We start from the raw sequence: 249,115 nt of genomic DNA, 5'->3' as shown, positions 1-249,115 counted from the left end.
TACCCCGTCTAAGGTTTTCCAAAGAATCGATTGACCGCAATATTAACTTTTGGGCCATGACGATATTTGTCTCTCTCCCCTGTAGAGCATTTGACAGCCAAGAAATCTCAGTTAGGATGTCGATCATCAGGGCCAAATCCTGCAAAAAGTTTAAATTTTCAAAACGGGAAGCCATGCCCGGGAACCTTTCATTTCCCTGAAAAAACTGATGTAGCGCTGGATAAGCACGCCACACAGCCATGGTTGCCCTTAAACTACAGGCAGCCCATCTTGGTCCCAAAACTCTGCCAATCTTCACAATTTCTATGCCCAATTGTTCAGAGATTTGGAAGAGCTCATTCTGGCTCTTGCAGGATTTGTGGAAGGTGGTGTGTACTTTGTCCAGGAAGATCTTGAAATGGTTGATCTGCTTCACTTCTCTTATTGCATCATCCAGCACAAGTTGCAGGCGGTGGTTCAGGCAGTGCCAGATGATGATGTTTGGGAACTCTTGAGCTATTCTGGCGCTGACTCCAGATTTTCTTCCAAGCATAACGTTGGCACCATCGGAGCAGAAAGCGATTAAATTCTTGCGTAGATATCCGGTGGTAAATCCAACTCTATGCAAGCTTTCCATTGCTGCAGAAAATATGGTCTCTGCATCTTGTCTCTGTAATTCCAGAAGCTCAACGAAGATGGTTGCTGGGCACTCTGGATCCTCAACTTTAACGAAAACTATCAGCACTGCTGTCATTGAAAGTGTTGAGGCTTCATCAATAATTAGACACACCTTTCGATTATTTGCAATAATCCTTGAAAACACGGTGGTCTTGATTTGGTTTGCAATGAATTCAACGATTTTCACTGCAGATCTCCGTGAATGCAAGCCAACTCCCACATCCACTCCAACTGTATTGAGCAAATTTACTTGCGCTTCGATGTCTGAGAAGGGATTACATCTTTGCGTCAGATCGTAAACGGTGGTAAATATTGTGCAAGTAGTGGATAAATGTTTCTCAGTTGACTTATCCACGGATTTGGTCAAAGCCTCCTGCTCCCGTTGCTTACTGGTCTCCACGCAAATAAGGTGGGCTTTTGATTGAAAATGTTCCCTTAATTTTTTTCGGAGTGATGCTTGTTGTACATCCTTGCTTTTCCCTGCTGGTGCCACCTGGAAATGTTTCCACTCTTTGGAAACATGAATACCTTGCTCTAACGAGAACATGGGTTTTGCACAGTACTCACAACCCAGCTTCTTGTCGGATACTGCCAGTCCATCATACTTGTCCTTGAAGTTACTGTATTGCTGAAAATTCCAGCAATCAGGAAGTTGTGGAACTACAGTGGAGTCGATGGACTTGCTGCTTTCGCCGACCTCAACTGGTGGTAGTGGTCGTGCTGGTGGTGCTGGCGCTGGTGCTGCTGGCGCTGGTGCTGGTGCTGCTGGTGGCGCTGGCGCTGCTGGTGGTGCTGGCACTGGTGCTGGCGCTGGTGCTGGTGGCGCTGGCACTGCTGGTGGTGCTGGTGCTGGTGCTGCTGGTGGCGCTGGTGCTGGTGCTGCTGGTGGTGCTGGCGCTGGTGCTGGCGCTGCTGGTGGTGCTTGTTTTGGATCAGCTGATTCCTCAACTCTTGGTTTTTTGGAGAAGAAAGCAGTCAAACTCTGTTGCCTCTTCATTATGATAAGTAATACTAACTGCCTGCCAAAGAAATAAAACAATATTGGACTGAGGGTTGTAAGCTGAGGACTACAGGTAACAGAAGGGACCTCTGCTTTCAACCAACAATGTATAGTCTTTTCAGGAAGGATGAGAAGCAGGAAAGATATAGTCTTCAGTTCAAGAATGAATGTCATAGGTAGATTTAGTTCTCAGTTCCAAAAAACAAGAATATATGCAAGTAGCTATTCAGAAGTTAGTGGTTAGAAGCAATGGTAAAGCAAGATATGGAATTAAAACCAGAAATATTTTGTTGGCTATTTGAAAGGGAGTACAATATATATTTAATTTTACACATGTTAGCAGCTGCTGGAATTGTGTTTGCACAACAGTGGAAAAACAGAGTTATGAAAATGAATAAATATTACAATGTGCAGGAATAAATAAATTGACAATTAAAATCAAGAAGTCTTAGAATACTTTGTCACATGGGATTTGTTTTAGCAATTGCTAATTAACGGAAACAGAAAAAAGTATGAAAGAAAACAATAATTAAGCCTACTCTCGCAGCATTACACACCCACACCCATACAAACTATGACAGTGCCAGGAAAATCCAAAAAATAATATCCCCCCCCCAAAAAAAAGACTGCAAATGAAACCAGTTATTTTTTCCCTAACCCTAAGGACAGGAAAGACAAAGCCACTGGAATAAATATTATCAAGACATTGTGGGAAATTATAAAGGACAGTGCCATGAAGCTCACAGAGCCATCAACCACCTCAGAATTACCTAACAAGGAGGGTGAAACACACTAAATCTGCCTTGCACCTGGCCTGCCCATAGAAAAGCAGCCACTTTGAGGCACATAAACCTGGTCTGAACACTTTTAAGCAACATAGTGCATCACAAAGAAAACATTTGGAAAAACTCCAACATAGTGCATCACAAAGAAAACATTTGGAAAAACTCCAAACAAATAAATAAATTATTACAGTAATTTCAACTTATAAACAATAAAAAATAAAAATTCCCAAAAAATAATTAGAAAAAAAAATCTATAAATAAAAAAAATCTTTTGTTAAGTATTCCACCAGCAATAATTTATACTGCAAGGTAGTGTATCAGCCAAGGTATACTGTTACCATAATTCCACCAGCAATAACTTATACTGTAACTATTTTAAGTTATACTGTTACTGTTATTTCACCAGCAATGTTTTAGATTTTAACCATTTCAAACTATTCCACATACAATTAAAAGGGAACCATTTTAAAAATATTCCATACACCAAAAATTGCAATAAAACTATTTTTAAAAAATCTATGCACAATACATTTTAAAGCATTGAGTATATAATATTTTTAAATTGTTTACTTTAATTTATTGGGGAAAGATTCTTTTTTTAAATAGTCTAAGACAATTTAAAAAAAGGATCTGCCACATAAAATTAAAAGGGAACCATTTTAAAAATATTCCATACACCAAAAATTGCAATAAAACTATTTTTAAAAAATCTATGCACAATACATTTTAAAGCATTGAGTATATAATATTTTTAAATTGTTTACTTTAATTTATTGGGGAAAGATTCTTTTTTTAAATAGTCTAAGACAATTTAAAAAAAGATCCACACACAATAAATTGAAGTAGACCATTTTAAAATATTCTATGCTAAATACTTTTAAGTAAAACTATTTTAAAACAATTCTTAAATAAAATATATTTTAAAATACATTTTAAAAAAAAGAAAAAAAAACCAGGTCACTTACCAGCAGGCAGAATCAGCAGCACTCCAATGCGATGGATCAGACTCCGCACTCCGATGCGATGGATGGCGAGACTGGCTGGCAGCAGGAAAGGTAAGACACCTGGAGAAGAAATCGAGTAAAGTTTAGTAAAGACATCGCCTGGCAGGCTTAGCTAGCTAGCCAGGCGAGGCTGGAGAAGGGGGGGGGCTTTTGGCCGCGGGGCGTATGCGAGGCCGCGGCTTTCGTTAGGAAAGGCCGCCGCCACCGCCGCTCGCCCGCCTTGGGCCAGATTGGCCACGCGAGGTCCCGGCTTTTGCGAGGGAAGGCCAAAGGCCTTCCCGTGCAAAACTGGGCCGCCGCCGCCGGTGCCACCCGCCCGCCTTCGGCCAGATCGCCTACGCGAGCCCATGGCTCGCGCAAGTTAGGCCGCCCCGCCCGCCCGCGGCCGTGTGGCCTATGCGAGGCCGCAGCTTTCGGGAGGAAAGGCCGCGGCCGCCGCCACCGCCACCGCCACCACCGCCGCCACCACCACCACCACCACCGCCGCCGCCGCCCCCCACCCGCCTTCAGCCAGATCGGCCACGCGAGGTCCTGGCTTTGCGCAAAACTAGGCCGCCGCCGCCCGCCTTCGGCCAGATCGCCTACGCGAGCCCATGGCTCGCGCAAGTTAGGCCGCCCCGCCCGCGGCCGCGTGGCCTATGCAAGGCTGCGGCTTTCATGAGGAAAGGCCGCGGCCACCGCCACTGCCGCCGCTGCCGCCCGCCCACCTTCGGCCAGATTGGCCACGCGAGGTCCCGGCTTCGCGCAAAACTAGGCCGCCGCCGCCTGCCTTCGGCCAGATCGCCTACGCGAGCCCATGGCTCGCACAAGTTAGGCCGCCCCGCCCGCGGCCGCGTGGCCTATGTGAGGCCGCGGCTTTCATGAGGAAAGGCCGTGGCCGCCGCCGCCGCTGCCCACCCACCCGCCCGCCTTCGGCCAGATCGGCCACGCGAGGTCCCGGCTTTTGCGAGGGAAGGCCAAAGGCCTTCCCGCGCAAAACTAGGCCGCCGCCGGCGCCACCCGCCCGCCTTTGGCCAGATCGCCTACGCGAGCCCATGGCTCGCGCAAGTTAGGCCGCCCTGCCCTCCCACGGCCGCGTGGCCTATGCGAGGCCGCGGCTTTTGTGAGGAAAGGCCGCCGCCACCGCCGCCACCGCTCGCCCGCCCTCGGCCACATTGCCTACGCGAGCCCATGGCTCGAGCGTTAGGCCTCCGCCGCCTGCCCGCCTTCCGCCGTGTGCCCCCCCGCCACTCGCCCCCCCCACTGCCTGCCTGCCTCCCGAGCAAAACTAGGTTGCCACACCGCCGCTCGCCCCCCCCGCCTGCCTCCCGAGTGCAGCTGCCCCCCTCCCGCCGCCTCGTGCGCCTGCACGAGGCCGCGGCTTCTATCGGGCCTGAAAAAGGCCTTTCATCGCAAAACTCGCCCGCCGCCGCCCGCCCGCCTCCCGCCGCCCCGCCTTAGTTGCTTACCTGAGGGAAGCAGCTCCTGGAAGGCGAAGGGAAGAAGAAACGAAACTTCAGATAACCGAGCTATCGCAACTTGCAAAGACTCTTTTGAAAAGAGAAGTCTCCAAAAGAGAAAGACTCTTTTCAAAAGAGGACTTTTGGCCGTTGGCGCCACGTTTTTAAACAGGTTGCCTCGAGCGCTGATTGGCTGGACTCCAGGCTGGAGTCTCCAGCCAATCAGTGATCGGTGGGCTGGGCTAGACTAGTGCGGACGGGCGGGGGAGCGAGCGAGTTGCGACGGGCGGGGGAGCGAGCTAGCCTTAACGGCGAGCGACGGGGCTGGTGCCGGTTACTTCCGGGTTCGGTTACTTCCGGGTTCGGTTTGGAACCGGAACCCACCACTGCTCTGCACTGAGTGAACAACTAGTTTATTGGCATTCTGCTAAATAATTTGAAGACAACCATGTTGTCCTTTCTACATCCCAGAGTCTTCTGGAGGGGATGCAGCCAAAATACATAATCATGATCATCGTCACTGTCATTGTCATCATCATGTCTGACATTTAAGGGAAGGAGACACTTCAAAAATTTATTTTGGCAAACCCCTTTAAGATGCACAATTGAAACTTGGTGGGTAAAACTCTCTAAAGGACCCACTATCCCTGTTGTTTGCATTTCTTTCTGATCCAAACTGAAGCAGCTTCAGGCATTGATGTTTTCCTGTTATAATCTATGGGTTTTATTTTTCAAAGTGGCTTGAAAACCAACTGAGTGGCCATAGAATTTGAGATTGCAAAGTTGAATCAAATTACACCATCTTGAACTTCCAAATCAGCGTTAAGAATTGAATCAGAGACAACTTGCATAAGCCTAATTTGATCATCTGTGAATTTTTATATACTAAACCAAGAGAAAATTAATTATCTTTCCTCTATTCCTATTTCTTCAAAGTAGACCAAGGAACATCAATGCTTTCTGTTGGAGAGCTGATGAGAATAGAAAGTCCAAAAGTTCAAAGAGGAATGGAGTAAAAGACTAGCAGGAGCATGGACTCTGATTACCTTTGGAAACTTTGGACTACACTATCAAGAATCCTTTATTATCATTATAATTGAAGATGGTAGTACTTCAGATCATCTTGATGGTAGAAGGTTGTCTCTTTCAGTTCAGTGGGAAAGCAGGAGACAAATAGGCTAAATTCTAAATGTTGATGTAACCCTTAAAGCCCTTAAAACATTCAAAGCAGTCATTGGTATGCAGTTAAATTCTTTAGTGCTCGCCAGTAGCATTAGGTAGATTCTTAAACTGTGAAAGCAAACAGATCTTAAGCAACTGGTTCATGGATCCTAAGGGTTGTTTCCCACGCATCTTGTTAAAAACTCTGCTCCAGCATGTGGCCTCCCAACTTCAAATGAAGTTGCTCAACTCCATATGAATGTGGGAACATATTTAACTAAATCTTACAATCTTACAAGGATGCACTGGCTATCAGTTTGCTTCTGCGCCCAACTGAAAGGCATCATTTAAACTTTAGATCTTGGAATTGACATAACACAGAGATGGGCTTCTTGGGAGGACAAAAGCCAAAAGTGTTTCCTTCTCTCTTTCTCTGTCTGATTCTGGCACCTACTCTTTCTTTGTCACTTTCTCCCTTCCTTTCTGCCAGTGATTATTGTGTGATCTGATGATTTGTCAATTAAAATTTTAAAAGCTCTGTTTCAATACCAGAAATCAGATTTGATTTAACTAAGAACAAATCTTTCTTGGTGAGTTTTCTACAATTATGGAATACATCTCCCAATCCACCTACAATATGCAAAAGCATAGATATCATTAGGGATCCTACCTTCCATTTACTGAGTTTATGGAAAGTTCAGTGGAGTTTGTGTTAGTTTTGACGAAGTGGCTAGCAGGGCCAGTGTCATTTGTGCAAGTAAAGCTACTGTTGTGCCTATGTAACAGCAATAACATCCATACATCAATATTAGCTAGCCCACCTAAAGGAAGTAGAGCGACTTCCTTTTTGCAGTTGAATGCATACCAATCAAAATACTGAACAAAAACATACTTTTAAAAAAATGGTATCTTATTGGTAGATATATCAGTAGAGCACAGAATAACTTCTATAAAATAGAACCAACCAAATCTAACCAGCAAAGTTTCCAGAAAAGTATACTTAACTGCCAGATCAGGTTGTTACTTACAAATATATATTTATTGATTTATTGCAGTTGATATGCCATTCAATCCAAAAAAATCTCAGGGTGGTTTACAAAAGTAAAGTTATTTTTTTAAAAAAAATGTACATGCTTTTGAGTCAGTGTTGATTCCCTTGACTGCCTGGAAAAGTCTCTGCAGTTTTCTTGGCAAGATTTCAAAAATAGTTTGCCATTGCCTGCTTCCTAGGGCTGTGAGAAAGGGGCTGGCCCAAGTCACTCAGCAGGCTTTGTGCCAACTCACTAATCTTCCAGTTTCTAATCTGGTGCCTTAACCAAACTGGCTCTCTAAAAACTGTAATACAAATAGCAAAACAAGCATCAATTTAATGATTCTACATTATAAATTTTATTTTGCTTTATGTGTCTTTGTGCAGTGATGCTTATTTGAAATCAAAGTAAATCATGGGTCCAGTATCTCAATAGAACTTACTTCCCTAAGAATGCATTGTAATGGTAAATGTACAAGGGTAAAAGCTACTGTTTCTTACTAAAGTAAACAAAAATGTGTGTTTACATATAACCAATATCTGTGCTCTGATTTCCATTGATTAGATTTATAACACAGAACAGACATAAAGAGATTTCTAAAAAGTGAAGTATAATTAATCATTGGGGGGGGGGAATCACAAGCTTAAGCTTGATCATAAAATAAGCTAACATACTTGACTGTTAAGCCCATATCCTAAGAAGAAAATTATTCTTAACACTCAGGCCAAGAAAAGAGAATCAAAAACTAAAGTTTTTCAGGTAGTTGAAGCTCCTGCTTTTTGTAAAAATACAACGTTACAAAAATAAATAAAATTTACATTTAAGATAAATAATATGGATTTGTTTTGTGAATAGACAACAAGAACAGCTGTTGATTTTGACAAAGTAAGATTGATTTTGGCCTAATCACTTCTTAAAATGTTAGAATGAGGTAATTTAAGCTTCAATGCTCAAATAAACATTTACCCAAGAGAACATTCTGAACTAAATAACTTGTCTTTGGAACAAATGGATAAAATCAAGTGTATTTGTGTTGTGAAGCTGAAAAAAATAAAACACTGGTTTAGACTGAGACAGAAAGTCTCTGAATCTTACAAGAAATCATGAGAATACTATCCTAGTAAGGATGATAATATGCTAATATATTTGGAGTATTTTGATATGGTAAACATAATTAAAATATAGCCCTGAACCTGGTCACAGATAATTTTCTTCTCTTAATAGATAATTAAAAGATTTTACTTATTCAATTACATTCAAAGAAAAGCTATAATAAATGTGATAAGAAAAGAAAGGGAAAAAAGTCAAAGAAGACAGAAGATAAAAAGTAGAAAAATACAAAATATGAAAAGAAATAAAATATGAAAAAAATATAAATATAAATATGAATTCTGATTTGATAAAAACCACAGTGTTATATATTTGGCTTTTCTATTGGGGAAAATACTTCTGCAAACAACAAACCAGGCAACATATTGAAAAAGAAATTAAATTTCTACCTTTCAACCTTGTTGTTAGTTGCGAAGTCATGTCTGACCCATCATGACCCCATGGACAACATTACTCCAGGCCTTCCTGTCTTCTACCATCCTCTGGAGTAAAGCTCACGCCTACAGCTTCGGTGATTCCATCCAGCCACCTCATTCTCTGTCGTCCCCTTCTTCTTCTTTTGCCCTCAATCTTTCCCAGCATTAGGCTCTTCTCCAGTGACTCCTTCCTTCTCATTAGGTGGCCAACGTATTTGAGTTTCATCTTCAGGATCTGGCCTTCCAAAGGGTAATCAGGGTTGATCTCCTCTAGGACTGACCAGTTTGATTGTCTTGCAGTCCAAGGGACCTTTAATCAAATGTATTTCTTGTGGTGACCTGGAAACTGTTGCATTGTTATAGTTATAGATTATATTGTTATAGATGCACATCTCTCTCTCCCCCTGCTTTCCACCCCTTTTGGTCTACAGCCAGAGAAATGGAAAAGTCAACTCAGTTGATCAAGATAATGGAGTAACCTCTTCCTTTGCTCAGCCTCTATGCATGGCTATTACCCTGTAGTCATAGCATTTGGTTTCAGTTGTACACCACTTAAGTTTGTTGGAAGAAATGTCCTTCTGGGTTCGGCTCCAAGTGGGGAAAAAGACACTGGAGACATGGAGGCTGCTTGGAAAGATGGTTTTAATGGTGGACAGGACCACATGGCTTGAGCCCTGAACAGAAAAGGTGATCACATGCTTCAATGTTGGTGGAGAAGAAGAGAAGGCAAAGGAAGGGCTGAAGAAGGGCTTGCAGGGATTTTTATAATCTGTTCGGCCCCACCTATCTGTTTCCTGTGTAAGAAATGTATCCTGATTGGCTGTCAGACTCACATGGGCCCGTGCAAGGGCAACCCTCTAGGCTGAGTTTTGAATCCAGGTTTGATTGAGTTCAGATGCCATGTGGCCAGTTGAGTAAAGGCTTATATTATCATGCCTTCATTCCCATCCCCCTGGAGCTGAAGGGGAGAACTCTTTATTATGTAAAGTGGACTAGCTTGGCCTTCTTAATGGCCCATTGACAAAGTGAGGATGGATAGGAAGCTGCAGGAATTTACTTTGTGTTTAAAATGTGTTTCTCCCTTTTTCACATCCAGGAAAATATTATATGCTGCCTTTTCAATATTTCCTAGGATATTTCATTTTTCTGGGAGAGGGCTGGGTGATAACTTCCTACAGGTTTCAACTGATTCTTAAAGATGGTCATATTACTTGTACCATAGAAGAAGATTTAGCATTTCGCATGAGGTGCATACCCAAAATTGAAAAGGAGAATCCATAATGCAGACTTATATTACTTTGTTAGCCTTGTATAAAGCAAATGAAGAACAATTGTGAAATGCTGTAGGATTACACACCACACCTTTTCTCTCATAGCAAATAATTGGGTTATCAAAAGATCTCATATTAAAGCTTCTAACAGAAAGTTAAATGGGCAATTATGGCATGCATATATAAGCATAGAGTACACCCTTTTAATTATATACAGGTTTTCCACTTGCACATTGTGTGAAAATTGTACATTCTTATTTAGAGCTATATGATGAAATTATAGCTTTAAGAAATACTATAGAAACCACCACGATTTAATCTCGGGTTATCTAATAACTGCATTATGCTATCTTTAATATAAAAATATGGCATGAGTAGCTTGTTGTACATAACTTTCCAACAACATAGAGGACACATGTTAAATACCAGAAATTATGTGTAAGGGATTTACAATCACAGAATGATGAACGGATGTTTTTCTAAACATGAACAAACCATGTAATATTGTTGCAAATGGAAACAAATGCATAAGAACACTTAAATTAGCAGACGCCCTCTCAATGTTTCTGAATACAACTGCTTATTTTTGATGAATTATCCCTCTTTCTCAGTAGGCACATTAGGCATATTTTGCAATCCTTTAGCGTTTAGCCCCACTTCTGTTTATTTTGTTTGAAAGTTTAAAGAGCAAGAGTGCCTCCTATCTAATTTTAGATAGGGAGAGTTTTCAACGGGACTCCTGACTGAATCTTGGACATAACTATTTATTTGTTAATAATGAATTATTTCTAAACTACAGGAAGGTGGTAGACATCATACCAAGCATACTGATGAAGGACTTCATTCATCACATGCTTTAACTGCTTTTTGGAAGTGGGAATTTCCTGTGGCAGACCATTCCAAAATGCAAATTGAAAAGGAAATGTGGATAAAAACGCAAAGGTTTCCCAAGCATTTCCAATATAATATGTGTCACATTAGTGCTTCAAATTCTCTTTATGAATTTATCTCCTTTTTCTGCGTGCTTGAAGGAGATCCTAGGTAAGCTCATATATTTATAAGCTTCACCATTTGCTTCTCTCAACCATAACTGAAAAGCATCCAAAGGTTGGCCATTCAGAGAGAAAAACAGCAACAATCAAACAAACAAAAAACAACAGTCTGGAAGTTTGCCAAACAAAAATGAGAACAAGTTTTGCTTAGTATCAAAAGCAGCTATAATTTTGCACATTCATGCACTGCTGTTGTACTTGAAACAATGAATACAGCAGGGGTGGGCTGCTGGAGGTTCACCCAGATTCGGGTGATTGTCTAGCTAGGATTCTGCCCAATTCGGGGAATCCCCAAATGCTACCCTGACTGGACATGCCCACCTCACCATGCCCCTCCCAGGAGTCTCCATGTGGCCTGTTCATCATGCCAGATAAGTGCAAGACCCACATGGAGGCTCAGGGAGGAGGGAAAACAGACCTACCGGAGGTTCCGGAACTCTGGAAACGGGACTGTTTTTGGCCTCTAGAGGGCCTATGGAGCCTGAGGGGAGCAGTTTTCGCCTTCCCAGAGGCTCGAGGAAACCCTACAGAGCCTGGGGAGGGTGAAAAATGCCCCCCCCGCTGTGGTGCAGGAAGCTGACTAGGCCACGCCCACCATGACCACGCCCACCCAGCAACAGGGCAGAGAACCCGTTGGTGCCATTTTTGAAGCTCAGCCCTGGAGTACAGTTTTGCCTAGAATGAGGAGAAAAAAATAATAATACAGATCAACCATATAATGTTGTGGATATCTCAGCATTATTACCAAGATTTATCAAAAGTTTTTCCTGGTGGAACAGGGGCATTTTTATATAATGATTTTTAAGGATCTGTCTTTTTTTTTTTTTTTATGGCTGGCAGGTAAATGTATACATTTTCTGAAAATAAAATGGATGTTATGCAAAGGCACAGGGAATTAACTTTAAAAAGCTCCTAACATTTTAATAGTTCCATGGTCTAAAGGAAGCAATGAATTTTCTAGGAAATGTATCAGTAAAAGGGACAAGAATGAATAAAGAGAGGTGGGACCAAAAACAAGCTAGGAGGGAGGACCAGACATCTCCTAAAGAAAAATCACCCCATCATTATATTGTCCATATGTCCACTATGCCCTTTCTCTCCCCAAATTTCATTTATGTACATATTTATATATCACCCAATTACATATTCTTCTAACACTGTTAAATTACCAAATGCTAAATATCAAACTAGCTATATCAAGCTTTGCATTAAGGCACAATTTTGTCTGATTTACTTTAGAGCAGTGGTTCCCAAACTTTTTCAGTCCGCTGCCCCCTTGGTGCTACAAACTGATCCTCATATAAAAAGTTTTTTAAAAGCTCCTCCCTTCCCTAGCAACAAAACAGCAGCAATATATCTGTAAGGGGGAAAATCAGCTGACTGAGGCAGCCGAAGTGCTTCTTAATGGAGGACACAGCAAGAAAGGCACTCAAGAACTTTTATAAGAATGCTAGCTATATTTCCAAACTGGGCACATAATAAATTGAAGCCATTAGCTTTCTAACCGCCAAGGCTTGCTTTGATTCCATCATTGAGGTCTATGATAAGTAGCCTGCCTTGCTTACTATCCACAAATGCATACAAAAAAATAAGACATTAGTTGTGGAAACAATTTAAGCCTGGCTGATCTTAGATAACTACCGTACCTATTTTTCCATGCACAGGGGAAGTGCTTTTACAGTTGAGTCATTTTTTTTTGCCTCAGCCCTGTACAAGGTAGCCAGAGAATGCACTGTTGTAATTAAGTAAAAAGCTTTTCTTTTTTTGCCTGATGCTGAAGTGTTATAGTGCTTTGGAGCTACTCAATGCCACATCACTATTGTTCTCCATATGGGGAATTTGTATTGCTATCTTACTTTCCAATAAAACTATAAGGCAGGAATAATCTAAAAGAAACTTGTTATGTAATCAACCCTCTCTCTCACCAAAATAAACATGTTAATGGGACATAATTATCCTGCAATACAGAGAAAGCAGGTCCAATTCATTAGCCTGAGAGCAAAGAAAAAGGGGAAAAAACAGAATCATAGTAATTCATTTGCATAATGACCAAATGAAACACAGCCTTCTTTTTCTTCAGTTTATCCTGTTTCCCCCAATTTTATGTTTACAATACGTCATGTAAAACATAGACATTGTTTCAAGTGAAATTAAGGACCAATAAACATTTTAGCTCTGAAACAATAGATTTATATAGATTAGTTTAACAAGTCTGGGTGGTAACAATTTCTGGTTTTGATTTATGACTCTGAAAAGATGAAAATCCATAAGAAGTGAGAAGATAGCCTTGGGAAACAGCTGCAGTTATTGGAAATATCTGATGGTAGGCTTTCTACTTAAATTGTCTTCCTTTCTCACTATTGAGCCAATCAAATGCAGCACTCCTTCTCTACATTATTTGCAATGTTGTACCACCTGCAAGATCTCACATTTAGAAATGTATGGAAGAGTAAATATCACATTGTACCATTTTAGACTGAATCAAAGAAGAACTGCTGGGCGTAGCAGGGGAAGGATACTGCAAAACCTCCATTTCCACCGTACTCTGGGGCCAGCCAGAGGTGGCATTTGCTGGTTCTTCAAACTACTCAAAATTTCCGCTAGCGGTTCTCCAGAACCTGTCAGAACCTGCTAGATTTCTCCCTGGGGTAAACCCAAAGTCACGTGGCCAGCTGGTCCTTTTAGCAAAGCTTTCAGAACTATTGTAGAAAAAATAAACCAGCGATAATCACTATGTTTGTGATTAGCTATGTGCCAGAACCAAAGTGATGCCTCCTGGCACAATGTTTCCCTATGTAACCCAACAAATGTTTCTTTTTCCATTAAGATATGAGCAATATAACAGATGCTCACAAATAAAACCTCGGTATGAGGGAAGTCTGTACAACATTCTTTAAAGAATAAAACAAAGCATATAAAATGTATTTAATATAAGAATCAAAGCCAGTTCTGTGATAGAAGCTATTAGTTCCAGTTCATAGTGTCTAGGCATGATCCGTTCCCACAACATGATTAACTGTATCAGTGCGAGGGGGCGGGGATACAGTGGAAACATTAACAAGAGGAACATCAAAAAGAAGTTAATTAATTCACTCAGTCACTGACTTTCAAGAGATTAAATTAGTTTCAAATTGATGAAATCATGAGCAACATGGACATCCTAACTCCACCCAGTCAGTTACGCAAACGGATCTGTTTTGCCTAGCTAATCATTGCCCCAAAATCTGTACAGAAGGAACAGAGGAAAAAACAAGGATATCAATTATGTAATTCACTTCTAAGGTTGTCATGTCTCAGAATTTGATTGGCTGCTGTGAGTAAACCCTCTCGGCTACTGCCTGCCTGCTCAATGAGGAAGGAGTGATGCAATGAGCCCTTATAGCATTCCATTGATGCTACAATGACTCATGAATATGCATGTACTTCTGAGGAAAGCAACAGCATTTAGCAATAATGCTTAGATTTATTTATTGGAGTTTGCCAAACAAAAGTGAGAACAAGAATAAGAGAATAAAAATACAATGACAGGGATGATAGGCATGTTAGTGCACTTATGCACACCTCCTCTACTGACCACTTAAGTATGAAGTAAGATCCACGGAAGTAAATTTGTGACTGAAACTGAAATTTCGTAGCTGAGACAACTGAATCAGGTAGGGCATTCCAGACTTTGACAACTCTATTACAGAAATATTTTTTACAGCCATGTTTGTTCACGCATATTATTGCGATTAAAACAGAAAAAGTCATTTACAGGTAAAACATTATTACATATAATTTTGTATGCAATACCTAGGTCTAACCACAAATCATGCAGTTGTAAGTTATCCAAACTTAGAATTTCGAGCCTAGTAGCATAAGGAACTCTATTGGGTACAGAAGAATGCAAGACGTTTCTCGTGAAGTACTTCTGAATCCGCTTGATTTTATTGATGTCAGATATATGGTGGGATTCCAAACAGTTGAACAATACTCTAAAATTGGTCTAGCATAAGTTTTATATAGTCTAATTAGCAATACAATGTTTCAGAAAAAAAGCTTTGCAAAATTAAGTTTATAACTCTTAATGCTTTTCAGCAACACTGTTACCGTGAGCTTTGGAGCATAAATCATCTGAGACAACAACACCTACGTCTTTAACAAAGCGAGTGTCATCTGCTAGATCAATGCCACCTGGCTTATACTTGACATTCTGATTACATTTACCAATATGTAAGACAGAGCATTTATTAATCGAAATCTGAAGTTGCCAAATAGATGACCATTCAGACACATAATCAAGATCACTTTGCAAAACAACAGAATTATCTGTAGAATTGAATAATTTTACATCATCGTCAAAAAGAACGCAATTGCTTTTAAGTTGATCACATAGGTTGTTGATATAGAGCAAAAAAAAATGTGGTGTCTAAATCTCTGCCTTGAGGAACATCACTGTTAACTGATGCAGGATTAGACAGCGAGTTCCCTTTTTTGACTTTCTGCAGTCTATTAGACAGGAAAGCAGCAATCCACTTTTGCAAAGGTCCAGAAATGTTGTAAAAGTTTAATTTCAACAGCAGTTTATCATGCAGTACTATATCAAAAGCCTTACAAAAAATCTATGTAAATTGCATCAACAGCTTTACCTTGATCAAGACATGTAGTCCAGATGTTTTTATAATACAAAAGTTGTAAATTACAGGTTGAATTTTTCCTAAAGCCAAACTGTTTGTTAGATATCAAATTATTTGTCTCTAAGTGGTGAACTGACTATAAGATGCTCTGGACTATAAGACGCACCTAGCTTTTGAGAAGGAAAACAAGAAAAAAAAATCTGCCTCCCACCAATTTGCCTCCTTGCAGCAAACAGCAAACAGCCTGACCTTTGCAGCATCCCCATGATCATGTGATCAAACTTCAGATGCTTGGCAACTGGTCCATATTAATGACCATTGCTGTATCTCAAGGATCATGTGATCACATTTTGTGACCACCTGATAAGCAAAGTCAATAGGGAAGCCAAATTCACTTAACAACCAAGTTACTAATTTATCAACTGCGGTGATTCACTTAACAACTGAAGCAAGAAAACTCATAAAATGGGGCAAAAACTCACTTAATAAATGTCTCACTTCACAACAGAAATTTGGGGTTCAGTTGTGGTTACGTCAAGGACCACCTGGAGTATTCTGATAGAAGTATAAACTATACTTCTAAATAGAATTCAGTAGAGATTGAATTGGTTTTGTGACTGACTAGGTAAACATGTAGAATTGGGTTTCTCAACCTTGCTGACTTTAAGATTTGTGAATTTCAACTCCCAGAATTCCCCAGCCAGCAATGGACTGGGGCATTGGAGGAACCCTGATGTAAGAAAAGAAAACACACATCTTGTTGGAATCCTTATATCAGTACTTACACAATATACATTGAAATGGCTTTATTTCAGGCTAGCTAGCAAGCTGGTCAACTGCAGCCCTGTACCTGCTAGAATTTTTGTATCAGAAATATATTTAGAAATAGATAGTAAAAACAAAAACTAAAAAGTACTGAGATGAAATCCTAGAGTGCCACTTTTGATACGAAAGCTTGTAAGGAAGAGGGAAGGCTTTGCTAAACTGCCCTGGGAAATCACAATGAATGATTATGCACTGTATTTTGCCATAGATCTGCAGTGAATGATGAATTGCAATGCTACCAACTGTGGAGGAAAACAGTCCATTTTAAAAGTAACCACATCTGAAAATGTGACGCAAACGAACGGATAAAAGCAGAAATCATTAATGTAAAGTATTCTTCTACATACAATGTCCATAAACAAGTCAATTGATGCCTGCAAGCTTTTTGAAATATTATACAGTGTGTTAAAGATGCAGGCAATTGTGCATTATGCATGGCAGGAATGGGAGACAACTGAAGTAAATAATTGACATTGGGTTAATAAAAACCCTACCATACCTGACATACTATGTTACAACTGGAGTATGAGGAATGGGTTTCAATTGCAAGCCCAGATTTTTAAAAAAATGTGCACATTGTTTCAGCGAAACCAGGTGGTGCTTTAAAATGCAGCCTGCTATATATTTTGCAGCATATTTCAGGATAAGGGACTAAGAGAGATACCTCATCCCTTGGCAGGATGAAAGAGATAATAGTCTACCCCGAGCTGCAGGTGTATCAGGCATATCAAGCTACTTCATGCTCCAGAGACTCTGCAATACAGTAGTTTTCAATTTATGACCTTCCGTTTAACAGTGTTTCTGTTAGACTGGGTGATGGATAGGCACACACAGGCTTAACGGTAACAACAGCTCTTTATTATAACATAACAATTAAGAACAATGCAGTGAAGGTTTAGTCTGACAGCAGCCCTTTTATAGGGAGCTGTCAGACCCTTCGACCAATAGGATTAAACCTCTGTTCCTGCCGGAACAGAGGACCTTGGTGGAAACCATTGTAGTTGGTATAAGTATCTAACACCCCTCCCCTCTTAGATGGAACAATCCTACTGGTAATGTAGTCACGCAGGTAGGCGGGCTTTTGGGAAGATCTGCCTGACCTGCGCAGTTCAGGAGGAGGGGTTTCCTTGGACAGGTCGGATGGACCTGTTTGCTCCGCAGCTCCGCTTGGTGGAAGCTCCTGGAACCTTTCACAGGCTGCGGTTGGAGCTTCTGGAGCCGGTTCTCTCAGAGCTCGCTGCGGGCCTGCAACAAAACCAGATAAGTTTCCTGGTACCCTCGGGCTTGAGTTGGCCGTGGAAGGAGTGAGTGTTTGCTCCATTTGGGTAGGACTTTGGCTGCCTCATGCAGGAGTTACCTCTGGTTGTCTAAGAGTGGAGTTGGAGAGGCAGCCATGGAGTTGGTCAATATGCCTTCTCCAATTCCTACCATCCTTGAGCTCTAGGAGGTAAGAGCAAGGGCCGGTGATGGCTATCACTGTGGCAGGAATCCACAGAGTTGCCCCGGTGTAGTTGTGGGCGTATACCGAATCCCTTACGCTAAATGTCCGAATCTTGCTTGTGGAGTCTGGGGACGATGGGGCAGAATAATTGGGGTGTAGCCGGCCTAAGTGGGACCTTAGCAAGCGACCCATCAGAAGCTTGGAGGGGTTTCTCCCAGTTGTGGCATTGGGCATGATGTGCTGAATTAGTAAGTAATGGTCAACCCATGTTTGCCAATCTCCTGGGCCCATCCTAGAGAGGGCCTCTTTTGCAGATCTCACCATTCTCTCCGCCTGACCATTGGAGGCCGGATGGAATGGCGCAACCAGGGCATGCCTGATTCCCTGAGCTGCTAGGAAGGTCTCAAATTGCATGGCCATGAATTGAGGCCCGTTGTCAGAGACCAAGATGTGGAATTTCTTTGGGGTGGGGAAAACCTTGAAGCTTTCAGATTTGGGTTTTCCCAGATGTGCCAACATGGCATCTCTAATAAAATGGAACTTTGAGGAATGCCTAGCCTCTCAGTCTTCTTCTTTTGGGAGCGTTACTTGGAACCCTGACAAGTGCTTGTGTTTATAGAACAGGGGTGTCAAACTTGCATCATCACGGCATCGTGACGTGATGTATCACGACTTTCTCCCCCTTCGCTAAACTGGGTGTGGGCGTGGCCAGTGCATCCCGCATCTCAGGCCGTGAGTTTGACACCCTGTTCTAGAAAGATGCTCTGGCTGGGTTCATGGATTGTGCTAAGCCACAGTATTTTTAACCATCATATTTGGTTATTAATCCTTTACATATCACTAGGAGTTTAAAGAAAAGCAGCGGTGTGCAGGGTCATGGTTATCAAAATCAGTGTGATAGTGAATAGAGCCTTGTGATGCAAGGCATGCCCTTTTGTACCTGCACTGATGTCGCATGCAGATTCAAAGGGGTGGAGGCTTGCAGCACAATGCTTCTACCGCATTCTGATACCCCACCCCTAAACTTCATTACATTGTATGTGAATCCGGCTCAAATATATTAGGGCATGTTTTTGAACCATGGATAAGAAATCTGTTAAAGGCTCCATTTATTCTTGAATAAAGCTGCACTACTTCCCAGGAAACCTACACAGGGTTATGTTATGTGTCTGTTAACAACATCGAAAGAAAAAGCTTATTGCATTGTACACTCAAGCTGCAAGTAAACAGAATTCAGCCTGCTTTTATTTAAATTCAGGTAACTATATTTCAATTTGAACGTGAACTCAGTTGGAAAACTAGTAATGCATTATTAGAAAGTCTACTATTGAAATGACTATCCCTTAATTAAGTAATAGGCTATTCCATTAAGTATTATGAATGTAGGCTATTTAGACTCTAATCATAGTTATCCAATATAAAGTCTAAATATTACAAGCCATGTTTGTATTTTATTTTTATCCATTTCTATCATAACCACATTTAGCAATCTAGATATAAGCCTCAAAACACTTAGAACATTGCAAATTCCGCAAACCTGCAACCTGACACTTGTTGTAGAGTTTGGAAATGTGATGGCATCAGGATAAATCTGCATTGCCAGAAGCATTCCTAAGTGATGTGTCTATGTGCATGGAGGAGGAATGGAAGAAGCTTTGAAGACTGGGTAGGCAAACAGCAGACACAGAAAAGTCGTGATTGACTGTAGCTGCTGAATCTGCCCTATTTTAAGGTGGAAATGAATGCTGAAACTGAGCAGAGAATGAGGGGTTATGACAAGAAATCATTTCCATGGTCTACAGAAACCTTGTAAAGATTCTAATGTAGTAATGGGGGCATGAAGGAAAAACAGACTGTTCTGAAGTGAAAAAAAATAAACACAAAACAGTATTTTCTCTACTTCCATTTGAAGGAATGTAGTGAATATAGAGATCCTGCCACCTCTAATGGACAGGGAGCAAATGTAATGCTAGATTTGACTGGATGAAAATGCAGGAAATGTGTTAATTGAGATATATTTTAAGCGCCTCAGATTTTCATTGAATATTGGTCTATTGTCTGACTTGTCTACTGCTCTATTTCTAATAAAACCTGGCCTTAAGCCAAATCACATTATACTGCGAGAAAGCAACGGCTGCTGAGTCCCTCAGTTGCAGGGTGAGGGGTTCTTAACAGCCTGTGTATTTGGCATGTTTTGTAAAAAATGCACAGTTTGAAGAAAATGGCATGGGAGGAATAAAGAAAAATACATTACCCAGAAAGGCTTCTGGGTCATCAAAACCATCAGTGGGTGGACATCCTGTGGTGAATTAAAAAGAGACACTTAAAATATCACTTTGTTATATTAATTCTTTGATGGTAAAATCAATTTCTTTGAACTTACTGACCAATCTTTCATGACCACTTTTGATTCATTTTTGTAAAAATAGAGTGCGGAGTTAAAAATCACTTGAACCAACATATTAATATTAATAAGCCTTGCCTATAATAATAAAACATCAGCTGGTGTGAGAATTGCTGCCATTTCATCCTAAACAACTGGGTGGTGGTGACATAAATTCATTTCTCATTTTAAAGGCTAACAGTACCTTGTGGCTTTTTATTTGGGAAGAATACATTCTATAAAAATGGGAACTCTTCCCCCTGATCTGGATTCGGGGTTTAGCACGTTGGAGAATGCATGTTGAGTTGGGATGAAGTCCCATGTTTTGAGGAGGGATGTGGTTGGGGAGGGATATTCTCTCTCTCTCTCTCACACACACACACACATACACACACACACACACACACACTCACACTCATACTCACACTCACTTGAACTTTGGTGTGCAGAAGAAAAAGAGAGGGTGTCTTCATCCAAGCAGAAAGAATCAAGAGGGTTGAGACACAATGTGGACTAAAGAGAAAATTTCAGGAAAGCAACAGGCAGAGAACCTTGCTCAAGTGGGTGGCTTAGTAGAGCTTCCATAAGAAGGGGCAGTCTACACTGCAAGAACTAGGCCTCCTGGATAAAAAGGAGAAGTCTGATCTTTTGGCTTCCTTAAAAGCTGGACCCCTCAAAATTGGAACTTGCCTAAAAGAGACTAATGTGATTTGCCACCAGCATCATGAAGCTATATCTATTTTATTTGGGTAGAATGTGTTCTATGAATACATTTTTTTTCCTGGTTGGATTGCTGTATGAGAAATGAGGTCTGGAGAAAAAGGTTTCTGCACCTAAGCAAAAACAACAGAGGGAACTGACCCTAGTCACAGTTGTGCTAGGGGAAGGGGAGAGAAAGAGCCTGTCATCTCCTTGGGAATTATATTGGCTTTATGACATCCGGGGTAAAAAGTCACTAACTCTCAGTTGTCAGTTATCACAATGAAGATGTCTTCCAACATGTAAGTTGGTCTTCAGAAGGCCTGCTCTAGCATTTTTATCAGTGTTTTTCCTTGTTGGGGGTGGGAATAGGGGAGGCAGGCTGGCTCTAGAAGACACCTTTGATCTGATGTTCAAAGTTGTCCTGAGGGAGCAACTCACCTAGTCACTGTACAACAAAGGAGAAAAATAATGATTATTCTTATTGGTCTCCAAAAACATTGTGTTGAAAATACCCCAATTACCTTGGGATGGGGGGATTGAGAGGCATAAAGTAGGGAAGGGGTGTCCTCGGGACTGGGCTCCTTCCCAGAGATTTAAACAGAAAGAACTTCTCTCTCTGCCCAAATGTTCTCTTTGGCTCAGAGATTGAGCAGAAGTCAAGTCTTTTCTGAATCACTAAGAACCCCTTCTTACTGAAGCTCCTCTGAACCCCCTGCCTTCCCTTGAGGCGTTCTGCCTTCTGGGAAACACCTCAATTTTTTGCCAGAAATTATTTGCCACAGAAAACTCCTAGCATTGCAACACAAGGGGAATCAGACTGGAAGTTTAGCAAGAGCTGCATCAATGAGCCTTGCTCAGTCAACAAGCTTAATGGAGCTTCTACATAAAGAAACAGTCCACTTCTGGAGAATTAGACCTTCTGTGGGAAAAGATGAGAAACAGTGATTTGTTAGTTGGTTCCTAGAGACATTTGGGTGGCAATGATGTATTGAGAAAAGGTGTAGCAGGTGATCTTTGATAGGATCCTAAAGAAAGCTTCTCATCTCCTTGGAAATTCTATTGGCTTTATGACTTCATTCATCCAGGCTAAACTGTCACTAACTGTCAGTTGTCGGTTACCACAGCAAGAATATCTTCCAAGATTTAAGTTGGTCTTCAGAAGGGTGGCTGGGCTCTGGGAAACCTCTTCTAGTGACCAACTTATCAGAGGATGGAAATGCAGATTTGGCCTCTTCTTAGGAAACGGAAACAGGGAGAATATGTGCTCCAGAAAACACCCAGCTCCTTCCCTTTTTACTTTTAATTATTGGTGGATCATTTTCAATCAATTTGGATCACACAATCCCTTTTGCTTGCCACGGATAAGCATGTTTTCTTGAATTCTGCCTCACTGTCACATTCTTCTCCCACTCTGTTCTAGTGCTTTTATCAATGCTTTTTCTTGTTAGGACAGGGAGAAGTTTGCTTCTGAGTAGGAAAGGAGGCAGGCTGTAGAAGACATCTATGATGATATTCAAAGTTGTCCAGAGGAGCAAAACACCTAGTCACTATGTACAGCAAAGGAGAAAAAAATAATTCCTACTGGTGTCCAAAAGGCATTGTGATGAGAAAACCCTTTGCCCTGGAATGAGGGGACTGAGAGGCATAAGGTAGGGAAGGAATGTCCTCAGGACTGGGCTCCTTCCCAGAGATTTAAACAGAAATAACTTCTCTCTCTGCCCAAATGTTCTCTTCAGTTCAGAGATTGAGCAGAAGCCAAACATTTTCTGAATCTCCAAGAACCTCTTCCTCCTGAAGCTCCTCTGACACACACACACACACACACACACACACACACACACCGCCTTGCCTTCAGGTTTTTTTCTGGGCGAATACCTCAATTCTTTGCTAGACACCTTAAGTTCACACTGGCAGACATAGACTGCAATTAACCTAAGATTCTGAAAACATAACTTAGCTGAAGAGTACTATATAGAAAATATTTTCCAGTGGTAAGAAATTATCTTAATGATGCAGTTGAGAAAAAAAGGGAGATCTCTTATCCAAGCACAAAAAACGGTGTGAGCTGACTCAAGAGATAGAGATGTAGCGACATCCATAGACAACATACTTCCAAAAGCCAGTGAATCTTGCTCAAGCAGCTACTTTATGGAACTTCCATATTGAGATGCAGTCTATATCCAAAGAACTAGTCCTCCTTCATAACACAATTGAAAATAGGGGGAGGGGGGTTGTGTGGTTTTAGGGGATAATTTCCCAAAGGTATTGGCCTGGCATTGCTAGTATACAGAAATGCTTGGCTAAAGGATCATTTTGAGAACCTCACAATGCTTAATGACAAGGGGCCTGGGGTCTCCATAGAAACTCCAGGGCCTTTGTGTTCTCATCCATCCACCTCTGGACTTAACTTTCAGTTACCCCCTGTCCTCAGTGAGTGAAAAGTTCCATTTCTAGAGGTAAGTTGGATTTCTCAATGGTTGCTGGACTCTGGGCAACCCTCCCCATTTTGTAGCCAACTTTTCAGAAGACTGGGATATTATATTCCAGGAGGGAAAACACCCATCCGTTGTCTTCTTGGGAAGGGGAAATGAGCAAATGTGTTCCAGAGTTTTATCTTTTATTCCTTCTTGGTACTAAAAAACTGGGTTAATAAGTTTTCAAAATGAAACTGACTGCTATTCACTAAGATGGACATTGATACATCTTTCTTCTTTTGACACCATAACAAGGTCCTGTCAGCCATGGACAACTGGTGGAATCCATGTTGCTGGATATACTTGTATTTCTCTGGATAGCCACCATGGAGATATAAGATGAAGATGTTCTTGAGGTACCACCTTCACCAATGTTTCTGGCATTTCCTTTCTAGTGTTGGCATGGATAGGAAAATGTTATCAAAAAGTAATGGCACTATCTGTGTTTTCTTTCAGGTGGAGAAGAGATTGCCGGAAGAAGCCCTTGGCCCAGGGGTGGTATACACTTACCTTCCCTACCAGTTCACAAATGTGATCACACACACACTTATAAATATAAAAATAATTAAAATTACAAAAGATTAAAACAAACCATATGTCACCTTGTAAAGCGTTACCATAACTATTATCAAGTTGACATTGGAGGGAGGATTTTATGCATACCTTCGGCAAGAGTCGAACCTCATATTTCTACAACCTCGTTGGTGGATATGATTTATGACACAGACTGAGGGAGGGGAGAGTTCGGGGTAAAGTGCAAAGACCAATAACCTGAAATGTTTCGGCTCCACAGAAGAACATGCCAAAATGTTCATCCTAATAAATGACTGGATTTCTTTTGAACGTTCAAGGCTCGTAAATTAATTAGGTCATCTTTTGGAAACTTCACACCATGGTTTGAATGGGGAGGCAGTGGTACCTTCTCTGTTACTGCGCCAGCCACCTGTGTCCAACAGCTTCTACTTCAGGGCCCCATGCCAACCCCATAATGGGCCTACAATGTCACTTCCCAAGTCACTAAGTGATTCCTCGTGGTCTTTAAGCAAAATATTACATGACCATGACTTACAATTGTACTTTCACATTCTTCCTTAACTCTTCTTGGTTGAAACCATGCAAATGCTAACCATGTGACTGCAGGATGCTGTGATGGTCAGAAATGTGGGCTGATTGTGAAACACCCAAATGGTGATCACATGACTGAAGGACACTGTGACAGTTATACTGGACCAGAAGTCTTAAATTTGCCAAGGTTGGACACTCCTGATATACAGCTGAAAGTTACCAAATTTGAAAATCACTGGGTTAACCTCTTCCACGCCCACAGAACCAGCAGTAAAAAAAAATTAATCCCACCACTGACACACACCTGGCAACATTTTATTTGGTTAGTTATTGAATTGATCTATAAGATTGTTCAACTCAAACAATGTGACTCTGGGCAGTGTGCAACAAACAAACAAACAAACAAACAAACAATAATCACACAAAAGTAAAAGGTAGCAACTGGATGATAAATGCATCTGTAATTTTCAGGGTCTTATTAATTTTTTTAAATACATCCACATAAAAAGATTGTCCTCCCCAACTTTTGTACATAGTCAAGTTTTCTGTAAAGTCTGAAACAGACACAGTCTGTCAATAATATACAGTGTATTGCCAAGAATATAGCAGTCATTCCTTGAACCTTACATATAGGAATTAGACTTGGATGACTATGTTGTTCATAATCACGAGCCAAATCCTAGAGAGCCTTCATATTAAACTCCATGGGGAACAACTGTGTCTTTCTTCTTTTAATGTCAAGAGCATCAAAGTCTTGATGTAAATAAAATCTATTGGAGTTGAGTAGCAACAACAGTCACATTCTGAGTCACTGTTTGTCTTGATACAGTTTGACATGCTAATTAGTTCTAAGTGTGCTAATTTCCTTACAGGGGGGAAAACAGCTATTACAATAAACTAGAAGTCACCATATGCCTTTCAGTTATTCTTAATGTTGTATTCCCTTTGGAAAAAACCCATCTTTTCTAGTATTACAAAAAAAAAATTCCTTACATTCTCGTTCAGCTGATAGGAGAGATTTGGCTTTCAAAACACTTTTCAAACAGAGGATTTTGTAAAAAAAAAAAAAAGATACAGATTGTGTTATTGCATTCTTTTTTAAAAATGGTGGTCAAGGGATGGATGAACATACTTGCAATAGGCATCCAGAGGGAGCCTAGAGAAGTCAGAGGATGCATCGTGTATCATGATGTATATGCTTGCATATACTGGATATCATAAGGTGAGCTCTAAATTCTCTGCTCTAGGTCATGTGACCAGATTTACAGTGGAAAAATTGACTACATTCCACTTCACTAGCCAAGTGGCATAGTGATTCCCCCCACCCCAGAATCTTTCTTCAAATCATATCCAAACTATATCTTTCTTTTGCAGGATTCTTTCACTACATCAAATAGGCTTCAGTTGTGTAATTTTCCAATGTTCTCCTGCTGACTGATATACAGAGAGATAGACAATTCTGAACTTGTTTAAATAAATTTCTTTCCAGTGTTTCGTTGGTATGGAAAAAATAAAGGACACCAAAGAAGAGCTTGTCTTTATCATCTTGTGCAGATGCCAAAGGCATTCAAAATGACTCAAGAAACTAGCCTATCCACATGACACCACAAAAAGAAAAAGAAAATCATGCAGCTTTAGGGCAATAAACACCCCACTCCCCCTTTTCCAGCTCTTTCAGGCCTGCTGGCCGGCAATGTTGAACATTGATAACATTGTTTCGTGCTACTTTGAAGTGAGAAACATATGACTCTGTACGTAAACCATAAAATAGGCTGATCAAATTAAAATCCAAATGACTAAAACATCTGAGAAGGCCAAATCTTGCATTACTCATGTGCAATATGCCATTCACTCTTTGCAGTCTTCAGCCTCTCCCATCCCCAAGATCAATTGAACCTACAGCCATCCAAAATATGGCCTTAGGAAAGTTGCTAATGAAGGATGCTTACCATGGAGGGAGGATTCTAAGGATTATTGGGAATGTCATAATAAACAAATATGCATCAAGGCAATTTTCAGTTCAGGGACATTGTTAACTGTTTGAGAGATATCTTCTATGAATAGATCATCTAGGCTGTGCCAACAGGCATTTGTGGTAGACCAGGAATTTCCCCCACAAATGCTGTTGAATGGAGGAAGAAGACGTGAAGTGTTACAGAGGTCAAGATTCTCTCCAACAACAGTGAGGGAGTGACTGGCCTACTGTACACTAGGACTCACAGCAGAATTAGTCTAGGCCGGGGGGGGGCAACTATGATGTATTTACAACTGGTGGACTTCAACTCCAAGAATTCCCAAGCCTGCCATGCTAGCTCAGGAATTCTGGGAGTTGAAATTTACTAGTCGTAAAGAGACTATAGTTGCCCACATCTGGTCTAGGCCATTGCAATATTCAACTGTATCCATGCCATGTGTAGTAACCAAATCTAAAGGTATCCTTCTCCTCTGTAGCTCTTCCTATCATCGCAAAATAAAAAATAGCTCATCCCCTCCCCCCCCCAGTATGAAGGCAAAACCAGATGGTACATAGGCAAATTACCATGTGGGCTATTGCTACTGTGTTTCCCCGAAAATAAGACAGGGTCTTATTTTCTTTTGACCCCTGAAATAAGTGCTTGGCCTTATTTTCAGGGAGGTCTTTTTACTTTTGAGGTGCAGGAGGCAGTGAGCATGGTCACCTCATGGCTGCTGCTGTGTTGCAATATGTTTTGGGGAGGGCTTATTTTAGCGCATGCGCTCAAAACCCCGATTGGGTTTATTATCCAGGGATATCTTATTTTTGGGAAAACAGGGTAGCATCCATGTGTAGTTGCACCACAAACAGACTAACAAAACAAATAGCCACATCACTCTTACATGGTTTTTCCTCAATCTCAGTTACCTACCATGGACAGCTAATTGCCTACTTTCTGCTACGGAAGAAACGTACAACCAAATTTGGGTGTAGTGAAACAGGGAAGTGTGAATAGATTTTGTTCCCTGAAGTAGGGAGGGAAAAAAATCTCTTGGGAAATGCTCAATTAAAATCATATGGGTCCCAGTGTTGTGTTAACATCTTGGGTGTTCTGCCTCCTGGAAAGGGAGGAACCTTTGCATTTAGTCACCTCAAATCAGGTCAAATGCTGGAAAGAAACAAACCACTTTGGAAATAGGAATGGAACTGATTCATAACCGAATCACGATCAAATGCTAAAAAGGGTATTGTGGAAAAGGAACATAATATTTTTTGGAAAGTTTACTATATCTTATATGTTGCTTTAAAACAAACAAAAGTGGTACTGATAACCATGAAGCTTTTTCCAGCAGATTGGCCTTTGAACTGGGCAAACCTGATACACCAGGGGTGTCCAAACTTGGGAACTTTAAGACTTGTGGACTTCAACTCCCAGAATTCCCCAGCCAGCCATGCTGGCTGGGGAATTCTGGGAGTTGAAGTCCACAAGTCTTAAAGTTCCCAAGTTTGGACACCCCTGTGATACACCATTCAGAGAAGAGGCCAAATTGCATTACAGGGGCCACAGGTGTGTTCCTATCTATTTGGTCTGGTTCGGCCGAATCGGTAGTAAATTTGGCAGTCACGTGACCATACCAGTTCTGACTTCGGGGGCGCCATCTTGATTTTCTGTACATGCGCAGGACACTCTTCATTGAAAAAATGTCATTTTTATTCATTTTTAAATGTTCTGCGCATGCACAGATTATTTTAACTGCAAATTTGCAAACAAAATTTTTCAGCCGCCGAACTGATAGTAAGGGTGGCAGAAACCCACCCCTAGCAGGGGCCTTCTGTTTAAAATGCCTTGCTGTTCAGACTCCAATTTATAGGTAGTCCTGGACCTATGACAACTGAGCCCAAAATTTCCATTGCAAAGCAAGAAAGATATTAAATGAGTTTTGCCCCATTTTATGACCTTTCTTACTACAATTGTTCAGCGAATGACTGCAGTTGATAAGTTAGTTTGATTCATTTGTTAAATGAATCTGGCTTCCCCATTGACTCTGCTTGTTGAAGGTTGCGAAAGGGAAATCACATGACCCCAGGACACAGCCACTGTCCTAAATACATGCGGGTTGCCAAGCACCTTAATTCTGATCACGTGAGAATGGGGAATGCTGCAATGGTCGTAATAATAATAATAATAATTTAATAATAATTTTATTTGATTAGCCGCAACCCTCTCCCGAAGGACTCGGGGCGGCGTACAATCAAAGCAAATAAAATACAGATAAAGACAACATACATACATAAGAAACAAGACATATACATGTGCATGGAGGAGGTAGACTAATAAGTGAAGACAATTAAAAAACACAATTTAAAATCCCATTAAATAAAATTACCGAATTAAAAAACCCGTCAGGAGCGTTATGAAGTTATGGTTGAGCCAGGCCAGCTATTTGGAATAGGTGGGTCTTGAGCTTTATACGGAAGGAGCGGAGGTCAGTGGTGGTCCTAATATCCGGAGGGAGGTCATTCCACAGGGCTGGGCCTGCCACAGAGAAGGCTCTGCTCCTAGGCGCCGCCCCTCAGCACTGTCTGGTGGACGGCACCTGGAGAAGTCCCTCTCTGTGCGAGCGGATGGGTCGTAGGGATGTATGGGGCAGAATACGATTCCGCAGGTAACTAGGTCCTGAGCCATGGAGCGCTTTAAAGATCGTAATCAAGACCTTGAAACGCACCCGATAGACCACAGGAAGCCAGTGCAGCTTGCGCAGGAGAGGTGTCACATGGGAGTACCTAGTACTCCCCATAATCACCCGCGCGGCCGCATTCTGGACCAACTGCAGTCTCCGAGTGCATTTCAAGGGAAGCCCCATGTAGAGAGCGTTGCAGTAGTCCAGGCGAGACGCCACCAGCGCATGAGTGACTGTGCGTAGGGCGTCCCGGTCCAATAGGGGGCGCAATTGGCGCACCAGGCGAACCTGGTGGAACGCCCCCCTGGCCACGGCTGTCACATGGTCATCCATGGACAGCCTGGCATCCAGGAGGATGCCCAAATTACGCGCCCGCTCCACGGGGGCGAGTTGAATGCCCCCAATGGCCAGAGATGGAATTAGCTGGTTCAACCGGGGGGCCGGAACCCACAGCCACTCCGTCTTGGAAGGGTTGAGCTTGAGTCGGTTGTCATCCATCCAGACCCGTACGGCTTCTACACACCGGGACATCATTTCGACGGCCTCGTTGGGGTGGTTCGGGGTGGAAATGTACAGCTGAGTATCATCAGCGTACAGATGATATCCCAAGTGTGAAGGAAGGTCATATGTCCCTGTTTTCAGTGTCATTGAAACTTCAAACAGTCACTAAACAAATGGTTGTAAGTCAAAGACTACCTGTAATTAACTCTTTGCACCTTTACTTACTGTCATAGTTAAAAGACCTCCAATCTTATGTCCTGATGTATTGAAAATATGGGACGCGTGGCTCAGTAGGTAAGACACTGAGCTTGTCGATCAGAAAGGTGGGAAGTTCGGCGGTTCAAATCCCAAGCGCCGCGTAATGGAGTGATCTCCCGATACTTGTCCCAGCTTCTGCCAACCTAGCAATTCGAAAGGATGTAAAAATGCAAGTACAAAAATAGGAACCAGCGTTCCTATATTTGGTGGGAAGGTAACAGCGTTCCATGTGTCTTTGGTGTTTAATCATGCCAGCCACATGACCACGGAGACGTCTTCAGACAGCACTGGCTCTTCGGCTTTGAAACGGAGATGAGCACTGCCCCCTAGAGTTGGGAACAACTAGCACATATGTGCAAGGGGAACCTTTACCTTTTTATTGAGAATATAATTCGCTGCCAGCTTTCCAAACTTGCTGCTGTCATACATTTCCAAATATACGTCATCATTGACATTCATGACTGAGGTTCAGACTGTTACAATTATCTATAGAGTATTGTATTGGGAAAAAATATGCTGGAAAATACTATAATGTGCTCTGCATGGAGCTGTTCCTGAAGCCCATTCTATAGTTGGTCCAGAATACAGCAGCATGGCTAGGGATGAATGGGCCTCCCTATGATCATCTGATCACAATCGGGGTGGTGGAGGGGGTTGCATGGTTAACTAATTGTCTTCCTGGCACAATTCAGATGCTGGCTATGAAGCCCTTCAGCCTGATTAGTTGAGGGATCACATGTCTGCTACTCGAGGCTATTCTGACTGGGTTAATTGGACTACAATCTCTAACTTTGCTTACTATAAAATGCTTAGAATACAGGTTTTTTTGTTGCAGTTAGCTGTTTCTGTATCCATAGTCAAACGTCTGAACTTTTTTTTTATGGAACTTGTAATTTAAGCTTGATCATTTTTGTTTTCTTTCCTTCAATTATGTCCGATTCTTGGAGACTATCTGGAGAAATCCCTTCAGCTTTCTTGGAAAGGTTTTTCAGAAGTGGTATGCCATTGCCTCCTTCCTAGGAGTGAGGGAAGGTTTGGTGCCTATGGGGGGACTAGAACAAAAGGTATCCTGGTTTTTAGCCTCATGCACTAACCCCAGTGATGGCTAACTTTTTTGTCGTTGCATGCCAAAAGCGGGCACCTGCACACATAATGCAATGCGCAAGCGACAACTCCTTGCGTCCCATCCCCTGCACATGCGCCTGCACTGCTGCATGCTCCCCCATGCTTCCTCTTGCTCCCTCCCCCCTGTGCATGTGTGTGCATGCTCCCCCGCCCCCCGCACATGCATGCGCGACTGCCGTGCCCCATTTGGGGCCCAGTTGGCCTCCCTGCAACCTCCTGGGACCAGAAATGGGCTGCAGGGGGGATGTCGCACCCCCTGCACTCCCAACCACCCCCACGCATGCATGCCAACACCCCTGCCCCTGAACATGCGTGCGCATCTCCCGCATGCACCCTGTCCCCCACGAATGTGCAGCAGATACCCAAAATTCAGTTGGCCTGGGGAAGGCGCGTGTGCATGTGCGGTGGAGCTGAGCTGGGGTCACGGCACGCAAGCCATAGGTTCGCCATCATGGCCTTAACCATTATACCTAACTGGCTCTCACCCTACCATTAGACAGAGTAAAAGACAACCTCTTTGCCAGGAATGGATAAAAGTTAAACGTATTCAACATTGGTGCCATGTTGCCTAAACTAACCCACTTCGCACAAGTGCACTGTCAGATGCTGTTTTATTGCTAGTTTTGAAATCTGATCTAAAAGCACAGTAGTTGTATTTTTTATAGATCAGCTTTGGGTGGAAAATATCCATTTCAGGAAGGGTCTGTCTGATCCTGCATCTTCTCCTGACACCTGAAATGATGTCTATAAATGTCAATGACAAATATTAAAAATCCCCAGGCTTCTCCCATAATTCACTATAGGCCAGAATTTAAAAATCTCTAACCATAGAACTAAACAACACTAAAAGGAAGCTGCCTGTCAGACAGTACATTTATTCTGCTGAAAGACAGAGTGAAATGGTTTTCTTTTTCTTTAATCACAATTTCTTTTTTATACTGTGATGACATTTTGAGATACAATCAGTGTGTTGGCATGAAAATATCTGTCAGAATAATTTTACTTGTGAAGCTTAGCAGTTGGTATGATGTTGCTTCTTGTTGAATCTCAACTTACAGGCCTGCATTCCCTGAGCCAAATGTTCAATTTACCCTCAGGCAAAAAATCATTTTATTTGATTTCCTGTGATATATGAAGATGTAGGATGCAAATAATTTGGATATACAATAACTGTTGTAAGCTTGATATGTTGAAGGATTATGAAAGCAATGAAGGCAACTCTATGCATTATTATTACAATATTGCTGTTTGTATGGGAAGGGGGGGAAATTTGTTGAAATTTAATAAGATCAAAAAGAAAAAAAATTAATAGACAGAGGGGACATAATGTTTAAGGTCTGCAGCCATCCCTCTATATTAGTCTTCAAATGTTAAGCAAGATATGGAATGGTTCTCAAGTAATTAAAGAGGCCAAGGATCCTTTCTTTGATTGACCTTCTACGGGCCAATTTTAGCTAAAGGTTTAGGGGCAAAGATCCAAGTCAGCCTCAAAAGAATTTAGTCTGGATCCCAGGTGCAACAGAGTGTTGATGACACACTGAGGAGGAACATGAAAAATAGCTCTGATGAATTTGAATTAGGCAACCTGCAGAAGATTTAAATCTTCATAAGAGCAGATCTGTGAACTGTAGAGAAAATGGTTCGATGCTTTAGAGTTAAATAAATTTAGTGTGACAAGAACAGAAGTTCTAACCGTAAGAAATGATGAATAAAAAAAAATCACTTGGCAAAACATACTATTTTTGGTTTAGAATTGATTGGCTGTTCAGGTTACAATAAAAAACAAAAGGCTTGACATTTTTGCCTTAATTTTACCTGGAAAATAGAAAACAAAACTGTATCATCACCATAAAGAAGTATGGAGATAGATTGATTTGTCAGTATTAGAAAATAAAACAAATATTGACCAGGGGTGATAAAATACACCTTGTCTGACTCCTTTTTATGCCAATTGAGATCAAACAAACTTTGACAATGGTGCAGCTAAAAGCAAATGTTTAATGTAATATCATAAATGGAATCTCTTATTGGAGGTCACTAAGTTTATCCAGTGCTTCTCCCTTTAGGTATATAATCAAACATGTATTGTAATAACCTTTAAATCAATACAGGCAGCATAAAAGATGCCTTAGAGGTGTGGGGAAATCCATTTTGGCCGGGTGGGGCCAGATGCAAGCAAACAGATCCATTCGTGAATGGTCGAAGCCAGCACCTTTATTGTATTCTAGTAGTAATGCAATAATTTTCCCTGATTGCTTGCCTTCTTTTGGGAACAACCAGATAAGGCTCTTAGTGTGGAACTTAGTGTGTGTGGGGGTCAGGCTTATGCCTTTTGCAGCTGTGCAAGGACTCCAGGCTAGTTCCGTGCTTGATTCTTCCTCCCTGCCCGACTGGGACTTTCCCATCAAAAAGCACAACACTGAACAGTGAAAAAATATAGAGTGCTCTGTCCTAAACTTTGCTTTATCCTTTGCCAGAACTTTGGATCAGCCAATCCATTGATTTCCTTTCATATAATTTATGTAATTTAAAGTGGTGATCAATTCTTAGGAAGCTAATTGGTTAAAAGTTGATCAGTTCAGACTATCCATTATAAACTTATAGAATAAGAAAACAGAGATAATCCATCAATTGACATTTATTTTTACTATGCAAGATAAAATGGACGTGGGTAATTTCATTGGGCTTTGAGTAGGGAGTGAATTATTGACCTTAAAAGCTGATATACATCTGTTCATCCTTTCTTTACTATGAAGATGACTTGCTCAGAAGACCCTTTACCTCTGCTAATTATTGTACAAATATTATCTCTGTCTTGCAGATAAGAGTAACAGATTTACTCTGGCTAAACTTAATGTTCTACCTTATACAATACAATACTAGAAAGGGGTAAAACATCACCTTGCAAAATTGAACTGATCCTCCAAGTCATTTTGTGATGCCCTTTCTACCAAGCCTGGTTTCTCAATTTATCAGTATCTCTGCTTTTGACAGTCCAGGTAGATTAAATGAAAGGAATGCAATCTTTCCACTAGCAAATTGCAACAATGCTAATATGCTATTATTGTAATATGATAATAACATCACAATACTGTCTCTGTTCTTTTGTACTTGAATTGTGACATCACATGAAAGTATATATGAGGCAAACTTTGCATTGTGTTGCTACAACGCATATTTCATGATTTGCACTCTCCATATCTTGGTTATCTATGGAGAGGGATTCTCTACTTTTGTTTAATTGCAATAGCCATAAGAGAGTTGGTCATATAGCTTTGCTTGGTAATTACAGTAATTTTCTCAACAGAGTGATGTAATAAGTAGAATTCCACAACAATCTTTGTTGGGAGCAGTATTTTTTAATTTGGTCATAATCTTGATTTAGAAATAAAAAGTGAGCACTCCAGGAAAATGTCTTTAACTGAGTGAATGGTCACGTGACGAGTGGAATTCAGTTGAAATAAAAACAAAATGATGCATACCTAGGCATTATCCTCCCCTCTGCTCCCCTCCCCTATGAAAATTCATTTATACACTGATACAGTCTGAATTGTCTGTAACTGAATAAGAAAAGAGTTTTGGAGCTACAGTAAATAACACAGTGAAAATGTTGCTCCACATATTAGAACTGTGAAAAAAGCAGATTCTATGATTAAGGAGGAATCCATAGCATTGCCAACAATATCCATTTAATCGGTTTTATGGGTATTTAAAAATATTTAAATTTTGTATATTGTTTTATTTGTGGTCTGTACACCGCCCCGAGTCCCTTTGGGGAGAGGGGGCGGTCTATAAATTCAATAAAATAAAATAAAATAAAATAAATTAATATCGGTAAGCAAATTATTTTATATTCAAATCTGGAATAATGTAGCCAATTCTCATTGCCTCATTTGAACAAAGTTATAATAGTTGAAAGAAAAGAAGAGGAAAACCAAAATGATTAGAAGGTTCAGTTCGTTGGAGAATTGTGGGAGTTGATGTCCACATACCTTCAAGCTGTCAAGATTGAGAAACACTGGGTGGGAGCAATACTTCAGTTTAGGAAACGAAGCTGCTGATTATAGAAGACATGCGTGAATTGTATTTTAAAAATGCATGGCATGGCCATGGAGAAAATACAGAGGAGAGTTTTCTCCCTTTCTCAAAACATTAGGACAAGGAATCATCCAAATGAAAATTATTGAAAATACATTGAAAGTACCTTTAGAACATTGAATATAGTTCAATACACAGTGCATAATCAATAGATTTCATTACAATAAGTCATGGTGATGGCCTCTAACTTGGGTGATTGGAAATGGAGTAGCACTTCTCCAAATAGACCCAGTGCGTAATCTGGTGGTTCTGGGCTCGTGACTCCTGCTCGAAGGTGGCAGTTGTGGCCAGGAAGACCTATGTACAACTGCAGATTGTGCACCAGTTATGCCCTTTCCTGGACCAACTATCCCTACTCATGGACATTCATGCCCTAGTCATCTCCCGTCTTGACTATTGCAATGTGCTCTACATGGTGCTGCCCTTGAAAAACATCTGGAAGCTCCAGTTGATGCAAAATGCAGCGGCCCGCATAGTTTTGTACAGAACTTGGTGTGCACATGTGTCACCTCTCCTGTGGGCACTGCATTGGTTGCTGATTAGCTTCCGGGTGCAATTAAAGGTGCTGCTTGTCACCTTTAAAGCTCTTCATGGCTTGGGACCAGATTATCTGGGGGACTGTCTCTTGTTGGTCACATCCACTGACCCATTAGAGCAGGAAGGAAAGGAATGTTGTGGGTCACATTCCCTAAGGAGGTACATCTGGAGGGACCCAGTCGAAGGGCCGGTTGTTCACAGGGTGGGGAAGGTATCAATTATATTATTTTTTTATTTCTTTTATATTGTGTTTTTATTTCCTGTAAGCTTCCTTGAGTTGCCATGAGCGAGTAGGCAGCAATATAAAATTTCCAAGTAAACAAATAAAATGCATGTGTAGGGCTATCACTCTTGAAGTCATTCATTCATCCAAGTGAAGGACAGCATACCTCCACATGCATGTCACAAGTACCGTAAATAATGGTTGTAAAGGAGGTCTCCCTTCTCTACACATGGGCATCCCAAAGACATATGACTGGTCCCTCTGACAAAAATAATATACCTGGCTAAGATGGTCCTAAGGCTTATCCAGAGGAGCTGCTTTTATGTTTTCATATTTTCACAAATTTGATTTTCTTGTTGCTTAATAAACAAGCTACCTAGTACAAGAACTCATGATTAAAATAATTATCCTGAGGATACAAGTAATGTTATAGTCGCCTAGATATTTTGATTTTTGAGACAATGAATGAATCTTCAAGAATCTTTAAAGGGAGGCAATTTAAAACCCACAGATTGTTTTAATACAATAGGGATGTTAATATTTGGCTTGTGTAGACACATAGCATGATGTTTTTATTAAAATATCATATTATCATAAATAAAATGTTCAGGTAATTGAAGTAAGTCAAAGAAATGTGAGAAATGATTAAATATACCAAATATTTATGCTGGTGATTTGTACATCCATTTGTTGAATTTAATGGCTCCAGAAAAATATTCGCAACATGGTATAGGTCAATGAGAGAACTTAAAAGGAAATCATTAACATAACCATTTGTTAGTGGAAGCTAAACTAATGTAGAAGGAAACAATTATAATGCAAATGATCGTTCTATTCAGGAAGCATACTTATGGATAACTTTGTTTTTCAAAAATTGCTGTAATTCCATAGAACTGGCATAGTTTCTCTTCTATGACTGGATATCGGCAATCATTTCATGACATTTATAAGCAGTGATGAAACTGGAAAACATGCTCCCACCATTTAATTTCTGTTGTGTTGTTTATTTGGACAGCTAAACTAATGTAGAAGGAAACAATTACAATGCAAATGATCGTTCTATTCAGGATAGTGTCTATATTGATTGATCAAATCCAGAGCATCTTGAAGTCAATATCTCAGAAGCTTCTGCCTACATTTAATAAATGACAAGGTAGATATTTCAAACAGATTGTAGTTTGTCAATCAGCACATGCTTTTCATGAAGTGGGCTCTAGGTTCAGAACCCCTCTATGTTTTAAAGGATCATTCCTGAAATTTTGGAGAGCTGCCATTGAACAGTATTAATCATACAGTTCTGAACTTAGTTGGATCAATTAACTCCCTATTCTTAATTTCGGGCTCTCTCAGGACTGTATCCCTATGAAATGCAGGTCAATAGCAACACAAGAGGTTTTGTTCTCCAACACAAAGAGCACAGTGTATTGTCCCTATCTCACAAACTTAGTCTATGTACAAAACCTCACTATACTGGAGGTTGAAGATTACAGATAGTCCTTGACTTATGAGCACAAATTGAGCCCAAAATTTCCATTGCTAAGTGACATATTTGTTAAGTGAGTTTTGCCCCATTTTATGATCTTTCTTGCCACACTTGTTAATTGAATCACTGCAGTTGTTAAGTTAGTAAAACAGTTGTTAAGTAAATCTAGCTTCCCCATTGACTTGGCTTGTCAGAAGGTCACAAAGGTGATAACATGATCCCGGGATACTGCAACAGTCATAAATATGAGTCAGTTGCATCTGAATGTTGAACCATAGGGATGCCACAATTGTCATAAGTATGAAAAAAGAGTCATAAGTCACTTTTGCCAGTGCCATTGTAATTTCAAACAATCACTAAATGAATTGTTGTAAGCCAATTCACTAAATGAATTGTTGTAAGCCAAGGACTTTAGTAATAAGGTTCTCATTTGCTACACCTGAATTTTAGGGAACTAATTTAATCAAAATAATTTAAGGCATACAATGGGGTCAGTTCAGTTCAGTTCAGTTATTATTTATTCTTAGTGGCATTTTTTAAATGTAGGGTTGTTGACCAACCAGAACTCTCGCAGGCTCCTGATCCCTCCAGCAAGTTAATCAGAGACCAGCAGAGAGACAGAATAGAATAGAATAGAATAGAATAGAATAGAATAGAATAGAATCATTGAAGAGACATCAGTGCCCATGTTAGTGAGCAACCCTCAACTTCATTTTCCCATAAGAATGGGATAAGCTGGTTCAACTGAATGGCCTTCTCCTTCTTACTCACTGAGTACCCCAAACAGACTTTCCTCACTCACTACAAAAGAAACCAAGACTGACCTGAGATTGTACATTTCTAACAAGGCAGCTAATTTGGTTGCAAAGCTGTGGTCCTGCAACAGAACCTGCCAGGAAACAATAGTGGAGAGAATCAGAAAATTCAAGCTCAACCAAGTTGCTCCAGAACTTCTTCTTTGTCCCAGCCTCTTTTAACCTGCTACGTTGCTGCAACAGCTCACCTTTCAGTCCAAAGGAAAATTCCCCCATGTTAAGGATCCTTTTGAGCTTTTGCTAAACCTTCTGAGAATTCATAGTAGCTTTCCTCCTCTCCCTTTCCCTCTGATAACTCCCCATCTTCCTTGACTGCCACCCATTAACTCCTCCCCCTTCCCATCACAAGAAGACTCTGTTGATTTTTTTTCTGGGCATTGGGGCATTTGTGAACTTTTCTTAAGGTGAAACAGTGCAGTGATCGCACTGAGGACCTGAATCATGTGATGTTCCTGTGACATTGAAAAGAGTCTGGCTGGAACATTTGTTGAAACATCTCTTGCGACAGACGATCATAAAGGGACAGGATGAAATTAAAAAGCAGTTGGTGGACTTAAATGAACAACTCAGAGAAAACCAACAACAAATGTCACAAAATAGACAGAAGATAGACGTTCTGGAGGAGAATGCTGTGGGGATGAGAGAGGAGATGAAGGGGTTACAAAAAGAAAATACTGGAATTGAAAACTATATCGAAAAAATGGAATTTGAAAGGATGTCTTTCTTTCTTAGATTTCAAAATGTACCTGAAACGGATGGTGAAGATTTGAGGGAGACTATGATAACAATGTTAGCAGACTATATTAAAAGAGATAAACAATAGTTAGGGTGGGATATTGACTTGACATATAGAATTAACTCAGCATATGCTAGAACACACAATGTTCCAAGGGAAGTTCATGTCAAATTTTTTAGAAAGACTACAAGAGATGAGTTTCTGAGGGTTTAAAGGGGGGAATCTTTAAGATATAAGGATAAAGAAATAACCAAACAGATACCAAAGAAAGTAAGAGATAAGAGGAATTTTTTTTCCTCTTTAGCTATAAAATTGTATGAAAAAAATATCCGGTTCAGATGACTAATTCCAGAAGGGCTGTTGATTTTCTGGGAGGGTGGTAGAGTGAGAATTAATACAGTGACGGAGGCGGAAGCCTTCATGGAAAAACACAAGACTCTCCTAGACAAAACAAGTGACAGTACACAAGATATGAAAGGAGGAGGGGCCATGGCTCTGCCAGCAGACAGGGGGGACGAGGCAGCAATGAAACTTAGGTCACAGAAATGAACTGAAACTACGTTGCAATTGTTGTTACAATGAAATGATTGAAGATGTTAAAGAACTTGAGGCAAATTTTTACTGCTAATATGTATGTAATAATGATATTTATATATATATAAAAGTAAGAGAGATATATGAGATCAGGGGGGAGCACTACCTTCTGTATGATGTTGCTGTCAAAAATTTTCTCCATACTTATGTACCCTTTTCCCCAAAATATTTGTAAAAACTAATAAAAACTTTTTTTTAAAAAAAAGAGTCTGGCTGTCAGTCAGGGCAGCTGACTCTCCCAGAGTCCCCAATGCTCTTCCTTTTAGAAGGAAAGCTTGAAACCCTTCTGAGACTCTCTCCACCCTGAGGAATATTTTGCCCCACACTGAGATTGGGCAAAAAAAAGACTGGGATTGAAACCCAGAGGCAAAGCCCAGCCAAAGAAATCTCTACTTCCAAGGGGTACCTACTATTTGCTATGTCTCTCCCCTCCTCTCAGAGACCTCTTGCCACAGGTATTGGCTCATCTCCAGGTCTCTTGTGATACAGGCCAGCTCTGATTGTGCTGCTTGGGGAAGGTCTTGTCTCTCAAAGAGGACATTCTCTTTCCCTTGGCTGTCCTTTGTGGGGAAATCTGGGAAAGGAGACACAGATGATGGAATCATAGCAAAGCTTTAGGGCTCCTCCAGATGAAGAAAAGACACTAAAATCAGCCCTTTGTAGCATCCTTCCCTTGGAGACCCAATTCAAAGGCTTTTGTGGCTGCTGAATATGTCTGTTTTAGGGAAAAGACAAACTGCATTCTCTATATCCTCCCTCCCCAGTTCCCAGTATATAGAAAATTTGACATTTCCCAGAAGAGTCCCATGGAAGTATAACAACTTGTGGAAAGTTAATGTGGCTTCAGAAGCTTCGTGAGGAGGGGTGCTTAGGGGGTCAGGAGCCATTTGGTTCTGCCCAGCCCCTAAGTGCAACCTAGAATATAGGAAGGGGCAGAAGTGGCTCCTCTAGATGCTTACATGCCACTCCTAAAGGAGCTCCTTCCCTTTCCCTCTCCATCCCCTTCCAACCCAAAGTGCGTACTCACTCCCCCCCCCCCCCCAGGTTCCTGTAGCTTCAACACCTTCTTTCATTTCATCTCTGTTAGGGAGAATTAAATCCAATATGGCTGATCCCCTTGCTCCCTTCTCTATTTTTTGGGAAATGAAGTTGTCTGCTAGGTTTGTCAGGAACCTGTTTGATCTTCCACTTGGTGCAGAGCTTGTGTCCCAGTTGATGTCAGGGTAGTTAAAATCCTCATTACTATTGTGATGTGCTTCCTACATACCTTAGTTAACGGATTAGCAAAAAGTTAATCTATTTCCTCTGTTTGGTTGAGTGGCCTATAATATACACCTATGGCAATGTCATTTCCCCCACCCCCTTTTACATTGACCCAAATGCATTCAAGGCAGTTTTCATCATTGTTGTGCTCTATTTCTGTAGGGATGTATATTTCTTATATGTAGTGCAATTACACCTCCTCTTTTATTTGGTCTATTTCTTTTAAATAATTTAAATCCCTCTAGCTGTACGTTCCATTTGTGGGTTTCATCCCACCAAGTTTCTGTAATGGCAACAATATCATATCTGCCCTCATTTACTTGAACTTCTAATTCACCCTGTTTATTCCTCATACTCTGTGCATTGGCGTATAGACATTTGAGTCCATTTTGATTGACTCTGTGTTTACTTTCTATATAACCTGTGTTGTCCCCTATTACCTGTTTCATTATTGCACATGGTATGGCACTCACTATTAAATACTTGTTTTTGCTTGACAGCAAGGTTGATATGTTACATGTACTGATAACCTTATTAATTTTAGATTTCTGGGAACAAAAATATTCTGTATTAATTAATACTCTCTCCTCACTGTTCAGCTTAAATGTTTATCCAGAAAATATGTGAATTTAGTGCCAAGTAACTCAGTCCCTTTCTTTGAGGGATGGAAACCATCTCTTTTGTACAGTTTTTTTATTGGACCAGCTGCAAACATCATGACTAATATAACCAAAGACTTCCCTTTTACACCATTCCTTTATCCACACATTAAATCAGGTAAGTTTAATTTACTTAAACTAGGTAAAATTAAACTATTAAAAAGGTAAGAGGCTGCCCCCTATTCACTTGGTATTACTACAGTGAATCAGAAGACTTTATGCTCTGCTACATCTAGTGAACGTGTACCTTGAATAGACTTGCTCAAAATAATTGTCTGAAGGTAAATAGACAGGGAGATCAGACTTCATTAAATATATAACAGCTGGCTTCCAGCGCTGAGACAAAATAGATGCCAGGCTGAAAGACCTTACATAAACCCATCCAGCAGTTGTTCTTTTCACTAAGTGATGTGATACAGTGACAACTTTATTGACTAGTTTGGTCTGTCACGTTTCCTGTTTCACCACCCTTTAGGAATAACAGAATAACTTTGCATTCAGGACATAAACCAGGGGTGTCCAAACTTGGGAACTTTAAGACTTGTGGACTTCAACTCCCAGAATTCTGGGAGTTGAAGTCCACAAGTCTTAAAGTTCCCAAGTTTGGACACCCCTGACATAAACATTGCTTGTCTAGAGGCACTTTTCTCTACTGTGCATTTTGTACGTGACTCACTCAGTTGGTGAGTCAGAAAAAAAATGTGGACTAATGAATTGACGTTGAATAGGTAAGTCACTCCTCCAATTTTGCAGTCAGGAACTTACCATTGCTGGCCTCTTTAGGCAGAAAGTAAAACTGGGTCCAACAGACTGCTTTTTAAAAAAATCTTAGATTCAATTTGCCTTTGTTACTCCATAGGTACCTTTTGTGAATACCAACTATTGTTTCGTGTTGCAATGTGGGCTTCTCTTCCCCTCTCCCTTTTAAAGCTTTGAGTTGCTTTGAATGCCAATGGTTGGAAAAGCTTTCCAAGGTTGACTTTTGTTTGATTTATCATTTCTTTACTCCATTTTATACTGAAGCAAACATTAAAAAGAGGCTTAAAGTATCAGTGGTGGAACAGAACTCGCCCTTAGGTATCTGTTTAAAAAATGATAAAAAGGAAAAAAAAGGATGGAAACAAGGGAAAAACCTCTTGTTTTGTTGGCAACTTTTGTTTCAAAGGCTTGGAAAGCTATATTCCTGAAAATTCTGGGTCAGAATTCTTGTTTAGAGAGTGACAGAAATACAGAGTCAGAATGATTGCTTGAGGAAACTGTAAATAGGTACATTTTCTCAATTTAAGCAGACAACATGTAATTAAGCATTGCTTAAGTGTTCTTAGAAATTTTTCAGATGGGAGATAAACAGAACTAATTGGTTTCACCTCTGATCCTACCTCTTACAATCCCTTGATCCCGTGATCCTGATCTACCCTGCCTATCATTAGTTGCCTTTTGCTACACCATTTCATATTTTCTAGCTTGGTTACATAAGAAAGCCAACACATTTGGTCTAATGCAGGGGTGTCCAAACTTGGGAACTTTAAGACTTGTGGACTTCAACTCCCAGAATTCCCCAGCCAGCCATGCTGGCTGGGGAATTCTGGGAATTGAAGTCCACAAGTCTTAAAGTTCCCAAGTTTGGACACCCCTGGTCTAATGGAACACTCAGAACTGCTCCAACATTTTTGGCCATCCAGAAGAGTATTAGGGCTCTGCTGGTTGGCTTGGGGCCCCAAGGGGGAAATTCACTGCTGGAGTTGGTTGACGGGGTAAGAAGGCTTCATCCTTGTGCTGCCCGTCTCAGTGGTGGGATTTTTTTTTTTTACTACTGGCTCTGTGGGCATGGTTTGGTGGGAGTGGCAGGATACTATAAAATCTCCTTTCCCACCCCACTCCAGGGGAAGGTTACTACAAAATCCTCATTTCCTCCAGATCAGCTGGGACTCGGGAGGTAGAGAATAGATGGGGCGGGACCGGTCAGAGGTGGTATTTACCAGTTCTCCAAACTACTCAAAATTTCCGCTACCAGTTCTCCAGAACTGGGCAGAACCTGCTGAATACCACCTCTGGTCAAGGGACATAAAAAGACATGACCCATGCTCTGCAACAGAAATTTGTATGGTCCATTCCTGCTTTAAAGAAATAGATAACTGAGTCTTGAGATTTATCATTTAATCCTTTTCAGAAGTAGAAAGTTTCAACCATTTACAGTTTGTCCTGATCATGGAATTTTAGGCATGCAAAATGCAGATGGAAGCAAGAATTTCAGCTGCTAAGATAAACTGGTTTAGAGTTATTGTCGTGCATTTGTCTTTGATGTTTTAGATCTACTTCTGCCCTTTTTAATACTGCCCTTTGAAGTATGCTATCACCAAACAGCCAGCGGATCAATTCCTATTCTGACATCGTACGAAATGGTGGAGAAAATAAATCTTAGTATTGTTCAAGCCATTGTGGAAAGTGTCTGCCAAGCTATTTCTGCCTCTTCCAATTTTCCAATAGAAGCACTTGAAAATATAGTACACTTCCGTTACATTAGTCACAAAGAAATGGGAAATTAGCAACCACAAGTTGACAAGTTTCCACATTTTGCTATTTTTGTTCTGAAACTAGAAAGGTAGCTAGGTGGCTTTTTTGAAGTGGGGCACCTGAGCTTTCATTAAATGGGAGACAGGTAGATTTAAGTCCAATGCATTACATAATGCAGGTCATAATTCTCCTTGCTTTCCCCTTTCTCTCTAACACAGGTGCCACTCAGTTTTTATAACCTTTTACAGGAACCTAGGAAAATATGGAAAATGAATAGCAGTGATAGGTATGTCATGGACTGGGGTGACTGTAGCTTGAGTACTGGAATAGCAAAATTATGGTATGACCATCTGATATCATTACTTCAGTGATTCATGGATGACATATCCTGAGTGAAGAGGCCTGGAGGGAGACCTACCACAGCATGTTAGATAGGCAGTCAGAGGTAGTATTCAGCAGGTTCTGACCAGTTCTGGAGAACCGTTGGTGGGAATTTTGAGTAATTTGGAGAACCGGTAAATACCACCTCTGACTGGCCCCACCCCCATCTATTCTCTGGCTCCCGAATCCCAGCTGATCTGGAGGGAATGGGGATTTTGCAGTAACCTTCCCCTGCCACGCCCACCAAGCCATGTCCACAGAACCAGTAGTAAAAAATTTTGAAGGCCACCACTGATAGGCAGGTACCATTACAAATGTTCTGCACCAGCATTCAGGTATTAAGATTGGATTTAGGATTTCTACTCAAATTTCACTGGTGTTCCAATCGGTTTTTGCAAAACAAAACCAAATCAACAGCCCAGTATTTGCTTCCCATATCCCTGGCAATGCCTGACAATGAATGAAAACACATACTGGTTATTGTTCAAATGCACATGGTATTTTATGCTTTTCCAAAATATACAAATCAAAGATTTGCAGAGAACCTCTGAAGGCTTGGCCATAGCTGGAACTGCACTCATACAAGCTGGACTATTCACCCAGGGCTCAAACAGCAGTTGTGCCACTTAAAATGTTTTCCCAGATGCCCCAAAATGAATTATCAGAGTGGTTGCAAACCAAGTGATAACTCATGCAATTATTTTTGCTCCACTACTTTCTGAGTGAAGATGAAGCCCACATAAATATTGGGAGTGCTCAGAGAGGCTCGAGCTATAATTCTGGAAACTATGTCTGGCATTCCTCCTTTTTTTTTTCAAAGCCTACATGTGCCTCCTTTAGCATCTCAGACAATTCCTCAGAATTATGCAGCTGCATTTAAAATAAGTCAAAATACTTTTTCTGCTGTTATTGTCTCCTATAGCACACAGTTACTAGTGGCATACATGAAGAGCAGCACAGGGAAACACCTCGCTTGCATAAGCACTGTATATCGGACTTTAATACGATTAAGCGGGGCCAGAGGTATTTCATGAGAAGAGTACTCCACTCCTCTACTCACAATAGAATTCCTTATGCCACTAGGCTTGAAATTTTGTGCTTGGAACTGCGCTGCCTGCAGTCTGATCTAAGCATAGTACACAAAATTGTCTGCAAAACATCTTGCCTGTCAATGACTTCTTCAGCCTCAACCACAATAACACACGGGCAAAAAATCAATACAAACTCAAGGTAAACCACTTCAAACTCGATTGCAGAAAATACGACTTCAGCAACAGAGTGGTCAATGCCTGGAATGCTCCACCTGACTCCATTGTTACAGCCTCAAACCCCCACAGCTTCAACCTTAAACTGTCTACTGTGGACCTCACCCCATTCTTAAGAGATCTGTAAAAGGGGGCGTGCATAAGCACACCAGCGTGCCTACTGTCCCTGTCTTACTGTCCCCATTTATCTGTATTTACTTCCTTTGTTCGTGTTTATATCCATACTTATATTTGTTATCTTGTACATGTTTGACAAACAAATAAAAAAAAATAGAATAGACAGCCTTAGTTATCTCTGAGGATATATGTAGAATTCAATATTTGCCAAGTCTGATAGAAAACAGGCAACTTCTTCATGTTCCAAAGTGATTAGAAAACAGCTATCAGCTGCATAGGGACAGATCATTATGGAAACAAATATATATCTATGTGGTCCTAGGAGTCAAAAGCAACTTGGTGGCATATCATCAATTAATCAAATAAACCACAGCAAACGCCAGAGATCTCTACTTGTAATGTGTCAGAAGACCTGTCCCTAACCTGGTCTTTAGAGTCTTTCAACAATATATTTGGGGGAATACATAGTATGAACTCCTGCACACACTGCATTTAATCTTGGTTGTTATATGCCTGTTATATCCTCAATCTAAGTAATTTCTAGCAGCACATATTGTTAGCTTTTTAGTCTTTGCTTTGAAGTTACATATTAAGCCCGGGCGGGGGGGGGGGAGCTATTTTCTACATTCAATTCAACTCCTTCTCTTCTGAAATTTATAAATCAAAATTCAGGAGTTTCACTTTGTCTTTTCATAGCCAGGGCAATAAAATGAAATGAAAATTTTAAAATATAAGGTTTAGCCATGTACAGAGTTATGGTTGTCTAATCTGTGGACCATAAAAGGCTATTTAATATTGACCTTAACCATGATAGTAGTCACTTTGTCACACAGACTTCTTTTTGTCATTGAAGGACATGCCAATTAAACACCTCTCTTTTTTGTTTGATTACATGTCATCAAGTCCCTGTTGATTCTTAGCAAGCACCTGAGTTTTCTCCACAATGATTTATCCCTAAACAGCTCTTCAGGTTTTCCAATTGTACTCACATCACATCTCTAACTGAATCCATCTAGGTTGCTGGTGGTCATCTTTTCATTCTCTCTTTTTCTATCATTTCCGGCGCATTAGAGCATTCTCTAAAAAGTTCCACATAATGTGTCTAAATGGAATAATATGAACCTGGTCATTTGTGGCTCAAGTGAGAACTCTGAGTTGATTTTTTGGAAGACCCATTTGTTTGTTTGTTTAGTAGGCTATCTGTTATATTCTCAGGAGTCCAACGTCAGAGTTCAAAGATATCAAATCCTGGCTTCTATTCGGCTTCTTCATTAAGCATTAAAATATCTGCCTTTCAGAAGCTGAAAGCAATTTTTAGATTTTTGTCTCTGGTAAACCCACGCAGAACTGTTTCTCATCCTTCCTGTCATTCTTCCTCAAATGTTGTTAAGGAAGTAATCTGTGCATTAGCTGCCTGATCAAATTATTTCATTATAGTCTGCTGAACTCCATGAAATGCATACAGTCTGGGCCTGTCAATTCTTTTTTTTTAAAGATTTTTTTTTATTTTTGAATAAACACAGACAAACAAAACACAAAGAACACCACAAAACCATCTTCCATTACAAATTGTAGAAAGTGTGTCAATTGGTTACAAATACTTTCATGCATCCCTTCCACAGTCATCACCTACAATTCATATCAAGTTATATATATATAAATCAAATATATTTATATATATTACTATCATCATACCTCAACCTTCATTTGACTATAATTGTTTTTACGTCCTTTTATACAAAATATTCCAAAATTTTAAGAAAAACCACATAATGGCATTCCGTTCACTGTTTCCATTATCATCCGGTAACATTATATCTTTATGACATGTTCCAAATAAAAAATGGATTATATTTAATAACAAAGTGAGACAGTGAGAACTGACAGTGAGAACAATTAATCAGTGGAACAGCTTGCCTCCAGAAGTTGTGAATGCCCCAACACTGGAAGTCTTTAAGAAGATGTTGGATAGCTATTTGTCTGAAACGGTATAGGGTTTCCTGCCTAGGCAGGGGGTTGGACTAGAAGACCTCCAAGGTCCCTTCCAACTCTACTATTGTATTGTATTGTATTAAAGTTTCTAGACTTCCTTTCTTAATCACTGTTTGCAATTTATATCCAATTTCCTTTTATCAAACCAGTACATATATATACATTAGTTTTAACTAAATTTGACATTTTTTATTATAAGCTTTCATACATAACAGAATTTCTAAACTTCCTTTTGTAGTCACCATTTGCAATTTATATCATATTTCCTCTTATCAAACCAATACATATGTATACATTGTTATCATTATCAATTATTTATCTAACTATATCCATTATCACTTCATTTTTTACATAATGCTCTAAATTTAACTAGATTTGACTAATTTTTTATTATAAGCTTTCATATATCAACCTGTGTCTTTCCAGCAATAGTGCAGTCTTATATCTTTTGCCATTTGTGGCATTAGTCTTCTGGTTGTTTCCTTAATAAGATTTGTATAGACTTCTCTTCGCAACTTGCTGCTTGTAGCATATCTTATATAATCTCGAAACCCTCCATCTACTTCTTTAATCACCTTATCTTTGGTTATCAATAGTGCTTCTGACAAAATTTCTCTCCTTAGATCCATCAATTCTTCTCTTTTTCTTCTTCTGTACCTTGAAATCTGGGGTAGAGCTCCTGTCCATCTATCTCCCCTTTCCATATTCCACTCTTTCCATTTCCAACCACGCTCAGTTCACTGTTGGTATCAAAAATTATCTTGTCTCTTTGTTCATTTTTCCCTTCAGTTTTTAGGACTCTAACCTCCACTTTTTCCATTTGATGAACATCTTCAATTTTTCCATAAAATTTTACTGTTTTACGATCTATGTTTTCCAATCTCTTCTCAATTTTCTCTGTTACTTCTAATAATTTTTGAATTTGAAACATAATATTTTGCAATGTTAAGGTTTCTTTTTGATGTTGTGCCATTCCTCCAACTGGTAAACCCTGCCACTTTAGCATTCAAAACTTTTTATTAGGTTTGACGCAAGTTCATTTATAATCTTTCAAAACAAGGCTTTGTTTTCGCTTCTCTCCATCTGCCAATGAAGCTCCCAAAGAGCACCTGTATCAACAATCCATGCTCTTCTCTATAAACAAGCTAAAGAACCTTGAAGTGCAAAGTCAAAATGATCAAAGCGAAAAAAGAAAGGGCAATGTTTCCAGGACTCAAGCCTCCAGCCTCCAAGTGGCAGTGTTACTTCCTTTCCCTCTGATATTACAACCCTCTTTGTATTCTTTTTATATCTTCTTTATATTCCAGGCTTAAAAGAAACAAAGTTCTTAAGTGAAGCAAAATTAAAAAAAAAAAACATCCAAACCAGTATTATAAAAATAAAGAATTTTTTTTTAATCCATAGGTAAAAAAAGAAGTAGTAGAAGAAAAACTAATCTGTTCCCTTTAAAAAATAGGAAATATTTGCAAAAATTCCATCCATAAAAGAAAATTAAAAAAAAAGATGACACACTGTCCAATGTAGCTTAATTTCGCCGCTAATTTTCTTCTGTTTTCAAATTTAATTTGGCAGACAGGAGCTGACGTTGCAACGATACGACGTGCGATCTCAGAGCTCCAAGATCGCAGTCAATATTTTTGCCGCTGGACAGTCCCTTTGGACCTAAACCATCCCGAAGAGACAGTGACAGGGAAGAGTACATCTTGCTGATCTCAGGGACACCACAAAGTCCCTGATTGATCCAAGAGAATCTCTTCTTGCCGGCGACAGAAGCGCAGCCAAACGCTGCTGAAGTTGGGACAGCTCCGGAATGGGAGGAAAGTGGAAAGAGAAAGTGTGTCCATCTGGTGAGGAAATCTTATTGTTATAAAAGAGACAGCCCCCCAAAAAAGTTAAAGCTAAATTAAATTAAATTTGGGCCTGTTAATTCTTATGCTTGGAAAATCACACAAAACATTCTCTAGTTGCTTCCTGACCTACCTGTAGAAGGGCTGATGATGAACATAGCTCCAAACAGCTGGTATATAGTGAGATATGAGGACTGTATGGAAATCCTGCATCCTGTACAGAGGCTATTCACTTGATTGTCTCTGGCTAAAACAGATCCCAATATACAATGCTGAAACGATATTTCTTTATTGAGAAGTATATAAGATGAAAGGACATGGTGGATCGGTGGCTAAGATGCTGAGCTTGTTGATCAGAAAGATCGGCAGTTCGGTGGTTTGAATCCCTAGCGCCGTGCAATGGAGTGAGCTCCTGTTATTTGTCCTAGCTTCTGCCAACCTAGCAGTATGAAAGCACGTAAAAATGCCAGTAGAAAAATAGGAACCACCTTTGGTGAGAAGGTAAAAGTGTTCCATGTGCTTTTGACATTTAGTCATGCCAGCCACATGACCACAGAGATGTCTTCAGACAGCGCTGGGTCTTTGGCTTTGCAACAGAGATGAGCACCACCCCCTAGAGTCGGGAACAACTAGCACATATGTGCGAGGGGAACCTTTACCTTTATATAGGATGAGATTGATTTTTCTTTTACATTCTTATTTTTCTTTCTTCTCAGGAGATGATTGGTCCATCTAACTTGCTCTAATATGTTAAGCCCAGATTTTCAAAAGAAGGGAAAAATGGTGATATATCCCAAGATTAAACAACCTGTAACCTTTGAGTCCTGGGAAGGGAGATAGTATTAAAAAGTTGCTCAGGTTGATTGCTACCTGACTTCCTCAAGTATAAGACAGGGAAGAAAAGCAGGATCCTGTTACTATATCTACATCTCAGTACAATTTACTCCTGTTCTCCCAACAGAGTCAATTTCCTGATCTGACTACCGTTGTAAAACTGACTGTTCAACATTAATGTTTTCCATCTCAACTGAAGCATGTTATCAGGGTAAATAAGTCTGTGCTGAGAATAGGATATAAAGGTTACTGATAGAAGCATTCCAAGATTCCTTATTTTAAATGTTCTTTCTTTCCCTTTGTAAATGTGCTTAATTACTTTCAATCCCCTTTGCAATGTTCACAGTTCATAACACATTAGTAAGATAACAAGATACAGCATGTTAATCAGAGAAGAGGATCTTGCTTTCCTAAAGGAATACAATTTGGCAACAAAACAATATTTATCAGCATTTTGAAAACACCTCCTTGATGAGACATTGGGATATTTACATTGGGAAAGGTGATCAAGAATTCTCCATATTGTCTACTTTCTCCTGGGTTGCATTTAAGAGTAAATGATTACGTCTCTTTTGGTCTTCCAGATAAAATTAAGTGCCACTTAGGATCTCCAGGAGTGAACAGGCTGATTTAGATGGCTCGCTGCCTTGGATGGATTTTTGAAGATTCTTGGATGTAGGTGGTGTCCAATGATCTTCCAAACAGGTCTACTAGAAAGAGGAAGAGGCATTGAATGTGATTGCTCCTGGAAAGCTGCTCTCTCTCTGCCAATGCTGGTGGCTCTATCATTTAACAAATAGCTTTAAGAGAGAGAGAGTGACAGAAATAGGGCCTAGAGAACCAATGAAGGGAGATGAACCTGACTTGAGCATGAAGACAACCTCAAATTTAAGCCATGCACCATAGTGAAGGGAGGTGACATGCCTTATTTGTGACCATCTTCTTCACCCTTATTTCATCAATGGAGCATAAGGAAGGGGGCAGCAATTAAGCCTCCCAATTAATCATTTTGACCTGTTTCCCCAGCACATTGCCAGTAAAGTCTGCCCAATTCACTCTAGCCTTGTCATAGGCAGCATTCTTTGTGATGCATGGACCTGTGAATTCTAATGAAGTAAATAAGGTGCCTTCTCAGTTGTTGGCTTTTTCATGCCCCACCAGATAAACTAGATCCATGCTCTCGGGAGGGGGGAGTGAGGAGGGAATGCTTCTGGCAGTCTTGAAGGAGTCTGTGACATGCCTATTCCTTAAGAAACCCATCTTAATCTAGCTATTCTTGACAAAAACTGCCCTGACAATATTCCTTTCTGAGGGAATTTACTAAGATGGTGGTACACTTACAGGAAATGGATTAACTACGCTATGTTCAGCCAGGTTTCAGACACAGATATGACATGGTGATGGCATTAGCTGCTCCTGTGATTAATCTTTGTCCAGATTCAGATGGTGTAGTGCCTCCTCCTCTCAGTCTAAAATCTTCCATAACACTGGCCATGGCTTTGGCCTCATCTTTGTTTCTTTTAACATTTATATGAAGGTGTTGGTTCAGGATACAATATTATGCCAATGATACTCAATTGTACTTCACTTCGCAGGACCTTACCAGAGATTCTATCAGTGTCTTGACTGAATATTTGGAGACATTTAGGGTCTGTATGGGAGGAAGCAAGCTGAAGCAAATTGGAGTTACTTTTTGTCCATCAATATGCTCTATCCAATGCTGCCTCTTGATGGAATAGGCCTACTCCTGAAAGATCTAAGATTGAGGATGGAGGTATCCTTCTGGGACCCCAATATTACTAAATTAGCAGATGGAGAGTGTGGCTTGGGGCCTTTTAAGACTGATGCAACAGGAGAAGACGTGGGGCTTAGAGAGTAGAGGGAGGTGTTGTTTGTTTTCTCTATACTTTGGAATGTTCCTGAAATCTGGATGGCTTTGGACTTTTAGAGTTTGGGAAGGCTATGAAGACAATTATGACAGGACTTTGGGGCCTGGGGTGATTGTCCTGCTATATTCAGTCATGTTTGTTGTGTTACTGCCCATATTTATAATGCAGGCAATATTCTTATCTGAGCCACCTAGAGGAGTGTTTCTCAGTCTCAGCAAATTTAAGATGTGTAGACATCAATTCCCTGAATCCATGTAGTGGATGTCCACACACCTTAAACTTGCCAAGGTTGAAGAACACTGGCTGCAGTCCAGGGTTCTCTGAGGTAGAAATTATATAGTGAGTGAATGAATATCTTAGCTCATATGAAAGCTAACGTCTCCCCATTTTCACCAATATCTTCGAACAGTTGACATATGCTTGGTCCAGATTTACTAACCCATAAACAGGGTTAATGCTTTCCAGGAATCCACTATGTATTTCAACTGCCCCCTTTGTTCTAGATGTTAGAAACCTTGGAGACTATTATGAAGATTAATTCTCAGTTCATGCAAGAATGAAAGGGTTTAATTTTAATTTTGTGTTTAACAGAAACTCACTTACACAAAGTTTCTCTTTGTACTTTGGAATCAAACACCAAAAAATGTGTTTCAGATGGAGACAGCTTTGAAAAATGATGGGAAGCTTCAGCAGCTAGTTTTTTAAAAATGCAACATTACGTGCAAAATGCAATAGTAACGCATCTCATAAATTTGGACTGTCTCTAATTAATTAAGGAGACCAAAATGACTTAATTTTGCATATGAAGAAATGACTTCTGTTGGATTGGGCAATGGATAGGCACACACAGGCTTAACGGTAACAACAGCTCTTTATTAAGTACAACAAGTGAGAACAATCCAGCGAAGGTTGAGGCTGACAGCAGCCCTTTTATAGGGAGCTGTCAGACTCTTTGACCAATACGATTAAACCTCTGTTCCTGCCAGAACAGAGGACCTTGGTGGAAACCACTGAAGTTAGAGCAAGTATCTAACACCCCTCCCCTCTTGGATGGAACAATCCTACTTGTTACGTAGTCACGCAGGTAGGTGGGCTTTTGGGAAGATCTGCCTGACCTGCACAGTTCAGGAGGAGGGGTTTCCTTGGACAGGTCGGATGGACCTGTTTGCTCCGCAGCTCCGCTTGGTGGAAGCTCCTGGAAACTTTCACAGGCCGCGGCTGGAGCTTCTAGAGCCAGTTCACTCAGAGCTCGCTGCCGGCCTGCAACATAACCAGATAAGTTTTCCGGTACCCTCGGGCTTGAGTTGGCCGTGGAAGGAGTGAGTGGTTCCTCCATTTGGGTAGGACTTTGGCTGACTCATGCAGGAGTTACCTCTGGTTGTCTAAGAGTGGAGTTGGAGAGGCAGCCATGGAGTTGGTCAATGTGCCTTCTCCAATTCCTACCATCCTCGAGCTCTAGGAGGTAAGAGCAAGGGCCGGTGATGCCTATCACTGTGGCAGGAATCCACAGAGTTCCCCCAGCGTAGTTGTGGGCGTATGCCTAATCCCCTACGCTAAATGTCCAACTCTTGCTTGTGGAGTCTGGGGGCAATGAGGCGAAATAATAGGGGTCTAGGTGGGACCTTAGCCAGCGACCCATGAGAAGTTCGGAGGGGCTTCTCCCTGTAGTGGCACTGGGTGTGATGTGCTGAATTAGCAAATAGTGGTCAACCCGTGTTTGCCAATCTCCCGGGCCTATCCTAGAGGGGGCCTCTTTTGCAGATCTCACCATTCTCTCCACCTGACCATTGGAGGCCAGATGGAATGGCGCGACCAGGGCATGCCTGATTCCCTGAGCTGCTAGGAAGGTCTCAAATTGCATGGCCATGAATTGGGGCCCGTTGTCAGATACCAAGATGTTGGGTACACCGTATGTGGAGAAAAGTCTCCGTAGCACATTGATGACCGCTTCTGCCGTAGTGGAGGTCATCAGGAATACCTCTAACCATTTTGAGTAGGTGTCCACAACTATGAGAAATGTCTGGCCATGAATTGGGTCAGCAAAGTCAATGTGCACCCTAGACCATGGTGCTTGAGGTCGCTCCCACTCCTTAGGAGGTGCCTCTGGGGGAGCTGGTCTGGACTCCTGGCACGGTGTGCAGATAGCCACTCATTCTTCGATCTCCTTGTCCATGTTAGGCCACCACACGTAACTCCTAGCCAAAGACTTCATCCTGACAATTCCAGGATGCCCTATGTGTAAAGCCTCTAATACTGCAATCCGCAGTTTGGGTGGAACAACAACCCAGTTCCCCCATAGTAAACAGCCATTTACAACTGATAACTCATCGCATTTGGCAAAATACATTTTGAAATCAGCCCCAACCGACCCCTTGGTCCACCCCCTCCACACCCAGTTCAAAATTTGTTTGATGGTGGAGTCCTTTGCAGAGTGATGGGCAATGTCACAGGATGAGACAGGCCCAGTCTCAAGGCAGTCAATGAGGAGGACTGGCATCTCGGGGGAAGGGTCAGCGAGAAGTTCAGGCAGCAGACAGCGGCTTAGAGCGTCAGCATGCCCCAAAGTGAAGTCTGGTCGGTGGATTAGACGGTAGGAGTAGGCAGCTAGGAAAATGGTCCATCTGGTCATGCGGGGTGATAATGACACTGGGGTAGGTTGGTCCCCAGCCAGTAAGCCCAACAACGGTTTGTGGTCCATAACCAGTTCGAAGTCCCTGATGTATAGATACTTATGGAACCTATTTACTCTAGCCACTGCAGCCAAAGCCTCATGGTCCAGCTGGCTATAGTTCCGCTCTGCGGCAGACAAGGTCCTGGAGTAAAATGCAATAGGGGCTTCGGTTCCGTTGGTCATGCGGTGGCTGAGGATGCCGCTGGCGCCAAATGGGGAAGCATCGCAGGTCAGCACCAATGGCAGGGTCTGGCTATATTGTACCAGGAAGGAGTCCGCCAACAGGAGTCGTTTTACCATGGCAAATGTGGCAGCCTCAGCTTTGCCCCAGGACCACTTCACATTCTTAGCCAGGAGATGGTGTAAGGGCTCAGCAACAGAGGCTTTCTGTTTAAAAAAGATGCTGTAAAAATTAAGGAGCCCAAGGAACGCCTGCAGCTCGGTTTGATTGCGACGTGTGGGGGTGTCCTGTATTGCTTTGATTTTTTGTGTGGTCGGGTGAATCCCAGAGCCATCGATTAGGTACCCTAAGAATTCAACCCTTGGCACGTTAATTTGGCATTTCTCTTTTTTGAGACAGAGGCCTTTGTCTCTAATTCGAGCCAAAACTGTTCGTACACATTTTAAAAGTTGTGCCTTGTTTTCAGCCGATACCAAGATGTCATCGAAATAGGGACGACTCCTGGAATCCCCTGCAAAAGCCATTCCATGATGCTTTGGAACAGTCCAGGGGCGATACTAATGCCGAATTGCAGGCGGTGACATTTGAATGCATCCCTGTGCGTCACAATGGTTTGGGCCTCCGCCATAGTGCCATCTACAGGCAATTGTTGGTATGCCTGCGCCATGTCCAAATTATCAAAAAAAATTCCGGGGCCTAATGAATGAAGGAGGTCATGTACAATGGGTACTGGGTAGGCACTTTGTTGTAGCGCTTTATTTATTGTGCACTTGTACTCCACGCAGATGCAGATAGACCCATCAGATTTGACAGGTGTCACTATAGAGGTGTGTGTGATCGACCGGCTCTAGGATTCCCTGGCCTACGAGCTTGTCAATTTCCCTGTCAATTTTGGGGCGGAGAGCAAAAGGTACTCTCCTGGGTTTTAGCCTTATTGGGGCTATGTTGGGGTCCAAACTAAAGGAAATTGGAGTCCCCACATTCTTACCCAGACCGGTGCTGAAGACGTCCTCGAACTCCTTAAAGATGGCTTCAGAGCCGTCGTCTTTCAAGGCGTTGATACTGGTCACCTCTAGCCCAGGGCTTGGAACCAATCTAGCCTTAGGAGGCTCTGCAGGTTGCCGCTGACCACTGTCCCTGGGAGTTTTCTGCTGAACTGCTTGAACTTCACCTGGAAGGTGCCTTGGCCCACGATGGGGACTCGGTTTCTCTGGTAATAGCATAAGCGGATGTAAGAGGTGCGAAGATGCTGCTTCTTTAGGCTAGGGATAGCCTGCTTTAGGGCAGACCATGGCATGATGGTCAGTGATGACCCGGTGTTAATCTCCATCTCACATGGAGAGTCCTCGATGAGGACTGTGAGCTTCAGCTTTTTGGGCCGCCTGCTGCGGACTTGGCTGATTGACATGTGGTTGGTGACTCTATTGTTGCTGTGGTGGCTTCTGCCAGGCCCCTTGGTTGGGCCTCTGTTGGCAGTTTGGTGCACTTCTAGGCGGTCAGGCAGTGGCAGGGAATTCGCTCCCACCTTGGCGATGTGCCTCTTTCACTTGCAGCGCTGGCAGGTTGCGTCACGGAAACGGCAAGCTGATCTGGCATGGTCTCCTCTGCAGCTCGTGCAAGGAGAGAGATGCAGTTTGAATTTGCACGCCGGCTGGGTACAGCTACTGCGCATGCAGCAGCTGTCATCTTCCTCGCCTTCTGAGCTCTCGGGCTCTGCAGCCTCACAATGTATGCGTGTACTCTTTCATGCTTCTTGGGGCACGCTTTGGTGCTGCAGAGTCTCAGTAGATTTGACGGCTGATTCGGAGGTCCTGGCCTCATCCAGTGCGATCTGCAGAGTGAGGTTAGATTTAACCCTGCAGGTTAATGTCCTGCACGGCGCAAATTATGCGGTCCAGAATCAGCTCATCCAGGTCTCGGAATTCGCAGTACACTGCAGTCTTGTGGAGCGCTGCAACATACTCGTCAATTGACTCGCCCTCCTTCTGATTTCTGATGTTAAACTCATGCTGGCGAACGTGCTTGGACGGCTTGGGCACATAGTGGGTCCTCAGCATCTGCTGAAGCAGGGACCAGATGACTGATTGTAGTGGTGTTGGCTCAGAAAGGTCTTTCACCATCTCGAACACTTCCCGGCCACAGTATTCGAGGAACATGTTCTTCTTGTGGCCTTCAGAAAAGCCCATGAGGTTGTTTGCCTCAAGGAAGCAGTCAAACCGTAGCATGTACGAGTCCCAGTTCTCGGTGACTGGGTCATATGGAGTCGTTGGGGTGTGCATGGCCATTTTGTGTTCAGAGGGTGTTTTGAGTTTGCCACTCAAAAATGGCTGCTCAAAGCCATGCTGAGCTCCGGGCTGGATGTACTTGCTGGATTGCTATGCTCTTTTGGTTTGCCTAGTTGCCTTCCAATCCCATCCTCGTCACCAGTGTTGGATTGGGTAATGGATAGGCACACACAGGCTTAACGGTAACAACAGCTCTTTATCAAGTACAACAAGTGAGAACAATCCAGCGAAGATTGAGTCTGACAGCAGCCTTTCTTTAGGGAGCTGTCAGACTCTTCGACCAATAGGATTAAACCTCTGTTCCCACTGGAACAGAGGACCTTGGTGGAAAACACTGAAGTTAAAGCAAGTATCTAACAACTTCCTTCCATATATTGGCCACATATGCTATAATTTCCACTGGAGGAGCTGCCAAAAATGACATCTTGGATTTTGTGGTGGCCATCTTCTGTCAAGAATCTGTAATCATTTTTTTAAAAAAAGATTATTTAAATCTTAATCTTAAAAAAATGGGAAATTATGAATAATTATTTCTTGTTTTGTCTTTGGATACCAGTAATAAAAAGCTGTGGCTGCATACCTTGGTAGAGTGGATTCCTATTCTGTATGCTACCTTATAATTAACCTATGCTAAACAAAAGACTCTTTTCAACAATCAATTTAATGTTGGCCAGTGAATTGGACAGAGAGTCTGGAATAAAGCATGGAGTATGGAATTGGCTTCATTCCATTGAACTTCAGCCTTCCAAATTCTTATGAGACTAGATCTAGATTAGTAAACCTGCTTTATTTAGGCAGGCCATGAAGCTGCAGGAAGCATATACATTTCATTATTATAGAAAGGTTTATGGTATTTGAGCCACATAAAAGACATAAACGAAGGGTGACTCAACAAGCAGTCATCCTTCGGCTCTAGATTTTAATTTCAGTAGTGAAATCCAGCACCAGTGAATCAGTCTATTAATAGCTCACGATCACTAGAATTACAGAGAATCTCTAAATCCTTTTCATTGCCTGAAGGGAATAACTTTATAAATGTTCCTTTTTGGGGAGACAGTTGTACCACTGATATTCCCAAGAAAGAGGTTTAAAAGCCTTTATTATTTACACATCTCTTAATCGTGTTGTATGTTAATACTGGTTTTATGCAGGTTTTAAGTGACAAAAATTTCAATTTACAGTTGATAAGACAAAAAACCTCCCCTAATCTGTTACTGAAATTCTCATATTTCAAACAGTTTCACAAAGTGATGCTTTATTTCCTTCACTAAAGCAAGGTTTATTGTTTTTATTACAGAAATATGTCCCTATAAGCTGCAATTTCTGATAAAATCCTCCCCTTTGTCAGATGTACTGTAATCGCCTTTTAAATTAATTACATATAATCCCACGCGGACTTCTGTATCAGAGATGGCAGCATAGCTGCTATTAAATCATTCCTTTTCATTCCTCACCATTTAAGTGGCCGTATCCAAACATATATAAAATACAATTTTGAAATGCACCAAAACAACACACTGAAAAAAGTATCACACAGAAGGGAAAGCCTAAAATGAAACTCACTTTAATATATTCGCCATAAATATTTTTGGGGAATATTATTATATTTAGGTTTCCTCTTCTGCTTTAGATCATTGCCCTGAAGCTTGTTGTCATTCATAAATCGTCCAGATCAAATACTTCACATTCAGCCCTCAGCAGAAATTTCCCAAAGGTTAAATTACTGCCTAGTGCGCAAACATCTTTTATGTATTATTTTTTATTTAATCAGACATGAGTGAATTGCTTTGCAGTAGAAACATTACCAGTGAAAATTTAGATTTATAGTGTATGGTGCTATATCTGGCATTTTTAAATTCTGCGTATGAATATTTAAAAGCCTTGTGAAAGTATCTACTAAGGAAAAAGGTAAAAACACATTACATATATACATATATATATAGAAAGAGAAAGAGGCAAATGTATAAGACTACAAGACTTGGTCAGCAAAAGCAACCACAACTGTTTTCCTTAACAGACTATACATCTATTTCTATATTATTGTTAAGTGGTGTGTGTATTCTTTCTTTCCTGCACCTATGTAGCCAAGTTATTTCACACAAATCTTTTTCAAACCTAAGAAAAATCTGTCACTTTACAATCCCCGCTGGTGGGAAAGCAAAGAAAGCAGTTTGGGGGAAGGGGGGCACTTTTATAACACTGCCAAACAAATTATATGAGGCAGTCACTAAGACCAGGCTTAGCTTCAGAGCTTCTTTGCATTTCAAGCCTCTTTCGAGTTATCTCAGTTCTAATGATTCATGCATCCGCTCCAAGCTGAATAGAAGACTCTTAATGCTCTTTTTGGTAATCTCCACTAGAGGGCATAAATTCTAATTCTTTTAATTCTCCTTTTCCCTTTCCATTTTTTTTTGGGGGGGGAAGGTTCGATTTAATAACTCAGATGCTTCTCTTTCCCCTTTATATATACATTCATACATGCATGCATACAGTATCTTCATGATTAAAAAATAATGCTGATTTAAATTCATGTTAGGTGACACATATTCTGAAGAAATACATGTAGTCCTTGACCATTCAAAGTTACAATGGCACTGAAAAAACCTTGATTGATGAGCAGTTTTCACGCTTACAACTGTTGGAAGAAATGTCCACATGGATTCAGTTCTAAGTGGGGGGAAAAGACACTGGGAACGTGGAGGCTCTTTGGAAAGATGGTTTAATGATGAACAGGATCCCATGGCTTGAGCTCCTGAGCAGAAAAGGGATTACATGCTTCAAGATGTTGGGTGAAGAAAACAAAGGGGGAAGAGATGCTGAGAGTCCCCTAGTTTTATGCACTCTCCTGGGCTTTGAATTTCCTGGGGCACAGGAAGAGGATCCTGATTGGTTGCCGTCCAGTGGTGGGTTTCAAAAATTTTTACAACCTCTTCTGTAGGTGTGGCCTGCTTTGTGGGAGTGGCTTGCTGGCCATGTGACTGGGTGGGAGTGGCTTGCCGGCCATGTGATCGGGTGGGAGTGGCTTGCCAGCCATGTGACTGGGTGGGAGTGGCCAACTTGTAAAATGTGGTGAAACTCACTTAACAACGCTCTTGCTTAGCAACCAAAATGTTGGCTCAGAAACTCTGGCATTTGAAGCACGCAAGTCTTAAAGCTGTCAAATTACAAGACCCTTGCACCACTAACCCTTTAGAAAAAAAACCCCAGGGATGTTCAAACTTGACAGCTTTAAGACTTGTGGACTTCAACTCCCAGAATTCCTCCTCTCACTCTTCATCTTGATGATGTCCGGACGGGCGGGGGAGGGAGCTGGAACTGGTTATAGAAGAGGTCAGAACTGGCAGGAACCCACCCCTGTTGCCATCAGAGGTCATAGCTAGCTTTGTAGGTTGTCTGTGTGCTACGTTTGGTTGAAACTTGGTGGCAATGAAATGGCTCTGCCTGAAGGGGGTAGATCTTTGTTATGTAGAATAGACGGACTCAGGCCTTAATGGCCCATTCACAAAGGTGGGGGCGGCTGAGTTTCTACTTCTCTTTTTGGGGGAAATATTCTGCCCTTTAAAAATATTTCCTAAAATATTTCATTTTCTAGGGAAGGGGTGAGTTTTGACTTCCAACACAACCATTGCAGCATCTGTAGGGTGATAGGATCAAAATTCAGAAGCTGGGAAACTGGCATGTATTTATGAGAGTTGCACCATCCCATGGTGCGATGACCATTTGAAACCTCCCCAGACAGCTTCCAACAAGCAAAATCAACAAGGGAAACCAGACTTGCTTAAACACTGAATGATCCATTTAGCTACTGCAGTGAATCCCTTAACAACGGTGGCAAGAAAGTTGTAAAACTCACTTAACAACTATTTCGGTTAGCAATGGAAATTTTGGGATCAATTGAAGTCGTAAGTCGAGGACTATTTGTAAATCTTTCTGTTTAAGCACTTCAGGGAGAGGCAACATTGTAATTAAATTTTGACCTGGAAACCCCCTCCCTCTCATTCCTCTGCCCCCCCCTTTTTTTTTTGTTTTATTGTAGGCTGTATTCTATGTTTGCTTTCCTGTTGTGGCCCAGCAGGAGCCGTTGCCGCTGCCACCAGACTCCGAGAGTGAGGGTCCCTATGAGTCGGCTCAGGAGGATGTGGAGGACCCTGGACAGGGTTCCGACTCTGAGCAGGGATCGGAGAGTCTGGTCGGCCACGAGGAGGCGCCTGAGGCATGGAGCAGCGGTGAGAGCCAGAGGAGGAGGGCTCCTGATGTCATGCCTTGGAGCAGTGGGGAGGAGTCACGAGACAGTGAGTCAGAGATTAACAGGGAGTTCCTGGATGCCCGTTACCGCCGCACCCATAGACGCAAGGAGCGAGGGCGTAATTATCGGTGGTAAGGGCTCTCAGCTGTTGATCAGGAGACTCCTCTTCAGGCTATAAAAGGGTTGACTGTGCATACGCCCTTTGCAGCAGTCAACAAAGTACTCCTGCAAGAAGTTTTGGTCTTGAAACGTAGCAGGCTGGATAGCTGCTTTCGTGTCTTGTATTTGTGAGCTTTGTCATGGTGGTTTACTGCCACGGAACTTTCTGTCTGTCTGTAAAATAAACCCTGTTCATTTGTATTGTTCCGGAGCGTGTTCTGTGTGGGCGAAGGAGGAAGGGGGGTCAGAACACTTTCCCTATGTTGCCATTGGTCCTCTATATACATGCTGAGTGTCCTTGAAATTTTAAATTATCGAAATAAGTGAACTCTGACTGGCAACACTCTGGAGTTCTCTGCTTTCCATGTAGAAAGTCTCCTTTCCTGAATGTCCTGATTACTTTGCAAGTATATGTGAACAGCTAGCTACCAGGAGCATTTTACAATTAAGAAAGAAGAGCTCTGCACCAAATATCCTATTATTATTAATGTTGGTTTAATTGCTCATTAAAGTTAATAGTCATGTCAATGTTACTGTAATCTACCTTATGAATGACTGCTTGGAAAAGCTTCCCACAATATTCTTCACTGCTGTTATCTTCCTTTTTGTCTTTTGCAGGGGAGGTGGGGGAGACTTTATATGGATTCAGTGGTGGGATCAAATTTTTTACTACCAGTTCTGTGAGCGTGGCTTTGTGGGCATGGTGTGACTTTGTGGGCATGGCAGGGGAAGGATACTGCAAAATCCCCATTCCCTCCCCACCCCATTAACCTGCTTTCCAACTCGTTCTCCTGTTCAGGGCAACAAAAGAAGATCAGCTAGGAGACTGGGAGACAGCAGGGGCGGGGCCAGCCTATTTGCCAGTTCTCCGAACTACTCAAAATTTCCGCTACCGGTTCTCCAGAACCTGTCAGAACTGGCTCAATACCACCTCAGATTCAAAGGCTTTACTGATCTGTCTTAGATGAGCAATTCTGTGGCTAGTGAATTGATGCAGACCAACCGAAGGCAGTTCCACAAGGGAATATTTTTCTTGTGACTTCTCCTATAATGGGATGACCAGGCCAGCTTTGGAAAAGTCTGCTAAAATTTGTGCTCTGAAACTTTAGGATAATAACAACCACAAAATAGACAAAGTAACACAAAATGAAGAAGCTAAAATGCTCTGGACTTCAGAATTCAGACAAACACCTGCCATATAATGCAGGATTTCCAAGATGGGTTTTTTAATGAAAACCTCTGCCCATTAAATGGTTTATTCTTCTAGCCAAGGATAAGCTAGTTGGCACTAGTAAGTTAGTTAAGAGACGACTAAGACAAGATATGAGTGCAATTTTCAAACATCTGAAGGGTTGTCACACAGAAAAAGGAGAAGACATTCTCTGTTGCCTCAGAGAGTAGGACCAAACCCAATGGGTTAAAATGACAAGATAGATTGTCAGGAGATTGTCTTTATGAGTGTCACCCAGGGATGGAACAGGCTGCCACCAAGAGCTCTCTTTCATTGGAGATCTTCAATCAGTGATTAATATCCTGTAACGTACCTTCCAACGTTTTATGTCCTACTATAGATATAAACAGGATGCGAGGGCTCAGTGGCTAAGACACTGAGCTTGTCGATCAGAAAGGTCGACAGTTTGGCAGTTCAAATCCCTAGCGTCATGTAGCGGGGTGAGCTCCCGTTTCTTGTCCCAGCTTCTGCTAACCTAGCAGTTCGAAAGCATGTAAAATGCAAGTCGAAAAATAGGGACCACCTTTGGTGGGAAGGTAACAGTGTTCTGTGTGCCTTCGGCATTTTGTCATGCCGGCCACAAGACCACGGAGACATCTTTGGACAGCTCTGGCTCTTTGGTTTTGAAATGGAGATGAGCACCACCCCCTAGAGTCAGGAACAACTAGCACATATGTGCAAGGGGAACCTTTACCTTATAGATATCCTTTTGGGGAAAGGTGGCCTTTTTATGTCTATCAAAAGGGAAAAGCCAGGTTTTTTTTATTGAGGACAAATTCGGAAATCTAGTCCAACGTGGCTTCCACCAATCAAGTGAAAAGGACAAAGTATGGCGGCATGTATTTGCTCCGTACCCATCCTTAACCTCTGCTTTCACTCATCAGGCAAGACCAATGATATCAGAATTACTTATGGGAGATGAAATTAAAGTGCAGTAATTGGTAAGTGGGTTGTTGTTGTTGTTTTGCCAGCATTGATCTAATATTTAGTCTCAATGATGTGGGATGGGGCTTGAGTTTTGACAGATGGCTAGAATGGTGGGTTTATTCATTTGTTAGCGTTAGATCTGTAGGGACTTTCTCCTCCTGCTTAACAAAGTAGCCCTTACCTACTTGTGGTTCACCTGACGCACCAGTTCCATAGGGGTGGAGCCCCCGTGAAACAGTGGGCTGTTCTTCTTGCCAGGCTTCCTCCAGAGACCAAGGGTTGCAATTGAGCCTTAAGGTGGGTTTTTCAGCAGTGATGGGTTCTGGATCCCGTTGCAACCGGTACGGCATCCTCCACATGAACACGCACAGCGCACAGTGCATGCATGCGTCTTACCGTCCAGCGATGCCTCCGCGACGCTCCAGCTGCTCGGCATCACAGCACATGTGCATTTACTCCCCTGAAAGCTCCGTGTGGTGGAAATCTTACACATCGGATTTTATCTGAATGCTAAAGCTGGGCAGCCAAATGAATAAATTGAAAAACTAATCTCAATAAAAACGGCGGTTTCTTAGTTAGTCACAAGGGGGCAGAGGAGGATATTTTTCAAACCATCACAATCCATTACTGGCTTCCGGCAGTGAGAGTGGAAGAAAAAAACAAACTGCCTCATCTTACACCTGCTTCTTGTTGTCATGAATCTTCATAGTGTGTGCTTTGAAACTAGCAATTAAACTTTCCAATTTAGGTCAGCTCTGTTCGCTCTAATTAAATGCAGGGAAGGGAATTAATTCGAGTGCTGATTTGAAATAGCAGCATCACTATTAAGTTATTATATGAATGAAATGTTTGGCCCCTGTATTCTTTTAAAAAATAAACCAGGAGCACGGTGGCAAAGCCTGCTTCTATTTTGTATTCTCAAGACTATTAACAGTTAAAAACAATTATCTATTTGCCTTTTGTGAATAAAGATTTTTTTGTCTTTCTCTTCATTCTTTAATTCTTCTCATAAAAAAATCCTCCTGTGATTTCATTTTTTTTTTTGTGAAGTTAGATGGACTACATAACAATAGCATTTAGACTTATATTCTGCTTCACAGTGCTTTACAGCCCTCTCTAAGGGGTCTACAAAGTCAGCATATTGCCCCCAACAATCTGGGTCCCCATTTTACTGACCTCGGAAGGATGGAAGGCTGCTAAATTGCAGGCAGCCAGCAGTACTGCATTCTAAGCTTCATAAGGATATTTTAAAAAACGTGTATGTGTGTGTGCGTGTGTGTACAAAAATGCACATACGTTTCAATCAATTTTTCATTGCTGGCAATTGTCTGGACTGGTTCCAGTAGTTTCTTAGCAATGACTTGCCAAAGAAAATGGACAAAGTGTTTTGCCAATGCCCACTACTTAGGGCTGGGAGAGGATGAATGGCCCATGATCACCAAGCTGGATCTGAACCCAAGACAGGTCTAGAGATCACAGATTCACGGTTTCTAGGAAAGTTCCTTAACCAGTACAGTATAGGTAGTCCTCGATTTACAACAGTTCATTTAGTGACCATTCAAAGTTACAGTGGCACTGAAAAAGTGACTTATGAAAGTTTTTGTTTTACACTTATGATCGCTTGCAGCCTCCCCATAATCAGGTAATCAAAATTCAGATGCTTGGCAAATGGCTCATATTTATGACAGTTAATAATAATAATAATAATAATAAATTTGGATTTATTAGCCGCTCCCTTTCCAAGTAGGACTCGGGGCGGCGTACAATGGAGCATATAACATGAAACATATATAACAACACCAAACGTACATACATACACAACACACATACATACACGGAGGAGGAAGCAAATTACATCAATAGACAGTTAAAAATCTGCTTTAAAATACCCCAATTGTAAAAACCCAATAAAATTAATATTTAAGAACAATTTAAAAACAGTTTGGAGGAATGGGAAAATTACGATTGCGATTGAGCCAGGCCGGATAATTGAAAGAGGTGGGTCTTCAGCTGTACACGGAAGGAGCGGAGATCGGAAATCATCCTGATGTCACGGGGGAGGTCATTCCATAGGGCTGGGCCCATCACAGAGAAGGCTCTGCTCCTGGGTGTCGCCCCCCGGCACTGTTTGGCGGACGGCACCCGGAGAAGTCCCTCTCTGTGTGAGCGAATTGGTCGTAGGGATGTGTGGGGCAGGATGCGATCCTGCATATAACTAGGCCCTGTGCCATGGAGCGCTTTAAAGATCATAATCAAAACCTTGAAACGCACTCGGTAGACCACAGGCAGCCAGTGCAGCTCGCGCAGGAGAGGTGTTACAGGGGAGTATCTAGTCCTCCCCATAATCACCCGCGCGGCCGCGTTCTGGACCAATTGTAGTCTCCGAGTGCATCTCAAGGGAAACCCCATGTAGAGAGCATTGCAGTAATCCAGGCGAGACGTCACTAGCGCATGGGTGACTGTGCGTAGGGCATCCCGGTCCAATAAGGGGCGCAATTGGCGCATCAGGCGAACCTGATGGAACGCCCCCCTTGCCACGGCTGTTACATGGTTATCCATGGACAGCCGGGTATCCAGGAGGACGCCCAAATTGCGCACCTGTTCCATGGGGGCTAGTTGGACGCCCCCGATGGCCAGAGATGGAAGCACCTGGTTGAACCGGGAGGCCGGAAGCCACAGCCACTCCGTCTTGGAAGGGTTGAGTTTTAGTCGGTTGCCATCCATCCAGACCCGTACGGCCTCCAGACACCGGGACATCATTTCGACGGCCTCATTGGGGTGGTTCGGAGTGGAAATGTATAGCTGAGTATCATCAGCATACAGATGATATCCCACTCCAAAACCACGGATGATCTCGCCCAGCGGTTTCATATATGTGTTGAACAGGAGAGGCGAGAGCACCGATCCCTGTGGCACTCCACATGTGAGTGGCCTCCGGGTCGAACTCTGCTCCCCTGTCAACACACGTTGCGTCCGACCAGAGAGGTAGGAGCCAAACCACCGTAAAACGGTGCCTCTGACTCCCAGCCCCTCTAGCCGGTGCAACAGGATACCATGGTCGATGGTATCGAACGCCGCCGAGAGATCTAATAGGACCAGGATAGAGGAACAACCCCTATCTCTGGCCCTCCAGAGATCATCAACCAATGCGACCAAGGCCGTCTCCGTGCTGTGCCCGGGTCGGAAGCCGGACTGGCGCGGGTCTAGATAATCATTTTCCTCCAGGTGACGTGGGAACTGCTGTGCTACCACACTCTCTACAACCTTCGCTAAAAAAGGAAGGTTGGAGACTGGACGATAATTGACTAGGTCCGTTGGGTCCAGGGAAGGCTTCTTGAGCAGGGGCCTCACCACCGCCTCTTTCAAGGCGGCCGGTAGAGACCCCTCACCCAACGAGGCGTTCACCAGGCCCAGGAGCCAGTCACGCGTGACCTCCCAGGATGCCAGTACAAGCCAGGAGGGACACGGGTCCAATAAACATGTGGTGGGTCGCAGACGTCCACGCAACCTGTCCAAATCCTCGATGGCAACCGAGTCAAACTCCTCCCAAAGCGGTCCCTCAAGACTCGCAACGGGCGTCTCTACTGAACCACTGAAAGGGGTCCATCCCATCCGGATTTGAGCGACTTTGTCCTGTAGATAATTCCCAAACTCCTCTGCTCTGCCCTGTAAAGGGGCTTCCCGTGGTCTCTCAAACAAGAGGGAACGGGTCACCCGAAACAGGGCGGCAGGGCGGTTATCTGCAGACGCAATAAGAGCAGCGCAATGTTGACGTTTGGCCGCTCTTAGTGCCACAAGGTACGTCTTCAAATAGGCTCGTGCCTGTGCTCGGTCAAATTCGGAACGGGAGGATCTCCAACGACTCTCTAGGCGTCTCTTGTGGCGTTTCATAACCCTTAGCTCCTCGGTGAACCAAGGTGCCAGGGTGGTTCTTCGCCGCAGGAGAGGCCGCAAAGGCGCCACCCGGTCTAGGGCCCCGGCAGCCGCACTATTCCATGCGACTACCAGGTCCTCTACTCGGGGGCGGGTCAGGTCCACAGGAGGTGGCCCAAGTTCCGTCTGGAACCTATCCGGTTCCATCAGGCGCTTGGGGCGGAACCATCTAATACCTTCCAGTTCCGCCTCCTCGCGGCGGGGGGTAGCACCAGGGAAGTCCAGCCGGAGAAGTGAGTGATCCGACCATGACAGGGGAATAGTGTCTAGATCCCCTATTCCCAGATCACTCGTCCACTGGCCAGAGACAAAAACAAGGTCCAGGGTGTGGCCTCCCTCGTGAGTAGGGCCCTGAATTAACTGGGTCAGGTCCATGGCTGTCATGGAAGCCATGAACTCCCGAACCCCCTCAGACGCTTCTCCCATCGACGGCAGATTAAAATCCCCCATCACTAAAAGTTTGGGGGTCTCAACCGCCACCGATGAGATCAGCTCAAGGAGTTCGGGCAGGGCCGCTGAAGTATAGCGAGGAGCCAGGTATACTATCAGCAGGCCCAACTGCCTCCCTGGGCCCCATCTCACGACGAGGGACTCACACCCGGATGTCTGCGGCACAGTGAACTCTCTCGGCTCTAAGTCTTCCCGGATAATCACTGCTACCCCACCGCCCCTTCCCTGGGCCCGAGGCTGGTGAAATGCTCGATAACCTGGAGGGCACATTTCCACAAGGGGTAGACCTCCCTCGTGGCCCAACCAGGTCTCGGTTATTCCGGCGAGGTCCGGGTCCCCCTCCAAAATTAGATCGTGGATGAGGGGGGCCTTATTAACAACGGACCTCGCATTGCATAACAGCAGTCTCAGGCCTTGGGTCTGTAGATCCTGACCACCTAGTATGCAGGGATTGGTACAAACGACCGGGAATGACCAAAAACCCCGGTCTCCCAACCGACTACGTGCTCTTAAACTGTCCTCGCACCTGCCCCTCCCTACGACCGTTGGTATTAAGGTGCCCTGCATAGGAATGCTATCTTCCCTCTCCTCCCCCACTCCGCCCCCTCCTCTTTCGACCACACCTAAGTGCCTGGCTCTTCCATCCCTCCTAACCAGTTCCCCCCCCCCCATCCCTACAACCCCTCCCCCCCCCATCCTTATAACCCCTTACAACTTTTAAAAAACATTTAATTAAAAAACCCCTTAACGTGCGCTTCCTCCACCTCTCTGGGTTAATGAACCCGTCCTCAAGGTGGGCCCTCGAGAGGGCTGGAGGCCAGACCTGCGAGAGAGGGGACTCCCGCAGCTGCAGTAAATCCGACTTCGTGTACATAAAGATCATATGGAAAAAATCATAGGGGCAAAGTTAGTTAGTTACAGATGCTGAAGATGTATCCTGGTTTGTCGTAGATGTTGTCCTAACCCTAGGTGGAAAGGGTAAGTTAGTGGGCTAGTCAATGGTAAAATAGATTAATGAGGTTTGAAGCTGTGGCAAGAGAATCAGTACTCGATAAAGGCAGGAAGGAAAAAGTCACACCTTCAGCAACTGTCCACCTATCCCCCTGGTGTCTCTCCTCCATGACCAGGCCCAGGAAAAGATGGACACTTGCCTTCTTGGGACCCCTGCTGCTCATCTTCGCAGGGGCTATTGTTAGATGTTAGACATGTTAGATGTTAGACATGTTAAATTCCACAACCTTGGATTTCAAGCTTTCCATTCCAGTTGTCTTTGCTCTGATGTGGTTCACTCAGCTCCCCCTCCACCAGCCGCTTCGACAGTTGCAGTGTCCCTGGGTCATGTGATCACGTTTTGTAAACTTCTGACTTCACTAAGTAACAACTGTGTTACTAACTTAACAACTGCAGTGGTACACTTAAAACTATGGCAAGAAAGACAATAAAATGGGACAAAACTCATTTGATAAATGCCTCACTTAGCAACAGAAATTTTGGGCTCAATTGTGGTCATATGTCAAGGACTATTTGTTCACCAAACTGACCCTCTCACTGCAAGAACTAGGAAAGCCATTAAAAATTCTAGTGACTACTAAGCATAAGGGCAATGTGTATTTATAGTAAAAATCAAGGTTCAGGGTTAGGTGGTGCATTAGTTAAAATGAAGTATTGCAAGCTAATCCTGTCGACTGCCAGCAGTTTGATCCTCACTGGTTCAATGTTGACTCAGCCTTCCATCCTTCCGATGTTGGTAAAATGAAGACCCAGATGATTGGGGGCAATATGCTAACTCTGTAAACTGCTTAGAGAGGGCTGTAAAGTCCGTGTACGATTGTACTTCTTTTTCTTGCCCATTTGATGCAACTGATTGAATGCCTCATATTTCTGGATGGGATGAACTATCTTCAATGGATTATCTGTCTGATTTCAAGTTGTTTGCTTCTGACCTTGCTTGAACCTACATTAGCTCTCAGTTTCATACATGGGAGGCCAAGCTAATTAAAATAAAGACTCAATATTATAGAAGGCCTGACAACAATATACTCTTTGGAAATGCCCTCCATTCCTTAAAATAATGCCCTAACTGTCCTTTTTCAGGCAGACATTCTGAAATGAGGTCACTCTTCATCCTTTACAATTCTGCTTTTCCATTTAAGCCATCTTTTCCAGTCTGATGTTGCCTAAATATTTTTTTTTAATTTCATGTCTTTCCCCACCTATGTTTCTGTTATTTATTTTGTAAATAAAGCATGTGTTGTGCTATGATTCCAGGGTCCATGACATCACCCTGAGATTGTCGACACGTTGCAAACTATATCTAAGCCTTTTCTTCACATTTTCATAATGTTAAGCAAAGCAAGCAGTAATGTATTGGCCAAACACAGCTATCTTCTAATAACAACCATAAGATTGTGTTATATAATACAAGTTTTGTCATCAATCACATTACTGGAAGACAAAAGTTGGCAGAATAGAGCATTTAGAAAACTTTCTTAAGACCAACGAAAGTATATTTGTCCTCAACACCAATACTCGGATTTTCCCAATGATATTCTTTGTGGCTAGCAGCCCAATTCTAATGGCTAAATTAGGCCCATTACTTTTTAATAATATTGGTTTCCAATATTTTGGAAGTTCATGCTTCTTTTAATTGCATGTCTGTTAATCTTGAAATGGAGTTGCCTCTAAAGACCATCCAGAAGCTTCAGCTGGTATAAAATTTCTCCTGGTAGACACAAGCCCCCTCCCCTTGGAGATTTGCTTGTACCCCCGGATAGTCTCCGTTATGGAACAATCTAAACCAGGGGTGTCCAAACTTTTTGCAAGGAGGGCCAGATTTGGTGATGTGAAAATGTGTGGGGCCGATCATTCAGCCTGACATTCTTTGAACCCTTAACATTAAATGCGAATTAACTACCGTATTTTTCGGAGTATAAGACGCACCAAGATTTTGAAGAGGCAAATTAAAAAAAAAGTTTTTGCACTCTCCCCAAAATGGCCCATTTTTCACGAAAATGGGCCTTTTTTTTTAAAGGGCATGAATAGCCTTTAAGAGGCTTCTAGAGTGCTCCTGGGGGGTAGGGGGGGGGCAAAGTTGAGCAAAAAATGGCCCGTTTTTTTGCTCATTTATGCCCTCCACACCCCCAGGATCACTCTGAAAACCTCCTAAAGGCTATGCGCAGCCATTTTGGTGAAGGGGGCAGAGTTTTGGGAGGCAAAAAATGCTGTATTCAGTGTATAAGGTGCACCCAGATTTTTAGCCTCTTTTTTGAGGGGAAAAAGATGCATCTTTATACTTTGAAAAATACGGTATTTTATGAAAGACTAAATAAATAACTCCAGTGGGGAGAAGAGACTGCAGGCCGCTTGAAATTTGAAAAAGGGCCACATTTGGCCCCCAGGCCGCACTTTGGACATGCCTGATCTAAACTGAGCTTATCTGGACAGGTTTTGGGGTCTGACACTAAATGTGTTGTACTGTAGCTGAGTTTTAGTTGCTCTATGTTAAAGTGTTTTGTGCATCTCTATTTTGTGGGCTGCCTCCAAAATACAATAATAAATTGTATTTTATTACAGAAAATCTGTTAGACTTCAGATCTCATCCACTCCACCAAGGAATGCTTAGGAATTATGTCTATAGTCCCACAATATCTACATAGCCAACAGTCCTCCAGCCCCAATTTAAAGATTTAAGATTACAAGAACATGGCATCACTTCCAACATCTGAATCTCTTGTGGCATCAACCAGATCTGAGGCATAATTCTTTGGCTAATGATTCCAGCTTCCTTATGTTTCTGAGGTTTCAAATACATTTTGTTTCTACATGGGTGTTTCTCAACCTTGGCAAGTTGAAAACACGTGGACTCCACTCCCAGAATTTCTCAACCAGCAGGACAACATTGTTTGGAGTTCTGTTTAACGTTTCTGACAGTTTTACAAAGAATAGTACCAGGTATCCTTTTTTGGGCTGTTTCTCAGATTGGGGATTAAACATTGTATTTAACTAATGATTAGGACCCTATTTACAGGAACAAGTTAATTGTTTTAATAATTTAATTTTTCTCTCTTGTCAAATTTACCCAGTCACCTCTATTTCTTTGATACTTGAGTTCAACCATGTTAAGTCTGCAATTTTCAGAGAAATATAATACGCTGACTTTACAAGACTCATTCTTACAAAATGCTGGCTGGCACCTACAATTTATATACTGACAAGCAATTATCTTTATATTCCCATTACACAAATATTCCGCAATAGCTACTTAAGAGTTTCGCATGCCAACATATTTTAGGAGGAGGCAGAGAAGGAACAGCTATTCAAACTGTTCCCAGGCCCGGAGCACTGGTATTCCGAACAGAATGCAGAAGTTGTCAAGTGGTGACATTTCTTTAATGGTCTATTGTAAATTGTATCCACAAATACTTCTGAGTAAACAGTTTTCAGATGCATAAGAAAACTCTTGCAGAGTCAATACTAGGGATTCCAAGAATTGAGCTTCTGGTTTCTGGTTATTTCCGCCAGAAAGGGAAAAATAAGAAAACTGGCAGCGATAGGTAATGGGAGAAAGGGAAGGGACTGCAAACTTGTGGGGAGATGGGGCAATGAGAAATTCAATGCTCAGACAGTAGACATTATTATGTATGCACATATGCTGCACTGGAATACTGGTGGTAGCAGCTGAGCAGGGCACAGTGGGGGCAGAACATTGATATCCAACAGGCTTGTCCTGTTTGCCATGTAAAAAATTCAGCCCTTCAAAGTAGACCAAATCATTACTTTTCTGTTACTAGGTCTTTAAAGGTAAAGGTGTGCTAGTCGTTCCTGATTCTAGGTGGTGGTTCTCATCTCCGTTTCTAAGCCGAAGAGCCAGCACTGTCCGAAGACATCTCCATGGTCATGTGGCTGGCATGATTAAACAACGCTGCTACCTTTCCACCAAAGTGGTCCCTATTTTTCTACTTGCATTTTTACGTGCTTTTGAACTGCTAGGTTGGCAGAAGCTGGGACAAATAACGGGAGCTCACTCCATTACATGGCGCTAGGGATTCGAACCGCTGCCAAACTTTCTGATCGACAAGCTTAGTGTCTTAGCCACTGAGCCATTGTGTCCCTAGATCTTTACTGTATAATAAATTGTGCAAGTCTCCATGCTCTTCCCCCCTCCCCTTCTCTCTTTGTGAGAAATAGGGAGGGTCTTTTCCAATATTTTTCCAAGATTACAGTTCAGTTGCAGATTCAGGTTTCTTTTACTTAACTATTGTCCTGGCAGCAGCTTTTCCTTCTATTTCTCAAGGTTGCACATCATAAAGAGTCCTCCTGGGATTCTGGAGGGGTGTCTACAGCATGATCCAAAAGGTGAAAAAGGTGACTGCAATGATGTGATTGAAGCTCTGCCTGGTTGTTATGTGCTTCACAACACACACAAAACCAGGTGATGCACTGTAACAGCCATCACAGTGACTTCGTGGATTACAACCTGAAGACCAGTGGTGGGATTCAAAAATTTTACTACCAGTTCTGTGGGCGTGGCTTGGTGGGAGTGGCTTGGTGGGCATGGCATGGCTTGGTGGGAGTGGCTTGGTGGGCATGGCATGGCTTGGTGGGAGTGGCTTGGTGGGCATGGCATGGCTTGGTGGGAGTGGCTTGGTGGGCATGGCAGGGGAAGGTTACTGCAAAATCCCCATTCCCTCCCGATCAGCTGGGGCTCGGGAGACAGAGAATAGATGGGGGTGGGGCCAGTCAGAGGTGGTATTTATCGATTCTCTGAACTACGCAAAATTTTCGCTACCAGTTCTCCAGAACTGGTCAAAACGTGCTGAATACCACTTTTACTACATTTCCTGGGATTCCTGCAAATTTGGTATTGTCCAAACTGTAGAGGAGCAACAATTTTCTGGCCTTTGTTTCCACTGAACTGCAGTTTCCAGAATGGATGGACAAAATTTGTACAACACGTTTCATGCATTGAAAAGGAAGCATATTTTTTGTTCCACAAACACCTTTAAGTAAACTAGGGAAGGAACAAGGTAACTCATGGGTGCTTAATCAGAAGTAACAAAGGTGCTTTTTTCAAGAGGCAACTGGACTTTCTGGTTTTTCTTTGAAGATGTTTTGCTTCTCATCTAAGAAGCTTTTTCAGAGCTGATAAACCAGAAAGTCCAGTTGCCTCTTTAAAAAGCACCTTTGGGATATCTTGGATGACTGAGAATCTCCATAGACATTGAATCAAGAGTAAATGAGAGAATGTTTGAGCATGAAGAAATATGCTGATGCTTGAAGGCGCACCTTACTCAGATTGTATGACACAGTGTATTCAAAATTGTAAGAAAATAAAATAATAAAAATTGAAAAAAATCATTTAAAAAAACTCTATTTTGGCTTTTAATAAACCAGGTTTTTTCTTTTCAAATTATGCACATTCATTTTTGTACATAACTTTTGAAGTAAATTGTAGTTTAAGAATTATCTACAATTCTACAAGTGGCTCTTAGATTACCATTTCCAGCGTTCCCATTCTGCTTACATTGAGAATAGATTCGATACAGGCTTTTGTTCTGTACTGTGAAAACAAATGTAGGCATTTCAGGCAAAGCTAGTTGATATAGCACAAAGAAAGTTCTGTGCTATTCCAAACAACTTAATTGGCATATTGTCTTGTATCATTCCAGATGTTTAAACATTAAGTCTCGTCCCTTCCATTTGTTTAGCATGAAGGCAGGATGAAACAGAAGGCGATATTGGAAAAAGGAAGAGCTATGCTACTCTTTATGGAGGAAAGGTTAAGTTCTTCTACTCTGCTTTAAGTCAAAACAGAACACGCTTTACCAACATAAGTAGCCACACATTTCAACAAAGCTACTCTAATTGCTAGAAATACATGCTTTAAAATTATTTTGTTGGTTCTGTACATTAAGGAGAAAGCTTTGATTTGATGAAAGAAATGTCCTTCTGGGTTCGGCTCCAAGTGGGGAAAAAGACACTGGAGACATGGAGGCTGCTTGGAAAGATGGTTTTAATGGTGGACAGGACCACATGGCTTGAGTCCTGAACAGAAAAGATGATCACATGCTTCAATGTTGGTGGGGAAGAAGAGAAGGGCCGATGGAGGGGCTTGCTAGGCTTTTAATAACCTGTTCAGTCCCACCTCTCTGTTTCCTGTTCCTGTGTAAGAAATGTATTCTGATTGGTTGTCAGATTCACATGGGCCCATGCAGGGGCAACTGTCTAGGCGGAGTCCAGGTTTGGTTGAATTCTCAGAGTTCTCAGATGCCATGTGGCCAGTTGAGTAAAGACTTATATTATCATGCCTTCATTCCCATCCCCCTGGAGCTGATGGGGAGAACCCTTTATTATGTAAAGGGGCTGGCTTGGCCTTCTTAATGGCCCATTGACAAAGTGGGTAGAGGCAGGAAGCTACAGGGAGCTATTTTCAATTTAAAACATGTTTCTTCCTTTTCACATCCAGGGAAATATAATATTCTGCCTTATCAATATTTCCTAGAATATTTCATTTTTCTGGGAGAGGGCTGGGTGATAACTTCCTACAGATTCTTTCCCTTACTGCCATAAAATCTATCAAACCAATATTAAATCAGCTAGGTTTTTTAAATTAGCTTTGCTAATACTGTTTTGTATTATTATTTTATTTTATTAAATTTAATATAGCCACCCACTCCAGTAGATTCTTGGCAGCTTACAAAATCCAGCACTTATTTATTATTTTTGTAGGAAAAAGTTGGAAATATGTCTTTCAGATTCTATTAGATGTCCATGTTTCTCCTCCACTTGACTAAATGAAACTTTGGATAAAATAACCCCTTCCACCACCACCTCACCCCACCACCAGGCGGCAGTTGAGGTCTCCCCTCACTTGTGAATACTTGAGTTCATTCTGCACAAGGCTACTGATATGGCATATTGTGAAGCTCCACTGAGCAAGTCAACACGTGGCTGAACTGTGCCCCCCTTGCTGCTCTCTGAACTTGGTTGTTTGCTTGCAAGGCCTTTCACCAGCCAACTATGATAGTCCACTCATTAGTCCACAGGAGTACGGTGTTTGCTTCCTGACATTTGGACATAGCACTGACAACCTACCTAGTCAGGTAATGAACCGTCTGCAAGCAAGCAAGCAAACAAGCACCAGAGAGCTAACTCCAAGCTACAGATATTCTTTTCCATTGGAAGTCCATGGGAACAGAGCTCCAGCAATATTCAGCCTCTGCAAATATGTACTTAACGTTAACATCATCACCAAGCAACATTATGGAAGCCTTCGCTCCTGAACGGTGTGTTTGCACTTCAGGACGAGATGAATGGTTAACCAGGGGTCCCCAAACATGGCAACTTTAAGATTTGTGGACTTCAACTCCCAGAGGTCTCCAGCTGGCTGGAGAATTCTGGGAGTTGAAGTCCACAAGTCTTAAAGTTGCCAACTTTGAAGACCTTTGGGTTAAGCACACAAACGCCAGCTGCTTAGGTGTGGCAAATTTCCAATCGTTGTCACGGAATACCTCGCCCGGTTAGTTGGCAACCACAGCTCCAGGGTTCTCACTCAGGTCTATCAACCCAGCCTCCAGCACACAGAAGCTCCCCACCCCTTCGCAATACTTCACAGGCTGCAAAAACTACGCTCCTCCCCCACCCCTCGGTCCACAAAAAATTACAGGCCCTACTCCTCCTCGAACTCTGCCCGGTCCTCCAACGCTAGAGGGCGCCGCACTTTCCCCCCCTTAGACTTGGGGAGCAGCGGCAGCAGCAGCGGCGGCATAGGGAGCTGCCCGGAGCACACGGGATCCCTTTGGCTTCTTTTATTTTTTTTCTTCTTCCTTTTTCTGACGCTTCCTGCTCGGCCGCCGCGTGGGTTCGGGGGGGGGGGGAGAAGTCTCCAAAGCGCAGGCGCGGACGGGGCGGGGAAAAAAGGGTAAGAAGGCTTGAGGACGAGGCGCTTGCTTGCGCTGGGCTGCCCGGGATCGCAGGTAGGGATGGCGCGAGCGAGCCTTGCCTCCAGCCCTTCCCGCGTCCTCTTTCTCTTCGCTGCCTCTTGCAAGCGTTTGGCGTTTCCTCTCCATCCCCGGCAGTCGTCCCTTCTTTGCCCCGGCTGTATCCCCCTTCTCTGGCTTGCCTTGGGCACCTGTGCTCCGTTCCCACGGATTTGCACCAGCGCCTTTCTCTCCCCCCTTCCCCACCCTGCGCCGTTTTTTCTAAGCTGCCCCTTCGTTTCCCTCCACCCGAGTAGTCCCCATTGCCTTCCTCTCTCTCGGTCTCCAGTAAAACTCCCGGTGGAAGGACATGGCTCGGCTCAGAAAAACCAGCGTGAATCTCTCAGGCTGCCTCTGATTGAACAGATTAACAGAGTTGGAAGGGGCCTTATAGGTCATCTAGTCCAACCCCCACCCCGCTCAAGCAGGAGACCCTACACCAGGAGTCTCCAAACTTGACAGCTTTAAGACTGGTGGACTTCAACCCCCAGAATTCCCCAGCCAGCCACGCTGGGAGTTGGTGCCACGCATCAATTCTGGGAGCTGAAGCCCCCCAGTCTTAAAGCTGTCAAGTTTGGAGACCTCTGCCCTACACCCTTTCTGACAAATGGCAGCCCAATCTCTTCTTGAAAGTCTAGATAACTCGGCTTGAAACCAGGCTGGGTAACATGTTTCACTCTCCGACCTTTAAACCAGCCTCTCTCAATCTCTGCAATAGGGTAGCATTCCAATGTCAAATGTTTCCTAGCTGCTAGGAGCACATGCTTATGTTTAACGCCGTGTGTCCCTGACCTGCTTTATGCTCCACTGTACAGCAGTGTAGTTAAAGGAAAGTACAAGTTTCTCAGGGCATTCGCTTGAGGGTTTTGCAGGAAGAGGCATGGCGTGGAATGCAGGGTTGTGTGTTTAAGGATGTGTGGAGGGCATTTCCTCCACCAGGAAGTAGCCTCATCTTGCTCTTGTGCATCTGGAATGAGAAATTGGGAATTTTAGCAGGAAGGATGCTGTTTCTAGCCATTTTGAACACTAACATTTCTCCTGTAAAGTGTCGTTTATCTTTTATTTTGGGCCAGGCACTTGATAGGGTGGATTTTTACAAACGTACCTTGTTTCCCATACTCGGGGAAATCAGCATGAACTAATTATCTGTTTGTTCCTAGTGCTCTTTGATTCATGAAAGTGAATTTTCAATTCTCTGCATGGGTAATCCTTGTGAAGAAGTAATTTTTGACCAGTCCTCACATTTATGACCTTCACAGGTCTGTAAAGCTAAAGAAAGATGAAATGATGTCATTGTAAACATTCCCTTCTGTTTTAAGCACTGCTTAAAAGGGTCATGCAACATATTTAGCTGCTAATGTAATATTATTACACATAGTTTTTGATTTATAACACAAGTGGGGTAGAATTTTGCATTGCTAAAGCAAGGTGGTTAAGTAAGTCACACCTGATTTTATGAGTTTTCTTGCCATGGTTGTTAAGCAAAACATTGCAGTTGCTAAGAGAATCATACAATCATTAAGCGAATTGGCTTCCCCCATCAATTTTTCTTGTTGGACACTAGTAGAAAGTTCCCAGATAGTGATCACATGACTCTGGGCTGCTTGAGCTGTCATAAGTAACTGCCGGTTGCAGTTATGTGAGACTGACCATAAGTCACTTTTTTCACTCCCATTGCAGCTAAAGACATGGTTGTAAGCTAAGTTATACCTGTGTGCAGTGTAACTTCTGTACCTCACTTTTCCACATCATTGTCTTGTTTCTTTCTTATCCTTCACCAGACTTCAGCTCCTGTTGAGATATCCAATACTCCCAAAACCATAAAGACTGCCTTACAACAAGTTGGACTTTGGTTTATCTAACCTTTACTCTTAATGCTGACTAGCAGTGGCTGCTCTTGCTATCAGGCAGAAATCTTTCCAGCCTAAAAGGTGGAACTGAATGCTTGACACTTAACGTCAACCTTGTTAAAGGTCATAAGGTTGGGGAGGTATACAGTCCATAGTTTTATTTCTTTTATTTTCTTAAGCTGTGCCATCCATTTATATTTGTCCTGCCCCTTTCTTCTCTTCTGCCACCAGGTATTTGAAGTGTTTCAGTATTGTGGCGGGGGTGGTGGTGGTGGATGTCTGTTCCTTTAAGAAATGGTCTCTTGGCCAATTCTGCATATATCGCTAATACTTTGTTTACAGCCAGTAAAATTTATAGACCTGTTAAGGTCATAGGGCCAGATTAGAAGAGTGACAGATTCCTAAACCATGAGTAATTGGCCTTTTACGTGGTTATGAAGGAATTGGGTAATGGCCTGGCCTAACTTCTAGCTTTATAACCTTCTTTTGTGGCCCTTTAAATTTTGGTGCGTGGCACCAAAAAGAAGCAATGTGATTTTATCTTGTTTTTCAGCACCATCTCTCTATATTGCAAACTGCCCCACAAATACTTCCCCCAAAATGAGCACACTGTTCACCAAAGTACATATCTGAATTGTAGATACTGTCCTGTTGGATGGAAGGGACTGCAACTGAAAAAACATGCTTCTGCGGACCGCACTATTTAAGGGAAGGAACACACTTTCCCTGTGTGTGATGGAGCAGATATAATTGCAAGTTATGGAGCTTTGCTATTCTGAATTTCCTCATCATCCCAATCATTTATTTCTTCAAATTACTTCTTTTAAATTTTCTCTCTCTACCTTTTTAATGACGTCTCTGGCCTTTCAGATGCTCTCAACTTAATGTAGGTATATATAGTGAAGGAAAAACTAGTGTTTTCTTTAGGTCTGTATCTATTTTTTCTGTGCCTCTCCTGTTTTCAAATTACAACACCTGAGAAAAAAATAACAAGGCCTACTTGAATTCCAATTCATTTACATTTGGCATTTGGAAAAAGGTATATCTTTTGCACCATGCTATTGCATCAGCATTTTAGAATTTTTCAGAGATGCTCCCACAGTGTTGTTGTTGTTGTTTTTTATGAGAGGGCTACCCTTTTCGTGTTTCAGGCTTGATGAAAATGTCACCTTTTTAATAAATAACATAATTATAACAAATAATGTATCAGTTGACATATATTTTTGGGAATATATTAAGGAATATATTAATATTAAGTATTAATATTAAGTCACTGAAACAATTGGTTGCAAAACAATTGATTTGGAACCTTCATACTAATCTACAGTGTGTATTTTGCATGGATCTTTTTGTGTCTTGGAACTCTTACAAAGTATAATGTGATGCCCATGATTGTCCCAAAGATGGTTTTTTCAAGAGGCAACCGGTTTTTCTGATTTTTATTTGAAGACGTATCGCTTCGAAGAAGCTTCTTCAGGTCTGAAGGCCAAGGTGAACAATCTTCTGAAGGACACTGCTACATATGAGACACTGAAGAGAGACCCCACCAGCAGTTGCAAGAAAAAGGTAATTGAAAGCTGAAATCACTACTACCAACAGAAGTATTGGAACAGGTTACAGAATTTATAAAGAAGGCACAACTAACACAGCACAACAAGAGCAAAGAACGACAAAAAGGCAAATTTTCTACCCTATAGCTTAGACAGGAAAACCACACAAAACAGAAAAACTGACCCAGATGGACAGAGAAATATCTCAGAAAACAGACCAATGGGTGAGAAAGAGTTACCCAAACAGAAAACAATATTTTTGGCCAAAGGACTGGATTTTGCAGTAACACCATAATGGCTACCAGCTGTAGATCTCACAGCCACAGAATCATCCATCAGGAACAATAAAGTGGGAGAACCAGAAGCAGAACAATTAAGGATGAAAGTATCTGCAGCCCTCACCAGTGCGAAAACACCCCCTTCCAACCTCACAATTCAAGAAAGGAGAGCAGGAAGAGACCCAAACATCAACATCCTGCCAGCTGATAAAGGAAGATGCACAGTCATCCTGAACACAGATGACTGCAAAGCCAAGGTGAACGATCTTCTGAAGGACACTGCTACGTATGAGACTCTGAAGAGACACCCCCACCAACAGTTTTTTAAAAAACGTCATTGAAACGTCTTCAAAGAAGAACCAGAAAGTCCAATTGCCCCTTGAAAAAGCACCTTTGGGACAACCATGACCTGGATGACCGAGAATCTCCATAGACAGAGGGCCATGATTCTTTGTATTCCTTATTCTGTAGGTACTCTTGTCATTCCTATTGTGAAATTAAACATAGGAATTAAACGAACTGAACAATTTTCCTTCTTTCACTAAAACATCTTGACATTTAAGACAGAAAGTTATGTGAAAATACAAAAGAGGAAGTTTTGTACAAGTAACATCTTGAACATTTCATATAATTTCCTTTCTTGCTAGTAGAAGGAAATACATTACATAGAACAATTGCTTAATTTGTACAGATTTTTTTCCACGCTTGCCATAACATTTTTGAAAGTAGCCACCGTGCGGTTTGGATAGATATATTCAAGTCTTGACTACAAGGTTTTATTTGAAGAAGGTGCTTTTTTAAAATATTTTTTTCATTGCTCTAATATTTATTAGCACATGATTGCACATGATCTTGAGTTGAATTAGAGAAAGAAGGAAGCATTCCTCAGTTGAAGAACACCAGTATAGACAGTGCGTAGGGATATGGGGAAATACAATTTAAAATACCTGGGAGATATCAGATTGAAGAATGTTGCTTGACCAGTGGTGATTGTTCTTAGAATTGCTTCTTTGTCTGAATAAAACCATAATCATTAGATTGAGTAATAGGAAGTTTTAATACCTGAAGATTTTAAGAATATTTGAAGATTTAAACTCTTATGTTGCTTCATCTTCAAAGGAACACATACTGACACAATACAGCCATATCTGCTTATATGCCATTTGTTGTTAGGTTTTTTTCCCCACAGATCCTGGTAGATCAAAAGTATCATATTGACCCAATCTTCCACCAATTTATAGTGTGACAATAGTCTTTTGTAGAGCTTTCTTTCTTTCTTTCTTTCTTTCTTTCTTTCTTTCTTTCTTTCTTTCTTTCTTTCTTTCTTTCTTTCCTTCCTTCCTTCCTTCCTTCCTTCCTTCCTTCCTTCCTTCCTTCCTTTCTTTCTTTCTTCCAGTGATCTTTTCATTTTAAACATCACTTCCAAAATTACATTTCATTTCAAGATTCAGATCCTCAAGTATTTGGAAGAACTAAATGTGTGAAGCTTGATGATGCAATTTTTTGGGGGAAATTATTTATTGATAAAATGTGAGTGCAATTTCATATTCCTCTCAGATTGTATGGAAAAGAGCTTTTTTATTCTTAGAGATGTACCAAGAGTCCTAATGGCCAGATGGAAAATGGCCATTCTGAGTTACTGATGATAACCTGTGTATTTTGGTACAGTACTCACAAATGATAATCATAATAACGACAAGCATATATACAGGGGTTGTAACACAAATATATACCTATTTCCCTGGCTCAGCTGATAAGGAAGAGAGCCTGTGGCTTAGTGGCTAAGACTTCTGCCTAATATGTAATACAGCCCAGGTTCAAATCCCAGTAAGGTATGGCTAGCTGATGAGAGCTAAATAGCTCGAAATAGATCTATACTAGTCTCCCTTTATTTATTTATCAGCACAAATACAACACACACACACACACATTTTTGTCTTGCAGCTGATAAAAATAATATGTAAAATGCAGTTTTATATACATTATATAATGTCCTCAAAATGCATACAGTTTTTGGAGGATGACAAGTTATGTATATGTTGGTCTTAGTGCTTGCTTTGTTTAATACTACTCTAGTTCTTACAACAAAGCTACTCATGTGAGATGGGGGGGGGGGGGTTTCCAGGCCCCTTGCTGTGGAAGCTGACACCAATTAGGGCAGAAAGGGAGAGAGTAGCCCAGCTGGCTTCTGTCCCTCAGGAAGGACTAGACTGTGAGTGTCTCCATTCCTATACCAACATCATGTACCACATTGACTTTCGTAAGCTATATATATATATACGATACATGATTTTGCAGTTGTAAAGTTTCCAGAAAAAGATTTAGAAAGCAGAAGTATGCAAATATTCTCTGGCTAAATACGTCTTTAATTGAACCTGGTTCTCCAATTTTCTATAATTAGTTATATGACTTTTAATATGCGAGCAGCAGTAGTAATATTTTTATTTACTGGCAAGCGCTCAGAACAAGCAAACAATTATAACACAATACAAACAAATTAGCTATGTACAGCCATTTATGTATCAGTTAAATATCCAAACACTATCATAATTAAACCTTATATTGGGTGTTGCAGTACAGTGTGGATAAAGAAGGTTTTTCAGCTTCATGAGATCAGGCTCCAGTGGTAGTTCAAGGGGAAACTGATTCCAGAGGAGGTACAAAATGGGTGAAGACTCTCAAAAGTTAGGTCCTGCTCCCACATATGGAAAAACTAGGTGACTCTGAGTGCATGATCAATCTGAGTTCAAGGAGTTCAGTTTGGGCCCACAAAGCATTCAAGATGGGTGTTCGACACAGCACATTTGTGTGAGTAACGTTCCTTTTTCAGAAGAATTAGAGAAACTGCATCTACATTGGCATACAGAAAGATAGATTGTGAGCATTCATGCTTTGCTTCACTCTTCATTTAATCATAAATAAAAACTGCCTTTCTACCTCATTTCATCTTTCAGAATTTCAGGTCTATAATAATATGAGAGGGAAAGCTAATATTGAATGGTAATAATTGTGATGACTGTACATTTACACCATAATTAGAGACCATGAACAGGAGACTGCAATTATGTTAATGCCCTGCGTATAGATGCTTTCTTGGCATATCTTGAAGTTACTCTGGAACACAATAGAAGTTAAATATAGGGTTTTATTCAACAGGTGTCTTCATACCATTCTACCGTATATTAATAGTGATGCTAAGACAGCCAGTTTGGTGGTGTGGTTAAGGCGTCAGGCTAGAAATTGGGAGACGGAGTCCAGTTTTGTGTAGACACAAAGCCAGCTGGAAACCTTGACAAGAAAACTGTCTGAACCTGTCCAGGCAGTTTCTGAGAATCAGGTACAATTGAATAGAAGAAAAGAAAGATTAAGTTGGATTGTACAAAAGTTATAGGTGGTAGTGAACATGTGATAATGTTTTAAGAACAATTTCATGTCATCAAGTGAAATAGAGGAAGTGGCTCTTACCATAGCTGTTCTGTATAATAATGGGACATGGGTCAGTGGTAGAAATTGATTTATACTAATCCAAGTAGTGTTTGAACTTTCAAACTTATGAGAAAACTATGGCTTATAGCTGGGGTGTCAAACTCGATTTCATTGAGGGCCGCATCAGGGTTATGTTTGACCTTGGAGGTGTGGCCAAAGTGGGTGTGGCCTGCTCAACGTCACTCATGTTGCGGTGGCCCAAGCACTCTGCCAGCAAAAATGAGCTCTGTTTCCGGCTATGACAGGCTCCTGCAACCCTCTGCCTGCAAAAATGAAGAGCTCCATTTTCACTGGCAGAGGCACCATGGGCTGGTCCTTCGTTGTTCCCTGGGCAGCCCCACGGGCCAGATCTAAGCACCCCAGGTGCCGGATTCAGGCCCCGGGCCTTCAGTTTGACACCCCTGGCTTAGAGCTTTGTATTTTGTTTTATTTTCCATTCTTTCTACACTTAGGGTTTATATGTTCAGTCATATTTCCATAGTATTTGTTCTCTGGCGCACTGTTACTGATCTGTTAAATATTATACCAAGAAGTAGTTATCATTATCAAGTATAATTTTGAAAAGAATATGCATCATTGAATGTTTCAAGCACACTTTGATTTCCTGTGCAAACTAATGGTTCCCCAAACTGAAACCTGACTTATTAATTCTCTGTTGGGCTTCAAAAGCTTCACTGTGTATCCTTGTTTTGATCAATTAAGGGGCATTTCTGCTGCTCATGCCGTACATACTGCCTGCATACTTCCTTCCACCTGCACCAGCAATTAAGGCATTTTTTCCTGTGGGAAAGGCCAGGTCTTATGATGTAACTGTATTATATCAGCTATAGTTCTTCTGATGTGTTGTATTCCTTAAACTTCAACATCCTATATCAGTGTTTCTCAGCCATGGCGACTTTAAGTCCTGGATGGCAGTTATCATTGCCAGTATATATTTTTGTTTTTATGCCATTCATAAACTACAGAAAATGATCTGTTAATATTTTATTTTCAGTTCAGTGGCGGCTTATCCTGTTTTATATGCTGACTTTAATCAAATGTTCACTTCACAGTCTAGCATAATTTATAAGACTCCTGGATAATATCAGTTACACCTGGCTCAGTATGGAATAAGTCTTGAGCTTGTGTGCTTTCTGTTCATATCAATGTACCAATTTCATTTGTCAGACACTTGTTTGTGAAACCTTATAAGGTGTATTATTATATTTGCAGTCCAGCAGTTCAAAGAATTTGTCACATTATGTGTAACACTAGGAACCCTTTAAAACAGAGTTGTTAACTCCTACGTTGGTTAGTTATTCATGGATGGATTTGCACTACTGAGCCAGATAAAACAAATCTGATCAGAGATAAACTGACTGACTTATGTGATCTACATCCATGATGGCAAACCTATGGCATGTGTGCAGAAGCCCTCTCTGTGGGCATGCATGCCGTCGCCAGCTGCTCTTCTGGGTTCTGTCACGATCAGTGATGTTTAACCTTTTCGGCACCAAGTGCCGAAATGAATGCAAGCGTACACGGGAGTGCAAGAACCCAGAAGAGGCCAGTTGGCCAGTGTGCATGCGTACGGTGGCCAGCTGCTCTTCTGGGTCCCAGCGCTCCCATGTGCGCTTACGCTCCAGTTTCGGCACTGGTGCCGAAAAGGTTAACCATCACTGATCTATACTGTCCACTTTCTTAATGTAGCCACATCTCATCTTTCAGCATTTGTCTTCACTCTTTTTTTGATAGCCATGTTCCAGTAACTAAGGGGCTGCCACGAAGAAGAGAGTGTCAGTTTATTTTCCAAAGCACCTAAGGCAGAACAAGAAGCAATGGATAGGAACTAATTAAGAAACCAACCTAGAATTAAGGAGAAATTTCCTGACAGAACAATTAATTAGTGGAACACCTCCATAAATTGTAAGTGATCCAACACTGGACATTTTAAAGAAGAGATTGGACAGTGATTTGTCTGAAATGATATAGGTTTTCCTGTTTGAGCAGGGGGTTGGACTAGAAGACTCCCAAGATCTCTTCCAACTTTGTTATATTCTGGGGGGGGGTGTGTGTGTGTGTGTGTTCCTGGCCAGGGAACACATAAAACGGTCCTTAATTGTTCATAGTGATCCTGCCCATCCAGTCTATTGTGGCCAATCACAGTGATGATCAGTTTAAAGAAGATATTTCTTTCTTTTCTTTTAATTATTTTTTTAACAACCCAAGACACTGGGGGAGTATCAGTGGGGGGAAACATGCAGAGTTGGCGTAACTACATTCATGTAGGATGTTCTAGTAGAATTCCGAAGTCTGGTTTATTATGAATGGGATTGTGCTGTGTTGTGTGCATCCATCTTGGCTGCCTTGGTGGCACCTTCAGCTAAAAGGAAGATGGTTCAATTAGGGGTGAGGAGCCTGTGAACCTACAGATGTGGTTTACACTTCAGAACTGCTTTAGGAAGTAGGTCAACGTACTAAAGGCCTCCGCTGTGATTTTTGTAGCAAGATGTTCAGATTGAAAGTTCAAAGGAAAATATTGGATATATTACGCTTCACGTATTATTGCATTATAATAAATACCGTACAATAAATATTTGCTAAAGAGATGACATAAGCCTAACAAAGAAATGATTGCCAAAACCGCAGCTGTGTGGATTTTACCAGACTTACTGATTACGTATTCTTAGATTGATTCATATACTTTAAATACTTCAAAAATTGAGGTTTTTAATAAGGGTTTTCATGCAACTGAAGATTAAATGTTGGCAATCTCCATATTTGAATTAGATTATATGATGAATATCTTGAAAAGATTAGATAAATAAGATAATTTAGAGTTGTACTAGATGTGGAATTTAGTGAATAAAATTCCTAATAATTTACTTATTTTTAATTTAGCCAATCTTATATATTCAAGGCACCTCTCTCAAAATATATTTGTGACAATAATAAGTAGAGGAAAGAAAAAATGAAATTAAATCTATAGAAGTTATATTACCGAGTAATGTAGACAACTAAAATAAAAAATACTAAATTATTAGGAAGGAGGGAAACTGTTAGAACTTCACGTACTCATTGGCAAAGAAACGGTTTATGTAAAACTGATTCCAGGTTATAATATATATTTGTTACAAGAATTATTCCAACTTCATTCAGAGTTTTTAGATTTTGAGATTTGTTCTATTTCAAATGTATATGAATGGATTCTAATGCTTGGATTCTGGCTTTTAATCCAATGCGTATCATTCTTTGAGTATCAAGAAAATAATTCTCACCACTAATTTTTCTTTATTATCAACAGTCCATTCTCCTTTTTATCAGTTTTTATCATTTACTTTTAGTTGGGAGCACCAAGTAATGAATATTACCGTCTTCTAATTTTCATCTTCTATTTTGAACTTTCTGTGTCTTGACTTGGGAAATATTCATAAATGTTGCAAACCATCTTTAACTGGAAAACATTTAGTTTTTCCTCTTTTTAACTGATAGAACAATTATTGCACTGTATAAATAATGAATCAATGAGTTTGTGAACATTCAGTGGCATATTGTCCCCATTTTTGTTTGTTTTTTATATTAAGCATACCATGTGACATTTCTTCAGTTGTTTTTGGAAAATCTTTGAGAACTGAAAGCTGATTAAAGAGTTTTAGTTTGCAAACTAGTTATGCAATCCTTTGCATTTTCTTGGTTTCTTGGACAGTATAATTATCATTCTTTCAGAGTGAAATTATAACTGATTGTGTGCAAATGCACATGGTATACTTGCTGTTTCTTAATTTATACCATATGCATCAGTTTGCAACTGAGGGATGTAGGGAAATACATAGTACATATTCATGATTCCACTAAGGTAGAAATAAAATAATATCATAGCTGTGTTGATACATTAAACGGGTTTCAGTCATATCTTTAAGGTTATGTATCCTGTGCAGGTATTCCTCAACTTACAACCATTAGTGAGGCCAGAGTTTATGTTGCTAAGCAAGGTGGTTATTAAGTGACTTGCGCCAAATTTTATAGCCTTTTTTTGCTACAGTTATTAAGTGAATCACATGGTCATTAAATGCATTCAGCTTCCTCAGTAATTTGTCTGTCAGTAGCTGGCTGGGAAGGTCTCAAATGATGATCACATGACTCCAGGACATTGCAGCCATCATAAATATATATAATTTTGATCACATTAAGAATGCTACGATGGTTGTAAATGCAAGGATTGATTGTAAGTCGCTTTTTTCAGTGCTGTTGTAACTTCAAACGTTTGCTAAATGAACAGTTGTAAGTCAAATATTACCTGTAGTTTCTGTTTTTAGTCTTCTATTAAAAAAATGAAACAAAAAGTATGTTTATGGGATGAAAATGCATATCAAAATTAAAAGGTCTAGTTAACCCTTGAAGTGTCTCTGTCTTTTATTTTCCTTGTGTATTTTGGGAACAGAGATTATCATTGCATTTTAGAGAATACAGGCTTTTTCGGTAGAATGAATAAATCAAAGCATCTCCTTGCTTATACTCTTCTAATTGAAAGCTGTTTTCCCTTATTCTCCAGATAGCTGGTTAAATGCAATTGTGCCAGTAACGGAGGAAAGATAAACATGAGAATAGCAGGTAAGAATTATAACTTAAAAAAAAAAAAACCTTCGGAAATGAGAAGTTCATTTGAGTTACAGTGAGTATTTCTAATCTATACTATGATGAATGATGAAAAATAATTTTTACTGGTTCTATTTATCTGAAATCCACATTCCAGTGAAGCTTTAAAGTTTGAGATAATGGACTCCCATTTAGATTGATTGCCTTGTTAGTTTAAGAAATGTTAGTTGTGTTTAAACGCAAGCTAATTGGTGGTTCATATCAAATTTAATTTAAATGTAGTTTGAACTGTATTACTTCACCATTTTCTAGGGCATCAATAACTAGATATAAGAGCAATTAGAAATGGTTTTGGTTTTAAGTTCTTATAATTGACTTGGGACTACGGACAGACATACACACAATCTCACAATTGTGTGTGTCTGTGTGTGTGTAAATGTCTGTCTGTCTGTCTATCTTATTTATAATTATGATGCTAGTATTTCTTAGGCAGAAAAAAATGATTAGCGGTAGAAATGTTTTAAGTAATGGCATGGTAATTTGTTTTCCTTACCAAGTCTAGCCAGGAAGAATTTTAAAGTTAAATATTATTATTGCCTGACATATACAGATTACTCAAAAAATTGTTGGGAAATGTACGTCACCTAATGCATGATTGACAGAAGTTTAACAAAATTAAAAGTATCTTGCGGTTTCATACTACATTTATGTTTGACATGTTAAAGTTTAAAAATACCCTAATCTGGAAGTAGAACTGAATGCTTTTCCTATTCAATCCAGAGGGAACTGCATTGAAAGGACTAGAATTCAGGGCTTAAGACACCTTCCAGTTCCCCAGAGGGTCTAGAGCTTCATTTTCAGCTGTGACAGCCTCCTGCCATCCTCTGCCAGTGAAAATGGAGGTCAAGGGCACATGTGGCCCTCCCAAGCTTCATTTTTGCTGGCAGAGGCACTGTGGGCTGGTCCTTTGCTGTTTCTAGGGTGGGCCACATCTAAGCACCCCATAGCTGGATCCGGCCCCAAGACACCCCTGTTCTAGATGAAACAGTAGGTTTTCTCTTGGCTATAAAGGAAGGGAAGGTATTAGGAAAGAAGGCTGCTAGGCAAGGGCAATTAATATCTATTTAGCTTTATTTATTTCTTATTTATTTACCTATCTATTTATTTCTTAAATTTCCATACTTACATTGAATACATGAATGAAGAAGGGTGTCCTGCAGTGAATCCCCAAGTTTTTATGGACTGAATTAAAATTTCAAAGAAACAAGGTGTTACACGAATCGTTCTGCACAAGGAATAGGTGCTTTTGGGAAGTTTGTGCCCAGACATGCATTTTAGCCATCCAAAATGAAGCAGACTGTTTCGTTCTGGAGATGGAGCAAAACGTGGTTCTTCCAGACCAAGATATTTGGGGAAGAGTGGGGGGGGGGAGTCTGGAAAATGGGGCCTTAGGAGAGGAAAGAGAAGTTCATGGAGACAGTTGAATACTGGTCTGGGAGCTGCTGAGTGAGGGAGCAGAGATGCACTACCTTTGATTTGCACTACTTGATGCACTACCTTTGATCTCTCAAATCACTGCAGATTTTCTTTTGGCTAAAACAAATAAAACCTTTGACTTTCATTTATTCCAAAGCATGGTCTGCCCAAAATGATTTGGCTGAAATACTGTGATGCAAGATGTTTCTTTCAGATTCAGAACAAAACATGTAGTGCACACTCTTCGACTTACAACAGTGCGTTTAGTGACTGTTACAGCATCATGAAAAAAGTGACATGTCCATTTTTCACACTTATGACTGTTACAGAATCCCCATGGTCATGTGGTCAAAATTCAGACACTTTGTCAACTGGCTTATATTGATGACGGTGCCCTGAGGTTTTGTGGTCACCTTTTGTGAACTTTTGATAGGCAAAGTCAACGGGGAAGCCAGATTGACTTAACAGCCGTATTAATAACTTGACAACTGCAGTGATTTGCTTAACAACCACGGTTGTAAAGTGAGGCAAAACACACGTAACTGTTTCTCTTAGCAACAAACATTTTGGGCTCAATTGTGGTAGTAAGCCGAGGACTACCTGTATATATGTGAGATGATGTAAGTCTAATTGAAGTGAAAATAAAGCCATTTTTACCCTTCCTGATGACCAGGCTGGTTACTATGCAGGTAACTATATACATTGTTGTGGCCCAGCAGGATCCGGTTCAGCTGCTGATGAACCTGGATAGCGAGGGATCATTTGAGTCTGCCCTGGATGATGTGGAAGACCCTGTGCAGGTTGCAGATTCAGAGCAGGGACCAGAGGGGCTGGTTGGCCACCAAGAGGCAGCTGAGGCATGGAGCAGTGGGGAGGATCAAAGGCAGTCAGTCCCTGATGCTAGAGTGAGAAGGGTTGAGAAACGAAAGCAGCAGTTTCGTAGGCAGGCTCACAGACGATAATTAGCACAGGTGGTTGTAGATTGGCCCTTCCCAAGAGAGCTTATAGGTGAGGCGTTGGGAGGGGACATTTGCAGGAAACAACCGTTCGAAATTAGCAGTGAAGAAAGTTGATGTCTTAGAGCCGTGTTTGAATATCTGGTTTGTTTTTCTTGTATTTTGAGTTATCTGGCCCTCGGCCAAAGGGTTTGTTATCTTGCAATTAAACAGTGGCAAACAGCCAAGCCTATGTTTTGGCTTGTTCACAGGTGTGGAGAGAGGGGGGGGGTGTCAGAACATACATGCTATGATGAGAATCTTAGATATATTCATTCATAGTTCTTATTTATAGAATTATGACTCCAGAACTACCATATTACTGTTATTTTAGAATGTATGATTCTAAGGTCTTTGAATTGCTTTAAAATTTAAATAACCCTTAAATAGCTTGTCCTTGTTTAGTCACCCAGTTGGTTTTATGCCTAAAGGCAGAACTAGAACTTCCAGTCTCCCAGATTCTAGCCTGGTGCCTGAATTACTACATAAAACAAGGTCACCAGTATTTCTATGCTGCTCTAAGATATAATAACTCAGAATGTCTATGTTAAATTGGAAGGCAGCATTGTGGGCATCTGGATAGGCATGTTTCTACCAACTGCTTTTCCAAGGATTTTGGGATCACATCACAAAAATCCCACTTTTATTGAGTCTCTGGAAGACTTTTAAGGGCAATGACATCTTCAGGGAAAAAACAAGAAAATATAATTTCATGTCTAATACTCAACTTTGAATGGTAAAAGCTATTTTTTTTACTTGTTGCTATGGGAAATATGGGATGCTATCAGAAAGGTTGGTGGTTTGAATCCTTAGTGCCGCATAACGGAGTGAGCTCCTGTTACTTGTCCCAGCTTCTGCCAACCTAGCAGTTAGAAAGCATGTAAAATGCAAGTAGAAAAATAGGAACCACCTTTGGTGGGAAGGTAACAGTGTTCTGTGTGCTTTCGGCATTTAGTCATGCTGGCCACATGACCACGGAGGCGTCTTTGGGCAGCGCTGGCTCTTTGGCTTTGAAATGGAGATGAGCACCGCCCCCTAGAGTCAGGAATGATTATTACATATGTGTGAGTGGAACCTTTACCATACCTATAGGGAAAGCATGAACATATATTGGCAAATGTTTGATAAGCCAAAAGTTTCATCTTACTCTTTCATAGCCAAATCATTGAACAGTAGCTTTGGGCATTATATATTCCCTTCTACACCCATAGATGCCTGTTTTGAAGTTACTGTTCATTTGACATCTGATGGCCAATTGGATGCAGCCTGAAAAATAGAATTGATTTTCTAGCTCATGCATGGAACAAGTAATGGATTTGTAGTAGCTGCAGTTTGCTTCATTAGAGCTCACAACAATCTGTGCACAAATGACAAAATGAAACAGACGGAAAATGGGAAAATGGGAACCTGAAGCCTGTTCATGTTTTGTGAACCAGGTTATGAATAGTGCAGTTACATCTGTACCAAAGAAGCATTTACTGAAATTATGAAGATGTATACCATTTTAGATAATGTGACCATTAAAAAAAATAAGCAAACATTTAAAAAAATTTCTTAATGACAGAGAAAAATAGAATGAAGAATGATCATCTATAATCCCCCCCTTTTTTTTTTCAACCCCCCCCCCCGGACCTTTGTTTTCCTGAGATCGTTTTAAAATATATTTACTGGTATATGAAATAAGAGCAAGAATAATCAATTTATTTCTGTTAAATGAAAAAGAAATTTCACATCTGTTCTCACTGCTTTAAGTTTTAAATTATATATTTATGCAAATAAAGTCCTATAATTTGCTTCCAATCATATTAACAAGAGGTTCTGCATCAAAATATTTGTTTCATAAAACATTTGCATTGCATTATTTGGACATGGCTATATGCCCAATATAATTGTAGTAGTGGTGGGAAGTTTATTATATTAGACAATTGTATAGTTGTTCAGCAACTTTCTTTTGCTCTGTTTAAATTAGGAGCAGCAAAGTTGGTAATAGCAGTGGCTGTGTTCTTGCTGATGTTTTATGTCATATCTCAAGTATTTGAAATAAAAATGGACGCCAGTTTAGGAAATCTTTTTGGTAAGTGACCTACTTAAGTTATTTTCACGCAGAATTGTATAATTTAAGCACAATGCAGTCATATTCTGGTGTTCTCAAACATAATCCTATTAGTGAGACTTACTCACAGGTAGATCAGTTAAGGATTGTAAACAAAAACAGACTTCATATATTTTGGCTATGCTTTCAGTCCAGAATCCCATTTCTGTCCTAAGATTTGTCAAGATAAGTATAGTAATTTTAAATTATGTGGAGTAAAAAAGTCAGTGTTGCTTTTTTTGAATATTCCCTTCTGATTTATTTACAGAATTAAATCATTGATTTCATGGATTTTTTGAAGGAAGGAGAAATACAATTTATAACATTGGTGTACTTACAAAATTGACGTAAATGGCATCATTTGCAATCGTGCTTTGATTTAACAATCAAACCATCCAGTTTAAAGCCATTGAAAGCTTCTTAAATGAGGGGGAAACACCAATGAAAAAATGGTCATTGTGTCTGAAGTCCACCAAACTGAGATCTTTTAAGCTAAAGATTTACTATTAAAATATTATCAATATTATCAATATTATCAAGTCAATTAGTGTATATATGTGTGTTACTCATAGTATATATTCTGTAATGACCTTCCCTGCTGCTGCATAATGTAGTCAATTGCACCAAAATGTTACTGTACAGTTGGTAACCATATCATCAAATATAATGATAAACTATAATTTTCAAATCTTAATTTGGTGAGTTAGGAATTATGACATACAATTCCATAAAAAGCATAATTATGAAAAACCTTTTCCTAATGTGTATTTCAATGTTAATTTTTCTAGCAAGATCAGCACTGGACCAACCATTGCGAAGTGAGTATTCTGCACTACAGTTGTTACTTATTGTATAATTATGATGCATTTTAATGCATCATAATTAAGATCCATTAGTAATATCCAGTACAATAAGGATGTCTCTGCAAGGCTGGTGCCAATTTTGAAGGGGAAGACTTGTGAAATTCTTCAGAATTCGAGTTGTCTAAGAGCTTCCTAGTAAGAGACAAATAAAAAGTCAGCAGTTCAAGAGACACAGTTAAAGATTTAGAAAGCTTTTATCTTTTTTGACAAATATTTTTTTAAACCCATGACTCTCATTCAAACTTGGCAACTTTAAGACTTGTGGACTTCAACTCCCAGAATTCCCCAGCCAGCAGAGCTAAATGTTTAGGATTTATTTTGATTTGGGTTCATTTTTTTAAAGATTGAAGAGGGTGAAGACTTAGGCAAGGAGATGCTGACTTTCAGATGAATGCCACCAAAAATAATTTGGTGAAAATATGACATTTTCCCTTTGGTCTAGAGCAGGAGTACCCATCTTGTGAGCCGCAGCCCACTACTAGTCCGCGTCCTAACTGCAGCATGAGTGGCTGTGTTTTGACCCAGCTTCCAAACATGACAAACCCTCTGAAGTTAAATCAATTATTTCTTTATTAGGAGCATCAGCAGCCCCAGCAAAAAGTTTCTCTCTCACCACAGACTAACAAATCTGCCTGGCAGGGAGATGAATAATTTTCTGCCACATCTTTTCATCTCCGTCCCCTACTTCCAGAGCTAGGGTGGGGCTTTGCTAGCAGTGGTGGCTCTTCTGTCCCAAGGATCGGCCCACAGATTTCCACTGCTCTCCTCTGCCATCTGCGCATCCGCGCATCAGGCACTGGACCCATTTTTTCGTCCTCTTCCTCATCAGCCATCTCCAGACCTGGGGGGGCTGTTGACTCTCCATCTGAGGGCTGAGGGACGGTCCAGGCTCCGCCTCTCTCTCTCTCTCTCTGACAGCTCCATTCCCTCTTCCCCCTCGGAGCTTTCAGATTACCTTGATGCTGACACTGACTCCGACACCTCCCCTCCTCATCTGATTCGGCTGCTGGAGGGGCCAGCTGCTGACAGGCCACAACAGGCTGGCTGGTGCACAAGTGTGCATACGCACACACAGCCCCACTCATTCGAGGGCTCACTGCCCCACTTGCACGGGTGTCGTAGGCACTTGCGCCTCACTTGCGCAAGCATCACAGATGCTTGTGGCCCCACTTGCATCAGCATCACACATGCTCATGGGCCACTCTTGTGAGCATTTGCAGCCCCACTCATGTGAGCAATAGGTGTTGGCACAAGAGCATGCGGCTGCCTCTTCCACAAAACCATCCCCTCTTTCCCCGCTCCCCCACCGCTCCAGGCCAGCAACCCAGAAAGGTTGGGGAAATCTGGTCTAAAACAAATCACTTCGTTTGAAAATTGTCAAAGGAGTTAATTTTTTTAATCCCCTATTTTTCACTGTTGATCATTAAATCCACAGAAGTGGGACCATTAGTCCATTGTACAGAGTCACTAAAACTGGAGGGAAGGAATTAAATCAGTGGTGGGATTCAGCTGGCTTGCACTGGTTCAGGCAAACCAGTTGTTAAATTACCAGCACCCCCCAGGCCTTCAAAGTAGATCTTGGGCGCTGCACTGCAATGGAGAAACGGGCAACAGAGTGACTGGCGCAAGGGAAGGAAAAGGCCACTTTCCCTCTTTCTTCTTTCTGCTCCTCCTCCTTCCCTTGTGCCGGCCACTCTATTTCCCGTTTCTCCAATCCAGCACAGCACCCAGGATCCACTTTAATAGCCTGGGGTAATTTAACCTGGGGTTTGTCCAGGGTTAGGCTGGCCATCGTGGGGGGCTCATCCCGCATGTGCGGAAGAACTGGAGGATGGGCCACACCTCCAACGACAGCCAACTTCACCCTGGGTGAAATGGTTATTAAATTATTTGAATCCCACCACTGAATTAAATGAACACGTACACCTTCTTAACCATGACAGATTGAACGTCCTGACATAAGGGTCTTAGAAAGTCCGAGGTTCATACTGCAATGGAAATATAAATGTTTTCAGTCTTATCAACTCTCCATTTGAGCCAGCTCTGCATGTGTTTATTTGATACCTATTCACTCTTAGTGGAGGCCTAAACCTGCCAGAGCAGTAGGTAGTCTTCAACTTACAACTTGTCACAGTGACTGTTTGAAGTTATGGTGGGCTTCCCTAGTTATGTCCAAGTTCTGATGTTTTGACATCTGCCCTTCCCCCGGTCACATGAGTACATTTTTGGCTCTTGACAACCTGCCTGCATTTATAGCTGTTTGCAACATCCTTCAAACACATTTTATGTTTTTGCCAAAAACCAGCATTTCTGGTTATAGCATTCCCTTAACAATCACTACATACAAAAGGTTGTAAAATTGGGCTGATCAGGTGGGTGACCCTCTTTATGACCATCATGCCTTAATGGGCGAGCTCCACTAAGGTTTTAAGTCAAGGACTACCTATATGCAGAATTTAAAATTAAGACTTGTTCTCCAAGAGATCTTACTGGTTTAAGCCAAGAATATGTAATCCAACATCAGAGTTGAGCTTCTATTGTGTTGGCTGAACCAGCCTAGAAATGTAAAATTGAATTTGCAAGTAAAATCCCATTGTCTAGTTGGCTACCTTAAAAAAACTGAAAGCTGAATAAATGAATGAAGCTTGAGTAATGTCACTCTTCCCAGGTTCTAAAAGAGTTTTAATAGACAGTGAGTTTAATTGGATGATTAAATATATTAGGTTACTACTCATGTTAAAGAGCTGTTGACAGCACTCTTCATGTTCTCTCCAGTGTTTTCCGTCTGTGGAAGTGAACTTTGAATATTGTGTAAAGCCTGTAAAAAAATCAGAAACAGGAAAAACAGCCTGAAATCTGAAAAAGAGGTTTGTAAATCTGTGAAGTGCTTTGGAGCTTCCTGATACATTTTTGAGCATTGGAGCAAATCTCCATTCAGTCTGAAAACCTGCTTAGATTTTGATTGAACTTTCAGATTGAACCTATGAAGCTTTGCAAAGTGCTACAAAATAGGAAACCAGATGAATTAAAGCCATGAGATAAGGGATGGGTGAGATGGAGGAGGAAATGTAGTTAAATACATTTTTAGTAGCCAGTCACTTTATTTCTTCATACATTTCTATTTATTCAAAATCACAATTCTTTCTACCTCAACCATATACTCTTCACACATTGCCTTAAATTCTTTGTGTGTGTGTGTGTATCTTTTGTAATTTTGAGGCTCTTATCAATTTCATCCACAATTTTCTTGTTTTCTTAACTATTCACATTTCCTTCATTTATGTGTTGTGCAATTTTTTCCACATTTATTCTGTCTGACTAAACTACCTCTGTTTCTTTCATACTATTCACTCACTTTAATCATTCATTCAGGATACATTCCTGACACTTAATTCTTGTCTGGCCACATTCAGGTAATTTCTTTTAAGTGTCCCATTCCGATTGCATTCAGCTTACTTACTTTTCTCTGGACATATTCAGCTCGTCACACAACAGTGTGGACACAAGCATGATCATACAGTACAATGTTTTAAAATTATTTCAACAAATATTCTGTAGATGACAATATTCATTACTTTTCCAAAAGCATTTTCTCATCTTAAAATGTACTAAAATACACAGATCAATTGCCTTGCTTTAGGTTTTTCATGTTGTTATTACTTACAGTTCCATTTCCTCTGTCAAATACAACTGCATTGGTGTTGATGCACATCCATTGTTCGGATATTACTTTGCTGAGCCAACATTCATTGCAAATCATTGTCTTCTCATTCAACAATATAGGATTGTCTGTATACTAAAACACACATGTTCATAACTCTATCATCACCGCCAGCTTTCCTTACACATTTATCCATAATGCATTCAATAAATGCATTTAATGAAAGGCATTAAACTTTTCAACTTCATTCTTTGACATATCACTGATTCCCAAATAACACTCTAAAATGCTTCTGGCATTCCGTCACTTAAGCTTCATTTGGAATCATTTCATCAGTTCTGTTTTTATTTCTGTTCACTTTGCAGGAAGCTGTAGTTTTGGACTTCTTCATTTACTTCAGAATTCCTTTTATTCAACATTTTCTCAGCCTCCTTTAATCTTAACCATTCACTGCTTTCTTTGACTACTTTCTTTGCAACTGTCTTTCTCTCAGTACACATTATACAACATCTTTCTCTCGTTGTCATTTTTCTTCAGTTATTCCCCTCGTTGCCTCTTTTTCTCACCCATAGTCTTTTTCACGCTTTTCTATTAACTGTTCCTTTTCATACTTCCCTTTAGTTTAACTCCACACACTTTGGGACTAATCAGTAACACTGATTTCTTTTCACTCCCTTCCAAGCAGTTCCCATTTCCTCTTTCCATTCATTTGCTTAGGGGAGAGTAATCTATCTTCTAATACTTTTGCATACTGGACTCACACGTTTTCTTTCTGCAGGCTTTCTACTTTCACAACGGCTGCTTGTACTTGTTTTATTTTCCTCCACATACTTTCTTCTCACTACAAAAAGGAACCTTTTCCACATTCAGAACCATTCATCACTTGTGTAGCCTTTGATAATATTCCCAATATTTAATCATAAACAATCAGACCAACCATGCCTTTAGATCTAAATTTGTTCCTTTGCTATATGTATTTACAAATGGGCTTATGCTTATATCATGCATTTGAAACAGATCACTTTCTTAGTAAAGATTCACTTTGTTGTTGTTAGCTGCAAAGTCGTGTCTGACCCATCACGACCCCCATGGACAATGTTCCTCCAGGCCTTCCTGTCCTCTCCCATCCTCTGGAGTCCATTTAAGATCACGCCTACTGCTTTGGTGACTCCATCCAGCCACCACATTCTCTGTTGTCCCCTTCTTCTTTTGCTCTCAGTCTTTCCCAGCATTAGGCTCTTCTCCAGTGACTCCTTCCTTCTCATTAGGTGGCCAAAGTATTTGAGTTTCATCTTCAGGATCTGGCCTTCTAAAGAGCAGTCAGGGTTGATCTCCCCTAGGATTGACTGGTTTGATTGCCTTGCAGTCCAAGGGACTCGCAGGAGTCTTCTCCAGCACCATAGTCCAAAGGTTTCAATTCTTTGGCGCTCAGCCTTTCTTATGGTCCAATTTTCACAGCCATACATTGCAACTGGGAAAACCAAAGCCTTGCCTATAGACACTTTTGTTGGTAGGGTGATTCACTAGTAGTCACTATTCTCATTATTTTCACTCAAAACTCTTTCCTCTGCTAAGAAATATTGAGTCACAGTTTTATACCAGGTTATCTCGATCTGTTCAGTGCAAAGTAGGGTCTGTAATGGAGGTGCATGCATGCACTGACATGATAAAACTTTATAACTGCTAGTTTAAATATAAGGTTATTGTGCATACTCTAAGGTAATAGTAAATAAATTGTAGACAATTTTGTTGCAGAATATATTCTGTGAATCAAATGGTTATGGCATGAAATGCTTTTCCTGAGTTTCAAACAGCATATGCAACTTGCTTACATTTTACCTTTATGTACTTTGCCTTTATTTTGCAATGTCTAAAATTATCTTACTTTTTTGTGTGTTTCTTTTTTATTTTGAATTTTTATTGCATTCCTTAAATTAAAATCTATTCCTTTCTTTCCCCAAAGCTACAAAGCCCCCAAAGTATAAATGTGGAACGACAAAAGCATGTCCAGCGAATCATTTTGCTTTCAAAATGGCAAGTGGAGCAGCCAACGTAGTTGGACCTAAAATATGTGTAGAAGACAATGTGTATGTATGAAGCAATTTCTTTAACTAGAGACGTAGGGGGATATATTGCTATCTCTACACTATCAATACTTGCATCTTCCTCCATTCTATCTTGCCTGCATCCTAAGATCTCTATGGGCCTTTTTTTTTCTTTTAATATAAACTCTATTGCAGTTTTGATTGGTTTGATTATGGTGATTTAAATTATTCTGTTGCTTTCTTTTTGAACTCTATTTTTTCAGTATTTTGTCTTTGCATCTCATTAACAGCCTTGGATATTGTTCTGTAGTGCAAACATAAAATATAGGCTTTCTTACTAAATGATGTTTGGGAAAATCCTGAAAAGATTCATAAAACTTTACCAAAGATTGCCATAATTATTTTTTGCAGGGTGTATGGGTAGAATATTTCTAATTATGTGCTGAAGTCACACAAACTGTCACCAAATAATCCCATGTGGTAAATATAGAAGATAACGATAAAATTGTCAAGATGTATTATAATTAATTTAAAGTCTTCCTATTTAACATGCTTGGCATAGTTTTACTTCAATTATTATGAACTGCTCCTTGGATCATACTATGACATAGTGTTGTAATGGATATGACCATTTTCATAGCAGATAGCCATGAAACAGATTTTATTGCTAAATAGTGTAATATCAGTGTGGTATAGTGTAGTGATTAGAGCAAAGGATTATGGCCATAGTAATCCATGTTCAAATGCCCAACGAGTCTATGGTTTCTTGATGTCACTGTGTCTGTTACTGCCTACTTATAGATAGCAGAAGGAGTGTCCTGGAAAAGTTACTAAGCAAATCAACAGTCAGATAAAAGTGGTTTGACACCCGCCTAAGAAAATAACGATGAGCCCCTCCCTAGTTCACACAAAGATAAAGAAAGGGGATTCAACATATTCAGACATGTAAGATTCAGTTACTGTAGCTGTTATAATAAAAGTGGTTGGCATTAGTTTCTTAATCTAGTTTATCTTGTAGGGCAGACATTCTCTCACAGCATTATTTTGTGTAAATAATGTAAAATGAGCTAACCCATGAGTGGTGGGTTGCAGGCGGTATGCCCCGGTGTGAGCGTACCAGAGCCTGCCCAGAGCACCGGATACCGTTCTGGTACGGTGCTCCAGATGGCCCATTCTGGAAGTCTTTAAGAAGATGTTGGATAGCCATCTGTCTGAAACGGTATAGGGTTTCCTGCCTAGGCAGAGCAGGAAGACCTCCAAGGTCCCTTCCAACTCTGCTATTGTATTTGTATTTTAAGTCTTTGGCACTTCTGCGCATGTGCATGACACGTACAGCACCTGCACAACGCTCCGCTGAGCAGCTGGAGCGTCACGGAGGCGCTAAGTTGCATGCGCGCGTCCATGTGGACGCCGGTTGGAACGGAACCCACCACTATAACCCATGTCCTTGAACTTTGAAGAGGTTTAATGATAGGTTTTTTGGTCTATTCTACAGCAGAGAAAATATTCAGGGAAACTCCAGAACCTTTGGTTCTCTTTCCAACCCATACTGATACGGCCATTCCAGAGTGATCTAGAAGTTTCCAGAAGTAAATTTTCTGAAAATTCATGTTTTCAGAAGTCATGTTGTTTCAGAGGTCATGTTTTAAGGGAATCAGGCCACAAAGACCACAAAAGACCACAAATAATTTTCTGTTCAGGAAAGTTTCTAGAATACTATCAAACCACTCACAGATTATCCAGGTTATCAGAATTGACATTCTGAATGGGAATGTTCTGGAATTCTTCAGAACAATCATGTTGAATAAATGGCTGTATATCAATCAATATTCAGGGTGATTGATGATAATATGAGAATAATTTTAACAATACAGTAACGCCTTTCGCATTATGCCCTAAGGGCAGAGTTTTCATCACTTCCCTCCCAATCCAAAATATATTGGCTTCACCTAATTAAAATATATATTCAATATTTGCTTCCAAGGCAGCTTCCCCCCAAGATATCTTCTTTATCATTTGGCCTTTCCCCTCCCTTAGCAATTGGCCATGAAAGGCTAGACTTAATCCGCTAAGAATTAAGAATTCTCTGTTCTCCCTCTGAAGATCTTTGGTTAGCAGTTTTTCTTTTTCAGTATCCTGGCCTATAAAAATGGTTTTCAGAAATAGACACACACAAAAAATCTGTCTTGCATATCTAATTGAATTCTTTCATTTTGATTTTTGTTTCGATTAAAGCTCAAACTCCTGCTTTATCAGGAAAATATTTCAGCATAAGTGAAGGTCAGGTTCAAAGGATCCAAGTTGTTCTTTCATTGTGGCCCACAATTCAGTAAGCTTAGTTATCAAGTAAAGCTTGTGATTTCAAACCTCTGGAGCAGGCAGTTGTAGGGTAACAGCCTTTAAAACAATCTGCTTATCTTGGTTTTTAAAGTGATATTTGAAGTAGAAATTCCCTCTACTTGTAGACTCAAATTCACAGCTTTGGAATTCTTTTGAGCCCATCCTAGTCAAGTAGATGTGGAAGAATATCTGAGGCAAAGAATGGCATTTTTCTCCAACTTCAGTTGATCTCATTAACCAATGTTTGGACTTCAGATCCCAGAATTCCACAGCCAATGTAGCTCTGATGAGAATTCTGGGAGTTGAAGTCCATACACATGGAAGCTGCCAATTAGAGAAATCGCCTCTATGTAAAAGAAATACCCCACCAGAATTGTATGAAATATTAATATTACCCAAAATCTCTTCTGATAAATAATTGAATGCTATTTTACTGCTCTTTACTTTTGACTCCTCAGGAATAGTTGTGAAATATTTGAGTAAGAAATCTAAAAGTGATGTGTTGTCCCCCTCTTGTGGTAAATCCTCTACATTACTTAAATGTCATTGGAAATGCGTCTTTTCTAAGCAAATGCTTAGTTCAAATGCTTTTCTCTGAGCTCACATTGTGTGTTAGACTCTGATCGTTCCAATGAAGTGTTCTCCCTGTGGTCTGGATTATAATGTCCATTGTGACTGGGAATAATGGGAATTGTAATTCATCACAGAAGTAAGGCAACAAAGTGTCAAAGAGTAGTATAAACTCCTATGTAAAGCCCCCAAGATCACATCAGATTTTTTATTACTCACTGTTGATATTAAACAACTGCTTTATTTCGCGCTTCATACTTTTATTTTCTGTACATAAACTATAATCGGGGATAATGCCCGACATACTAGCTTGCATATCAGCTTGTTCAGTTACGAATTATATAACTAACAGTAAAAACAGTTCTAATTTCTTAGGAACAAAGGGCCATGCGTTCAATTAGCTCAATTTGTGGCAAACTTGCTGCTACATTTCAAGATGTTTCCTATGAGAGGGGCTAGGAACACTCCCGTGTCTAATTCTGTAGATATGATTTCTTGCTTTCCATAGCTGAGTAGAACTAATTGTGTAATTCAACTGACTTGATACAAGCTGAAAGCTAATCTGTTCTGCTATTCTTCATATGCTACAAGTTTGCCTGGCGGTAATTAAAATGACAGCAGTAACAAGTTTTGTGCTGATTTTACTTAACAAGCCTGAACAGCTAAGAAAGGTGGCCACATTTCTTGTGGGTTTTTTTTTGTTGGCAAGAGTCATGCCCCTCCCAAGGTGTGCAAAGTTAACAAGTTAACAAGACAAAAAGCTTATTGTAATTATCTTCATTTCTTTTGTTTCAGCTTGATGAGTGGCGTTAAAAACAACGTGGGGAGGGGCATTAATATAGCCCTAGTAAATGGTAAGTGTTTGTATATGACCTTTTGCACCTATTTATCTTATTCATCAGTGGAGCATAGTTAGGGGCTTCCAAAGGATGCTCAAATGTGAGCATTTTCCTTCTCACTTTGTGCCTTGTTTTTCCTACTCTGCTAGAATTGATTGGTTCAGGGCCAAAGTAGCATATCCATTCCATATTTTGTCCCCCCTCCTTTGAATTCCCTCCTTCCCAAACTCATCTGGGGGTATCTAAAAACTGTAGTAACTCCAGATATTACCCTTTTGTGATGCCACTCCAGGACTTTGTGTCTGCCACATAAAGCAGCTCATCTGTTCAGATGACATGACTGTCATCTGAAGGGTAGGGATTACTTTAGTCCCAAACAGGCCAACGATTGTAAGCTTCAGACTAACAAATTTAGGACGTTTGACTATTCTGCTTCCCTCCCCCAGTGTTTCAATGGAAACAAGGCCACTTTAAGTAGTACACATTTTCCTTATGTATAAATCAATCCAATTATTGCAGCTCAGATTGATAATATTTCATTCTTGACTGGTTCTGCCACTGCCAGATTTCCCTTTTTTCCACTTCCTATTTTAAGTGTGCGTTTATCTTGTTTGTGGATGGTGCTCTATTGATAATACAAACATCCATGTTTATTTTTAATACATAAGGGTGTGCTTTCCTTGGCATTGGTTCACGGTAGAATAATTAAATGAAATTTCAGAGGGTAGCAATGCCCATTACTAGGTTCAGAAAGGAAGCTAAGGATGGAGAGTCTTGATTAACACAATTTTAAAAAATCTCTAAAAAAGATAGCAAGCCACATTCTGTCAAGAAAATTATGGTTGTCTTTGTATAGTTAGAAGAAGTCATCCTTAGCTTGCTTTTTTTTTAACTTAGATCTTTAAAAAAAATTAGGTGGGGTATGTTTAATTGATTTGTTGGTTCTCATGGAAATTAAGTCATTCATTTAACATAAAATGGCTATCAAGTGACAAGAAATGAGAAGCTTCTTCTGGCCCAAACTTTTTCCTTCTACTAGTGGGGGAGAGGAGTGACAGTAAAAATTTAAAATAATGCTAGAAAAAGGGAATGCTGCCACTCTCTCATTTTTATTAGCTGTTCAAAGTGCTAATTTCCAAGATGGTTCCAAATATCTTTGGAAGTTTGGAAATAATTATTTTGTCAAATTTGCACAGTTGTAGAATCTGAAGGGTAGCACGCCTGATAAATATTTGCTTTAACTAAATATCAACATTACTGTATACAAAGATAGAAAAACGTACTTCAGCATGTTCAGTATTTGCCACTTTCTTAGAGCTGGAAGATATTGCCAGGTACAAGTTACCAATACAGCATGTTTTAATGATATCAGTTGTTGTTCTGTACAAACAAATCCATATTAGCCCTTATCTGATTTTGAGTACCGTATTTTTCGCCCTATAAGACGCACTTTTTTTACTCCAAAAAAGAGGGTGAAAATCTGGGTGCGTCTTATACGCCGAATGTTTAATGTTTCCATTAACAAACCATTCAAAGTTCTGATGCGAGAGGAGTGGAACACCTGGATGGCAGCTGGGAACCATGATCTGACGTCTACTGGGCGGATGAAGAGGCCCACTATCACACAAGTGTGTGAATGGGTTAAAAGGTCATGGGACTCCGTGAAGGAGGACATTGTTGTGAAATCCTTCAAGAAGTGTGGCATTAGTAATGCCTTGGATGGAACAGAAGACGACGTCTTATTTGACACCAGTGAGGAAGAAAGTGATGACAATGACTGAGTGGATCTGTCCTTCCTCATTTCTGATAGCAGCGAAGAAGAGGAATTCTTGGGGTTCGAATAAAAACATTACAGCCTTATTTTTGTTACTTTCACTGTTTACTGACTTTACTGACTGTTAATGAGAGTAAAGATAGTTCTTAATATGTTACATGGTTGACATAAAATTGTTCTTAAACTGCTGTTAACTTTATACAGTTGATATAAAATATTTTACTACAGTATTTGGTTCAGAATCTTTTTTTTTCTAGATTTTCCTCCTTTAAAATTGGGTGCGTCTTATATTCCGGAGCGTCTTATAGGGTGAAAAATACGGTATATATGTTCCTAGACTTACATTTGTAATCATAAACCCATCAATATAGAACAGTTCTTTTTAATCTTTATATATTATTTCTTCGTAAACAATATATAGTGATTTATTGCATATGTCTTATGCAATTATTGTACCTTATTCCTTTTGCTAGGCAAAACAGGTGAAGCAGTAGACACAAAATTCTTTGATATGTGGGGTGGAGGTAAGTGCAGAAATACGTGCTTATTTTATAAAATAGTTGATCTGTTATTTTACTTGTTCGCTTATTTAAAGTAGACATTAGCATGCTTATTAATTAAATCCAGTTTATTAAAGCTAAAGTAATTCCAAAAATCAAAACTTGATTTTTTGTTAGATATTTTGAATTAAAACGTGAGTTTTGAATGAAAATCTTGTCAATCAAAATGGGGCGGCATTTCTTTTTTGGCAGCCATTTATAATTTCTGTTCTTTTTTGCCTTTGGCATTTATTGTTAGATTGTTTGATATATGTTAGTCGCTTTGTAAGATGAACAGTTGTATAAATTTAATAAATATTAAATGTTGCTGTGCTTCCATTTGATGTAGATGTAGCCCCATTCATTGAATTTCTGAAGAGCGTTGCAGATGGAACTATTGTATTAATGGCAACATATGACGATGGTGCCACTAAGTAAGTCTGTTGGAAATACAATACTTATTTGTCATATTTGCTTTCTAGTAGATTACAATTAGATAAGAGCTAAAGTGGGAGACATGTTGTCCTTCCAAGAATGTGGTCATTTTAAAAGGGGGTTGTCATCGTTCAGCAGAGGTTGCTGACTAATGCACATATGTGTGAAAGTATATATTATTTGTACCAATGAAGACAAAATTTCAATAAATATGAAGCAAAGTATTTACATGAATCAATATGGTAAATTATATTCTAGATAATATTACATTTCTATAGTAATTCTTAAAATTCTGTTGAAGGCTTAATGAAGAGGCACGGAAACTAATATCAGATTTGGGGAGTACATCCATCACAACGCTTGGATTCAGAGACAATTGGGTTTTCTGTGGTGGAAAAGGAATCAAAACTAAAAGCCCTTTTGAACAGGTATGTTGTCATGTTAAAGTTTACATGACATATTTGAGCGTCTCTTGAGCCCAAAACATACATTACATCCTGGAAATGTTGCTGATGCATTTTGGTCAGCAGAACTTCAGCTAATCTGGAAGATATACTTTAGTAACTGCAAAAATACTTAATTGGAATTAGGAAAAGGGTCTGGGTTGATTTGGATTTGAAGAAGAAAGTCTTTGGAGTCATATACCGTGTTTCCCCCCAAATAAGACAGGTTTTATTTTCTTTTGACCCCCATAATAAGGGCTTGGCCTTATTATCGGGGAAGCGGGCTTATTATTTTCTGGCAGGTTGGGCAGGCGAGAAGCGAGATATGCGTCTTACCTTTCCAGTTCTGTCACGTTCCGCGCCGTTATTTCCAGGGAAACACATTATAAAAAAACCTCCTCGCAAGTTCAAACTTCTCGAACTCACAGGAAGGTTTTTTTACAGCGTGTTTCCCTGGACACAATGGCAAGGAATATGATGGAGCTACCAGCCTGGTAAGACGTGCGTCTCACATTGGGGTGCAATTTGGGGGTTGGCAGGTGGGGCAGGGGATGGGGCGGGCCGCAAGACGCATATCTTACTGGACACTGGCAGCTCTGTCGCATCTCTCCGCCGGTCTGTACAGGGAAACACCTTGCATGGTAAAGAAAAAACTTCTCACGAGTTCGAGACGTTAATTGCTCACACTCGTGAGAAGTTTTTCTTCACCATGCAAGGTGATTCCTTGCACAAACCAGCTGAGAGACATGATGGAGTTGCCAGTATCTGGTAAGATGCACGTCTCATGCTGGGGTACAATTTGGGGGGGGGGGTGACAGGTGGAGCGCAAGGTACGGCGGGTACTCTTTTTGCGGCAGGCGCTCTTTTTGCTGCAACTGCTCTTTTTGCGCAGTCATCACCGTTACTGTTAGGTACAGTAATGGCATGTGGGGTGCTTTCCCTCCCTCCAGAAACAACTAGAGGAAATGGCGCGGACCGACTGCACGTGCGTTTTAGTAGTTTCTGGAGGGGCTAATTTGGGGGGGGTATTTTAGCCCATGCCCTGAAAAGCCCGATTGGGCTCAGGACATGTCATATTTTCAGGGAAATAAGGTATGGAGTGCTTCTGCTTAAATCTAATGAATTTTTATCAAGTTGCAGTGAAATGGTACAGGAGTACATGTGTACTCAAAATTACCACTCTCCCTTCAATTCTGGATCACTGAACAGTCTTAGTGTCTTGCTCAGAATTTCCTAGGGTCATATCAATTGTTTCAGGAAAATTTTGAAAATGAACTCTAAATGCCCTCACTCTGAATATTCATTTGTTCTCTGTCCTTTGAGCATTTTACTATTTCTATTTCTGATGTGTTACTTTGGTGCCATTTTTTTCCTGTTTGAAGCTGCTAAATTACATCTGCTTCTGCTTCTACTGCTACATATTATTATATTATAAATATAGTTGCACATATTTATCCAGATGTTTATACTGGATTTGGTGTTTTTATCCATTTATTGAGTCCTTCTTAAGAACCTGGGATAGGCAGATGTTGTTATTATGTATGGATAATCTACAGTTAGTCTAAAACTGGTGGAAATTTAACAATTTGTGTCATAACAAAGGACCTAAAAATTATTAAAGTAGCAGTTAAGAGCACAGGCAACTCTAAGCAGGATTGCTTTGGGTAAATTAGGGTGTTCGGGTCTGATAAATTCAACATTTCCAGATATCAAGGAAGTCCTTTAAGTATTATTCCGAGGGTTGCAATCATGATTGGTTTTAAAATAGATTTCTTTTCAATCTCAACTTCATTCAACTTCAATCTGAAAGTTCTAATATTTCGTATTGTTCTCCAATTGCTTTTCCTCAACCCCTGGCATTATGATTATAATAGTGGTCAATCACTATAGATTCTTAGGAGGCAAATAAGTAGGTTCTGTATATATGTTATTTGAAAACAATAGCAGAAAATCCTTACACCAATTTCTATGCTAATATTCAGACTAAGAGCATTGTTTATTAGCTCTTATATTTCATACAGCTTTTTGTTCTTTACTGTAGAACTTTTCTTTTTCATGTGTTTCTCATCTTGGAAAAATGCAGCAGGACATATCGTTTTGTACCACCCAACATAAACAAAAATACTGTTTTTTGTAAGTTAGAAAATCTTATGTTTCAGTACAACCCTAACTATATTTACATTTAAATTGAAATATCTCTTTGCAGCATATTAAAAACAACAAGGACACCAACAAGTATGAAGGATGGCCGGAAGTTGTGGAAATGGAAGGATGTATTCCACAGAAGCTAGAATGAACCATCTGCAATTGGAAATAGACAATGCAAAAGAACAGTGGAGGGGAAACGCACTTTTCTGCTGCTGTGATATTATGGATTTGGGAAGATAGAAGCCAAGTGTGAACTCCATCATACTAGCATGGCTAGATGCACAAGGCCCATTAAAAAGCTGTGCAAAGTGATGGTAAATTGCACCAATTCATTTGACTGGGCATGTGAAATACTTATCCTGCTGGATTGTGCCCTATGTAAATAATTTCCAGGCATGTTTTCACTTTAAAATGTGCATGAACTTTTTTAAAACAACAACAACAACAACCATCAGGCTTATTTATTGTTAAACTGAAGAGATTCTATTTTTTCTGTTTCTTTTTTCTTTTTTGTAAATTAGCCCTAGACAAACAGAACAATTATTTCTGAGCATTCTTATTCTTCCTTCCCTTTCTCCCTTTCTCCCTTGTTTCTAAGGCCACTTATTGTATGTAAATGTCTCTTAGAACCACACTCAAAAGTAATTAGAGATACAGAATGAATAGTGCAGCTAATCCTGAGCTTTTACAACATTGCTGTGAGTGCATATAATTACACCAATATGTAAGTTTTAGAGGAAAAAATAGGTAACTATTTTTATGCTATGTCTGTTGGAAAACCACATACTTCAGTGGCCCTTTTCAGATAGAGGGGGGTGGATGTTTGATACAAAAATGTAGGACTGCTCTACAAAGCACAATTAAATGCTTTTCATTAAAATCAAGTGTGTAACACTGTGTCTGTTGCAATTGTTAACTCATCCGTACCCCATATTTCTTGTTAGAAATGCAAGCTGCTAATACGGCAGAATAATGTGATTGTTTCTTGTGTGCGTTCAACTAAGGTTTTTTTTTTTTAAGACCTGAGATCCAGAAGGTATGTGAATTGATTGAGGCTTTGCAATATCATAAAAAGAAGCCAATTTTGGCAGTTACTCTGTTTTCTTGGAAGTATGAAATTGCATATTTTTTACCAAAAAAACAACAACCCTTAATTCCTCCTGGAGGTGACCTGGTGTGTATCACTCCTCAAGTGGACATTTTTCAGAGGTAGTTTCAGTTGCCTGATAGGCTTGACTATTGGGGAAAGAAAATCCACTGGGTAACATGTTCTCCTAGAGTGAAAACGTTACTTATTTAGATTGGCTGATCTCACTAAATCATATTTTTGCAGGTGCTTATACATAATGCATTTGAGGTCTCCAGACAGTTCACTTCTAACAAATGTCGTCTCCCCATTTTCTTGTCTTACATACAGCAGCAGGGAAGGGCACAATGATCCCCCTTTTTAATAATTCACATTGCTTCATAGTGACATTGTGTTAATTGAATTATAGCAAGTTGGCTAACAGTTCTAGGTGCCTCTAATGCATGCCTCTAATGCAGTTCTAGGTGCCTCAAACTCATGGCATCACGTTGCCATCACATGACGTATCATGACATTTTTTTTCTCTTCGTGGAACTGGGCATGGCCTGCACATGACGCATCCGGCCCATGGGCCACCAGTTTGACACCCCTCCTCTAATGGCATTCGGGCCATGATGGCGAACCTATGGCACGTATGCCCAAAGTGGCATGCAGAGCCATGTAAGCTGGCATGCGCGGCGTTGCCTGTTCCTCTTCTGGGTTTCTGGCGCACATGCACACCCGATGATCAGCTGTCCTTTGCACATGTGGCAGTGCCGGAAACCGGAAGAGCTGGTCTTCCTGTTTCCGTTGTGCCTATGCTGCCCTGATTGTTGCACTTGCATGCACGCCAATAACCGAAAGACCAGCTGGCCACGCATGCACTCCCTTTTCGGCATTCAGTGCTGAAAAGGTTCGCCATCACTGCATTAGGGGATAAAAGCCAGAGAGGTTCACAGGGAGTTTTGGGATGCCTAGGAAACCTTCCACTCTCTTGGTAACATGGAACTGCACTAGATCACAATGCCTGCAAAAATTATTTCCATCCCCCTTCTTTTTCAGAAAGCATCTGGAGAAGGGAAAACTGTAAGATGCCTCTTGTGGGAAGATGCTTATAGGAAGATATAAGTATGACTCCTGGGATTGTCCCTTTTTTTGTAAAAGTGACTGGCAATTTTGCAGTTCTTTTTTCCAACTCAAAGAACAAGCATTTTGGACACCTCTGCTTTACAGAGCGACTTTAGCAACAAGGAAAGTATGATTAGCTGTTTGCTGGGATGTCAGGATATATCCTGTCAATATGTATATTGTCAGTCTGAACTGAGGTGATTAAAATATCCATTTAAAAAAAATATTGGAAAAAAAGGTTGGGCTTAGAAGCTAGCATTTGAGTAAAGAAATATTATTTGCACTGAAAATATTAAAGCAATACTGGAGATTGATTACTTTATGTAGTTTAAGAGAAACGTCTAGCTTTTCGATGCTAAGATTTAATGACTGGAATATGAGCTACTTTACTGTTTCAACGTGTTCATGTTATCTTCTTAACTTGCTGTAGCTTAACAATAAGTACATCACAAAGTCAGACTAATTATTTGTAAATTACTTTGCAGTTTCTCCTGCTGTGTTCATTGAAATAAATTCACTTGTCTGTGTATTATATTTTTTCATTAAATAAAGTTTTAAAAAAGAAAATATGGGCCTGCTCAGGGTGAACCCCTTGTACTTGGTATATATTTTTTGGTTTATTTGGGGTGAGGGTGGGGAAATAGACAAGAATGACAGGGATGAGCATTTTCACGATAGGGTAAGAATGTGACAAACTGAATTAACAAAATATTCTGATTAAGTGCTGCTCTCAGTGGCTCAGTACTGATAGTAATATCAACAGGGGTGACAATCAATTGACTTGTAACTTAAATCACAAAATATATAGTCTTCCAAACTAACTTACCTGATCAAAATATTGCTGATTAAATCCTCCTTGGGAACTGCAGGGGAAAGTATTATTTGATTAAATGTGGAAGTCTCTATTGGCACGATATACTCCTTCACAGAACACAGCTACAGAAGCATTGCACTCCATGGGCCATCAAGGTTCACATCCCCTTGCTATTGTGAACAATATTGTATGGATGTTTATTGTTTGTGAATCAAAGGTTTTCCTATCTATCACATTTTGTGTTCCAGCTCTGTGCACTTGGTCACTTGATCTATTTTAAAATATCTGCCATGGGGAATGAGTGCCTTGCCTAAAAATATACTTTCCTCAGCCTGAGAAAAACAAGAGTATTTAAATAAGTTACAGTCCCTCAGCATCCTTTGCCCCTCAAGTTCTATTGTTCTGTGACCCTTATAGTTGACTTCAGTCTGACATTCTATATAATTTGTTTTTTGAGAAAATGTGCTCCTATATCTTAAAGCTATTAAAAAATACTGCTGATAACATGCGTCATGCTGTTTTGAAGCTTTCCAGTTTTAAGAATGATTGACAACAAAAAGCTACTGGCAATAAGCCTTTCAGGAGAAAGGGATCTCCACCCACCAGTTATCTGTACACTTGCTGCCATCTGTTTCTGTTAATTAGTTCTGATACTAGAGAAAGGCAAGTAAAGACATACGTTAATATTTTATTGACAAAATAAGAATAAACAAAAATCAGATGATCAATATAGCAGCAAAAATTGTTCTTAACCTAGAAAAACAGTAACATATTATTCCCAATGTCTCTTGAATCTCAATTCTCTTGATAAATAATCTTAACGGAATTGAGCTTTTCTGTCTATTTCTGTGTTTTTGAAAGAGATTTAGAGAGGCTGAAGAGCATTAAGTAGAAGGAATCTAGGCCTCAATATGAATGCAAGTCATATTTCAGTGTTCTTATATAAAACTTAAGAGGTAGTTGAAGCAGTAAATATTTTTATGAGTCACCTACCATTTCATGAGAAAATATATTTAATGGAGAAACTAAGTAATCTATAGACTGATGAAGTTAGATGCAATCTGATGTACATTTAGTTGGGAGTCAAATCCACTGAAATCAACAACATGCAGAACAAATTCAAGCAGAATTGGACTACATCATGTGGTATTGCTGGAACATTTATAGAACCAAAATCCAACCCATTGCACTTACGGTTTTATATTAAACAGTGGCTGGGAAGTGAGCTCTGTGAGAAGTAAAAAACATTCTGTTTTGGCGTAAAATTAGAGGATTCTTCAAATCCCTTCATTATTCTTATATTGTTGATGCTGGAAGAAGTTTTTAAAGGCAGAGATATAGCAAACCAAGCCAAACCAACCTATTGAGAAGATCGTAACCAGATGACTGTTCCCTTCAGATCAAGGGGGCAAATTTTTTAAAATAGCCAACATCTTTGCATGAAACAGTGGAATATTTGTGTAGCTACAGTATCTATGAAAGGAAGAGAAATCCTGGTATTGATAATTAAGAGAAGCACTGCATGTGCACAACTTTCCATAACCACAAAAAATACAACAGATCTATGGATCTAGTCCAAGAATGGGGCCTATAGTCTTCCAGATATTGCTAGTTACAACTTGCCAACAGTTTATATATCCAGGGGGAGGAAATCAAGCTCCTTTATGCATCAGAAAATTCAGTTTCAAACAATGAAAGAAAATATTGGGGAGTGAATTATAAATTGATTGCTTTCAATTCAACCAGAGCAATATTTAAAGTTTCAATCCTATACCCTGAATTTAATGTACTGGTACATACAAGGAACATTAGAATATACTCTCTTCATCCCAACACAATATCAAGCATTTTCTTTCCATTTCTACAAAAAGTGGTTGACGTTAGCAATCTGGTCAATAATGGGAAATGAAGGGACTTATGAAATATAGATGCAGAAGAATGATTCTGTCTTTGATACCTTGCAGCGAGATAATTCCCTTTGGTGTGTAGACAATATAGGTAGTCTGACTTAACCATTCATTCAGTGACCAAAGTTATAATGGCATTGAAAAAGGTAATGTATGACCGTTTTCATATTCTCATTGCAGCATCCCCATGACCACATGATCAAAATTTGGACACTTGGCAACTGGCATGTTTATAAGTTTAAGAATAAAGTTTATAAGAATGTATAAGAATAAAGTACCACTCTGATAAAGCTATGTAGGCAGCTGTGCAATCTGAAATTGGCTTCATAGGTGACTTGCATTCATTTTATATGCAAGGGGTCCTCAACAGGTACATTATTTATTTCATGGTACACTGTACAGTATCTTCAAATCAGCATCATGCCTATTTTCTTTTTTTTAATGAGACTGCTCTGAAATGCATCACAATGTAGACCTAATCAAGAAGGTTCAAAAGAAAACAGGAACAGTACTTGAATACTACTATATAATTGCTACAAATAAACAATTCTCTTTCTCTGATAGAATATTTGTAGTTCAGCATTAAAATGGGGAGTTGGGGAGGAACATGGGCCAGTCGTGGAGTCTGGGGAAGGCTCTGATGAGTGCTCTGCGTCAAAGGCAGAGATGGGGCCAGGACCGTCCAACAATTATCAGCTGCCTTCGGAATCAGATATCAGTGGGGCAGAAGAACAGCTACAGCCTGTTCCTGATGTGCACATACGCATGCGCAGAGCTGCCAGGAGAAGGGAACAGCTAAGGAACAAGGGCTGACTCAGGAGTAAAGGCACCGGTGGATGGTGAATCCCCCCCCCCCATAGGGACTAAAGAGGAGCAAAAGGGGAGGGGGGTTTGCAGGAGACAATTAGTTCAATTCATTAGGGCGAAGATCTGTTCCTGACTTCTTGCCAAGTAATTGCTGCTACAGCGTGGCGTTTGGAAGATATCAGCCTGCAACTCTAGTTGTGAAATCTCATGAAAGACAGTTTGCCGGGACTTTGCTGGAGAGGGATTCCCTTTAACCTAAATAAAAGGTTTCATTGGGATGAGGAGTCTGCTTCGTGATCTTGGGAAGCCTAGGTCAGAACACCAAGTTGCTTTTTCCACAAAAACAAGAAGCTTTCAACCCTGGACTCCAGAGAAAATGTTCATTTTCCTTTCGCTTGATCCAGGAAAGATATTTGAGGCAATTACTTTTATTTGCAAGTATGAACGTCAGTCACAGTCTCACATCTTCTGCAGTGTACATAGCAACACCAAACAAATTTGCACTCACATCTCTCCACGTGCCTGACCACCTGTGTGTTATATCCACGGCCACAGCAGAGGAGGTTGCATCCATCCGGTCCGGCAGATGTGCGGTTGCATTCCCGCCCTTGTGTCCCCGAGACCCCCAGTTTGCGATCTTCCATACAGTAGTTGGGCGATCTGTTGATATAGAGCAGGTCTTCTTTCTGGATTGGGATGCTCCGCTGGCTTTTTTCTCTCCTGCGTATTTTTCGTCTTCGTCTGTCAGAAATCTGGATGCTGTTCTCATACTTTTCTTTTAAAAAACTTCCAACTTTTGCAAAGGATGACATGGTCCTCCAGCATGTTTTCAGAGCACAAGAACCAGATACGCCGTGACAGCGGCAGTCGATGGACATCAGTTTTGCTACTGCCTGGAGGAAAAATTAAAGCAAACCATAATCAGAAAGGATCAATTCTCCTCTTAGGTCTCACACCAAGCATATTCCAAAGCATTTGAGTTTCTTTTTTTAATTTAGAAATTGCTTTTCCCTTATGTAACAGAAATGCTGAATGCAGTTTTCATATGGACCAAAAGACTAGTCTGCTTCTTAACTTGGCAACAGCTTGTTTCTTCTTAAGCAATATGGAGGATAGTTTCCTGCTCTCTTTAAATCACACAAAATCCCATACACAATATAGCATCTGTATCTTTCGGCTCTGAAATCTCAAGGGAAAGGTGGCCTGTATGTACCATTCTGATAGCCTTTGCTGCTTACTGCAGTTCCTGGAACCCTTCCGATTTCTCTACAAATAAAGAAGGGCCAGGACATCAATATTCACTCTATAGGAAAAACATATGGGTGATTCGTGCAGAAAACCAGAGATGATATCGAAGGACGAATGAGGTAGAATATGAGCAAAGCCCAAAAAATCTTAAAGATTAAAAAAAAAAAGGAGTAACATGATCCTTCCCTGATTGTCTTTGGTATAAATACTATCAGGTTTTCTGTTACTCTAGCCCAGGAGTGTCAAACTCAATTTCATTGAGGGCCTCATCAGAGTTGTGTTTGACCTCGAGGGGCCAGAGTGGGTGTGGCCAACTCAATGTCACTCATGTCAGAGATGCTCTATCAGTGAAAATGGGCTCCTGAACTCTGTTTTTGGTTGCAATGGCTTCCTGCAACCCTCTGCCAGCAAAAACAGTTCTCGGAAGGGCCATGCAGGCCAGTCCTTCACTGTTTCCAGGTTGGCCCTGTGGGCCAGATCTAAGCGCCCCGCAGGCTGGATCCAGCCCATAGGCCTTGAGTTTGACACCCTTGCTCTAGCCTGTAACAATACTTTAAATCAGAGTTCCAATATTTCTTGTGAGAATATTTGACCTACTTTAAAGAATTGACAACTTCCCAGTATTTCAGACTGTAAAGTTAAATGTAAAGGTTCCCCTTGCACATGTGTGCTAGTCATTCCCGACTCTAGGGGGCGGTGCTCATCTCCGTTTCAAAGCCGAAGAACCAGCGCTGTCCGAAGACGTCTCCATGGTCATGTGGCTGCCATGACTAAATGCCGAAGGAACAGAGTTCCGTGTTCTCATCAAAGATGGCCCCTATTTTTCTACTTTTTTTTTCAAACTCCTAGGTTGACAAGTAACGGGAGCTTGCGTGGCACTAGGGATTCGAACCACCAAATTGCCGACCTTTCTGATCGACAAGCTCAGCATCTTAGCCACTCAGCCACCGCGTCCCTTTTTCAGACTGTATGTACCCATAAATATATGTAGTTTTCTCAAAGCTTAACTTCCACACAGAAAGTGTATTATCCTCAGAGCAGCCCATTCTAAAGGGCACCCTGGTGGAGAAAGCATCTTTAGTGGAAATTTAGTTGTTACCGAATGACAACATTCAGTAGACCCAGCCACTACGTTCAATGGTAAAAGAGACTAAGATCTGTAATTCAGTAACTGAATTACAAATCCTAGTCTCTTATAGTAACATTAACATTTGCCCAGGTGGAGCTAAACATAGAGAAGCAAACATATAAAGTAGCTATGATTGCCTGAACCCCCTATTCACACAGGAACTAAATAAAAGAAACGTGTAACTTCCTCTCATCAGTATTCATGGATACGTGGGAGAGAAGAATGTGTTGTGGCCCACCAGTGGATCTGGCAGCAGATTCGGACAGTGAGGAGGTTGAGGAGGAACATGGGCCAGTCCTGGAGTCTGGGAAGGCTCTGAGGAGTGCTCTGCATTGGAGGCAGAGATGGGGCCAGGGCCATCCAACAGTTATCAGCTACCTTTGGAGTCGGAGATAAGTGGGGCAGAAGAACAGCTGGAGCCTGTTCCCAGTGTACAGAGCTGCCAGGAGAAGGGAACAGCTAAGGAACAAGGGTCAACTAGGGAGTAAAGCCACAGGTGGACGATGAATGGCTCTTCCCATGGGGAATAAAGAGGAGTGAAAGGGGAGGGGAGTTTGTAGGAGACAATTAGGTCAATTCATTAGAATGAAGATCTGTTCCTGACTTCTTGCCAAGTATAGTCTGCTACAGAGTGGGGTTTGGAGGATATCAGCCTGGCAGCTTTCCAAGCATGATAAAGGCCTGTAGTTGTGAAATCTCTTGAAAGATTGTTGGGCGAGACTTTGCTGGAGACTTTAGCTTTTAAACTAAATAAAAAAGGATTTATCAGGACGAGGCGTCAGCTTTTGGGAAGCCTAGGTCAGAACAGAATGGAGGGGGAAAGATTTGAATCCATACCAGCCTTCCTGCTTCATTATTATGCAGATTCATAAGCATCAATCCATTTCTATCTTTTCTGGTGACGTTTTTTGTTGAACCATCTAAGAACTTTCTGCTCAACCACATTCCATACTGGATATCATCAGAACATCCACCCCAGTGCCAGCCTTCTCTGGCTGAGCCACCGTTTTGTAACATGGAATCACAGGCGCAGTCGGTCAAGTTCCCTGTGCTGCATAAATGTGTCACTGAATGCACTAGGCCAGCTGCCATCACAGCATAGATAAATGCTGTTTCTTTGGTACCTACAAAAAAAAAAGGATTTGTTAAAAATATCAGCGGTATGTACTGTGATTAATCATTAAGGTTAGCATGCTATTAAGAGTTGGATCATCTGGTTTCACTCAAGAAAATCAGCTCTATCTGAGTCAATCCAATCAATGAATAACTTAATTTGAATCTGAGCCATTAATGGGACCAATATGGTAAAACCGTATAAATGAGAGAGCACAGTAAATCATAATTTTTCCACAAGAAACTTTGTTCATATTCCACAATTTCTTCAGAAATGAATATATTTACACGCCTTCATTTATGAAATTGGATGATCCAAGTTGTCAGATAGCATCACTCCTGGGCTCACGAGAACTGATCTAGCTCGGCCAACATTGATGCAAGAGTTCAGGCTTAAGCCATCCAAAGGACCGCCCAACCACCAGTGCTGCCAATTAAGAACCTACCGCTGCTCAACTCAGAGCCAAAGACGGAGAAAGCAGGAGAGGCAGAGATGGATGAAGGATTAGTGGAAAGTGCAGGCACTGTATCCGGAGAGAGTAGACAGTTCCACCGCTCATGTCTGAATTGGCTCTGGCATTCACGGATGCCCAAGCGTGCTCCTTCTCGGATGCTGTGCAGGAGGTAGGGCTTCTTCTTGCACAGGTCTTTTTGGTGACCATTCAGCGGCAGGTTACCACAACCCAATTTCTCTGGGACACCAAAGGAAGCAATACCCAGCCACCTGCAAAAGCATCCCGCGGGTGAGACCCAAATACCACGTTTTTCATCTTATGCTAACAGACAGAAAGGGTGGCCCATAACGAAACCTCTATAATTAATAACTACCATAGCTCCACAGAGTGATGATGATTGGGAAAAATAATGAGCCGCCGTCATCAAAACACAGGGGGACAAAGGAGCAGAGACCCATGATGGGCATACTAAGTAATAGTCTCTTTGCCAGGGGTTAAAAGGATTCATGATATGCTAAGAATCAGGACTCTGGGAATGTGATATTTCTTCAGTGATTTCAAGAATAATTGAGATGTTTACAGGTCTACAGATCTAGAAAAAAACTAAAAAAGAATAATATCCAGGATACTATGAATTTCAGTCTCATGCCTAAAGTTACATTTCATAAATACTTTCTGCAGGACTCTAAACCTTTCAGTCTTTTCCATGCTTTTAAATGCCCAAGCTGGTGACAAGAGGCTCTATATGCATTCCTATGTACAGGGGACTTACGTCCGCAATTGAGCCCGAAATTGATGTTGGTAAGGGAGACATCCATTAAATGAATTTTGCCCCATTTTTCAACCTTCCTGCCACAGTTGTGAAGTGAATCACTGCAGTTATTAAGTTAGTAACCTTGTTGTTAAAGGAATCTGGCTTCCCCATTGACTTTGCTTTTCAGAAGGTCGCAAAAGGTGATCAAATGACCCGTAGACACTACAACAGTCATAGATATGGGCCACTTTCCAAGCATCTGAATTTTGATCACATGATCACAGGGATACTGCAATGGTCCTAAATGTGAAAAATGGTTAGAAGTCACTTTTTCCAGTGACGTTTTAACTTTCAACAGTTACTAAATCAATGGTTGTAAGTTGAAGACTTCCTGTATATGAGTAATTTCAGGAGAAAGAAAAAATAATGGTGGTCAAAGTGTAAAAAAAGGTCAATCTGCTGTGCCTTTTAATCATCTTCTTTTAGACCTCTTGGAGGTTACTATTGTTAGACAGAGATATATTTATTGCAGTCCACAAGTCTTGAAGTCCACAAGTCTTAAAGTTCCCAAGTTTGGACACCCCTGATTTATTGTCTTCATTTATAAGTTGACTATATTTACAATTAATGCATCCCGTTTTCCCACACTGCCATTTTTTAAGTGCAGTCCTCCACGCCCCGTCCCAAACTAAGAGATACTTTGGAACGGCACCTCTAAAATAAAAGAACTAGCGAGCCAGGGGCTGGGCATATACTTGGGAATGGAGCAGTTTAACATGAGGCCTATTAATCTGCTAGTTATCTGAATGAGCAGTCATTCAGGCTCCCATCTGGGTTGGAAATATCCAGTATTCATATTTGTGTGGTCATAAAGGTCTTTGATAGAAAACAAAAATCCACCTTAAATACAGGACAATTTTTCAAATCAAGTTTACATTCAAAATAATATAGCTTTTCCTACAATCTGAAAAAAAATGCAAACCTATCAAATGGCAGGAAAAGCTATAAAACTATTTTTTTTAAGTTATGAGAGTATGGCAATGAATACTGCACAATAGCGACACATTCCTTCAGGTTTTCAGGGCCATTTTGACTAAACATTTAGAACTAAAGTAATTTGCTTCCAAATGTAATTCACTGTGTCTCATAGGTAATAGCAACCAGTACAAAACAGTTTGCCATTCTCTTATCTTCCAAGATGATATTCAACTTCTTAACCCAGTCATAGCCCAAAGATGGGTAGTTACCCATCCCAATGGATAGCCATATTTGACTCTGCTTAGCTTTTAAATTCTGATAAAGCAGTGTTTCTCAACCTTGGTAGCTTGAAGATGGGTGGACTTTAACTCCCAGAATTCCCCAGCCAGCGTTGCTGGGAGTTGAAGTCTAGCCATTTTCAGCTACGCTGAGAAACACTATGATAAAGGTTGGCCCAATGCTGCCATTTTTGAGTAATCAGAGTTTTGAGTAATCAGAGAGTAATTTTTAAACCTATCTTGAACATACTAAAATAGCAATATTCACACTTAACGTGTTGCTAAATAACATCAGATAGCACAAAACAAGAAGCTGTGGTGAAATATCCATCAATACAGTTTTATCAAAACTCAGTAAGGGGCCCAGGATTCTCTCTCTCTCTGTGTTTAAATAAGGTTGTTATTCTGGAACAATGCAGAGTTTGATTATATTTTTAAAAAACACATGGTTTTCTTTTGTTCACGCTGATCTATAACTTCCTAAAAACTCTGCCTTGATAAAAAAAAGTCTTCATGTCATATCTTTTCTTAACATCCTAAATTAATTACATTGACCCAGACTGTAGCATAAAGTTTATTTTTTTTTAATTTTATTTATTTTGTGTTAGATAACATATATACGTATAAACATGATTTTGAATACATGAAATGGATGCGAATAAAAAGGAACATTAGGACAGGGGCAGTAGGTACATTGGTGCGCTTATGCATGCCCCTTACAGACCTCTTAGGACTATAAATATCATATTTATAACTATATAAATGCTAAAGGCTCTATTTTTTAAAAAAAAATCAGCTGAAAGATTTCAACTAGCCATGAGGTTTCTTCTCCTTTGGAGGGATTCAAAACCTCTTGGATAGAAAATAAAAAAGTAACCTATCTTTAAGATCCTTAGGGACTGTCATCGTCCCATCACTTGAGGAAGGATACTTGCATTGGGATCGATCAGGCTCAACAATGATGTTTTCATTCCAAATTATAGCACGGCAGGAGAGGCAAAGCCTCAGTTGCAACGCTTCTTCACCCAAGAATAATAACGGAATTGCTTCATCCGTGGGCAGAAATATCCTTTTCTGTTAGTTATACAGCTATTTATATTACTATATATATTATAGATCCGGGAGATTCAAACTCCGCTTCCTCCCGTGCCCGGCTCCGGCCAGCCCATTCTACTCACATCCAGTTGGCGTGGGCGCCGCAGCGGCAGACTTCCCACAGCACCGCCGTCCACAGCACGCACAGGCGAGGCAGTCCCAAGGGCGCCCCTTTCTCCATAGCCCACGCATGGAGCTCCTGGGACAGCCAAAACTTTGCGTTCCCCACCCACCCCTCTGCTCGTTCCGACGCGGCGAGGCAAGATGCGACTCCCGGGATCAGGCTGGCGCTGCGCCCTCCTCACCTCGCACCCTTGCCGGGCGGATTCTGGTGCAAGGTGTTAAAAAACGCCACGAGGCTCCGCCAGCGCCTCGCTCGAAGGTGAGAAAAGTTTCGCCCTCCGGAGTTTCTTTATTTCTTTCAGCTTCAGCTTTGGGTTGTGGGTTGTTTTTTTTTTACTGCTCCCTTCTCTTTGTTTCATTGGCTAAAGAGAATTCATGAATATGCAACGTTGCCGTGATTGGTCGGGACTGCTTGTGCACGCGACCATAATAATAAAATGAAAACCTGCGGCCTCGCTTCTGCTTTTTAGGCTCTCCGGAGAGGCGAAGCTGCGTCGCTGGACGCCTTTGCTGATTGTCGGAAGGGCAAACTGCGCAGCTAGCCTCGGATGTCGAAATCACGCCTGGCCAACAGGGAATCACTGTAACCATGCGTGTCTTTAACTCTCAAACCACATTAAAAATAATAATTAGGTATTGATTTGATTGGTTTATCTTTCAATAAAGAAGGGAGGGCAACATCCTGTTTTATTCTCCTAGATGGGGTGGCGGTGGGGGTGCAATAATAGCAACTTGATGACCTGGGGACTTCACCTCCCCGAAATCTGAACCAGCCACGTTGGGAGTTGAAGTCCACAGTCTCAAATTGCTACAAATTGCTCATCCTGTGATTGATCATCATCTTCACCATCTTGAAAAGCCTTTAGGGCACAAAAATAATTGTACTGTAACATCCTGCTGTAATTACAGAACATGCATTGATGGACTCAACCTATCATAGCTGGATAAAGCTCCATATTTATGTGCAAGATTCTTTCGCTCTGGGCTTTGTTTTCATAACCTTTTCAAGACAAAGAATTGTGTACAGTAGATCAACTGTTCAGTAGTTATTGGCAGGCTTGGATTTATGTTCTGTTTCCTCATTCCCCAAAAGAAAGCATATAGTTTAAACAACTGGAAAGCACATGGAAATGACATAACATGCCATAACATGACACACAAGTTCTTGTATTTGGATCTGCATTTTTTTAAAAAAATCTCCACTTATACTTCAATATTGCCTTCCCCCAAAGACATTCAGGGAAGCACCTTAAATGTTCTCAGAAATTCAGATTCTTGTAACTAAAGGAAACTGTAATCTTAAATCTTTCATGCTTTACAATAGATAGAACCAGATTTTCTTTAAGAGAAATGTTGACACTATATGAAAGTTAAAGACACATATGGTTAAAGTGGATCATTTATGCTTATTTACTTCAATATTACTTCAATATTGCCTTCCCCCAAAGACATTCCCTTCGGGGAGAGGGGGCGGTCTATAAATTCAATAAATTGAATTGAATTGAATTCAGGGAAGCACTTTAAATGTTCTCAGAAATTCAGATTCTTGTAACTAAAGGAATCTGTAATCTTTCATCTTTCATGCTTTACCATAGATAGAACCCAGATTTTCTTTAAGAGAAATGTTGACACTATATGAAAGTTAAAGACACATATGGTTAAAGTGGATCATTTATGCTTATTATGCTGCTGATGTTTAAAATGGAACAAAAATGCTTAAGGGAAGTCCACCCGTCTGGAATTGGGTGGTACATATATTAATGAACTCTAAATTTATGTTTTTTTTTCTATATTTTTATTTTAAATAGCAATTCTGTTCATTGGACTTTGGTAACATATAACAAAAACACCAAAAGGCTAATGATTGATATTGTGTGATGATTTATATTGAATTTGGAAATATCACAAAAGAAAATAATTAAAATTCAGTACAATTTTACAGTTCAGTTAGAGCTATTACAGAGGAATTAGTTATATATATTAATTATCAAATCTATTTACATCCACTCCATGCTGATTAACTCTGAAAACTATGAATTGCTCTCCTATCCCGATCTCTTACATCTATTTTTACATTACCCAGTTATACTTTGCCATGTAACTGGAACCCAGTCAGAGTCAGAATATTAGTTATTATTTGCCAATATTAGATATTATTTGTCAATATTATTTGCCATGTTGCTATCTTGATATGGTACTTTGCTCTTAATCACATATTTTTTCATCCATTATGCCCCCCCCCCCCAAGTGCTGCAAATGCAGTGTGGAAAGCAGCCAAAGTATTAAAAATCGATTTTGAAACATGCTTTCATTTGAAATTTAGGAAGATGGTATGCCACACAGGAAGGTTTCAGTGAACTGAATATGGCAGAAAGATAGCTTGATTAAGAAAGTATAACTTGAGGATACATAAGTCTTAAGACCCATTCCTTTGATGGGTCAAAGGAACACTAAGAAAGTAAAATGCAAACTATTTGCATAGTTCATGCTCAGAATATACTATATTTCCAAGAACATTAGCATACAGTAGGTTGGTCTGCTCCAATATGCTGCCCTGCAAATGATCTCACGTTAAAATGATCTCTGTGTTAAATATGAACCAGAGATATTAGCTTGCACGCAAACACACACACATTTCTCCACTCCTACTTTTTTTAAAAAATGCAATAACAAACGAAGGGAATGTTCTCACCACCATGAAGCAAAGCTTCTGTTGCATTCTTGCGTGTAGTCAGGTACCCGTAAGTAAACAGGAGAAATCTAAAGACAGTTCTCAGCATGCAGGTAGAAAAAAAACTATAGTGTGTTTATACTTGTGGATAACAAAACCATTCTTTAGGATTTTGTTTCAGGTAATACTAATGATCTGTGCAAAAGTAGAACTTTGACTTGCAACCAGCACTCAGAAATAAGTCCAGTAGTGTCCACTGGGGATTAGTCCCAGGTAAATATATGTAAGAACTAAGAGTTGTTTGTATACTGCACTTAAAAATACATTCAAGCAGTATTCACAGTAGAGGTAGTCCTCAATTTGTGACAATGGAGACCAAATTTTTTGTTGCTAAGTGAAACATTTGTTATGTGAATTTTCCCCATTTTACAACCTTTCTTGCCACAGTTGTTAAGTGAATCACTGCAGTTGTTAAGTTAGTAACCTGGTTGTTCAATGAATCTGGCTTTCCCTTTGACTTTGCTTGTCAGAGGTGCGCAAAAGGGGATCACATCAGTGGTGGGATTCAAATAATTTAACAACCGGTTCTCTGCCCTAATGATTTCTTCCAACAACCAGTTCACCAAACTGCTCAGAAAGTTAACAACCAGTTTTCCTGAAGTGGTGCAAACTGGCTGAATCCCAACGCTAGATCACATGCAATGATCATAAATTACTTTTTCCGGTGTAATTTTGAACAGCCTCTAAACAAACTGTTGTAAGTCAAGGACCACCTGTATAATCTAAAAGTCTTCCTAAATTGCTGAGCGACAGGGATAGTAGTTTTCTTCTCCTAATATTCTACAGTAATTGTTTTAGTCTATAACATGTTTCTCAAATTTGGCATTCTTAAGAGATGCACATTTCAATAGCCAGAGCTTTCCCCAGCTTAACATTACATCAACCTGTTAGGTGAGGTCATCTGATAGCATGAAATGAGTTATCATCAGTATGATGGTGATATTCAGTTTTTCAACTGTCCTGAGCTGACCAAGAGACAGTTTACCAGAATACCAGAGGTGGTATTCAGCAGGGTCTGACCAGTTCTGGAGAACCGGTAGCAGAAACTTTGAGTAGTTCGGAGATCTGGTAAATACCACCTCTGACTGGCCCTGCCCCCATCTATTCTCTGCCTCCCGAGTCCCAGCTGATTGGGAGGAAGCAGGGATTTTGCAGTAACCTTCCCCTGGAGTGGGGAGGGAATGGAGATTTTACAGTATCCTTCCCCTGCCACGCCCACCAATCCATGCCCACAGAATTTTTTTTGAATCCCACCACTGCAAGAGATGTTATGGAGGTTCTGTCTTGGGGTCTGGGGTATGTGAGGGTTTGGAATAGGAAAAACAGATTTCATCACAGCCTTAGCAAGACTGAGAAGCTCTGGTTTTTAGGGACCATTCACCTCTTCTTCTGGGTGAGATGACAATATCTCAAATGGAACTGCGTGGAATTTGGAGGTCCTCCTGTTTGAGGACGACTTTTGTATAACTTTGTGTTGTGCCTCAATTGTCCCTTTTCCTTGTCAGATCCTGAGTGGATTGTCGCAATGCATTCTACATGAGGCTGTGATTTCCCATTTGAGGACTCAAATGGTAATTTATCAATCCTTTTTTGATATGTTATTGGATTTATTCCATGAAATGTGCGTGTAATTTTTGCTTAGCCAATATGTGAAACAGCATGGTGCTTTATAAATCGTAAAGTACGGCTTTGACATATTTGAACTTTTTATTTATTAAATAAACTATGATTAAAACAAAGCCATAGTGAAGTATTTAAACCCATAGTATGAATGTTGTGTTACTATTTTTTAATCTCATACACATTATATTGGCTTTTCCAATGGATTAGGGCAAACTGAACAGATTATGTTGATGATTATGTCTCTTTATCATATTAAGTATGTCATGAGTAACAAAATTGTGATTTGATATTTTAAAATAATTTCCCTATGTTTATTTATTTTTAAAAGTTTCATATGAGAACAAGAAATTGTTGTTACAGAATTACACTATTAATAATCTTGGTCTTTGAATAAACATCTATATCAAAGCTAGGGTGAACCATTAAATTAATAACAATTGTCAAAAATGTTTTTGAAGAGTTGCTTGTATATATGCTAACATTTGTCAAATTTATTTTATTTTTAGTGATATTCTAAAGTTTTCAGTGGCATTTTATGATACCCGGGAGGTGGGGGTAGGCAATATAGTGGTACCAGAGGCCAAATAACTCTGGATAACTTCTGAGCAATAGACAGACAATCTGATGAAGGACAATACAACATGGTTGAAGATGACTATTATTAGTCAAAAATCTTGAGTTGCCCTTTATAGATGTCTTAAGTTCCTAATCAGTGAATGAGTCTGAGTGGAGACTCTGATGCCATCTGAAAATATCCTGATGCATAAATATAAAATATCAAGATGTTGTGCATTATCTCAAAAAAGATCCAATAAAATCAGCATGGTCATATTGTTTCACAGGATGTTTAGGCTACATCTCTTCATCAAGAAGCTCTGCATACAGACAAAAACAGACAACTCAATATACGTACATGAGAAAACAGGTAGTCCTCAACTTAACAACATTTCATTTGGTGACTATTTACAACAACAAGTTACAACAACCATGAAAAAAGTAACTTTTCACACTTATGACCATTGCAGCATTCCCCTTGTCACATGATCAAAATTCGGATACTTGGCAACTGATGCATATTTACGATAGTTGCAGTGTCATGTAATCAGTTTTTGTGACTTTCTGACAAGCGAAGCCAGATTCACTTAACCATGTGAATAACTTAGAAACTGCAGTGATTCACATAACAAATGTGGCAATCAGAAGGGGCAAAACTCACTTAACAAATATCTTGCTTAGCAACAGAAATTTTGGGCTCAATTGTAGCTGTAAGTCGAGGACTACCTGTATGAAGTTTTTACTAATCTGTTGTCACATGCCAATTAAAAAGATACTCATACGAAGGAAATATATCACAGTGTATCAATATTTATTTTATACGAGTTCCGGTTCCGGCGGCGGCGGCGACGGGCAGCTCTTTGCCCGCTCCGGCTCCCCGGTGGGCTTCCCCACTCCTTGGGGGGCACAGGACACCCCGCAGAGGGGTCCTGCCGGAGGGGCGGCATCGCGGAGGTCTCCTGCAGCGGCGGCAGCCGGCGGGGGCTCTCTCGCGCGCCCAAGGCACCGGGGAGCAAGCTCGGAGGGCGCATCGCGTTTCCACGCCTCGCGCCTCGCTACAAGCCGACTGGAGAATGCTACAATTGAAGGAAGCAGCTGCGGTGCGGTGAGGTTGCCTCTCTCTTCATCCCTTACTTTGCATGAAGATTTGATTCAGCTTTTAAAACTTTAAAACAACTTTCGGAGCATTTTGGAGGTGCGGCTGGAGGGAGGGGGGTTTTCCCCCCCCCCTTGGACAAGCGGCAAGAAACAATTTTGCTCTCAGCCCCCGGGGAAGGAGGAGGGGGGAGAGCCAACGAATGAAGCCTCACTTAGGCTGAGATGATTTTCTTTTCAATTTAATTTTACATATTACAATGATTTGAGGACTTTTGGAACTTTTTAAAACTTTGTTACGCCTCTGTGCCCAAAACTGGCAGGGCAAGATGGCACACTTCCGTTGTCTTTATGAACTCTGAAACCTGACTCCACCTTTAAAATTCAGGCTTCCGGTCTTTGTCTCCGTGTCTCCCAGAGGAACCTCTTGTGGATTGGTATTTTTTTAACCTTCTAGGGGAAATTTTCTATCTATTGCCAGACTTATTGGAGAGATTCTCTTCTGCCTGGTTATTCTGCTCCCGGATTCACCTGGCTACCCTTCTTTTCTAATTGCTTACTTCATATTTGGACTGAACTTTTAACGTTATAAAGGATGGCATCTAAAAGACCCCCTCCTGGAAAACCTGGCTTTGCCACTTCTGCTCCAACATCCGCAACATCCAGTCCAGCCACACAGTCAAAGATAACAGAACTGAGGCAACATAAGACTACAGAGATGGACTTTCAACAAATGCTTCAACAAATTCTACAGGGCCAGGAGGAAATCAAGAAACAGTTAAGGGAAATGAAAGATGAAATTAAAGAAAATCAAGCCCAAATATATAAGAACTCACAAAGACTGAATCTTGTGGAAGGGGGGGTGGAGGAGGTGAGGGGGGGGGTGGAAGCTGTGCAGAAAGGGAACAAAGATCTTGACATCCAACAGATGAAATTAGAATTTGAGAGAACGTCCTATTATCTTAGATTTCAAAATGTTATAGAAGAAGATGGGGAAAATATAAGGGACATCATGACAAACATTCTGGCTGACTATACACACAAAGAAAAACAACAGATGGGGTGGGATATAGATCTGGTTTATAGAGTGAACTCAGCTTATGCTAGAACACACAATTTACCCAGGGAGGTTCACATTAAATTCCTTAGAAAAACCACAAGAGATGAAATTCTGGGTGTACAAAGGGGGCAAGCATTGACATATCATGATATGGAGATAACCATTCTGAAGCAGATCCCTAAGAAGATTAGAGAAAAAAGAAAAAATTATTCGCAATTAGCGAATAAATTATACCAGAAAGGGGTGTGGTTTAGATGGTTGATGCCTGAAGGTATGCTGATATTCTGGGAGGAGACAAGAATCAGAATTAATTCACCCATAGAGGCGCAGGCCTTTATGGAAAAAAATAAAACACTCCTAGAGAAACCACCAGACACTACAACGGACACGCAGGACACGGGAGGGGCCAGAGCTCTGCCAGTGGAGGGAGATGGGGCAATAGCAAGAAGACTCAGATCACAGAAATAAATATGAAAATCATATTATTATAAATTGACCGAAAGTGAAAATGGAATTATATTTGGATTTTATATTGTAATGTTTAATTTGATTGAATTTAATAATAGAACTAATATGCTGATTATAATCAATTATATACTAATGCATTATATATAAATGTACGCTATGGGTATGGAGGGAGGGGGGCCTCACACACTTTGCAACTGCCAAAATTTGTATACCTGTCCATTTACCCTTTTCCCTATAAATTTTGAAAAACCAATAAAATTTTATTACAAAAAAAATATTTATTTTATACATATTTACTATTGCCAAATTACAATTTAGATATCACTGATAAACATCTATGGTCCGTATTCATATTAGGTTGATTTGCATGTTACAGTGGTAAGTTTACATAAAATATGCCTATAAAAATAAAGCACTGAAATGATGCTTTCAAAATAGCGACATCTGGGAAACATGAAACACAGTGAAGTACAGCATAGGATAGCCATATAATGGTGAACCTTCAGAATTCACATTGCACATTTGCCAGCATGAAATCTATTACGCAACCAGATTTCATTATAGGCTTTTTAAAAAAAAAAAGACTTTCTGTTTGAGTTCAACTTTAACATTACTTTCAGTATAAAGATATTTATATAGGCAATCTTCTTTAAATATTTGCTTCTGTTGGAAGATAATCAAGTTCTCTGAAACGTGGATCACCTCTCAATGTGTTTTTTTAAATCAGAATTTGTATTCATAGGAATATTTAAGTTATAAGTAAATATCAATCAATCAATCAATCAATTTAAATTTATTAGCCGCTCCCTTTCCGAATAGGACTCGGGGCGGCGTACAATGGAGTAAAAAACATATAACATTTACATAAACCCATGACATACATAAATACAAAGACACACATGTACGGAGGAGGTTAACAGATACAATACATAGACAATTAAAAACCATTAAAATACCCTAATTATAAAACCCCATATACAATCCAAATTCAAAATGTTAAAAACAGACAGTCAGGAGGGGTACGAAAAAATTACGGTTGAGCCAGGCCAGATAGTTGAAAGAGGTGGGTCTTCAGTTGTACACGGAAGGAGCGGAGATCGGAAGTAATCCTGATGTCACGGGGGAGGTCATTCCACAGGGCTGGGCCCATCACAGAGAAGGCTCTGCTCCTGGGTGTCGCCCCCCGGCACTGTTTGGCGGACGGCACCCGGAGAAGTCCCTCTCTGTGAGAGCGGATTGGTCGTAGGGATGTGTGGGGCAGGATGCGATCCTGCATGTAACTAGACCCTGTGCCATGAAGCGCTTTAAAGATCATAATCAAGACCTTGAAACGCACTCGGTAGACCACAGGAAGCCAGTGCAGCTCGCGCAGGAGAGGTGTTACAGGGGAGAATCTAGTCCTCCCCATGATCACCCGCGCGGCCGCGTTCTGGACCAACTGTAGTCTCCGAGTGCATCTCAAAGGAAGCCCCATGTAGAGAGCATTGCAGTAGTCCAGGCGAGACGTCACCAGCGCATGGGTGACTGTGCGTAGGGCATCCCGGTCCAATAAGGGGCGCAATTGGCGCATCAGGCGAACCTGATGGAACGCCCCCCTTGCCACGGCTGTTACATGGTCATCCATGGACAGCCGGGCATCCAGGAGGACGCCCAAATTGCGCACCTGTTCCATAGGGGCTAATTGCACGCCCCCAATGGCCAGAGATGGAAGCACCTGGTTGAACCGGGGCGCCGGAAGCCACAGCCACTCCGTCTTGGAAGGGTTGAGTTTCAGTCGGTTGCCATCCATCCAGATCCGTACGGCCTCCAAACACCGGGACATCACTTTGATGGCCTCATTGGGGTGGTTCGGGGTGGAGATGTATAGCTGAGTGTCATCAGCATACAGATGATATCCCACCCCAAAGCCACGGATGATCTCGCCCAGCGGTTTCATGTATGTGTTGAACAGGAGAGGCGAGAGTACCGAACCCTGTGGCACTCCACATGTGAGAGGCCTCCGGGTCGATCTCTGCTCCCCTGCCAACACACGTTGCGTCCGGTCAGTGAGGTAGGAGCCAAACCACCGTAAAACGGTGCCCCTGACTCCCAGCCCCTCCAGCCGGTGCAACAGGATACCATGGTCGATGGTATCGAAATATAATTATTTTAAGACTCTTCAGTAAGTCGGCTTTACCTTTATCTCAGGTTTATCTTTGGCACTAATACAAGTTACTTCAAGTTTTGACTAGGTAGGTAATTTTTCATTTGAGATACATGCATAATTATTTCTGTAAGGTTACTAAAAATATTTATATTCAAAGAGAAATTTTGAGGACACTACATTCTAGTATCAGTTAAATGAGCAAAGGCAAAATATGTGTCCAAATGAAGGGACCAATGGTGTCTGCAGGATATAAGAGAAAAGTCAAAAAAGCATCCATGATGGTGAAATGAAAGTTCTTTCCATTTTTTTTTAAATGTGTGTCATGTTGTCATGGCTAACTTTTTGACCTCTTTTACCATACCTTGCAGATAACACTTGCAATGTCACTGCAGGAAAATGAAATTGTTTTGTTGCTGCTGTTGCTATGATTCTGTTGGCAATACACACTGAACAAGGTACTGGGCTGCCAGGCACATATAGAATCCCACTGAGCTGAGCAAATAGTATCGGGGGTTTTGTAACCTCCTTTAGCCTTCGGGCATGATTTCTGGCAGAGCAAAAGAAAACACAGTGTACTGTATATATATCATATTGCTAAAAAAATATTGCTACCAATTCAAATCCTGCAACTACAATCTCATGACATGGTTTTAAGGAAACCATTCTCTTTCATACTTTTTTCTTCTTGGCAAGGTTTCTCAGAAGTTGTTTGTCATTGTCTACTTCAGGGGTGTCAAACTCCATGGGGTGCTTAGATCTGGCCCTTGGGGCCACCCTAGAAACAGGAAAGGAGCAACCCGTGGTGTCTCTGTCAGTAAAAATGGAGTTCAGGAGAGCCACATGTGGCCCTTCCAGACTCCGTTTTCAGCTGTGACAGCCTCCTGCCACCCTCTGCCAACAAAACCAGAGCTTGGGAGGCAGAGGTGAAATCAGCTTGCCTTCGCTACTGGTTCGCAAATGTGAGCACGGACTTTCTGCACATGCACAGAGTGCCAAAAATGGGACGTGAATACATCCGGGCGGGTGGGCGGAGCCTGCTACTGAGGTAAGTAGAACAGTGAGGGGAGAGAATCCACTGTGCCACATGATTTAGATTAACTAGAAAGCAGAAAATCCGACAACTCTAGCTAGTATAAATCGTACGTAACAAATGATCATTGGAACTACCGATTCACCCAAACCGGTAGCATTTTTTTATTATCAGTTCAGGTTAATCGGTAGTATTTTTACTACCAGTTCAGATGAACCGGTCTGAACCAGTAGCATTTCACCCCCATCGGGAGGGCTGTGTGCGGCCTTCCTGAGCTCCGTTTCACTGGTAGAGGGTGGCAGGAGGCTGCCACAGCTGGAAATGGAGCTATGGAGCCCGTTTTTGCTGGCAGAGTGCTCGGGCCACCACAGACATCCCCAACGTGAGTGATGTCAAGCTGGCCAAGCCTACCCTGGTTATCCCACCCTGGCCCCCCAAAGTTAAACACAACCCTGAAATTGAGTTTGACACCCCTGGTCTACTTCCTAGCATTGAGAGAAAATTGTTGACCCAAGCTCACCGAGCTCACCCAAGCTTGCCTAAGGTGGAACTAGAACTTACAGTCTCCTGGTTTCTAGCCTGATACCTTCGCTAGCCTGATGCCTTAGCCGAGCAAGTACAAAGATGCAGAGGGAAATGATTGAAGCCTGGGAAATGAGCTCCTTGTTAGTCAACCAAAGTGCTGATTTACTACTAGCTTTTCAGGTACTTTGGAGCTGAGGACTTGGCAGCACAAGGAAACAACAGCCAACAACTTAATAGCCACCCATCAATACTCCAATCAACCAATAAGAAGTCATGCCCAATCAGGCACCACATAAATACTAGACATAGAATAGCCCAAAGGACACATTCCTGCAGAGCAGGGGTGTCAAATTCAATTTTATTGAGAGACACATCAGGGTTGTGTTTGACCTTGTGGCCAGGGGTGGGTGTGGCCAGGGTGGGCATGGATAGCTCAATGTCACTCGTGTTGAGAGCACCTATGGTGGCCCAAGCGCTCTGCCAGCAAAAACAGGCACCCAAGCTCCATTTTCATCTACGATGGCCTCCTGCAACCCTCTGCCAGCAAAAAAGGAATTCAGGAAGGCCGCACGCAGCCCTCCTGAGCTCCATTTTCACTGGCAGAGGCAACGCAAGCTGCTCCTTTGCTGCTTCCAGGGTGGCCCCGTGGGCCAGATCAAAGCACCCCTTGGGCTGGATCCGGCCCCTGGGCCTTGTGTTTGACACCCCTGCTGTAGAGAGAAGTTCCCTGAGGATGGGCTCCAGCACAAGTCCGAAAGTCGAGAGACTAAACCTCTGCTCCCGGTGACTTACCCAGATTGGACCCTGCACCACTGTCTTAGGACATGTATATTTGTCTTGATTCATGATACCGTAATCATTACAGCAAACTGGGTCTTGTGTTATATTACCTTGATCCAAGTTACAAGTTGAAGTTTCTTCCCCCATTCTCTAATGGTTTTGTTAAACAGTACAATAATTTTGTTTATGAGTTCTCAAATCAATTCTCCTACTGGAGGAGGCAGAAGGAAAATGTAATGTTGTAAAATAAAGTTATTTATGTGGGTGATTTTCTTTACAGTTTTGCTTGACAGACAAACATTCTGAAACCTGCATCAACTTAACAACAGAGGACAAAAGAAAGAATAAAACTTCATGCAGCCACATAGTACTTGTGTAACCTTAATCAGCGCAATAGAGCAACAAGTGGAAGTTACCTCGCATTTTGAATGTAAGTCCGGTTAATTTGAACAAGATCAACTCAAAATACTCACTAGATCCAGCTCAAATTACCCTGCTTTGGACACATTATTTCAGGATATCTAGAGAAGGTTATAATGCTGGGAAGGAGAGGAAGAGGATAACTAGCAACGAGGTGGATCATAGTTACAGTGATGTATAGACTGTTGGAATAACTAAAAGACCAAGTTATGAACAGTTCATCATGGAAAAAGATTTATCTGTGTGGTCACTAGGAGTTGAAACTGACTTGATGGCACATAATCAGTTTGGACAAAAATCTCTTCTGAGATGATGATGATTTGCAGTCTTAGAACTGATGTCATCATTTATTCAATCCAAATGCTAAAAGTATGTTTTCTTCTATTGCTTTTTTCATTTATAATTATAAAATCTTTAAAAATGGAATACAGTACATCCTATCATACAATATTGCGTAAACTTAGCTTACATCTGACTTAATGTTGAGCGCTATTTCAAGTAACTCTTCTTGTTTTTGCCCCTTGCGCTTCGGTTTCTCCCTCTGAAACCACAAATCTATGAAGATCCATCTTGATTTTCTAAGGCTTTGATGAAATGCCCACATGTCTTGAATTATGCTAATCTGTTCCGCCTTTCAGGGAAATGTGTGGTAAATCTGAGAGGATCAGTGAGCCACTCCAGGGGAAAATGGAGAGTCTTTGAGCTCTACATGCCTACCATTCAAAATTACACGCTGGCATCCTTTCTGCTGTTCCCACAGATCCTGCTGAGGAGTATTTCAGAATAAACTTGATTGATTGGGCCTTTCACATGATAAGGAGATTGAGAATTGGATGCATAAGCTTGCAGTTTTGCGAGGTTGCTTTGGTTGTTGAAATATTTGCCTAGAACGTAAGGTCTTGAGAATGTTGTTGCTATAGGAAACCTTTTTTCAGATGCCTTTGATTTCACCACCTGAAAGAGATGGAAGCAATGGTTTGCAAGACTTTATGCCAACGTTTCAAGTACATGCAACAAATTCTCAGTTCAAGTGGTATATGTATAACAATACAGTTACTAACAATTACTGTTGTTTTATTCTGCAATCTTTTAAATGTCTTACAGTGCAATGTCCAAAAGTGGTAAAGTTAGTTCCTATCCTTTTCTTCTTTGCAGCTTAGTTCGGTCTACCCAACAATGTAAATACACGTAATCCAATCACTGTTTGAAGTTCTGATAGACCTGCCTGGGGGGGGGGGGTATTTATGACCCAGATTTGAAGTTATGATGGTTGCCTCTCCAGTCATGTGATGCTACTTCATGCATTTGGAAACTGAGCTGCATTTATGGTCATATGACTGCATTTTATGACAGCTTTGTTGAAAATTGGCATTTACTTGTGATTTTTGACAAAAACAGCTTCATAATAAATCAATTGTTTATTTAATTACTATGGTGTTCATTTAATGACCACCATAAAAAGGTAGCAAAATTGGGCTAGGGTTGTGATGGGCAGGCTTGATTAGGGTCTTAAATTACCTATGGGTACACTAGCATAGAAATCAATATTAGCCAAAATAATGATATTTCTTGCCATGCTTGTATGGTGGAATACTCAAGAGTGCAGTATCACTGTGCTTGGAAAAATATATGCTTTTCCAGAACTAACTCTATGGATAAACGTGGCTTCTTTAGTTTTGAAAGTGGATACAATTTGGATGGGCCAAATACAGTTTTTCTGGGTGAGTGTAGTTGATTTATTTAAAGTCACTTAAATAATGTTCTTGAGAAATCACACATTTTCTTAGCATTTAGAATCCTGAACTGTTGTGCATGGGTTGGAAATATATGGTACAGCGGCATCATGTAAGACATTAGGAGTTTTTTCCCTTTACACATATAAACATAGCCACTTTTGTGTGCCATTATGTTTATTTAGCCAGCTCTAGAATTTGCAGCATTATATACAAAATCACTCTGGCCTTTAATCTCTATTCCTATTTGTAACAATTAGGAGAAAGAGGATGGGATGAATTTCCTAGCCTACCTCCTTGGAGGGGTGGGCAGGCAGCTGCATAGTGCATACAGTCCACAGTTTATCCCAAGTTATTGAAAAATATGTCATCAGACCAGGTTCTGACTTCTTCTACTGCCAATTCGCTGAGGGACACACTTCGAGCGCACGTGTGCTTTGCGTGCACACATGTGCTTTCCGTGCACACATGTGCTTTGCGCGCGCACATGCTTGATGCAGCTACTCATGCATGCGCAGCAGTAAAAAATTGCTTTTTCAAATGTGCAGAAGCAAAAAACAAGATGGCGACACCTATGGTACTGCCAATAGAGCCAGTTCATAGGCATGGCTGGCCGAGTTACTCCCTACTCAGCCGAACCGGTAGGAACCCACCTCTGCATCAGACCATGCCCAAGTGTTGTCTGCAAGGGACACCCCCCACCTTTTTAAAAATATCTCCAGCAGTATCAACTGAAGTATGACCAGTCACTGACAAGATACACTACTAAACTATCTCCAGATGTTATTGTTTATAGTCTCTGGTAAAATAAAATGTGGCAAAAGTAAAAGAAAAATGTTGCAAAAGTCCTGAGATAGGGAACTCAAGTGCATAAAAAAAGGCCTGGAAAATTGCTACACAATTATCTCCCAGAGGGAGGAGGTCTATCTGCTATTAATTCACCCTGTTTTAAGCCTATAGTCTCCAAACCTAAAGAATCTGTGGGACACTGTTTGGCCACTGTTGCTAATTTGAAGAGAAAAAGATCAAACTAGACATCTTTTGTGCAACAAACCAGTTTTAATGAACACTTAATTCATCATTATAGACCAGTGTTTCTCAACCTTGGCGGCTTTAAGTCCTGTGGATTTCAACTCCCAGAATTCCCCAGCCAACTGGCTGGGGGATTCTGGGAGTTGAAGTCCACAGGACTTAAAGTCACCAAGGTTGAGAAACACTGTTATAGACTTCTGTATTATGAAAGATTTAATTTGCTATGTTCCCCTTAGTCCATTTACTGACCCTATCTTTCCTTTTAGACTCTTTTAATATTATTTTTAATTTTTAGTTTTTTATCTTTTAGCTTTGTATATATAATTTTATTCTGTTACATTTTTATTCTTTTTAATTCCTTGGACCCCTCCATTCCTATATTGGTCCTTTGACTGTAATAAAGATTGAACTTAATTTGAAAGCAATGTTCCAATAATTGAGGGGCTGCCACAAAAAAGGGGGAGTTCAACCGATATTCCAAAGCACTAGAAGGCAAAACAAAAAACAATCAATGGAAACTAATCAGGGAGAGAAGCAACCTGGAATTAAGGAGAAACTTCCTAACAGTGAGAACAATTAACCAGTGGAACATCTTGCCTTCAGAAGTCGTGAATTCCCTATCACTGGAGGTTTTTTAAGAAATTAGACATCCATTTGTCTGGAATGGTATTGAATCTCCTGCTTGAACAGAGGGTTGGTCTAGAAGACCTCCAAGGTCCCTTCCAATTCTGTTATTCTGAAGGAATAAAAGACTACCAGCTGCTTCCCCACTGTGCATGTTTACTAAGAATCATCTGCACCATGTTCAATTTTATTTATCCATAATTGGTTTACATAACTGTAAAATGCTTATGATGGATTGCCAAAACATAGCTATATTTCAAATGTTTTCATTAATGTAGGACAAAATTTAAAGCGTATAAATACCCAGGCTGAAGCACTAACCCCCAATTCTTACCTCATGAAAATGACATCCACATTTCCCTTGCAAAAATTCCTTGTACCGTCCCATTGTAATAATGAACGTATCAACTACCTCATAACCGTAGTGTTTTGCAGTGTTTAGAATAGCAAGATTTTCTTTCCACAAATTCTGTATTTCTACCTGCAGTTTAAAACAAGACACCTCACATCAATATTTTTTTTTGTTTATTTCTAGTTTCCGTTTGAATAGAAGAATGGTAAGCAAATTAATGGTTTGAATGGAAATTTGAGACAAACAACTCAACTTTTTTGTTGAGTATAAACAAGAGTGCCTGCAATAAAACAACTCCCAAACTGAGCTTTTTAGAATAAACATAATACAACAGAGAAAGAGAGGAAAAGAAATAAAAAGAGAGAGGGAAGGAGAAATTATTTCAGAAATAAAATGTGTTTTAGGTACACTTAATCTTACAGGTATTGATAAATGAGATGACACAAAACTAGTGAACTGATTTTGTAATACTGTATATAATTAGTGATGCATTCCTTCAAACTCATTATGGGACTGAAATTTAATTTTACATTGGATTATTTTTATTTTATTCAAAATTTCCTACCTAGCATGAAAAAAAATTCTTTATAGGGTAATATAGGCAAATGGACATGATGTCTGAGTGGCTAAGACGCTGAGCTTGTCGAACAGAAAGTTCAGCAGTTCGGCGGTTCAAATCCCTAGTGCCACATAATGGAGTGAGCTCCTGTTACTTGTCCCAGCTTCTGCCAATCTAGCAGTTTGAAAGCTTGTAAAAATGCAAGTAGAAAAAATAGGAACCACCTTTGGTGGGAAGGTAACACTGTTCCGTGCACCTTTGGCATTTAGTCATGCCGGCCACATGACCACGGAGACCTCTTCGGACAGCGCTGGCTCTTCGGCTTTGAAACAGAGATGAGCACTGCCTCCTACAGTTGGGAACGACTAGCATACTGTATATGTGCGAGGGAAACTTTTATCTTTATCTTTACTATAGGCAAATGAGGATCAAATAATGGATGGGTGACAGACAGTAAATCAGAATGGTATCTGACTAATAATTTAATTATAGAACAATAAATTGACATTTCTTTCAAATTATATTGAGAAAGCTTTGTATTGAAAAAAAACAGTTCATTTTCAGTATGCAGAACAAATTACTATGTTCAGAATTCTTCAATTAGAAGGATATTTCATTTCTTCAGTTGGCACAATTTACATTAAAAAAGCAAAGACACATCTCTGAAGTTCGCTTATCTTTCATGGAACGAGCTTGAGAGAGGGAGGGGGGAGTTCAGACCATAATTTTTTATAATAATGTGCATGCTTATTGCCAGATGGCATAGTCACTGAGGGAAGTAAGGTATTGTGAACGAACATAAAGTATGATTCTGTTGGCTATTTATGTTTTTCCACAGTTGGACCACGTGTCACTTGTTTTCCAGTGCTTTCAAATGTTTTAGTTTTTGAGGATATTGGAGTCTAGAAGGGACAAAATAGACTAAAGTTGAACTTTAATAAGATGGAATTGTTGTTTGGTCATCATGGCTTTCTATTGTTTCTTGGGAAGGCAGTATTTTGTTGAAGGATGGCCATAACTTGGGAGTCTTCTTAGTCATAAGAATCCTGTAATTCTTTCTGGAGGAAGAGAATCATTTAGCAATGACTTATGTCCTTAATACTACTCAACTATTTTCTACAATGCACTTTACATGTGACTGCTTTGAAGACCTGGAAACTGCAACCGCTATAAAATGCAGTAGTCTATATTTTGTCGGGTATTCCCAGCATGTGCCTAATAATATACCTGTGCAATTCAAAGTTTGTTTTTCATCTATAAATATGGCTTGTGGTTCCCCATTTTAATCAAGTGAGGGAAGCTGAGACCCAAAGTTGTTTTTTTCTGTGAGAGAGTGTAATGGAATGTGAGACAAGGAGAAGAGATGTTGCAAAGGGAACAATCAGATGAAAAGGGGGAGGAGCTCACAACTGAGTAATGGGCAGATATTTTATTTTGTTTTTTGAAAGGAATGTGTGGTAAAAAGAGAGAGTTATACTTCAGACATGCCTGATTCTATTAATATAGCCGCACAGTAAAGTAGAATTAGTTCATCTTGTTGTGTTTCCTGCTGGTCTATCTAGGACCAGCCGAGAGGAACCTTTTCTATGATCCAACTTTGGGAAGGGAAAAAAGGTGCAATGAATTGCTAAGGAACAAAAAATGTTCACTCAGTCCTGAGAAAGTGCAAAATATAAGACATTCAGAATAATTCTGCCTTGATGTTTGCTTAGTATAAAATAGACTCGACAGCAACTCTGACAGGCTTTGAAGATTCTGTTATTCTATACTACAATGATAAAAAACATTCTTGGAATCCAACATGTGCCTCTTTGTTGACCTTGAACAGCTGTTATTGTCATTGGCATCTGTGTACATTACAGAATCAGTGCAATTCTTAGGATCGGGATGCTGAACAAAAGAAAATTATGGTTTAAAGAACAATTAATTTTAATAGGCTATGAACAAATTTCAACTTACTGATGACAAAGTGTGTACTCCATCTACTGGCAGGTGAAAACCCATTCCTAGGGATTTTATCACTACCATTATATTTGAGAGATTCATTCTAGAGAGCAAATGAGAAAAACAGATACATTTTATTTTGGCATTTGCAGAGGCGCAGTATTTTAAGAAATTGTCACTGATACAATATTCAGGCTCAATAAAATGACATTTCATTTAAAATTTTGACTTTCAACTTTATATTTTAATTAGTAATTTGAACATTAAGTGAAAATAGAAAGTAATAGTGGTCTTCTCATGGATTACTAATATAATCTAACCAAAAATATTTTAACTTGATAACTACGGAGACATCATCCTTGTGGGCCGATGTCTCTACAGTTATCAATTTAAGATATTTTTGATCAAATCATATTCGTAAGAAGCTATTTTGAAGGATGGAGTTTTGATGCCAATCTATTTTATATTTTATCATATCAAGATTAAAATTGGGGAGGAATGAATACTCTTCAGTAATCTTCAGAAAAACAAGGTGTGAATGATCAGCGGTCTGAAAGAAATGGACAAGTAAATTGGCCTTCAAATTGTAATGGAACCTATTTTATGTTTCCTATGTCCTCAGAATCAGACGAAATGCACTTCATCCTGCATAACTAAAAAAAATTGATAAGTCCACATGACAAAAGATTTGATGTCTTAGCCCAGACAAGCACTATGTTAAAAACTGCTTTGTAGCAATGGCAGCAGAAATGGTCATAGATGTAACTTAACTAGGGAACTGCAATTGGAAATGCAATTTCTACCGATTTTGCTCCACCTAACATTAAAAAATAGAAAGTGAGTTCAGCTTTCAGGTATATACCACTCCAATTTTCTCCATATGACACCTACTACTCAAGCACAGGCTTTAAAAAGTTCTGCCACAGCTGTTCACAAAAACAGCTCCACATGGTGTATTAATCATTAAGCAGACTAAGCACATGCTTAGGGCACCAGGCCCAAAAGGGGCACCACAAAGTTGAGGAAAAAAACAATGAAGATTTGTAGAGTATGTACAAAGGAGGGGCACCACTGAGCCTTAATCTGTGACTGCAGCTCCATCAAGTTAGAAGATCTCAGTCTCAAGAAGGAGATCTATTTGCTGGCTTCTGCCTGTCTATTTCTAGTGATCAGGAACTGTGAAAGGCCAATGTGTGCCCACGTGGATATATGGTCCATCAAGATTATTGTTTTTTCAGCAAACTGTATGACACTGTATGTTTGGATGCACAGTTGCATTTGTGCATGCTATTAAAAAAACCTTATGAACATTTTGATGGACATTCAGTTTTATCCAATTATCTGGTCCAATAAGTGAAATTTATGTAAGTGGTTTTGGATTCAGATACAAGAAAAGATATCTTCCTTGCCTTGACTCTTTCCCCACTCTTTAAGGAGACATTATTGTGAACCTGGATTTTACATTTCATATTTAAAATATAGGTCATGGGAATGATGAAACTATGCTTCCGAGTCTCTGACTCCTTTAAGTAAGGTCTCTGGAGTTGCCAATATGCCTGCAGATACTTTTCAAGTCATTTGCCTCGACTGTTTTAGATTTTTAATTTAAACAAGTAACTGCTCCAAAGCAAGGCAGAAATGTTTAATATCATCTTTATTTCCAAGAATACAGACCTAAAGAGGTCTGTAAACAGTTGTCTATAAACTTGCATGTCAATTAAAAAATAAAATAAAATACAACAGTCAAGAATAGTAGGGAATGGTATAGCAAGTAACATTCTAGAAGTTAGTAGTTTCCAATTGGCTATGTAGCAGCTTGCAGCTGTTTTGTGAATAAGCACATCAGCCATTTTGGAAGAATAGCTCAAAATCTCAAATGTGCCCATCAGGTCACAAAAAGTTGGAGATTCATTCTTTAGATATTGTTAAGTAACTCCCAGTTTCTGTCATTATTAGCCATATTGGCTGGGGTCCTAGGGAATTGCAATTCAGCAATATTGCAGATGATTGGCTAGAAAAACACCCAATCACTAAACATACCAAAAATCATACTGGAAATAGCCACTAGGAATACTTATTTTTTTATTAGTATAATGTCAAAGAAAAAAAACCTATAATATTAACACTTACCGCTTTAGTACTTTTTGAATAATATGCAAATGACTGAAATTAAGCCATTGGACTCCACCAATAACTAGTATGGTTTGGCCTGTATTCTCTAACGGCTGTGATCTGAAATAATAGTAATAATAATAACAACAATAACCACAAACTTTGCCCTACCATTTGAACAGATGGAAGCATTTATATTTTAGCAACATTGCAATACACTTCAGCCAAGACCATTCTTAACCACACATATTGATGTCATTTTCCATTACAGACTATCGTTCCACGTATTTTAAATGTAAACATTCATTACTTGTTCTTACTTTTCATTGTATAAATTATTATTTATACAAAGGCAGTGCATGCCTGATGCAAGGAAGTCACTCTAGCAAAGATGTTCAAAGATATTTAACATTCCACTGGTATTTTAGGACTTTGCATTCCGACCTCTGAACCAGTTTCTCTTTTATTGCATGCTAACATTCCCAGGAACAGAAAATACTTTTAATGAACAGCTTTGAAATGTAAAGGAGAAAAGAAAGTGTCCTTTACAACAGAGTTGGGAAACCTGTTGCTGTACTAGAGTTCTCAGTTTCCCTTTCCAGGGATTGTAGTCTAGGTCTGTTAGGTATCTTAGTATATGAATACCTGGAGGGCTTCCAGTTCTCCACAACTGCTCTGTACAGTTAAATATGAGATCAACGGAGACCTATTATTCCCTTTCTATTGTAATAGTTTCTCCAAAATTGTAACTGCTAGAATTTTCCCTCTGATGAAGTGGCAAAAGCAGTGGAGAATCTTAGAATGTGCTTAGAATAACAGAGTTGGAAGGGACCTTGGAGGTCTTCTAGTCCAACCCCCTGCTTAGGTAGAAAATCCTACACCACTTCAGACAAATGGTTGTCCAATCTCTTCTTTAAAATTTCCAGTGTTGGAGCATTTACAACTTCTGGAGGCAAGTCCTTCCACTGATTAATTGTTCTCACTGTCAGGAAATTTTTCCAGGGCCTCATCCCTGGTCCACCAAACTGGCCACTTCTTGTCACATTTTGCCCAACAGAAGGGCTAGTCCTGGATGGAAAAACGACCCAGTCTGTTAAGTGTCAGCCTTTGTTGCATCCTGTCAACATGTGTGTGTGTGTGGGGGGGGGGGGGGGGGCAAGGCAAGGAAGGAAAGACACAGTTAAAAAGAAGGACATTTCTACCTTGAGGTACTGTAAATATCTCCCAAAGGCAGGAACTGAACACTCAAATCAAGCACCTGAATGCCAGGAAAAAGAAACTAAACTTGCCAACTGTTCTATCATACCTGAATAGCAGCTGCTCTAGAGCTTCTTCAAATGTAGGTCTTTGACTGACACTGATCCAGAATTGGGGATAGTATGAATAACTAATGAAAGTGCTCCCATTGTTCACATTGTGATAAAACTTCATGCCATGTGCCTTTTGCCATTCTTGAAGGGTCTCATTCACTCTCTCTATCAGGTAATACATCATCCCTCTGTTAGTGGAATCACCAATAAAAAGAACCTTTAAAGGTAAAAACCAAAAACCATTTAATAACAAAAGTCGATAGATCAGTGGACCTCAGAGCTTAAGTCTGCAGTTTTGGTTTAAATCTTCCCGGTGGACTAAGCAATAAATAAATTACAGCAACTTGTATGATGGAGGGTCATAAATGCACATGTAGTCCGCACTTACTGACTGCCTCATTTAGCAACCATTTGAAATTCTGACAATGTAAAAAATAGTTTTGAGACCAATCCTTGCATGTATGATTGTCACAGCAACCGGTAGTCATGCAATAATCATTCAGGTACTTCACAACTGATGAGCATTTATGACTGTTGCAGAATCTTGCAGTCACATGATTGCCATTTGTGTACTTCACAACTGTCTTGCAACAAGCAGAATTAATAGATAACATGGAAGTAAAATCGTAAGTCATGGTCCCGTGATGTTTCACTTAAGGACTGTGGCACTAAACAACTGAAGGGGAAGTGAGGTTGTAAGCCCATTGTGGTCATGTGATTTTCTACTTAGCAGTTGCACCATTAGCAATTGTGTGGCTGGTCCCAATTCGTCCAAATGGTTGCTAAGCAAAGGACTACGTGTATTTTTAATATGAAAGGTTGTTTTTCAGATACGTATTTATTAGTATCAATTTTTACAGAGATGTTCTATACTTAGGAAAATGTGACGTGAATTCTACAGTCACTGCATCTGTTATGGATGGATATACATATTTGGATTCTATGACTTCAAACACAAATCTCTTCCAGTCAGATATCAAGCAGTTTTAAGCTCCCTCAGCTTTCTTTTACTTTTCAGCATCAAGCCTGGGTGGATATGAATAATTCTTCAGAAGAAGTCAGTGACTGAGAATAAGATAACTCTACATGCTAAATTTTAAATTATACCCTAATAGCTGGATGTAGGCTACCACCAACTCCTCTTTGATTCTTTGAATCTCTTTTAGAATGACCCAAATGCATAAAGATATTGACCTGAAATAGGAGTGAAATGGGGTTTTAAAAAGAAAAAAAGAGAGGCTCCAATGCTATTTCTAGAAGGATATGTGGCAAAGGGTGAAATAATATCAACTATTTTGCCCAGCACTTTAAAAATCTGAGGCTGCTTTAAAATCATTTCTGTGAGCCAATATTTTAGATCTCAATTTACAGATAAAAAAACTCAGTCTGAGAAGTAGCACATTGCACATGTGAAATATTGAAGATTCCAATGAAAACTCTTAACACAGAGCCCTCATTGACATCTAAGATAGCTTTCTTGAATTCGGCCAATTTCAAAATTAAGCAGAATAATGGTATTACTTATATGTGTCATCTAGTGTGTATAAACGGAAAGTGGTTTTTTTTAAAAAAATACAAGGACCAAACCAGGAAAAACACACACATTCTGTCAGACTATGTGAAAGTACTGTAAATGAAAATAAAGGATATAATTAGAATAACATTCATTTCTTAGTTATATAAATTGCTGAGTTCATTTGATTACACTATTAATCTATAAAGGGCTTTTTAAAGAGTGAAACTGAATAAATATGTACTCTATCACCTTTAACATATACCGGTACCTCGTGAGTATTCTTTTTACCTTTTCAATTTCTTTTTCTAAAAAGTTCCTTTGGGCAATCAAAATACTACATAGCAGCAAAACTCCATGTTAAATTAATTAACAAGAAATTGATAAAAAGTTTTATTAAATGAAGAAAACAAACCACTTTTTTGTTTGGCTTTCATTTTTTTAATGTCCTTTTAAACTTGTTTCATTTTTCAAATGCTACAGTATAAGATCATGTATACTGTATTATCATGTAATATACACTTCATATCCTTTTTCTGTACTTGTAAAACTTAAAATAATTTTAAAAATATATTGTATTATATATAAAATGAATAAATCCTTTTCAAACATACATTTCCTACATTCTTTGTATATGTCCTATTAGCTTTACTAACACATTAATCTCCCAAGACTCTGTTACAGAATGCTTAGGGATTTATAACCCATTTTTCTTGTCTCGGACAATCTGTGTGTACTTCTCCACCCCACCCTGTGGTCCTAAGTTAGCACTGATGGAAATAACTTGAGTGCTGAAATGAAAAGGGAGATCAGAATAAAGCCAATGACAAGCCATGGTCATTAGTGAAACATAAAGCTGAGGATGCCCTACCATTGTTGACCCTTACAGAACTTGCATTTCTTGGTCAGCTGTGTCTCCAGGACCACATCATAAGCTTCATAGGGAAGCATAGGATTTGAGCATCACCTGTTTCTGTCAACATTATATTCCAACTTTCTTGGCCACCTTGTCAGGGTATCTGCTGCTCCAGAAGGAAGAACCTACTTCAACCTGATATTCTCTGCATGTATCAGACTACAAATCTACCCTAATGGTTATGCTGTGGATATAATGGGAGTATTGGTTCAACACATCTGAAAAGTACCAGATTGAGAAAGGAATCAATGAATTCATTTGTTCTATTATATTTTTAGAGATTATTTACTTCAGTGATAGGGCATTTCTTTGGATAGTTTAATAGATGGGGCAGTTCTGTGGGAAAATTTCTGAGAAGTTTAAGAATGTCATTGCTTCCATTTCCCTATGGAAGAGAAGTTTTTTAAAAAGTTGACACAAGTGTAAAATGTCTGACTTTTGACATCTGCAGAAGCTGAAGATTTAACCAAATGACCAAAAATGTATTTGTGACACAAGCTCTGCCTCTATACTGTATATTTATATGGGATGTCACAGTTGAAAATACAAAAAATGCAGAGATTGTATCATAACGTTGTGCTTCATTATTCCTCCCCACACCAACAATTCATCTTGTGGATTATTTTAATATCACAATAGACTCTTAGTTCCATTTTTAGTGATAGAAATATTGTATTCTCTGCATTAAATGCAGCAAGGCGCATCTGCAAAATGTTGGAACAAAAATATAATTTTAGACCTTATTCCCATTTATTCTCTGGGGCAATTACTGGTTATAAATTAAAGATACATCTATGTTTATACATACAACTTAGATTATTGAAAAGAAAAATTGGGTTGCTTAAATTATTTTAAAAAGCAATATATTCCATTAATATATCAAATTTCTCTCTCAAATTTATTAGTACTGCAATTTTTGGGGAGATGATTCTAAATCTATAGTATGTTTTTATAAACCTTATAAAGACTATTGCTAAGACAGATTTTCATTGTTGCAAGACTTATAATTAAGGGTTAAAATATTCATATTAACAAATAAAAAAATTCAAGATTGAAATATTTGATGCTTTTCATGATCATAAAATAAGACTAACTGAAGAAAAGGCTGTCACCATTATTCAGTCACAACTGTGACATGAGTAAGGGAAATTAACTTGTGGCTTATGAGTTATTCCACAATTTCCCCTTTTTGGGTTTCATGCTCATAAATATATCACAAAAATATTTTCTTCAATTTCAGTCCTACATTATTCTAGATTTACTATGCTTTGTAGACAGTAATGGTATCCTTTTTTCTTCACTACCGGTGTGGTAGCGGGAAAATGCGCAGAAGGTCCATGATGACGTCTAGGTAGGTGGGCGGAGCCTTGTGCCGCCGCCACTACCAGTTTGCCCGAATCGGTGTGAACCGGCAAAATACCATCTATGTTTGTAGATATGAATAAATTCCTCAATTATATATAAATATACCACTGTATGAAAAAGTATATATTTATTCAGTATGGCAAGGAGCAAAAAAATATTACTCTTCAAAGTTGGAAAGACAGCACAACTCTAGTATTATCATTGTAGATTGTTTATACTTGTTTGCTTTCTGTTTATGGCTCTCAATGTGATGGAAAAACTAAACAGTATTATTCTGTGTGGTCAAAACGTAATGATATGTTTAAAAATTGAGCTGACTTTTTTCCCCCTACATGGGATGTTTTTGTCCTTTTTTTCTGTTTGTTTCTGTGTTTATTGCCTTATTTATACATTTATTTTGTTTAATAAAAGAATTAAAGTATCTTTTTTAAAGAAAGCTAAATAAGAATCAAAAGGCAAACCTGCCATAAATAAAGACTTTAAAAAAAAACAGAATAGAACTTGTTTAAAAATAGAGTAGACTTTTCTAGAACAATTATTTTGCAAGGTGAATTATGGCAGGAATAAGGTTAGATAGATAGTTCAAGTTTCGGATAGTATAACTGAATTTCCAAAGCTAGAGAAAACATGAATGGCCACACTTGGAATTGAAGAATTGCCTGCTAAATAAGTCAGGAATAGAAAAGGAATGATAGATATTTGCTTGTCAATCTTGAAGATGATTCTGTTTGAGTACATCAGCAGGAAAGATAACTCAACCTTTCTTTTTACTTTATTGGTGCCAATTACTTTATGGTTCATCTATTGCAGAACATTTTTCTTGGTGCCCTTATATAAAACAGCATTTCCCAATCTCAGCAACTTTAAAATGTGTGGACTTCAACTTCCAGAATACTATGCGGGCAATTCAGAAAGTTGAACTCTATATATCTTAGAGTTGCTGAGGTAGAGAAACACTAATATAAGGCAAATTAAGTGCCATGATGCCCAACAGATGTTTTAGACTTTAATTCCTAAATTCTGGGAATCTGGGAGCTAGCTATATAGTCCAAAAAAATAAAATGCACGTGTGTTAAAGAAGTTCATGCAACATATATATAGTTGAACGTTTTAGATATTCATTAGCCATGCAGCTTATATTGGGGTTATTTTTAAGTGTTTATTCTTAACTGTGTAATGCACTGCAATAGCTGCAATGTAACATTTACTTCTGAATACTTGTATTAGCAGACAGCTGTACCTGTGCGACACATGTCAGCCAGATGTTAGACAGTCAAACCATGCTTATTAAGGAGACACTGCTTTTCCAAGCAGTCATAGAATCTTCAAGGTAAGAAACACCTGAGGCCTGCACAAGAACATGAAGGAAGTTTGGTAAGTTTGGTCAGCAGGAGCAAAGCCATGCATTACACGCCAGCAGAAAATAACAGAATTCATGAAAAACAAATTAATGTCTAACACTAACATATAGCATTTCATTAATTGAAACAAACTTAGGGTATTGTTTGGACTACAATAAAAATTACAATGGAAGAATTATTAATATATTAATAATACAGTATTCAGCTTTCTAAAAGCTTAAATGAAGAGATAAATTGGGGGGTTTTTTTGTACAGATTTTCTTCTACCAACCTTGTGGCTTACCTTTTTTCTTTCTACACACTTCTGGAGTTCTGGTTTATTTAGAACAGGGTACTGACAATTTCTTGGCTGCCATGTTATCTGCCTCCAATCACAGGTTCTATTATCAGAGCAACTAAGGCAAGGAACAATCCACTGTCCTGGAAAGTAGATGATAACCATAGAATTTGTTGACCAAAAATAAATTGGGCAGACATTTATGCCCAGAAATCAAAATACTTTTACTTTCTCTTGACCCAATATTAAAAGGCAATAAAAATGAACCCAAATGGAGGAGACTCAGGGCAACAAAACAAATCTTTGTTTGACATAGAAATGGTACTTATTTAAATTTACATCTTTCCTTTCCTCCAAAGACCTCCAAAATGGACTCAAAAATCATTGGATACAATGACAGTCCTTGGGAAAGTGTATAGATGTAACTATACTTTCAGATCTAAATTTCTCCAGTCCTTGTCTAGAACTCACTTAGCCTGCATCACAATGCATCACTTAGCCAAGTGACAATATCAACTCTGTCTCCATGAACTGACATACAGCATTTTGGAGTTTTAATTGAAAGTTATCTACAGTTTTGCGACTTTTCTTTTTTTAACTGGGGCTGCAAATAGACAGATGCCATTATTTCCAAAATGCATAGTTTGTGCTCTGCCACTGAGCTAAAATTCCTTTTTCGAAGGCAAATGCATTATTTTAACCATTATTAATTATTCATAATTTAAAGCAGAAGATGATTTAACAAATTAGTTTGGGTCTATTGGGTTTTTTTGACTAAATCTTGAGCTTTTTCTTAATTTTCAAGTGGCAGGAAGCAAGAAAGCAACATTCTTGTAAGAAGCTGAGAATATTTTTGAATATGCAAAAATATATTAAAAACATGCCTTTTACATCCCCCATTTCACATGTCTTCAACTGTGGCTGTGAAATGATTGACAGGTATTCAGCAGAGAGAGGCTGCAAACCACAGGATTCCTCAGGATGAATGACTGAGCCACAATCCTGAATTAAAATGTCAAAATACAACTGATCAATATACAGAATATGTTCTATCACATGTGAAGTATAATGGGCAATAACATAATTGAAAAGAACAGTTAAGAGCAGGGAGAAAGAAGACATATGTTTATCCATTCCTCAGAATGTTCTGTCTCCAGATTGCCAAATATTTCATGCCCTCATTCAGAAGCAGAATACATGTTTTGCAAGTAGAAGATAATGAGGCTGAATGTCCAGCATTTTTGTGGGAGACTTGGAAGGAACCTTCTCTGAAATAGAAAAAAAAACTTCCAGCTTTTTTTTTTTTGTTTAAATCACTCAATCAATATAAAAGCTCCAACACCTACGGTATTTGGTTAAAGATGGTAGGCAAACAAAAACAGGAGTGTAAATATCACAGGCAATGATAATTTAGTCACACAATATTTATTACTTGCTGTAGTTCCTGAGAAGAAGGTGGTGTGCCAATGTAATCCAATAGATGAGTTGGTAAAGAAACCAACATTATTTATGTATAGGCACTGAGCAGTGGTTGACCATAAAGCAGGGGTGTCCAAACTTGGGAACTTTAAGATTTGTGGACTTCAACTCCCAGAATTCTGGCTGGGGAATTCTGGAAGTTGAAGTCCACAAGTCTTAAAGTTCCCAAGTTTGGACACCCCTGCCATAAAGCCTGCCATTGCATGCCTTAACAGAGGCCATCATCTGAAGTTTCCAAGCATATGATATTTAAAAAGTATTATTCTTTGCACTGCGCAGTTGTGACTGTTGTGACAGTTGTGACTATTTCATTCAATTAGGAAAGAATACATTTACCATCTGCAACTAATTGTGTTTCGGAGGAGATCTGCATGTGTCATGAAGTCATTTCAACACTCTTGTTTAGTCAGTTTATATCTTTTTATCATAAATAACAAAGCTGTGATGATTGAATGCACTATGAAAAGTATACTAATAAAATTAGTGAGAATGAGCTCGTAAAAGTGAAATAAGTATCTCATTGCAAAGAAATACAAATTCTGAACATATGGCTTAGCTCCACTAGAAGCAAGCCATTAATGCAAGAGAACAAATGAAAAGCAAATGCAACCATAATTGGCAGGAAGATACTTAATCCTTTCTTCCTGTACAAGATTGCTCAGGGAGTTTTCCCAAATGATATTTGTCTGCATCCCAGCCCCATAGTCAAAAGTCAATTTCTTCCAATATTTCCAACAACAACAACAACAACAAAACACAACACAAACCTCTGATCAAAGGAACCAAATGATTAATTAATTAATTAATTAATTAATTAATTAATTAAACTTCTAGACCGCCCCCTCTCCCCGAAGGGACTCGGGGCGGTGTACAGGTACAATTTAAAAACCATAAACTCGACAATATACATAACTAAAATTGAATTAAATATCCCCTGTACAAATTTATAAAAATTAAAAACTTAAACCTTAAAACCAAGCCTTAAAATTTAAAAATGCAAACTGAGGTGGGAAAGCTGGAATTAGGCCAGGCCGGCTAGGTGAAACAGGTGAGTTTTGAGTTTCCGGCGGAAGGAGCGGAGGTCCGTAGTCGTTCTAATGTCAGGGGGAAGGTCATTCCAGAGGAATGATAACAAACGCATGTGAGAAGCGCTTTCAGTTCTACTTTTGTTTGGCTTCTTTTTGAATAGGTGGAAATGTTAGAGCTGTGAGACAGTCCTGACAAGAAGAACAACCTGTCTTTATCATAAGCTCATATAATAAGAGAATCTTGCAAGACAGAGAAAAAAAAACATTCCCCTCCTTCCAGAAAAATAGGAAAGGTCCCTTCTAAAACATTTCCCATGTCACACAGACACTCCCCTGCAAAATTCAGTCAGAGTTGAAACCAAAACTTAACTTCTCTGCCCCTAGATTAAGAAAATAAAATAAATGATCTTTTAAAAATTGATTTAGAGAATTGAAAGGTATGCTGATTAGAATGTGTCAGTTTATATCTTTTGCTGGGTTTTTTTTAATGAGTTTCCTCTGATTAAGATACTCCCAATTTTATAGTGCATATGCTTGACTACTCATAATCAGATTGATTTGCGTAATTACACACCCTTACAGATATGTCAGAAACACTCCCCAAATTCCTAGTTAATCACTAAGTTGACTGGAAATAATGGAAATTCTAGTCCAATTATTCCAGTCTGTTAGGATAAAAAGGGATATAATTTAATGGTATGACTAAAAATTCTACTCTAAAACAAAAAAGTCTACAACTACTATATTGCAAATGATAAAACATGTACTGTAATTTCAATTACTCATCATATAAATCTTGAAAAATTGCTTTGGACATGCAAGCATCTTAACGTTTTATTTTGAATTAAACATGGTAGTTGAAAGTTTGGAGAGAACACAAATGCAGTCTCAGATACAGGTGAAACTTGAAAAATTAGAATATCGTGCAAAAGTTCATTTATTTCAGTAATGCAACTTAAAAGGTGAAACTAATGTATGAGATAAGACTCATTACATTCAAAGCAAGATAGTTCAAGCCGTGATTTGTCATAATTGTGATGATTAGGGCTTACAGCTCATGAAAACCCCCAATCCATCATCTCAGAAAATTAGAATATTATATGCAATCAATAAAACAAGGATTATACATTGAACAATATCGGACCTCTGAAAAGTATAAGCATGCATATGTACTCAGTACTTGGTTTGGGCCCCTTTTGCAGCAATTATTGCTTCAATGTGGTGTGGCATGGAAGCTATCAGCCTGTGGCACTGCTGAGGTGTTATGGATTGGGCCAGAGATTGTATTCAGCAGGTTCTGACCAGTTCTGGAGTACCAGTAGCGGAAACTTTGAGTAGTTTGGAGAACCGGTAAATACCACCTCTGACTCGCCCCACCCCCATCTATTCTCTGCCTCCTGAGTCCCAGCTGATCGTGAGAAAATGGGGATTTTGCAGTAACATTCCCCTGGAGTGAGAGGGAATGGAGATTTTACAGTATCCTTCCCCTGCCATGCCTGCCAAGCCACACCCACCAAGCCAAGCCATATCCAACAAGCCAAGCCCACAGAACTGGAAGTAAAAAAAAATTGAATCCCACCACTGGATTGGCCTCAGCCGATAGACAATGTATAGCCTACAGACAGCAACCATTGTACTTTCTTAATACTTTTGTTGTTGTTGCAAGAGTTCTGACTGCTAAAATATGGAGTTTTTCAAATAAAAGCAAAGAAATAAAGGCATGTAAGTTCTCAGATCAGCTGAACAATCTAAAAAAGTAATTCCTGAAGTCCTGTCCATTATTCTGCATGTCTTTCTGATCCTTTTAATCTCTTCTCCCATGCTTTGCATTGATTGCTGTGCTCACATTAATGGCTGTAACTGTTCACTTCACAGTCACTTAAATCCTAGTACTCTCTGATGTTTAGCCAAAGGTGCAACTTGATCCAGAGACTTATTGGAGTTCCTTACACAACACATCCAGGGAATTCTGTATTGCCAGACATCAGGGCTAATAGAACAGCTGACAATTGCAAACTTTTTTACATCCCATTCCTTAGGATTTACCTATCATTCCATCACATCCTTCCCTGCCACAGAGTCTGTTTTGAATGGAAAGGATCTTTCTTTGCTGTTTGGTTGTGTCATGAGTTATTCTCTATTTTTCAATTTTTTTCTTTTAAAATAATAAAAATAAACAAAACGGTGTGATAATTATGTTAGAAATACATACATTGTCCAAGAGAAAACACACACCTAGAAAGTACTTTTCAAGTTACAAGGGTACAAAAATGAAAAACATAGCATTATATGTCATAGCATTAGCAATAAATAGTTGCAGTTTATATACCGCTAGAACTCTCATTGTTAGGCTTCTTACGTGGGTAAAATGGTACATCATAGGGCAGCCATATTGAGCCAAATGGATTTACAAAATGTGTACAAATAACAGGATCCATGACTACCGAGGGAATGAAATAAAGGAAAATCATGGGTGTTTCAGTGCTGTTGGCTATTGCTGTGCTGCCCAGAGGAGGTATTCAGCAGGTTCTGACCAGTTCTGGAGAACCAGTAGCAGACATTTTGAGTAGTTTGGGGGAACCGGGTGGGGAATTGATTGATTTATATTCCTTAGCAGTAATCTGATTGTTAGCGCTTTGAAGGTTAGTCATTAGCTCTGTGAGAGTCATTGTGACTGCTTGGTGGTTTACCTGTATCCTCAGGGTCACCTCAATCAGAGTGTGAGCGGGTGTGGAATCTTTTCAGGATTGCCAAATGACCTTCTGAGTGCTAACAACCAGAATATAAATGCTTTCCAACACGCATGCACACGAGCCCCCCCCCCATCCCCACGTGTGGGCGTGCGTCTCCCAGTAGAGACCCGAAAATCAGCTGGCCGGCGGGAGGCACTCGTGCATGCGCAGTGGAACTGACCTGGGTGACGGCTCGCATGCCTGCGGAGATGGTTCTGCGTGCCACCTGTGGCAAGCGTGCCATAGGTTCGCCATCACGGACATAGGAGAGCCAGAAATGAAACTTAATCAGCAGAACACAATTTACAATTGTTCAAAGGAGAAACAAATATGAACTCTCCTACTCTTGTAGGAACAAATGATTCAGATCAGGGGTTGTTTTAATAGTCTTTGACAGCAATCTTATATGCTAAAAAGGAAAGATAAGTACCACATCTGTGTCAATAAATCCCCCAAAGCACCCTTTTGCTTTCAGGTCTAAATTTCTGCTAACATTTTCCAAAACAATGTGGCTAATCCTCCCCCCCCCCCCAAATATTTAATTTCCAAGAACAACTTGAAAAGGATGCAGTTGGGACAAAAATCCTGAAGTTTTCATTAATACATTTTCAATTTGATGAGCAAGATTTCATTCTCTATTTTGTATCTTTATGTATGCGTAAAAGCAGAATTGCCATGAAACTTCATAGGTGAAATGGAAAATTAATGCATATATTTAGTTACAAAATGGCCAGGGATATTTATTAATGTGTTTTCTTCATGGTCATTTTTTTTTTCATTTAACAGTTTTCTCTTTATACTACCTTACCTTCCTGGTCTCATGCAAATTAATTAAACCTGCTTTTAGCATTGGGTTTTTTTTAGAGTGGTTGGGAAAATACAGCAGGGAACGAAACTATAAAGCAATGGACAGATATAACACAAAGCAGCAACATCAACAGAATTCAGTCTGCCTTCTGCAACAATAAAGCTCAAAATCATCGTTAAAATTAATTCTCAATCAAGCTGAGTTAGAAAAACAAAAGCTTCATTCACAGGGAATTTTTTTTTTTTTGATAGATGCTAAAATTTGACAATGCACTAGTTTTCACATGCAGCAGATATAGGTAAAAATAAGAAACCCACAACAAAGTTAAGTAGCATATTGATAACAACTAAGACTAAAATAAGAGCCAGAGGAGACAAAACAGGAGAATGTTCTCTCACTTTTATTCCTATTGAAGCAAATGATAAGACATTCCTTGAGAACATGTCTGCAAGCTTGCGTGGTTAAGTTCCCAGATGATTGTGCCTAATACTACTACTTTCACATAACTATTTCATTTAGCCACCCCATTCATGCTGTACGTGTTTATCCTGTTCTTTGGAATAAATAATCTTTCTTTCAAAGACCGTAAACCATCACAAATCTGTCAATCTCAAAGTTACTGAATGATGAAAAAAATTGTCTAATCATATGTTTGCAGACCACTGCAGCACATGGCTTACATTCATAACCATTTTGGCACGAATACACCTTTGTCGCCTCCCGTTTAATATTATGCTTGGCAGAGCTTTTGCACCAGACTGATAAAATTCTATCTTTCCAACCTTATTTCCCCCTGCATAGGGCAGGGCTGTCCAAACTTGGGAACTTTAAGACTTGTGGACTTCAACTCCCAGAATTGGCTGGCTGGGGAATTCTGGGAGTTGAAGTCCACAAGTCTTAAAGTTCCCAAGTTTGGACACCCCTGACATAGGGAAAAGATCCAGTCATGGCTTTTGGATTTAAATACTATTAGAGCAGCTCTGCAATGAATCATGGTATCAGAAATATCACGAAGAAAGAGGCTGATAGTGGAGAGGTTAGCAATATTCTGAGATATTATCCAGCTGAGTCTCTAAAGGGATGCATTCTAGGGGGAAATGTGCCCTAGTTTGATCCAATTCGCTTTAAGCTTGATTTTTCTATTGCCATCGGTCCAATGCGATAAATGTTGGTAGTTTATAAAAATGCAAGATATATGGTGAAATCTGCCAAATTATACCCAGAAATCGACAGCAGGTGGATTTAAAATGTATAAGATGCCCAAAGGATCTTTTTATCTTCTTGTTATTTCTTTAAAGAAAAAAAGTCAAGCATGCTTATTGTAATGCTAGACTCTTTAAAATAGATCATGTGATCATGCAACATTCATTCCATACACACATATACCACACCCAAGGATAGCAATAGTAAGGTTTTGGTCTGGCTAGTATTTATCTAAACATTAATTTGGGTAGTGTAGGATTTAGAGTGAAATTCTTTTAAATCCTTGTGTAAAACAACATATTTAAGAAATGGTGAATCATAATGGTGGAATGCTGTTTGCAGGTAACATTCCGACTTTGGTGGCTTCTACTGTGTGCAAAGCAGGAGGTTGCAATTATCTCAAATACCTATTCTGTTGATGCAATGAAGAAACTATAAGTTATACAGGCATCATTATTGAACTTTTGATATAGGCACAAATATGTATGTGTTTCACTGCATATATATTTTAAACACTGAAATTATGGCACAGGGATATAATAGGAAAGAGAAAAATTGGATGAATTTGGACTATAGGACAGAGACTAGCTTTCTCTGTCAGCCCCCTTCATTTCCAATCAGAATCTGGGAGATATCAGGCTTAGGTATTTTATAGTAAGTTACTGTAATTACAAAATAGAGTATCCAACAGCTGAAATGCTACTCAGAAAAATTGGGAGATTTAATGGTTACCTGGATCCCGTAGCTTGCACCTCTTCCCCACCCCAGTACATTGCAATCCCCCACTTCTGGTACAGAAAAAAGAGGGGACATCGGTACTGTAATAAAGATGCTCTCCATTAATAGCAGTTCAAAAATTAACATCCCCCCAAATCTTATTTATCAGCCAAATTTTACAGTCCTGTAAACATGCAGCAGGGAGGACCAGCTGTCCATAAAAAGGGACCACCAACGAGAAGATCCAATTGCAAGTACCCTGCAAGTGACTCCCTTGGCAAGGAGACTCTCAACAGACCTTGAAAGGATGGGATAATATAGCTTAAAAGCATGCAAATGAGTGATAAATATATTGGCAAAGGAAAAATAACTTGTAGGGGCAACTATTAAAAGAAGTGTAATTTATTTACTTCCATGTTGCAATATTTGTTGTGCAATAGTTGATTTATCTAACCTATATCCCACCTCCCCCAACCCCACAAAGAATTAGTAGAAAATGTATAGTTATTGTAAAACAAATTTTACTATGATAATAATTGTCCCCAAATGACAAAACAGAGGGACCGCCAAAATATTTTCAGTTCTTCTCTGCCTTATAACTATGATGTTGGTGAGTTTAGATCAGGGGTGTCAAACTCATGGTGCCACGTTTTCATCACGTGACACATCACAACTCCCCCCCTTCGCTAAACCGGGGGTGGAAGTGGCAGCCCTTGACGCATCTGGCCCGCAGGTTGTGAGTTTGACACCCCTGGTTTAGATTTTGATTTCAAAGCATTCAACTTCACCAATACCCGCACAAAATAAAACAGGAGTGAATTTCAGTCATCTTAATGTTAGTTGGCAGTTATTTAGACAAATCTAATTGGATTTTAACCCTCTCAGATTTTAACCTAGGTTTATCAATGGCTGTTTGCATTCCTAGTCATAGTTTAATAAATATGGCAGCACTAGGAGAAGGCTCCCACATACACATACTGTAGACGTTGGTTTGAGTATTTTGATCATCATAATCTGATTTGTTTGGCCTTGATTATTACATTCTTATGAACTGAATCATTTTGATTTGAAAAGTACACTCAGGTTTATGTGTGAAACAACTTTACACAAGAAGCCCCGGTTAGAAAACCAGTTATTAGTACAATTTGTGAAGCCAGTCTCTCAATCTTATGATAGTTCCTTACCATCCTTGTTGAATACAATTTCTGTGTTACAAAGTTCATGATATTTTAAGTAATAAATGAAAGCATTATTGTTTTTTGATCCAACTGGCACGCCAGTACTACCACCATTTTATTTCCATTTCAACTTAAAGCGTTTCCTGCTGTTCTGCAGCATTGTGAGCTTAAGTCACCTTCTTATAGTTATTCAGGTTCATTTCAAATACTCTCTGAACTGAATGAAAAATCTTCAGTAGACTTGTCAGCCCAATGGAAATAAATATTCCACTCCTGAAGATACTTCATTCAATCCCTGTTTATTTCAGTTGAATTGCAAAGGAACACATTTAGGATTTGTTTTTCTTATTATTATTGGTAAGAAAAGCCCAAATAAATCATTTGACTGAGTTCAGAATACTTCATTCCATTTTTCTCTCATACTGAATGTGGTTTATAATGCTGTTCTAATATTATTCATATTATTTAGCACCGGGGAAGGACATGCTTGTCATGACTTTCTGCATTTTTCCAAACAAAGGAATTTGAGGGAGAGGATTGGGTTACTTCTTCCCCATTTGCAGTCCAGATTTAGAGAAAGCTCTACACACATGGAAAACAATCTTGAAGTGATGCTACATAGAACGGTTTTTACATTCAGTGCACTTGGTGCTTTTGATTACCAGCTTTTAAATAGTAAAATCTTTTCCTTTCATCATTCCAATGATTTGCTAGTAGGAAGTTTTCTATTATTCTACTGTCATATCTCCCTCCCTGCCTCCTCCCCATTTTTCTCTCTTCTCTTATTTCATGACCCTGACCTAATCTCGCTATTGTTCCTATTAGCAAGTTTAAGCAAGCGAACTTCAAACAGCCAAGGAACAGGTTACAAGCTTTAATGGGCACATAAGATAATCATCTAAATTACATTTCTAGGACTGATGGACCAGACAGGCTTAGAGAGTAACATTACTAGTTTTCACTGTTAATCAAAATGCATTGTGTATCTCAGGGAATATCAGCCTTGCCCCTCTGTCTGAAGGGCTGGGCAGTACTGATTAACAAAGGCAGCTGCATTAGCTTTCATCTCTCCTGAATTTTGCTCAAGAGGCCCAAGTGACATGAAAGGCAAATGTGACCACAGCTCAAACGCTCATCACTGGGATATTATCCACCCTTGGCTTGCAGATGACTCTACTCAGCAAAACAGTTGTTGCCAATTTTCACGATCTGTTAACACTTAGGAACTTCATATGGTGACATATCCTCTTTCACCTTTATTGGGTGTATTGTCAAGGGGGAATTGGAATGAGCGGCTTCACATTGTCTATGGAGTTCAAGAGTGATGGCTTGGGAGAGGCTCAAAAGGTTTCAGTGAATGCATGTTCTAATTAACAGATAGGGCTTCATTTCAGAAGAGAAGAGACAAGCCATGCTGGGCTGGCTAAATGAAATTAATACTTGCACAAATGATCAAATGTCACTTTTTCTTGCAAAGGCAAGAAAAGACTTCTTAGAAGTCTTACAGAAATACATACAATATTGCACATATAGGCCCAAGTATCTAGACTTATATTTTATGTGAACCTCACCCAATAATATTTCACCGAAAGTTCAGAGAGATGTCTTTAACTGATATTTTGCAAACAATGGTTTATCTTGAAGTAATCATTCCCCCCCCCCCCCCCCAAATATCATTTAGGTTTATCATCATGGAAAAGATCATACCTGTCTATGTTTTTTTAATGCTGTAAATAACATAATGTTTGGGCTTAAGTAAAGAGGGGATGATATAATTTGATCATTGTCAGGGATCGACTTTTCTTCTTCACAGATGATCTCATACCATTCATTATTGAAAATATGGATCTAACAATTGACCAGATAGGATGATTGATTTAACAATGAAATACGTGCAGCAAAATCAATGCTCAAATTACAGAAGAGAATGGTATTTTGTAAAATCTGCTTAAATTTTAGAAGGTTCAAGGGGACCCCGTTTGGGCTAAAAGGGAGAAGACATATTTTGGGGAGCTTTATTAAATTAAATTAAATTAAATTACATTAAAGCCTCTTCTTAAACTTCATCTAATTTAAGTTCTGGTAGAACTGTCCTACCTTTCTCAATCGTCTGGCATGCCTTTGATAATGTGGCAATGTGTATGGTTGTGGCTCATTAAAACATGACTAATATTGGGGTTATTGTATCTGAGCTGCAAAAAGTTTGATAACCACTAGATCATGACAAGGATATTTGTGGAACCCAAAGGCATGGTAGCCCTACTTAGTTCTGTAATGACTTCTGGATTTTTGCCTCTATTTTTCAGATACTACGAATTTACAATATACTGCATGTAAATTCAAGCATATAAAAATTATGTTAGGCGGGTACCTTTTAAATGCATTGGCTTTACCTTGCTATGCTGTCTATGTAGCTATATTTGGTAAGCCATGGTTCACATGATGAGACCAATCAAGATTAAGCATTGTTATATCCCTGCTACTATAGTTTCAACCAGTTTAATGTAAAGCTCTTTGCCATGTACTATGTTTTCCTGAAAATAAGACCTACCCTCCTAATATAAGCCCTATGCAAAAAATAAGGCCAAGTTAAGGTCATCATAATGTGGTGGAGGGGTGTGGCCATCACTGCAGACGGTGAGGGTGCAGGGGCTGACAGCATCCAGCAGAAGCAGCCTGCACAGTGCAGGTGAGTTGATTAGCAGTCCAAACAGCAGGCAGAGGCAGAGTCAAAGGGTAGCACATAATCCGGATGTGCCACACAAGTTGTAGGAAAGCTGAGAGATGGAGGGCTGGAGCAAGCAGGCAGCCCTCCTAGAAGCTTGTCTTCACATGGTAGCACCACCAGCTGATGAAGACAGAGGCATTGCGTGGGCCGAGAGACGTGAAGATGAGTCTCCCACGGCCACCCGGCCACTCTATCCCATCATCTCTCAGCTTGCCTGCAGCCCTCGCAGCACATCTGAATTGTGCGCTTAACTCTCCGCGCTCTGCCTCCATCTGCTAGAATGCCATTGCATGAAGAAGCTCCCACAACCACCCACCCACTCTGGCCCACCAACTCTCAGCTATCCTGCAGCTCACGCAGCGCATCCAGATTTTTTACCTCACCCCACGCTTCTGCCACCATCTGCTGCTTGGACAGGTAATCAACTCACTTGCACTGTACAGGCTGCAGAGCTCCAGAGTGACCCAACCAAGGGGTTGGTGGGCTACAGCTGCTGGACATCGACCCCAAGCATGTTTGCTGCGTTTTGTGTGCACACCAGGGGGGATTGGGCTCCCAGCCAGCTGATCACTCTGAAATTGTGCTTCCCCCAAAATAACCCCTAATGCTTATTTTGGAGCACCCAAAATTTTAAGACTGGCTCTTATTTTGGGGAAAACACAGTAGTATAAATACCCTACACATTATTTTGCTATTCTCATGTCTCATTCCACCAAAAATATATATATCCGAAAGTCTTTAGGCAGTTCTCTGACAACGTTTGGACAAATGCAGAATGAGATCTCAACTAATTATGAGCACCTGATCTCTATTTTTTTAAAGTAAGAAAATCTAAAAGATACACTAGAAATAGACAGTAGATAATTTAAATAGGTTAAATAGCTCAGAGAGCTCATCCTTTCTCAGTCTCCAAGTTCTTAATGAAAATAACTGGTTGGTGCAATTTCATTCATTTCATGTGACTCCCCCCACTCCCCTGCACGAACCCACATGCATCTCCCACATGTGCCCCACCCACCGCACATGCATTGCAGAGAGCGAAAAACCAGCTGGGTGGTGGGAGGTGCGTGCGCATGTGTGGTGGAGCTGAGCTGGGGTGACGTCTCACGTGCCCACAGAGAGGGCTCTGCATGCCACCTGTGGCACGCCATCATGGGACTAGAAGCTGCATTTTAAATACAATCAAACTAATATCAGTCAAACATAAATCCATAACCTCGTTGTTACCAGAAAAATTACTCTTATTTTAGGCTATAATGCCAACAATGGAACTTTCAGCTGCTTAAGATGCCATCATGGCTCAAACCTTTATCCTTGATAATTTGCTCTTAATGATACTATTAGAGAAGAAATGAAATAACAATAGTTTTGTACTTTTAGGAGTTGCGCAGCTTTGGAACCGTATACTACTTTTCTGAGTAGCCTTGAACTTAATCCAGGGTTACTCAAACACATGAGAATTATTGGCAGCCTGGAAACTACTCAGTTTTTTTCTTTGTATTGTATCCTTCATCATGATATCAGCTTGCACTGAAACTTGATTATCCTAACAGGATTAGACATGAAAGAAAAGAGTTTCAGGATTGGACTTTCAACTGAAACCCCACTGTGAGAAAGACCACACCACTGTCTTTGACCTTTTCTCTCTCCAATGCACAAGTCCAGTTGTGCCTAATCAAGTGTCTAAAGAAGATCTCAGGCCGTTGGCTCTGTTTTTCCTTTGGCTCCTAGAACAGGTGTCTAGTTACTAAAAAGAAAAGAAACGAAACCATGGAAGCTTCTGATCTCTGGCATAGGCAAATTCAGCCAAGAGTAGTTATGTACTTTAAGGCAAAGAAAAAAAAATACTGTCACCATAAAAAGTCAGTCTATGAAGATTTCTTAAAAGAAAATACAGACTGCTTTTGCAAACTCCTATCTACATATATAAAAATGGCTGTGTGTGTATGTTCCAGCATAATTCTGGAATGTCTCGAGCACTTTCAACCAAACTTGGTACACAGATGACTTACTTTCTGGAAACAAATACTGTGGGGGGTAAGACACCCCTAACACCCCTCGGGGTGTGTGTTCTGTTAAAATACAGCCGGTTGTGCCTTAAAATGGCTTCTACTGTTCTGCTGTAAAAACACATTTTTGTAAATTGGTAGTGGGTTAAATTAGATGATTAAAACCTATCTGTGTTGAGAGTTAAACTATTGCTATACCTAGTTTTGTATTGACTTCCTGGATTTTCACCTGTACTTGTCAGAGTCTATGATGTGAACCAAGGACATTCTAATTGCAAAGCATGTACTCTATTAGGAATCCATGAACCTTTGTAGCAAACGGTCACCTCCGCAAGATCTTGCAAGAGTAGAAAATCTGGACTGACTAAAATAACAGAAGCAAGTAAGAACACAATACAAGAGGTATTAAACCCAACAAAACTATTGATTTCCTGCACCGTTGATGAATAAATTACATGGTGCACGGATAAAACATTTGTTTGCTAACTGTATTTAAATATTTGTTTGCTAACTGTATTTAGAAAGTACCTGTACAAAACCACACAGCATGAAATCATCAAATAATGGCAAGCTTGGACGGTCTTCACGAAAAATGATGATTTTGTAGATGCTCACAATCTCATTGACTGATTGAGACTTGTCTGTTACCACAATAATTACTATGTTTATACCTAATCCAAGTGGGTAATGTGCAGAGCTGTTAGAATAGAAGGAGAATGTGGGGAAAAAATAGAACATTAATGAAATAAGTAATCTGTACATTTTATCATACACTAAAATATTCAAAAAGTATTTTTATAGCTGTAAAGGGGAGAATAAATTATTTGTGATGATACACAGTATTATCTTTCTGTTGTGTTGCTGTTCTAATATTTCCAAATGTCTTAATGTATAAATACTATGCCAAGCTCAATGTGCTTATCAGAAAAAGCAAGGCACATGAACTGCAGGAAGAGAAACGCATATCAGAACCATTCTCAAACTCTTAGATAGCTCTGTTATATTGTTCTGTTATAGAGTTGTGGTATCTACATAGTTCTTTTACTTGCATCTAGTTGAGTAGAAACTTCTAAACACTTGGAATCTGGGCTTTATCAGGTTCTCAATTGCAGACTTCTTTGCTCAGCATGGAGAAACTAAAGAATTTTTTTAGACAGAGCTAGCATGGCTCTGTCCCTCTTAATCATATTCAACTATCTATTCAGACAAAATACAGGTAGTTGTTGACTTACAACAGTTCATCTAGTGACTATTCAAAGTTATATCAGCACTGAAAAAAGTGACTTATGACCATTTTCACACTTATGACCGTTGCAACATCCCTATTGTCATGTGATCAGAATTCAGACGCTTGGCAACTGGTTCACATTTATGACTGTTGCAATGTCCTGGAGTCGTGTGATCCCCTTTTGCGACCTTCTGACAGGCAAAGTCAACGGGAAAGGCAGATTCGCTTAACAACCGTGTTACTAACTTAACAACCGCAGTGATTCACTTAACAATGGTGGCAAGAAAGGTCATAAAATGGGGAAAAATTCACTTAACAAACATTATTCACTTAACAAACATTAACAAATGTTTCACTTAGCAACATACATTTTGGGCTGATTGTGGTCATAACTCGTGGACTACTTGTAGCTGAATAAAATTATGAACCCTCTCCTTCCTTATTATTCCTGTGTGCTCGTAAAGTTTGAATGTTGTACCAATTAATTATAGTAGATAAAAGCTACTTTGTTGGGATTCGGATCAGTTGGACTTGAATGTCCATCAGTTATCTGTCCTATTAGAAACCTTGTAGCTGTCCTAATGGTGGGGGAAAGCAGAAGTAAGTGTGATATCCATTCTGTAGAAAGCAGGCACAAGTGTAGAAGCCTCTCCTATTAAATGGATTTGTTGGATGAGGCCTTGGAAGGAGGAAGTGACACAGTACAATTGCTATGCTTTAGTAGGGGGTTGTGCTGCTTGTGAAGCAGTGTCAAAAGCAGTGTTTTGCATGCACCTTCGTGGAAGCTTTGCACAGGTTTAATCTATACATGATAAAGCAAGCCACACAAACGCTACAAATATTAGGATTCATATTCAAACACAGGAATTTGGTTTCTGCTCATTTCACGGCTAGAAATACAAAACTGCCTGCACAGAGTTTACTTATGCATGGGGATGCAACTAGTTCTGTAAATTTGCCAAAATTGGGCCATTTCTCTTTCTCTTATGAATGGTCACGCATGCACAAAGCTATGAAGAAACGGCAAGACAGTATCTTAAAAGGTAACTATGTACCAATAGAAATTTTGTATGCTGTCATAATCAGCATTGCTATGGGAAAACTGCCCTTCCAAAGGTTGGGGATCCCAATAATACTTAGTAGTGGCACTTTTAAGGATAAGCATGTTGCAATTTTTCTGGTAAAGTAGAATTTAAGGATTTGCATTGTACATCCCAAGAGCATCACCCACCGTTCCAATTACCTTGGTCCTTGTCTCTCATCCAAGTGAGCTTCACCTTGACAATTCATGGGTTCTGCTCTAATCTTGATTGTCAAAAGATCAAAAGGCACCTCCGTGTAGTATTCTTTGATTTTGGGGTCAAAATTAGGATTTAAGTCCAAATGTGGGCTAGTGATGATCTGCCTGATATGAGGTAGTGTATCTTTATCTGTTTTATAGGGAGGGAAAGGGAACCATTAAAAATGCTCAAGTACATTAAATCAGTGGTTCAGCTCAATGTTTCTAATACTATTGCATTCAATTAATACACCATTCCTTCTGTTAGGCAGATACAGCAAAATAACTAACACAAGATTTAATGGTTTCCCCCACCGCAGATTTTAAAAATGTTTCTCAACATGAACAGTCCCATAATGAGCTGTTTTGAGGTTATATGTAGTAATGCTTTAACTAGAATAATAATAATAATAATAACAACAACAACAACAACAACAACAACAACAACAGCAGCAGCAGCAGCAGCAATTCAGGCATTACCTTAAGAGCTCTTAGTCCTTGGTTAGATTAAATCTTAAATAATGATAATAATAGTAAGATTCAGATTCTCTCTTACCATGACTGCAATGCATTTCTTTAGCCAGATTTAAAATGTGTAGTTCTAGAAATTATAGAAACACAAGTTAGGATGGTTCGTCATTCATCCACTGCATCTATCTGCATTTGAGAAAAATGTCAGGGAATGTCCAAAAATCTGAATAAAACTCTATCAGTGCTAATATATAGCCTTTCATAAATACCATTTGTTTTCAAGAAATTATCTTTATTTTTGTCTATCTTCTTCTACCTTCTATAAAAGGTAGAGTAGGATTGATAGATTCCTGATAACTAAATGATTTCTGTTAATAGCTACATTACTGATCAAAGCAAATCCTATAATGATCAGTGCCTTTAGCAGGGAAAGATGTAACAACTGGCTCATGAAATCAAGTAGCCACAGGAGAATCACAATAAATCCAGCTATGTAAAAACACTTCTAAATAATTTTATGTATTCATCGAACATATGAACTACTAGTACACTGACTTCCACTTCATAGAAAAAAAATCAAAGGGTTTTTATAGTGAGCTGAAACATATGAAATATTTTCTGTACAAAACTGTTTAGTTGGGTATATATTTTGGTTTCTGAATGGATTTAATTTAGTGGCAAATAATATTAAATGAGTACAAAAAATTAATGTTACCTTTATCTTTTTCCTTGACTGGGGACGATACCCTAAGTTGAATGTTGTCTTTTTCTGAATAAGAAATCCTAAAGGTTAAGTAACAAAATAATGTCTTTATAATTAGAAATTCAAGCACAATCCAGTTAAAAGAATGGAAGAAAGAACTTCCAGCAATGTATTTTTTTACCATTTTTAAATGATTTTTTAAAAGTTTGTTAAAATGAGAATAGACTTCTAGTAATATGGACAGAATTTATTGTAGCCCACAATTTTATTATATGACTTATATGTTGTTATGATTGCTGTTTCTGATTTTGTATTCTGTTTATGGTCGTCCTCAATTTAGGACAACAATTGAATTTATTGTTGTAAATTGTAATGGTCATAAATCAAGGCACCCATGTGACCAGACCTTATTTGATGAAATTCTTTTGGTAGTCATTTAGTCCAGGGATCCCCTTGGCCACAGCCCACTATGGGGCTGTGACCTATTCACAATAGGGCTGCCTGAATATGCATGCACAGCTCAACATGTACGAGAAGCAGGGCATTTTGTGTGCAGTTAAACTTGCACAAGTTGAGTTGTGCACACTGGCCCGCTGCTTGTGCAAGTTGAGCTGTGTATGCACACATGTGCAATGGCCTGCCATTCACGTGGCCTGGCTCCCCTGTCGCCTCACAGGGCCAAGCCTCAAAGGTTGGGGATTTAGTGAATCAATAGTGGTTAAGTGAACACTGCAGTCATAAGTGTAAACCAATTTAATAAAATGGGCATTTGGGGAGGGCGGAGTTACAAACTATAGTCATGTGACCACAGAATGCTTTAACCACTGTAATTGGTTGTAAAGACAGCTGGTTGTCAAGTTCCCAAAATATGGCCATGTGACCATGGAATAGGGTCGCACAATATTTTATGACAATCAGAAGTGCTTTACAGATCATAAATCACTTATCCTGGGTCTGTTGTAATTTTGAACAGTTGTTAAGAAACCAGTCATAAGTCAAGGATTACAACTAGTGGTTTTCAGGATTTTTAAAATGATGAAATATACTCATTACTCATTACTAATATTACTCATTTGTTTAAAATTAGTAATGAAATATGGAAAAATATGAAAAATTGCTTGTTTTGTATATATATTTCTCTCGTTTACTCTCATTTTTAAATTTCTCATAGTTAAAAAAATCTATCTACTAAATTGTATTCAAAAAAAGAGCTTTTCATGCCACAGGAGACTTATGGGCTAATAATAATAATACATAAAATGAACTACAGAATTGCTTTAACTTTAAAAGAGTAATTGATCCCAGATATATAATCATCTACTGCATTTAAGAAAAGGTGATTAATTCTCATGTAAATACACTTTTATGAACTTTAGATTACAATTTACATCTTCATTCTAAAATAATTTAATATGAAGTGTTTAATGACTCTAATCTCAGTTTGAGTAGAATGTTTTCTTTAGTGCAAATAATAGGGTTTTTATTGGATTTATCTAATAATTCAAATAATTATCATTGTTGTAACAGAAAATTGATCATAGCTACAACTTTGTATAACCCTTAAGCTACATTTATTCCTTCAAGTCCAGCTTGTTTGCTGATTACTTCATAGACATAATCCAAATGACAACATGGACATTTGTGTTCCTGTTTTCTTTCTGGGTGGCTTTTTCCCCCACTTTTTAGTTCTCACCCAAGATTTGACCATTTAGCTGTCATCAAAGGCTTATTTCTTGAACGGTTTTGCCTGTTGAAAAATTGTAAAAACTATTATGTGTTACTAATTCATTGTATGCTGGAAAAACAAAGAAAGACTTTGTTACAATTTGTACTGGAGTTACCTATTTGCAGAAAGAAAAAAAGAAATGAAGTAGAACAAAGTGATAAATAGATAAAACATTTAGAGTGCAATTTAGACAACCAGAGAATCTGGACATACTAATAATTTTTGTAATATATACATAAACTGTACGTATTATCAAAAATGTTAACTTATCATTTGAGGTTTCTGAAGATCATCACTGAATTTAATGAAATACAATATTTTAAATTATAGAACAGGAAAATAAGTAACTATGGTGTTTTGACTTGACGAATAAATTATTGATTTTGGATGGTTATAGTAAAAAAGGTTGTTTATTGCAGAATAAAGTCAATGTTTCTAGATTTATTCTATGCCACTTTGTACTAAGTTGTCAAATACCTTTTAAACGTAGATGATTAATTAAAAGTAGAGAATAAATCAAGCATTAAATGTAGAGAACAAATGAAATATAAAGTATAAATCAAGCAATTAAACATTCAAAATATGAGAAGGCATAAGGCAATAAATGCAGACATTTTTAAAATACAGTGGCAGAGTAATTAAATCTATTGAAATAACGTGTTTCTTTTATACAGATGGTTTTCTTTCCAGCTTTGGATAACTTCTTATTCAGACACTGGGCCAAATGCAGTTTCTTTCAGTTTTATTTCTATAACATCCACAGGGTATTTAGGAGTGCAATTTTCAACTCATACCCAAAAGCCATCTATTTCAGTAATAAATGTGCAAATGTAGAATTATACTTTTAAAGGGTAGCCAATTTAGGATCATCTTGTCAAAGTTAATTTGATTTTGAAGTGTTTAAAATTAATAAAACCAGAAACAAACTATTGTGGATCATATGGTTTTTTGAGCGCTTAGACGTTGGGCTGATGCCATAATGTTAAGATTTGCTGAGAGGTATAAAGTATTAGGAGAGGTTTATCAAAGATTGCATTTCTGCAAAAATTACAGAACTATATCACTATTTGAATAAGTCTATTTGAATTTCTTTTTGTTAATTCCTCTTAGTATTTTTTTCAAACGTAGGCCTCCCCCCCACCGCCACCCCCCACCCCTGATTCTCTCTCATTTATGCATGGCATCACAGATTTGGGGGAAATAAAGTTTAGCATGACTTATTTATTACAGATTAAGACACATACTCTGTTATGATATGTTAAAGTACCTTATATTTGAGATTATTGAAAATGATGTCAAAACAGGTATCTTAAGGATATTTTGATTCAGTGTTAATTTGTGAACAGTTATTAATATCAGGACAATTAAGAAAAATAATTGTCTAACAATCTCTTTCAAAAAATAATGTGACAAAGTTGTAAACAAAAAAATTAATCAAAATATCATCTTACCCTTTTGGAAGGTTTGCAGATGCTACATTGCTAATTCCTTGGATCTGTTTAAATAAACTTGAAAGAAACCAATGAAGAGCTAGGATGGAGTTAAGCTTTTTTCCTGGGTTCACTATACGATAAAGATCGTGCAGCAAAAAATGGATTTTAGGAACAGCAGAAGGGAAAAGCTGAAAGAAAAAACAATCAGGAACAATAGGAAATGATACCTTTCATCCTGGTATGGTGAAGAAACATTAAATATGTATGTGGAAAAATATTCACATTGGGAGAAACATTTACTACGAAATAAAACCACAAATGCCACATACCAATTCAAACTCGCCTGGATTTTGAATCCCTTTCACAAAGCTAATCAATGGATTTAATTCTTCTAATGTTAGGCAATAATCAGAATTCTCCTTGAGATGGTCATCCTGTAAATAGATAATGGGAGAACCTCGGTAGATAAGAAAATATTGATTCATAGCATTCATATCTGGAGGGGAATTGGTACAATTATTTAGTTTTTCATTAAAGTACTTATATAGGCACAACTGATATGACAAAAAGAAAATATTAGTAATAGAGTAGTATTAGCAGCATCCCGAGTCCTCTTCACATTCTGACATGCAATTGTTTGCCAATTTTGTCCAAGCGACTTAAAATCTCTTAGGTATGGCTGATAATATCAAAAGCTATTGGCAATTAGAAACCAGTCACAGTTTTAATATTGAAAAAACTTCTGTTTGCAGAATGTTGCCATACCTCAAGCCTTACCTTAATTCTTGCTGATTGATACACATTCTGCATAGCTTCAAAGAAAGTGGAAGAAGACGTTTGATTTGATAACAGGATACTAAATGTATCTCTAAGAAGAATTTCTTTAACACTTTGGTCCTCTGAAAATGAATCTTCATCAGCTTGAAAATCAAAATATTCATGTACCTAGAATACATATTAACTGATTAAAACATTTAACCAATCTATTGACCTCAACATCTACAAATGCATAGTTCCATCAGGAAATGTTTATCAGAACAGAAGGAGAAAACACACATGTGCACAGAAAATACTTCCCCAGCACTGTAATTTTCCTTTCTCTTTCCAAAAATCCTTTTACCTAATCACACAGGTCACCCACATCTCCTGTTATTTACCTATGACAATTGTAATATGGAGTGCTTACCTCAAGAACAATAGGATAAAAAGTGTGTCCAAATCCAATATCAAAAGTTAACATCTGAAAGCAAGAACTGCATCTGAAATAAGGGAACTGAAATAAATTGATTTCATTTTTAAAAATTAACCTAATACCCAAATCTAAAAGATATCATGAATGTTTCAGAAACAAACCCCGCTAATCTGCCTCATCATGGCATGGGGGTGGGGGGAGGGTGTGTTCCTGGGAAGGATGACCAAAGAACATCAGGTATGCATGCCAAGAGTATATACACATAGTTGGGACACTCCAAGTTTGAAAATCATTCCTAAAGCAAGCAGATGCCTAGGTTGGGCAGCAATAATATAGGAAAGTTCTGAATTCAAATGATAATTTTAGGGACAATGACCAAGGCATTATTTAAACAACTCCAGAGGTGGGTTCCTACCAGTTCAGCCTGGTTTGGACGAATCGGTAGTGGTACGGCAGCACTGATCACTGGAACCGGCAGCGACCCAGGCCTGCCACACCCCCAACTGGTTCTCTGCTCGGTGCCGTTGGCACTGCCATCTTGTTTTTAAGTTCTGCGCATGCGCAAAACAAGTTTAATTGAACTGTAAATGTGCGTGCAGGGCGCACGCACGAGCAAACCGGAGTAAAGCTGGCTGGAACTCACCCCTGAACAACTCCTGTAGCCTATCAAGAAAACCACATGACCAGAGAATATAAAGTGATTGATAATATCAGATGATGGACATCTCAGGTTGACTGGCACACAGCATGCTCTTAAGGGAATGTTAAACATCTTTTGGAATAATAATAATAATATTCATGACACAGAAAGATTAAAGCCCAACAAGTATTTAGCAATAGAAATAGCACTTCACAGTGCTTTACGTCCCTCTCTAAGCAGTTTACAGAGTCAGCATATTGTCCCCAACAATCTGGGTCCTCATAACACTTACATGTTATGTTGCCATGCAGCAAAATAAAATCCAAAGTGGCAAAGACAGGAACATGGAACATAAGAATTATCTGCAAATTATCATACACTATCCTTAATTTCACATGCAAGCAAAATAATGCTTGGGATCATCAACATATTTTAATCCTACACAGAAATGGAAATTCCATATGTTCAAGGTGGTTTTCAGAAAGGCCAAGGAACGAGATATTATTCTTGATGTACACTGGATAGTAGTAAGAAAGCCAAAGAATATAAAAAAGAAGTCAATATGTGCTTCCCTGATTACAGGAAAGGTTTTTGATTGGAAAACCAATCAAGCTATGGAATGTGCTTTCTGCCTTGGATATTAAGCTCACATTGTTTATTACATTAGCATATTGTCTTTCTTTTAGAATAGATGTACGCAATCATTTTAGGTTGCTGCCGGCATTATTGCCGGTTCGGTGCGCGTGTGCACACGCAGTTGCCCATAAATAGGTCTGTGTATGCGCAGAACATTAAAAAATGGGGGGAGGAACATGCTGCGCAGACCAGGGAACCAGTTCAGAGGCGTGGCAGGCCTGGGTCGCTGCGGTTCCGGCAACCCAGGCCAGCAAACCACTACTGGTTCAGCCTAACTGGTAGAAACCCACATCTGATTTTAGCTGAGGATAGCACTTGGTTCAGATGGAACCAGGAAAAAGGCAGAGACAAGTTGAGAAGAAGAATCTATCTTCTTCATTATTTATTTTATAAACACACTTTTCATCTCATGGGTATTGAGCAAACTTCCAGAGCAAAATAACATTTTTATAAATAATATATTATTAACAACTCTGCTGACTTATCATTCAATCCCAACCATTCTCTCACTTGGAATTACTTCTGGGTAAACCAAAGAACATTTCTTGGAAAATTGTCTATATTCATCCACTTACGGCCTAGTAGTTTGTGGCTGAGGCAATGCTGCTTCACTGAAAACCTCAGTTATCAACAAGAGTTTGCTTATTGCCTCTTTCATGTCATCCAAAGCTTGCTGAGGAGAAGCAGCCCTCAAAAATGTCTGAAAAAATGTTTGCAACTGTAAAAGAAAAAGAGAAACGTGTTTTTTTTAGAATGCTCAAATATATATTTCTTTAACCCCAGGGAATTCTCAAAATGTAACCTTAATCCTGCCATTTTCCACTTAGAAGAAATAGCAGACAGTTGACTATTCAATATTCTGGCAACAGAGATCAAGTTCAAAGGGGTTTGGAAGGATAGTTTTGTTCCTTTACACAGTTGCTTCAGACGTACATGGAAATGAATTACAAAAAAAAAGTATACATCTGATATACATTTACATTAAATCAAGATCTCTGGAGTTGCAGAAATCACTTGATTTTCTCTTTTGGCAATGCAGGAGCTCTATAAACTATTATTTATTTCAGTTCGAGTTTCTGGGTATTTGGAACATTATGGTTTTCTTATTGACAAAATGGGACAGAATCATGAAATGTCATATGGAAAGGCTTTGAAATACTCACAATGGAGGAATGGTTGAGGACAATGACCGAATTTGCAGAGACACCAAAATTAACTTGTTTGAAGAGGAAAAAGACAATGACTACATTTGTCAGTAATTGGAAATCTTTTATAGACTTCCTGCTGAAAATTGGGGAAAAAAATAAACTTCTGATTTATGGGTTTGATAATTAGAAATAATGGAATGTGGAAAGAATGAAATCACAATATAATTTTAGAGAGAAAAGATAATATATAAATGCATTTATGACTGCTATAAAAAGAGGGGATGTTGCTCCTTTATTTTTTCTCTTTCTTTTTTGTTGTTTCTATTTTTTTCTTATTTACCTATCACGGCTTTGCTTTTTCTTCTTTAAAATTGGTTTTACTCTGTAAAAATATTTAATAAAAATTAATAATAAATAATAAAATATTCACATTTATGAGCACAGTAAATCTGGAGGTTGTGTGTTCCCAGGTGCCTGCATTCTCACTCAGGTTTATGGACACCAGCTGCTTCTTGTTTGTTTACATTTTAAAATGATTTACCACTTTTCATTTTCTACACAAATCCCAAAACGTATAATCCTTTCATAAGAAGGTAGCTAAAACAATGGATTGAAGTTTACCTTCACTGCCCTTCTAAAGAGCACCAGAATGAGTGTTAAAAAAAACGAAGCTCTAACTTCTTAGCAGGATGTCTTTCTTCAATCCTGTCTGCATTTATTTTTGTTCCCTAAAGTGTATTTCTACTTGTGCTCCATGAAGGACTAAAAGATGATAGTTTGGAAACAAACAAATTCTAAGAGACTTTCTGTCTCTTGGAGAAATTTCTCAGCCATGGTATAGAATCAGAATATTTTGGACATGTGATGCGACACCCAGAAAAATATGGCATCCTTCACTTAATCTTCCAGGGAAAGATTGAAGGCAAACAAGGTCCAGGCAGAAGAAGATCATGGCTTTGAAGGACGTTATCACCCAGCCCTCTCCCAGAAAAATGAAATTTCCTAGGAAATATTGAAAAGGCAGAATATTTCCCTGGATGTGAAAATGGAGAAACGTGGTTTAAAGAGAGAATAGTTGCCTGCAGCTTCCTACCCATCCCCTTTGTCAATGGGCCATTAAGATGTCCAAGCCAGACCCTTTACATAATAAAGAGTTCTTTCCTTCAACTCCAGGGGGATGGGATTAAGGCATGATAATATTGGCCCTTTTACCCAACTCCCCACATGGCATCTGAGAACTCAACCAAACCTGGATTCAAAACGCAGCCTAGAGAGTTGCATGGCCCCATGGGAGTCTGACAACCATTCAGAATACATGCTCAAGATCAAAGGCCAGAGAGGGCATAAAACCAGGGACTGAGCATCTCAGCCTTTCCTTCTCTTCTTCTCCACCAACATTGAAGCATGTGATCACCTTTTCTGTTCAGGACTCAAGCCATGTGGTCCTGTCCACCATTAAAACCATCTTTCCAAGCAGCCTCCATGTCTCCAGTGTCTTTTTCCCCACTTGGAGCTGAACCCTGAAGGACATTTCTTTCATCAGCTTCAAAACCCAAGGCACTGGTTTGGACAAAACTCAGCAGCACTTTTTCATGTGGCTATTGACAAAAATAGGATTGCCAACATGATTACCAAAGTCCGATGATGGATATGGCACAAGAAGAAGATAGAATCAGATAGCATATAACTTTGAGGTGAGAGAACAGAATTGAAAAGAAAAGGGGAAGAAGAATTTCTTTCTTAAGAAGACTAAATAAATGACAGCTGTGCAAAAAAAATGACCATGTTTATGACTTGCTAAGTATTGTTTATCTTTTTTTAAGGAATAGTTTGTGTTATCACTCTACATCAAGAACACTTGATATGATGATAAAAGCTATAAAAATATATGGAAAATAATAAGCACACAGCACAGTTTTCTTTCATTGATTACCTGGTCATCCACTTATTGGTTAAAAAGGAATCATAATAAGGAGGGGGGAATCACAATTTATCACTTGACTGAAAATAGTTTCTCTAGCACATTACCTCCATCTACTGGACATAGAATTAAGTGACTGTACTATAATAGTCAAACTTTTTTTTTTTTTTAAAAAAGTGATTTTGAGCCAGCGTTGATTCCTGGTGACTGCCTGCACTAATTTCTGCAGTTACTTGGGAAGATTTTGAAAGTAGTTTGCCAATGCTTCCTTCCTAGAGATAAGCACTAGTGTTGATTGACAACTTCCCCTCCCGCTAGAAACAGGTGATTGATCACAAGCTGGGCTCTTATGAGCTCTCACCGGCATTCTTAATGTCCCTAGGCTTTGACCAAGCAAAGCAAGTAGTAATTAATAGAATGAAGGACATGGAGTTCCAAGAAGAACTAAATAGGTTGCCTCTCCACAGTAGGGACAGAATCAAACAAGGTGTTTGAGAATCAGCAAGATATCTAAATGATCTGATCTTCCCAAAACAAAGAATAGCTTTCTTCAGAGCCAGATGTAACATTCTCCCCTCAGCACTCCTCCAGGGCAGGTATAAGAGAACACCAATAACAGAACGGGTATGTATATGTGATAAAGGAGAAATTGGAGATATCTCACATGTTTTATTGTACTGTGAGTACAATACAGTACAGAGTTTATAGGTCAGCCAGGGACGTGCAGTCAGGGGAGGCAGGGGAGGCAGAGCCTCACCGCTCTCATCATTAAAAGAAAAAAAAAGGGAAAAGGCACACGTGGTCCGATTCCCTGCCTTCCTGAGTCAACATGAAGGGGACCGCGGAGCACGCTCCGCCAGCTCGCACTCCGCTGTCCCCTTCATGTTGACTCAGGAAGGCGGGGAATGGGACCATGTGTGCAGGAGGCTGAGGCTGCCTCAACCTCCTGCACACGTAGTCCCATTCCCCGCCTTCCTGATGATATCACCAGCCTCACTAGCCATAAACCTCACCGCACGTCACTGAGGTCAGCATATATTCTCCCCTTACTAGAGAGATTGCCAGGGAGGGCAGACAATTTTTACATAGGCTTTCTCCTCCAGGACTCAAATACATCTACCACGCATGCAGTGGCAAAATTCTGCCCTGCTGCAATGTCACAAGAAAAAAATTGGGGACAGAATTATAGCTGTCAATTTCTACCAATTTTTTGGAGGTATCTCTAACAATTTTTGGAACATTATATTTACTCACATACTTATCGGCTTTTCACCCACATAAACTAGGGAGTGACCCTAACAGTTTGAGAACATGTATTTTCTTAACAGAGATGTTATTATCCACTATTAATATCAGTTCTATTATTATTATTAAATATATTGTAAAAATTGATGTCTATTGCTGGTCTATGACTATAATAAAGATATATTCTATTCTTCCTAGGGATAAGAGATAAGAACTGGCCCAAGATTACCCAGCTGCCTCGTGGCTAAAGTGGGACAAGAATTCGTAGTCTCTGTTTCCAGCCTAGTGCCCTAACCACTAGACCACACTGGATCTCCATTATTCAAACTAAAAACAGTTAAAATATTATTGAAAAGATAAATAATAAAGCAATGATAGAAAAGTTGATTTGTTGAAAAGTTCAATATAAAAACCACTTCAAACATCCGTAAATCTGAGCAGGATGAACAAGTCAACAAACTCTTTCCTACAACATGGTTATTCTGTGGAAAATTTGAAGAATTTTCAGCTTTGCCTTCCTGGCCCTGGTTTCTTTCAGGCCAACTGAAGAAAAAGATCTTTTTCTGCTGTGCTGCTAGTGGATAAAGTCTAAAAATTATTATTTCTTCTGCTGTGTTGGGATAAACATGGGGAGTAAACCAGAAATGTTTATTTTTTGTTAACCTTCTCTAAGCTATATGTGGAAGTTAGTACTAGAAAATATATATAGTTGAATTTGACTAGTACTTGGCTGGGAAGTTAGCAAGAGGTCCTAGAACTATAGGCTAGATTGGCCAGCCCAAAAAACAATCTGGAGAAAAACCATGATACCTCCACATGCCAGTACTTGTCAGGGAAATTGTATCACTAGGCTTAAATTCCCCTTGATGAATTCCTTTTTATGGAAAAACCAAATGCCCTACTACCCTGTGATATTACTGCACCTCTTATGCTAAATAATCATACTGCTCACCATTGCTCATAGCAGCCTGTGATAAAGCACATAAAAATCTTACCCCCACCCCCCATTATATTTCTAAATTTAGTTCATTGTCCTTTTTGCTCCTTCAGAACAGATGACAGTAGTTCATCCTCTGCCGGTAAATCTGTTTTTCCTGGATAGCTTCCCTGTTTAAGCTAATGTTCTTTCCATGTATGTGTGTGATTTAATGCTCTCCAGAAAGCTTGCTGGAAAAACACTGTGGTTAAAAGCAAAGATTTTTTGCTTTTGATTTGCTTCAGTTTTCAAGAAGAAAGACAGGACTATGGTTGCTGAAGGGTGAACTCAAGACTATTGGGGCAACTGGAAGCTTCAGGTGACTGGTGGTTTAAGTACTCAGTTTCCAGATCACTTGGGAATAGATAAAATGAGCTGAAGGTGTTCCTTTCACATTCAATGCCATAAAAACACATTTGGGACAGTGGTGAGTTCCGGACCCCAGCGCAGCTGGGTATCCTAGAGGGGCCTGCGTACCGTGTGTGCATGCACATGCCACCGCCCTGCGACACCCAGCTGCCCGGCAAAGGTTATGCAGGCGCTGCACACTGTGCGCATGTGCGCAATGGGCTGGTCATGTTATTAAATAGCCATGGAACGCAGGCGGGCAGGTGGGCCAAATGAGCCACCATACTCTTATCAATATCTGATTAGGGGAATATGGTGATGGACATTGTTGCCAAGATCCTCATTTATATAGCAAAGGCGTTTTTCAAAGGCAACTGGTCTTTCTTGGGGTTTTCCTTGGAAACATTTCTCATACAAGAAACTTTTTCAGAAAGACTGCTTTAGAGCAACTGCCTCTTTTCCTGAGGTCATGCAGTTACACACTGTAAATTTGGCCTTATAGAGACCTTATCCCAAATGAAAACATTTTAATGGGAAATAAAAGCAAAAGAAACCCAAAAAAGAAGCTCCCCGTTTTGAGGTGAAGAGAAAAACATAATTTTACCTTGACTGAAAAATGCTTCTTCTTGGGTGGATCCCAGACAATTCCAGTTGAATGAATGAATGCCTGTAAAGGTGTTAATGATGTCACCAACACATACACTTTGACGATGATGGAAAAATCTTGAATTTTAAAGGCTGCCTTATTTTCTGTCTTAGTGGGGATTGGATGTCTGGAAAATTACAATATAATATTAGAAAGTTGTTTCTTCTGTGCAATCCTAACTAAAAAATGTATTTTTTTCTGAATGGAAACAACAATCCATATATATGACAAGCTAAGAGGCAGACTGTTTTTTTCACTGACTTGGGAGCTTTGCTTTGTTTCTGACTTTTATTATATTTTATGTTTACTCAAAATGTGAGTAATTTGTGTATTTTATTGTGTATTTTTGTCCTTATGAGCCAGCAAGAGACTTTGGACACTATACCAACATGTATAAACATTATAAATAACTAAAGTAGGATTTGATGAATTATTGTGGACTTTTCTTGCTTGTTTGAAGCACATTTTGATGTCATGTTGTACAAAGAGTTTCCCTATTTGTGTAGCTTTGCTGGCTATCAGAGGCAGGAAAACAAGACAGTTTTTTCATGAAATGTCTTCATTAATTACATTTCAGTTGGTTATGTGAATATAGAGTCAAAGATGTCCCTAGTACTGGACCAAGAGGTTTTGTTGCCTTAAGGACAGCTAAAATGGCATTCTGTTCTCCATCCAGCTGTTATACCACTTAATTAAAAAAAAAACACCTGCTGCTCCATTAAACTATCAAAACACTTAGACTTACTGTAATATATCACTCTACAGTGCTTTACAGCCCTCTCTAAGCAGTTTACAATCTCCAACAATCTGGATTCTCATTTTTCTGACCTTGTAAGATTGGAAGGCTGAGTCAACCTTGAGCCGGTCAGAAATGAACTCCTGACTGAGGGCAGAGTTTGCCTGCAACACTGATGAGCCACCTTGGCTCCTCAGCCAGACTTTCTTTCTTACATTCTTGTGATCCTGTTTCACGATACTTCACTATAAACTTAAGACCTGAAGTATTGGTATTTGATATTTATTTTAAATACATTCTATAAACTTTCATAAAAATGTTGTAAATTAGCACAAAATGTTATTTTCTACCAATATCCTAATAAATTAATTGTTCCATGCTATTTATATTTTACAAATATGTACCCAGATGGATATATAGACAGATGTAGAATTTACACAATACAATAGTAGAGTTGGAAGGGACTTTGGAGGTCTTCTAGTCCAACCCACTGCCTAGGCAGGAAACCCTATACCGTTTCAGACAAATAGCTATCCAACATCTTCTTAAAGACTTCCAGTGTTGGGGCATTCACAACTTCTGGAGGCAAGCTGTTCCACTGATTAATTGTTCTCACTGTCAGGAAATTTCTCCTCAGTTCTAAGTTGCTTCTCTCTTTGATTAGTTTCCACCCATTGCTTCTTGTTCTACCCTCAGGTGCTTTGGAGAATAGTTTGACTCCCTCTTCTTTGTGGCAACCCCTGAGATATTGGAACATTGCTATCATGTCTCCCCTAGTCCTTCTTTCTTCTAAGCTAAACATACCCAGTTCCTGCAACCGTTCTTCATATGTTTTAGTCTCCGCAATTTGATTGCTTATTCTCTTGTTTATTTTCTTAATCTGTGGTTTTTTAACAGTCATATTCAAAGATTAGAATTAGACAACTATCTCAACCGAATCAGAGCTCCTACTCTTTGTTTATCAAATAACAGTATTGTTAAAGTATGGAATAGTTAGGTATAATAAAGGGTTTGTTTATTTGTTTATCCTAATTCTTCTCCACGCAACCTTTTGTTCCCTACAAATATTTAGTCATTTTAATCTCAATTGCACTCAAGTCTACAATTTTGGAACCCAGCAGTGAAACAGAAGATAATGAAGGGAACATATTTGATCAACACATAAAAAGTTTACTATTGGTTCTCCCCTCTTACATTACAAGAAATTCAAATATAATGAACAAAATGTAGCATTTCATTCTGCCATGGAGGTTTTGTTAAGAAAATAAAAATATCTTACTGGTGAACAACCTTGGCTGGCTGATGTAACGTTTCTATCAAACGTAGCCTTTCATTCTTATCATATAATTTGAGTGTATGAAGAGATAGAATTTTTGATTCTGGACAAGCGGAAGAAATAATTGGAAGATGCATATCTGGGGAAAAAAAATCACATTAGGTTGGAGAGGTGGAATCAAAATGAAACAGGGATAGGTTCTAATTTTATGATTTTTATGAATGTTTAATAAATTCATCTGCTATTCCAATTAGATATCTCACAATGTCTTAAATGGGATCATTTGTGTTGCCCCATTCAAAATATAACAGGTATACCTACTTAACTTTTTCATATACATATGACCAGGGACGTGCGGTCAGGGGAGGCAGGGGAGGCAGAGCCTCACCGCTCTCATCATGAAAAGAAAAAAAAGGGAAAAGGCACACATGGTCCGATTCCCTGCCTTCCTGAGTCAACATGAAGGGGACCGCAGAGCGCGAGCCACAGGACCGCAGAGCACGCTCCATGGTCCCCTTCATGTTGACTCAGGAAGGCGTGGAATGGGACCATGTGTGCAGGAGGCTGAGGCAGCCTCAGCCTCCTGCACACCTGATCCCATTCCCCGCCTTCCTGATGATGTCACCAGCCTCACCAGTCATAAACCTCACCGCACGTCACTGCATATGACATAATCAGTGCATTTATCAGACTTCATTTGTTATATTCTCAGCATAAATGAGATAAAGTTTGAAACATAGGATACTGACAATTGAAATGATACTTGCTGCTAATTCATCTTAGTGATTTCAAAAAGCCATATCCTAAAATACAACATGTTTGGTTACAACATAAACATTAAAGAAAATGTAATATATCTAGATTCCATTTCATCTCTCCACAAAACTATTGGATTTAATTTGAAGCATAGGATTGGGCTGTAAATACAGTGTATTGATGTAGTAGTAATAGGACACCTTTGTTTACCACCCAAAATGTTGAAACATTAAATAAAAATATTGGCTCTTTTCTAATACAGCTGTGGAAACATTGCCAATTGAGATTTCAACAACATACAATATTTTGGTGCAACATTGATAAAGTATCTGTAAACTGCCCAGAACCATTTAGGTAGTGAGATGTGTAGGGTCTAAATTTGATTATAAGCAAAGTCAGTTACTTGAATGAGACAATGTTTGGATGATCTTGTCAGAACTGAGACGCTAGAAAGCCATGGCTTGGTGATTTTTTGAATTGGAGATCTCCAAGGAATAGTAGAGTTGAGATTTTTTTAAAAAAAATCCTTGAAAATAACAGTGACATCCCAGTTTGTTATTTTTGCTGAGTAAACAACATGAGCATGTCCGTGAAAGCGTAAACAGATGAGTTTGTCTTCCTTGAAATACCAAAACTATTATGAGATCTACCAATAGGGGGTGTGGTTTCCCTTTTCTTCCCATCTCTTATGTTGCAGCCTTTTTTGTTCATTTGTGGTGTGGTTTTTATTAACCAAGCAAAGGCCATTTTTAGACATTTCTGAATGTCTTAAGGAAAGAAGAGATCAAGCTGATCAAGCTGTTCCTGTTATTCGCATTACTTAACAAGAGACCACACCATGCTGAGCTGGTTTTAAAGGCAAACTATTTTATTTCATTATGGAAACTGAAAGCAAATCTTTTACATTTTTTTAGGGAGTACTTAAGAACTTTTGATACAAACAGCATCCAAGCACACAGGCATTCCACTGTAATTTGACAGCTATATACACACAGATCATAGTGTGCATATACTCTGTACCATAGTTGGAAAATTAATGAACTAATGTGAATTCTATTGCCAAAGCTGTGCATCTGTCAGAGAGACAAGAAAGTTCGCTAATGCAAGATAGGAGACATGCCCATTTTTCTGTCACTCATCAGCAGTCAAGTATTTTGTATGGGGTTTTTAAAAATCTTTTCCATATGATCTTTAAATCCTAAAATAAATTTACATGGCTGTCCATTCAGAACGACTCTTTGGGGACTAACAATTAAAAATAGAATAAAAACACACTAAACAACCACATTTTAGAACAACAGAAATAGCATTGAATAATACAGCATTTGTGAACATTCACTTAACACAACCAAGACCAAGAAACATGATCATGGCCTCATGTTTGATTGCAAAGCCGCATTTTCAATGTCTTGCAGAAGGTTAGCATGGTTGGGACAAGGCTGATATCATAGGGAGGAGGTCCTGCTAAAGGACATTCTCTTGTGGGTGGGACCTGGAGTCTGCTTTTGCTGCCGGATCTAATAGGATGGGTAGACATCAACAGGGAGAGACAGTCTCATAGGTAACCTGGTCACAACCAATGAACCGCCAGCACCTTGATTTGCATCTGGGAGCATACTGGTAGCCAATCCACATCACAGAGTAGAGATGTCACTTGCACCAAGCAATTAGCATCCCTAACTGCCTGTTCTACCACATTTTGCTCTAGCTGAAGTTCTAAATGCTACTTAAGGAAAGTCCCATATAGAGATCAGCTATATCAGTGGTGTCAAACTCGATTTCATTAAGGGCCACATCGGGGTTGTGCTTGGCTTTGGGGGGGAACAGGGGGGGCATGGCCAGGTGTGGTATGACCTGCTCAACATCACTGTTGTCGGGGGCACCTGTGGTGGACGAAGTGCTCTGCCAGCAAAAATGGACTCCTGAGCTCTGTTTGCTCTGCAATGGTCTCCTGCAACCCTCTGTCAGTAAAAACAGAGTTTGGGAGACCATTTTTGCTTGCAGAGCGCTTCACCCACCATGAGCCCCCAACCCCGACAAGCGTGATGTTGAGCTAGCCATGCCCACCCTGGCCCTGAGCTCCATTTTCATTGGCAAAGGCACTGCGGGCCAGTCTTTTGCTGTTTCCAAGGCAGCCCCATGGGCCAGATCTAAGCACCCTGCAGACCGGATTCAGCCCACAAGTCTTGAGCTTGAGACTCCTGAGCTATGTTGTTTGATTGCATGCTTCTTCCTGGCTGGATCTAGGATTTGAGGCTGATGGTGAGCAAAAAGTGAGATTCAGGATAAGTGCAATGGGGTGCAGGTGGGTGGGAATGAAATCAAACAGAGCGCAAACTTGAAAAGCCTCAACACATTCAGATTTCTATAAAAGCAAAATGTATAATTTCTGCACTGGTTGCATTCATGAGTACTGAAATATTTCAAGGGCAAAATTCTAAATGCATTAAGAGCCACTGAATAGAATAAGGGTTATTTAGGTTCACCTGCATAAATATGTTAAAAGATTTGCTGGCCTACAAATCTCATTGTTTTTATCTAGCAGAGAATATTCACTGCATATGCCTTAACGTGTGAATCAGAGCTGAAATCCTTTAAAACTACCTTCTTTTTTCCTTTGCATTTCATTATCTTAACAGTAAAATAAATAAATAAAATTAGAAAAAGGTAAGGAGAAATAAAAAATATTTTCCATTTCCACACAATGAATGACCAACATTTTATTACAGTTCAAGACCAGATATTTTTTAAAAAAAAATAATCTTGGATATACAACTGGTTTTGTGTTTCGAATGCTATTGATGTAGTTATTATTCTGTCAAAATGAGTTTCTATGCGTCTTTTCAATGTGCCATCTTAGCACCCTAAAACACCTTTGCAATTTCCTTTAACAGCTTTAATTCATCTTGGTTTGTCTTCAGTATGGATTGAGTGCTTCCAGGTGAGTTACATGTCTTACATCTGAAGATGCATAGAAAACAAAAACTTCCAGATAACTAGATTTGAGAAAACGCTAGAATACTTAATGAGATCCAACAGTGAAAAGTGTCTGTTTATATCACGAAAGGGTTTTTGGATGCATGGATTAAGCAGAGTAAGAAGTATTCTAATAAAATAGGATACAATGTTTTCTATAAGGAAAACAGGAAAAGAAAAAGAAAAAAGTGCAAGGAAAGAAAAAAGTTGAAGAAAAATAGAAAAGATATAAAAATCTGATTTTTAATATTCTTCACAGCAGTTATAATTACAAATATATTATAACATGTCTCTCTGAAGTTACTGTATATCTTATTACTGTTCTTTCTATAATCTAACTTACCTAAATCATAAATCACAAGTTCATTTTTCTTTCATTTTTACTCAAAAGGTCCATAAGAGATCGCCAGTCATCCATTAATGTAGATATTGTCTATCTGGCTTTGCTTTTCACCACACTGTCTGCCTTCAGAAAATGAAGCAATTTCCTTTGATAACAAGTATGCACTGTCATATTTTCCACCACCAGTGACAGATATGCCAAAATATATTCTTCTTCCTCACTTAGCACTTCTTACCCTTTAATCTTAAAATGGCTCCAGCATAACTGCTGGATGAGTTAAATGTTTGGAAAGATGTCCTGACTTAAGAAGCCATTGGTGTATTTGGGAGACTGGCTACAGGGCAGAAATAAAATCCTCCTTCACCATTTCAAAATACATCCATGCCTTCTGGTGGTTATGACAATTTGATCTAGTTTCTTGGAATCACTTGATTGGTAACACTTGATTAAAGTCACTTTGCCTGTATGTGTTCCAGAGTGGATACATATAAACTACACGCATATATTCAGATGCATAACCTATATAATACTATAACCATTCGTTTATATCAGCAGACATAGGCAGCACCCAAATCATTTACTCAAGCCTCCAAAACCCTCTGGAATTGCTCCCCAGATATGACGAAAAAACCCTACCAATGTGTAGTTTTCACACACACACTCCCTTCATACCAAAAAATATGCAAGTGGAAGGATGGACCTAATCAATCTAAAAAAGAATTTTTTCACCAAATCTCCCAGGATACAAAACAAAAATCATTTCCATCCATTTCCATGTTTCCATTGTTGAGGCCATTATGGTCAAAAATAATATATACACAATTTTCCCCTTACACACACACACACACACACTGTTCAATTCTTTCTTTTATAGAGGTGAATAATGCAGCATGACTTAACTCTCAAAACTAAGGCAAATGCAAACTAGATTCAAAAAATAATAATGTCCTTGATTAATTATTTAATCCATACTATACCAACAATTTAGAACAAGGATTCTCGGGTTCTTCAAAATGGTTTGTTTAGGTTAAACTTCCTCAACCTGTTCTTCTCCAAATTTTGGGTTGGAATTATAACTATTATTAATCCCATACAATCAGCATATATGATGTTTGGGATTTATGTACATTGTATAGAAATTCTGGAACAACATTAAATGGCTTTGCTTGGGGGAAATGCTGATTGCTATCTTGAAATATTCTTAAGGATGATACTGTTTTGCATCCAGAAATTCTGACAATTGATGATGTCACCAAACACTATATATACTACGAGTAAATTATGGCAACAATGTAACTGTTTACAAGCTAGAATTAAAATGACTTTATTTGTAAGTTTTGGGTTTTTTTGAATTGTACATACTATCACTTTCATTACACTAGCTTTACACAAACTTCTTTTGTAAGCCAGGCTAGAACCAACTTTTGTGAACGTTCAGTATATCATTTTTAAAAACAAATACATGAAATAATTTATCAAGCCCCCCAAACTTTATAAAATTAACTACATTAATCAGTGTCTATAAGGAGTATTCTTCATGGTTACATTGACATATATTTTATATGGAACACTGAAAATATGTGAAGTTATGGTGTTATATATATATGTATTCCAGAGGTGGTTTGCTCCCGGTTCGGCCCGCATTGGGCGAACCAGTAGTAGCGGTGGTGGGAGGCTCTGCCCACCTGCCCGGATGCTTCTGTGCATGCACAGGAGTGTTGCGTATGTGCGCAAGCACACAAGTGAACTGGTGGTAAAAAAAACTGAAAATCCACTACTGCTATATCCATATCTGTATCTGTATCTATTTATATTGTGTGTGTGTATTATATATGTATGTATGTATGTATGTATGTATGTATGTATGTATGTATGTATGTATTGTGTCAATACATACCTATTTCCCTGGCTTAGCTGATAAAAGAGAAGAGTCTGTGGCTTAGTGGCTAACACATCTGCCTAATATGCAATACAGCCCTGGTTCAATTCCCAGTAAGGGTATGGCTAGCTGATGAGAGCTAAATAGCTTGAAATAGATCTATACTAGTCTCCCTTTATTTATTTATCAGCACAAATGCAACACACAAACACATACACACACACACATGCTGGTCTTGTTGTATTTGGGTCTTTTCTCGTGTAAGATTAATCTTACACGGGAAAAGACCTGAATACAACAAGACCAGCATATATATATGCTGGTCTTGTTGTATTTGGGTCTTTTCCCGTGTAAGATTGTAACATCTTCAGGCTGGCTGTCGAGTGGGACCTCGCCGAAACGTTGCCAAGACAATCTATATATACACATACATACATACACATACACACATTCACACATACACACACACACACACATACATACATATACATATATATACTCTCTCTCTCTCTCTCTCTCTCTATCTCTATCTCTCTCTATATATATATGTTACTGTGAAAGTCCGAAATCTGGTGAATGTCGACATTCACCGGTGAATGAAAGTCCGAAATCTGGTGAATGTCGACATTCACATAGTCGCTTGGTGTATGTCCTTATCCTCTCGACACCCTTACCCTAATACCTCGGCTCCTCGCTTCCTTTTAAGCGTCTTCTGTTCGTGGAGTTCTTTTTTTAAAAAACCTGCGATCCTGCGTGGTTAGAACGCCGCGGTTAGAACGCCGCGAATTGAAAAGCAAAAGTAAAGCGTTACGCCGACTCGTTATATATGTCACAGTGAAAGACCGAAATTGGTATGTGTCGACATTCACCGGTGAATGTCGACATTCACCAACATTCACCGGTGAATGTCGACATTCACCAATTTCGGTCTTTCACGGTGAGATATATATATATATAGATAGATCTATCCACGGTGAGATATATATATATATATATATATATATATATATATAGATCTATCCTAGTCTCCCTTTATTTATTTATCAGTACAATTACAACACAAATATAAAAAGGCAACAGTAAAAATAAAAATATGGTTTTCTGCCTGCATGGTCTTTGTGATAAGCCGAAGGACAGAAAGAGGGAGTGGTGACCTTCCTCCCATATTTAGTCATACCAGGGGTTGTAACACAAATACATACATACATACATACATACATACATACATACATACATACATACATATAAAATTTGTTTGCTGCCCAACTTGCTGTGAAGCAATATACATTATGCAAGGCCAAAAATGGTTTGGTATATTTTTGAAAGAATAGAAGCAAAAAGCTTATCTATGAAAAAGAAAACAATGAAAAGAAAAGTACATTTATACAAACATAAAGCGATGCTTTTGAAAAAAACATGACACATACCACACTTTAATTATCTAGTGAATAAGAACTGTTCTATAGCACAGTTTTAATTTTTTCTTGGTTTTAAACGTGGTTACAATAAAAGACCACAAAACACTCATTGTGGGATAAAAACATTCAGTTTTCAGATACAATGAAACAACATAATTTTTTGAAAAAGCAATACGTTTGAATCATAATTGTTTTTTAGACTCCATTATGATTTCAGTAAATAGAAATTCCTTAGAACTTCCTTTCTTCTGAAAATGGATGTTGAAAAGTTCCCAGGATTAGCCTATGAATTCTAAACAGTAAGTACAAATAAACTTATAAAATTTAGTTCTTAGTTCTATCACTTAGAAGTTGGTTGCATAAACTGTTTGCAATTCCCCTTTTAAAAACATTTTGTTATGAAAACAGAATGCAGATTCAGTATTTCTTAATGTGTAGCTTTGTCCTCTGTTTTGATTTATACAATCAGCATGTTGTGTGCATGTTTATATGTGTGTGTATGCGAAGATGGGTTCCTTATAGTAAAACTGGCATATCTGATGTGATCATAAAGCATTTATTCTTGCGGTTACTTGAACATGTTTTACCAATAACTGCTTCCTATTAGACTCCATCCATACAGTATAATGCGCATACAGTTCTCTCTTAGCAGAATATTTCCAATGATTTTTTTTTAGGTCGACCCCATATTTAAGAGTGACCTATCCCCTTGTGCAAAGTACAGTCAGCTGTTGATTGTCCAACCCTTAAAAGGAATGCAGCTGAAAATGACACACCTCAGAGTTGTTTGTGGTCAGCCACCTGTTGTTGGGAACACTCTTTCTGGGGGAAAAAGAAGATGAAACTATATGATCATCCGACCAAAACCAAAATTGAGGGGAAATCAGAGAGCATTGCTTCATTATTAATAATTTCCCCCCCAAAAAAATGAGGACAGATGTATAGCCGCTAGAACAACATCGATCTGCCAGTTGCCAAATTCTGTCTAATCGAAGTGTAAGACTGACTACTGATGAAGAGAAATACAGGATCTGTGGCATCCCTCCAGACATTTCGAGGCTCTGCTGATGACGCAAACATTCTATACAGAGAGCCAAATTTCTCTCCAGGCAATACTAAGGGAGTGTACCAAGTCTTGCAGCCAAGTAAGCAGCAGGCTTACCATATGCTTCTATTTGTGTATGTGAGAGAAAGAAAAATTGCTGTTTTTCCCCCCTCAGAAATACTTTCAGAAAAAAAGCAGAAAGAGATTATTTTTATACTGAGGTCATTGGCAGGGCCCCGAGGAACCTGAAACAAATATAGTATAAGAAAACTAACGTCACATAGAAGAGCAAGGTTCCCTCAAGAAAGGCCATATATAACTCTAAAATGAAAGGCACATAGGGTAAGAAAATACCACGTCACTCTTTCCTTTTTCACTTCTGCAGAATCCCAACCCATGGATTATGGCACGTTGGCCTCTTGAAAATGAGCTTTGTCAACTGTAAAGTGTGTCATTACCAAGAATTGCTGAAGATCAGCAGCATATCTCAAGGAAGATGCCAAAAATGGATGGACAATGGAGGTTATGACAGTGACCAAAAATATTAGCAGTGGTGGTACTGGACACTGGATACACCAGCTACTTTACCATATAAACTCTGCATACTGAGAATTATGTAAGGAGTCCTGGACCATTGGCAACTAGTGTGTGAGAGCCCAGAGTACTAATTGTACTGCAAAGTGATCAGAGATCTTAACACCAGATCCAAAACAACAATCTATCTTCTACCCATTAACACAAAATAACTATCAAATGCCCAGAATTCCACTGGGCAGCAGCCTCACAGCAAGACAGAGTATTGTAGCACAAAAATGGAGAGTAGCAACTTGACTTATATACAAATGACAAAATTGTCTGGATAAGGCAGGAACGAAAAAGTAGGCACAAGAAACAGTGGAAATGATAGTCACAACTGATTATAATATAGAACACAGTGATATATAGCATAGAACAGTGGTCACCAATCCGTGGAACACTGGTGGCCCGTGAGAAAATTTTGGTGGTCTGCAGAAAAATTATTTGCATTTTTATATTGCACTAAATACGATTTATCTTTTTAAAAAATTCATATTAGTGGTCTGTGGGATTTTAAATTATGAATTTAATGGTCCCTGAGGTCCGAAAGGTTGGCAACCCCTGGCATAGAAGGTTAGAGCTCTTAAGATAGGAAATAGAACCATAGGAACATTGTTAAGTATATACAAGCGTTAAGATACTGTATAGCATTATAGACATAAATAATAAACAGTACACTAAATGTCTATTCTAATTTTTAACTTGTCTTCGAAACCATCCTGAAAAATATGCAGGATATAAGCTTGGCCTACGAAAAGGCCTCTTTCTAAGATTTCTTTTTAATGGTTGTGTGTTTGCAACAATAGAGAAACCCTTGTGTGCATTAGATTTTATAAGTCATCCCAAGTTCAGAATGTTCATGGTTCTCTTTTTTCTTTAAATGTGCCCGGTCACTTTACTCCTCCCACCCCTCAGTGTTATGACTGGCCTTAACAATGGTCAGAACAGTCCCAGATCTGGCACAGATTGTTCTGTACTGGCACCTCTTGATTGTTTCTCACTTGAAGGATAAAACCACACACACAGCAGATATCTGTGGAGATTCTCATCATTCAGGTCAGAGTCATCTCAAAGATGCTTTTTCCAAAGGCCATTTGAACTGGGTTTTTTTTCCTTGAGGAAAAAAAGGAAAACATTTTGCTTCTCATCCAAGAAGCTTCGTCAAAGAAAAAAGAAACAGTATAATTGCCTTTTGAAAAGCCACGTAGGTCTATCTTGGCTGGTACATTTTCTGCTGCTTTTATTCCAACCTTTTATTAACTGAAATGAAGATGACTTTTCTAACCTTACTGACATGATACATAACTAATTGTTATTCTGTTTGATTCATATGCTTAAAGAAACTGCATTATTTCAAGGTGAAGGTTACAGAAAATTTCTCCTTTTTAAATTTCTATAATTACTAATTACTATTCAATTATTATTTCTACAGCCACTTCGATTTTATAGAATACTAGCCGATAACCCGGCGTTGCCCGGGTATTTATTTATTTATAGGGGGAAAATGTCCGGACCAAACGTAATTTCTAATGTTGGATTTCCCCACTTACCAGTGAGAGCCCCCTTGTGGAGTACTGTGAAGCCATTATCATGGCAACTCCACTGCGCTGCACAGTAGAAGCCATTTAATGGCAGTACAGTAGAAGCCATTTTAAGGCACAACCAACTGTATCTTAACAGTACACACCACCTGAGAGAGCAGAAGAGAGCAGCCGCCCAGCAATCCCAAAATAATAAACCCTCCCCTCATAATAAGGCCCAAGCCATATTTTGTGTGTAAAAAGAAAATAAGACACTGTCTTATTTTCAGGGAAACATGGTATCGTTTAGTGTTCTTTACACATGTTTGTTAAAGGACGGAGACATTCATATAATATACGTATCGAACACCAAATCATGAGAAATTATACCTGCATTGTAAAGTGGTACAGTCCAAACAGATTTGCAATTCTGCTGAGAAGCTATGCAAAATCCTCAATTTTTATCTGAACTGCTAAATGACTTTTCTGCTATTATTGATCAAGTTTCAAATACCATAATCAATATTTTCAGTTTTACCTATTTCAATTTTATCTGATTGCTGGCCTCATGGGCACAATAAAACTTTGATTTTACTTGATTCATTATGTTATCTTCAGAGGTCAAGTTCCAGTATTTCTCTTCCTTTGAGCATGCAATCAAAGGTCATGGTTTGGTTTTTTTAATATAACTCAAAATTTTACCTGGAAATGTTCTCATTATTTGGCACAATCCTTCCTTTCTGGAAAGCAGATGCTGGATTTGAGACAGAACATTTGCCTGTGAATGAAGAGAGAAGTGCCAATTATTGCAATTTTACAAGATTGTTTTTTAAGTGCTATCGAAGATGCCATTACAGGAGGGTTTACTGATAAAGGAAAATAGTGCCCATCCCCCTGAGTAGAATAGGAAAATCAATTAGGCATAAGCTAAGCTTGAAGAGCCAGTTTAGTGCAGGGATGAAAGCATGGGAATAGAAACTGGCAGACTGGGAGTTCTAGTCCTACTTTGGGCACAAATCCAATTGGGTTAATTTGGGCCAGTCACTCTTTCTCAGTCCTGGGGAGCAGGCAATGGCAAATCATGTCTGATTTTTTTCCAAGAAAACTCCAGGGAGTTGCCAGCAGGCAACACTGACTTGAAGGCAAAAACACAAGCTTCCATAGGGATTTTTCTCAATCAATCTTAATGTTGCTCTACTTTTAATTATAAGCAACATATTTTATCCTTTTTTATGAATATATCACATTTTAAGGCAGGATTAGTGTCTTAGAAGAGAGAGATTCAGAGTTTTTATTAAGTGATGAAAACATGTCACCACTGTGACAGAAGCGCCTGTGATATCAGAACACATGTAAAAAATGGGCTTAGCATGCATCATGCTGGATTGATTTTGCTTCCCAGCATCATGATCCTGTTTTTATTATTTGTCCCCTTGACCACACCACCCCGCGTTCCAGCATCTCTACTATACTTCGGGAAGGAGAAAATGCATAGGCATCGAACAGGATTGGCCACATAACATGAACTCAGTCTGCAGCATGCGCCATAATATTTATCTATCTTTTTATTGCAGTTCAAAGATAAAATTGTACTTTTGCCTATGGGACATGTCCCGGAGTGGGATTCAGCTGCTTCACATCGGTTCGGGCAAACTGGATGTTAATTTTGCATCCGGTTCACTGAACTGGTTATTGCAAGGACCTGCTGGCCCCACCCACCTTGCCCCTCCCAGGAGTCTCCATGTGGCCTGTTCATCATGTCAGGTAAGTACAGAGCCCATGCGGAGACTCTGGGAGGGTGAAACGGGCCTCCCAGAAGTCCTCCGGAGCCCAGGGGAGGCTGTTTTTGCCCTCCTGGAGGCTTGGGAAAAAGCCTCTGGAGCCTGGGAAGGGTGAAACTGCCTCCCCCCCAATAGTGTAAGAGGCCAAGTAGGCCACACCCACATGGCTACAGCCACCCAGCAACTTGGCAGAGAAACGGTTGCTAACATTTTTGAATCCCACCATTGGACATGTCTGTTTTACATGTTTGTAAAACAGCATTTTCCCTTTTAATTTTAAAGACAAGGATGGCAAGCAAAAATTTCTGTCCATACATCTATCTGGTAAAATGGACATTTTTTACTACTCTTTCTTCATTGGGATATACCTATAAATTGCTTAAAAGTCTCATTTTTCCCCTTTCTGCAGTATTCCATGTGGCTATGTGTGAGAGAGCTTAAATACGAAAGTCCTGTTTAGTAAACCCTAGATAATTATCTCATTCCATGATTCTCGCAGTTTCCCCTGATGAAATCAATATCAATGTATGGATATTCACATTCTTCAACATCTTTGGAAAAAACATATTGTGTTTTTCCCCTTCCAGCAACGCTGGAAGAAAAGATTTTAGAAAATGCACTTGAGACTCCACTCTTGCAAAGCATCTGCTTTAATATCAGCAAATTCTTGTGAAAGCGAGACAGTACTAGAACGAAGAATGGTGCCAAACCTGGCATCTGATAGGATGTTTCACAATAAAATAAAAATGCAGAGTTAAAAAAAACCCCACAGTATTTAAGTATTTGCTAGAAAGGGAGGTCATTTTGCAGCCCTACCTTTTGCAGTAGTGTTGGTTGATATGATTCCACTATATTTAAGCAATTTTCATGGTCAGCTTTGTTAGATGAGAGGCAAATCAGAAGGTCCCAAGAACTTAATTCATCTATGATAAAAAGAAAGTACCATAATGGGAATTAACTGTGATGAGAAAGGATAGCAAACCAATTAAAAAGAAAATATTTATTCAAATGATGCTGTTCATCTGTGGTAAAAAAAAAAAAATGGGGAGAAGATATCAGTTTGAAGACTTTATCATTGTCTTGGGACATGTAATTAATATAATTCTGGGTGGTCTAAATTCAAGTTCAATGGTTCATATATTTACTGTGACATCTACTATTTTTCTTTTTGGGTTTTGCTTGGTTTTTAAACTTTAGTTTTGCTTTAATTTCTTGCTGATGGTACTTTCATTTAATGCTGATGGGGTTATTGTTGTTAAAGGAAATGGGCAAAATAAAGGGGAATGGGGAGGAGGAGGAGACCACCTGTATACAGGTGGAAAATCTATCACTCATCTTGAATTGGGGACACACCTATATATTTGAACATGTTTACTGAATGGCTTTTGATGGTTAAGTTATAAAGTGTCTGTCCTTGCAGGTTGTTGAGATCAAGAAATAGCCACCACAAGAAGTGTAGAATTAAGCTTTATTAGATAGATTATATAAATTTTATAAGCCTGATTGGCTGGCTGACTGACCTTCCCTCTTCCTTTGTCCCCTTTGTCCCCTAAGGAATCAGGGAAGACTTACTCAGAGTCTCTTCCTTGTATAAAGTGAGTTTCTTCTGGGTGGATAGCAACAGAAATAAAATGGAGTTTGCTTATGTAGGAAGTAGATGCAGTGTGTGCGGTGTTTCTCACCTTGTAATAATCTCATCAACAGAATAGACAAATAGTAAACTACTTTGTGTTTTTTTAATTAAACTTTAAACATAGACCCAGATTTCTTTAAATCCAGTTTAAATACAGAGCATAAGGAGGATATAGCTATTCACCTGCTTCATAAGAGAAACAAATTAGTTTGTACATTATTTTCAACCATCAGAGTTTATCTGAGTTGTTTGGAGCTGCAAAATTCCCATTTCAAATGCCACATATGTTTATACATTATTAATCTATAAAGTGGTAGGAGTGGAGTAGAATCTGGATCTTTCTACTCCTAATCCAACCCCCCACATTGGTTCAACTGTACAGTTCTCTCATTCACACTGTGATCCCAACCTCTCTGCCTATCACTTTCTTAATATAAAGACTTTAGTTTAATCAATAAAACATGGTTTAAATTTGTCATGCAAAACGGGATATAGAATGAAACAGCTTCACAGCATCAACGTATGATGTTAACATCTCATAACATCTACCCTGTAAGGCTTTTAGTATTTATTTCTGGCAATTTCTGGCAAAACCTTATTCAATTTTAGGATTCTATTTAGATTTGCATTTCTATTCATTTGAATGCTCAAGGCCAGATTATATATAAATGAAGCAGTTTATCACTCAGATATGCTTAATATTTTCATCAAGAAAATAGTAGAATTATAAACTTTTTTCTGAATGCTGCCTTCTGAACAGGGCACATGGAATGTTTAACGGGGCACTAAATGGAGATGAAAAACAAATTGTAGGAGTAGAAACATATTTTTTTATCAAGAACTTTTGGTGTGGGTGCTAGAACTCTGCAAACAGAGGCAAGATAGAAAAAAGATCAACATATCAAACTGTGTCAAAGATAAGCTTGGAGAGTCTAAATGATACTATATATTGAATATCATAAATGAGACTGAGAAGAGAATGAAAACAAAAATAATAATTCTTGGTGCTGGCAAAATAATCTTATTTATACTTTTTTTGTTTAGAAGAATGAAATAATCAAATCAATAAATAGTTTCCATGTATGGAATGCTTGAGAGATGCTTTGGAAAACGCCACAATTATAAGACAAGTATTGTAAGTTAATGGGTACTTTATGCTACAGTGTATGGCTAATTTTTAATCTGCTAGCAATTGGACTTTTATACCAACCTTCCCCATACAGGAGAGGAAAGACCATAAAAATTGTCATTGGATAATGTTGACAAGATTGTGAAAAAGAAAGAGATGACAAGTTTAACTATAATAATGATGAATTGACATAGTGGAAGGATAGAAAGGTATGGAGGGTAGAGTGACCAGTGTTGGTGTAAAATAGATTGAATTATCTTTCCTATCTTTTTTCCTACATGGTATATTTAATTTCTTTGACTTACTATTTTTTTACTCATTTTCTGTGATTTTTGTACGTAATTGAGGGTTATGCATGAATGTAGCTTGTTGCATGTGATTTAGATTTTTTTTGCAGCAGCAGATTTACAAAGCAAGAGGGAAAAGATTCTTAAAAGAATTCACTAGATTGGATGCAGAGGGAAATTGAGACCACACAAACTTTACAAATATGCAGAAGGGCTGAAATGATTCTTCTATTTTGGGGATTTAACTTTTAAAAAGTCTACTATACTTATAGTAGAGTTGCTATTAGAAGGACAGCATTTCTGGTACTTTACTGAGTTGGCCATAACAGCAGCATGGAATTCTAGGAGTTAAAGTTTTATTAAGCCTGGTCATTTTTATAGCACATAATTTGTTAATTTTATATGCAAAAAGTATGTACCGATATGTTTCTGTTAGTAATCAATCCCTTAATGAAGAAGTCTGTCATTTATTTTTTATGGAACCATGGATTGGTTCTTTCACTGCCTTTTAATAGCAACCCCCAAAGTGTCTAATTTGAAATCAGTTATCATTTTTCCTTGCCTTTTCTCAATGTCCAGATTTCACCATGCGCTATTACTGGAATACCATTGAATGATCTTCATAATCTTGGCTAAGTTTGTTATTACCTTCCTTCTGTAGAGCTAATGCCTGCTTTATTTGTCTAATGCAAAATCCATCTTTATCCCTGTTTGAGCTCAAGAAAGGAAAACTATCTATCATTTTCATTTCTTGACTGTCAACTGTAAATTTCTAAGTAGGCTGGCATATAGCACATTTTGCTTTTGTCTAATATTATACATTTTGCACATCTTAAATTGTAAGTATTTCATCTTTGATTACAGCTTTTGTCTCTTCCAGTCCTGCAATTTTTATACTTGGTCTAAAATTTTAATATACATGAGTCCTTTTGCTATACTAAACCACTCTGTTTCTTCAAGCTCATTTCTTATACCTTCTTGTTGATCTTAAATATTTCTTAGAAGAAGAATTAGATTTCTGGCATGCCTTTAAGCTTTAGTATAACTGTAGCATAACCATAGCATAAACGATATAGTTAAAACCTGGCTGTAGTTAATAAATGAAAGGTAACTCTTAAATTTTCTTGTTTTTTTCCATTATACACCTTATCTTAGCTACCTAAACTTATGTCCTTTTCTGAAACCTCCCTGTTCATTTGGCTTTTCTCTCTATATATATAGCAGTATTTTTCTTTGTAAAATCTTTCAACACAAAACTTTGCTTCCAGGAGCAATTAATGCAATGCCAAAAATGGGATATGTTGTTATTAATGCAATACTTTAGCAATAACTTATCCAATTTTTGGCATAAGTCTGTAGGCCACTTTTTCATAAATGAATTTTAATATATTTCTTTGGTGATTTCTTGGTTAATGGTACAAGGACATTTTGGACTCGTATACGAACAATGGGCGCCATGTTTATTTAACCTTCACTCTGTTGGACTGTTTACATGCCTGGAACATGTTCAGATTTCTTTACATTTCTCAGACTTTCTTATTTATAAGGGCTGAGTTTCTTGTGACCTCTCTAGTCATACTCCCTTTACCCCCTGGCTATGAAAAGAACAAAATACCCACTGTCCTATTTATTTATGTTCAAATCTTTCAGTTGCTTAAAGGAGTGGCTTTTCAATTATAAATGAAAATGGTAACCAGATGTTTACAGACTATGCCAGCATTTTCCCTTTAGGCTCCTAATGCTTTTATTAGTCTTTGTTAGAATATTGGGCCCTCCATTGTTAAATTAAAAAAAAAACTTGCAAACAGCTTGCATTCAATAAACATTGCTTTAGTGTGTACATGACTACCACTGAAAGTGCCTCTTATTTCCTCTTTTCCATACTGCTATATTTTTCCATATTTGTTAATTGATAAACATATAAATGTATCTATTGAAAAGAAAACATTTGAAAGACAAATATCAAATCTAATTGGATATGCTTGTACACAAAAGTGGCCCAGAATTATAAAGAACTCACGCTTACAGAGAGCTCTCATTTTGCTTCTTGTTTCAATGGGTTGGAATAACTAATTCAGATGACTTCAAATACAACCAAGCAGAGGTCCAGGAAAAGCTATGGTCTTATAGCTTTAGTTTTGTAAATAATTTACTGCATTCTGTATGAATGTATTGTGGATGGTACATATGCAATGTGTGTCTGGAGTGAATGTAAGGACATCAAGTAACTCCCACTACTGTGTTGCTCATTGACAGGTAAGGTGGGCTCTAGCTTGTGAATAAAGATCATTTATTTATATTACAGCTATGCAACACTTGGAGTCAAAGGGGGGAAAAGTACTTCAAAGCAGGCAGGAGCATAAGTAGTTTGCATTGCCATGATATAAAAAAGACTCTAGAAAGAGTGCAGAGAAGAGCAACAAAGATGATTAGTGAAGGCTAAAACATATAAAGAATGATTTCTGGAACTGGCTATGTCTAGTTTAATGAAAAGAAGGACTAGAGGAGACATGATAGCAGTGTTCCAATATCTCAGGGGCTGCCACAAAGAAGATGGAGTCAAGCTATTCTCCAAAGCACATAAGGCAGAAAAAGAAGCAATGGATAGAAACTAATCAAGGAGAGAACCAACTTAGAACTAAGGAGAAATTTCCTTGACAGTTAGAACAATTAATCATTAGAATGACTTGCCTCCAGAAGTTGTGAGTGCTTCAACCCTGGAGGTTTTGTTTTTTTTTTTAAAAAAGATTGGGCAACTATTTATCTGGATTTCCTTCTTGAGCAGGGGATTGGACTAAAAGATCTCCAAGATCCCTTCCAACTCTTTTATTCTATTATTTGTTTACAATTGTTTAAAGCAGCTATACCTTTTTCTAGGATCACATGGCTGCCTTCCAGTTTTTTATCTTTATATCCAAAATGCCATCCATCTTTCAAAGAAAGTGACATAAATACAGTAAGTCAGAGTTATTGAAAATGGGCTAAGAACAGATTCTGTTAAAATAGGAATGACCCACTTTCTACAGAATACTAGGCTCCAAGACCGATTTCTACAACTCTTGGAATAAAAGCAAATAATTACTTATCTTTATACAAACTAAAGGATGAGGAATCACATTTCTTATTTATACTATTTTTCTATGGTTGGCAATATTTAATATTTCACAGCACAGACTACATCTTCTTAAAATCTCAAAGATTGAAAATAAAATAGGAAAACTGATTATAGAGCAGTGATGGCGAACCTATGGCACACGTGCTACATGGAGCCATTTGTCAGGGCACGCGAGGCGCTGCCCTGTCAGCTGACCAGTGCGCATACGCGTGCTGGCCAGCTGAGTGACCTTTTTTAAAGCCATTTTTCGCCCTCCCAGGCTCTAGAGGCTTTATAGGAGCCTGGGGAGGGTGAAAAGAGCCTCCCCTGGGCCACTGGAGGCCCTTCAGAGGCTTCATGAGCTTCCCTGAAGCCTTCGGAGCGCAAAAAAACTGCCCTATGGGCAAACCGGAAGTTCGGGAACGGACTTCCTGTTTGCTCCGAGGGTTGTTTTGACTGCTCTGGAGGCTTCAGGGAAGCCTCTTGAAGGTCCTTGAAACCTTCGGAGCGCTTAAAATGACCCTCGGAGCAAACAGGAAGTGATTTCCGGTTTGCTCAGAGGGTCGTTTTGACTGCTTCGGAGGCTTCAGGGAAGCCTCCTGAAGGTCCCTGAAGCCTCTGGAGGGCTTCCGGGGGGTGGAGGAGGCTGTTTCACCCTCCCCATGCTCCTATAAAGCCTCTGGAGCCTGGGGAGGGTGAAAAAAGCATGCAAAAATGGGGGGTCGCGCCTGTAGTGCGCGCATGCACACTGGGAGGGTCACGCATTGCATTATGGGTGCACCTGCACACGACCCCCCTGCGCTCACCCCACTTATGGCATGTGAGCCAAAAAAAGGTTCGCCATCGCTGTTATAGAGAGTTGTAATTGAAAATTTGTAATAGAGATTTGTAAAAGAAAAGAAACAAATTCACTAGATAATAAATAAAATGAAGAATGGAGCTTATCCACGGGGATTTCAAGGAACGCAAGGTGGAGTCTAAACTTTAGAGTTGCGCTGATCTCAGCGACCCCTGTGAAACGGTCATTGGACCCCAAAAGGGGTCGCGACCCACAGGTTGAGAAACGCTGTATTAAGAGCTCTATTTAAATAGTACGGTTTATATAAGACTATAAGAGTAACAAGTACAGAGGTACAGCACATATACAAAGGAAGCATACATAGTTGTAGGCCAGATAGAAATTTAAGGAGGATTCTAATATTATTGCACATTCCTTTAAGAGCTGGAATGGGAATTTCTGTAACACCACTTTAATGCTATATGTCAGGCTTTAAACTGTCACTTCAGGAATGGACAATCCTGAATGGGATTCGCACCTCACATAGTGTCTGCTAGGACTCTCTGTATAAATGTGGCATAGCATCCTCCCCTGAATGTGACTGTGGGGTCCCATGTTAAACTGTAGATCACATTGTGACTGGCTGTAAACAGGTTCTGGTTCAGTATCTAATTTTTTAAATATAAACAATGCTATGCTTTGATGGTTAAATGGCCTAGAGCCCTAGACATTGGTATTTGAACATACCAATGCACTTTTAACATTTATATTTTATTGTGTTCTGTTAACCTACATAAAATGTTAATATATACTGCTAGTCCATGTATGATATGACCTGCGAGACCACCTACTGCCACCAGTAGCCTCCCACCGTCCAGTGCGATCCCACAGAGTTGGCCTCCTCAGGGTGCCGTCAGCCAGTGTCGGCTGGTGACCCCCAGGGGGAGAGCCTTCTCTGTGGGAGCGCCTTCCCTCTGGAATGAGCTGCGCCCGGAGCTTCGCATAATCCCTGACCTGTTCGCATAATCCCTGACCCGGCCTGGCCTGTTAATTTTATCTAATTTTTTAAATGTCAGTGTTATATTAATTGGGTTTGTTTTTTGGATTGTTTCTAATTTCCTTTTAACTTTTTAACTTGTGTTTTTAATGCTGTATGCCGCCCTGAGTCCTTTGGGAGAAGGGCGGCATATAAATCCAATAAAACAAACAAACAAACAATATGGCACATGCTAAATAAATACATTATATAATGTGGTGGCAAATGTGTTGGTATCTTATTTCTATGGATTTCTTTTTGCTATCACAATTTTATTTATTTTATATTTGTCAAATTTCTACACTACCCATCCCACTTGGTCAGTTTACAAACAATGCTTTTTAAAGAGCTGATTCAGCTGATATTTTAGATTGTTTGGTTTAACTTTGCTCACATGGGCAGGTGAGGCATCAGATTCTAATCCTCTATTAAATTTTTATTCTGCTCTTTTCCCCTATAAGGTGACTAACTAGTTGGCTAAAACTGAAAAATTGGTTGTTGATCATGGAAAGCTTGATCTTACAAAGATACTTCAGCTATTTCTGTGGAAGTCATTCTTATGCAAAATTGATTGTTGATCATGGAAAGCTTGATCTTACAAAGATACTTTAGCTATTTCTGTGGAAGTCATTCTTATGCTAACACCATGAAATCTGCCCTGAAATTTGTGTACCTCCCACCTGTTTGCCTTCTCTAAGGCCCCGAAGACCTGGTTGTTTTTCCTTGCCCTAGGATGAAGCCTCTTGTTGGGTGTGTTTTGATCAGTGTTTTGTTTTTAGAGAGTAACCAGATCCATCTTGTTCTGTTCTACCTTGCGCTTTTATTATTTATTTCATTGTGAGCTGCCCAGCATTTGTTTAGAATAGGAAGCACTTTAACTAAGTAAAATCAGTAAATAATTTTTTGTTATTTATAACTACTGAGCATAAAATGTGGGCTTCTGCAGATAGTCTGATCCTTCTTGTTTATCTTGACCTTTCCCAACATGATGTCTTCCAGATGGCTTGAGCAGCTTAAGAAGCATGAGCCAGCATGGCCCATAATTAAACAATGCCATCTATCAGGTCCTCATAAGAGCATCTTCTCTGTAGCAAACCCCTGGGCCTGTCATTTGGAAAGAGGTTCCCTCCTCCCATATCCTAATAGCCCCAACCCTGCTGATGTCTTGAAAGCCCTTGAAGACTTCGCTCTTTGCCCAGGTGTTTGGCAAGGATGACTGAAGCCTCTTTTTAGACTACGTTCCGTTGTTTTCCTTTGTTTTGTCATCCTTTAACCCTTCTTTTTTTGTCCCTTGTTGGTTTCCTTACTTTTAATGTTCTAAACAATTTGCAATCTGCCCAGAGTTTGTGGGATATGGGCAGCATATAAATTTAAATAATAACAATAACAAAAACAATATGAAATTTTCTAAAAGTAAAGGAATAAAAAATGCGGGAGGAACTGTTAGTAAATACACAATAGTATAGAATACAATTTGTTAGAGGACTATGTTTTCCTTATAAAATATATCCTAACGATATTTTTAGTGTTTCCAGAAAGACAATTCCATTGTGAATTGCAAGTTATTACTAATAGCATTACCAGAACAATTTTGCAACCCTAATTTTATCCCATCCTAATGGTCCTGATTTTATCTCAACTCTAGGAAACATATGTGTTTTTTTCCATGATACAAAATGCTTATTCAGATGAAAAATGGAGTACAGCGAGCAGAGATGATGCTATCATTATACCAATAACTCTTTTGATTACCAGAGTGAGGACAAGCTTCCACTCTGCCTTACTAGCAAGAAAAGGCACTATATGTGATGTTAAAAGTCTTTGTCTTAAGGCAAATTCACTGTAGAAAAAAATGAAATTAATCTTAAAATTATATTCTGTTTAGCAAGAAGTAGAATCTAATTTCTTTGTGATTAAACACATCAGCTGGAACACAACGATACCAAACTTCCAGCAGGAATGAAACTTTTCCAACTGTCTTTAAAGAAACAATTTTTTTTCTCCTACATAAACTTTGTACTGAGTCAAGTAGAGTTTAGATTTAAAACTATAACAAAGAAAAAGAATAAACTACAGGCTTCTGACATAGAACCAGATAAAAGCTTGAGATGAGAAATCATGGTTTTTTGTTACAACAGCTGCAGTAATTCTTAGTCACTCTGGGCTTTCTGCAATATACTTTAGTCATATTTATCCACGGCATTAAACCTCAAAGGACTATTGCTTGTTTGAACTAAGGTTTGAGAAGAAGTCAGGATCTGATAAGACAATTTCTCAACTTTAGCTGTTATATGAATTGCTATTTCTTTAAAACTCCATATAGAGAAAGGTGGAATTCTTGCCACAATTCTTTGAAATATTAAGAAATCTTTGTTTACTAATATGTTCTGTATAAGTTAGGTACAAATACTGACTGCAGCGGTCAGGAGGAATCTAAGCAAGCCACTCTTCATTTTAGATGCAAATTCATTCAAATATAAGTAGGTTAAGCTTCATTACACTGAAGTCAAAGGATGTATTTAGAACAAACTCTCTGCTGCTTTTCCTTAAAACTTTTGATTTATTTTACTTTTAAGGTGATTCTGCTCAGGAACTTGGCTTGGTTTTTTTTTTCATTTTGTTTGCTTTCTGATTTCTCTGTTGTTTTTTGTTTTTGGAAATAAGAAGTAATATCAAGTTTAGAAAGTAAGTAAGATAGTATGTGCTATGGCAGGCCAAAATAAGGGCTGATGAACTAAATAAAATGATTTATCAGTTCTGTAATATGCAGTCATCTAAAAATAAATTTGTCTGCAGTGGTGTAGGATTTCCTGCCTAAGCAAGGGGTTGGACTTGAAGACCTCCAAGGTCCCTTCCAACTCTGTTGTTCTATTCTATTCTAAACATGAAATCATGTTACAGTTAGGAAATAATTAATAATTCTCACCTAGATGTAAATGTTCATTTCTGTTTGGCTTCCTGTCTTCAATGACGGCAACTCTATAATTGTGTTGTCTAAGGATTTGCTGATATAACTGAAGATCTTGTCTGCTGCCAGAAGAAGGGATGTGCAGTATGGCTTCCTTAGCTTTGTTATTAAAAAACTTAAAACTGGTCTCCTCAATCTGAAACAAGAAAGAGAAATTCATGAATTACAATAAGCAGTGAAATGCTGAGAACCATGAGATGATAACATAGAAAACTGGATCTTTTTTTCCTTACAGTTGTTTCATGTTGTTGTTAGTTGTGAAGTAGTGTCTGACCCATCGTGACCCCATGGACAACATTCCTCCTGTCCTCCCTGTCCTCTACCATCCTCTGGAGTCCATTTAAGATCACATCTACTGCTTTGGTGATTCCATCCAGCCACCTCATTCTCTGTTGTCCCCTTCTTCTTTTGCCCTCAATCTTTCCCAGCATTAGGCTCTTCTCCAGTGAAACAACAGTGAAAAATTGTTTCATAGAACCAAGATATTCACCCAATCACAATAATCACAGGTGAATGTGGGCAGTGGCTATCTAACGCCCTGCTGAGTCCTTTTGGACTCCCTTTCTCATGAATACTAGTATTCCTGGAGAGGAAGCTACAGGTAATCCTTGACTTATGACCATAGGTTGGATCAGAATTTTGGTTGTAAAGTGATATAAGCATTAAGTGAGTCATAAAGTGACCAGATCTGATTTTATGACCATTTTATCACAGAATTTAAGCAAGTCACATGGTTGTTAAGTGAATCACACAGTGGATCCAGATGCCCCGAATGGTTATGCTTATCAGAAGTCCCTGGAAAAGTTGCAGTTTGAGATCACGTGATTACAAGACGCTACAACTGTTATAAATGCAAGTGAGTTGCAAAACACTAAAACTGTGATCACAGGAACAAGGAGGTGGTTGACAGTTTAACTTCAAGAACAGCTCAGTAGCTATTCTTTCCGATGCCATTGTAATTTTGATCCATTGTTAAATGAACGGCCACAAGTCCACTTTATTCTGACAAAATTTGGCACAGAAGCCTGACCTCAGGACCCAGCTTGTTGGGAGCAATATGCTGACTCTGTAAACTGCTTAGAGAGGTCTGTAAAGCACTGTGAAGCAGTGTATAAGTCTAAATGCTATTGCTGTAGGTTTCTTGCACCTAGTAAATTGCAGGGAATTGGACCACATCTGTCAAAGTTAATTGGTTCACTATATCAATAGAGTACTAAATTAGCAAAAAAGGCATTACCCTAGAGTAGGCAATTTGTGACACGCTCAATACCACTGAACTGTTAGCCACAGCATCTCTAGGAAATTTGTCCAGTTATGAGGGTGCTGGGAGCTGTTATTCATCAATATTTGGAGGGCTACAAATTGTTCACCTCTGCCCTGTGCAGTATATTTTACCAAATTAACAAGAAGTGGTGCATATTTCTGATCATGGCAATCTGTTGCTTAAACAGGTGATTTATGTAAAATAATAATCTCATTGTTGATAAGTGAGAACATGAATGCTGCATACCATTTAATCAACACTGGTGATTTTCAAAGTAGCATGTAAAATCCTGTGCTCCATTTATAACAAACAGCTTGTTCAACACAAGGGTCCCATGATCTGAGACTTATAAAGGCAGACATAGAAGACCAAACTAAATACATTTGAAATGGAATTCCGGATGAAGGGAAGTAAAATGAAGATTGCTTCAACTGGGGTGGAGGGATAATTAATGAAATTTCAAGTTTAGAAAGCAGATTTATTTTTTGCTACAGCTTTGCAGAACATCTTTCTTCTGAAGGTAGCATTTGAATACAATTTTATTATCCCCTACAAAAGATAAAAGTGGAGGATAAAAAAACCTGAATAATCAAAGCTTTGGGATTATTAAATAACTGGCATGTTTACAAGAACAATTGTGCAAACATGTGGTTATAAATTTCAGAATGGACATTGTTCAAAAGAAGAAAGGCAGATCTTTCAGGGTAAACAAGTCTATTTCACACTGCTTTGAACTCTTGATTGGTCTGGTAACCTGGTAGGTATAAAGTGATATTCACAACAGCCTTTTTATCAGTTACAGGAAGTTGCTTTATGTTACACTTGGCTCAAGCGTTAAATTATGTTCAGGAAGGAGGCACATAACTTGTATAACCTTTGATGAATGACTAATACTTGCCTAGTTTATTATAGATCACACATTTTTCCAATTAAAATTGATACATTTATCATTTGTTAAATTATTATTTTCTATATGTTAAAAGTCAGGACTATTAAAATATTCCCATCAAATGCACTGTGTTTATAAGCAAAAGTAATACGAGTGCAAAGGAAGTGCACGGGAATAAAATTACAGTCTTGTAAATATATCCGCTCTCTGTCCTTGCCATATTTATAACCTATTTGTCTAATAGTGAGGAATGAAATGTTCTCTATCCTCAAAACGCCCCTTCTTCTGGAACAACCTTTGTCTTTTTATCTGCTTCTACTTCTATTTTCTTTTCCCTTTCCTAGGTGACTATTGTCAGTTTGAGATCTACTAAAATCTAGGGCTTTTCAATGCTCAGTACAAGCTTTCTCAGAAATAATAGGATAGCCAAAATCAGAACAAAAATTCTGGAAAAAAAACATTTAAAATGTTTTTGATAAATGTATTTAATTAATAATGTATAAATGTAAATACATAAATAAAATGTATTTAATAAATACATATATACAGAATGTAATAATTATATTACTATATTAATGACAGTCTCAAAGGTGCTTTTTCAACAAGCAACTGGACTTTCTGTTTTTTCTTTGAAGACGTTTTGCTTCTCATCCAAGAAGCTTCTTCAGCTCTGATGGATGGTAGGGAATGGAAGGATTTATATTCCTTGCCATCAGCTGGTCATTTGCATTCCTTGAGGCCTGTTGAGGCCACTTGGAGGTTTATTTGTGTTCTCAGGATCACCTGAGTAATGCAGAGTTGAATCCTACACCACCGAGTGGAAGGCCTGACAGCCAGCAAAAATAGGAAGGAAAAAGAACTAAAACACATCAAGGAAGCCCTCGGAAGGTGTGGCTATCTCAAGTCAGCCTTCATCAAATCACAAAAAAGATCCAGCAGAAGCTTTTCCATAAAAGACAATAAAGATAACAATAAACAAAGCAATGTTGTCATTTCATACATGGCAGTAACATCTGAACTGCTCAGGTTAGGAGGATCAGCAGCCAACACAACATACACGCACGCTTTAAACCCAAGAATACATTAAGGCAGAGGTTTGTCTACCCCAAGGACAAAACACCCAGACACAAACTAAGCAATGTGTTATAGGCAGTACAAGGCAGTGAGCCATGTGCAGATCTGTACATTGGGGAAACAAAACAACCATTTCATAAACGCATGGTACAACATAGGAGAACAAACCCATCAGGACTAGATTCAGCAGTCCATCTGCATTTGAAAGACAAAGGCCATTCTTTTGAAGACAGCAAAGTTCACAGTTTGGACAGAGAGGATCACTTGTTTGAAAGAAGGGTCAAAGAGACCATCTATGTCAAAATGTAACAGCCTCTCAACAGAGCAGGAGGGATACAACATCATCTATGTCCAGTCTACAACACAGTACTTTCAGTAGTTCTAAGAAGGCTCCATACCCATTTGCACTACTCACGTAACCCTGAGGACACAGATAAACCTCCAAGTGGCCTCTACAACTCCCTAAAATAATGCAAATGACCAGCTGTCTCCAAGGAATATAAATCCTTCCATTCCCCACCATCCAGTCGAGCTGAAGAATGGATGAGTAGCAAAACGTCTTCAAAGAAAAACAAAAAAGTTCAGTTACCACTTGAAAAAGCACCTTTGGGACAACCATAATCTGGATGACTGAGAATCTCCATAAACATATATTAATGGCAATGTGCAATATCAAGGGATAGTATAATAGAAGGCAAAGAACTGGAGAGGATCACAAAGTATTAAGATCTGAAAATCAAAACTGAATGATTATGGCACAGGCAGTGGTGGTCCTATTGGTATTGAGAAGCCTTGGATAGTACTTAAAACATCTACACATTGAAAAAACATACCTGTCAATTACACAAGGCCATGCTTGGATCTGCACATGTACTTTGCCAATATACTATGACATCCTAAGTTCTTAGGAAGAACTTAATGAGAATGAAAGCCAACACCAGCTAAGAAACTTGCAGCTGTGATTTCACATTGCTGTGTGTAATAGCAGTAATAGAAACATTTGTGATGACTGATATTTATTTGGGTGACTGTTCCATTACTTCCTGCATAATGCAATGTGTTGACTTTGACCTGATTCCAAATGCCAGAATACAAAATTCACTTTTGAAATTTAGAGAGGAGTAATGAGGAGAAGTTTGGAAGGAGTGGATTTCTATGGAATATCTTCCTTAGATTCAAAACAAAGCTGAACAAAGTTATTTTGCACAATTAAACCGTGTCTTGATATTTGCAGCATGCACACCAAATAAAGCTAATATTTGTTTTAAGAAGAACAGAACACTTAGAATGCTACAACTAAAAGGCAAAATAGATACCTTCAAATTTTGGAGCCAAAAGACCAACATGCTCTACATTTTTATTGGAATGTAGTCACATATGCTTTTCCTAGTAGAGCATATAGCTCTCTCTCTCTCTCTCTCTCTCTCTCTCTCTCTCTCTCTCTCTCTCTCTCTCTCTCTCTCTCTCTCTCTCTCTCTCTCTGCCTCTCTCTCCGTGTGTGTGTGTTGTCTGTGTGTAGAATTTAACCATGAATATTGGGTCAGGAAGAAAGAGTTAAAATCTACATTTCCTTCTAAATGCCAAACTTGTGATACCATTTCTCAGCTGATACTTGAGAGACATTTTATGTCTTATGAATATGGCAATATTCCTATATCTTAATATCTTAATATCTACTCTTGCATCTCTTTTGGTCACCAGTTACTTTGCCCCTCATAAAGGAGGATCGTTTATAAAAATGTATTGAGATGTTATTTGTATACAGGTAGTCCTTGATTTATGACCAGAATTGATTGCTAAGCAAACAATTGTTAAGTGAATCACACTCAATTTTGCAACCTTTTTGTCCCAATTGTTAAGCCAATCTCTGCAGTTAAGTGAAGCAAATAAAGCCATCAAGAGAATCCAGCTTCTCCCATTAACTTTGCTTGCTGGAAGCCAGTTGGGAATGTGGCAAATGGCCATCATCTAACCTTGAGACATGGATGGCAACCATTGTAAATACCTGCCGATTGCCAAGCACCCGATTTTGATCACATGGTTGTAAAGATGCTGAGACAGTTGTAAGAGTGCAGACCCATTAAAAGTCACTTTTTTTCAGAATCATAGCTTTGAACAGTTGCTAAATGAATGCTTGTAATTTGAGGACGACATGTACTTCAAATCAACTTCAGTGAATTGTGGCAGACAAGCTATGTAAGGAAACAGTTTTGCCATGAAAAAATTGAAATAATTCAGGAATTCAGGACACCCGTTGTTACAACAATATCAAACAGTTGCTGAATAAATGTGCATTTGACAGAAAATAGCACAATTTCATTGTATTTGATTTTAGAACCAGATTCGGTCATCTTAAGAGGAAGCAAAATCTGAGCCATGTTGAACAGGCTTCAACAGTGTCTCTAATTTCGACATATAAAGCCTTATGCTACCTAAATCTAATATTCCTATGAGTCATCTCCTATGATCCAGTGGAATGTGACATATGGAAGAAAGTTTTTTTGAGTTTACTATCTAAATGCCAGGTAAGAAGAGCCAGCAAGGAAGCACAAGAGACAATTTTAGAAACTTGTGTACCACAGTTACAGTATGGGAGCCTGCCAAAGTCTAGCTATCTTCACACCTCTCACAAAACCTTTTGATTCATGCTAGCTTCTGTTAATTCAGTTAAGTCAAAGAACGCCTTGCACTATGAAGCATCAGAAGTTACAGATTAAATTAGTCTTTGTCATGTACATTGCTCTTTTTTGTAACAAGAAGTACATTCATTTTAGCCGACTGAAGGGATTGAGATGTTAAAAATAGCACCCAGACACCAAATAGAGCAGTGTTTCTCAATCTTGACAACTTTTAAGATGTGTGAACTTCACTTCCCAGAATTCTCCAGCCAATATGCTGGCTTGGGAATACTGGGAATTGAAGGCTACGTATCTTCAAGTTGCCAAAGTTGAGAAGTGTTGGAGTAGAGCAGTGATAGCTAACCTTTTCTGGACCAAAGCGTGCGTGCCTTCCCATCCACGCTTGCATGTACCCCCATGCATGCATGCACCCCTCATGCAGATGTGTTGTGGCCCAGCAGGAGCCGTTGGAGTTGCCACCAGACTCAGACAGCGAGGATCCCTATGAGTTGGCTCAGGAGGATGTGGAGGACCCTGGACAGGGTTCCGACTCTGAGCAGGGCGCAGAGAGGCTGGTTGGCCACCAGGAGGCGCCTGAGGCATGGGGCAGTGGTGAAAGCCAAAGGAAGTGGGCTCCTGATGTCATGCCTTGGAGCAGTGGGGAGGAGTCACAGGACAGTGAGTCAGACATCAGCAGTGAGTTATTAGATGCTCGTTACCGGCGTGCTACCCGGCGTAAGGAGCAATTGAGCAGTTACAGGAGGTAATTGCTCTCAGCTGCTGATAATTAGACTCCTTTCCAGACTATAAAGGGGCTGCTTGTGGACACGCCCTTTGCAGGAATCAACTGATCATTAGAGTTGGAGACACTCTCAGATCTGTGTCATAGCTTGGCAGACTGGATTGCTGCCAAAGTGTTTACCTGGATTGCTGCCAATCTGTTCCCTGGACCTCGGCAGGCTGGAGTGCTGCCAAGGTGGTTATCTGGATCTTGGTAGCTGGATTGCTGCCAAAGGGTTCGCTGTAGCTGGATTGCTGCCCAAAGTGCTATCTGGACCTTGGCAGGCTGGATTGCTGCCAAGGTTGAACCTGTATGTAAATAAACATCTTGAAGAGACTTTGTGTCGGAGTGACTTGGTATACGAGAGGGGTGGTCAGAACACAGATGCATACATGCCTTGCACATGCCTTGAGCATGAACCGTGCCTTACATGTGTGTGCAGCCCCCCGCACATACACACACGGTCCCCCGCATGCCCCCCACATGCGGCAGAGACCCAATGACCAGCTGGCTGGTGGGAGACACGCGCATGCATGGTGGAACTGAACTAGGGTGACGCCTCCTGTGTCCACAGAGGGGGCGCTGCATGCCACCTGTGGCACGCGTGCTGTAGGTTTGCCATCAAGGAGTAGAGTATTTGGGCAACTATCCCTTTCAGTAGCTGAATCTCTTCACTAAACTCTGATTTCTTCCCAAATTAGTTAGCTTTAAATTGTATGAGATTAAATTTGGGGTCATAATTATTACCATGGACTCTATGTCAATTTTGTAAGTGAAGTGCTGAAGGCATTATTAAATAAAATGTAGAATATTTAGCAATAACGTAACATGACTAGAATATAGCCAGTTCCAGCAATTTTTTTTAAAATTATGAACAATGATCACAATTAAAAATAGGTCTCTCCTGAAGAAAAATATTTTCAATGTACAACAAATCATCTAACATTGCATTTTCAAAGTATCTGGAAAAAAATTACAGGCTGTAGTTTCTTGGTTTGAAAGAATGGAGTTCAGCTTTTATTTTTTCTGTAAACACTCATTATAAGGTAGATTTTGAAACAATATGTAAAATGTATCAAGATCTATAACAATATAATTTAAAAAGGGGAAAATGCAGGTGTTTAAACTTTTTCTTCAGCTTTATTTATTTCATTTTGGTTTTGGAGCTGCTCAACTGAGAATGGAGTTCTGGTGGGCTCTACTTTAAGCAGCACAAAATGTAAAACAAGGTTTGTTTGGCATTTTGCCAGGAGTGTTTTCCTCTATAAAGAGGCTGCTGCAGCACTAATTGAACAAATATGTTTGAACTGACGCATAAAGAATTTGGCATTCATTAGTAGAAACTATAGTTCCCCTTTGAAATTCAGGAAACTTCATTTTTAATTTATGCTAGAGAGCAGAACTACTTGCAGGACACAAACCAGACACTTTATTTTGCTCTGCACATGTTAAAGTTTTGGAAGATCTACTTCAGGTTGCAAGTATTATTTCAGTCTTAATTCAGTTATGTCTGTAGGCAGTGAGTAGGCCTATCTGCTGCCTTTTTTACTTCAGTTTCCATCAGTGCTAGTCACACGACTTTTAGCAAGGGATTGTGGGAACTAAAATCCAAAACTCTGCAAGGCTTCTAGTAATTGTAAAATTATAGAGTGAACTAAATAGTAATACTGAAATCAAAGAAGGTAGTTCCACTTTTATCCCCAACCTTCTACAGCAGCTTTTAAACATCTTTCGAATGCTAAGCAAATAGAGTGGGGGAAAAGAAGACTACGGGTAATCCTTAGCAACAGTTCATTTAGTGACTATTCAAAGTTACAACTGAAAAAAGTGACTTATGTTTTCATGTTTTTCACAGTTACAACTTTTGAAGCAAGCCCATGGTCACACAATCGAAATTGAGATGCTTGGCATCTGGTTCACATTTATGACCGTGGCTGCGTCCTAAGGTCATGTGATCACCTTTTGCAACCTTCTGACAAGCAAAGTCAATGGGGAAGTCAGAGTCACTTAACAACTGTGGCAAGAAAGATCATAAAATGGGGCAAAACTGAGGTGACCAACTTTTTTACAATGAAAAGGAGGACAAATAAATTGGGAAAAATATCGTAAATAAAAGAAATATTTTATTCATTGCAACAATAATACACTAAAATATGATATATGCATAATAAAAACATTTGTAACATTTTATATTGTAATTATGCTTACATGCCTGTTAGTTATTATTTAAATGAGTACTTTTCCATTGAATTAATATTTTTTGTCAATGTATCATCTTCTAACAATATATTGGAAATATCTGAACAAGAAATATCCTTCATATTGAATTTTACGGCAAGTGCTGCAGCTAGAATATCAACATTCAATCTCAATCTCAGTCTACTGCATGCGTATGTGCCGTGTCGTGTTTCGGTAAGAAGTAAACAAAGCCACTTGCAAGCGACGCTCTCTCTCAAGGTCTCCCATGCGGAGCGCATGCGTCTCATAATCACATTTTATACTGGGGGAGGGGGATTTTCCCAGCAATTCTCTGCTGAGATTAAGGCAACCCTGTTTTTCCTCACTGCTCCCAGAAGTTGCAGACATGTTCCTGGAGTTTTCTTTTTCTAGTACACTCTCCATTGTTCAAAACATATGCTTTGCTTTCCCCAACTCAACTGCTCTAATAATATGCAATTGTAACATGAAAAAATCATATTCATATGACTTTCTTGCCATCCTCTCTATTCATAAAATTGTGCCTCACCTAACATAAACCAGAATATACAAGGTTGTGAGTCAGAAGAAACAGTACTGCAAAAGACTCTTTAATCTTGTTTCAGCTGCTTAGGCTAAAACTGTTAAAAATGCAGCTTGCCTCAAAAATGACACTCAGCGGCAAATTAAAATTATAATTAAGTCCCTTCCTGTCACTTTCTGCACACAATTATGTCTCCACAAATTCTGCACATAGACATGCACAATGGTGCAAGTATCCACACTCCCAGCAAGGCATCTTTCCTCCATTGGAGTTGCATGTTCACCAGAATGGTTATTTAACTAAGGACCATTTTTCTTACAGATATTATCAGCCTCAACACCCTGATCTTGTATCTATCTTGATTGATGAACTTCATCTATCAAGTAGCTTGTCCATGCAGCTATTTACTATCCTGGAAATTTACCTCTGCTGTTAGATCTTGTATTATCATGTTATTTATGCTATTGTATTTTTATTATTAGTTGAATAATAAAAATGTAAAAGTATAAATGGCTTTTCTCACTGGAAATGCAATTTACTATTAAACAATGGGATATAAATTTAGAAATAAAAGGTTTGGATAGAGTATGAAGAATAAGTAATGTTTGCCAGTAAAATCTGGTAGAAGTCATAGGAAAATGGTTATAGTAAAGAGCTGTGGAAAGAAAGAAGGGAAAAATAGGCATCTTGAGCTTGTGTCAAACGCCCGCCATAACCACACCGACCCCTGCCATGCTCACCCTGGCCACACATCACCCACCCCAACCCTCCAAGCTCAAACACAACCCTAATGCAGCCCTCAATGAAATCGAGTTTGACACCTCTGCCCTATTGTCAGCCATGCCCAGGAAGGTCTTGTACTGATCAATCTCTTGTAGCAGTTACATTTTTTTCTTGAATCAGGACACGCTTCTCACAATCACTTATATACCCTAATCATCTCCCATTTGGGATACTGCAATATTTTCTACATGGGGTTACTCTTGAAGACCAGTCAGAAATTATAGCTAATCCAGAATGCAGTGAGATACGTAAGTAGTAATAGGTGAATATTTTTTCACCTTGTAACTTCACCGTAATTGAGGACGCCTGTACGTTTGATTAAATACATACATAAATCAAGAGTTTTGAACCAAATAAATGCCATTTTTTCATGATGAAATACTGGAATTCTGTCTTTAAAAGAAAAGCAAGACTGCCTTTTTATTTCATTTTCAACACAAGACATTTTGCTAGCCTCTGGTATTCTCTTTAACTTACCTAACTTCAGAGTAACTTCTGTTTAAATATGATGTTGGCTCATGGATTTGTTCACAAACCAGATAATTACTGTCCCCCCCCCCACCCCACATATTTGTTTAAATATGTGTTCTGCCAGATTTCTTGCCCTTTTTCTGAGATAAACTGAATGTGGACATCCTGCAGCTGGTTAATTTGCCTGGAATCACTCAGTCCATCCACATACTAAGCACAGCCATTTGTTATCTAAAATGGATACTCAAAACTATTTTTCTGAGGTGAATTTATCTCCCAATAAGACATGTCATAAACTGGAAATCCTCAGAAGTCATTTCGCCCTGCATTTTAAGTATATGCAGCAAATGTGTTCTCTTGTGAAACCCAAAAGAACACACTTCAGAACAGGAGCAAAAAAAGCCAATCACAGTAAAGTTATGTCACAACAGTTAATGCACTGCTAGAAGAAAAAGGGTTAAGTTCATGCTATCAGCTGCATTCAATTTAGAAGCTTTAGGTGTGGTCCAGAGAATTTTTGGAAAACAAACTAAAATGTGAGTTACCATATCCAACTGTCAAGAGTCTGATGGAAGTTTGCAGGGCCACCCTTGTCATTAAGCAAAAAAAAAATGTGTTTTATTCAGCAAATGCTGAGAGTGGGATGTTAAAGGAGAAACCTGTGCATTGCATGGCCTCCCTGGGCTCTGAACTAGCCTGTTGCCTTCACGTATTAATGTTAAAGAAATATGCAGTTATCAGTCTAATCAATGTAAAGAAACTTGGAATAAGAAAGTGCAAAGTGAAATTGTTGTTAGTTGCGAATCGTGTCCGACCCATTGCGTCCCCATGGACAACGTTCCTCCAGGACTTCCTGTCCTCTACCATCCCCCGGAGTCCATTTAAGCTCATGCCAACTGCTTCAGTGACTCTATCCAGCCACCTCATTCTCTGTCGTCCCCTTCTTCTTTTGCCCTCAATTGTTCCCAGCATTAGGCTCTTTTCCAGCGAGTCCTTCCTTTTCATTAGATGGCCAAAGTATTTGAGTTTCATCTTCAGGCTCTGGCCTGAAGCAGTCAGGGTTGATCTCCTCTAGGACTGACTGGTTTGATCTTCTTGCAGTCCAAGGGACTTGCAGGAGTCTTCTCCAGCACTACAGTTCAAAGGTCTCCATTCTTTGGCGGTCAGCCTTCCTTATGGTCCAACTTTCACAGCCATATATTGCAACTGGGAAAACCATAGCCTTGACTATACGCACTTTTGTTGGCAGGGTGTTGTCTCTGCTTTTTAGTATGCTGTCTGGAATACATACCGTATATACTTGAGTATAAGCCGAATTTTTCAGCCCACTTTTGGGGCTGAAAAATCCACTTCGGCTTATACTCCAGTGGGAAAAAAAAAAATTACTTGCGCGCGGCCGAGGCTTCGGTGCTTCCGGGATCGCCATTCACAGAAGATGCAGCTCCCAGCGTGACACGTCATCCGGATGGGCTGCGAATGAAGAAAGTCCTACCGCGCAGGCGCAGTACAGCTTAAACGCGATAGAGGTAAGGTGCCTGCGCATGCTCTGTTTCATAGCATGAAAGACTAGCATGAACCCCGGACGCAAACGAGCAATATATATATATTGGGGTAAAATTAGGGGTCTCGGCTTATACTCGAGTCGGCTTATACTCAAGTATATACGGTAACTATAAATGGATGATTAATTTGTATCTATATGAGACATACATTATTGCTTAAGAGTATTAAAAAAAAGTAAGAAAAAACACATCCCGGCAAATAAGATCAACTAGATACAGTATTTAGTTTGAAGAAAGAGCTGGTGGTTCATGTGAGGAGAGAGGAAATAATATGATTATTTCTAAAACATACGGTACTTCGTTGCATTATTACAAGCACTTCCCTACACAGTCTCCCACCGTGTGTCTTGCGAATGTAGTTTATCCCATTTAACACTTTTATGCTTCCTGTATTTCTAGGAATAAGTGAATTTCCTTTTTGTCACTGCTGTATTCTGAAAGCTATTTAAAACACATTAGCTTTTTATGTCTGTAGTATTTTTGTTTGGGAAGGAGTGGGCTTTGGGCTGAAATGACTGGAATGTTCCTGTGTTTCTCATTGTTTGCTGCCTAAATATAGAGCAGGCCACAAAAATCAGAAGACATGCTTTGATTACAGGCACATTAAAGCAGGCTGAGCAATTCAGTCAGATCTGCTGCAGTTTGCTTCAGAGGAAGAATGTCACTAAAGCTCACTTATTTTCACTTCATGCATGCTGCAGTTCATATTGCCAGTTGTTTTATTTAGATCAGCTTTCCACTATCTGACTGCCTCCAGGTGTGAGAAGACTAAAGCTGCCAAAATTCTCAGACATGGGATTATAAATCAAGTATAAAATGCAGGAACCTTTCCTAAAATATACTTTAGAATCAAAGTTTCTTCCAGAGGAAAAATACAAGTAAAATTGCAATGGAAATCACTTCACTGCCGTTTTTTTGCATCAAAACAAAATAATTCACCATTTATTCTAAGCCACAATTCATAATCAGAATGAGCTATTTAACTAGCTCCAAATGTTCCTTTCATTTGTTATCTCCAGATTAAATTATTTGCGTCTCCTTCTATCCACTTATAGAAAAGTGTGCCAAGTAAGGATAATTATAAATAGGAATTCTAATTAATCATGGTTTAATCATCCTGAGATTAGAAATCCTTCTTGTATCTGAATATATGATACTATGTTTCACCATAAAGATCTTGTTGACTCTTAATCTTTAAACTAAGCAACTGCACATACTTTGCAAAGTTGAAAAGCTCCAGTTTGATCCTTAGATGCCTGCTGAATTTCCATAAAAGGGAAGTCAATTATAGTGATCAGGCTGAGGTTATAGACATCCAGAACCATAGTCCTAATGTATGAAGGACCTCTGTAAGAATGTTGACTTTTTTCGTATGAGATATGTAATAGATGAGCATGCCCAGTGGGGTAATGTTACAGAGAGTGCCAAAGAATCCAATGGTTTTGGAGCATGCAAGGGAATATGCTCTGCGACTTTATTTAGAAAAGAAAAAATATATCATCAGTGAGAGCACTAGAATAGACCAAACTTAAAATATTCTAGAATTGGATAAAATGATACAAATTGGCAAGGAGAAGCCAGAAAATAAATAAAAGTTGTAAAACTTTTACTTTGTAAATTGGTAATTTAAGTGGATTTGATTTCATTTCTGATTGAAAGATAAATGTCACATTTTGGCTACTGAAGTTCTTTTGTTACAGATCAGTTTTATAAATTAAAGTTAACATAAGTTAAATTTTACAATTAGAGTGTGTACTTACACCTGCATTTTTAAACTGAGGGATTTTATTAGTAGTTTGTTTGCTCTGGGTGTTCTGAAAATTATGTGTGTTTGTATGTGTATTTGTGAATTTCTATATACAAATACATTTGTGTGTCTGTATTAATGGTGGGTTGCAGGTGGTACGCCCCGGTACAGGCATACCGGAGCCTGCCCGGAGCATCAGATACCATTCTGGTACGGTGGTCCAGAGGGCCCACCTGTCCAAGCTCCTTACCAATCTTTTAAGTCTTTGGCACTTCCGCGCACGCGCACAGCATGAACAATGCCTGCGCGACGCTCTGCTGAGCAGCTGAAGCATCACGGAGGCTCGCAGAGGCCCTAAGACGCATGCCAGCACTGCATGTATGTGCACGCGTGCTGCACACATCCATGTGGACGCCGCCGGGCCCATTCCAACTGTACTGGTTGGAACGGGATCCGGAACCCACCACTGGTCTGTATGCATGTGTATTGCTACTGAATTATGATTATGAGATTATCATAATTACATACTACACTTTAAAATGTTGGAACGCCAAGGACACGATTCTTCTAGTCCCCGTTTTTCAAGCTTTTGTTATTTTGTTTCACTGAGTCATAGCCGAGCCCAAGTGTCTTCAGGAATGAAAACTGTTCAAGTGCTATTGTCATCTGCCCCATGCCCAAGCCCTTCTGGTGCATCTCTGTAGTGTCTATTATTCCAATATCCACTGTATGCACTGTTAGCTCTTTCTTCTTTTTCTGTCCATTGTCATTTTTTCCATAAATGCTTAGGTTCTCATGATGTAGCCAAAATATGGTAGTTATTGTTTTGGGATACTTGCTTCAACTAAACATTCAGGCTTGATTTCCTGTAATACTTAACTGTTGGCCCTGTTGGTTGTCACCAATGTCACAATTCAAAGTATTTTATCTCTCCTTTTCCTTCAAATCTCATCTCTCACATCCTTACATCTTAATAGGGAAGACCACTGAAGGGACTTCGTTGTGAAGCATTGTGATTTTTATCATGATTCAAACGTCATAGTCCCTCAGTTCCTTTTTGCATATTATTATACTATGAATCTATTTTGCACACCACCATCTATGTCAATTCTGGTGCCTAAAAATTGTCATTTTCAACCCCTTCTATTATTTTAACTTGGTACATTCTTCTACTTTTCTAGTAGCCATAATCTTTGTTTTCTTGATGTTCAAAGAGGGCTCACATTTTCACTCTTTTTACTTTTAGGATGATCGTTTTTAGGTCTTCTTCCATTCCTGCAATCAAGTTAGTGTCATTTTCATGTTTCAAGTCATGGCATTTATTGTGATTTTGATTCCACTTTAAATTTTCTAGTCATGCAGTCCTTATAATGTGTTCAATTTAGAAATAGAACAAATATGATGATAGAATGCAGCCCAATGTGACTGCTTTTCTATCAGTATTAATAGATCAATATCAAACTATTCAGCAAATTCTGTTCTCTGTGTTGCTTCTTAGTTGTTGTGGAATTTTCTTATCAGAAAAATTGGATGCTTTGGTATACCTATTGTTTTGAGAAATTTCAAGGTCTGTTTCTTCAATTATCAATACTATCAGATGCTTTGGAGTAGTCTAGGAAACTATATTGAGAGGTTATGATCTTGAATCTTGCAATTCTGATCATACTTTTCCTCCCATATATTTCTTATACCCCAGGGAGTAAGCCTGAACCAGTGGTGGGATTCAATTTTTTTTACTACGGGTTCTTTGGGCGTGGCTTGGTGGGCATGACTTGGTGGGCGTGGCAAGGGAAGGTTACTGTAAAATCTCCATTCCCTCCAGATCAGCTGGGACTCAGGAGGCAGAGAATAGATGGGGGTGGGGCCAGTCACAGTGGTATTTACCAGTTCTCCAAACTACTCAAAATTTCCACTACCGGTTCTCCAGAACTGGCCAGAACCTACTGAATACCACTTCTGGCCTGAGCCTCTTCTTAATACTGTCTCCCTTCCAAGGACTTAAGGAATGCACCTATTCTTTTCATTTACAGAACAGTTTATAAATATTTGTTTCAAGACATCTCCTTAATTCTCCACTAATATTATATCACCTAGGCTCCTTCTGAAACCTACAATTATCTCTCTATCCATACAGCACTATAATCTGTACAGCATTATAATAATATTTTGCAGAATTTCCAACAGCTGATACTGTTTGTTGATATTGTTGATATTATTGTGATATGGGGGCTCCTATCCTATAATTTAAGCATTTCTTTAAAGTAATTTTTTTCAAGACATTGAGCCATATATATACATACATTGATATATATTTTCCAATCTTCCCTTTCTTCCCATATTTGTACCCTCAAAGTTAATCAGAAGCAGCAGCTCCTATGCATTTGTGAGGTACCTGGGCAAAGGAACATCTGGAGTCTCCTGTTTTTATAACCTCTTAGCCCTTAAAAACACACACAAAGGTTTACTGTTTAACATAGCACCTACATTGCTATCGGCCTCCCAGTCAGCCAAGCTAGCCAACAGAAAAATGGATATGAATTCCTTTGTAATGTTATAGGCAAGCAGATAACATGCTGCCTTGAAAGAGTGTAGTTAATGGAACAGATCTCAGCATTTCCTTAGCTTTGTTGTTGATCTTGGAGTCTTTCCAAATGGGAGCTAGATCACTATTCTAGTCCTATCCATCACTCTTAACTCTAATGATGCTGCCTATAACTAGCCCAGAAAATCATATTAGCAAACTAGGAAACCAGACTCATCCCAGTTTCTCATCATAGCTTTTTTTTAAAGTTATGGGAAACTTCTGACATTACATTACCGTATATTTTTAAAACATATAAACAGGGGTAAGAAAAACAGCTGATTTTAATTATAGAAAAGTAGATGCAAAAGTAAACATTTGTAATCTTGCAAAGTCCCTGGAAGCTTTATTTGATATAGATTAAATATTATAAACTTTTATAATTTTTAAAAAGATCTCCTAATTGAAACCATTTTTGGGGGATAAAAATCATTCTTAAGAAAGTTTCTAAGGCAATCTGAATTATACCTTATAAGAAGATAAGATTGGATTGTAAGGGAAGGAAGCAGATATTTAGGAATGGTAGTTCAAGGTACAAGTTATTTTACTTGTACTGTGACACAGGATTGCTTATAATAAGAACAATCTTGCCCAGAGGACATTTAATTTAAAAGGCTGGCTGTGCATTTTATAACTTCATCTTCCAGAGATTTAACACTGGTGCAATTGTGCAAAGCTGATGCCACAACCAAAATAGCTTGTGCAAGTGTTCTAAGTACACTTTATGAAAAACTAACAAATACATATTTCACTATAAACATATCATTTCTGGTACCAAGGATGTATAAACAAATGGAATGATGTAAAAAAAGCAATTGGTTGTAAGGCAGCCAGAATAAAGCAGGGTTAAAATACAAGTGCTTAAATCTGTATCATTTCTTTCTTTCTTTCCGTTTTGCATGATTTACTTTAAAGCATGTGTAGCTTTAAAAGTCTTTAGATATCTACACACATTGATGGGAGGACAGGAACTCACATTTATTATCTTCAGGGATTTCAGTGAAGCAGGCCAAGTCTCAATCTTGCTTTGCTTTTTTTTGCCTGTTTGTATTTCCTGCTCAAGACAACAAACATATCCCACATACCTTTGCCCTCCTATTTCTCTCACAACAACAACCCTATGAGGTGGGTTGAGCCAAGACAGCAACTCTCCCAAAGTCACTCAGCTGCCTTTTTTATGTTCTTACCAAATGGCGAGGTGAAAACCTGCTTTAAAAATACTATTAATGTGTAGCAGACATTAGTGTCTGAATAATGCCCAGTTTTGGGGTGTTGGGGTTATATCTGGAATTCTGGGAGTTATGATGGGCCTCTCAAAAAATAATTGCTGTTGCTGACCTCACACATTTATACAAACGTATGCAATGATTGTCACAGTGGGGCTGATCTTTTATCAAACTCTTTTTTACCAAAATGCACAGTGATGAGATTGTCCTCACAATCCCATCTAGCCTCCAAATAGCTTTGCTTTGGGTCTTTTGGGTTGGAGGGCCATGTGAAAACAAAACATTGGATTACACTGCCTCTCCATCACTTTTGTTTTTTAAGAATTCATTTGGCATGTACTTAGGTTCAAGTAAAGGTAAAGGTTCCCCTGCACCTGAATGCTAGTTGTTTCCAGCTCGAGGGACTGTGCTCATCTCCATTTCTAAGCCAAGAAGCCAGCGCTGTCCGAAGACATCTCCATGGTCATGTGGCTGGCATGACTAAACACCGAAGGTGCACATAACTCTGTTACCTTCCCACCGAAGTGGGCCCTATTTTTCTACTTGCATTTTTTACGCGCTTTTGAACTGCTAGGCTGGCAGAATCTGGGATAAGTAATGGGAGTTCACTCCATTACGCGGCACTAGGGATTTGAACCGCTGAACTGCCAACCTGATTGACAAGCTGTGTCTTAGTCACTGAGCCATCGCATCCCACTTATGTTCCAGTACTTCATTGAAAGGGACACGGTGGTTCAGTGGCTAAGACGCTGAGCTTGTCGATCAGAAAGATCGGCAGTTCACTGGTTCGAATCCGTAGTGCTGTATAACAGAGTGAGTTCCCTTTACTTGTCCCAGCTTCTGCCATCGTAGCAGCGTGAAAGGATGTAAAAATGCATGTAGAAAAATAGGGACCACCTTTGGTGGGAAGGTAACAGCGTTCCATACACCTTCGGTGTTTAATCATGCCAGCCACATGACCATGGAGACAACTTTGGATAGCGCTGGCACTCTGGCTTTGAAATGAGCACCGCCCTCTAGAGTCGGGAACGATTAGCACATAAGTGTGAGGGGAACCTTTACCTATACCTTACTTAATTGAAAATAAAGATTATGATAGAAGCAGGTGGAAAGCAACACAGAGTACTTGTTTTCAGTTTCTTAGCCCAAATGTCCTTTTTCCCAAGATCCTTCAGTAGTTGTGGAGGTTAGTTTTGAAAAAGATACAGCGGTTCAAAGGACCTATAGATAGATACAATACAATACAATAGTAGAGTTGGAAGGGACCTTGGAGGCCTTCTAGTCCAACTCCCTGCCTAGGCAGGAAACCCTATACCGTTTCAGGCAAATGGCTATCCAACATCTTCGTAAAGACTTCCAGTGTTGGGGCATTCACAACTTCTGGAGGCAAGCTGTTCCACTGATTAATTGTTCTAACTGTCGGGAAATTTCTCCTCAGTTCTAAGTTGCTTCTCTCCTTGATTAGTTTCCACCCATTGCTTCTTGTTCTACCCTCAGGTGCCTTGGAAAATAGTTTGACTCCCTCTTCTTTGTGGCAACCCCTGATATTGGAACACTGCTATTCCAATAGCAGTGAAACTGATGAGACTGAGATACTGTATGCTTTGAAACACTTTAGCCTTCTGCTCCAGAGCCCTGCTTAGCTCTTGTGAATACTAGTTTCCTATGTAATAATTTTAATTACATTAATCCCAAAAAGTAGGAAGGTGTTTGACCAATTGTTGAGGTAGCACTACAAAATAAAAAAAACAACAACCAATATGTGCCAGCACCAACTAATAACTCTAGTTGGTACATATTATAAATAAGATTTTTTTACAGTTTTTTATAGGATGAAAATGGGACAGAATTCTCTAACTGGGGGCTTTCAAGATGTATTGGAACTGTAAATGTCATGAGCCCTAGGGACAATAACTATAGGAAGGCACAACGACTATAGGAAGTCATTGGAGAAAATTGTATGCCATAATACAATTATGTATTATGAAGGGATTACAACCCTCAGTTGTTTGCTAAAATCCCAGCTTGAAAAATAAACAATTGGGTCTTTTCCAGATGGAATTGGAATTCCCAGGTTGAAAATCCTATGAATTGTGTTCCAAAGTACACAAAGTTGGGGAATGCTGTTATACACCAAATCACTAACGTTACCCACCTAAATCCAAGCATCGACTGTTACAAATTGCAAACAAGCACAAAGAGGATTTGACCATCTCAAGGCTCTAAGGCAGGGGTGTCCAAACTTGGGAACTTTAAGACTTGTGGACTTCAACTCCCAGAATTCCCCAGCCAGCATGGCTGGCTGGGGAATTCTGGGAGTTGAAGTCCACAAGTCTTAAAGTTCCCAAGTTTGGACACCCCTGCTCTAAGGATAATCCTAAACACATTTATGAATCTACTACTGAATTAATGCATACTGGATATTAGTATGAGCTGACTGAAAAGAAAATACTTTCCCTAGAAATGCCATTTCAGTAGCACTCATGAGTTGGGCAAGCTTTGAAAAGTCTAGAAAGTTATTGACGAATATGATCAGTAGAAGACAGAATAATATTGTGCACACTCTGACGGGTATTCTTGCTCCTTTCAAATCTATCTATGAATTCATCCTTATCTCTTTATTCTTACTGCTTTACTGAATCTTAGAATCAAAATAAGATAGTGGTTTTTTCGGGTTTTAATCATATCACCTTTGATCCTTTGGTATGCAACATAAGCACCAATCTGCAGAGAGATAGCTACAACATTATATTCCTTCTTCCTCCTTATTTCCCATCTTTTTCTATGTTGCTTTTTATTATTCCATTCCAATGGGATATTCATGCTTCATTCCAAGGAATCATCACTTTGGCTCACCTTCCTGTAGGCTGTGCCTCCAGGGCAAGGCATTCAATCAAAGCACTTCACTATTTCCTTTTCCCTGACATATGTGACTTAGGAAGCAAAAGTTAATTTTAACTGCAAGCCTGGCTTATCAACAGTGTTTATTTGAAACTTGTAGAATCTCTCTTACCTCCTTCTGCCCTTTTTGTTTGTTAGAAGGAAGGAAGCAACTGACTCGCCTTGCAAAGACTTGGTGTGTCTGATGTTGCACTTCAGCTGCTTTGCTGGGCAGCAGTCCACTGCCACTTGTAGGGATTGTTGGTCTCTTGGATCTTAAAGGCATCAGGGTCTGGTAGAAGAGATAGGCAGCCAGAACCAGCACCATCAGGAATGGGCGAAAACGACACCATCTCCGGCCAGGCACAATCTGCCGGCAAGCCATGGCACCTCAGATTTCTGATTTGTCCCATTTCCACATTATAGGACCGATCAGTCTGGCTGTTTTCTACCAGCATGAAAGAAAGGCAAAAAGGTATGTTTTCTGTACTCAACTTCTCTCTCCATCAGTTCTGGGCTTGAGTTCTTCCATGACATCAACAGGCAAGAAAAAAGAGGCCCCCAGTAGAGAAAGGCAAGCAATGTCAGACCTGGAAGAAAGAATGGGATTGGTGGTGAGAGACCGAAAGAAGTAACATATAAACAATGTCGATTGGAAATGAACACCCATTAAGTTTCCAAGTATTGCAAATAGAAGAAACCTGACAGTTCAGAGCAAAACTCCATTGCACAACACCCAGGAAAGGACCGACCGAACAGTTACGTTCAAAGAAAGATATATTGGCTAAAAACTGCAATGGGCTTTGCACATAAAGCTGAAAAATACAAAGGCTTTTCTAGCAGGGCTCTTCTTCCCCTCCCTCCCCCTTCCAATTCCTTTCCCGATGGGTTCTTTAAAAAAATCATTTCCTTCATCTTTTAAATTGCCTTTTTCCTGCCAGAAAACACACACAGCCTCCCCTCCTTGCACAGCTTTTAACAGAGCAAAAAGCCTAGTTTTTGCTCGATCGGGTTTCTTTTCTCTCTTTTTTTTCCTCCGTTGTCTTTTGGAGTTCAAAGTCATGTTTACTTACTCAGTTCTTCACCCTGTCAGACGTTTTCCATTCTCCTCTAACGGGTTGCTGATTAAAACCACTCCAACAGCCCAGGCTCATGACTTCAGCTCATCTCCACACACGCACACAGCACTCCATCTGAACTCCGTTGGACCACAGACGTATAAATAAAAATCAGGACTGCCCGGAGGGGTGGGGTTAAGTTTACCAAGCTCTGAAAAAGTCTCTCAGGCTGGGGACTCTATTGGATCATAGAAAGAGTTTACTTTTGCCTCCCACATGTTGTTTTGCAGCATTGTAAGAACTTCAGAACTGCACATAAGTTACGGAAAAGTGATACAGAGGAATGCGAGGGCTATGGCAAATGGTAAATCAAGAAACCAAGTGGCTTTCGGCTTGCAAAACCACTTCAGGATGTTTCACGTTATTTGCCAAACATACAGAAGAGGAGGTATGAGAAAGATAACTATATATCTGACTGAGGCATCCTTGGGTTTATAGCACCACTTACTCTAATTCCATGCAGCTAAATGTTAGCAGACCAATAGCTGGCTTTAAGAAGAGGGAGAAAAACATCCCCCAAAATTAAAATTTAGGATTGAGTCCTGACGACCTCCTCTGGCAGTTCCTGCAGTTTTCATGGCAGCGCTTTTTAGAATGGTTTTCCCTTGCCTTCTTTGTAGGGTTGAGAGAGAGGGACTGGCCCAAGGTCACCCAGCTGGCTTTGTGCCTAAGGTAAGACTAGAATTCACAATCTCCTAATTTCTAGCCTGATGTCTTCAACCACTACATCAAGCTAGCCCTCATAGCTGACTGTAAACCATGGTATAAGCAAACAAGCCTGCATACACCCATTATAGAAACTTCAGGCACATTGAATAGGGAATCTCACCTCCCTCCTTCTCCCACTTCTGTCACAGATCATTATTTTCCCTCTCTTTTTAATGTTACTGATAAAAAATGTTTTCTTTCCTGGAACCCAGAAAAAAGTTAGTCAAAAAGAAAAGTGGGTCATGGGGAGCAGGCAGGACACCGGTAAGGTTATGTGCTCTCACAGATGGTATCCCCAAGCTCTCCATTTTAGTGGCCTTCTTCTTTTTTGGACAATATTAATTCTTCTCCACATCTGCCAAATGGTTCCCCCCCCCCAATGCAGAATAGAGGAAGATTGTGTTCTGCTTTCCATCTCTATTTAACTGCTGTTATTTACATTAAAAAGATAGAATACCTAAAGGCCACTCCCTTTGGCTCTGTCCATACACATTGCCTATAGTAGTTTTCCAGAATGGGTCAACTCGCCACAGCAAACTCTCCACAGCCAACTTTGCCACAGAACTCACACTGCTGCCAAGTCACTGTGAGAGACTTCATCGCAGGACAACTCAACAAATACAAAAGTTACATTGATTTTGATGGAACCATGGCCAATAATAATAAAATACATTTAATCCAGAAATATGAGTTACAATAATTGCAACAAAAACATGGTTACCAATGATAAAAGTAACTGAAGTTATTAATGTAGTGCTGAATTGACCCACAGCGAATTGGCCAGTGAGTTGCCCTACACCAGGGGTGTCCAAACTTGGGAACTTTAAGACTTGTGGACTTCAACTCCCAGAATTCCCCAGCCAGCATGGGGTGTGGATGTTTGGACACCCCTGCCCTACACCCTTGTTTCCAATGGCTCTGGAAAGTTCTACATATTTAAGAGATACATAGATAACGTATATTATTATTTATTCTTTTGCCTTTTATGGGGGGGGGGGGAGGCTGTCTTTTGCCATTTTGCTAGATAACGGCTTTGATATTTGATGAAGTTATATAAACAAACACCAAGCTTTATTTTTGCTAGAAAATCTGAGTGGTGTGTGTGCTTGCTATGACTAGGAAACTGGGAATGATTAGGCATATACTGGGTGCAAACTAAATCGGAAAGTGCTGTGTAATTTTCCAACATTTTGGTTTGCCTACACTTCTTTTCCAAAGTTCTAATTCAATATGATGGAAAGGGGATAATTTCAAAACGTCTTCAAAGATTTGGAGGTTTTTTTCTCTTCCCATAATTATAAGGTGATCAAGGGATAGATGTGAATGCATCGTTCTGCATTGTGATCCTTCTCAAGTTACAATTAAATTCCAATGAAGAGACTTCTTTCCTATGGTACTTTTTCAAATCAGGAATCCAAAAGGCAACATCAGATGTTGAATGGTATTGTGCAATTAGTGTAATTAAAAACAGCAGCAACTAGTCCCTCTCTTTCCTTTAATAGCTAGTAATGCTGACCACTAATACGCAACTATAATCTAAACTTTAAAGTGTTGCCAACTCTGAAACTGAAAAATATTCTGAGAATTAGATCCCCCCCCCCCCCCAAAAAAAGCTCATTTCAGAGAAAATGTTCAGGACACCGAGAACATATTTGGTCATGGGTATGATCAATGTCCATGATAGTCATTAATACTTTTGATTACCTAAAACTGATTGTGCATGAGATCATGTACTAGGTCAGATCTGGGAGAAGAGGCTTTTATGATTCTGACTTGGCACAGCTCACCCTGTCTGGGCAGTCCCGGAAATCAGAATTGCTGCCACCCAGAACGTTTCCATAAAATGTGATAGGCATTCCTGAAACCAGGCTTCAGAGATCTTAACTCTTGTGGTAATATTTTCTTAACTCATCTCCTTTTTTTGACCTCACTGGAATATTTTAATAATACTCCATAATGATGGCCGTGGGACAGCCAATAGGTTAGAAGTAGGAAGCCACGAAAGAAACGTTTAGTTCAAATAGCTAATGAAGTGAAGCAGCTCTAGACTTGCATAGCCATATCAAGTAACGACATCCAATTGCAACAGATGTTTTGAGAAATCTGAATGTCAGTTTACTAAAAGAGCTTTCTCAAAATCAGATTCCTTGGTTCCTCAGGACATGAACCTGTCAAACCCGTGGCCCACGGGCTGGATGCATCTCATGCTGTCCCTGCCCCCGCCCGGTTTAGCGAAGGGGGAAAAAGTTCTGATATGTCACGTGATGCCACCATGAATTTGACACTCCTGCTCTAGAGGCCTTGTTTTTGTAGCTTTTCATATATATAAACAAGCCTAGCTCATTTGGGACTATTCTACACCTACTTGTGAGAATTAACGTTCAAAATTGCATTTTACATGCCATTCTGGAATTGACCAGTTATTAAAGTATTACAATTTTTGTGTATAAAACTACTGTTCATATCTTCTGTTCATGCCTCATCACTGCTAACAATGACTTTATCCACCTATCAAGTTGTCTCTCTGCAGAAACAGGCACCCAATACAATCATCCTCTGTGCCAGAATATCAAGCATCTCTGTATGTGGGGTTGACTTGCATATAAGGAGGCAGAGAATCAGAATTCAAATTTCCTTCTGATCACAATATTGGAGTTCACGGTAGCCAAGGTTGTCAAGAGGAACCTCTAGGGGCTGCAGCAGAAACTGTAGCCACATCTTGCTTAGTTGGGTGGTGGGAATCTATTATAGGAAATTATTCCTACACTTAATTGCTAAACTAATAGTTTTGGGATTGTGCAAGTTTATTTAAAAGGGAAAGTTGGAATTGCTTAGTCTGAAAAACAGCCTGTTTCTGATTAAAATGGGTTAAAATATGCTCTGACATTCACAGATTGCTTCCAGCATCCCAGTTACGGTATTAGAAGATGCAATTATTATAATAAATGTCCTCACTATATAAAAATATATTTCATTTAGAGGGGAATGGGCACATGTACTTATATGTGGCTTACAAAAAAAAAGTAACAATATAAAACTATGGACCTTAATCCGCCAAACCTTTTTTCCCAATTATTGTATGCTGATCTATCTTTAGCAAGTTACTAGAAAAACAACTTATATTTTACATTTAACTCCAGAAAAACTGCTAAATTATGTCTGCAGCAGAAAACAGTAATAAAAACGAAACTGATGAATATACCCAAAAGGAAAAAAAAAATAGAGAGCCTTATGGAGTCTTAAAATACCCTGATTTAATTTAACATAAAATACCCTCATGTATTAAGGTAAACACTTTCAATTCCTGAAAATAAAGCCTCATTACTCACCTTTATCCATGATGACTGGTGTGTTTGAATCCAACATATAGCGTTGCATATCCCTAGAATAAGACCTGCAATTTTCCAAGCTCCAATGTAATTGTAACTCTGTTTGAATGCCACTTGTAAGGAAAATATAGTTCTATAAGCTTATGGAGTCATTTGCGAGCTGACTAAATCCAATTTTGGCTTCCACCTGCTGCACAACCAATAAAGTGGTTTCATATTACTTTTTGGAAGATACTCTAAAACCTGTTACAAGGCAACCGACTAAGACAGGGGTGTCTAAACTTGGCAACTTTAAGACTTGTGGACTTCAACTCCCAGAATTCTGGGAGTTGAAGTCCACAAGTCTTAAAGTTGCCAAGTTGAAGTCCACAAGTCCACAAGTCTTAAAGTTGCCAAGTTTGGACACCCCTGGACTAAGTCTAAGCTAGAAGGCACTCTGCTTCATGCAGTGCCATCCTATGCAAGATGGATAGTGAAATTGTAAGGCAGACTTAAGGGTGATCCTGAGAGGTAAATGTTTTTTTCCAAGTCTTGAGCAGTAACGTAAAAAAAATCTCTTTCAAAAGTGTAAATGAGCTGATCTTCCTTAAGTCGAGACTCATTACTCTGAAAGCCTAAAGACCATGATTTCTGGCTATGGTTCTATATCTCCCTGACTTTTCCAACTCAAGGTTGAACTTGAAAAAGACGATTGGAGGAGTGTTGTAACATACATACAGGAGAAATGTCCACTTTTTCCAAGCTAAGGTTTCAATTTGGTATTTGATTTGCCGGAGGTCCCATTCCAGCAGGTTTGTCACCCAAATTTAGGACATGCATCGTGCCTTCTATGGATATTGTATGATCTAATGGAAACATCCCACTCTATTCTTTCTCAACCATACCATCTTAAAGAACTGCTCTGAATTGCTGAGGATAGAGGAATGTTGGCGATGGCGTTAGAAGTGGCAGAAGAAACTAGAAAAGAAACAAAGCATAGTATACTCCACTAATGTAATTTCCTTATGAAAGCAACAAACTTGGGATCCAATTCACTGATTCTTGCCATGTCCCACCAGCTGACTGACCTTAATTCAACATAACTTTGAATTATGAAATTTTATGCATAAATGAATTTCCTAGATGCAATATAAACATTAATCATTTCCAGTATTGAAAGTGTTGTTTTGCTTACATGAACGACGTTATGTGAACCAATTATTTAGCATTATAAATAAGAAAACAGTAAAAATAAAAAAGAACCACCCACCACACAGTAGGCATATTGCTTAGTATGTTGGAGATGGAAACCTTTTATTTATATATTTTATTAAAAAAAATAAAAACTATTTAAAATCCTCCAGTTAGACTGCATATTATGAAAGCTTTCATGAAATGTTGTACTGTCTTTCTTTGATACAGTATGCAAAGCATTAATACTAGCATTTGATTTTTTTCAAATTTGAACACCTAATACAATTTCAATTTAAAGGATCACTTGCACAAAAAATAAACACATTTGGTATAAAAAGTTTATCACTTTAACACCATTTTTAATGACTATGCCCTGAATGGACCCCAAACATATAAAGATTAGTGGTATTTTTTTTTTCTTTAAAGTGTACAAGAGTCTGTTGCTATGTTCCAAGTACTCCAGAGGATATTAGCCCAGTGTGTGTATTCAAGAACCATCTTCTTCAGCCTGCTGAATTCTACTTCAACAAGAGAGCAAGCTCTAAAGGCATCTGAAAAAGTCCATTCTCTTGATAGCCTGACTTCCTTTACCACTTATATACATAAATTCCATAACAGTTCTTGAGCACAGAACATGCAGCAGAATGTCAGCTGAATATAAAATGATTCGAAATGTCCTTTTGCTGGAATTATCTGAAGACCAAGTTATCATAGAATGCCCATTGCTTAGAGAAAATGGTCGGAGTACAAATGTCTGCATATGTTTGCCACTGGAACAATCCGTGGCTAACTGGAAAAGTATTTATAGCACAGCAGTAGTGCATAAATAATTTAGGTACAATATTAAAACACAGCTAGCAAAATTAAGAAGTCAATATTTTTGACAGCTATATCAATCCTTCTTTGACTAGCTGCAAAGAAGCATTTCCTCCTAATCCACCTCCCAAAAGGAATATGTTAACTGGAGTGAAGATAATGCAGCATTTATTTATGCCTATTGCCTCTTCTTTTCATTGCAGCAGTACACTGTGGACAGTACCATTTTCCTTTTGGTGCTTCTGTCAATCCAACACAGCCATAATGGAACCACTCTATAGGACACTGTAAGAAACATAAAAGAGAAAACACGATATTCTGAAACATCGATGGTAAAAAAAAATGCAATGGATTAATATGGGACAGATTCAGAGACTCATAAATAAAGGAAAAATACCAGATCTCTTTAGGAAGCCAGATAAGTCTCAGATGTTATATTTCTTGGCCATCAATATTACCAGGACAACTACTACATGCTTATTCAGACAGCTTTGTATGTGTAAAATCATCTTTAAATTCTCAAGAGTTGCATTATTTTTCCCCAAAACCATCAAACAGAATCTAAAAGTTACGTCTAGGGTTTAAAATACTTAGTCACACTTCTAATATACTCACCTAAGCCCCACAGACAACCTGAAGCATTTCTGACAGTACATCCAACTTTTTCCTCAAATGTATTATTAGAAGCAGTGAAAAATAATTGAATACTGATATGCATATATATGTATATATTGTGTTTGTGTGTGTTCCACCCCAGGCATTAGATCTGATTATCTGTTTAACATGGTTCTTAAAAAACTAAAAAACAAATAAATCAACAAGGTATTATTCCTAGTTTCAATTAGTTTTCCATACTTACATCTTGATTATCACAGCCCACCATTTCACCGTATGACACCTATGAAGAATCAGTACATATTTGAACATTAGATTTTATATGATCAAAAAATACTTCACATCAAAAAGTTAATAGGAGAGATCGAGATGGACAGTTCCAACTTTTAATATGCTGAAAGAATAGTCATACTATAAGCTCACTTTCCTATTATTGGAACTTTTAGATTGGAGAGGACTTCCAAAAATTCCCATTGAAATATCCAAGAGTTACTGAACTTTTTTCTTTGATCATTAACATTTTAAATTTGTTCGAGAGTCACTTTGATGAACTGCCTGTTTGGAAATATGGCTATACCAGTTTGGGGAAAACATTTATTTTTCCATTACTATCAGCTGCAACATATAAACACAGGTAACTTCCTTTTCACGTATTTACTTTCTGTAATCTGGTTTATTTATTATTTATAGAATATTAGCCTTAAATATTAAGTAGAGTGTTGTTTTGACTTTTCAAATACAAATCTGAAACAGCCAATTTGTATGACTGAATATAGGTGAATATAGCATCAACATTAGATTTTATATATAAAAGCTGTATTTCAAGTTTATTTTTCAACAGAAAATACTTCTAATATCTAATCTGAAATCCAATCAGCAAGGAAGATCTTCATTAAAAGTAAACAAAATAGAGGGAGCAACAGTAATATTAAATACCAATAACATTAAAATAAAAATAAAAATTGTTTCTCAATCTAGTCATTATTTGAATCAGTCTCTGTAGTACTATCATCTTAGTGATATTATTTTCATTTACTCTATAAACATTTTAAGACTATTTAGTTATTGTAGCTGTATACTACTTTCTATAACTGCAAATCTCAAAATGCTGAGAGTCCATAGAATCAGTTATAGAAACATCATAATCAAAATAAAAAGATTTAAGAATTTTTTTTGCAGAAACTAATTGTGAGATTACTCATTCTACATAAATTTATGACTTTATATTTTTAAGCAGCATTTGAGAATCCATTTGTTTATTCAGATATTCCTGTGTGTTATATTTTCTTAGTTTGAAAGCCTATAGCCAGATTTATTTTTTGTGTTTAATATTTACATAATATAAATCTGCTAAACACTGACAAGATTTTACATCCAAAGAGATTTTTGGATGTGACTGCATAAAATGATATGAACATTTCTTTATTAAATTCTACTAATTCTGCATCTCCAAAAATAAAATGAGTAAAAATGAGCTAATTGATGATGAGGATTAGCAGAAAAATTGGCTACAGAAGCAGATTTATTTATATTTCTTTGACACCATGCAGATATTTTCAAAGATTCTATTCAAAGATGCACTATATTCTGCATATATCAACAAACTGTTGGTCATCTAGCTTTATAGAATTCATTGTAATTTGGTAATTTTAAATTATGTTATAGTATAAATATTCATAATTTATGACACCTAATTACATATTATCACATCTGTCTCCTCTCAGTAAATCAGCCATGATCAATAAACTAGGCAAACTGCCCTGTCAGAAACAATGTTCTTTCTCTGGCAGAATATACCTGATTACAGATGCAGTAACGTGGCTCATTTGGATCATAGGTCCAATCAACCTGACTATTAGATTCAGACTCGGGAATGGCTGCTGTTTGCTGGGAGAGTTCTTGGGCTAGTGCAGAGGATGAGGAACATGATGACAAAGAAGAAGATGAAGATGATGAGGACGACTGTTGACTTGAAGATTTGTTATTGTTTCTGAAAAATTAACATAAACAGGTTACTTTCACCAATCTATTTTTCATGACAAGGGATATTCTGAAAACAACAAAAACTAAAAAAAACTGTGACTTGATACAATTTTAAAATGATTTCTAAGTTAAGCCAGTATGTACGAATACTGTCCCCTTCACTTACAAAAAGCTTCAATTTTCTGTCTGGGGACTATGCATAACATCTGAATAAAATAATCTACCTTTTCTTCATAAGGGATATGTTGAGGTCCAATTAAGATTGTAGGGGTGGGTCATTCTTCTTTGAACTTTTCTTCAGGGTTTTTTGTTAAAGAAGGCAATGCATCACAAATGGCATACAATGGAATTTGGGAACTAGTTATAATTCATTGAGAATTCTTTTGTTAGAGCCCTTTTCTTTAAATATCAATTTCTTTCAGTATGGGAGAAAACTTCTTGCAGACTCAGAGAATGTATTTTCTTGCCTTCGCTGTAATAATTCATCTTCGTATTGTTAAGTAACAGGGCAAATAACATATTTTAAAAACCTTCAGCAACCATAGCTCTTGAATTATTCCTGAAGGGAAGTCTGAATACGGAACATTACAGAAATAAAAAGGCTTAGAAATTTTATAACTTAATTGCTTCTGCGCCTTAAGGCGATGAACCGGATTAAGACAGCAAGCTCATACTGCCCCCCCCAAAAGGTGAAAATTATTATAGTGGTTGCACTCCATCTAGTGGCCAAAACGAATAACGGTTCTTTTTTTTTTTTTTTTTGCATGAAACTTTGTCATACAATTGAATTTACAGACCTGGAATCTACCCTCATTACATTCCTACTCAGATCCTAAGAAAGGTGATAGCAGCAGAAGGCACTATAACCTATCTCCTGAGAATGGCACGGATTCAGTGCAGACCGCTGCAAAAAGGTGGTTAGCATGCTCAGCTTTTTTACTCTTGCTTTAACTACTTGCTGCTTAATATACATATCCTTTTTTAAGTCTTGGGAAGTTGGAAGTTGAAGCTGGAGATTGTCCAGAAAAGTAGCAAAAGAAAAGTTCCTGTTTTGTTATTATTGCTGTTAAGAGAATAAAGGTGGTCTTGGAAAGACTTAACTGAGGGAACACAACTACAAATAGTCCTCGAGTTAAAAAAGTTCATTTATTGGCCATTCAAAGTTACAATAGCACTGAAAAAAGAACTTATGACTATTTTTCGCATGTACCATTGCAGCATCCCCATGGTCATGTGATCAAAATTCAGCCACTTGGCAACTGATTCATATTAATGACGGTTGCAGTGTCCCGGAGTCATGTGATGCAACCTTCTGACCAGAAAAGTCAATGGGGAAGCTATATTCACTTAACAACCATGTGACTAACTTAACAACTGTGGTGATTTACTTAACAACAGTAGCAAAAAAGGTAGTATAATGAGGTAAAATTCAATTAACAGATGTTTTGCTTAGCAACAAAAAATTTGGACTCAATTGTGGCCATAAATCAAAGACTACCTGTAGTCTGTAGTGTGAAAGGTTTACATTTAGTCCTTGGTTACAGTGGCAACTGGGACTATATTTCCATTGCTAAGTGGTGTTGTCGTAAAGAGCAATGTCACATAACTAGATTACTTAGTGATGGCAATCCCAGCAGTTTCGTTGCCAACTGCAGAGATTATTAAAGAAGGGTCTCATGTGATCAGACTGCTAGGCAAGCAGGCCGCTAGGCAAGAGCTGTGGGCTGGCACCACTGAGTTTGGGTGACCTGGCAGGGACCATGAGTGAGATTTCCATGTACAGGCGGAAGGGGTGCTATGGAACACAAGATCCCTGAGATCTCCTAATCCATAGCAAGGTTCCTTGGGAGAAAACGTTGCAAGAGCAACTTATAGAAGTTTGTGACCTTCCCTGGCAGTTTCCCCATTGTGCAAATTATTCATTGCAATGTTAATTGCAAGCTGGGCATCTGAGAACATAGACTGTGGTCATGTGACTGCAGAGATACTGATGGTGGGAACTCTTGAGAAATGGTTGTGGAATCCTACATGCAGCATTGTTGTAATTTGAATGGTCACTGAACAAGGACTCTATGTAGGAATGCTGGACAATAGCAGTAAGGAATTGGGGTAGAATTCAGAAGCAATAAATCCTGCATCTTTGTCATGCAATTTTGTCGTTCCCAGATAGACACTGCAATCCTCTTTTGAATGTCTCTTACAACAAACAAAGCAGCTACGATTTTAATGAACATACTTGCTTTTTCTACCACTCCGTGAATCTGTGGTTGATGAACTCAATGTCTGTGATAATGTGGATGCCAAAGCAGATGATGTATATCCTGCTGTGTCCCTGGATAATGCAAATTCTCTTGCGAGTTGGAAGTCATTGTTCTTAAAGGCTTCATAGCTTGCCTTTAAGCTCGATGTCCGTCTTCCTTCTTTCATCTAAAAGAAAAACAGCAATATGAATGGAGGGTTTCAAATTTAGCCTTATTTGTAATACATTGAATACAGAAGTGAAACACTTGACTTTCACTGCTTTCCTACATGAGCAGACCTTGAGCTAATCTGTAATTACATTATAATTGGTAAATTATACTGGTAAAGCTTGTTTAGTGCATAATCATTTAATGAGTACCTTACTTTATTCCCTAAAAAAATACTATAGGTGAGGTTTGATCTTCAAAATATTGCAAGTAAATTATTGGTATTTTCCTTTGGCTTGTCTCAAGCACATGTAGATAAAATTAAGGAGAATTACAGGTTTACATATTTAAATCTAGCGGGAAAAGGTTTCAGAATGTCCCATATAAACCTCTTCCTTTCCTGTAAAACCTACATCCATGAAATGTCAACCAATAGATATGACATCTTTGAAAACAATTGTTTTGAAGTGCCAATAGCAAATCTAATGAAATAAAAGTTGCTATAACAACCTGTTTGGGGCAGGTATTTTAAAACATGCTTTGAATTCCTTACCTGTGCTGTGGCTTGCACTGCCTGAGCTGCTGCCATGGTAATAGCACCAGCTCCAGCTCCTGAAGATAATGAGCCCAGGTTATACGATGCCAATGGCTGAGAAGAATTTGCATTATATGCACTGTTGGATGAGGATGATGAATTACTGTTTCGACACCCTTGATGAATAAAGGGAACATATTTATATAGTCTAAAATGAGAACTAAAAAAAATAAATGTCAGAAAACTGGAAATCAACTGTGTATGAAGGAAAAGTTAGACAGTGTGCTAATTAAGAAAGGAAAATATAGATTTAATGATGTGGAAAGATTTTGGTGCTGTATCAGTTTCTTTGTATTGTTTGCTCTCTTGCCCAAAGACTAAAATGTAACAAAGTTATGGAAGAAATGAATTCTTTATTTCATGCTTTAATAAACCATTTGATATGATTAAAAAAATGAGTGTTCTGGGAATACAAATTTAAATGTAGGGTGATTTTTAAAATATAATGGTATGGTAAATATTATAATACTCAACATTGCATGTTTTGAGAATCAATTTATTAGCAATAAAATATTAACCTTTTTCTGTCAGGCCTGTAGTTATGTTTCTTTTAGGATCTTTAGCCTGCCACACTTTCTATTATTTTCCTATGCTGTTTCATTAGTGTAGTAGTTGGGAGGGGGGAATAGAAAGGAGTAGATTTGTGGAATGTATTGTTGTCATTCTTTTCTAGAAGCTCGAGGTCATCTTTTGTCTCTGCACCTCGACACCTGACAGGAAGCAGAGGGGTGTAGATGCCAGCGTGGAAGAAGAATATTGGACCATGTGATGGATTATGGGTGTGGGGATAAGATCATGAACTTTCAACTGGGTGAAATTCCAGGAAGAAAATCAGAGTTGGAATTCCACAGACGTGCTAACATGCCTGTATGATTAAATTGGAACTTTTAAGGATGATTCTGCCTTGGTCTCTGATTGATTTCATGCATGGTATTTAGAACGCTGACATTTTCACTACTTAGTTCAACTATATGCTATCACAAATAAAATGAAACACACATATATTAAGATGCAACATGAATATTATTAGGACAATGCAGAAAGTCGCAAAAATTTACTTGAATCACTTCTCATGCACTTTTAAGTGTATGTAATTTAAAATTATGCAATGGTAAGTAAAATACATACCACTCAGAAAACTGAAAATATTTACTGCCTTAAAAAAATATTTGCAGCCATAAGTAAATAAGCAGTTTGGCCTATGACAAATATCACTCTTTATCAAAAGCATCTTTTCCCAAACTTGTCTTCCAACTGTTGGGAAAGTCTGTTTTTTTGTTTATTTTGTTGTTAAAAAATACCATCAAAACGAAACATGTCCCTGCCAAATTGTAAGTATACAAAACGGAAGCAGGGTAGCAAATTTCTGTCTAATCTTCAGACTAATTCTCTTTCCTGGAAAGATAGTAATAGTGATGTCGCAAACGAGTTAGCACATATGCAAGGCAAAGTTGGAAATGGAAAAAATGAGACATTGAATGAAGAATGTAGAGAAAAAGAAGGAAGGAAATAAATAGCAGGAATAACCGGGTGAAAAGAGGTGGTAAATCATGAGCTATATATTATTCCTGGTGTCAAGATCCTTCTAGATGTGATAAGGCCATTTTCTTAGCTACATTCGTCCACCCATTTCTTCAAAAACAGATAGAGGAAACATGTTGCATTGAATCAAATAAAATATTAAAAGACTTAGATCACAAATATACTGTTGCCCTGGTTAGTGATAGGCTGCTGCAACCTTCTGCTCAATCTGGTTGCTATCTGCTCAGGACTAAGTATTTAAAACTGTGCATTGGCTATTGATATGCTTCCGGGGAAAATTCAAGGCATTGGCAGCCTTTCATGGTTTATGGGTTCATTGTTTTCCTGGACGTTTCTATCTGTCCCATGCAGTCTGGCAGAAGAACCTTTCAGGTCTCATCTGCTTACAAGTATCAGTCAGGGGGTATCAGGATTTTATGTTCTGGTGCTCACCATCTTGAATATTATCTCTCCAGAGATGAGTTTGGCTCGGTTCCTGTTGGCTTTCCAGTAGGGCCTAGAAGACTTGCCTCTATTGAGCCTGGGACCCAGAATGTGTGATGAAGATACCTCCTGGTTCTGCTGAATTATTGACTTCTGATTTTTTAATTTTTCCCTGATATCTGTTTTATGTATTTTGTATGTGTTTTATCTTTTTTTTTAATGTTGCTAGCTATCCAGACTCATGTTTTTGAGATGGTGGTCATATAAAACTAATAAATAAATATATAATTCTATTTGAACTGAAAAGCATGGCTTAAAGATAAAGAGTTAAGTATAAAGAAAAAATGCATTACGCATTTTTTATTGGGCATAATCCTAGCAGGAAGCTAACCAGAAATCAATAGCACTTTGATTCTGTTTAGTTTATTTCCCTCTTGTTTTGTTAAAGCTGTTTTTAATTTTTGGACTACTTCTGCACTTAGAGCTTATAAGTTCTGTCATACAGCTTTTAGCAGCAAATGCTGCGGCAACCACTTTTAAATGAAAATTGTATCTGCTTTTTTCCTCAAACACTGTTTCTGAATATAGGATCAAAAATGGTTCGATTTGCTTAGATTTTCACTTAAATTTATAACAGAAATTACCTTGTGCATTTTCTTTAGAGGCATCTGAAGTGAGAGTTGACAGAAGAGCTTCAGATTTAAACTTCTTTTCAGGTACATGGTCTGCTGCTGCATGATGAGAGGAGGGATTGTGTTTCCTTTCTGTATAAAGAATTTAAAAAACCTGTCAGTCCAAATGTCTAACCCGAGGTGTTGAAATGCAAATGACATACTTCTAAAAACATACAAAGCTTAGCCTTATCAAGCTGTTTTTATCAATTTTACATCCACTGAATGTATTCAAGCATTTGTGCAAATTCCAATGGTAGCTTTAGGAGACAGCTGGCTTTTCAGATAGATAATCCTATATTAGTTTTACATTCATATTAAATCGCATTAAAGGCAAAAATTTCAACTTACTTTCTACTGGAGTGTGAGAATGTGCGTGATGATTATTCAATGGTTGTGAGGGTGTATCTAGTTCCAAAGAACCTGCCAGGATAATAAATACTTCTTTTAATCCCAAATATGGTTTTGACAAAGTACTGTAAATATGGCAAAAAGCATCCTGACACCATGGATTGTTTACTTGTCTTTTTCATTCTACTAGATTTTTATCTTGTAGAACTAGAACATTCCTAACTCAAAACCTCAAAACTATGCAGTTAAAACTTTACAGGGTAAATAAACCTCTTAAAATAAATCATTTCTACCATTTCCATTCTATTTTTTCAAAATATAAAGCAGATTCAAGGATTTTCATGCCTTATCATTCCTATCATTCTTTTACTGAATCAAATCTAAATTCTAATCTAATTCATATGTAAAATCACTGCAAATCACAATGTTACTTTAAATTCTTAATTTCAGATCCAATTATACCACTCTTGAACTGGATCTTGGATGCTTTGCACATTATTAAATGCCTGGTACCGTTAAATTAGAATTTTATCATCATACAATATTATATACACTAGCATAATTCTAAAAGATTATCACACATACTTACGTCTTTCCAGTATTTCGGTAATACCAGCATTATCAGCTTCAAGTTCCATTTTAAATTTAGCTAACTCCTGGTCCAATTTTCTTAAATGACGGTCTACCTAATTTAATAAGAGATTTTTAGAACTGGCAGCTTATTTTCAACCAGCATTATCATTTCAGACCTTTGGAAGGGTATTAAGAAAATGAAAATTTGCCATATAAAACATGCGTAACAGAATCCTTAACATAAAAGCATTCACAGACTTACACGAAATACATTTATTCATTCATTACATTTATTCAATTCTCTCAATAGATCTCTCAACTGTTTTAAATACTGTATTAAAATCATGTTTCACCATGGAAAGGATATTGTAATGGAAATAATACTTCTGTTTATACCCAGATGACAGATTCCACAAAATAGCAATAAGGTATCTGTTAACCACTTTCCATTTATATTTTGGTTCCATTTCATCTCCCTGTTCTGTCTTATTTCCCTGCACTCATGTTTTTCACTGTTTGCCATTATATGAGGTCATCTGTCAATTGACAAGTTGGGCTATATTGAAACATGGGTGACAATCTTACCTTTGTGACTTATAGTTCAGGATGTATCATGCAAACTAAGACAACTGAGCTGAAAAAACGGCTAAATTAATACAAAATTTAAGCCTCTATATACCCTCTCAGATTTCAATTAACATCTGATAAAGGACAGCATGAAACTAAATGGGTCTTTCTTCTTAGAAAATAAGCTCTAAGTCAGGCCATGCAAACCATGTAGTCAGCAAGGAAGCTAACATAAAAACCGCCATAAATTTGGTTGCAAAACAAGTGGTACAAATCCAGGGAAGAGCTCTGGGATGTTCAAAAATTAGGACAAAGCTGCATGTGTTAATGAAAATATATTTACTTCTATTGTTATACATTTACGTAAAATATTGAAAGTGTTAACTGAAGACCACCATATAAATCAATTCAAAATTTTCTATTTTACTTACTAAATCATAAATTTGATTAGCCAACTGTACTTTTTCATCTGCATCTTCTAGCGCTTTGTAATAATCCTGCATCAGAAATATTACGTAAGCAAATTGGTTACAAATATTATTTAGTAATACATTAATAATTACTAACTGAACTAGGGCAAAATTATCTATCAATGCATAATTACACTATATTAATATATTAAAATAAAGCATATTTTAAGATAGAGATTAATATGTGTGGACTACTGCAATTTCCTCTATATGGAGATGTCCGTGAAGAACACACAGAAAGTTCAACTGGAACAGCTTTCAGAAACTTAGATGGGTGTATCTAGATTTGTCCATCTGAAAGCGTTACTGTAAGAGTTACACTGGCTGTTTGCTTCCAGGAACAAATCAAGTTGTTTGGAGACATACTAGGACTCAGGACAGGTAATCTTTAGACCGTCTGGGCTGAGAATGCCCTTCCAGTAAAAGCTGGAAGAAAATGCTTCAAAGCTTTTCAGTGATTGTGTAACACTGCCATCACCACCCCAACCCTTGAAAAGCTTGCAATTTGATATCTGGAATACCTCCTCCTTTTGGGCTTTTAAAAAGTCTTTAAAGTCCCAGCTCTTCAGCAAAGGATTTGAAAACAATGAAGATTGATTCCATAGGTCAACAATGGCGAACCTTTTTTGGCTCGTGTGCCATAAGTGGGGGGAGCACAGGGGGGTAGTGTGCAGGTGTTCCGCACCCATAATGCAATGCACGACCCCTCCAGTGCGCATGCGCGCACTACAGGCACAACCCCCCCCCCATTTTTTGCATGCTTTTTTTGCCCTCTCCAGGCTCCAGAGGCTTTATAGGAGCCTGGGAAGGGCAGAAACAGCCTCCCCCGTCCCCCAAAGCCCTCCGGAAGCTTGAGGGAGCTTCAGGACGCTTCCCTGAAGCCTCCAGAGCAGTCAAAATGACCCTCCAAGCAAACCGGAAGTCCGTTCAGCTCATGAAGCCTCCGAAGGGCCTTCGGGAGGGGGGGGGCTCTTTTCGCTATCACCAGGCTCCTTTAAAGGCTCTGGAGCCTGGGGAGGGAGAAAAATGGCTTTAAAAAAGGGTGAACTCAGCTGGCTAGCGCGCCATAGGTTCGCCATCACTGCCATAGGTGATGCTATATTTCTATACACAACTTCCATTTAGCAGGATGTATGATAACAGATTTAAATTTCAGGAAGGCAAACCCCAGTTGAAAGTTAGATAAAACCTCCTAACAAGTTTGGTACTTTAATAATGGAACCCACTATTCATGAGTATGACAGGATACTCTTCATTGTATATATTCAAAGCACAGTTTAAATAGTTACTATTTGTCTGAGATACTTAACTTAGGTTCTGGAATTGAGATGAATGTATGTTTATAATTCTATAATCAGTGAAAAAATGTTATTAAAGTAACTAAGACCTTTGATTTAACTTGTTCCCTTGCTATTTATTCATGTTACTGAATCAAATAGGTAGCAAATCAAATTGGAAGATTCATTGAAGTTGTTCCATCTCTTTCCACTATTTTCAAGTATGGAAGATACTGTGTGCCCTTGAATATGTGGAATTAAAATGAAAGCCAATATCTATATTGCAAACACATTGCATTTAAAAAAATCTATCAATACCACTTGTTTGTAAATAGGATAGGTCATATAAAAATTGTATAGGTCTAGAAAATACAGCAAAACTGAAATATTCTACAGTATTTTGAAATAGGTGAAATAAGTTGTTCTAGACATTCCAGGAACATTTCAAGCACAAAATTGAACCAATTTACAGCTGTGTGTGAAGATTTTTTTTTTAATATCGAAACTCAGAAGTAATTTAAAACAAATTCAAGGATCTACTTTGCAATTTTGTTGTAAGAAGGCATTTGCCTTATTCTTACCTTTTTAATTGAAGTCATTTGTTCTTCTCTCCATTCCTGTTTGTTTTTCTTTGCATTCATAAAAAATTCATTTACTCTTTGCTCCAGTTGATCCATTGCATCTTAAACATAGAAAACATTCTATATGTTCATTTCTCTAGATAAATATGCAATAGTTTGAAATAGGGTAACACTAGTAAACAAATATTTTAAGACATTAAGAAAATGACTGGTCATAAGACATAATTTAATTTGTCCACTGAGGTTTGTCTGATTTATATCCCAGGAGCTCAAGACAGCTAGGAGACTCTTTCCTCATTTTTAATGCACATCAAAAAGATAAGAAAAATTGATTTGAGAACATGACTTGTCCAAAGTTCACAAGTGGATTTCCATGCTGAGGATAGGTTTGAATATGAGTTTCCTTGCTCTAATTTGACATTTTAACTGCTAAACCACTGGCAGTACTTTAACATTATAAGAGACACATGACAACATCTTAACAATATTTTTGTAAAATTAAGTCTTCCTAAATCCAGTGAAATTCCAAAATAAGGAGATATAAGATCACAATATTAGCTGAGCGTACTACAAATGAATTAAGTTTACTTCCAGATAGCATATTTAAGTTTGTCACATTTATCATGAAAGCTGTAGCAAAGAAAAAAGTTTCAAAAGTTCTAACTTCTGAACTGTCTATTTACAGCAGAGCTAGGGCACTTCAGACGTCACTATGCTGTGGTGTGCTGTGCACTATACCCTAGCACCCAGAATGAATAAGGCCAATGGTATTGTTGGACAGTACTATAGTAAGAGCCGGTCTGGTCCAGTGGTTAAGGCACAAGGCTAAAAACCAGCAGAATAAATTCTATTCCTGCCTTAGACACAATAGTCAGTTGGATGACTGTGGGCCTGTCATTCTCTCTTAGCCGGCAAAATCAGGCTCAGGCAACAAGTTGATCCGTCAATTCCTGTCACAACCAATGGATCAAAATTTGATCCAAAAAACCCTAATTCTGCACTTGCAGGATAACACCAGGGAAAAAATTGTTGGATAGTACTTCTTCTTGTTGTATCATATCCGTCATCAGACATTGGCGATCATGTTGGCGATCCTATTTTTATCAACAGCCGGATGAAAAAGTGCTGCTGAGTTTTGTCCAAAACAATTGGACAAACTACTGAAATCAATTGCTATTGAGAATGCAAATATATTCAAGAATGTATTTAAGCAATTAAATTCAAATGCACCATAAATATTGAGCAAGTCTCAATTACACCTATGTTTCCAAGATGGTTGACTTAATCATGGTTCAGTTAGGGGGAGTTGCATAATATACTAAATAATAAATTAACCACTTTGATTGAGTCAAAGGGTATCTGCTAAGAGTAATGTAGTTGGCTTTTTATGGCTTACTGTGAATCTTCCAACAAATAGACAAAAATAGGGAAAGTGTGATAACATCAAGATAATAAAATTGAAATATTTAGGACAAATGATGAGCAACAAGAAATGCCAAATACTTCATACACAGTAGAAGATTCAAAGGAAATTTAGAGCTGAAAGTGATGTACATTCAGGCTGAAATTTTTTTACATAACTTATTGGGGAAAAGTAGTGTTCTGGACAGTATTATGAAATGTCATTGTTCCAACAGAAGACATCAGAAATAAGTGCTGCATATACTGTACAGTATATATCAACGTACAGAAAAATCTTGTGAGTTCTGCTTATTTACTGTTTATTATGCATGAGGTTGATCATATCTTTTATTTTACAGATGATTCTGTATAGTGTTAACACCTGGATGGGAACATCCATGTTCAAGTCCATCCTCTGCCACAGAAACTATCAAAGAACAACTTAACTTAGAGGGTTATGGGGGAAAATGGGAGAAAGCACTATGTATATAACTATATATATGTATATGTACATATGTAATTATATATATATATATATATATATATATATATGTATGTATGTATGTATGTATGTATGTATGTATGTATGTGGTGTGTGTGTGTGTCTGTGTGTATATATTAAATGTTATATACATACTACATATGTATAACATATACCATATATATGTATACATATAATTCCCACAGTCACATTATCTAAGACTTTATTACTATTATTTTTCTCTTCCTTCCTAGTACCTAGCTCTTCCCACTTATGACTATAACCATGCTGCTTATATCTTTACAATTATATTGTTTTATTTGTTTCCTAGTATTTGATTGCTTATTAGTAACCTATGACTATCACTAAGTTTTGTATCTTATGATTCTTGATGAATGCATTCTATTTTATTTTTCTTTATGTGCACTGAGAGCATATGCACCAAAGACAAATTCGTTGTGTGTCCAATCACACTTGGCCAATAAAGAATTCAATTCTGTATCTTCCTGAGCTCCCGAAAGTCAGCCGACAAATGCATGTAAATCAAACGTATTTCTTCATCCTTATCCATTTCCTACACTACCAGCTTATTTTCATCTCCCTACTAGTGAATCGTTCTTCTGAACTTATGTTTCGTGTTGCTGCAAAGGCGCTTACGGTGCAGATAGTTTGCCTAATGTTAAATTTCTGAGGGATTCAAGGCTGGTGCGGGAAGCACCTTAAGAAGCACGTGTAATCTTTCCTTCGACAAGTGCTTCACGCAAGGCTGCGAGGTAGCTCTTCCCACCCTTCCCTCTGGAAGCCCGCCTCAGCGGCCGGCTACTCGCTGGACTGCGCGCGAAGCCGCGCCAGGGAGGCGGTCGGTGGGCGGGGCTGACTCACGTACTCTGCACCTGCAGGTCCATCTCGCGCATCTCGGTGAACCTGTCGCGGAGATCCATGGGAAGTTGTTCGATCACTGCAGGGAGGGAGGGAGAAGGAGTGAGTCAGTTAGATGCAACAGCCGCCTTGAAAGAGGGAGGAAGGTGGGCGGAGCCTACGCTGCGCTCTCGCCGTTCCCCCTCCCCTCGGGCCTCTTGCCCCCCGCCGCGCTCCCACTGCAGAGACTCACTCTCGAGGTAGTCCTCCAAGTACAGCATGGTGGCGGCGGCGGCGGCGAGGCACGAGCCCGGGCGGCTCCGTTGTTTCAACGACGAGCGAGGGGGGGGCCTGGGTGGGGTGAAAGGGAAAAAAAAAACACCGCCTCGTCCCTTCCAATATGGCGCCCGCACCGCCAACACCACCAGAGCTCGACTCAGCGAAAACAACATTGGCGGCTGACGGCGCTCGCTTCGGCCGCCGCGCGATTGGCTCCTGGAGAAGGTGACGTATGTTCGCGGTTCACAGATTCCCGCTGCTTCCTGGGAACTGTAGTTGTTTGAGCACAGGCAGCGTGGACAGGAGGACTCAAAAACTACACATCCCAGAAGCCGTCGATTTTGACGCAGAAGGAACAGGAGGATGCTATAAGGACGCGGGGAAGTTGGAATTGTCCCTCGATGGCTTAATTACTGACGGCGTTGCTGTCCGTGTTTACGTAGAATCGGTGTATTCGAGCTAGTTCGGACGAGCTGAAAATCACAAATTCATGTAGTTAAAATGCTACTTCTAGGTTAAGGAACATATTTCAAAAATATAATTTATAATAATGTATCCCCTCCCTTTAAATTTAATATTAAACCATATGGCTACGGGAAATTATCCACAATGTTGCACTTGCTTAGAGCAACCTTATGCCATAGTTCTTTATTAATTGTTTCTCTAAATTAAGTAGCGGGGTGTGTGAGTGAAGAAAAAAAGAGGTTTGCAAATGTAAGTTACAAGGGGTTCTTTTTACAAGAGTGGTTTCTGCTAGACCAGGGGTCTCCAACCTCGGCAACTTTAAGACTTGTGGACTTCAACTCCCAGAAATCCACTGGCTGAGAAGCTGGCTGAGGAATTTTGGGGGCTGGAGTCCACAAATCTTAAAGTTGCCAAGGTTTGAGACCCCTGTGCTAGACTCACCCCACCCTTACATAATTGTGAACAGCATTTGAGAAGTGACCTCACCACCCCCATCTTGTGCTAAATTGTCCACCAACAATTATTTTTGGGGAGAAAGTGAATGGGATGCTGAATGGAGAATATCCACGTTGTCCTGTATTGCAACTGTGGAAAAGAAGGAGGTTAGAGCAAAACAGTGATACTTGACAGGACGGTGGAAATCCCAAAATCCTAGAGGCAAGATTAAGTAGCAGGTCCTGCTGCTGGGAAATCGTCTCTGCTGGAAATTTAGAGTAAACCACTGGCTGTCCAATGAAGGTTTCATTTGGCATAGGAGCCAAGGTGAGGGTTCATTAACTTGGCTTCTCAAGTCCCATGGAAATATAACCATGTTATGGGGGATGATGCTCATTTTATTTTTATTACTAAATTGGGAAATAAAACCTCAAGATACAAGGGTTGTATCTTCAAGATACAAGATAGTTGTGTGCTTCACAAAGGAAGTCTTACTACATAGCCATTTAACCTGCACTATGCACACCCACACTTTCATTAAGGAAGAGTTTCTTTAGCTGGCTCACTGTTATTTTCTTATTTTCTCCTAGCTATTCCACACAGGTGGCCTTTGCCATATTTTTTCATCCATGATGAAAATATTCTAGAGAATCTCTAGGTATAAATGATAGAGAAATAAACATAAATGGTCTCTTGAGCATTTTTAGCAATAGCCCAATAATTCCTAAAAGGACAACAGGAAATACTGGATCTTCTCTAGAATCGGGGAGTTTAGTCATGGAGGAGATCTGACTTGTCATTTGTTCCCCTTTATTTGAATGTAATTAAACGAGTGCCGTTATAATTCTCCTTAATTTAATATGCAGTAGGCTACTTCTGCCAACTTAGCAGTTTGAAAGCATGAAAAATGCAAGTGGAAAAATAGGAACCACCCTTGGTGGGAAGGTAACAGCGTTCCGTGCTCCTTTGGCATTTAGTCATGACAGCCACATGACCACGGAGATGTCTTCAGACAGGGCCGGATCTTCGGC

The 249,115-nt window shown here is 39.3% G+C and overlaps 4 protein-coding genes and 1 long non-coding RNA gene across 7 annotated transcripts; 1 reads left to right on the top strand and 4 right to left on the bottom strand.

The window, feature by feature from the left end:
• Window positions 1-17,452: 17,452 nt before the first annotated feature.
• LOC309394797 lies at window positions 17,453-29,962 on the bottom strand. Its single transcript, XR_014175794.1, has 3 exons — window positions 29,794-29,962; window positions 20,063-20,107; window positions 17,453-17,612 (listed from the first exon to the last, which is right to left on the bottom strand). It is a non-coding gene; the product is annotated as an uncharacterized lncRNA (long non-coding RNA).
• A 47,200-nt stretch (window positions 29,963-77,162) lies between these two features.
• FAM3C (FAM3 metabolism regulating signaling molecule C) lies at window positions 77,163-111,941 on the top strand. The gene is made up of 10 exons (XM_081958289.1): window positions 77,163-77,256; window positions 88,955-89,013; window positions 93,439-93,543; window positions 94,350-94,379; window positions 100,049-100,172; window positions 103,836-103,894; window positions 106,127-106,177; window positions 106,542-106,626; window positions 106,929-107,055; window positions 109,277-111,941. Exons 2-10 carry the CDS (start codon window positions 89,001-89,003, stop codon window positions 109,364-109,366), a joined length of 684 nt encoding a protein of 227 aa, XP_081814415.1. The 5' UTR covers window positions 77,163-77,256; window positions 88,955-89,000; the 3' UTR covers window positions 109,367-111,941.
• Window positions 111,942-114,737: 2,796 nt separating this feature from the next.
• Window positions 114,738-122,398, bottom strand: WNT16 (Wnt family member 16). The gene is made up of 4 exons (XM_081956712.1): window positions 122,074-122,398; window positions 118,877-119,154; window positions 118,155-118,441; window positions 114,738-115,833 (listed from the first exon to the last, which is right to left on the bottom strand). The coding sequence occupies exons 1-4, from the start codon at window positions 122,169-122,171 to the stop codon at window positions 115,369-115,371; spliced, it is 1,128 nt and encodes a 375-aa protein (XP_081812838.1). The 5' UTR covers window positions 122,172-122,398; the 3' UTR covers window positions 114,738-115,368.
• A 9,090-nt stretch (window positions 122,399-131,488) lies between these two features.
• Window positions 131,489-226,165, bottom strand: CPED1 (cadherin like and PC-esterase domain containing 1). Its single transcript, XM_081958410.1, has 24 exons — window positions 226,039-226,165; window positions 225,099-225,555; window positions 204,308-204,485; window positions 194,241-194,347; window positions 192,346-192,421; window positions 181,134-181,269; window positions 179,077-179,245; window positions 173,410-173,552; window positions 171,553-171,625; window positions 171,144-171,311; window positions 170,696-170,800; window positions 170,385-170,554; window positions 168,901-168,954; window positions 167,220-167,287; window positions 166,590-166,634; window positions 165,998-166,184; window positions 164,055-164,223; window positions 150,529-150,646; window positions 149,651-149,787; window positions 144,209-144,429; window positions 142,921-143,022; window positions 140,806-140,893; window positions 138,270-138,416; window positions 131,489-135,500 (listed from the first exon to the last, which is right to left on the bottom strand). Exons 2-24 carry the CDS (start codon window positions 225,348-225,350, stop codon window positions 135,273-135,275), a joined length of 3,141 nt encoding a protein of 1,046 aa, XP_081814536.1. The 5' UTR covers window positions 225,351-225,555; window positions 226,039-226,165; the 3' UTR covers window positions 131,489-135,272.
• A 5,229-nt stretch (window positions 226,166-231,394) lies between these two features.
• Window positions 231,395-247,437, bottom strand: ING3 (inhibitor of growth family member 3). 3 transcript variants are annotated; one of them, XM_081958287.1, is made up of 12 exons: window positions 247,159-247,437; window positions 246,934-247,005; window positions 244,166-244,266; window positions 242,269-242,334; window positions 241,287-241,383; window positions 240,698-240,769; window positions 240,320-240,439; window positions 237,669-237,727; window positions 236,944-237,134; window positions 234,522-234,714; window positions 232,969-233,007; window positions 231,395-232,394 (listed from the first exon to the last, which is right to left on the bottom strand). In XM_081958287.1, the coding sequence occupies exons 1-12, from the start codon at window positions 247,355-247,357 to the stop codon at window positions 232,278-232,280; spliced, it is 1,326 nt and encodes a 441-aa protein (XP_081814413.1). In that variant the 5' UTR covers window positions 247,358-247,437; the 3' UTR covers window positions 231,395-232,277. The 3 variants fall into 3 exon arrangements, with proteins under 3 accessions (XP_081814413.1, XP_081814412.1, XP_081814414.1); XM_081958286.1 differs by having other exon boundaries at window positions 237,669-237,826; window positions 247,159-247,427; XM_081958288.1 differs by having other exon boundaries at window positions 237,669-237,826; window positions 246,930-247,005; window positions 247,159-247,426.
• Window positions 247,438-249,115: the final 1,678 nt, after the last annotated feature.

This window comes from Natrix helvetica, assembly GCF_964273705.1.
Source record: "Natrix helvetica genome assembly, chromosome: 6".
Taxonomy (NCBI): Eukaryota; Metazoa; Chordata; class Lepidosauria; order Squamata; family Natricidae; genus Natrix; species Natrix helvetica.
Note: the sequence above shows the minus strand (reverse complement) of the source record. Positions and strands in the feature narration are given on the sequence as shown.

What these genes read in the sequence shown, in the direction of transcription:
- FAM3C (XM_081958289.1), top strand. An exon ending in CAGTTTAGGAAATCTTTTTG is followed by an intron (nt 93,544 to 94,349) that starts GTAAGTGACCTA and finishes TAATTTTTCTAG; the next exon opens with CAAGATCAGCACTGGACCAA. An exon ending in ATATGTGTAGAAGACAATGT is followed by an intron (nt 100,173 to 103,835) that starts GTATGTATGAAG and finishes CTTTTGTTTCAG; the next exon opens with CTTGATGAGTGGCGTTAAAA.
- WNT16 (XM_081956712.1), bottom strand. Translation starts at nt 122,171, where the DNA reads ATGGAGAAAGGGGCGCCCTTGGGACTGCCTCGCCTGTGCGTGCTGTGG. An exon ending in TGGCTCTGAGTTGAGCAGCG is followed by an intron (nt 118,442 to 118,876) that starts GTAGGTTCTTAA and finishes TTTTTTTTGTAG; the next exon opens with GTACCAAAGAAACAGCATTT. An exon ending in ATAATGAAGCAGGAAGGCTG is followed by an intron (nt 115,834 to 118,154) that starts GTATGGATTCAA and finishes TTTTTCCTCCAG; the next exon opens with GCAGTAGCAAAACTGATGTC.
- CPED1 (XM_081958410.1), bottom strand. Translation starts at nt 225,350, where the DNA reads ATGGCTTGCCGGCAGATTGTGCCTGGCCGGAGATGGTGTCGTTTTCGC. An exon ending in TGAAATGGGGGATGTAAAAG is followed by an intron (nt 149,788 to 150,528) that starts GCATGTTTTTAA and finishes TCTACTTTCCAG; the next exon opens with GACAGTGGATTGTTCCTTGC. An exon ending in GTGGATGTCATTTTCATGAG is followed by an intron (nt 135,501 to 138,269) that starts GTAAGAATTGGG and finishes CATCTCTTTCAG; the next exon opens with GTGGTGAAATCAAAGGCATC.
- ING3 (XM_081958286.1), bottom strand. Translation starts at nt 247,357, where the DNA reads ATGTTGTTTTCGCTGAGTCGAGCTCTGGTGGTGTTGGCGGTGCGGGCG. An exon ending in CTCTAAAGAAAATGCACAAG is followed by an intron (nt 237,827 to 240,319) that starts GTAATTTCTGTT and finishes TTATTCATCAAG; the next exon opens with GGTGTCGAAACAGTAATTCA. An exon ending in CAGTGCAAGCCACAGCACAG is followed by an intron (nt 237,135 to 237,668) that starts GTAAGGAATTCA and finishes TTTTTCTTTTAG; the next exon opens with ATGAAAGAAGGAAGACGGAC.